Below are 270,813 nucleotides of genomic sequence, written 5' to 3'. Positions count from 1 at the left end.
TCTCATCTTTTAAATTCTGGGTTTCTGGAAAAAAAAACTTTAAAAAATCATCTTGGTTTTCAAGCTATCCTCCAACTTTTCTCCTAATCTTGGCTTCATTTTGTTTGTCCATGTCTCTCTCCCTTAGACCCACTTCTTCCCTGCATTTGTCCCCAGCATTCCTTCTGCCTTCATCCCTTCTCCATAGGCCCTGCCCGTGCATACTGACTTCCCCTTCTCTGCCCTTGGCTTATTACCTTCAACTTGGAATGAGAGCACTAAAAGTGGCAGAGAAATCTTGGGGGTTCATTTCCTAGAGTGGCACCGACTTCATCAATTGGGACCAGACCTGGGTCTAGCTGGGCTACTTCCAGAAAACCTTCAGATGTCTCTTGGTGATAAGCATTATCACCCTTGATTTCCAGATAAGGACATACAGGCTCTAAGAGGTATAGGGACTTGCCCAAGGTAGGTAGCAGAGCCAGGATTCCAACCTTGTGTTCCTTCCACTACAACATAATTCAGTGCAAATATTGGAGCTGCCATTTTTGTTACTTCTCTGTACCTTCTCTCAAAATCCCAATGATTTATGGTGAATATGAGATGATCTGCTTAGTTCATTAGGAGTTATCCTAAGAGCTCTTTAGAAGGATGTCCCAGTGCTGACAGCATCTTCTTTCATTTCCTAACTGCAGAATTTATTGCTTGTCTCACCAGTTTCCTTTTGGATATGAATGTACTTATCATGGGAGCTGTTTAATAAAGTGACAGTAATCAACTTAAGGAATTTATTTATTGCTTAAAGAATACAGACTAGAAACTCTTAACATAGCTGAAAATCACCAAACTGGCCCAGGGTTTTTAAGGAAGTTTTCATAGGCAATACAAGTATCTGTTTTTTTGTTCGTTATTTTTTTTTTTTTTGCCACGAGGCTTATGGGAGTTCCCAGACGAGGGGTTGAACCCAGGCCATGGCAGTGAAAGCCTGGAATCCTAAACACTAGGCAACCAGGGAGCTCCCACAGGTATCTTTTTTCTAACCTTTTCCGATGGGGGTTAGGAAGAAGAGGCTCAGAAGAAAGATAACAGCTCAGAATTACATCTCTGCTCTAACTAGTCCCATAGCTGCCAAATAACCACCAGACACAATCCTAAAATCATTAACAACAGAACAAAGATAGCAGCAGCAAGAAATCATCCCTGAGCCGGAAAGCAGCCTTTAATGCCTGAACAGAGACAGGATACAATCTAGTATCAACTGCTGCCAGATAGGCACTTAAATCACTGTGGCAGGTCCTAGCCCTTGGTAGAAATGGTTTGACTCTATGTTTTAGGAAATATTTGAAACAAACATAAGAAGAAAAAGCTAAAAATCTATGCAAACCAGATGGATAGCCTTCAGGTTAGACTGTCCGCCTTTGGCAAGCACGGGTGAATCATCTGAGACACCATAAAAGAGAAACAATTTAAGTTAATTCTCAAACTGTTAAAGAGAAGCAAAGTCCCATAGTTGATTTGGGTCTTCAGGTCTACTACTTTTTAATACTTTGTCCCTTTCTACGTGGCTACAAACTTTGAATATAACTAGCAAAAAAAAAAAAAAAAAAGAAACGTTCAGAGAAACAAATACAAATGATGCAACATAAGGCAATGAAAGGAGAAGAAACAGGTACAATATCATCTAGGTCTTCAGTCTGGGTGGTGAAGCCAAGGTTTGTGTGCCAGGCTGAAGGCTCTCCTCACTTCCTCAGAAAATCATTCAGGCTTTCCCGTAGAGAAATGATCTGTAGGGAGAGGCAGAAAAACACGAAAAATTCATCTGAAATCTTAAGTTCCATGACTCGATCTAGAATTTACTTATATAAACCAAAAAGACAGACTGTAATTTGGCATTTACAAGGTTATCTTAGTCTTACAATGTTCCAAAGAACAGTGCCACAGTCAAAAACGCAAACACAATGATGCTGTCCTTTATCATGCCAAACTTATAAAAGGAAGCTTCAAATTGAATATACTAAAGAAATTAAATATGCTTGCTGTTAAGAATTTGTACTTCTGGGAAGAGTGTACAGAGGTCACAGCTCACTGTAGGGGCAAAGGAGATGGGATCACTGTAGCCATAGTCTAAGACTCAGTAGATAAGGCAGTTGTGATAGCCTCTTGCCCCACTGAACACACCGTGTCTTAAACCGAGTCTCAGCTGCTGCTTCCTGCCATGTTATGAGACCCTTGAAAACTGGCTCAGAGTCCTAACCAATAACGAGTCTGATGACATTCTACTTGCTCTGATGCTTTCTAAGTCAGAAGCCCTGAACATTTTGTGATGTAAGATTTAATTGTTTTATTTACTTGAAATGGCAAAGTGACCAATAACACTCAGGTATACCGTCTTTGAGACAAAGATTGTTTTTGAGTATTATTCAGTTTAGCTCGCCCCATATCAGTGTGGATTTTCATTTTGTGGAATGACAGGAATGGAGTATTACAAAATGATCCTGTGCTGGACATGAGCTACCAAACTGCTATAATTGCTAGCTGTAGTAATTGAGAGCATCTTTTCACTCAGATGCTGACCATGATTACAATCACTGACTTCTCCAGTTCTTTATCCTTTACAGGCGCTTTCTCCTCCCACCACCTCCTAAAGGGAGGTTTTTCCTTAGGTTCAGACTTCTTGCTGAACAGTCAACCTGGCTAACTCATCTATCCCCACAGCTTCAATGATCATTTCTATGCATGAGGCACTCTCCGATCTCCCATTTTAAAAAGTGTTTCCAACTCAACCGACCATCTTCTCCATCCCCCACCCCCCAAGAATCCTCTTCAAGTTGTCTTCATTCCTGTTAGTGGCTCACCATTTTCCAGTCACCCAGGCTCTGCACTACTCTTTGTTCCCTTTTTGTCCTGGAAATCCAATCAGTTTTTAAGTTCTGATTCCTTCTGTCACTTGCATCTTCCTCTAGTCTTTCCCCCCTCCAATTTCTCCTATATACTGCTGGCAGAGAACATTTCATGAGTTACTCCCCAGGTGAAAAAGCTTTCAAGGCTTATTACGACCTACACCAAAAACCTAAACTCTTAAGCCTGGCATCACCACCTCTGAGCCATTGTGAATGCTACTTTCTATACAGAATGCCTTCATTTCTCTCTTTATTAGAACCTTACCCACCTCTTAAGGCCCCAAACACTATCTCTCTATGAAGCTTCCCCTAATCTCCATGGACAAAAGTGATCTCTCATTCCTTTAAATTCCTATCCCTCTCATGTACTTCTCCCCAACTGGAGGCAGAGACTGTGTCATAAGCATTTTGTACTTCCCTGTGGAACCTAGCTTTAAGTAGGTGCCCAATAAATCTATGTTGAATAAATGAGCTAACATAAAGGGTTCTGAGTGAATAAAGCTTACAGCTGTAGTTCTATGTTGAAAATAGCACTCCCCCAATACTAACTACTTACATGGAGGAAAACAAAGATGTTTAGTGGGTGCTAAAGCAATCCTGGCATTAACTGTGCACATGGCTGTTTATAAGCAGTACTTGGATGAGTGATGTGCTGAGGGGAAGGGAATATACAGAACATAAGAATTCTCCTGGCCTTGTTTGTATGGGGATGAGCATGGGGGATGGCATCACTACCTTAAGAGCTCTATGCTCAGGAATTCCCTGGCGGTCCAGTGGTTAGGACTCCGCACTTTCACTGCTGAAGGTGCGGGTTCCCACAAGATGTGCGGCGTGGCCCCCCCCAAAAAAGCCCCATGCTAAGTCCATCCTCATAATATGACCTCCAGTCTCTTTAAAACTGTTACCCTACCCTCAACAGTATAGGGCTGGAACCAGCATACATTTCTATACAGCTACTTGACCCTCACTTATCCCACACTGCCCTCTTTTCTTTTCACTCTGCTCACTCTCTTGTGGCTTTAAATAATAGTCTTTCAAGTTAGAAATCTGGTATACATCCTTAACGCTCTTTTCTCCTTCGACACCCAGTAATTGGCCCAATTCCCATCAATTCTACCTTTAAAATACATTCTCTCATATATAAATGTTCACAACAGCATTATTCATGGTAACCAAAAAGTGGAAACAACCCAAATGTCGACTGATGGAAGAATGGATAAACAAAATGTTGTGTATCTGTACAGTGGAATATTATTCAGCCATAAAGTGGAATGAAGTACTGATACATTCCACAACATGGGTTAACCTTGAAAACACTATGCCAAGTGAAAGAAGCCAGACACAACAGACCTTGTAGTATATGTTTCCTTTTTATATGAAATAACCAGAATAGGCAAAGTAGGCTAGTAGAAAGTAGATCAGTGGTTGCCTAGAACTGGGTGGGGGGGTGGTGAGTGGGAGGGTCAGAAGAAACGGGAAATGACTGCTAATGGGTACAGGTTTCTTTTTTGGGTGATAAAAATGTAAAATTGATTGTGGTGATGGTTGCACACTTCTGTGAATATACTAAAAGTCATTGAATTGTACAATTTAAATGGGTGAATTGTATGGTATATGAATTATATCCCAATAAAGCTGTTATAAAACATTTTTATTGCAGTTAAATATATATATATATATATATATTCTTTCCAAATGAAATAATGTCATTTGAGGCAACATGGATGGACCTAGAGATTATCATATTAAGTGCAGTAAGTCAGAGAAAAAAAAATATCATGATATCACTTGCATATGGAATCTAAAAAAAATGATACAAATGAACTTATTTACAAAACAGAAATAGACTCACAGACATAGAAAACAAACTTATGATTACCAAAGGGGATAGCAGGAGGGGGGAGGGGAGATAAATTAGGAGTTTGGGATTAACATATACACACTACTATATATAAAATAGATAAAAAATAAACAACATGGACCAACTGTATAGCACAGGGAAGTATACTCAATATCTTGTAGTAACCTATTATGGAAAAGAATCTGAAAAAGAATACACACACACACACACTCACACACATACATATATATATATAACTGAACCACTTTGCTGTACACTTGAAACACAACATTGTAAATTAACGATATTTCAAGAAAAAAATATTTATTCTTTCCATCTCCATTGCCACCTCCTTATTTCAAGTTACCATCACCTTTTATTAGATGACCCCACAGCCTCCTAACTGGCCTCCCTGCTTCTAGTCCTGCCCTCCCACAATCCATTCTCCAGATAATAATCAAAGTGATCTTTAAAACTTCTAAATTAAATGTGACTCTCCTGCTTAAAGCTCTCCAGGGGCTCCCCATTGCACTTAAGACTAAAACCCATCCTCCTTATCATGGACTGCAAGGGACCATACAATATGGCCTCTGCCTACTTCTCCAACCTTACGTTAAGTCACTCTCTTCCTCACTTTAAATACTGCAGAGGTCCTCAAAGAAGCCAAGCTCTTTTCCAATGTGGGACCTGGCATACGCTCCACCCAAGAAGCTCTTCATACACTTTTTGCCTGGACTTTTCCTTCAGGTCTCTTAAGTATCACTTCCTCAGAAAGGCTGATTATGATCTCCCCAATTTAATTCAGGACTCTATTCAGATAGCACCACTGACTCTCTCTCCTTCACAGCCCTTCTTTATGATTTGCACCTTTATATTTGTATGATAATTTGTTTGCTGATGATCTTCCCTTCTAGACTGTTAGCTCCATGAGGACAAGTATTGTATGTGTCTTATTCAACACTGTGTGTACATCCAGTGCTTTCCACTTAATAGACATTCAATATCTGCTGAATGAACGAATTTTCACAAAGACTTTGTTCCAACCTGCTACCCTCATTTAGAAGATTTGGCCACTACTGTTCCTGTGAAAAGAACAGCCAGAAATGAGATTGGGGTGGGGTGGGGTTCTCTGCATCAAATGGTTTCTGGTTGATGTGAAAACACACTTCTCACCTCCTCATTTATTTGTTTTTCCTGTAGCTTAAGCTGCTCCAGCACAGACTGTAAATGACCCTGGAAAACGAATTATATAAAAGATGAATGCTGAGTCTCAGAGGAAAAGAGAACCAAGAGAGACAAAGAGTTTGGCAAATAATTTGATAAGTAAGAACACTGTCAGTCGTAACAAAAGAGTACTTAAAAAAAAGGATTTAGAAAAAGAATGTCTCTATGTGTATAACTGAGTCACTTTGTACAGCAGATTGGCCCAACATTGTATATCAACTCTACTTCAATAACAACACATTTTAAAAAGGATTTAGAGTATAAGAACTATACTCTCCAACTGCAGGGCCATTCGATTTGATTTTATACACCCTACGTGGCATTTTTTTTCTTGCCCTAAAACAAAGAGTTAGAATGCCTTCATGTTACCTTTTTCTAGTTTAGCACAAATCCTTTGACTGTGGTGACCTACTTAAAGAGCTGGCTTGGAATCTGGTGCTGACTCCTTCATTCCCCTGCACTAGGGCAGAATATTACCATTCTTAACTAGTACTGCACACGACAACAACCATAATACCATATATCTGTATCTTTCAAAGTATGTCCACATCTATTATCTAACTTGGTTATTCTGAAGGACAACACTCTATATAAGTATAGTTCTGTGTCAAGTTGCTCCCCTTCGATGACAACAGCTCTACAGAAAAAGAAATCTGGCAAGGAATTCTCCAGATGCTTCAGAATTTCCCTCACTGTAAAAAGGGAAGCAAACATGGCCTAAACATACATTTTCCTTTTGCTGATATGTGTATTAATAAAATATGTATTAATGTGTATTAATAAAAGTAAAGCATGATATTAATTTTTGTTCAAGCAGGCATCATAAAAATTTTAAATTAATTTAGTTTCTCTTTCATTGTAATGAATATATTTTGGTACAGAGCAACAGGGTTCAATCTATGCCCTACCACTTACTGTGGTCCTTGGCAAGTTACTTCATCTCTTTGAATTTCAATTTCTTATCTATAAAATGGGAATAGTGCCAGCACCTATATTTCAGGGATGTCAGGATGAAATGAGATAATACACATAAAATGCTTAGATCTGTATATGCCTTTCACATAGTTAAATGTTCAATATTGGCAATTATTATCTCAAGTCTCCTGGTCCCCTCCCAAAAATGCTTATATAAGATGATCAAAATTACTCAGGTAAAAGGAAATAGGGCTATCTTTTATTAGGGGTATCTAAGAGGTTGTTCAGGTTCATGAATGAACCAGAATGCTGCACAGAGATGACATGAGTGGAAACACAAAGACGGGATTTTGAAAGTAAGATATCAGGATATATTTATACCAGCCAACAAGAATTTACCTTGAGCATTAGGTTTTCCACTTTCATAATGACCTTCTTCTGTCTTTGTGCGTTGCGCTCAATCTTTCGGAGCTTTTTCTGCATGTAACGAGTCTGCTTCTGAATTTCCGTGACTAACAGAGATAGACAAAAACTTCATGTATCTAAACATAGCCTAAACTAGTGGACCAAGATCCAAATCCACTAAAACTCCACTACACATCTGAGCAATAATTTCTCAAACTTAACTTTGCAACTAACACGTGTTTAGAGTCAGTCTTTAGTACTGCCACCCACTCTGTCCCACCCCTTTGTTTTTCCCTAACTTACCTGTTGAGCTGGCTCCCTCCTTTGCCTCATACTGGCCAGATTCAATGAACTTGTCCTGAGGCTCCCTTTCCATATGCACATCATAATCTTCCTCCTCTTCCTTGTCTTTATCCGCATCATCCTCTCCCTCTTCATCTTCCTCCTTATCATGCTCAACTTCAACACTGTTACTGCTAGAGTCATTGTCCATCTCCCGAAACACACCATATTCTATGGGTTTTAAGCACAAGGAAGGTGAAACCATCTGAAGCTTTTCAAATGACTCCCACTCCAGCGGCAATTATACTCCCCCTCAAGTTTACTGGGCAACCAATGAATTTTAAAAATAATTTTTTCTCACAGGAAGATTATTCCTTTTATAAAACAAGGACAGGAAAGGCAAAACACTGTAACATTCATTCACGTATTCAATGATCAAAATATTCAGAGAATCCAAGGGCCCACAGGAATTTAGAATAGCAGGGATGGATGGGATATTAGAACCCCAATCTAAAACCCCTAAACTTGTGGGACCAATACGAGGGGAGAAGGGCAAAGGCACCCTTTTTCTGTGATTGGCCTGTGAGTTTATGGAGAATGGTCCTACACACAGTCAACACCTGCCCTCTTGAAGCGCCTGCTTTGCCTTTATTAATGCACCTGTTGAAGTATGACGCTGCTTACAGCCACTCATTTCTGAGACTATCTCAAAGCCTGGAATGAAGCCTTCACTTTCTATTTCCTTGGTTTCACCTTCGGCCAAGACCACCCATCCTGAAAGGAGAGGCAGTCAAGGAAAAAGCAGAAAGAAAGCAGAAGGCAAACTTGAAAGGGAAGAGGCTCTCTGGCTGAAAGTGCTATTTAATTTAGTCCAACTTCAGGCCATTTGTATGTGGATTCCTAGTATAGAAAAGTGCCTTATACTGAATTACGCAAGTAAATAATTTCTACTACATGAATGTACTGTTCCTAGCTAGAAAGTAACATTTCCAAAAATCATAAGTTCTGTACATTAACATCAGCACACAATATCAGAAATGAGAGCTTGTCACCAAGTGCATTTGGGGTGGAACAGACTACACAGAAAATATTTAGTGTAAAAGGATACGGACACTGATAGCTTCAGCATCTGAGCGCAGCAGTCTTTTCACTTCCTCTTCCACATCAGGAGGTACAACGTGCTGAACCAAAGTTGGAGAAGAAGGAATACCAGTAGCCTTACTTAACACCTTGGGTCTTGCAGAAATGTCCTCTTCCTACATACAAATGAATTCAAATAATTAGGCCTCTTTAAGATACATCCAATCAAATTTCTACTTTAAACAATGCTATTTATGAAGGAAACTTTGTTCAGGGTCTATATTTTTGTACAGTAAGCTTACTTTTTCCCCAATCGAATTACTTGAGACATTTAATCTTTTGAATCTGCAACTCTATATTAAAGACCTCCTCAGAGGCATGACCCTTAAGCCTCAGTTGTTAATTATTTGCGCTGACCCATACTGGCAAAGAACTATAATTTTTTTTGTTACTTGGAAATAATTTGGTTTAAAGATCCAAAATCCCAGATTCCACTTCTCCACATCTTTATTATTAGAGAGTTTCCTATAAAAACTGGGTCTTAGCCACATATTCTCCCTTAAATCCAGTTTTAGACAATTATCTCCACAGCAACCAATTCATCATGCCACAAATAGAGATTAGAACTTTGAGGGGGAATAAGTAATTGCAAACAACTGCTGGTAAGAGTGAACACTGGCTTCCAAGAAATGGTTTTTAAAAATAAATATCACAGAAAAGAAGCAGATTAAAATACACAGGGCCACTGATCAAATTGTATCTTTTGCTCTCGGAGTTGTCAGACATTAAACAATGAATTTATTTTTCAGTGAATCAAATTCAGTGTATGTGTATGGGAGTGGGGGTTACAGGTGAGAAGGAAGGCTTGAAAGTAATCTTTGTGATTTTTTTGATTTGTTTGAAATTAAAGAGCTGTGAAATAAAACACAGCATAGGTTAACAATAAAGTTATATTATGATTTGTCTACCTCAGGAGAGCGGACTTCTTCAATTTGTTTGATATCAGTGACCTATGAAATAAAACACAATGAACAATGAAGTTATATTATAATTGTTCTACTTTACTAAAGCTTGAAGAGTTCTAGAACCATTCTTAATGTAGTTTTATATTTAGTAAGCACTCAATGAATGCTGTTGACTGACAGTATAAAGCCAAAGCAACCATGTTCATAGATTAAACATAATAAAGCTACTGATCTATAGGTTTAATGCAATTCTTATCAAAATTCCAACAAAGTTTTCTATAGACATAGACAAACTTACTCTAAAATGTATATGGAAAGTTACAGACTCTAGAATGGCTACAACAATCTTGAATAAAAAATAAAGTGAGATCAGTCTTCCTGATTTCAAGGCTTATTACAAAGCTACACTGTGGAATCAGTGATCAACACAGATTAATGGAACCCAGAAAAAGAAACTCACACAAATATGCCCAACTTATTTTTTACAAAGGTGCAGAAGCAATACAATGGACAAAGGGTAGCCTTTTTAACAAATGGCGCTGGAACAATTGGACATGCAAAGGGGAAAAAAAAGAACAACCTTGAACTAACTCTCAAACCTTTTACAAAAATTAACTCAAAAATGGATTGCAGACTTAAATGTAAAACTTTAAAAAGATAGTTAGGAGAAATCTTCAGAATCTGGGCTAGGCAAACAGTTCTTATACTTGACATGAAAAACAAGATCCTTAAAATGAGAAATCAATAAATCAGACTTCACCAAACAAAAAAACTTCTGCTCTTTGAAAGACCCCATGAAGAACATAAAAAGACAAGTTACAGACTGGGAGAAAATATTTGCAAACCACATATCTGAAAACTAGTATTTGGAATATAAAAAAGAACTCTCAAAACTCAACAATAAAAGCAATCCATTTAGAAAATGGGCAAAAGGCATGAACAGACACTTCACTGAACTGGACATATAGAGGGCAAACAAGCACATGAGAAGATGCTCAACATCTTTAGCCATCAGGAAAATGCAAATTAATACCACAATGAGATCACTACACATCTATCAGAATGGCTAAAATAAAAAATAGTGACAACACCTAATGCTGGTGAAAATGTAGAGAAATTGGATCACACGTACATTTCTGGGGCAAATGTAAAATGGTGCAGCCACCTGGAAAACACTATGGGTAGTTTCTTATAAAACTAAACATGCAACATACCCAGTAGTAATTGCACTCCTGGGCATTTATGTCAAATAGATGAATACTTATGTTCATACAAAAACCTGCTGGCAGCTTTATTTATAACATTCAAAAAATGGAAACAGCCAAGATGTCCTTCTACGAGTGAACAATTAAGCAAACTGTGGTACATTCATAACATGGCATACCACTCAGCAATAAAAAGGAACTATTGATACATGCAACAATCCACATGGACCTTAAGGGAATTAATCTGAGTGAAAAAAACAAAGCCAGTCTCAACTGTTATACTTTGTATGATTCCATTTATACAACATTCTCAAAATGACAAAATTATAGAGATGGAGAACATACTAGTGATTAGCAGGGGTTAGAGCCTGGTGGTTTGGGGTGAGGAGGATATGGGTGTGGCTTTAAAAGGGCAAGATGAGGGATCCTGGTGGTGACAATACTGTTCAGTATCTTGACTGCGTGGGTGGATACACCAACATACACATGGGATAAAATTGCATAGAACTAAACACATGCACACACATACACAGGAGAAAGTAAAACTGGAACAATTTGAATAAGATTAGTGAAGAGTAATAATGTCAGTTTCCTATTTGTGATATTGTACTATAGTTTTGCAAATGTTACAATGGGAAGAACTGGGTAAAGGGTACACAGTACCTCTTTTCTATTGCTAATAGCTGCATGCGAATCTACAATTATTTCAAAATAAAAAAATTAATTAAAAAAGAAGCCAAGGCATAGTACTCCTGTAGTTTGCCCAGGGTTCTACAAGTCTGAGGTAAGGTTAGAAATACAACCACAATTCCCAATTCTCAGGTTCTGGATGGGTTCACTTTAAAACAAGATTTTGCAGTTGGAAACTTTTAAAAGCATTAGCAGAAGTTTCAAGTTCATGACACATCTAGATCCCTAAGTGACTACCCTATAACTTCAAGGGTCAAGTCTGTTTTTGTTCGTTACATATTTCCAATTGTTAGCACACAGTGCCTGGCATGTTGCTCATACTCAGCAAATGTTTATTGGACATATAAATGACTGAACAAATGAATACCCAACTGACTGTCTCCCTTCCCCTCCATTCATAATCCTCTTCCAATCCAACCAGTAGACACAGAAATAGCATGCCACTAACCTTTTCTGTTGTTTTGCAGACGCTTCTCTTTCTGACATTCCTAAGTGGTGGAGTCACTAAAATAAATTCAACATGGTGAAATGTATATATGACTGATAGTAGTCACATATCTATCTGAATTTGATAAGGTCATGCTCTAAGCCACTGGCTCATGACACGACTCGTTCCTTTAAGAGCATCTGGATGTCTACTGAACCAAACACCTAAGTGTGGTAACAGATCCCTGGCTCACAAGTAATTAGGATCCAGCAGATAAATGTAGTTAGCCAGAATGAGCAAGGGACTGATGACTTACTGCCACGCTTCCAGATATGTTTTTTCTGTCTCTCCTTTTCACTTTTCTTGCTTGCTTTAAGATCAGTAGAAGTAACCGGTTCTTCAGGATCAGAGTGGACACCACCATCAGCAGTGCACACAAGCATCTGGATTTAACAAAGACAAAGAAGTTGACGGTGGCCACAAATCTTGGGTTAGTAATGGATGATGATCATTCTTACCACCAGAAATCCTGGAGCACAAAAGTAAGGAGAATGCTACCTGGCATTTCCAGAAAACCAAGTATTACATACACTCATATGCATTCTCTCTCTATCTCGGCAGCACAGCATATGGACTCTGAGGTTATTGTTGTTGTTTTTAACTCCAGTGCTTACCACTGTGGAAGGAATGTGTTGAAAACAAGATATATCTTAGCATTTTGATTTATAAAGGAAACAAAATATCAACAGTAGAGATGATGAATAAGAACCAATGTAAACCTCCAGAGTTAACAGCACACTGCTTTAACAGGAATTTCAGACGAAGATCCCAGATGCTCATATTTTTCAAAGAATGAAAGGCACTATAAATGGCAAACAGGAGGCTCTAAAAGCTATTTGGATAAAATATAGTAGTGAAAAGTGATGGATCAAACACCAAACCAGAACATGACATTGTATTCCCTGTGCAATTGAGCTGGAAATTAGAAATGACAAGCAGGTGAAAAAAGAATTGAAAGAAAGAAAAGGAGGGGGAAAGGAAATCCTTGAAGGATGTGCGGGCGAGTAGATTAAGAAAACTTGTCCATACCTGGGAAATATCTGCCGTTTTATAAAAAGTTCTTTTATCCAGAGTTTTCAGGCTTTCAATAGCATGAGGCAAATCAACCAGCTTAGCAGATAGTGAGACACCTTCAACCCCAACAACTGCATGACATCCATCAGCTGAACAGAAGTAGAAAAGATTAAATCTGACATCTTCCCAATGTACTCTCAAGACTCCTGGGGTTTGAATAATGAAGACTTATGGGGGACAGACGAGTCTTTCATTGAAACTTACTGTTTCTCACAATGTCATAATTGTGTACGCAATTAGTAACTTCCCACAGCAAAGAAGGCAGGGTATATGGAGCTCTTTTTTTCTAGTTTATGTCATTCCATCAAAAGTAGCTAAGTTTCTTGGTCATGGTTGTGAACTAAAGTGAATGAAGTGGTAATTGTTTCATTCTCATCTTGAAAGGCCAACTCCATTCATTTAAACCCATTCGTTTGGACACCATTAGGAGCATTCGATCATGTCACTGTACATGGGTGTTTTCAAAGGGTTGGGTAAGGGGAGGGTTGATTCTAGAATAGTACTAATAAGTCTCAAGTTATAATCTCTAGTTAGTTTCACAAAGATAAAATTCTACACAATAGCCAGAGAGAGAGAGAGAGAGAGAGAGAGAGAGAGAGAGAGAGAGAAAGAGAGAGTCAGCCATATACTGACAACTCTGAATCCTGCCCAGATGTCTCAAACATGAATGTCTCTTGATACAAAAGGATTCAAGTGTAATCTTCTAATATTAAGTGAAAAAGGAAAGATGCAGAACTATGTTTGACATGATCCTTTTTGTGTAAATTATCTTTAAAAATATAGAGAGATTATTTATACATTGGTATTATGCATAAAAGTTTTGTCTATAAGGAAACACAAGGAGAAAAGGCCAATATTACTTATCCTTGGCATTGGGGTTGAGGCACTGTGAAGGAGAGTTTCACTTCTCCTTTTCAACCTTTCTGTTTTATTTGAGTTTTCTAGCCATGCATTTGTATTCCTTTTTTAAAAAGTGTCAGTAAGGGCTACCAGAGTGCTGGGATTATGGGCCATTTAAAATTTTATTCTTCATATACTTCTCTGTATTTAAAAATCTAATAAATATTATTTAAAAGAGATAAAGGTATGTCACTTTTGTAAACAAAGAACAGTACATCCACCTGTCATTCCCCCGGACAGTCAGAAATCACAAAAGTTGCATATAGGAGACAATCAGCAGTATGCAAATCCCACAGTTGACCTCCAAGTTCTTCCTTATACACACCATGATAATTACCTCAAGTTGTATAAGTTCTACTTCCTTTCCTCTAAAAGGAAGAGATGGAAGTGACTGAAGCCTCTCTTTGAGTCCATCAAGACAGAGACCACATTCTATTCTTTGTCACATCCTTGGTATCTAGTATTGTGCCTGACACACAGCAATCCCTTAATAAACTACTGTTCAGTGTACGGTGAATGGATATTAACTACTTACACGAAAAGTCAATGTTCAGTTTATCCTTCATGGCAGCACTTCCAGAACGTATTATCTTCCTGACAGTAGAAGCATGTTCCTAAAAAGGAGTTAGATTGAAAAATCAGAAGGATGAATTGTCTACTTAGCAGGTAATAGAACAGGTATGTCAGAGACTGTCCTCCCTTAAATAGAACCTTAAACTTCCCAAACGTTAGGAACAATGCCATGTACCATGAGATACTGTGCACTGGGTAAGTCAAGTTAGGATGAGGTTGACTCTAATGTTATTGTTGTCTTTTAGCAGCTATAGATAATGCCTTCTCCTAGCTGTACATTCCTGTTTCTCACTGTTACCCTTCAAGTTGTAGTTGCTAAGGGAAGGCTTAGCTGCAGTTTACTGGCTATATTAATTAACCCTAATTGGGGAAATACCTTTCTGAAGCCCATCCTTAATATACCTTTCTTAGACTAAATAATACTTAAATACAGGTATCAATAGGGGAAGAGTCCCTAACACAATGCTGAAATGAGCTTCAACAGCCTTGCATGATGATGAATTTGAGGAGACAGTGCTAACCCCTCCATTGCCCCTTTTGAGGTGACAGAAAGGAACTCTCTTTTAGAAGAGTCTTATCTTGGCTGTCCAGTGAGCAAGGCTGTTGGCATCTGTGATAAGTGACTGAATCCATCATTGTCCCACCTGTTTGCCAGGAAATCAACCCACACAGTAGGTGGCATGTGCAGGACAAAAGAAATGCTGCTTAAAAGAGTACACACTAGGATAGGACTGCTAAATAGAACACAACTCCTGGGAAACAAATGTTCTTGGTTTTTATAGCCTACCTTAAATAAACAGAAATGCTACAGAATCCAAGCAGGGCTGATACTTATGCACTGAAGATATTTGGCCTGAGATACAAGGGTTTCTTACCGGAGGCAGACGCAATATAAACTGGTCCTCAAGTTCGTAAGGAGGTTCATCCTGGCTTCTACTCATCTCTTGTTTTGAGTGCATGAAAACAAAAACAAAACCAACAGAAAGTTACCAAAAACTCCTCTTGCCCCCTCTAGTGACCACTTCTGGTAGTACTGGTTACATTACACAGTATCTTGCTGATAACCCTCACTGGAATGATGTGTGTACAGCTTCAAAACACTTTATTTGACATAACTTGATTATTTATAAAGTCACCTTATGTCCCCTCCCATATGTGCAGATTTTCCAATGTTAATACTAATTACATGATAACAAATGAAGTAAGAGCTGTTACACATGATTTAGTCTTCTTGATATTCTTAGACTCTCCGGTAAAGGATTAACTCATCAATACAGTGGTGACTACCAAAGCAAGTAAGCTACATACCTCTGCAGAGAAGACTGCCAACCAAAGGCCAAAATCAACCCAAAAAACCACTGGCCGAAATGCTCTATGATGATTTGAATGAAACACAGCTTAATTTTCAGTATTTCACCTTAATGATCAATAAAATGGTAGGAATTAAACAGTCCGTGTGAGAGCAGGCAGCTTTTTAAGACTCTAAAGCCAACATCAACAGCTCCGAGCTACCTCGGGGAAAAGTTAGGAGTCCCAGTCTTACGGCTGGGCTATCTATATAAGTACATCTAACTTCATGGAATAGACTCATTTCTGAAGGGATGATAATGGAAAAATGTAAAATCTAATTTGATTTATTCATCACTAACATTTACTCCATGTGCCAGGCTCTACATTGAGTGCATAAGGTCTATTATTTCATTTAATCCTCACAACCACCACTTATTTGAAATACCCCTAAAAGCCATTTGAAGGAATCCTAAGATGAATCCATATATATACATATATATATATATATATATTTATATATATATATATATATATATACACACACACATATACACACACACATATATATAATGCACATTCTGTAAAGTGAATAATCTCCAAGTTGATCTTCATTTTTTCACCTTATTTTCCATCTATTAGGGATATATCTGTAGTGGCTTGCATTTTGAGTTTTAGGGCCCACACTACTTCTGAGGAAATTTTTTCTCAAAAATGGAAAAAAGCGGGCTTCCCTGGTGGTGCAGTGGTTAAGAATCCGCCTGCCAATGCAGAGGATGCGGGTTCGAGCCCTGGTCCAGGAAGATCCCACATGCCGTGGAGCAACTAGGCCCACGTGCCACAACAAGTGAGCCTGCGCTCTAGAGCCCATGAGCCACAACTACTGAGGCCCTCACACCTGGAACCTGTGCTCCTCAACAGGAGAGGCCACCGTAATGAGAGGACTTCGTGCCGCAGCGAGGAGTGGTCCCCGCTCGCCGTAACTAAAATGAAGGTCCTTGCGCAGCAGCAAAGACCCAGCGCAGCCATACATAAATAAATAAATAAATGGAAACAAGCAGTGTACATATATGAAAAACTGACAAAGTTTTCTTACGTTCTAAGGACACTATGTTATACACCAAGTTATAAAATCTTATAATTTAAGTTAGATGAAAAGCTCCAGATAATGTATAGCTCCTAATACTCTGTAAACCATTCATTGAGTTCCGAGTTTTGAATTCGAATCTCACTTAAAAGCACTGGAACCTTTTTTTAAAAACACATACAAGTGAATATAACAAAAAAGAAGCAGACTCACAGGTATACAGAACAAACTAGTGGTTACCAGTGGAGAGAGGGAAGGGGGAGCGGAAGTGTAGGGGTAGAGGATTAAGAGGTACAAACCATTAGGTATAAAATAAGCTACAAGGATATATTGTACAACACGAGGAATATAGCCAATATTTTATATTAACAATAAACAGAGCATAACCTTTAAAATTGTGAATCACTATATTGTACACCTGTAACTTATATAACATTGTACCTCAACTATACTTCAATATAAAAAACTGTAAAAAGTGGGGGGAGGACAAAGAATATTTAGCACTACCAGTTAAAATAGAGAAAAGGAAAGACAAACAAACAAAACCTCATACAAGTGAGTCTGAGACCCCTTTACAGGTAAATCATTCACCAGTTATGATTTCAGTCCTTTAGGCTGACTTCAGAAACTACCAGAAAGGCATAGAAAGCACAAGAGAGATCAGGAGTGAAAAATCAGACACCCAGGATGAGAGGGTGGGGCGAGGGTGGGGGAGGAGAGAGAGAGAGAAAAAGAGAAAAAGAGATTGATTATTTGTGATAGCCATCTCTCTCCTTTTCCTGCTTCATACAGTTATACACACATACACACACACACACACACAAATACAAAAACTAAATGTAAAGGTAAGGGGTAAAGTTAATTAAAATAAAATAAATTGAATAAAAAATCTTGGGACTGGGTACACTGCCTAACATAAGAGTAACAAACATTTAAGTTTGGGAGCAGAAATACAGATTTGAAGAACTAGCTGCTAAGCAAGATTTAATCAGATCAGTAGTAACTTTTAGATTCCTCAGCAGAATTAAGACTAAGGCATTTTGTTCATTTCAGTGCCTTTCTGGCAACTCCTCTCTTATGAAAGAAAGAATGTAAGAACTGGAACCATTTCAGAGAAGGTAGACACCCCTGGTAGAAATGAGTTTTAATGATTTTTTAGATTTGCTATCTGCATTTATACAATGAACTGGTTGCATCATATTTCTTTTAAGAAAAGCCATCCACATTTTTCCAGCAAGCACTCTTTGATACCGAATTAAATTAACAGGACTGCTCTCCACCACTCACCGCCCCCACCCAGCCAGCTCCATCTCACTTCATCAGAATTAGAATTGGAATCAGAATTATAACTAAATGGAGGGCGCCTGACCGCAAGCTCCCAGCACCAGAAGTCACCACAAAACTAAATGGGTAGTTTCTCAAGTTCATAGCCGCTAGATGCAGTTTGGAGTCAATGACCACTCCATCCTTATCCCAGGGGCACTAAGCTCCCAAGGGAAGACCGCAGCCCTAGGATTTGATTGCATTTCCCTAGAAAACCTCCCACCAGGCCGAGGGGCCCTAAAGCCTTCGCACCACCCCAGGTGGGCTGGGAAGGGAAGAGCAGCGCGCAGCCCTCGGCGCCAACGAGGCGCCAAGAGCCCTCCGACCGCCGGACTCACACGCTCCTCAGCCGACTGGCGCCGGGACGGCCTCTCTGCACAGGGTGGTTCCAGAGAGAGCGAGTGGGCTCCGGGCGGCCGGCGGACTGTGTGGCGACGGGTAGGAGCCTCGCGCGCCACCCCTCCCCACACTTCCGCCACCGCGGACAGGCGGATGGCCTCAAGGCGGCGGCCAGCTCGCCGCGTGCCCGGGCGGTAGACTCGAAGGGTGCTGATTGCGGCCGCTCAAGTACCTCATGGAGCAACGCTTCAGAACAAATACCCTTTACACAGGCACGACCCTTGGGTCGGCCACGGGAGTTTTACCAGCACACAGTGATAACTGTCAAAGGGGTGGCAGAATCGGTTGCTCTGCAAATCCGTTAGGTTGGACCGATTTGTTCCTTGGTGACGAGACCTCGCCTGGTGACAACTACACCACCCACGCAAACCCATTAAATAACTAGAATCCGCACCCAAACTACTCTAATTAGCTGATCTCTTACGGGAAAATATCTTAAAAACCACTTACCTGTCCCTTCTCGTAAGTTTTCCACAGGGGTTCTGGCAGCAGCCTGGTTGCCGATGGCGGCATCAGTTTGGGCGCCAAGATGGCCGGCAGTTTGCGCGCCCCGACCGCCGGCAGTTTCAGCTCCATGGTCACCGGCAGTTTGGGAATATCGGACGCTCGTTACTTCTGATGTTGAATCTGGTGTTAAAACATTTTTTGAGGAACGGCGGCGCCGTCCCTCAGGGTACTCCATGGTGTCTCTCGTTGAGATCACAAAATGGCCGCCTATTGAATCATGTGACGTAAACGTTTCCAGAACTTTCCTAAAATGAAACCGTTTAGAAAATGGCGTCCTTAAAGACACAGGGGTAATATTAGCGACATTAAGAGGTGCCTCTTAGAGATTATAGACGTGAAGTCTCTGTTGCCTTCGCTTATCTAAATTTCATGGTAAGGAATAAATATTTTTAGAAGACTAATTGTTGTACAGTCTTTTCTTCTGGATACGTGATATTTTTTTTTTCCCTTCAGTGAAGCTAAATTGCCAGAGCTTCAGACCGAGGCAAAACCGTTTTTTGTCCCTTTGAGAATTCATCCACTGATCTTTACTTTAGCATAATGTGGTGAGGTACATTGAAGATTATAATACAAAATGGACCAATGAAACTCGTTTTTCATGTACTGTAGAAAATTCTTGATGGCATTTATATCAAAAATAATTCTTTAATAATAACTCAAAGGAAAATTTCTATTCTCAGTAACTGAAATACCCGAGTAATTGTGTCTTTTGAATCATTGGACAATGTGAATTATGTAATTAATTTTCCTTTTGATGGCTGCTGGGAAGCTCAGAATCAGTTTGGCAACCCACCTCTAACAACTGTGAACCTCACTGGCATATGTTGATCTCTTGTTTTGAATCATCACATTGTCTCCCAATCCCTAATTATTTTTATCTGGTGTGGTAAATAACACTGAAAACTGCTTCAAAACTTTTTGTGAAGAGAATCAGATATAAATATTAGATAAATAAAAATAGTGCTCTGACAGAAGTGTCACAAGGAGTATGCCTATGGGTGAAGGAGGGGAGCACAGTAAGTAACTGCTCACTTATAAACTCAATCATCCAACAAATGTTAATTGATAATCTAATATGCCAGACTTGATTTGAAATATTTATTAAATGCTTAAAATATGGTAAGACTTTCATGAAAGGAGGCAAAAATTAAGGCACAAACATACACATATGTAATTTTTTCCTTTACTGCCAGATTTCCAGCCCCTTCTTGAGGAAGAATGGAATGAAAAGTGAAAACAAGAGAAAGGCACGAATTATGGTTTCTCTTGGTAGGGGAGAGCAGAACCAAGAAGTAGCTCTGATGTACAGGTAAAAACCTGTCATATACATACTGTCATATTGTCAGAATATTTTTCTGGGTTTTGTCCTGTCATGTTGCTGTCTTTCTGATATCTTCTTCTGAAACCCCATCCCCTGCAAAGCCTTCCTCTCTCTCCCTTGACTATGGCTTCAGTCAATTTCATCATTATAGGAAATATGCAGTTGCATATATTCCTTCAACAGAAGTATGAGTTATGGGCCAGGAACTGTTCTAAGGTTAATAATCATTAAGCACTTATTAGGTGCTAAGCTTTATTTTTTTTAACATCTTTATTGGAGTATAATTGCTTTACAGTGGTATGTTAGTTTCTGCTTTATAACAAAGTGAATCAGTTATACACATACATATGTTCCCATATCTCTTCCCGCTTGCACCTCCCTCCCTCCCACCCTCCCTATCCCACCCTTCTAGGTGGTCACAAAGCACCGAGCTGATCTCCCTGTGCCATGTGACTGCTTCCCACTAGCTATCTATTTTACATTTGGTAGTGTATATATGTCCATGCCATGCTCTCACTTTCTCACAGCTTAACCTTGTCCCTTCCCATATCCGCAAGTCCATTCTCTACTAGGTCTGTGTCTTTATTCCTTTCTTACCCTAGGTTCTTCATGACATTTTTTTCCCTAAATTCCATATATATGTGTTAGCATATGGTATTTGTCTTTCTCTTTCTGACTTACTTCACTCTGTATGACAGACTCTAGGTCCATCCACCTCATTACAAATAGCTCAATTTCGTTTCTTTTTATGGCTGAGTAATATTCCATTGTATATATGTGCCACATCTTCTTTATCCATTCATCCAATGATGGACACTTAGATTGCTTCCATCTCCTGGATATTGTAAATAGAGCTGCAATGAACATTTTGGTACATGACTCTTTTTGAATTATGGTTTTTCTCAGGGTATATGCCCAGTAGTGGGATTGCTGGGTCATATGGTAGTTCTATTTGTAGATTTTTAAGGAACCTCCATACTGTTCTCCATAGTGGCTGTACCAATTCACATTCCCACCAGCAGTGCAAGAGTGTTCCCTTTTCTCCACACCCTCTCCAGCATTTATTGTTTCTAGATTTCTTGATGATGGCCATTCTGACTGGTGTGAGATGATATCTCATTGTAGTTTTGATTTGCATTTCTCTAATGATTAATGATGTTGAGCATCCTTTCATGTGTTTGTTGGCAGTCTGTATATATTCTCTGGAGAAATGTCTATTTAGGTCTTCTGCCCATTTTTGGATTGGGTTGTTTGTTTTTTTGTTATTGAGCTGCATGAGGTGCTTATAAATTTTGGAGATTAATCCTTTGTCAGTTGCTTCATTTGCAAATATTTTCTCCCATTCTGAGGGTTGTCTTTTGGTCTTGTTTATGGTTTCCTTTGCTGTGCAAAAGCTTTTAAGTATCATTAGGTCCTATTTGTTTACTTTTGTTTTTATTTCCATTTCTCTAGGAGGTGGGTCAAAAAGGATCTTGTTGTGGTTTATGTCATAGAGTGTTCTGCCTATGTTTTCCTCTAAGAGTTTGATAGTTTCTGGCCTTACATTTATATTGTTAATCCATTTTGAGCTTATTTTTGTGTATGGTGTTAGAGAGTGTTCTAATCTCATGCTTTTACATGTAGCTGTCCAGTTTTCCCAGCACCACTTATTGAAGAGGCTGTCTTCTCTCCACTGTATATTCTTGCCTCCTTTATCAAAGATAAGGTGACCATATGTACATGGGTTTATCTCTGGGCTTTCTATCGTGTTCCATTGATCTATATTTCTGTTTTGGTGCTAGTACCATATTGTCTTGATTGCTGTAGATTTGTAGTATAGTCTGAAGTCAGGGAGCCTGATTCCTCCAGCTCCATTTTTCATTCTCAAGATTGCTTTGGCAATTCGGGGTCTTTTGTGTTTACATACAAATTGTGAAATTTTTTGTTCTAGTTCTGTGAAAAATGCCAGTTGTAGTTTGATAGGGATTGCATTGAATCTGTAGATTGCTTTGGGTAGAAGAGTCATTTTTACAAGGTTGATTCTTCCAATCCAAAAACATGGTATATCTCTCCATCTATTTGTATCATCTTTAATTTCTTTCATCAGTGTCTTATAGTTTTCTGCATACAGGTCTTTTGTCTCCTTAGGTAGGTTTATTCTTAGGTATTTTATTCTTTTTGTTGCAGTGGTAAATGGGAGTGTTTACTTAATTTCTCTTTCAGATTTTTCATCATTAGTGTATAGGAATGCAAGAGATTTCTGTGCATTAATTTTGTATCCTGCAATTTTACCAAATTCATTGATTAGCTCTAGTAGTTTTCTGGTAGCATCTTTAGGATTCTCTGTGTAGAGTATCATGTCATCAGCAAACTGTGACAGCTTTACTTCTTCTTTTCCAAATTGGATTCCTTTTATTTCTTTCTCTTCTCTGATTGCTGTGGCCAAAACTTCCAAAACTATGTTGAATAATAGTGGTGAGAGTGGGCAACATTGTCTTGATCCTGATCTTAGAGGAAATGCTTTCAGTTTTTCACCATTAAGAATGATGTTAGCTGTGGGTTTGTCATATATGGCCTTTATTATGTTGAGGTAGTTTCCCTCTATGCCCACTTTCGGGAGAGTTTTTATCATAAATGGGTGTTGAATTTTGTCAAAAGCTTTTTCTGCATCTATTGAGATGATCATATGGTTTTTCTTCTTCAATTTGTTAATATGGTGTATCACATTGATTGATTTGTGTATATTGAAGAATCCTTGCATCCCTGGAATAAATCCCACTTGATCATGGTGTATGTTCCTTTTAATGTGTTGTTGGATTCAGTTTGCTAGTACTTTGTTGAGGATTTTTGCACCTATATTCATCAGTGATATTGGTCTGTAATTTTCTACTTTTGTGGTATATTTGTTGGGTTTTGGTATCATGGTGATGGTGGCCTCATAGAATGAGATTGGCAGTGTTCCTTCCTCTGCAATTTTCTGGAAGAGTTTGAGAAGGATGGGTATTAGCTCTTCTCTAAATGTTTGATAGAATTCACCTGTGAAGCCATCTGGTCCTGGACTTTTGTTTGTGGGAAGATTTTAATCACAGTTTCAATTTCATTACTTGTGATTGGGTCTGTTCCTATTTCCTGTTTCTTCCTGGTTCAGTCTTGGAAGATTATACCTTTCTAAGAATTTGTCCATTTCTTCCAGGTTGTCCATTTTATTGGCATAGAGTTGCTTGTAGTAGTCTGTTCGGAAGCTTTGTATTTTTGCAGTGTCTGTTGTAACTTCTGCTTTTTCATTTCTAGTTTCATTGATTTGAGTCCTCTCCCTCTTTTTCTTGATGAGTCTGGCTAATGGTTTATCAATTTTGTTTATCTTCTCAAAGAACCAACTTTTAGTTTTACTGATCTTTGCTATTGTTTTCTTTGTTTCTATTTCATGTATTTCTGCTCTGATTGTTATGATTTCTTTCTTTCTGCTAACTTTGAGTTTTGTTTGTTCTTCTTTCTCTAGTTCCTTTAGGTGTAAGGTTAGATTGTTTATTTGAGATTTTTCTTGTTTCTTGAGGTAGGCTTGTATAGCTCTAAACTTCCCTCTTAGAACTGCTTTTGCTGCATCCCATAGGTTTTGGATCATCGTGTTTTCATTGTCATTTGTCTCTAGGTATTTTTTGATTTCCTCTTTGATTTCTTCAGTGCTCTCTTGGTTATTTAGTAACATATTGTTTTTTACGTTTTTTTCCCTGTAATTCATTTCTTATCTCATAGCATTGTGGTCAGAAAGATGATTGATATGATTTCAATTTTCTTAAATTTACTGAGGCTTGGTTTGTGGCCCAAGATGTGACCTATCCTGGAGAATGTTCTGTGCGCACTTGAGAGGAAAGTGTAATCTGCTGGTTTTGGATGTAATGTCCTATAAATATCAATTAAATCTATCTGGTCTATTGTGTCATTTAAAGCTTCTGTTTCCTTATTTATTTTCATTTTGGATGATCTGTCCATTGGTGTAAGTGAGGTGTTAAAGTCCCCCACTATTATTGTGTTACTGTTGATTTCCTCTTTTATAGCTGTTAGCAGTTGGCTTATGTATTGAGGTGCTCCTATGTTGGGTGCATATATATTTATAGGTTTTATATCTTCTTCTTGGATTGATCCCTTCAGCATTATGTAGCGTCCTTCCTTGTCTCTTGTAACATTCTTTATTTTAAAGTCTATTTTATCTGATATGAGTATTGCTACTCCAGCTTTCTTTTGATTTCCATTTGCATGGAATATCTTTTTCCATCCCCTCACTTTCAGTCTGTATGTGTCCCTAGGTCTGAAGTGGGTTTCTTGTAGACAGCATATATATGGGTCTTGTTTTTGTATACATTCAGTGAGCCTGTGTCTTTTGGCTGGAGCATTTAACCCATTCACGTTTAAGGTAATTATCGATATGTATGTTCCTATGACCATTTTCTTAATTGTTTTGGGTTTGTTTTTGTAGGTCCCTTTCTTCTCTTATGTTTCCTGCCTAGAGAAGTTCCTTTAGCATTTGTTGTACAGCTGGTTTGGTGGTGCTGAATTCTCTTAGTTTTTGCTTGTCTGTAAAGCTTTTGATTTCTCCATCAAGTCTGAATGAGATCCTTGCCATGTAGAGTAATCTTGGTTGTAGTTTCTTCCCTTTCATCACTTTAAGTATATCATGCCACTCCCTTCTGGCTTATAGAGCTTCTGCTGAGAAATTAGCTCTTAACCTTATGGGAGTTCTCTTGTATGTTATTTTTCATTTTTCCCTTGCTGCTTTCAATAATTTTTTGTCTTAATTTTTGCCAGTTTGATTACTATGTGTCTCTGCATGTTTTTCCTTGGGTTTATCCTGTATGGGACTTGCTGCGCTTCCTGGACTGGGTGGCTATTTCCTTTCCCATGTTAGGGAAGTTTTTTGACTATAATCTCTTCAAATATTTTCTCTGGACCTTTCTCTCTCTCTTCTCCTTCTGGGACCCATATAATGCGAACGTTGCTGCATTTAATGCTGTCCCAGAGGTCTCTTAGGCTGTCTTCATTTCTTTTCATTCTTTTTTCTTTATTCTGTTCTGCAGCATTGAATTCCACCATTCTGTCTTCCAGGTCACTTATCTGTTCTTCTGCCTCTGTTATTCTGCTGTTGATTCCTTCTAGTGTAGTTTTCATTTCAATTATCGTATTGTTCATCTCTGTTTTTTTGTTCTTTAATTCTTCTAGGTCTTTGTTTAATATTTCTTGCATCTTCTCGATCTTTGCCTCCATTCTTTTTCTGAGGTCCTGGATCATCTTCACTATCATTATTCTGAATTCTTTTTCTGGAAGGTTACCTATCTCCACTTCATTTAGTTGTTTTTCTGGGGTTTTATCTTGTTCATTCATCTGGTACATATCCCTGTGCCTTTTCATATTGTCTATCTTTCTGTGAATGTGGATTTTGTTCCACAGGCTGCAGGATTATAGTTCTTGCTTCTGTTGTCTGCCCTCTGGTGGATGAGGCTATCTAAGAGGCTTGTGCAAGTTTCCTGATGGGAGGGACTGGCGGTGGGTGGAGCTGACTGTTGCTCTGGTGGGCAGAGCTCAGTAAAACTTTAATTCCCTTGACTGCTGATGGGTGGGGCTGGGTTCCGTACCTCTTGGTTGTTTGGCCTGAGGCAACCCAACACTGGAGCCTACCTGGGCTCTTTGGTGGGGCTAATGTCAGACTCTGGGAGGGCTCACGCCAAGGAGTACTTCCCAGAACTTCTGCTGCCAGTGTCCTTGTCCCCATGGTGAGCCACAGCCACCCCCTGCCTCTGCGGGACACCCTCCAACACCAGCAGGTAGGTCTGGTTCAGTTTCCCCTGTGGTCACTGCTCCTTCCCCTGGGTCCTGATGCGCACACTACTTTGTGTGTGCCCTGCAAGAGTTGAGTCTCTGTTTCCCCCAGTCCTGTCAACGTCCTGCAATCAAATCCCACTAGCCTTCAAAGTCTTATTCTCTAGGAATTCCTCCTCTCGTTGCCAGACCCCCAGGTTGGGAAACCTGATGTGGGGCTCAGAACCTTCACTCCAGTGGGTGGACTTCTGTGGCATAAGTGTTCTCCAGTCTGTGAATTGCCCACCCAGCAGTTATGGGATTTGATTTTACCGTGATTGCACCCCTCCTACTGTCTCATTGTGGCTTCTCCTTTGTCTCTGGATGTGGGATATCTTTTTTGGTGAGTTCCACTGTCTTCCTGTCGATGATTGTCCAACAGTTAGTTATGATTTTGGCGTTCTCACAAGAGGGAGTGAGAGCACGTCCTTCTACTCCGCCATCTTGGTTCAGGGCTGATATCACCTTCATTGTGGTTTTGATTTGCATTTCGCTAGTGATGTTTGATTTCCCTAGTAATGTTGAGCATTTTTGCATGTGATAATTGGTCATTTGTATGTCTTCTTTGGAGAAATGTCCATTCAAGTCCTTTGCCCATTTTTAAAATTGAGTTGGTTGGTTTTTATCTTTTGCTGTTGTTTAGTTGTAGGCATTCTTTATATATTCTAGAAACTAACAAATTATCAAATATATGCTTTGAAAATATTTTCTCCTATTCTGTGGATTACTAATTCATAATCATGATAGTATCCTTTGATGCACAAAATTTTTGATTTTTATGGCATCTAATGTATTTTTTCTTTTTTTCCCTGTACCTTTGCTGTTATATCCAAGGAATTGTTGCCTAAACCGCTATCATGAAGATTTCCCCTATGTTTTTTTCTAAGAGTTTTATAGTTTGGGGTCTTATATTTATGTCTTTGATCCATTTTGAGCTAGTTTTTGTATATGGTGTAAAGTAAGGGTCCAACTTTATTCTTTTGTATGTGGACATCTTATCCAGTTTTCCCAAAACCATTTGTTGAAGAGATTATCCTTTCCCCTATTGAATGGTCTTGGCACCCACATGGAAAATCAACTGACCATATCAATTAATCTATGACAAAGGAGGCAAGAAAGTACAATGGAGAAAAGATAGTCTTTTCAATAAGTGGTGCTGGGAAAAGTGGACAGCTGCATGTAAAAAAATGAAATTAGAACATTCTCTAACACCATATACAAAAATAAACTCAAAATGGATTAAAACTTAAATGTAACACTGGATACTATAAAACTCCTAGAGGAAGAGATAGGCAGAACACCCTTTGACATAAATCATAGCAATATTTTTTTGGATCGTCTCCTAAAGTAATGGAAACAAAAATAAACAAATGGGACCTAATTTAAACTTATAAGCTTTTGCACAGCAAAGGAAATCATAAACAAAAAGAAAAGACAACCTATGGAATGGAGAAAATATTCGCAAATGATGCGACTGACAAGGGATTAATTTCCAAAATATACAAGTAGCTTATATAGCTCAATATCAAAAAAACAAACAACCCAATCAAAAAATGAGAAGACTTAAATAGACATTTCTCCAAAGAAGACATCCAGATGGCCAAGAAGCAGATGAATATATGCTCAACATCGCTAATTATAAGGGAAATGCAAATCAAAACTACAATGAGGTACTACCTCATGCTGGCCAGAATGGCCATCATCAAAAAGTACAAATAGTAAATGCTGGAGAGGGTGTGGAGAAATGGGAACCCTCCTGTACTGTTGGTGGGAATGTAAGTTGGTGCAGTCACTATGGAGAACAGTATGGAGGTTCCTTTAAAAACTAAAAGTAGAGTTACCATATGATCCAGCAATCCCATTCCTGGATTTATATCTGGAAAAGATGAAAACTCTAATTTGAAAAGATACATGCACCCCAATGTCCATAGCAGCACTATTATAATAGCCAAGACATGGAAGCAACCTAAATGTCCATTGACAGATGTATAGATAAAAAAGATGTGAGAATATATATATATATATATATATATATATATATGTATAAAATGGAGTATTATATATATATAATGGAATGTTACTCAGCCATAAAAAAAGAATGAAATAGTGTCATTTGCAGAAACAAGGTTGGACCTAGAGATTATCATACTAAGTGAAGTCAGAGAAAGATAAATATCATGATATCACTTATATGTGGACTCTAAAAAAAATACAAAGGAATATATTTACAAAACAGAAATAGACTCACACACATAAAAAGCAAATTTATAGTTACCAAAGGGCAAAGGGAGGGGGACCCATAAATTAGGAATCTGGGATTAACAGATACACCCTACTGTATGGAAAATAAATAAACAACAAGAACCTACTGTATAGCACAGGGAACTATATTCAATATCTTGTAATAACCTATAATGGAAAAGAATCTGAAAATGAATATATATATATATATATATATATATATATATATATATATATATATATATATATATATAGCATAATACCCTCAAGGTCCATCCATGTTGTCACAAATGGCAGGATTTCAATTTTTTACATATATATAAATAACATCTTCCTTATCCATTCATACATTGATGGACACTTAGGTTGTTTCCATATCTTGGCTATTGTAAATAATGCTGCAATGAACATGAGGGTGCATATATCCTTTTGAATTAGTGTTTTTGTCCTATTTAGAAAATACCCAGAAGTGGAATAGACAGGTCATATGGTAGTTGTGTTGGTATTTTCTTATATTTTCTATTTCTTTGTTGAGGGTCTTACTGTGTTTCTCCATTCTTTTCACAAATTTGGTGAGCATCTTTATGTCCATTACTTTGAACTCTTTATCAGGTATATTGCTTACCTCCATTTTGTTTAGTGCTTTTTCTGAGGTTTTGTCATGTTCTTTTGATTGGAACAATCTGTTTCCTCTTTTGCCTAACTCTCTGCACTTGTTTCTATGTATTAGGTAAATCAGTTACCTCTCCCAGTCTTGAAGGAATGGCCTTATGTAGGAGATGTCTGTGGGGTTTGGAAGTGCAATCCCACCTAGCCACCAGAGCCAGGCACTCAAGGAATGTCCCATGTGTGGGTTGCTTGCGCCCTCCTGTTGTGCCAGGGCTATGGCTGCACATGACCCCTTCAAGAGTGGGTTTTTCTGTTCCCTGTAGTTCTACAGTTTTCCTGGACTATTACTCATTGGTTTTCAAAGCCAGGTGTTTGAGGGTCTTTTCTTTTCTGTGCAGGATCTAAGAATTGGTGTGCCTGATGTGGAGCTTAAATCCCTTACTCCTCAGGAAAAATAAAGTGTTTCTGCCATTTTGATATTTGTTTTCTATTTGTCTTATAGTTTTTTCATCCCTCATTTCCCTTTGTGTTTAGTTGATTTTATGTAGTGACACATTTAGGTTCCCTTCTCATTTCCTTTTGTGGACATTCTATAGATATTTTCTTAGTGGTTACCATGGGGAAGACATTTAATATCCTAAAGTGATAACAGTCTATTGGGTTGGCCAAAAAGTGCCTTCAGTTTTTAAGTAAAACTAAAAGACACATTTTTCATTTTCCCCAAGAACTTTATTGAACAATGTGTTCACCCTTTTGTTCCACTACATTCTGCCATTTTTCAGGCAACTTCATAATTCCATCTTCCCAAAACTTTTAATTTTTTTTTAACAAAGAACTCTTCCAGGTGCCTTTTACAGTCTTCCAGGGAATTGAAATCTTTTCCATTAAGAGAATTTTGTAAAGACTTAAATAAATGGAAATCTGAAGGTGCAATGTCTGGTGAATATGGCAGATGGATCAGAACTTCCCAGCCAGGCTGTAACAGTTTTTGCCTGGTCATCAAAGAAACAAGTGGTCTTGCGTTATCCTGATGGACACTTATGCGTTTTCTGTTGACTAATTCTGGACGCCTTTTGTCGAGTGATGCTTTCAGTTGGTCTAATTGGGAGCCGTACTTGTTGGAATTAATTGTTTGGTTTTCTGGAAGGAGCTCATAATAGAGGACTCCCTTCCAATCCGCCATATACACAACATCACCTTCTTTGGATGAAGACTGGCCTTTGGTGTGGTTGGTGGTGGTTCATTTCGCTTGCCCCACGATCTCTTCTGTTTCACGTTATTGTACATTATCCACTTTTCATTGCCCATCACAATTTGTTTTAAAAACGGAACTTTTCATTATGTTTCAGTAGAGAATCGCATGTGGAAATATAGTCAAGATTTTTTTCACTTAACTTATGTGGAACCCAAACATCAAAGCTATTGACAAAACCAAGTTGGTGCAAATGATTTTCAGTGCTTGATTTGGATATTTTGAGTATGTTGGCTATCTCCCACGTGGTATAACATTGATTGTTCTCAATTAATATCTCAATTTGATCGCTATCCACTTCAGCTGGTCTACCCGACCATGGAGCATCGTCCAGCGAGAAATCTCCAGCACAAAACTTCGCAAACCACTCTTGACACATTCGATCAGTCACGGCACCTTCTCCATATACTGCACAAATCGTTTTTTTGCGTTTCAATTGCATTTTTACCTTTCTTGAAATAATAAAGCATAACATGCTGAAAATGTTGCTTTTTTCCTTCCATCTTCAATATTAAAATGACTACACAAAAATTCACCAATTTTGATGTCTTTTTTCAAATGCACGCTGATATGACAGCTGTCACAACAATCTAGCAAAATTGTTTCTAACGAAGTTAAAGACAACGATGTGCTACTAGAGTCATCTAACAGAAAAAAAAAACAAATGAAAATTTTGGCCAACCCAATAATTTGAATTGATATCAATAATTTAAATGGCATCCAATAACCCTATGCCTGTGTAGCCCTGTCCCCCACTCTTTATGTTATTAATGTCACAAATTACACTTTTATATATTGTGTGTCCAATAACATAGATTTATAATTATTTTTAGGTATTTGTCTTTTAAATACTATAGAAAAAAAGGAGTTAAAAACAAAAAATGCAATAATACTGGCCTATACATTTACCTCTGTAGCTATCTTTGTGTTGTTCATTATTTCTTCATATGGCTTTGAGTTATTGTCTAGTGTCATTTCAGCCTGAAGAACCCCCTTTAGCATTTTCTTGCAGGGCAAGTCTACTAGTAACAAACTACCTCAGTTTTTGCTTACCTGGGAATATCTTAATTTCTACTTTGTTTTTGAAGCATAGTTTTACCACATATAGGATTCTTGCTTGACAGTTTTTTTCTTTCAGCACTTTGAATATGTGACCCCATTGCCTTGTGGCCTCCATGGCTTCCGAAGAGAAATAGGCTGTTAATTTATCGAGGCTCTAATGTACATGATGAGTCACTTCTTCATTATTTCAAAATTCTCTCTTTGGCTTTGTATTTTGACCATTTGACTATAATGTGTCTCGGTGTGGATGACTTGAATTTACCCTACTTGGAGGTTGTTAGCTTCTTTGTGTATATATAGGTTCATGTCTTTCATCAAATTTGGGAAGTTATCAGTTATTATTTCTTTAAATATTTTTATTCCCTTTTCTCTCTCTTCCCTCCCTCCAGGAATCCCATTTGCATATGTTAGTGTGATTGATAGTGTCTTATCAGTCTCTTAGGCTCTGTTAATTTTTCTTTATTCCTTTTTCTTCCTGCTCCTCAGACCAGGTAATATGGATTAATCTATCTTCAAGTTCATTGATTCTTTCTTCTCCTTGCTCAAATCTTGCTCAAAACTCTCTCCTCTAGTGAATTTTTTATTTCAGTTATTATACTTTTCAGCTCCAGAATTTCTTTTTGGTTCCTTTTTATAATTTATATCTCTTTATTGATATTCTCTGCTTGGTGTGACATTGTTCCACTCTTTCATTTAGTTCTTTGTTTTTGGTTTCCTTTAGCTCTTTGGGCATATTTAAGACAGTTGATTTAAACTCTTTGTCTAGTAAATCCAATGTCTCAGCTTCTTTAGGGACAGTTTCTATTAATTTATATTTTTCCTGTGAATGTGCCATTCCTTCTTCTTTCTTTGGCTGCCTTTAATTTTTGTTGAAAACTGGATATTTTGAATGTTATAATATGGCAACTTTTGAAATACGATCGTTCCTCTTCCTCAGGGTGTGTATCGCTTCTTATTGTGGCCTGTGTTTGTTTAATAACTTTTCTTAATTATTTTTATAAAATCTCTACAGTAGTACCCCCTTATTCTGTTTCACTTTCCATGGTTTCAGTTACCCACAATCAACTATGGTCTGAAAATATTAAATGGAAAATTCCAGAAATAAACAATTCATAGGTTTTAAATTGTGTACTGTTCTGAGTAGCATGATGAAATCTCATTGTCCCACTCTGTCCCACTTGAGACATGAATCATCCCTTTGTCCAGCATATCCTGCCTGTTAGTCACTTAGTAGCCATCTTGGTTATTAGATCAACTGTCACAGTATTGCAGTGCTTGTGTTCAAATAAGCCTTATTTTACTTAATAATGGCCCTAAGGTATAAGAGTAGTGATGCTAGCAATTCACATATGCCAAAGAGAAGCTTTAAAGCACTTCCTTTAAATGAAAAGGTGAAAGTTCTTGACTCAATAAGGAAAGAAAAAAATTGTTTGCTGAGGTTGCTAAGATCTACAGTAAGAAAGAATCTTCTATCTGTGAAATCAGGAAGAAGGAAAAAGAAATTCATGATATTTTCCTGTTGCACCTCAAACTACAAGAGCTATGGCCACAGTGCATGATTAGTGTTTGGTTAAGATGGAAAATGCATTAAGTTTGTACAATATGATATTTTGAGAGAGAGAGTGAAAGAGAGAGACCACATTAACATTACTTTTATTACAGTATACTGTTATAATTGTTCAGTGTTATTATTATTACTATTGTTAGTCTCTCACTGTGCCTAATTTATAAATTAAACTTTATCATAAGTATGTATGTATAGGAAAAAACACAGTATTCATACGTATAGAATTTGGTACTATCTTCAGTTTCAGGTATCCACTGGAGGTCTTGGAACGTATCCTTCATAGGTAAGGGGAGACTACTGTATTGTGTAATGTGGCCAGTTAGGTTTGTATTCCATTAGATTAGTGGTCAACTAGTATTTTGATGGAATTTTATTAAATGCTTAGAGCCAAGAAAAGAAATACAGAAAGGAAAAAGAAAGAGAAAAGTACTCTCCCAATGTTTGTAGATTGCCTCTGCATTGGAGGACTCTGTAAATGCTTAGCCAGTTCCTTTACAACTCTGCCTTAACCTTCAGTTCCTGCTTGGACAAATCCTGAAGATCAGGCAGAGGTGAAAGCTTAGATCTTCTCAGGCCTTTTCTGAACATGTGTCAAACTCTTGGCATGCATGAAGCTTTCTCAATTCCCTGGTATACATGAGAGCTATTGGAAGGCTTCCTTTCCCAACTCCCTTTTTCCAGGGATTTTCAGGCTGTATATTTCTTGTCTCTACTGTTATCCCTTTCCCCAGGCTGCTCCAGACAATACTTTTGCTTTTAAATGCTTTTTGCAAAAGCCACTGAGGAAGCCCTGAGGATGCTCTAATTCAGGTGAAATAAAGGCAGGCCATTATACCAGTCCTTGAGGGAGCCACTAGTCAGGTTGAAAGAAACAATCACAATCCTTGGGAACAAGGTCTGTATTGCTCACTCTGGCTATATCAACCTGTGCCAAGAGTGCAGGATGTCATCTTCATGGCTGCCACTGACCTGGGGAGTGAGGAATTGGTAGGTAGGTGATTAAAAACACCACAGCACTCTTTTTTTTTTTTAATTTTCTTTATTTTTTATTTATTTTTTTGCTTTATAACAAATTTAATCAGTTATACATATACATATGTTCCAATATCCCCTCCCTTTTGCATCTCCCTCCCACCCTCCCTATCCCACCCCTCCAGGTGGTCACAAAGCACCGAGCTGATCTCCCTGTGCTATGCGGCTGATTCCCACTATCTATCTACCTTACATTTGGTACTGTATATATGTCCATGCCTCTCTTACGCTTTGTCGCAGCTTACCCTTCCCCCTCCCCATATCCTCAAGTCCATTCTCTAGTAGGTCTGTGTCTTTATTCCTGTCTTACCCCTATGTTCTTCATGACATTTTTTCCTTAAATTCCATATATATGTGTCAGCATACAGTATTTGTCTTTCTCTTTCTGACTTACTTCACTCTGTATGACAGACTCTAGGTCCATCCACCTCATTACAAATAGCTCAATTTCATTTCTTTTTATGGCTGAGTAATATTCCATTGTATATATGTGCCACATCTTCTTTATCCATTCATCCGATGATGGACACTTAGGTTGTTTCCATCTCCGAGCTATTGTAAATAGGGCTGCTATGAACATTTTGGTACATGACACTTTTTGAATTATGGTTTTCTCAGGTTATATGCCCAGTAGTGGGATTGCTGGGTCATATGGTAGTTCTATTTGTAGTTTTTTAAGGAACCTCCATACCATTCTCCATAGTGGCTGTACTAATTCACATTCCCACCAGCGGTGCAAGAGTGTTCCCTTTTCTCCACACCCTCTCCAGCATTTACTGTTTCTAGATTTTTTGATGATGGCCATTCTGACTGGTGTGAGATGATATCTCATTGTAGTTTTGATTTGCATTTCTCTAATGAGTAAAGATGTTGAGCATCCTTTCATGTGTTTGTTGGCAGTCTGTATATCTTCTCTGGAGAAATGTCTATTTAGGTCTTCTGCCCATTTTTGGATTGGGTTGTTTGTTTTTTTGTTATTGAGCTGCATGAGCTGCTTATAAATTTTGGAGATTAATCCTTTGTCAGTTGCTTCATTTGCAAATATTTTCTCCCATTCCGAGGGTTGTCTTTTGGTCTTGTTTATGGTTTCCTTTGCTGTGCAAAAGCTTTTAAGTTTCATTAGGTCCCATATGTTTATTTTTGTCTTTATTTCCATTTGTCTAGGAGGTGGGTCAAAAAGGATCTTGCTGTGATTTATGTCATAGAGTGTTCTGCCTGTTTTCCTCTAAGAGTTTGATAGTGTCTGGCCTTACATTTAGGTCTTTAATCCATTTTGAGCTTATTTTTGTGTATGGTGTTAGGGAATGATCTAATCTCATACTTTTATATGTCCCTGTCCAGTTTTCCCAGCACCACTTATTGAAGAGACTGTCCTTTCTCCACTGTACATTCCTGCCTCCTTTATCAAAGATAAGGTGACCATATGTCTGTAGGTTTATCTCTGGGCTTTCTATCGTGTTCCATTGATCTATCTTTCTGTTTTTGTGCCAGTACCATACTCTCTTGATTACTGTAGCCTTGTAGTATAGTCCAAAGTCAGGGAGCCTGATTCCTCCAGCTCCATTTTTCGTTCTCAAGATTGCTTTGGCTATTCGGGGTCTTTTGTGTTTCCATACAAATTGTGAAATTTTTTGTTCTAGTTCTGTGAAAAATGCCAGTGGTAGTTTGATAGGGATTGCATTGAATCTGTAGATTGCTTTGGGTAGTAGATTCATTTTCACAATGTTGATTCTTCCAATCCAAGAACATGGTACATCTCTCCATCTATTTGTATCATCTTTAATTTCTTTCATCAGTGTCTTATAATTTTCTGCATACAGGTCTTTTGTCTCCTTAGGTAGGTTTATTCCTAGATATTTTATTCTTTTTGTTGCAATGGTAAATGGGAGTGTTTCCTTGATTTCACTTTCAGATTTTTCATCATTAGTATATAGGAATGCCAGAGATTTCTGTGCATTAATTTTGTATCCTGCTACTTTACCAAATTCATCGATTAGCTCTAGTAGTTTTCTGGTAGCATCTTTAGGATTCTCTATGTATGGTATCATGTCATCTGCAAACAGTGACAGCTTTACTTCTTCTTTTCCAATTTGGATTCCTTTTATTTCCTTTTCTTCTCTGATTGCTGTGACTAAAACTTCCAAAACTATGTTGAATAAGAGTGGTGAGAGTGGGCAACATTGTCTTGTTCCTGATCTTAGTGGAAATGGTTTCAGTTTTTCACCATTGAGGACAATGTTGGCTGTGGGTTTGTCATATATGGCCTTTATTATGTTGAGGAAATTTCCCTCTATGCCTACTTTCTGCAGGGTTTTTATCATAAATGGGTGTTGAATTTTGTCGAAAGCTTTCTCTGCATCTATTGAGATGATCATATGGTTTTTCTCCTTCAATTTGTTAATATGGTGTATCACGTTGATTGATTTGCATACACTGAAGAATCCTTGCATTCCTGGAATAAACCCCACTTGATCATGGTGTATGATTCTTTTAATGTGCTGTTGGATTCTGTTTGCTAGTATTTTGTTGAGGATTTTTGCATCTATGTTCATCAGTGATATTGGCTTGTAGTTTTCTTTCTTTGTGACAACCTTGTCTGGTTTTGGTATCAAGGTGATGGTGGCCTCGTAGAATGAGTTTGGGAGTGTTCCTCCCTCTGCTATATTTTGGAAGAGTTTGAGAAGGATAGGTGTTAGCTCTTCTCTAAATGCTTGATAGAATTCACCTGTGAAGCCATCTGGTCCTGGGCTTTTGTTTGTTGGAAGATTTTTTTATCACAGTTTCAATTTCAGTGCTTGTGATTGGTCTGTTCATATTTTCTATTTCTTCCTGATTCAGTCTTGGCAGGTTGTGCATTTCTAAGAATTTGTCCATTTCTTCCAGGTTGTCCATTTTATTGGCATAGAGTTGCTTGTAGTAATCTCTCATGATCTTTTGTATTTCTGCAGTGTCAGTTGTTACTTCTCCTTTTTCATTTCTAATTCTATTGATTTGAGTCTTCTCCCTTTTTTTCTTGATGAGTCTGGCTAATGGTTTATCAAATTTGTATATCTTCCCAAAGAACCAGCTTTTAGTTTTATTGATTTTTGCTATCGTTTCCTTCATTTCTTTTTCATTTATTTCTGATCTGATTTTTATGATTTCTTTCCTTCTGCTAACTTTGGGAAGTTTTTGTTCTTCTTTCTCTAATTGCTTTAGGTGCAAGGTTAGGTTGTTTATTCGAGATGTTTCCTGTTTCTTAAGGTAGGATTGTATTGCTATAAAGTTCCCTCTTAGAACTGCTTTTGCTGCATCCCATAGGTTTTGGGTTGTCGTGTCTCCATTGTCATTTGTTTCTAGGTATTTTTAAATGTCCTCTTTGATTTCTTCAGTGATCACTTCGTTATTAAGTCGTGTATTGTTTAGCCTCCATGTGTTTGTATTTTTTACAGCTCTTTTCCTGTAATTGATATCTAGTCTCATAGCATTGTTGTCGGAAAAGATACTTGATGCAATTTCAATTTTCTTAAATTTACCAAGGCCTGATTTTTAACCCAAGATATGATCTATCCTGGAGAATGTTCCATGAGCACTTGAGAAAAATGTGTATTCTGTTGTTTTTGGATGGAATGTCCTATAAATATCAATTAAGTCCATCTTGTTTAATGTATCATTTACAGCTTGTGTTTCCTTATTTATTTTCATTTTGGATGATCTGTCCATTGGTGAAAGTGGGGTGTTAAAGTCCCCTACTATGATTGTGTTGCTGTCGATTTCTCCTTTTATGGCTGTTAGTATTTGCCTTACATATTGAGGTGCTCCTATGTTGGCTGCATAAATATTTACAATTGTTATATCTTCTTCTTGGATCGATCCCTTGATCATTATGTAGTGTCCTTCTTTGTCTCTTCTAGTAGTCTTTATTTTAAAGTCTATTTTGCCTGATATGAGAATTGCTACTCCAGCTTTCTTTTGGTTTCCATTTGCATGGAATATCTTTTTCCATCCCCTTACTTTCAGTCTGTATGTGTCTCTAGGTCTGAAGTGGGTCTCTTGTAGACAGCATATCTATGGGTCTTGTTTTTGTATCCATTCAGCTAATCTGTGTCTTTTGGTGGGAGCATTTAGTCCATTTACATTTAAGGTAATTATTGATATGTATGTTCCTATTCCCATTTTCTTAATTGTTTTGGGTTTGTTATTGTAGGTCTTTTCCTTCTGTTGTGTTTCTTGCCTAGAGAAGTTCCTTTAGCATTTGTTGTAAAGCTGGTTTGGTGGTGCTGAACTCTCTCAGCTTTTGCTTGTCTGTAAAGGTTTAATTTCTCCATCAAATCTGAATGAGGTCCTTGCTGGGTAGAGTAATCTTGGTTGCAGGTTTTTCTCCTTCATCACTTTAATTATGTCCTGCCACTCCCTTCTGGCTTGTAGAGTTTCTGCTGAGAGTTCAGCTGTTATCCTGATGGGGATTCCCTTGTGTGTTATTTGTTGTTTTTGCCTTGCTGCTTTTAATATGATTTCTTTGTGTTTAATTTTTGACAGTTTGATTAATATGTGTCTTGGCGTATTTCTCCTTGGATTTATTCTGTATGGGACTCTCTGTGCCTCCTGGACTTGATTAACTATTTCCTTTCCCATATTAGGGAAGTTTTCAACTATAATCTCTTCAAATATTTTCTCAGTCCCTTTCTTTTTCTCTTCTTCTTCTGGAACCCCTATAATTCGAATGTTGGTGCATTTAATGTTGTCCCAGAGGTCTCTGAGACTGTCCTCTGTTCTTTTCATTCTTTTTTCTTTGTTTTTCTCTGCAGGAGTTATTTCCACTATTTTATCTTCCACCTCACTTATCTGTTCTTCTGCCTCAGTTATTCTGCTATGGATCCCATCTAGAGTATTTTTCATTTCATTTATTGTGTTTTTAATTGATGCTTGATTCATCTTTAGTTCTTCTAGGTCCTTGTTAACTGTTTCTTGCATTTTGTCTATTCTATTTCCAAGATTTTGGATCTTGGAAATAGAATCTTGGATCATCTTTACCATCATTATTCTGAATTCTTTTTCAGGTAGACTGCCTATTACCTTTTCATTTGTTAGGTCTGGTGGGTTTTTATCTTGCTCCTTCTCCTGCTGTGTGTTTTTCTGTCTTCTCATTTTGCTTATGTTACTGTGTTTGGAGTCTCCTTTTTGCAGGCTGCAGGTTCGTAGTTCCCGTTGTTTTTGGTGTCTGTCCCCTGTGGCTAAGGTTGTTTCAGTAGGTTGTGTAGGCTTCCTGGTGGAGGGGACTAGTGCCTGTGTTCTGGTGGATGAGGCTGAATCTTGTCTTTCTGGTGGGCAGGTCCACGTCTGGTGGTGTGTTTTGGGGTGTCTGCGGACTTTTTATGATTTTAGGCAGCCTCTCTACTAATGGGTGGCATTGTGTACCTGTCTTGCTAGTTGTTTGGCATAGGGTGTCCAGCACTGCAGCTTGCTGGTTGTTGAGTGAAGCTGGGTGCTGGTGTTGAGATGGAGATCTGTGGAAGATTTTTGCCATTTGATATTATGTGGAGCTGGGAGGTCTCGTGTGGACCCGTGTCCTGAAGTTGGCTCTCCCACCTCAGAGGCACAGCACTGACTCCTGGCTCCTCAATTTGGGATGATTTGTTGTCTATTCATGTATTCCACAGATGCAGGGTACATCAAGTTGATTGTGGAGCTTTAATCCGCTGCTTCTGAGGCTGCTGGGAGAGATTTCCCTTTCTCTTCTTTTTTCTCACAGCTCCCGGGTCTCAGCTTTGGATTTGGCCCCGCCTCTGCATGTAGGTCGCAGGAGGGCATCTGTTCTTCGCTCAGACAGGACAGGGTTAAAGGAGCAGCCACTTTGGGGACTCTGGCTCACTCAGGCTGTGGGGGAGGGAGGGGCACAGAGTGCGGGGCGAGCCTGCAGCGGCAGAGGCCGGCGTGACATTGCACCAGCCCGAGGCACGCCGTGCGTTCTCTCAGGGAAGCCGCCCCTGGATCCCGGGACCCCGGCAGTGGCGGGCTGCACAGGCTCCCGGAAGGGCGGCGTGGACAGTGACCTGCGCTCACACACAGGCTTCTTGGCGGCGGCAGCAGCAGCCCCAGCGTCCCACGCCCGTCTCTGGGCTCCGCGCTTTCAGCCACGACTTGCACCCGTCTGTGGAGCTCCTTTAAGCAGCGCTCTTAATCCCCTCTCCTCACGCATCAGGAAACCAAGAGGGAAGAAAAAGTCTCTTGCCTCTTCGGCAGCTCCAGAGTTTTCCCAGACTCCTTCCCGGCTAGCTGTGGCACATTAGCCCCCTTCAGGCTGAGTTCTTGCCGCCAGCCCCATTCCTCTCCCTGCTCTCTGACCAAAGCCCGAGGCTCAGCTTTCAGCGCTGCCCGCCCCGGCGGGCGAGCAGACAAGCCTCTCGGGCTGGTGAGTGCCGCTCGGCACCAGTCCTCTGTGCGAGAATCTCTCCGCTTTGCCCTACCCAGGTACGTGGGGAGTTTCTTGCCTTTTGGGAGGTCTGGGGTCTTCTTCCAGCGTTCAGTAGGTGTTCTGTAGGAGTTGTTCCACGTGTAGCTGTATTTCTGGTGTATCTGTGGGGAGGAAGGTGATCTCCGCATCTTACTCTTCCGCCATCTTCAACTGGTCTCCACAGCACTCTTTTACTGCAGTGTAGCCAATTTTTTCCTCATTAAACTTTCCACTGCTTGTATTTTTAAAATTAGATTCCAGAATTCTGAAAAAATTGACAGTTTTTGACCACTTATTAGTTGTTTTCATGGAGATGGAACCCTGGAGTTCCCTGCTTTGCCATTTTTGGTGATGTCACTCAACAAGTATAGTTGCTATAAACTTTTGATTTGTTTCCAGAGTTCTTATAAAGTTGATTTTTTTTTTTTTTTTTTGGTGGTACGCGTGCCTCTCACTGTTGTGGCCTCTCCCGTTGTGGAGCACAGACTCCGGATGCGCAGGCTCAGTGGCCATGGCTCATGGGCCCAGCTGCTCCGCGGCAAGTGGGATCTTCCCGTACTGGGGCACGAACCCATGTCCCCTGCATCGGCAGGCGGACTCTCAACCACTGCGCCACCAGGGAAGCCCCATAAAGTTGATTTTGACAGTGTTTTTTTCATGGATCACAGCCAGGTTTAGAATAAGCCAACAAGCATTCAGGGTTTCTCTTTTTCCCAGATATTTTCAGTAAAACCTCATTTCCGCCCATAATTACATGCACACTCACATACACAGTTACATAAGCATAGATACATATTTACTTTTATATAATAAAAAATTATCTCAAGAGTATATTTCTGTCTCTGCCCTACATTCAGATCCATTTCTGTGTGGTTAAGCAGAAGCAAATTTAACTTCAGCTCCTGTTGCCTTGGCCTAGAGTTACAGTTGAGTCTCACTTCTCAAGGCCTAATTATAAGGAAGCAACTTCTTTTAAGGAAGGGAGGGAGGAAGTAAAAGAGAGATCTGTCCCAGTCTTTGCAGATGGGCTCTATGTTGGGGATGAAGCAACTTCTCTAGGAAAATTATCTAAATTATGGAGGCATCCTGGGAACAAATAACGTAAGGAGATGAGGATAAAGTTGATGTCAGATTCTAGAAATTGAGGCTGTCTGTGAGCTTTTCAATAAAATCCTGCCTTCTCAGTCTTCCATTCTGGCAGAAGCACAGTTTTCTTAATCACAGTAAAATACAAATCAAATGCTTATCGGCTGCTCATTTCTCTGGAAATATGATGCATTTGCTCCTTATTTACCAGTCATTTGTGCACATTTACTGATACTTTGATTAGTGGGTCATAACGTATTAGAAGCTATCAACTTAAAAAAAACTATCAACCTTGGCTCACTGGAATAATGATAAAAATTACTAGGGCATCAGTAAGAACTGTCTTATTTTATAGCTGCTTAGTCATATTTTTTAGTCACGAGAAAAGGTAGTGCTGAACTGGAATTTGGTAGAAGTTCAGAGTTTATACAGCACAAGTGGATGTATAAGAGCTTTTGATTCTTTACGTGGGCTGGACTTAACTTTAAGAAGTGTAGTATATGTAAAAAATAGTACAGATATGCCAAGTTTGGTTTATACATAGCCATGTTCCCTCATGTAACCACGAACTTTGTGTCTCCTTTGAAGTGGGAATCAGAGAAGCTTCCAATTCTGTAGCCTGTGTCTTTGCCCTAGCAACCCTTGGGTGCATTGAGGGTATTAGGTAGGCAGAATGAAGGTGCTTTATCTGGGATGTCCATTAGTAGCATCATAATTTTTACTCTATCATCTTTCTCATTTTTAATTGTTATACTCCCAAATTAGTTCTAACTGATAGTATTTTACTTCTGCCAAAGATGGTCTTTTATTTCACTTGTCCCTTTATTTGGTAGAAGTTTTAATTTTTAGAGTATTTAGAAGATACTATATATTTCAGTGAATATTTGCCTGTATATAAAGCTCACCAACTGTAACTTTGCTTAAATTGTTACTTCTGCAATCATTTTCTTTAGTTTAATTTATCTGTCTTACATGCCCCTTGCTGCCTTTTTACTTTGTTCCTGGGAACTGCCCACTAGATTTAAATTAATCAGCCAGTTTTTATTCCTATTGATACACTAGAAAAAAAACCTATGTGGTAAAAGGAATAGTAATCAACTTGGTCATTTTTACCATTTTTTCCAAGAACTGCCTAGTCTAAGTCTAGAGAAGGAATTTTAGGTTTATTTACCTTTTATCTGTTTTCCCCTAGTACAATTCTATTTTCTTACCTTTCGAATAAGTAATTGAATATGCATATGAAGATGAGCTGCATCCTAAGTGATCTGAGCTCTACAGAAATGGTGATCTATACTCAACAGGGGGAGCAGAGTCCTACCTTGTCACAGCAGAGAAATAGAAAGATCTAGGTACTCTTGAAGAAAATAGAGCTACTATAGAGCACAGGGAACTCTGCTCAATATTCTGTAATAACCTAAATGGGAAAAGAATCTGAAAAATAATGGATATATGTACATGTATAACTGAATCACTTTGCTGTACACCTGAAACAAACACAACATTGTTAATCAACTATACTCCAATATAAAATAAAAATTACAAAAAGAAATAACATAATTTCTAGTTAAAATCACGTTAAATTTTTATTTTAAAATCATTTAATAACAAGTTAGACTATGACTAAATATGGGTTATTCCAGGAATGAGAGTGGTTAGACATAAGAAAATCTATCATCATAATCCATTATACCACCAAGTTAAAGGAAAAAGCCCTATGATCACATAAATAAACAGTAAAAGTAATTTGATAAAATTCAGCAGGAATTCCTAATAAAAACTCTAAGTAAAATAAGAATAGAAAAAGTCCCTAAATATAACAGCCTGTTTACCAAAAACCAAGACAAAGAGTATCCTAAGTAGCAAAAGTTAAAACCATTTTGATTAAAAGCAGGGACTATAAAGACATACCTACTATTGTTATTATTTAACATTATTTTAGATAATATAGACCTGTGCTGTTTGATATGGTAGCTACTAGTCACATGTAGCTATTTACATTTAAGTTAATTTGTAGCTATTTACATTTAAGTTAATTAAAATTAAATACAAACTTAAATGTAGTTAATCTTAAGTGTTCTCACACACACACAAAAATAATAACTATGTGAAGTGAGGGATATGTTAATTCGTTTAATTGTGGTAATAATTTAACAACATATAGGTATATCAAAACATCACATTGTACACCTTAAATATATACAATTTTTATTTGTCAAGTATATATACCTCAATAAAGCTGGAAAAAAAAACTTTTTCAAGAACCTATAAAATACTTTGGAATATATTTAGCCAGAAAGTCACAGGACCTATATGAAGAAACCTATAAAATTTCATTATAAATATTTTATAAATATAAGACAATCTTGTGAGCTAATGAAAAGGCACATGCAGTGTTCTTCAATGGGGAAACCTAATGGAAAAATGTCAGTTATCCCAGAATTAATATATAAATGTAATGCAATTCCAAATAAAATCCCAACAAGACTTTTTACGGAGAATTGGATAAAATGAGTAGTCAAGAAAAGTCTGAAAAATAAGAACACTGAAGGAGGATTTGTCTTGCTAGGTATTAGGAAATGCTATTAAGCCATTGTGATCAAATCAACATAATATTAATATAAGATTAGACAAAAAGATCAGTGTAACAGAATAATAAAACCAAAATGAGACACCAGGATATGTGAAAAGTTAATGTATGACCAAGATAATAGTTCAGTTCAGTGGGAAAAGTATAGATTATTTGATAATTGATACTGGCACAATTGGCTATCCATTTGGAAGAAAATAAAAATGTATTCTTATCTTATACATTTTTGTAAAATAAATTCCAGATAGTTTAATACTTAATATAAAAGTAAAATGGTAAACATGGAAAGTCTGGTAGACTGTGAGTACAGTGCAGGGGTAGAAGAAATCTTGCTAATAAAGGCTGTATATCTGGAAGTTATATAAAAGAAGAGATAAATGTATTCAACTATAAAACATTAAAAGTATATTTTTAGAAAGAGAAAAATAAATCAGTTCATTCTGATATTTTCAGCTCAAAATTGAAATTACAGAATTTGTTCTCAACTGCTTTGATTTTATATTTGTGTCCCTTTTCTCATGGTGAAATCTCAGTTGCTAATGACATTAACATAATTATTTATTTACTCTACTCTACAATACATACCTTATAGTTTTAAAATAACAATTCCAGTACTATTGCTAACAAATATGGTTATTGAAAGTAATTTGATTTTTTTGTGATTTTTTTTCTCTTTGGGGTCTATCCCACCAGTTGAGTCAAATTACTGTGCCTTAAAGAAACGTGGAATAATTCTGTGTTGCTCTGCCAACAACTGATATATATGTAATTTGTTGTATTTATTTTGTTTTCAAATTTTAGGGAGCTTTTTTTTTTTTTTCCGGTACGTGGGCCTCTCACTGTTGTGGCCTCTCCCACTGCGGAGCACAGGCTCCGGACGCGCAGGCTCAGCGGCCATGGCTCACGGCCCCAACCGCTCCACGGCATGTGGGATTTTCCCAGACCGGGGCACGAACCCGTGTCTCCTGCATCGGCAGGCGGACTCTCAACCACTGCGCCACCAGGGAAGCCCCTTTAGGGAGTTTTTTGTTTAATTTTTGTTATAATTGTGAAAAACATTTACATGATTCCAAAGTCAAAACTAGAGACACATTCAGAGAAGTTTAGCTTTCATTCCTGACCCCCAATAGACTGTTCCTTCATCTTCTTAGAGGTAACAATCTTTATTAGCTCTTAGTTTATACTTCCATTATTTATTTTTTAAAACATAAACAAACTTGTATATGTTCTTATTTTCCCACTTTCTTTCATAATACTGTTGTATGCCTTGCTTTTTCACTTAACGGAGATCACTCCATAGCAGTATATAGAAACTTCCTAATTTCTTTTTACAGCTGCATGGTATTCCATTGTTCCAGTGTGCCATATTTTACCCAGCAAATCTCCTATGATGGACATTTGGGTGGTTTAGGAGCGGCAAAAATATATTGCTGGTGGATATGTGGGGAAAGGAATATTGTGAAGTAATAGAAAAAAATATATATTGGTCTCTGCCCCCAGTTCCTGGCACAGAGTTCCTGAAACCCTTGTAACTTTCCTAAGTGATAAGAGCACCAGTAGCATCTTTTGTTCTAATAGTTGGTCTTTGCCCCTGGTTCCTGACACAGAGTTCCTAAATCCCCTGTAATTTCCTGGGCAATAGGAATGTCTTTTGTTCTAATGAGGCAACTCTTAGTGGGCTCCTGAATAACTTCAGGATGGGAAGTCGTCAACAGAAAGACCAAACCATGATTAGAAGTTTGGGAGGGTGCCGCATCCCAAATCCAAGAGGACAGAAGCCCCTGTGTTCACTGCCCTTCTGGACCTTGCCCTATGTATCTCTTCATCTGGCTGTACATTCATATCCTTTATTATATCCTTTATCATAAACTGGTAAACATAAAATTATCGATATTAAACCTAAGGAGGGGTCATCAGAACCCCGATTTTTAGCTGGTCAGTGAGAAGTACAGGTGACAAGCTGGGACTTTCAACTGGTGTCTGAAGTAGGGGTAGTCTTGTGGGACTGAACCCTTAATTTGTGAGATCTGACGCTAAGTAGATAGCGTTAGGACTGAATTGAATTGTAGGACACCCATCTGGTGTCAGAGAATTGCTTGATGTGTGGAAAAACCACACATCTGGTGTCAGAGATATTGTGTGGTAGTAGTGTGAGAGTAAAGGAGAAACACAGGAGAAGGAGTGCTTTTTCCCATACAGGTGTTCTTACACATTGATGATAGAAATATTTAGTATTATAGCCGTGGTAAAAAAATCTGTAAATATCTACTGATGTATATAATATGATTCCATTTTTAAAAATCAATGACTGCTGCATAGCACAGGGAGATCAGCTCGATGCCTTGTGACCACCTAGAGGGGTAGGATAGGGAGGGTGGGAGAGAGGCCCAAGAGGAAGGGGATATGGGGATATATGTATACATATAGCTGATTCACTTTGTTATACAGCAACAACTAACACAACATTGTAAAGCAATTATACTCCAATAGAGATGTTAAAAATAAATAAAAGTACACAAAAAAATCAATGACCAAAAAACATATTTACCTATCTATCGTCTGTCATCTATCTACCTACCTATCTATCTATCTATCTATCTATCATCTATCATCTATCTATATCTATCTGTATAGATTTCTCTAAGTATGGGGAAAACGGAAAGATACATATTAGGTTATTAACGTGTGTGGCAGGGGTAGAAGTGGAGAAGAGTTGGGGTAGCCAAGCAAAAAACAAAAGAAAAAAAAGGCTGTGGTTAATAAATAAAGCATGTGTATAATTCACATTTATGCATTGAAGTAAAATTGTGTAGATATACATAAAAATATTTTTTAAATTATTTAGAAAATATAATGGAGGAAAAAAGATCCCATTTAATATAGCAGTGCAAAATTTTAGATTGCCTAGGAATTAAATGTATGTAAGGGCCTATATGAAAGAACTTCGAATCTTTGATAAGAAACATGCAAGAAGACTTGAAAGAGGTGTTCCATATTGCATGAGAAGACTCAATATTGCAAAAATGTCTGTCCTCAAATTATTTGTAACTGTAATGCAGTCCCACTAGAATTTTTATTTTGGGATTTGGTAAAATATTCTGAATTTCATCTAGAAGGAGAAACAATCAATTTTTGGAGAGAACAGTGAGGGGTATTTGCTCTATTAGATATTAAGATGTATTATAAAGCAACAGTAAATAAGACAGCATAGCAATGGCACAAGAAAAGACAGTGGATACGTTGACCAACCACTCTATCCAATTGGGGGTTTGCCCAGGACTGAGGGGTAGCCCAGGACATGGGACTTTTGGTGCTAAAACTGAGACGGGGGCTTCCCTGGTGGTGCAGTGGTTGAGAGTCCGCCTGCCGATGCAGGGGACACGGGTTCGTGCCCCGGTCTGGGAAGATCCCACATGCTGTGGAGCGGCTGGGCCCAGGAGCCATGGCCGCTGAGCCTGCACGTCCGGAGCCTGTGCTCCGCAGTGGGAGAGACCACAACAATGAGAGGCCCGTGTACCGCAAAAAAAAAAAAAAAAAAAAAAAAAAAAAAAAAAAAAAATGGGGGTATTGGTGTAAAAATAATACTAATAAAAGCTTAAAAAAAGAACTGAGATGGTCCTGAGCAAACTGGGATGATTGGTCATCCTAACAGTGGAAAAGAATAGACAGCCCAGAAACAAACCTTAATAGGTAATAGAGAATCACAAATCAGTGGGAAAAGGAAGGAATTTATAAGAGATGGTGCTCAGAGAAATGGTAATTATTTGGGAAAAAGTAAATTAGACTGCCTCCTTCATACCATATACCAAGATAAATTCCATGTGGACTAGTAAGTTAGATATAAATATAAAAGTGTAAGTATGAAACAGTAAGAAATTATATAGGTAAACACTTTCCTCAATCTGATATGGGGAAGAACTTCCTAAGTATAAATACAGGAGAAGATATCACAGAAGAAAATACTGATATATTTGAATATACAATTTATTTTTTATATGCATCAGAAAAAAACACATACATGAGAAAGGCAAATTATAAATTGGAAGTAAAACATTTTCAAAAAAAAGTTAACAGGCAAAAACAGCCACAGCAAAAGGAGCCTAAGAAGACATGATGACTAAATGTACTGTGGTATCCTGGATGATAAAGGACATTAGGTTAAAAAAAATAAGGAAACCTGAATAAAGTATGAACTTTAGTTAATAATGTATTGGTTCATTAGTTGTGACAACTGTACCATACTAATGTAAGGTGAAAGGTGTAAGGTGTAACAACAGGGGAAACAGGGTGTGGAGTATATTAAAACTCTGTACTGTCTTCACAACTTTTCTGAACGTCTAAAGCTATTCTAAAATAAAAAGTTTATTAAAAATTTTTATGATAAAACTGGCTTGGGGGCCTCCCTGGTGGCGCAAGTGGTTAAGAGTCCGCCTGCCGATGCAGGGGATACGGGTTCGTGCCCCGGTCTGGGAGGATCCCATATGCCGCGGAGCGGCTGGGCCCGTGAGCCATGGCCGCTGGGCCTGCGCGTCCGGAGCCTGTGCTCCGCAACGGGAGAGGCCACAACAGTGAGAGGCCCACATACCGCAAAAAGAAAAAAAAAAAAAAAAAAATGGCTAATATCCATACTATATAACTATAAAACATATAACAATATATATTATATATAACATGTAAATATATACATATAACATATAATGTATATACCATAATATATAACTATTTAGCATACAAACAAATTAGAAAAATGAACGTCTTTGAAGAAACATGGTCCAAGCATATAAACAGGTGGTCAATATATGAAAAAATATTTAACCTTATTCTCATAAACTACCAAAGTTCTGGAAAGCAGTTCGCCAGCTTATATTAAGAGCCTTAAAATGTTCATACTTAGTCTAAGTCCACTTCAGAATAACTACCCTAAGGGGTTTATCTGAAGTTCACACAATATTTTATGGGCAAAGATGTTCTTCATTGGGTTATTTGTAATAGGAAATGAATGGAAAAGATCTAAATGTGCAACATTTGGGGAATATTATGATGAGCTTTATGATCTCTACATACCATGAAGCCATTCAAACATATTGAAGAAGAAAGTGTGTAGCATGACAATCAAGAGTATAGGTTTTGGAGACATCTGAATTCAAGTTGAAGCACCATCACTGGCTATGTGATTTTGGGCAAATCACTTAGTCTTTCTAAGCCCCACTTTTCTCATCTGTAAAATAGGGGCAATAACAGTTTTAACCCACAGGGATTTTGTGAAGATTAAATGAGATTATTCATGCGTCTAGCACAGTGCCTGGCAGATAGCTTAGTTAATAGTAACTCGCAATAACTCTAGGATGTAGGTTCTTACAGATGAGAAAATGGGACCAGAGAGAGGATGAGTCACTTACCCAAGGTCACACAGCTAGTAAGTGGTGAGCTGGGATTCAAACACAGAAAGTTTGACTTCAAAACCCATGTTCATAGCCACGACACTAAAATGTTAGCTGTTATTTGTGCCTTTGTTGTTGCTGCTGCTGCTTAATGACATAAGAAAATGCTTATGGAAATATGTTGAGTAAAAAAATAGAAATTTTTGTATATGTACATAAACATGTATGGATAAAAGACTGGAAGAAAAATATGCCAATATATTAAAATGATTGTCTTTTGAATAAAGTGTTGAGAACAATCCTGGCACACAGGAAATGTTAAGTATTATCATTATGATGATTTGTTTTGATGTTCTGAAGATACACCAAAATGGTCTAAATGTGAATTTAGTTTGTATTTTTCCTGCTCAGAACTCATACTTCCTGAATCTGAGAATTCACATCTTTAATTCTTCAGTTCTGGAACACTCTCAGCCATTACTTCTTTGAATATTACTTTTTTTTTCCATTTGTCCTCTATGTCTCTTTCATATTTTTAATTCTTTATCTATCTCTCTGTGTTATATTTTGTATATGTTTTCCAGTTTACCACTTTTTAGCTGTGCCCAATCTATGGTTTAATCCATCCATTGAGTTTTTAATATTAAAACTTTGTTTTTTAATTTCTAGAATTCTCTTTCAAAACTACTTGGTCTTTTTAAAAAAAAATAGCGTCTTGTTTTTTCTCATGTTTCACTTATGTCTTTAATCTTAAGCATAGTTATTTTACAGTGTGCATTAGATGATTCTATTATCTGAAGATTTGGGGTCTAATCCTGCTGTTGTATCTTGAGACATTGGCTTATGGCGGGGTGTTTCTTCATGTGTTTTATAATTTTTTATTCTAAGTCATGTTCAGTGTAGGTTTACCTGTGGGGATCTTGTGGAGGATATGTCCCTTAGAGCTGTTTTATGTTGCTTCTGCCAAGTAGTTTGAGGGATATCAACAGCTACGACCCACTTTGTGCTAATTTTTGGATTTTGACTTCTTGGACTTTGTAAGAAGTATACTTTTGGAATCTCAAACCCACGTGAAAGAAGGCTTGAGGATACAAATCCTCGTGGGAAGAAGTTTTTTCCACCTTTCCAGATCCCAGGTTGTTTCTCGATACTAGTGAATGGATTTTTTTGTCTAGTTCACCCTTACTGAGGATGTAGTCCTTTGAAAGTTCCAACTTTCTACAGGTGTCCCAGATCCAATTCTCTGCCTTACTTAAGCCCAAGGCTCTGTCTCCTGCCTCTACATGGGCATCAGAATCTAAGCACCCTACTTTGTGAGATAACCAAGCCACTTGCACCACACCATCAGAGCGGCTAAAACTTCAACATTCACTAAATGTCCTTGTGTTCGGTTTTCCATTTTGTGTTTCGACCCCTAGTGATTTCCTTTACTTACCTGTAAACTCAGCTATACATTTAAGAGGATGTTATATTTTATTCTGTATTTCTAAGTGTTTTGTAATGTGGTTGGACTTTCAGGTTATTTTGGCCACCACATTACTGAAAATGGATATCAAAGATTATTTTTAAAGGTAAGTAATCCTAGAATGGCAGGCAGCATTGTCTTAGATGTTAGATACAAACTACTATGCATAAAATAAATAAGCAACAAGGATATATTGTACCACACAGGGAATTACAGCCATTATCTTGTACTAACTTTTAATGGAGTATAATCTGTAAAAATACTGAATCACTGTGCTGTACACCTGAAACTAGTATAATATTGTAAATCAACTATACTTCAATTTTAAAAATTCTTATTTGGAAGGTCATCCTCCTTTCTTTCATGGAAGAATGTAAATGGATTTTTCTGCCCTATTTCATCATCTTTAAATACTTCTGCTTGCCTAAAAAAGAAAACAAAACTGTCAACCTACCAGTTATCTGAGGCCTGCTGCCTTTTTTCTTTTATCCTAATCTTGGCATATTTGGTAGAATACCAGACTTTGTGCCAGTTTCTTGAAAAGAACTTTGTTGAAAAGGACTATAGTGAGGGTGAGAAGGATACATTTCACATATGTCGTGTATATATATATATATATATATATATATATATATATATATATATATATATATAATGGATGGGTCATTTTTAATATGAGAAAATTGACCAGATTAATGATCCTGAACTTTTTTGGTGAGTTTAGCTACAAAAATAAAAGGCGCTTGGCATGCTTCTTAGAAAGCAGAGAGTAATATATTCCCTTTCACACATTTCAAGAACAAATGTGTAATACGGATACACAACAGGTGGTAAATGGGCGAATCTTGAATGGTGGATCATCCTAATTTTTTCCCTTTTGCTCCATTTTTTTTTTTTTTTTGGCCACACCGCGCAGCATGCGGGATCTTAGTTCCCCGACCAGGGATCAAACCCGCACCCCCTGCAGTGGAAGCGTGGTGTCTTAACCACTGGACCACCAGGGAAGTCCCTTGCTCCTCTTATTTAGTCATCAAAACTTACCCTATCTACCTTGGAATTACATTTCTGACTTAAAAATCTATCAGGTCCCTACTTCCAGTCTTGTCCTTTTTCAGTCCTTGGCACTGGTGTGATTGTAATCTTCCTAAAACATGTGCTTGAAATACTTTAGAGGTTCACCATCACCTTCAAAATAAAATCTAAACTCCTTAACATGGCATAACTAAATAGTACATATCTACCTTGTGATCCTTATTTCCAGAGATTCTCCAATATCCACCATGCATTATTTATTTAGTTAGTTTTATAAATTTATTTTATTTATTTTTTAAAAATTTTTGGCTGCATTGGGTCTTCGGTGCTGCACGCGGGTTTCCTCTAGTTGCGGCAAGCGGGGGCTACTCTTCATTGCTATGCACGGGCTTGCGATGGCTTCTCTTGTTGCAGAGCATGGGCTCTAGGCATGCGGGCTTCAGTAGCTGTGGCACACGGGCTCAGCAGTTGTGGCTCGCGGGCTCCAGAGTGCAGGCTCAGCAGCTGTGGCGCACGGGCCCAGTTGCTCCATGGCATGTGGGATCTTCCCCGACCAGGGCTCGAACCCGTGTCCCCTGAACTGGCAGGCAGATTCCCAACCACTGCGCCAGGGAAGCCCCTACATTGCATATAAATCCCACTAGATTACTAGCACTTCCCCCAAATTCTATATATTCTTCTTAGGCCTAAGAAAATATTTAATGAGACTATTATTGGTTTTAATGAAAATATTATTGATGAATTTGCTTCCATTAAAGGCAGGAAAGTAAAATTTAATTCTGCTTTTAGTGTTGATAAAATATTTAAACTTAATGCTGTGAGTTGTAATGAATCTACTTTTCAATTTTCCCAACATTTTTTCAACTGCTTTAATGTTCTGGAAAAAATTAACCATTCAAGAATACACAAAAACACGTATATGGGGCCCACATTTTTCCTTTTTCCTCACACTCCAGTATGGCTCAGTATGGCATTGTCTTTATTTAAAATTTTGACGTTTTGTACATCATGAATTTTTGCACTAATTTTGATTTTTAAAACATTGCATTAAAGTATTTATCTTGATCACTGAGTTTTTTGGCATCCCCTTAAATTTTGCACACAAGGTGAATCCCTTACTCACTACCCCCCACTTATCCCATCCCTACTTGAGGTCCTTAGATATATAAATAATCTATTTGCAACTAGTGGGCATCTGAAATTACTGTAGCTGAGATATAGGATTTTTATTCCTGGAAGTGGTTTCCATCACCTCTCCGCTTCTTAGTACAGAGCTCAGAGTTCTGAAGTGGGGAGAAATTTTATTTTTAACATAATATTAATTTTTTAGAAGAGTGAATAGAAGAGTCAGGAAGATGACAAGGATGCTGACCAGCACTGCTTTTACTCACTACTGTACTGGAAGCCCGTGAATAAAGCAAAACAAACCGAAAAGTGTAAGGCTTAGAAAGAAACAAAAGCAATGTTGTTACAGATGATATGTTTTTTTAATTTTCTACTAGAAAAATCCAAGAGGATCTACAAACTACTGGGTACAAGAATATATAAAAATGAGAGTTTGATTTTTCTTCCAAAAATAATATTAATTTTCGAATAAGTAATATAGTCACATGATTCAAAATTCAAAAGGCATAGAGAAAAGATATATAGTAAAAAGTCTCCCTCTCACTCCTACTCTCTAACCACCCAGTTCCTCTCCCTGCAAGCAATCAATGTTAACTATATCCTTCAAGAGATAATTTATGCTTATTCAAGCAAATGCGTACATGTATTTTAATCCCCTTTTGCACAAATGGTAGCAAATTATGTCTTAAATACTGCTGTTTTAATTTAACAATATGTATTGGAGCTCATTCCATATCAGTATATAAAGAGGTTCCTCATTTTGTACATGTGAGTATATCTGCAGGATGAGTTTCTAGAAGTCAGATTTCTGGAATAGGTTTATACATCTATCAATTTGGTAGATATTGCTAAACTGCTGTCCATGGAGGTGGTACCAGTTTACATTCTGACCAGTAAAGAGTACCTGCTTCCTTGCACCCACAAAGATGATATCTCAGGGCAGGTTTTTAAAATTTCTCTTAAATATAAACATCTTTTCACATGTTCAAGAGCCATTTGCATTTCTATTTCTTTGTGCTGTCTCTTTATATCCTTTGCCCATCTACTGAGTGACTGTTCTTTTATTATTGACTTGTAGGAGCCCTTTATATAAGAAGTAAATTAGGTCCTTTGTAGAAAAGTTTCAAATATTTGTTTCCCATTTGTTTTTCTTTTAACTTTTCTTATGGAAGAAGAAAAGTTAATCTTGCTGTTCATAATTTTTTATGTAGACCAAATTAATAACCCTTTCTTTTTTCGCTTCCGAGTTTTGTGTGAAGTGGGGAAGCTGAAAGCCCACTAAAGAATAAAGACCGAAGGAGATCTTGGTAATCACTGTATCAGTAAGGAAGGGAATATGAATCAGAGTTGATTGCTAGAAATTTGTAAAATTCTGTAACCTCTGTAACTTCCCTGTATTTATTCTGCATGTTGTCCCATGTCTATTCTCCCATGGTGATTCAAAGCAAAACCCTTACTATGCTAAGAGCCTATATGCTTGTCTTGTGGAGAATGGAGTGATTAGGAATTATAGTTAATCTGATGGGAAGAACCTCAAAGTGTTGGCAGCTTCAAGAAAAAAAGAAGAAAATAAAGCATCCCTGGGACCTGCCTAAGGGAAAGAAAAATAAAGAAAGTGCTTGAAAAATGGGGATCAGCTCTTTCAACCTGGTGGTGTATGCTGCCACATAATGATGGATAGCTGTTGAGAAAAACAACTAAGCCATGTTGATAATGTTTCCTTTGTAGTGACAAGGTACATCTAGCAATATCATGACCACCTGAGATTTTTAATTTGAACAATACTGGTTTAGTACACAGGTCAGTCATGTTATGTAGCAAATGGTTTAAGCTTTAAGGAAATAACTATAGGTCTGAAGGACAGCTTAACAAATACAGTAGGCCCTCTGTATCCACAGGTTCCACATCTGTGGATTTAACCAACCACAGATTGAAAATATTTGGAGAAAAATCCAGAAAGTTCCAATTAATTTTCTGAACTCTGGCAACTATTTACATGGCACTTACATTGTATTGTATTGGGCATTACACGTAATCTAGAGGTGATTTAAAATATACATACAGTAGGATGTGTAAGTTATATGCAAATACTACATTTTATATAAGGGACTCGAGCACCTGCATATTTTGGTATCTGCAGGGGTGGGGGTGTCCTGGAACCAGTCCCCCTGTAGGGATGACTGTACTGCTGACTCCCTGCCTCCCCACTTTTTTTCCTTTTTGTCTTTCTACTCATTCCTCCTTACCTCATCAGAATACAGTGTTAAAACTCAAATGATATTTTATTGTTTTTTCCCTCTTGGCTTGTTTCTAACTTTTCCCGTGATAAGTTTATAGAACATTGTGAGTAATCTTGTGACTTTGGCGATATGCTTATGTTCCTCAAATTGGAGGGCAGCAATAAATTCCAGGGGTTACCCATGGGGATGGCCATTTGTGTAACTTCCTCTCTGAAGCCTGTTCAACGTTATCAGTTGTGTTATCTCCCTCTATTCCCAGTCACTTTTGCTGCCCTTTGAGTCCCAAGGCATGGTCTCACTGGCACATTATTCTATCCCCTACCTCTTTCCCTATAATATGTTTTACTCCCTCTCCACTTTACTCCAGATTTCTCTCACAGCTCCCTCATATTCCTAACATGTCCCCTCCTGCCCATCCCCACTTCCACTATCTGAATTCAATCCTCCACAGTCTCTTGCCTGAACTAACGAAATACCCTTACTATTCTCCTAGTCTTAATCCAACTACCATATAGCTGTGAAAATGATCTTTCTAAATGCATATATGAGGGTAAGGGGAGGACTTTCATTTATCGTAAGCAATTCTATATTGTTTGAAAGTTTTAAAACATGCAGGTAGTACTTTTGTCATGAAACAAGTACAAATATTATATTATTCCACTTTAAAATTCTCCAACAGCTATCCATTGATTGCAACATAAAACTCAAAACTTCTTAACATTACATGCTCCTTTAGCTCTGCCACTTTATCAACTAGTTAGCTTCATGAAGTGACTTCTTACTTTTTTCTTGTTCTCCCAGAAAACAACTCTGCCAGGATGATCAAAGATGCTCAGTTCTGAATAATAATAATAAATAATAGCTACATTAAAGTACCTACAGTGTGCCAAGCACTTCACACGCACTCTCATTTTTCAACCCTGTGAGGTAGGCATTACCATCTAACTTTTTTATAAAGAAACTGAGGATCAGAGGTTAAGTGACTTCCCTAATGTCACGCAGGTACTGGCCGAGTCAAGATTTGAACCCAGTTCTGCCTAACTCTAAAACTCCGGCTCTTTCCACTCTACGATGGCATCTCTAGAATGAAATGTTCCCGTCATTCTGGCCCCACCTTCTAGAGAAACATTACTTCCTACCTTTAAACACTTTAGGAGGCAGTTTAGTATAGTATTTCAGTCCGTGAGCTCTGGAGTCAAACTGCCTGGGCTCAAATCCCATTCCTATAACTTATTAGCTGTGTAACCTTGAATAATTTCTCCGAGCTTCAGCTTCTCCATCTGTAAAATGAATATAATAGCTCCTCTCACACAGAATTGTTAACTTTTTAAAAAGATACAATGTAAAATACTTAGTACATTGTGTGGCAAGCAGTATGCATACCCTCAATAAAGCATAGCTATTATTATTATATTGCAGCTACATCTCAAAATTCTGTTGGCCCATTTGCTCATCTGGAGTTCCTGGTCAGTACCTCTGAATCCTGGTTTGCCATATCCTAATTATCCCTTCTATGTATTTCTGTGTAGCACAGTTATATTGTATAGGCTTTGCCTTTTTGAGGGATTTTCCAAGACTTAGCTTTAGATACACAACTTTTAATTCATAGATTAAACAGCTAATTGCTCAAATGTTGCTCACTTGTTAAGGTGTTAAGAATGTAATGATTTGTCAAATAGCTTTAGCATTTCTTATATAAGTGCTAAAATAGTAATTCAATTCTTTTATTGCAGGATTCATCTTTTTTGCCCTGTATATTGTGATCAGTTCCACTTACTTGTCTTCATACTGGGACCTCGGGATGACCAGAGTAACCTCGGGTGTATATTCTTATCTGCTCTTCTGTTGGCTCACGTTCTGTCAGGTATCAAGTTTGGATACTGCCTTGAGCAGCTGTTTTAGGGAAGCCAATCACAAAACCAGCCCTGGGCTGGATACTCTTGATTTGCCTTGTGATTTGTGTAAGCATTCAGATAAACTATCTGAACAGGGCCTTGGATATTTTCAGTACTTATGCAGTCATTCCCTCGTAGTATTTCCTTTTCCCTACTGCTGTTATGACATGCCCTGCCATTCTTTTCAAGAAATGGCAGCATATGGCCCTCAACAATTTTAGTGGTACCTCCTGTGGTTTCCTTTCCATAGCTCTTGGCCATTTTTCCTCTATAGCTTTTGAGATATCCCTTTTGGTCCATACCTACTGTCATTTAACTTAAGATCAATAAATGTAAACAATACCCTTACTCCTCCATGGAATGAAAATGAAGGTTACCAGACTTTTCTCTATCAACCTCTTTTGAGTCCAGAAGATGCCAACAACAAAAAAAATGAGGCTGAGAGGGAGCATGAGGACTCTGGGCTAAAATCTCCCTAGGCCAAAATTTTGTACTAAGGTATTGATATAAGGAAAAATTGGTTTAAAAAGGGCCATCAGTTGTTTTCCATGTAAAGGCTATTTTACATGGGGTTTATTGACTTTTTAATTCACACTCCTCTTGGAGATTTGTTAGCATAAATAAATATCAAGTTCTTGCTTGATTTCCTTGTATCCATTACCCCTAATGTTCATTCATGGGCAGGGGCCTTAGGGATAGTCTGGTTCCAGTTTTCACAGTATGCTTGCATAAACCCTAGAGGTCCTGAGACAGTGCCTTAGGAACCAGGGGGAGGTGGTGTATAGGGATGGGCAGGAGACAATAGCAAGCAGGCCTCCAGACACCTCCACCACCAGAGCAGCTTTGTATTTGTATTTTATATCTTAGGCTTCTTTTCATTTCAGGAAGAGTCTGCTAATCCAATCCTTTCATTTTATGAGTCTTGAATTTTCTACCCTGAATATTTGAAATGAGGACTTTGAATGTCATTAGGGCTGACAGTACCCTATCAAGGTTCTGAAAATAAATTTCTTAGGCTGACAAAACAAACAAGAGCTCAAATTGTTGCTCTGGTATGTAACCTCCAAGAGGATGCAGGCAAATGGTCTACCTTTTCGTTCCCTTTGTCCTGTGTCTAGTAGAGTCAAAAATATACTTGGTGCTCAAGCGTATTGCATGAATCTGACAGATCCTCTTTCTCATTATGTATGTTAGCTAAGCAAGCAATAATACTTGGTAAAACAGACATATCAGTTTGTGTCTAAAGGTAATGAGAATACTTTAACAGGTAATGAAGAATAAGAAATAATGATACAGTAAAAAAATATAATAAGTAATATATAATAAAAAGGAAGAAGACTATGGAAAAGACTAAAGGATCCTTCCTTTATGACTTGAGGTGTTACATGAACACTTAAATTTTATAGGGGGGGAAAATCAACACAGGCATATAGACACAAGGTATACACCAGATACCCATCCTAAAAGCCTGATTTCTCCTGGACTTCGAATGCCATTATTCCTACTACTCTGCTGCTGCTACTACTACTTCTTTACCATGTACATGTCATCCAAACAGCAGCCAGGCACTGCTAAAACTTAAGTTATATCACGTCACTGTCTGCTAAAAACCCTCAAATGGCTCCCCATCTTGCTTGGTAAAAGCCAAGTCCTCACAATGGCCTATAACACACTACATGATCAGCATATCCCCACCCGCCATCCCCCCATCTGTCTCTGACCATATTTCTTACTATTCTCCTACTCATTTTACTCCAGCCATACTGACCTTCGACTTTTCTTCTACACTGGTGTCACAGCATGCAGTTCCACCTTAGGGCCTTTGGACTTGGCGTCACCCCTACCTGAAACATTCTTCTTTCAGATACCTACATGGCTTGGTCACTTAGTTCTTTCAGGTCCCTGCTGAAATGCCACCTCCCCAAAGAGACCTTCTCCAATCGTCTTTAGCTAAAATAACAATGCCCCACAAACATTCCCTGACACCCTTACTCTGCTTCTTCTCCTTGGCACTCATTATATTGACATATGGATGTGTTTGTTGCCTGTCTCCCCATACTAAAACAGAAGCTCCACACAGGCAGGGACTGTTTCTGTGCACTGCTGAAATCCTGGCACCAAAAACAGTGTCCGACAGAGTAGGTACTTAAATGTTTGGTGAATTGTGTTTTCATCAGGAGTTTAAAAAATTTCCTTGTAGTGCCTATATGGTGGGAAGTTAAACAGGGACTTGAGGCTTCTAGAAATGTGTATTTCTCAACTTTCATGGGTTTGCACTAGAGGCTCCCAACAAGTAGTTCCACTTTAGGTCTATACTCCAGTCCACGAGGACCTGAAGTAAGAGGAGGGGAATCCAGTCACTATAATCTCTTCTACTACACTCAGGGAACTAACCATCAGCACTGAATTCCTTCCCTCTCCATCTCATCTCTAGGTTCTCTTTTCTAACAAAAAGGTCAGCAATCCCTGGAATACTGTGCCATAATTTTCACGGAACAGGTACCCAGGCTGACTACATTTCAGCCTTGGAACCAGCCCACACCAAATCTCTCCTAGGTGTAGGTGATAACCAGAATAGAAAGCCTTCTCAATCAGACTTGAATCTTGTAGAAGCTTTTATTTCAGTGATTAAAAGAATGCAATAAATGGAAACTATGCTGATTTACATTAGGCATGCACCTCTACCTGAAACTGCTGTTAGTTTTTGACTGGCCTAAATCTTTATAACTTATTTTTTCATTTAGGCACACCTTTAAATTTTTTTGGACCCTGACATACAGGGTAAGTTAACTTCTTCCTTGTGGCAGTTTAGTACGAGAATTATGTTCACTGGCTAGATTCCTTTAACTATAGGCCTCTAGACTCTCAGGCTACCTGTACTAGCTCAAGACTGTACTTTACGTATAGATATTTAAGTGAATCACAGTATAAGGGAGGGAGATAACCTAGAAAGGTGAAATGTACTGTATGAATACTCCATACATTTTTTTCCCAGCACTGATAATCAAACACTAGATAAGGAGGCCTACAGTCAAGTACCAAATTACTCTTTCCCCCACTGCTGCCCTTTCTGAGAGACACAAAGATGTATATCGATCTCTCCAGAAATCTGAAAGGAATCCACACAAATAACAGATTATTACCTATGTGGCCCCACTATCAAATTATAGAGCAGTTCCACTATTAAAATTATAGGAAGCAGTTAATGGGACTATGAGGAAAGCATCGTCCCACATACATTAATATACATCTAGTAGAGTTTTCCATTCATCTGTCAATTGTTCTCCCAAGATTAGCATTAAAAAACACAACCCCAAACACATTTGACCCTCAAACCACCCCCACACACAAAAATTGGTCTTTGTTCATTCTCAGTTGACAGGATGTCCCAAGAGTGACAAAGGTGGGAGCCAATCTCCCCACAGCCTTTTCTTCAACCATCCCATCAACTGCTCTTCACTTCTTGAACTACCTTCCTTTTCCAAAGAGGTAATACTCAGGTCAGTCAGAAAGGCTTTCTGAGAAGACTGGCTTGGATTTCTGGGTCTGTTCCAGTCGATTCAAGATGAATTGGCTTGTATCAATGAAGCGCTCAACGCAGTTCACAAAACAGGCCTCAGCCCGACTGTCCAACTTTGGCCCAGGCTTGTCCATGCACTTTTCCTGCTCAGGACAAGATACAGAATCACAAAGGGAACTTGGTAAAAAAAAAAGGAAGGGGAGCTTCTTGTTGCTTAGAGGAAAAACTTCACCTAAAAACAGTATCTGATATGTTAATAATAGTTCACATTTGGCAGCTTACTTTGTGGCAATTTTCTACAGCCTTACATTAAATTCTCACAACAACCCTATGGAATAGATACTATTATTAATCTTCATTTTACAAAGACGGAAGTTGTGGCACAGAGATACTTTGTCCTAAGTCATGGGGCCAGAAAATGGTGGAGCTGAGATATTACAAAGCAAGATAGGTAGCAAAATACAAGGGAAGTTAACCCTTCACTGAATTTGCTTAGAACTCTACAATGCTGCTTGCATTAAATGCCTTTAAGACACACTAAAACCTACAAAAGGAAAAAAGAATATCTATGACTGGAGATTCTATAACGTCTACGTAAGCCAGAGGCTCTTGAATCCTCCCTCAAGACGAATGGAAAATTGTATGAATTTTCCTAAAGGGCCCACAGCTTTCAGATTCCTAAAGGAGTCCTTAACCACACCACCTGCTGGTCCAAATGTAATGAATCAGATTTTTTAAAAGAATTAAAGCACTCTGGTTCAAGGCAGACAGGAGTTGAGTAAGCATTTTTTAAGGGTCAGAGTCCAGCAATACCATAAGTTTATGGTTCAAATGAATTTTGTTCATTATTCTCTGTGGTGTACTCAAGCCTCAGACTCTCCACTTCCAAGGAAAATTATCCTTGGCCTCTGAATTCTGTGAACTTTGTATGTCAAGGCAGGGCAGTTATGCTGTCTTTGGCTGCCAGAGAACACTTTGATCCCAAGCTGCAAATAAATGCCTTCTACCCTTTTGCCAAAGTCCCCTCACAGGGCATACTCAATTCCTCAACCTTCAGACCCGAAACGGCTTGGTATTACACAACAATCCAACAAGAAGGCAAAAAAGTGTGTATGTTGATAGAGATTACCCCACTTTTATAGTTAGAGGGCTAGAGCCACTCACTTCTCACGAGGGACGCTTAGAGCAACTGAGTAATCAAGGCAATCTCTGAAGAGTGCAGGGACAGGAGATTCACTGATTTTCTGGGACTCAGGGTGCCAAAAATGAAATCCCAGTACTTGGGGCTCTCATCAGTCTTGGTGACCAGCACTGGCAGCTTCAACCTTAGGTGCCTAAAGTGCTGGTTGGGACAACGGCATAAGTCTTCTATGATCTCCAATCCTCTGCACTAACAAAGCCGAGGTCCGGCGTGACAGCCCTCTGAGAAGCGGAGTCACTCTTTTTCCCTTCCGGCTCGACCTGAGGAACCTAAGGAAACCAAGGGGGTGCTGCTGGGTCCTCTCCCTTCCCCGAATCCCAAGCGTCGTGGCGAGTTGCGCGAGGCAAGGGCAGGAAAGTAGGTACAGTGGCCAGGTCCCAGCCCCAGGCTCCTCACCCAACAAAGTTCCGTCATCTGGTGCACCAGCTGCTGGAAGCGCTGCTTCTGAGTCTCTACCTCGATGAAATGCTGCAGCTGCGGGTCGACCGAGCCCAAACCCGCTGTGGAGGAAGACGAGGAGGACTCCATCCCAGCGCGGCCACGCGTGCAGAGACAAACTCTGCACCAACTCACCGACCTTCACGTGTCTCCGCGGCGGAACCGGAACCACAATCCACTGCCTCCGGGACTGCCTGGGGAGCGCACTGCGCCGGCGCGCGGCCCTACGCGCGTGCCCGCCCCCCGCTCTGTGCGCTCCTCCCAGCCGCCCGCGCGACTCGCACCTGCCCGCGCGCGGCCCCGCGGTGGCGCCACACCTGCCCCCTGAGGTCTCAGGACTCGTCGCCCAGCGCTGTGGCGCTGTTGAGACCTTATTTCAAAAAGACAAGAAAGAAAGAAGGTAAAAAAAGGAAGTTACTTCAGACCATGTGGCCCGTTCCTGGGCGGCCCAATAGCCCCGCCCCTGCCGGCTTCCAAATTGACCCGCGCTTTCCCCACTGCCAAGCTAGTGCTCGGCCCGGACTGCTGGGCCCGTCACTTAGCTGTCCTGGGCCCCTGGCTCTAGTTCTTTAATGGAGTTTACCCCGCCTGAGGTGGGGACAAGAGGATCTGGCAGAATTTGTCTCCTACTGTCAGATTCATTCCAATAGTATCTAATGCCTACTGCGTGTCAGGCAGTGTGCTTTGGTTTGTGATCACTGTCTCTGATTCAGAAGCAGAATTTTACAAGAGCCATACGGGTTAAATGCGGAGAATCCTGTGGAGTTCTCCAAGTAGGAATATGACAAACGAGTGCCATACAGCAGTTTTATAGGGCGCTTCAGAGAGGCTGCGTGATTAATCGAAATAGCAAGAAACTTCCATGCTTTCCAGTGATTTTATTTTATCAAAACACCCTCCCCTCCCATTTTTATTTTTATACACCATTTTATTCCTGCCAAATTCTACCTCCCTCCCTGCAAGCTCTATTGCCTACCCAAAGAGCAGTTGGACCCATTGTGAGGCTATTTACATTCCCTCCCTCCCCAAAAATGTTTCCATCCCAAATTCAGTCTGTTTTCATACTCTTGGGAAATTTCCTCTCTGGGGGAAAATACCAGGCACAATAATTCCTTGGCCTTTGCTCAGAAGGTACTATCCAAGGAAAGAGATAGAAAGGCATTCCTAGATGTGGAGAGGGGCCTTTGTGTATTCAGCAAGAGCACAAAGGCTCCAGGGCCTGTAAGCCTGGGATTTCCTTAAAGAAAGTGAAGTTGGGGCTTGTGGAGTAGAGAAGTAGAACCAAGAAGCTTATTGGTGAGCTCAGGATTCTTCATCCATGACATCTAGAATGTTGCTCAGAAGAATTTTGAAGGTGGGACGTTCATCTGCTTTCTAAAACCAAAGAGAAAATAAAGTGTTATCGTGGACTAGAGTCCAAAGTTCAAGGGAAGCACAGTGAGTAAACAGCAAATATTTATGAAGCTTATGCTATATGCCCAGTAGCGTACCCTATGGATTACCAAAAGAAAAAAGGGGTGGGGGGAGAAATAGAAGTGCTGCATAAAATCCTTGTGCGCTTTAAATCTTTAGTAACTCGGGTTATTAATGTGGTGTGGACAATGTGAAAATTCCACTGACAAACACTGATTAAAACTAAGGGCAAAATTCATTACATAACTGTGCACCAATGCATTCTTATTTTGGAACCTCAAGTGGCTACCAAAGAAGTTTAAGTGGTTGACAGAGCTGAAATTCTATAAGCTGTGGTAATTTTTAGTTTGGTTTCAAACACTTGTTTCTACCATCCTGTAGCCAAAGTTAACAAAGGAATGAACATTTCAAGACCATGGGCTGCATCACTGGGTAGGGATCCTAAGCACCTGGGACCTCTTATTACCACCGTCTGGCCTCCAGACTAAGGCCTTCTGTGATAGCCATTGGTCCATAAGCCCCTGAGGTATTTAGTGACTCAGGGCATATTCATGCAAGAAGGGTCTCAATCCATCAAAACCAAAAAGTCATCAATTTCTTGTTCCTTTGAATCAGTGATTCTCAAACCTAGCTGAGTATCAGAATTTCCTGGGCAGTTTAAAAAGACATACCCAAGTCCCACTCTAGACATACCTAATCAGAATCTCTGGAGATAAGGCCCAGTTTTAAGAGTTTCCCAGGGATTCTGATGTGAATCCAGTTTCATGACTACTACTTTAAACAAGCTGTGGAGAAAGTGCCTGTCTGAAATACTTAACTAGCAGAGTGAGGATGTCCTAGTTGGGAGGGAGCAGTCAATCACCCTTAATCCTGCTTGGCACGGGAGAGAGAAGGGAAATGGCTCCTAGGGGTTTTCCCTTTCTCCAAACTTTCTTTGTGACCTCAGTGATTTGTTGAAGGGAAAGGAGCCATGTTCTGATCCAAATGCCCACTTTTCACCCCACAGAGATGGCTCCAGGTTCACATATATGCTTGTTGGACACTGTCTGTCTTTCCCTGTTTCTAGTGGGGCAGAACTAAGAGCTGAGCACTCATTTCCTACTAGACATTTAGGTTGCCAAATTAAGGTTGCCAAGGATCTACTGAAAGTGGAGAAGGCACCCCTGGAAGAACCCAAGGTGAGAGCAGCAAAGCATTTTAATAGTGGGACAGGCTCTTTATTTTCAAAATACCACATCTACCCACATATCCCGTAATGCACTGTATTAAAAAAAAAACATGGACACTACCTATTTTAGTTTCCTTTCAGGCCTTAGGGTTTTAAAAAAAATCTCATTTAGGACCACAGCCAGAAAAGGTGTGCAGTTAGTAAAGTAGAAGAAAGGGCCAATGACTCCCAAAGGAATGAACACAGATTTTAATGACTTTTCTTTTTTTAATGTCCGTACACTTGTCTGAGTGCCTTTGGCTGCCTGCTTATGCTAGGTGACATGGCCCCACAACACCCCTCTCCCTAAAGCCGAGTTGGTATTGGGGTCTGCTAATGATACTCTAGTGATAATTGGAATGGGCCTGGAAAAACTTCTGGCCATGAAAGGATTGGGGTGTAGGCCAGGATCCAAGAATGTGCACAGCTATCTGTCTGTGCCCAGCTGCTATGTGGCCCGGGAGAGTGGGGCCAGGGTGCTTGGCCAGCTAAATGTGAAAGTAGGTTCAAGGAAATAATTTGAGGTCCCAGTAAAACACTTACCTCATGCCAGCAGCTATACATGATGGTATATACCCTCTCTGAAGCGAGATGAGGCCGGTAGAGACGTAGGCCTTGGGCAATGTGTTCAGCTGTTTCACTGTTAGTAAATCTTTCATATGGCATCTTCCCCAGAGAGTAAATTTCCCACATCAGCACCCCTAGAAAATGAAAAAAAAATGTGTTGTTTCTGGGTAGTAGGGATCCTAGTCTTCCTAAATCAACCTCAAACATTACATTCATCTGGTTCCCCCCTCTGTGCTTTTTTTCGTTTTGTTCAAACTTCTGCTATAATACTGAGTACACTGGAGGGTTATCAGGGTTGCCCTTGACTATTAGTCCTTTAGGAGAGAGACATCATCTTATCTGTCTTTACAGTTATAGGGTCTGGCAGAGTCAGAGTCCGTGGTACATAATCAGTATTCAGAAGCTGTGGCATACTGAATGAATTGTTTGTTTCCCTCAATATATTCTAAGTTCTAAGAAGGCAGGGATCATGTCTAGTTTACTGTTTTTAATCCCCAGAAACCTCTGTGGTGCCTGACTCCCTAAGAATTAGATGAATGAAAGCAAGAACAAATAACAGTCTCTCTGTGCAGGTTGCAGAATGTGAATTTCCCCCACTGCGTTCCTTTTCCTTTGAGCTGTATAATCCATGTAATCTTATCCACTCACCAAAAGCCCAAATGTCAGATTTGCTGCTGAACTTGCTGTACATAAGAACTTCTGGTGGAGACCACCGGACTGGAAATTTGGAGCCTACTGAGCTTGTGTATTCATCATCCAGAACATACCTGCAAAGGATTCAGGACTTGTTACTGTTAGAATTTGGAGAGCTTGATATTTGCTTAAATTTTCTTGGCACAGCCACAAGAGTTGCACAAATATACGCCTACAGGCCAACCAGTGTCTTTTACAAATGTTATTTCTAACAGATTCCTGTTTTCATATCCGATTTAGCTTTCCTGGTTGACAATATGGTTACAGCAAGGATGAAGTGAAATAAGATCTAATAGGTACTCCCTTCCTCTTCTCTAGCCTTCTTTCCTTTCTCTTTTCTCGTCCTTCCCTTCCTTCTATTCTGCAGTTGTCAGTGGAAATTAGACTGGTTAGGAAAGAATGAGACATGGAGTAAAGTCAACAGGATTAACAGATCAACATAAATTATTGGAGAAATTAGCTTTTAAAAAAAGAGCAAACGGGCTTCCCTGGTGGTGCAGTGGTGGAGAGTCCGCCTGCCGATGCAGGTGGACGTGGGTTCGTGCCCCGGTCTGGGAGGATCCCACGTGCTACGGAGCGGCTGGGCCCGTGAGCCATGGCCGGTGGGCCTGCGCGTCCAGAGCCTGTGCTCCGCAGCGGGAGAGGCCACAACAGTGAGAGGCCTGCGTACCGCAAAAAAAAAAAAAAAAAAAAAAAAGAGCAAAGGAGAAAGGAGAAGAGAGGGATATAACAATAAAACAAGAGGTGGAAAGTGACTTAAACCATTCAGTAAAAGAAAAGGTATAGAAAGATGGTGGGAAAGACCAGAATTAGGGGGAAAAGGGAGAGGATTAAAAATTACAGTGTCACCTCATGTTTGTACCGTGCCATTTTTACTTTTAGAGGGAAAGATGAAAAAGGCACACTCACCTGGACAGGCCGAAGTCAGATACTTTAACAACTCCTTGATCGTTTACCAAACAGTTTCGGGCCGCCTGTAGTGCAACACATACCAGTGAGACTCTGTCCCTGGCACACAGGTTAAAGGCACAAAACTTCTGCCAACCAGGGGAGTGAAGCCAGGGAAGCCTCATCTTCACATAGAGACACCTTCCCATCTAACAGGAGTCAGTTGATGCCCCTGAGAAATTTTGATGCACTTCCACCACATATAGAGCAACCCCCCTAGTCATAAGTAAAGCACTGAGGACTTGTAGAATGATTTCACTCACATTGGCAATTCCACAACAACCCTTCCTGCATTGAAATGCCGAGAGAGTTAAGGGAGAACAGAAGGCAAGTGTGTTTTGTTTTCTGCTTTTCTACCAGTGGGACTAGGGCGATTTGAGCCTTGGCCTGGCTGAAATAAGCAGGGCCCCAAACTCGGATGCCTCCAGAGGCCAGGCAGGTGAAGTGACAGAGTGAAGTGGGTGGGTGGAGGTGTCAGGAAAGTGTCTGGTCTAAAGGAGGCCAGCCACTTTCCTGTAATCAGCTAGACCATATTGTAACAGGCCCACATTTTCATAGGTGTCAGCTCCAGCCAACTGTTAGCATGACCTATGGGAATGTGGGCCTGGTGTTACAAGACGGTCTAGATTTTCAAGAGAAGCTGGAAATTCAGTTCTTTAATGTGAAATGTTTTTAAGTGTTTGCTAACTAATATATAACATTAAAAAAAAACCAAATGCACCAACAGACCCCCAGTTTGTGACTCTGATATAACCAAAATGATGGTTCTGTGCTAAGAGCAGTCCCATCAGGAAGCAGGGCTACCCTTCTGTCCCTGAAGGACCCCACCATTTCCTTGTCATGGTAGGGGGTTGGGAGTGAGTGCTCTAGCTCCCACTATGGCAGAACTTGTGGTGTTGAGGCCGGAGATCTTTGACTGGCTGACCACTGGGGCAGAGGCTCACCAAACTTACAGTGTTTTCTAGATAAAACTAAAATGATGGCTTCAGCCACCCTCCTCAGCCATGTGTGATAGGTCTTCCTTTGCTACTTCCACCCCCTCAGCCCTCGGACCCAGGCCAATCCTTCTGAGGTCCTACCAGGTCTCGGTGGAGGAACTGCTTTGACTCCAGGTATTCCATGGCTTCACAGACATCCTTGCACATCTCCAGCAGCTGCTGAGTCTGGAAGCGGTGGCGCATCTCCCTCAGGTAGTTCAGGAGGCAGCCATTGGCCATGTACTCAGTGATGATGAAGATGGGGCGCTGTTTAGTGCAGACGCCGTACAACTGCACCAGTTTCTCATGGGACAGATTCCTACAGGAAAGGCAGTGAACTAGTCCTCCCTTTCTGGCTCTGAATACTATTCAGAAAGGAGCTGAGGAGGAAAGGAGTTGACCTGGGAGTAGAGTGTCAGATGAGGGACCAAAATAACAAGATGATGCTCCTCCCTACCCTAAACTCCAGAAGTGCCTAATATATGAGGGTGAGCCAGGATTTGGAGTCCATCAATAGAACAGGAAGCAAGCCCAGGGCTGAATGAACACTAAGGCTACATCAGAATGTCTTCCTTTTGAAAGTCTCATTTTCTACATTTACCCCCAAATGCTACTGAGATGGTACATGCCTATGATCAATACTACTCTCCACCAATATCTAAGAGAAATGACTACCTTAGCAGTTACTCCCACCAATCAAAGTTTGACCTCAGGCCGTAGTCCCAAATCTCTCTTACTATAAATCACCTTAAACCCCAGTGGGAACCATCCTGGTAATTCCTAGACTGGATGGAGAGTTGAGTTTGGACTGTAACTCACATCATGACTTTGGCTTCTTCAATGAACTCATCCTCAGACATGGAGCCTTCTTTGATCATTTTGACGGCCACGTCATACCGGCCCCTCCATTTCCCATACTTCACTACTCCAAATTGTCCAGTCCCCAGCTCCTTCAAGAAGGTCAGGTCCTTTGGATCGATTTCCCACGATCCTATAACAACCAAGCCTTGATGTGATTATTTGGGAGTCATGTATGTATAATTTCTACAATAGATAAGAATCCCTACTGGGGGTAGAAATAGACAAGCAGTAAAAGGGAAATTCTCAGGGGTACTAATCCATCTTTGCTCAGGTAAATCTCAGGGACAGGGGATTACTGATTGGAGGAGTCTGGGAATTTAGGTACAAGTCAGGCCATAAAGCAAGAAGATAAACCAGACATCCTCTTAAAATCCCTTTATGATTTTTTCCCCACAATTAAAAAATAAATCCCTTTATGAATCTATGTTTTTGCAGTCCCAGTAGGAGCCACCAGAGGGAGGAAAATCATTAGATAACTTTGGTCTGGCTCTGTCTTAACCTTCCTTGCAGCAGCTGGGATAGAACAGTGTGCTGCAAGGATGATTGAGAGGCAAGGTCTGGTTGGGTCTGCCAGACGTAGTCCTTCCAACTGGCCGGTCCACCCTACCCTAGAGAAATAATCAGTTACCATAGCCCAGGCCTGCAGTGGAAGGCGCATTCTTGTTTTGTTGAGACACTGGATATTTGAGCCTAGATATGAGTCCTGAAACATACAAAGAGAGTCATGCTGCTGGTGCGGAGCAGGGGGTGAGATGCCTCACACACCCTCACTTAAAGCCTCACGCTTCCAGTGTTCATCTTTCTAGTACATTTTGAATCCCAGAAGATCTCCATGAACCCGAATTTTTCTGGAAGTTTCTCCTCTTACAGATGTTCTTCAGGGACAAGAAAGAGAGAATGCTAACTGAAATATACACCCCAGCTAAATATATCCCCACCTCCCAGCCTAGCCTTAGCTCACATGATACTTCTGCTTTTGATACTGAAGAGTGTAATTGGGACTACATAAAATGACAGCCTTGATACTGCCTTGCCTGGACATGGTGGACAGCAGCAAGCCTTCTTGATGAAGTTTTTCCCATGTATTCGTGCTCTCACCAATCTCCCAGTTTTTAGAATGACTACCCTGCTTAGAAACTCTCTTCTGATGTTTTTGAGCCTGTATGTCCTTTGAGGGCAAGGACTTCAACTAATAGTTTTCGTGTGTTCTCTAGTAACAAGAAAATTGCTGAGTACACACCAGGAACACAATGAATATTGCTGATTGATTAATTACCAGTCTCCTTTATGTCTTTCCTTAGTACTGAGCATCAATCACCAAATAAGAAGTCAGTCCCTACAGGGCATAAGGTCTGCCTTTGACCACCTCTTCACTTGACCTCGACCCAGCATCACAGGGGTTTATTTTCACAGCTAATTCCCATTACCCTGTGAGGCTTATTCTTCCCCTAACCACCTTGTCCTAAATTGCTTCTTCTGGTATTTGTCACACCCTTCTTCCCTGGTTCCCCTGGTACTTACCTGCCGAGTTATGCTGATGGTAGTTAATAAGCTCAGGGATGGTGCTGAAAAGGTGCTTCTCAGCCAGGTAATACTGGCTCTGAGGTGTGGAACACACAACATAATGGCGTATCACCCCTTGAGGTTCCCTGAAGAAGTGGACGCTGAGTCAGCAACTTGGGAACAAGGGTCCAAAGGACCCAAGAAGTGAAGTGAGATGAGTTTTGAGTTTAAGTGACAGAGGATGTGAGAGGAGCACTTCATTAAGGAACTGCTGGTTGGGCACCCCTGTCCTTTGTCCCCAGGGCCTTGAAACAGTAACACTTACCCTGTAGATTTGGCAAACACAGACACAGTATATTTTCCAGCTTTGCTGGAGTCTCTAACAATGAAGCCTCCTTCTTTCCCCTGAAACGATGAAAAAGAAGCTGACCATCAGGAGGAAGTGGTGCTCACACCTGCATCCCACCTGCCCAAACCCGAGAGAAAATATTATAGAAGGCTTGGTTTCACTGCCAAGTTCCATGTTTGAGCTGCAGCCTCATTGCTTTTGACAGTGAAAAGTATAATTGGGACCCCATAAAATGCCAGCGTTGACCCTGCTTTGCCTGGAGATGGCAGACAGCAGCAAGCCCGCAACTCAGGATCCTTGCTTGCTGTGCAAGGAGAATGCCATTTGCTTGTGGTCACATACTTACCTCTTGCTTTAGCAGTTGCTCAGCTTGACTCCGAGTCATGTGTTTGGAATACCACCTGTAAAGAGAGAGTGCTTGTGTGGCTCCTAGGCCGTGGTGTAAGTGGCTCAGAGATTAGAGTGCTGTCTGAGGCTCATCCATGCCAGTGAGTCAGTCAATTCACTCAACCTCTATTTACCGAGTGTCTTATCATGTGCGTAGCATACTACATCCCTTTCCCAAAGCATGCTTGGCACTGCAGAATCATGGAAATGGAGAGTAGAGGGCAAAGGCAGGTGGCAGAAGGTTGCAGGGAAGGGATCAGGGACAGGGCCTTCAAGGACAACCCACTTCCATGATTAGGGAGGAAGCACATCCACAGAAGTTTGCCATTTTCACCTTTTCAAATGTTTCCTATCAGATTGTCTTGGTGTGGTTCTTCCGGATTTGGGGGGAGGAGGGGGTGTGGTGACCTCTCCAGCTTTCATCAACAGGGTGTTTGGGATGAGGGTAAGACAGAGGCACTAACTTGAGTGGCATCATTTGACCCAGTTGACACTGATTTTAATAGTTATCTTGAAATCAAAATTTTGTTGAAAGTATAAAAAGAAGTTTATACTATATTTAGTTCCTCTGGGAAGATTGTGTGCTACGAACATAAGCATACTCACTCATACATTTCTATGGAGTCCTCTGCCCCGGTTACATAGTTACTAGGGATGTAGCCTTCCTGCCTGTAGAGGAGACAACGTGATAGATCATCCAGCACTTCCCATCCTGGGTGAGAGACAGATCTGGACGCCCTGTATCCTTCGGCTCAGAACCAGTCTCGAATGGAGGTATATAAAATGCCCCTCCCTCCAAGAGAATCATGTTGCCAATGCATGGCTAGGCCAGTGAAGTGTGTAGCTTCTGCACATGCGGCATTGATTACATGTGCTCGACAACATGTGGACCATACTCTACAGGCTCAGAGAGGTGGCCACGTGTAGAGCTGCCCTCTGAGAAGTACTTGGAGGGAGAGCATATTCCTTTTGGTGTGGGAAGAACAATTTCTGATCAGGATACTGAGTAGCGGAATTATGCTGCAGGATTTTGCGTGTGTATAGAGTAGGTGGGCACAAGGCTCAGGAAGGGCAGGCGTGAACTCACCCATTTTTATCCTGGGCTCGCCACCAGGGTAAGTTGCTCTCCTCCAGGATAAAATATTCGTTGCCCTTCCGCAGCTGTAGATCATTTGCATTCATTGGCATGTAGTCATAAAGGGCTACAACTTTTTTCAGCTCACTTGTCGAGACAGGTGCTGCTGTTGGCTCAGGGGGCAGTGGCTTTTTTAAGATCTGTGTTGTTAAGAGGAAAAAGTAGGGGTGGAGTTGGCTAGATATGAAGCACTCTCCTGTTCTTCCCCAACTCTCTGGCTTACTGGAGACACTGTTCTAACCCAAATCAGGCAAAATAAAAGGTTTATTCAGCATTCATTCAACAACCAGTTTTAAGCACCCATGCAGGGGCTCTCAGCCTGGAATGCACATCAGAACCATCCAGCAGGCGGCTAACAATCCTGACACCTAAGCAGTTTCAAAGACCAATTATGTCAAAATCTCTGAGGGCTGGACCCAGGCATCAGTATTTTTAAACTTTCTGGACAAAAACCATGTACAGCCATAATCGGGAAAGCTTCTTGGCACTAAACTAGTACATGGACCTACTAAGTGGCTCTGAATCTTCTTTTCTTAGTTTGTAAAATGAGTATAATAATTCCTGCCTTGCTTACTTACAATATATGAGAAAGAACTTTCTAGACCTCAAAAAGTAACCCCCAAAATCAAGTTTTAAAGTAATATAATAGTGATAAAATCAAGATGTTGGGTATATGGATACTCACTGTTAAAATTTTTCAACTTTATGGTTGAAAATATTTTTCATTAAAAAAAAATCAGGCTTTGTTTTGTTTTAAACAGGTGATTGGATTAAATGGTTGCCAAGAGCTTCCTACTAGCCCTCCATCTCTCCACTAAAGAGGAAGTCCTAATTAGAAGGACAAAGCCCCTGTCTCAGCAAGAATACCAATTTACACTGCCAAATCCCAGGGAGAATTCTAAGACTTTGGTCTGTTTTCAGGGTGTGATTGTAAGTTTCAATTTAAACAGTAGCAGCACCCAATTTCCCTGTATACCTGGTCCTCCTCAGGCGTGGGAGGAAGAGGCTTTTTTGTCTTTCTGTGCGAACTCCCAGGTTTTAAGCCTGCAAAGTGAGAAACCAGTGACGATAGATACAGAGTGCATCTTCAGAAAGGGCCCAGGGACAGGTTTGGTCAGGAAATTTACTCTTGTACTCATTGACGTTACGTAAGTTAGGAAAAGTCCGGAATGATACAGCCCAATGCTACGTCACCCAGCTGGAAGAGCACCAGCTGAAGTTTGGCCCCCACTAATCTCGTCTCCCACCCTCCTTTGTGCACTGGCCCAAATGTACAAACCTGGGTTTGATAGAGCCCTGAGAAAGTGATGGATAGTCAAAGGAGGGAGAAATTATATTGATCAGATCTCTTACTTCCATTCCTGTTCTCCAAAATTTGGCAGCCCATAGCATTTTTGGCTGTCTGAGAGCAGCAGAGATACTGCCCATCGATCCAGAAGCAAGGGTGGTATTTCTGTACCAGATCACTGTTGTACCGGATTACTGTAACAGGAGAGAAGAGAGAGAGAGAGAGAGAGAGAGAAAGAGGTCACATCTGACACGTGGGAGAAGCCACCATAGGCATGTTTTCCTCCTTGAGTTTAGTAGTGAGCTTCAAACAACTGCCCCTTCCTCAGCCACCCTGAAGGGAAGCAGACAGAGGACCAGTTGGCTCACATGCTTGGCCCCAGAGAGTTCCTGTGCAGTTCTCTTCAGTGGTCTGTTATGATGACTATCTCCCAACTGGTGACCAAAGTGATAAGAATATCTGATTCTCCAGAGCCCCAGAACAAAAATATTTTATCTTTGTTTTTCCGGTAGCCATTACAGTCTTCCTGTAAGGCAGGTGTTGACTATGGTGGTCTTTTCCAGATAAGGGAAACAACGTGACAAGCCAGACTCTCACTCCGGCTCTCAATATACCAATGTCCCAGCTCCTGGGGTGATCTTTTAGAGATATTTGTCTTTGTGAGAACTTCTGCCTCACACTTTCTGTGTTCATAGAACAGTCAACAGAGCAGAGCTCAGGATCAAATGAAGGTGATTCTGCCTCGAGAATAAACATAGTTTAGTCTTCCTAGGGCCACTGAGGTAGGTTGAGCTCAATGTGGGAGACAAACACAGCAGTTCCATTTCCCTCACAGGGTTGTGAGGCCCAAAAGATCTCTCAGGATGAGAGATTTGCAGATAAGAGGAATTAGTTTTACAGTTTTTAATCTGTGGCATTGCAAGAATCTTAACTGGAAGTCAGTTAGACAAGTCATCTTGGGATCATGTTGCCAGTTAACAGAAAAGCAAAGACAAATGAAATAATTGACAATAGCTAGCACTGGGGCAAAGACCTAGGCTGGTCTAAGAATATGCATATTTGAGGACATACACATTTCAGCATTTGATGCTAAAAAGAAGCTCTGTGTAACTTTTTTTAAAAGATAAAAACAAAAAACAAAATAAAACCTTCCTCTGTAGAGACCAACTTAAGTCCTTAAGAGCTTGCTAGTCACACTCCACTCACTTAAGACCTTGGGGGAGGCCTATAAGCTACTGGTGGCCAGATGCATTTTATAGGCAAATGAACAAAAAGTGCCATCTTTTTTTAAAGTGCTATCTTGATGCTTTTCTAAACATGGATTTGAAGGCTTCTAACCAGTCTATCCTGCCCACCCTCACCCCTCACTTTTTCAGCATACCCCTTCACCATTGCACCAAATGCATGGTGGTGGGAGCTCTTCAGATGGGGTGCAGGCTACAGGGGCTACATCGTCTGTAGAGAACTTTAAAATAATAAAACCAAGCAAAAGCCTGTCTGACTTTCATTATTACCAGGCACTGGCAATTCTGAACAATGTTCCAGGTACTCCTCCCAGCCAGAACTGATTGCTCCCACCCTCTGCCGCCCACCCCCCATGCCACTACCATCACCCAGGGATTTGAAGAGTCTTGGGTGCAGGCTTGGGCACCAGTAGACATTTCAGAAATTCTTAATCAGCAACTAGCTGCTCTGATAAATTAAGCTATGCTAATATGCTAATGAGAGGCTATAGGGCTTCCTGCCCCCCTACCTCCAGCACACTCGTTATGAACCCACCCTACATTCCCAAATAATTAAGAGGTCCCTCGAAGATGGCACCCCTTCTTTTGTTGGTTAACGCAGCGCTGGTATTTCTAGCTACTTAGGAGAGAATTGCAAAAGCAGAGTGTCTGTTACAAACTGAATGTGTCCCCCAAAATTCATATAATGAAGCCCCCCCAGTGCGATGATATTAGGAGATGGGGCCTTAGGGAGGTAATTAGGTCATGAGAGTGGAGCCCTCATGATGGGATTAGTGCCCTTAGAAGAAGAGACTGGAGAGAAATTCTTTCTCTCTGCCATGTGAGAACACAGTGAGAAAGTGACCGGTCTGCAAGCCAGGTAGAGAGTTCTCACCAGGAACTAAATTGGCCAACACCTTGATCTTGGACTCCCCAGCTTCCAGAACTGTGAGAAGTAAATGTTTGTTGTTTAAGTCACCTGGTCTATGATGTTCTGTTATGGTAGCCCAAGCTGATTATGACAGTGTCCTAGTGGGAGGACTAGGAGAAAACTGCTTACTTCACCAATGCATGGGGCCAGCCCCATCTGGGAAGCACTAATGGTTGATGCACATTCCAAGTACTTGATGGGTTGATCTCTCATATTCATTTTTTTCAGGATAATGGCTAAAATTCTGTTTGGGGAATGAATGAATGATTACTCCCCATATATGTCATTAGAGTTTCACCAATGCCACTCTTTCATTCATTTTGGTGAGGTCAGGTCATTTGCTTATTTTTGAAGCTGCAGTTAGGATAGCCTCTATTGAGCTGGACCAAATGAAGAGTCTAGAGTGAATGTAGACAAATATCTGTGGTGCTGTAACATTAAAGTGCCCACTGCCATGTTCAAGGAAGTGGAAGGAGAGAGCCCAGGGCTAAGTCCTCAGGAATATAAACTTTGCATAGAAAGTACCACTGAAAAAAGATGGCAGCTCAATATGAGGTACCTGAGGCCCTACTTTTTAAGTTGAAATATAACTTACATATAATAAAATGTACAATCTAAGATATCCAGCTAACCATATTTGTGTACAACCATTTAACCACCACTCAGATCCAGCACCTCAGAAGGCTCCCTCATGCCTCTTCACAGCCAATACCACTACAGAGGTAGCCAGTATACCATGAGGTCCCCTTTTCATGTTAGTGATTTCCAATTGGTGCATTTTACCTCAGAGTGGGATAACTTATCACTAGAGTGGGCACTCAATAAATATTTGTTGGGCTAACCTACAACTGGTTTCTCCCTCAGCTAGTATGTCCCACCTTCCCCTATTTCCAAACTAAATCCTAGCTGTCCATCAATGTGGATCCCAAGTTGGTGGTAGTTGTTTACTCTTGCAGAAAAATCAATTAACACACCTATTTGTTGGTCCCTTTCTGTGTGCAGGGCAATTTATGAGGCACTGTGGAGACAACCAAAGAAGTACAAATATATATGCCCTCTGGAGCTCTGTGTGTATTTCTCTGCCTTGGAGGTAGCATCTTGATTTAGAGCGCAGACTCTAGAGCCTGAGTTCAAAGCCTGACCCTGCCACTTACTAACTGAGTGCCTTTGGGCCAGTTATTTAACCTCTCTGTACCTCTGTTTTCTCATCTCTAAAATGGGGATGGTGAAAATAACTGCCTCATATGGTTGATATGAAGAAGAAATGAGTTAATATATGTAAAGAATATAGAGAAGATCCTGGATCATAATAAGCATTACTGAAGTGTTTGCTCATTTTGTACCCCCAGGGCTAAATCCGACCACTTACTTCAAAACATGTCAAGAACTGAACTGTGTGGTGCAAGACATCACCTATTTGTAATCTTCACGTGGCCTTACTCTAAAATATCTTGCAGCCAACTACAGGTGCAGTTTCTGGGCTTGAGAACCAAGCAGCACAAAAATATGCAATGAGCTTAGGCTTTGGAGTCAAACAGACCTAGGGGTGTAGTAAGAACCCAGGCTCCACCACTCACTAGCTATTTGCTCTTGAGCAACTTACTTAACCCCTTTGAGCTTCAGTTCCCTCATCTGTAAATAGGGGAATAATACATACTTAATAAGCTTATTGTGAGGATTAAATGTGCTAGTCTGTTTGAAGCACTTGGCACAGAGCCAGGTACAGAGTTAGTGCTCATTAAGTGTTAGTTGCTGTTTTTAGCCCAAGGTTGCTGTGAGAATTAAATGAGATAATAAATACAAGGTGTCTAGCTTGGTGTCTGGCACATAGAAAGAACTAAGTAAATGACACTTCTCTTTCTTTCTCCTCTCCTCTTTCAGCTTGAAAGATTTGATGATTTTTATGTTAGCCAGACTTACATTCAAGGGAGTGAACAAAGCTGGTGTAGCCAGCCACTGCATATCAGAGTCTAAATGTTTATTAAGACAAAGGGCTGTCACGCAATAACCCAACCATGCCATTATCAGTCTGCCATCCTTCCTGTTTCTCTAGGCAGCCTTTCCTGATGTCAACTCAACCAGTTAATCTCTCAGTCACTTGACATGTGGCTATATATACACACAAATATGTGTGCATGCATCCTGTGCTGTAAGCATTTACAGTCAAGTTTATCTGAGCACACTGTATGGTCTGTGTGAAATACTGAACTATATTCAAGTTGAGGTCCTCACAAAGCAAGGAACATGAAATAGTTCCTTGGAAAATATTTATCCACAATGAAAAGATGTACAGTGCTTTCTTGTACAGTGCTTTACAGTTTTCCATGTGCTTTCACATACCTTACCTCATTTGATCCTTAGGACAACCCTGGAGGTAGGTACTGTAGGCATCATTATTATTCCTCTTTCAGAAGAAAAACCTGAGCCTCAAAGAAGCTTGTTAGCCTACTTGCCAGAGGTCACCCAGCTTATTAGTGGTAGAAGAGGACTTGGAACCAGATTCTTTACTCTGACTCCAAGCACTCTCATAATCATGTATTTAATTTTTTTGGAACTAGATATTTCATACCTAGGATTCAAAATATTGAAATAACCATTGAATGCCACACCATACCACCCTTGTAATTGGTGTAAAGAATGGGACCTCTTTTATAAATAGGGAAATGGAAGGGCCTACAATTACAAAATTGCATTAGAGAGACAGTGGTAGAACTGAGTTGAAACTCTTAGTCTAGCATGTGATCTTTTGTTCATATGATGGAATATTGAACTCAATTGTATCATTAATATTGAAGAAAATGCAATATTTCTCCCACCATTCTCTCTCTCCTCCCTTCTCTCTCTCCCTCCTTCCCTTCTCCCTCTGTTTCTTCTTTCTTTCACCTCCCTTCTTCCATCCTTTCTTTTTTCCTCTCTCCCTTTCTTCTTCTCTCCTTCCCTCCCTGTTCTCTTTTTCTTTCCTTCTTTCTTTCCTTTTTCTTTCTTTCTCTTTCTTTCTTTCTTTCTCTTTTCTTTCTCTCTCCTTTCTCTTTTTCTCCCTCTCTCCCAACTTTTCTCTTTCCTTCCTCCCTTCCTTCCTTTCCTTCTTTCTTTGGAAACTAGTTTATTTTCCAAATAATTCTCACCATTTTTGAGCTGGTGAATCCAACGCTTCCTCAGTTCTTCAGTTGGGGAGAAGACATAGAGAGGCCCTTCATCATATACAACCTGGGGCAATGGACACACAGACTTCAGCAGTTAGGAGTCAGAAAATAAAAAGACCTTGAAGGAACTAATCTTAAGCTACAACTTTGTATAATGATACTGGAAAACCAAAAAAAGGCAGGGTCTTCAGTGAGTAGTGGAGCTGGGGTCATGTGAACCATCTGAAGAATTCCTGAACAATTCATATCCAGGGATGTAGGACTTAGAAACTCTTTGCTTTGTGAATACTCCTGGGTCCTCTTGACTTGTATTTCAATTTGTGTGTAAACTTAGTTCATAATCTTCAGCCCTTGGTGGAGTCAAGATTTTTGTTTATCCAATGAAGGATATTTTATGATCTTATTAAACCTTGAGTTTGTATAGAAGATAATTGAAGTAATGATTTATGTAACAAATCTTGATTAGTACATGTGGATTATACATTTCGTCAATATGGAGCACATTTTAAACTCTTGGCTGATTTTCCCCCCACTGCCTAGTGGCCTCCCCTTGCCAATATTAGCCCAAATAAACCAAGTTTGGAACTACATACCTACTTCAAAAAGAGTGAAGTATATATTAAGCATTGTCATCAAATCAGTCAGTATTTTTTGAACACCACACATGTACAAGGCATTGTGTTAGGTGTTATGGAGATGTACAAAACATATAAGATGTGGTTCCAACCCTCACAGACTTGACAGACATCACAGTGGATTCTAAAGTCAAATGTAAATTAATTTTGAATTATCTGCTATTTACCAGTATCCACTAGCCCAGTCAAACATCAACTTATTGAAAGACAATGGTAGTAAAAACTGTGTCTAAAACACCCCTCCTTCACAGGTTTTGTAAACTTTGTTACCGTCAGGGACATGAACAAGATCCTTTTACATTTTTCTTTTTGCTTGTTAGTCTTGCTGTGCTCATAAATCCATGACAGAAAGCCCCCTCCCCTGAGACTTTCCACTTCCTTTTCTGGCTTTCACTGTTGCAGAGGCTGCTATATTCATGACATGTGGCCTCAGAGTTCTCAGGACATAAGCAAACCAAATCGGAGATTGAATCTGAAGCTCTTGCTCTCTTTTATGGCTTACATTGTATCTACCAAACAGATGTCTATGTGGCTCTTCAGTTATTCCAGACTAGAATAGAATTTAAGTTTATATGTAAGTCTAATAAGCCTTCCCTACACCGAACTTCCTAATACTACTCCTTCCCTCCCCTCTTCTGTCTTTTCAACCCACATGACCACCATTAGACAGATAGGCAGAACTAGAAGGAAGTGAAATGCTCACTTAACAAACAGAGCATCTTTCTCAATGCCATTACCATAGACAAGATACACCATAATAGAATTAGTGCCATTATGGATTCTCTTTGAGGTGTAGAGACTAAAAGAAACTATGTTTGATTGGAAAAATAGAAAAGCAAACACTAACAGCCCATGCCATCCCTAACGATTATATTACAGGTCCCTTTGTGAGCTAGTGAGAGAAAATACCTTACCTGGAAGGGGTAAGGGAACCTTTCAATAATTGAAATCTGCTCCATTTCACTGCACTCTTCTCCCCTTCTCTGCAGTGACAGAAGAAATCATAGTTATTGGTTGATGCATTGCTCTTTTCTGGATTTCCCTAGGTACTGGGAGTCTTTTGCAGTGGTTCCAGAGGGCTCTCCTGCATGGACAATGCTAATCCTTAGTGATTGCTTCCTATATCCCAGTAGGGAAACATATCCCTAGGATCCAGCACATACTCATTCAAAAAAAGAAATCTCAGGTATCTCAAACTATTGAGGAAAGGGAGGTTAATTAATAAATGATGCTGGGACAAACATTTAACCACTAATATTGTCAGAGGTGGGGGGCAGGTAGTTAAGGTAGCTATTTCACACCATACACCAACGTAAATTCTGGATGGATTCAAGAGCTTTATATAAAAAATGAAACTATGACTAACAGAAAAAAAACATAACTATTTACATAATTTTGTGAGAGGCAAGGCCTTTCTAATATAATGCTAAAAGTTAGAACCATTAAGAGAAAGATGAGCTAATTTGATGACATAGACTTTAAAACCCACTATGGTTAAAAAAAAAAGTATAAACAAAATACAAAGATAAATGAAAAACTGGAAAAGTATTTTCAACATATATTATAGTTAAAGTTAACATAGCTAGATCTCTTAAAAAGTACTAGGAGTAAGGTAAACATTTCAATAGAAAAACTGGCCAAAAATTTAACAGGAATTCACAAATGGAAAAATATAAATGAGCTGTAGCCGTATAATTGTCCAACCTTATGAGTAACAAAAAAATTGCAAAATAAGTCAGCAATGAAGTATCATTTTTCTTGGCTTTCAAATTAACAAATATTTAAAATATCTGGCGTTGGAAAGAATGTAGAGGAATAGAAACTGTCATACAGAGCTTGTAGGTGTATATGATATTCAAATTCTACTTCTACAAAATTAAATAGAATAAAACTATAAAAATAATCAAAGCATACAGGTTTCATAAAGAAAAGAACAAAATATTACTCCTAGGAAGTTATTATAAAGAAAAGAATAACAAAAGTACATAAAGATGTATGCAAGAATGTTCCTTTCAACATGATTTATGATATCAAATAAATTGGAAACGAATATCTAGTAATAGGAGATTGGTTAAACAAATTACAATATATCCATGATAGGGTATACTATACAGTCATTAAAATCATTTTATTAAAGAGTATCTATTGTTATGGGGAAAAGTTTATATGGTTAAATTGAAAATGTAGGTGGCAAAGTAAGATGTGTAGTATAATATGATTCTATGTTTAAAATATATAACATATATATTAGTGTGAGTGTATGTGTTGTTAATGGAGAAAAACATGTTAAGTCCATACAGGAAGATGTTAATAGTTGTTTTAGCTGAATAATGAGATTATGCATGATTTTATCTTCTTTTTGTGCTTTTTAAAAATATTTTGCAAAGTTTCTATAATAAATACGCATTAATCTTGACATCAGGAAAAAAATGATTTTAAAAAAAGTCAACTAGGAAATCAGTAGACGTTAGGTCCTCAGGAGGCTCTGGGAAATGAGAGAAGAAACAGTGAGCTACTAAAGAATCTCATGACTCAGAGCCCTAGAGTTCTGGCTTTCAGACTAACTCAAGCTTGTAAATCTGATCCTGGTGACTGAGGGAGTAAAACCAATCATCTCTGATCAGTTTGAAAACTTGATGTGATATCATCTTAAGATTGGTGTTACAAGTTTTCCAGATTAAGTGAGTTGTTCTGCATCTGGGGAAAAGACGCTGAGACTCAGCATAACCAATATGTGAAGAACATATATGGGAGCGTTACGTGTCCCACACTGCACAGCATCACAGGTATATTTACGGAGAATTGAAGTGTTCCAAATTTCTTAACTGCAACCCTCCTGCCCCCCGCCCCCATGCCCAGTTCTAACAATAGCCTCTTCTCACCGGAATCTGTCTTTCGGGGGGAGGATTTTTCTCAGGAACCACTGTTTCAACACAGGTGATCTTCTCAACATCTATTGAACCCTTCTTACTGCCTCTTCTCTGAGAAAGAGAATGAGGAAGAAAATGAGAAAGATTAAGAGCAATTAAGCAACCAGATGATTAGATTTCGCTATCTCATCATTCAACACAGTGAAGTGACACCCACACTCTATATCAGGACCTGTCATTTTGAAAAAACGAACAAACAAACCCCAAACAACTTCCAGATCTATTAACCTAACCTTTTTTGACTACCAAATGGAGGGCAAACACTATAGAAGAGTGGATGACTTTGTGTGCCTTTAACATAAAAAATAAGGAAGCAATTTCCAAGTCTTTGATTTCATTCTCAACAATCATTTAATGAGTGCTCACCAACTGCAAGAATCCATGGTGAGATTTTCCCCATAGCTTCTTAGCACCTTTGAATTTTTGCTCCAGTATGTCTGTAGCTAGTTCTGGGCTAGGAAACATTTTTCTGAGTTTGAAGTGTACTTGGGTCCCTTCCACCTACCCCCTCCAACCAAAAAGGATCTACCTCCCCCCAAGGCAGATCTAAGGCCAAGTCCTTAAAACTCAGGCTTCACAGCAGAGAAACTCACCCCACGTTCAAAGTCATACTCATAGTAGGAAAGTTTTTGCACGGTCAAGAGAAAGAGGCGCTTCTTGAAGTTTAAAGGTGATGTTTTCTTTTTCTGCTGGGATCGCTTCAGAAAGATGCTCTCCAATATCACTGCAGCCATGGCTTCTTCTTTCTGGAGCTCACTGGGTGCTGTTGATAATGAAAGTTCTTGAGGACCCAGCACATTGAACCTCATCCCTCCTGGTTCCCCCTCAGCCTAGCCACCTAGTTTCAAATGGAACAGAAACGTTCAAAGCTAACAAAGAGCCTTCTTACTTTGACGTCCTCCTTCCATAGCCCCCATTTCTGCCAGTTTTCAGGTATAATGGATGCACATCGAAGTGGGGTGATTGATTCTACATCACGAGTTCATATAAACTGGGTTCTTGTATAAAGCAATGGAATGCTCTGGATATCAAGTGACATGTACCCATGTGCTTGGTAATGTCTAGAGGCAGCTCTACACTAACCACCCTTTTATGATACGTGCAGAATCTGTGAACGGTAAAAGTCTCTGTGCAGCTGTTGACCCTTATATCCCCAGAAGGGATAATGCAGGTGCCAGAACTCCACTGAGGCAGATATCGGACTTTCAGTTCCCAGTTTCCTAGACAGTGAGTGTAATTTTTCATACATTGTCCCACTGGGGTCTGTAACCAAGGGGTCTAATAAGGATACGGAGGCTGCACCTGCAGTTATAGACATGTACTAACTGCCACCCAACTGATTTTTCCCATCACCCTCTGGCTGAGATACAAAGGATAGAAGCTTTGTTCTAAAATTGAAAAACAATTTTTGAGAGGTAGTTGTTTTGTTTTGTTTTTGGTTTTCCTTTCCTTTATGCTTAGATTAGTTCTTTCAGACAGCATCATGCAAAAGTGATGCAACTGTCTTAATCTTATAGGTGGTCTCTCTGATCATTTATGAAAAGTAACTTGTTTAGCCTCTCCAAAATTACAGTACTTCAGAAAGATTCAGTTTAGGTAACTGAAATACAGAAAGGCAAAGAAAGTTACAAAAATCACCATTGGTTTTTTTATTCACACAAAACACACAGTTATTCACTTAAATGCACTATCTTTTATTACCAACCCAAACCTTCGTTAGAAAGATAAAGTGAAAATATAAATACTGCCACAAAAATAGAGCACTAAAAAAAATACTGAAAAAAAATCACCAAATCACCAGCCCCTTCTCCCTCAAGTTTTGTTGGAGGTAAGTTTTTTCCTGAAGGGTGTAGGTTATTTTTTTTTTAAACTAAACTCCTTATGGTTTTGGTGGCACCATGGAAGCAGAATAAAGTCAGTAGTTTTTTGTAGTTGTCAAGCATAGGTTACTTCTCACACCAGGAAAGCAAGGGAATGGTTTCTTATCGAAGCCTGAGGCTATCCACACCATTATTTTGCTCTTTCCTGTGGTGTAAAATGTTCTATTATTGTACTGAGGAGACAAAAATAGGTTACAGGAACACCAGGGATGTTCAGAATGATCACTTTGTTATTTATTCATCATGTGGATGCCACTGTTTTCTGGTGGTAGACTTGTTCAACTTTTTATAAATGATCTTTTGAGAAAACTGGGCAAAGGAGCAAAACTTTCCCTACACCCTCCACACAGCTCTCTTCCCTGACTCCCTGGTTTAAATCGTCTCTCACAGGAGTGACAAACTGATAAGAGTTTGCAACCAACTAGAGTTCTATCTAGCATTCAGATTCAGCTCAAATGCCAAAAAAGATTTCTTTTAACATTAAGGTTTTTCATTTACTCAGAAGTAGTGGTAACCAAGTAATAATAGTCTATTCTCAGGAACTGCCAACTCATCGAGATCCCTGTACTAATGTCACATTTGTTCCCATGGTGAATTCCAATTAAGTACCTATTCACAACCAAAGACTCAACTTAGAGAAGACAAAATAATACCCTAAAGAAACTGAGTAGCATGACCAGTAAATTGGATCAGAAGCATCCGAACAAACCACGTCCATTTGTTCCTCTTTTAGCTGAGTGAAGCACACCCATCATTTTACCTTTAGTTTTGTTGCAAGCTCTTGGTGCATACACTCCCTGTTCAGACCCAGCATCTGCTTCAGTCTTGGCCTCTGCTCTTATTTCCTATAAGACAGGTCCTTCTGGAAGCTGCCTCTGTTCTTTTTCTTTTTTAGAAAAAATCCAGTTTGTACAGGAGGAAGCCTTCCTCTAAGTGTCTGTGTTGGGGTAGGGTTTAGTGCTGGTCTAAGTATGAGGAAGTAAGTAAGCCTCTCACTAGCCATCGCCCCTCTGAGCATGGGGTGAAATGGCCTCTACTTCTAGAACTTTGAGCTGGAGGACTGCTGGGATTTCTATGGCCTGGTTGCTCCCTCTTTGATTGCTTTTCCCCATTCCTTGTGATCCACTCCAGGCACACACAGCCTGAAAATGTGGTAGTTCTTCCTTAGTCACCATTAGTCCATCCACCACTAATGTGAAAGGAGAGGCATCTGCTTTATGTCTTCCTGAAGGTTGGTGTGTAATGGACACTCTGCTTTAGAGGATAGTTGCAGCTTCTTTGGGTACTTATTGTGAAAGGTCCTAATTTTTTTCTAACAATTTCAGCAGCCCACAGAGTCAATTTGACCACAAAAGATGCACAGTGAGGGCTGACCCTGCACCTCACTCAAGTGGTGGGGTTGGGGGTGGAAACGGAAGTGACATGAATATTACACACACACACACTTCACACAGAGAAAAAAAGAGGAGGAGAAAAAAGAATAGAAAGACACACACAGAGCTCTTCATTTAAAATATAAAGTTCCAGTGTTATAATGTTCTCTTTATTAAACTACAAATGCAAAGATTTTCACACGGCCACCTTTTGCAGCCTCGCAGCTCTTTATGGAGCAGTAGAATTCCAAAAGAGAATGCTTAGTAGTAAGAGTTCAGCCACTTTACAAACTGCACTATGCCAAAGAATTAATGTAAATAGCACTTGCAGAATCGGTAAACTAAACCACCTTTGGCTCCTATCTTTGCTCATGCTAAGATAAAACACTATTAGGGGGACTTCCCTGGTGGTGCAGTGGTTAAGAATCTGCCTGCCAATGCAGGGGACACAGATTCGAGCCCTGGTGCGGGAAGATCCCACATGCCGTGGAGCAACTAAACCCGTGCGCCACAACTACAGAGCCTGCGAGCCCCAGTTACAGAGCCCGTGTGCCACAACTACTGAAGCCCGTGCACCTAGAGCCCATGCTCCACAACAAGGGAAGCCACCACAATGAGAAGCCCACGCACCGCAACAAAGAGTAGCCCCCGCTCGCCGCAACTAAAGAAAGCCCGCGTGCAGCAGCGAAGACCCAATGCAGCCATAAATAAATAAATAAATAAATTTATTATTTTTTAAAATTGGCTATTATTAAAAAAAACAAAACAAAACACTATTAGGGACAACACCAGAGAAAAATCAGAAAATGACACAGCCTGTCTATGACTGGGAAGGGTCCAGGAGAAGCTAGTTAGAAATAGTCATTCATGGTTCAAATAACTATTAAGCCAAAATATCCAATAAGCTGCATTTTGTGTTTATTTCTCCTTTAAAGCATTACATAATTGTCCAGCAAGATTCTAGCCATTCCCTTTTCTCCCCAGGGGAATGGAAGGGAACTCATGCTTCTCCCAGTGCAGTCCATCCATCAGACATTTTACACACATTCTTTCATTTATTCCTCACGATAAACAGATGAGGAAAATGAGACTCATGGAGGTTATGTGACTGGCCCAACCTTATCCATTTGTGACACCACACCCTTGTTTCTGTTGTACCTCATTGCTTCCCAGAGGGATTTTTTTTTTTTTTGCCTTCAACGAAGTGTGATGCCATCCACCTCAGCACCCTGTTATTCCCCATGGCTAACAGCAAAGAGCACTGGGGACAGACCCCTCACCATCTTCTAAGAACATTTGGCAAAGGAGGAAATGGTGGTTAAGTACAGGGGTAAGTAAGAGAGAATTCAGGATCTGGGGCACTTTCCTCTGCAGTATTCCTCTAGGCTAGAAAGGATATGTCCCTCTTAACTGACAACAGTACTTTTTCCCACATGAGGATTTTTCTCAGTTCTGCCAAGGTTTTCTTACATTTTCCTTTAAATCCTCTACAAGGAGACCTTATTTAACTGGTCGATTTCTAGAGTTGCCAGCTGTTTTTTTCCTTCAGGATTTTTCATTGTTAATGGGATGAAAGCAAAGGGTTTAGGCGGAACACCAACTCTTTATTCTAGGGTTGTTATTGCTTACTGTGAATATAAAAGTTTGCTTGAATGTACTGTCTTTTATATTGTGAAATATTGCAGATAGGCAGAAAGTAAAGAGAATAACATTACACTCATGTGCTCACTACTTAGCTCTGTAGAATCCTAACATTGTGCCATTTTGTTTCTGGTGTTTTGTTAGAAATGAAATACTATCCATACAGTCAAAACACCCTTGTGTACTCTTCCACAATCTTAGTTCCCTCCCTCCATAGAGGTTACCAATATCTGGAATTTGGCATTTATCATTCCTAGGCATGTTTTTATATAATTACTACATATGTAAGTATCCAAAAAAGACATTTAGTATTGGTTTACACGTTTCACATTTTAATATAAGTGTTACATACTCTTCAGCAGTTTACTTTTTTTCTCAATGTAATGTTTTATGATTTAATTATCTTGGCAGCTCTAGTTCATACATTTTAATTCATTTTGATATGTATCAGTATTCTATATGATGAATACATCACAATTTATTTATCCATTCACCTACTGATGGATATTTAGGTTGTTTGTTTTCGATTATAAATAATACTACCATGAACAATCTTGTACATGTGGTCATAGTTTTCCACTCTCAGAATGAATTCTCAGTTACTTAGACAATGTGGCAAACCCAGGTCTGGCTTATGTGTTGGACTATGCACTTCGTGTAATCCCTTGTTCCTTTTTTAGCCCCATCTTCCTGAGGCTTTACTATGAAATCTGGTAGACTTATCAATGGTCTCTCATTAGAGTAGAGTAGAGCTGATAGGCCTACTAAAAATCTCTTCTCAAGCCCAAGAAGCATCTCTCAGGTTTTGATTGAGATTTTGATTGAGAATTACCCAGTCTTGGAACCAGAAGAGAAGTCGTCATTAAAATATCGTACCCATAGCAACAAAGAGCCATAATTACTCTTGTTAAGTAAGTTCCCAAGAAGCTCTGTTCAGGCCCTAATGAAAGCTAATTATTTCATGATAAGTTTCAGGGTCAGTGCTACAGGTGACCAAATTTGTGGTGAAGACTTCCAGAAAAATCAGTTTTCTGGCTGCTGGCTAACCAGGGAAATTCTCATCTACTGTAATCATTTCTAAGAGGTCTCGGTGCTCTGGTCTTCTTCAGCATTTCATGTTAACATTTTACAATTTTCTTCTGTGGTTTTGGAAACTTCTGGGTCTGTCATCTCTTCTGCCCTGCACTAGAGACAATAGATTCTGGCCAAGTAATGATGAAAGGAGAGCCAGATAACGAATCTGCAAGTTTACACTGAGCATCAGTTTGGTGGTAATACTTTCAGCATTGTTCCTCTGCTCTGAGGGTGACTGCTGGGTTGTCCGTCTTTCACTCTGGACCCTTTGGCCTTCTTTTTCAATTTAGTTTTTATTTTCCCTGGTTTAAACATTTTATTTTTTCCGTCAATATCACAATAACACATGTTCATTATAGAAAATGTTTTAAGTACAGGGATATTAAAAAGAAAACATCAATTATAAGCTCATTATCCAGAGACATTAATATTTAGTCATATTTCCTTCCATTCTTTTTCTCTGCATTTTTCTGACTATATTTGAGATCATATTGCACATACTATTTGTAGTTTGCTTATTTTTCTTAACATTATCTAAGTATCCATCTATCTATCCATCCATCCATCCACCCAACACATATTGTCCTCAAAATATCTAAAGTTCTTGTTTAACGTTACTCCTGATTATTTCCCATGATATTAGGATCTCTATATAAGCATCATTTACCAAGTCAAAAAGTTTGTACATTTTGCATTTTGAAATATATTGACAAAATAGTTTCCAGAAACACTGTAACCAATTTCCACTCCAAATAGCAGTTTTGGAGAGCCTGCTTTTCCCACACTTTTGTCTCTTTTCTGCTCCATTTCTAATCAGTTTTTTTTTTTTTTTTACTGTTTCTATTGCAGACAGATATGTAAGGATGAGTTAATAGACTATAGTTCATTTTCATTTCTGGGAGTCAAGGCAGTGAGTAGAGCTTCTCCTTGAAGTTCAGCTAACTGATGCTAACCCTAAGGCATGTGGTGATGGCTCTCCAAGAGGGAGGTGGAAAGCCTGGGATCAAGGCTTTTGTGTTTCGAATGCTCTCCCAACACCATTAGTCAGTGCACAGGAACCTCCAGAGAAACTGAAAGTCACACGTGGCCCATTTGTTTCAGGGTCCTCAGAGGAGCTCTCTCTCCCCCTCCCCTGATGGCTTCATTTGCATAACCCAGCAGCTTTGGAGTGAATTAGGTCAAGGTCTGTCTCTAGCTTCTTACTGAGCACTACCTCACTGAAAATTCTAGCTCTCCCTTATTCCCAGGAGCTAGAAATCAGATATCGGCATGGCATCCATGGGCAAAATGCAGCAGGCATCTGATGACTCTTTGGAGAACACCCAAACTGGTTTTCAAAAGCCATATCTTCCCCTTATACCTAAGTCACTTCCTGGTATGGGTCTAGTCCACTGAAAGGAAACTCTCTATAGGAAATTTGCTCGAATGGAAATAGTAAATCATACTGATGATAATTTTAAATTGCACCAAGACCCTAGAAGTGGATGGAAAGTTGCACTATTTCTCAACTTGAGGCGTTTACAAAAGATTCTAAACAAATACATCACTAGCCATAAGCCACAGGAATTTGGACTTTAATGCAAGCAGATAGTTTAAATATTCTGAATATAAAAGGGGTCAGAATAGACCAGATAGGGCTAACACTAAGGGATCCTGTTTCAGTAGAATGCATTAGATTATTTAGGGTATTTGCATTTTGTGGCTTATTTGGTAGGTGACATTGTTTTATCAAATAACTGAAGCTCCAAGCGGCTGGAGCACCCTTGGTCAGGGGCTTGGCATGCAAAATGAGGGAAGGAGCAGAACCAGCACACAACTAACAGCACAGAAGATAACCCCTGAGCTGTATAGACCCCTGCCTCTGGGCTTTGCTGCTGCCCTGCCTCTGGAAACAAACAGCATGAGATAGAGACTTTGAGCTTGGAGAGCTGGGTAGCCAGGAAACTGGACAAGGATTCCATTTGGAGGTCCAGAAGCTCACCCAAGGATGTCTTGGTCAGGCCCAGCAATCCCTTTTATTTTAAATGCCACACTATTTGTTCTAGGCAGGTCCTCTGGGGACCTTTGCAGGTCTCAGGCAGAATAAAAATAATAGCAAACAGTGAGATAGGAGCACTGACTATTGCTGGGCCCTATTTTAACTACTTTACATAGATTAACACACTTACTGCTCACAACAATACTATGAGGAAGGCACTAGTCAAGTAGGGGGAAAGGGAAAAGGGAAAACAGGAGGGGAAGAAAGGGGCAAGAATAATTCAATGCAATTCCACAATTATTTATTAAGCACTGACTCTGTTTCAGGGATGGTAATGAACAAAATACAGGAGGGGATAAAGAAGAGGGGATACAGGTAGAGGAAGGAGGAGGATGGAGAGGAGGAGAGGAGAGCAAAGGAGAGAAGAAAATGATGAAGCCTAGAGAAAAGAGAGCCATGCACATGGCAGGCAGTGGTAATAGGAAAAAGCTTCCCCGCGACCTCAGGGGTTGGCCACACTGTCTGGGCTGAGGCTGAGGCTGCTTTTTTTTGGCCTAGCCTCTTACCCACTGTTACCACGAGGTTGGCGTACACAGTCCTTCCAAAAAGCCAGCTCTGATCCCAGCAATGTTGGCTCGATGCAGCCTGAGGCTTTACACCCTGGTTTTGCCTTTCCTTAGCTTACAGAGCTCAAAAGCCTATTGTGGCATGTGAATTTTGACCATTTTCTCAGACAATCTGCCTCTTAAAAATTCCTTCTTCTAAGGGTCTCATTGACACACGTATCCATTTCGGGTCTTCCGGCAATATTTGACCAAAGGGCTTATTTCTATCCTGGCTTATTTTGCCACCGGCAATAAATCTTATTTTTCTGCCAAATTGTGCAGAGGTGCCTCTTTCCAACATCTGCTACCTGTTCAGATGGTCACCTCATAGCTCTTTTTTCTCTTCTTGTTCCCCCCACAACCTCCTCAGAAAGGACCCTTCCAGCCCCTTCTGATCATCTGAAGAGACTGTCAGGACCTTGTGCTGATGACACTCCCACCCTCTGTCAGCCTCCTCCGCCAGCGGACTACATGGCACCAGCCACGCTTTCTATCTGGCCTTCAAGGGTCCCAAGGTCCCACGAAAGGTACTTGCTGCTGCTGCCCAGCCCTTGCCATGCCCCAGACCCACCTCAGTCCTGACTTTAATGCAGGTAGCTTCCCGGATGCATTGAGATGCCAGGACTTTGAAGGTGGGACTCGATCTCAGAAGACACTGGCCCTGGAGACATATTCTTACAGTCCAGAGAGGAAGGACAGTCTGAGCAAACCCCACCCTTTCACAGCCACTCAGTTCCCTTTTTTTGTTTCCTGACTTAAACCAATGTCTTTTTTTTTCTTCTTCTCAGCAGCATGGTATCTGGTTCCCTGCTGCTGTCCCTATTCCACTCCCCGCCCCAGCTGTCCCCGCCCTTCATTTGCTTGGGACCTCTTCAGTCTGCTCTGAAAGAACCCTTCTCAACATTACTGGGGCCACTGAGACTCTAGACTGGGCTGGGTTGAGCAGACACGTCCTCAGGCCGACCTCCCCGACGTAAAGGGCCGACATCGCTAAAGGACCGTGGAGACTTACAGAAAAGAGGAGAAATGCAGACATGTGGAGACAAAACAAAGGGACTGGCGAGGAAGGCCGTCTTTAGCTTCTCATATCCTCTAAGGCAGAGACTCAAGGCCACACGGTTAAACTTGCTAGTGAAGGATGGAGAGTGTTCACGAAGGGACCCCAAAGTACAGATCCTGACAGAGGTAGAGACAAGACTTCCCCCTGCTGAGTCATTTTCTAAGAAAGCATTTTTTTTTTCTACAGATAAAAATGTCCGAGTGTAAGCCCACATACTGACTTGTGTCCTTCCCGTTTTCTGTGGATGTTGATTTTCTCCATTTTAGATTCGGCCTCAAGGATTAACTCTTAATTTACAGCTTTCTCTTTAATCTTGTAAAACAATAAACCAGACTAGATGTGTTACTTGAAACCTGAATGTTTCATCAGCCACCTCCTAGCCTATGCTCTAGCAGCGATTTTCTCCCAGAGGACTCTCCTAGGAAATGCAGGCAGTACTGGCTGTAGACCAGGACGGCCACAGAGCCACTGGTGACTGATCTGCTTGCCCATCTTGACACATCAGCCACTGCCATATTTACTTGCCCCAGGTGCTGTATGTAGGAACAGATCATAAATCCCACTAGAAGAAGTCCATCAGACTTTTTAAGGGAACAGGATATATTTTTTAAAGTATTTTGTAGGATAGTAGACTAGTTAATCCTCACATTCACACAAGATAAAGGGGCAGCAAGTGTTGTATGATCTCTCTATTTTATTGACAATTTATATCCTTTCACTAGTCACCTCTGTTTGTTTGTTTGTTTGTTTTGCGGTATGCGGGCCTCTCACTGTTGTGGCCTCTCCCGTTGCGGAGCACAGGCTCTGGACCCAGCTGCTCCATGGCATGTGGGATCCTCCCAGACCAGGGCACAAACCCGCGTCCCCTGCATCGGCAGGCGGACTCTCAACCACTGCGCCACCAGGAAAGCCCCACTAGTCACCTCTGAATAGCTGCTCCAGTGGCCTGCCTGAGAGTTGGTCCCAGACATTCGCCTTCCCTCCCCTTTTCATCAGTCAGATGCTACTTGTTGTCACATGACCTGTCCTTTCTCAAGGTCCTTCTGGGGATGGAGACTGGGCATTGATGGGGGATCTAGACAAGGGAGAGCAGGACAAGGGAGAGGGGAAAGTAAAACTAGGCGAGTCTTCACCCTCTGCCCATGTGCACTCTCCTCACAGACTTGTCCAGGTGATGGAAGGACTGCACCCAAATAGTGCCAATATCTAGACATAGGAAAGTGAACAACCACTTACTCTGCGAGGCCAGGCCACATGTAGAGTCCTGTGTTCAATTCTGAGTTCCTCATCTTAGGGGAAATCAATAAGCAGGACCATGTCCAAACCAGAGACCAGGATTGGTGAAGGAATCTAAACCAAAGCCATGCCACATAAAGGTGTGATAGAAACAACTAAGGTTGATTAGACTAAGAGGGGCCATGTTCTCTGTCTTCATATTTCCATGTTACTAACATCAAAAACCTCTAGAAACTCCTCAAAGCCCAGTAAGACGGCATAACAGCCTGGCGAGAAGAAGGAAATGCTCTGAGCCTACAGGCTGGCTGTTTGGCAAAGAAACTTTTAGGAAATGTAGCAGGCAGTGGTAATGTTTTTATTAGCTCATTCCCAGAGACCGTCCAACAAAATAGAGCTGCTCAGAGAGTCAGTTCTGAACCTATGGGTGTTTCTGGAGGGTTATGCAAGCAGGAGACCCCAAGCTCTCATGGTTCCTTAGCCCTAATCCACTGAAACCTCCTCCTGCGTCCCTGCCCAATTCTGACTCATTATCATCCTCTACCCTGCAGATGCTCCTGCTTCCCCTGTGTGATTTGTGGTTAAGTGCAAGGCTGTGGTGTTAAACCACCTGGGATCAAATTCCAGCTCCATAAGATAACCACTGGTGTGACTTTGGGTAAGCGAATTTAAGGCCTCTCGTGCCTCAGTTTTCTCACCTGTTAAACACTAATAAATGTACATACCACCTGGGTTGTTAGGATTTGAAGAGGTAGTATGTAAGGTAGTTAGGAAAATGCATGGCATATAATAAGTGTTTGATAATTGTTAGCTATTATAATTACCAGGCCACACAATCATACCATATAATGGTAAAGGAACCCAAGCTCTGGAGTCAGATCACCCATGTTTGTATCCTGACTCCACTAAATACTAGCAGCATTGGACAAATCGTTTAACACCCTATGGCCTCAATTTCCTCATCTGTAAAATGGGAATAATAGTATCACCTACCTCTTAGAATTGCTGTGAGAATTTTTTTTTTTTTTTTTTGCGGTACGCGGGCCTCTCACTGCCGTGGCCTCTTCCCGCTGCGGAGCGCAGGCTCTGGACGCGCAGGCTCAGCGGCCATGGCCCACGGGCCCAGCCACTCTGCGGCATGTGGGATCCTCCCGGACCGGGGCACAAACCCGCGTCCCCTGCATCGGCAGGCGGACTCTCAACCACTGCGCCACCTGGGAAGCCCCTACTGTGAGAATTTTATGGGACAATTAATTTAAAATGCTCAGTACCCTGCAGTCTTTCTCTGCTGGACTCTCTTGAAACCTAGCACATGCCTTCTGCCAGGTATGCAGGGAAGTGAAGAAATGCTGGATACTTTCTATCTTTTGGCCTGGTTATTGCTATTGTTGGAGCTGAACAATTTCATCCTCACTTTTCAGAACCTAGGTCAGTCAACTTGCCTCCCTCAACAAAAGGGGGCTGTTTAATGCCGAGCATTGTTCCTTTCTTACAAAGTATTTAGTCTGTAATTATACATTTATGACATTGATTATTTGATTACTGTGTCCCTCCCCTAGAACAGTGGCCAACACAGAATAGGCATTCAATAAACACCTGTTGAATGCAACAACTAGCCATGTGATAGATGAACTAGAGCACTGGCTCCCTCCAAGCCTTCAGTGAACCAGCAGTTCACTGTGAAAGATGTTGTTCCCAGTGTCCTTGAAGGGGAACGGGAATGGGACATGGAGGTGGAGGGCTCCTCCACTTGACCGACCCTAGTCCTGGCTTCCCTCGGGTATAGGCACACGGAGGCCAGATGGTCTGGGAAGAGCACTGCTTCCTTCACTTAACGGCGCTACGCAGCAGTATCCACCAAAAGTGATGAAGTGAGGAAAAGTTGCAAAGCTGGAGGGAGGCGGGTGGAAGTTGAAGAGAGTGGATCAGCCTCAGCCGGAGCCCTTCCTTAAGCTTGCGCCCGCGACTCTGAATCGAGTCCTCTCAGCCGCCAGAGGGCGCGGCGCACAGAGCCTTAAACTCTATGGTCGTTCCCACCGACTCCCATGAGGAAGCGCGACCAGAAACCTCCTATATACTTCCGTTTACGGCCAGGCTTCTCTCTTTCTGTGCCGATAGCGCTCTCGCAAACATGGTAGGACCTTGGGGTGGGGCTCAGGCAACATCCAGTTTAATCTTTCTTTCCCGGTTGATGGTGCCTTCCCGGGATGCGTCCAGGCTCCTACGTGGACTCGTTGTACCAAAGAAACCCAATGTTGCCGCGATCGAGCCCAAAGGGACCGGGCTTCAGGGCCAGGAACTGAAGTGATGGGGTCAAAGAGGTAGACTTAGACAGCGGTAGAGTGAATATGTTCTCGTTTTAGTTTGGGCGCGGCGGAGGCCGCTGTATTTGAAGCACATGGGGCCGGACCACCTTCAAGTTGTGTGTTAGCGAGTTTGAGAGTTTAGTCCTCGTGGGATGCCTTAGCTTTAGCTGGGTCGGGTCGGGCGTTTTGTGCGGCTGGTCTGATAACACTGCACGTTCTGAACGGTTTATTTACTAGGTGAACGTTCCTAAAACCCGCCGGACTTTCTGTAAGAAGTGTGGCAAGCACCAACCCCACAAAGTGACACAGTACAAGAAGGGCAAGGATTCTCTCTATGCCCAGGGTAAGACGGGCATACGTGATTTGGTTTTAATGCGGCATTTGTGTTGTAGAATACACGAGCCCAGTCCTCCTTCCCTTCCCCACTTGGACATTGATATTTCTGCTGAAAAGCCCAAGATAAAACCGCCGAGAAGACTTTTCCACTTGTCTGTTGTGATTGGTTATGTTTGATAAACCCTGACAAATAACTTTCATTCTCCCAGGAAAGCGGCGGTATGACAGGAAGCAGAGTGGCTATGGTGGGCAGACTAAGCCGATTTTCCGGAAAAAGGTTTGTAGTGGTCACTGTTTGATACGCTTCCCACTTACTGTGGCAGAGACTTTCCATTTGTTTTTAGCCCACACATCTCTACAATATAGGTATGTGTTTTCATAGTTTCAGTGAAATTATCTCAATTACCTGCAGAGACATAACATCTAGTAGGCAGTGGAGCTGGAAGTTCAATCCAGGTCTCACTCCAGTCTACAATACTGCACTGCCTCATTGTTTTATGTTTTTTGTCCTCTTTTTGAAGAGGCAAACATCAAGGAATGTGCCCTGCCTTCCTCAGGACTGAAGTTTGAGGACACCCGTAAATCCTTTTCTTCGCCCTCTTCCTTATCCGTTGCCATGTCCTAACGAATCCTTAGCTCATGCTTGCAGTAAGAATTGTTCTCTTATTTTGCTTCTCAGTTCAGAAGTCTGCAGTCAGTCTGCTGCCTAACTCATGAAGTCTTAAAGCTCTTTAAAATAGCTATTTAGGTCTTCCACTGGCTTCCTGAATTCCCTGTTGGTCTCAGGCTGAATTTCTGAGTTTCTGTTCTACCTCAGGTGATTTGTCTACCCCCTAAAGTATACAGTGCTTGGAGCATAGCCTTCCCACGAACATAGCATTTCTTTTGGCACTTAGGTCCTCATTCAGCCTGGTTCCAGAAAGTATTCCAGAATGATTTTAGTGTTCATTTAGGTGCAATAAATGGTTTGATCTCTAGGTGGTGAAATGCCTTTTCACATTTGGGTAACTTGTTTAGGAGATAGGGACATTGTACTTAGGTTTCTGCTCTTTTGAGAACTTTCAAGAATAGAATTCTAACTATAGGAGCAGGCTTTAGAAGTTGAGTATTTGTGGGGAGTTAAATAATACAGTTGAATGCACATAAAACCTAGATGTAATTGTGGGTAGTCTCCAGAGAATAGATATTAAGTAGTACTTATTAAGTCTTATTTAAATGGGTTGTGAAAGTTGTGTTTATTTCATAGTTGCATGGACTCAGTTGACCCATTTTTGGGTGTGTGGAATACTTAACCACCTAGAGCTGAAAGGCCAGGGTGGTGTGATGAATGCCTATTTGATAAGAAGCCCTCTAGGATGTTTGATATGAGTGAAGAACTTGATGTCAGTTAGATAATCTGCCACCATTTTCTCTTAAATACACTGATTTTCACATTTCTGTTTTCTCCCTATAGCTGAAAACAGATTGTCACAACTCTTAAACTTTGCAGAGCTTTGCCTTAAGTAGTACTTGACCCAACAGAGTCATATTTTTGAAGAAGGATTTTCTGTAGTGATTTATGAAGGCTTTGACTTAATTTTATTTTCCAGGCTAAAACTACAAAGAAGATTGTGCTGAGGCTTGAATGTGTTGAGCCAAACTGCAGATCGAAGAGAATGCTGGCTATTAAGAGATGCAAGCATTTTGAGCTGGGAGGAGATAAGAAGAGAAAGGTAGATAATTATGGGGTGGAAGGTGCAATATTTTCTCTATGGCTTTATTATGTTGAGAGAGGTGAACATTTCTGCCTACTCATTTTTGTGGCATCAAGATCAGGGGAAATCCTCTCAAAATAACTAAACTAGATCCATAGCCCGAAGTATTTTGGTGTTGGTTTTGACATGAGTAGGAAGGGGAGAATGAGAAGACTGGCCTTAATAAAGGATGGTGATCCCTTTAGGAATAGACGCTGTTCTTGATGGAGCAAAGGTTCTTTGCAAAATACAAAAACTCACCTTTTTTCTTCCTGTTCTATTACAGGGCCAAGTGATCCAGTTCTGAGCTTCATATTTTGTTTTGTTATGAAGACAATAAACATTTGAGATTGTTGACTTCGTTTAGTTTCAATTGTTTATTTTTTTGGAAGGGAAATTAACTAGTGCCATGAATAAAATTCTCCTTGGGAAATTTATGCTTGATGGTTCTGGATACTTATTAGGAGTTGAATCTGACTGGTTGAATTCACATCAGATGCTATGATGGTCTAATTTGCACTTTAATCACTTGGGACTTAATGGGATTCCTTTTGTTAAAAAGCAAAGGCTGTTATTGGTTATCATGGGACATAAGTAGAGACCTGAACTCAGGGCAAATAGAATGAGATCAGTAACAATTACATCCATAGTGAATATGAGGTTCACCAGGAGTGAAATAATTTGTCTCAAATAATGTCTTCTACTAAAGTCACTGAATGAGGAATTTCAACCCGGTTCTCTAGGCACAGCATACTATATTATATATGTCATTAGACTTATTTTCATGCCCCCTAAACATTTTTATATACTTCCTCACATTTTAAAGTAGATATAAATTATTTTCATCATGTTGAAATAATTGCAAAGGATAGAATTTCTAGTGAAACTCCCCAATGGAACCTGTGGGGGATAACTGTCCATTTGGTAAAATGCCTAGTAGTTGGAATCCTCTTTGTATACTATTGTATGCTTCATTCTTGTGCTGAAAAACTCTGGATGTGAAGCAAATAAGCTACACATTTTGGTGACTGGAAGCACATCTCAATGAGAGCAGTTTTCTTCCAAGTTAGTTTCTGTGGTTGAATTGTCTGGATTTACCAATTCTATTCCAATTTTTATTAACTGACAATGCTTTAGCCCTCCAATTTTATTGAAAATAATTGGTAATCACCTGACAGGCAAAGGGATTGTTACAACATGCACTTTGTATTTTGAGTGGGCCTTTTGTGCCCTGTTCGCTTTTATACTGTCCCGCATTGTGGATGGGTGAGATGAATACACCCTTTTTTGCTTATGTGGGAGAAGGGTGATAGTAAAAGGGGAGGTGGGGAAGGAGCAGGCCTGAAGCACTGACTGCAGCTTGGTCCTCAGGTAAACCAATTGGAGGAAAAGCAAGGAATTAGAGTATCTGGAAATTGCCTCAGTAACTCATTCCTCCATATGCCAGTTTGAAGTTCATTGCCTCATCATGGAACCTCAAGAGATACGGCAGTTCATCTTAAAGTGGAGGGGGCCTTCTGGCCAGAGGTTCAGTATTTTAGGTCATAATGTATCAACTGTTGGTGAAAGTAAGCCAATTGCATTCGTTGGATCTAGACTGCAAACAACTTGGATTTGCAAATCTAGGTGGTATGTTTCTTGGCAAGATTCTTCCATAAAAATTCAGTAATGTTGTCTGTTGGGTTGCCTCTAAATTGGCCATTTATGAAGGTTATTCCTGTTGGGGTATTCTTTTGCCCTTCAACTGGGGAAGTAGTTTTTATCTTTAGGCCAAGATAATTAGTGCCATCCAAGAATTAATACCTCAGTAGGTGGCAGTGTAAGGGTTAAGAGCCTGGGTTTAAATCCTGGCTGTAATTTACAGTGAATAAGTACCTACATCAGGGTTGTTGGGAGGATAAAAATGAGTCACTACACCTTATGCGTCTAGAATAGCGCCTGGCACATAGTTCCAATACAAGCAACAGATATTGCGGGTTTGGTTCCAGTAAAGGTGGCAGTCACCAATTTTTTGGTTTTCCAGTGCATATAAAACTTATGTTCAAACTATATTGTAATCTATTAAAGTTTGCAATAGCATTATGTCTAAAAAAACAATGTATACACCTTAATTTAAAAATACTTTATTGCTAGCCATCATCTAAGCCTTCAGAGAAACAATATTTTTGCAGTAATAACATTGCAATCACCATGATAAATATAATAATAATGAAAAAATTTGAAATATTGCAGGAATTACCAAAATGTGACACAGATGAAATGAACAAATGCTGTTGGAAAAATAGGGTCAAATAGACTTCTCATACATGCAGGGTTGCCACAAACCTTCAATTTGTTAAAAAACCCCAAAACCAAAGAAAACCCCACAGTATTTGTGAAGTGGAATGACATGAGGTATGTCCGTAAATTATTATTTTACTTATATTATTAAGCTATTATTTCTCAGCAGTTTACATTAGGTTCAAAGGCTTTTCCCCAAAAATGTTCTCCAGATAGCTTTAGAAGTAGTAATCACCACAAAGCTCAAGTGTAGGGTGTTTCCTTGGTGGCGCAGTGGTTGAGAGTCCGCCTGCCCATGCAGGGGACACGGGTTCGTGCCCCGGTCCAGGAAGATCCCACATGCTGCGGAGCGGCTGGGCCCATGAGTCATGGCCGCTGAGCCTGCGCGTCTGGAGCCTTTGCTCCGCAACGGGAGAGGCCACAACAGTGAGAGGCCCGCGTACAGCAAAACAAACAAAAAAAACCCTCAAGTGTAGAAACTTTTACTCAAGGAAATAAGAACAGCTGAAGGTGGACAAAAGTGGGGTAGTCACTTTGGCAACAAAATAATACATTTTAAAGGAAGCTTTTTAATGCAGTCTAGCTTGCTCTTTCTAGCCTAAGCAAAACAGTACCTGTGGGATTTACTTGAGTTTTTAAACTTGAAGTCCATTCATAAAACCCAAGCTTCCTCTTCACAGGGAGGAGCTGTGTGATCAGGCAGTCAGGATTACAGGCCAGTCCTTGACCCAGGGAAGTAACAGAGATGGTGTAAGAACGAGGTCCACCAATCTCCTGCAGGTTTACCATAGCCACAGCCCAGGCTAAGTTAGAGAGAGGGCGTTCCCACACCTCAAAGTTGTCCTCCTGAAAAGTAAGCCAAGAAAATAGGTGTGATAGCTTGGTAACTAGCAATAAGCTGCCTTGTTAGTTGTGGCATTAAGTCTTATAATCAGAACTATCAAGCACTTCTAGGAAAAATTAGCACAAGGGAGCCTCATTAGTGATTATTATATCAAGATTAAAAAATACATTCTCAAAAGATCAGTGCAGATCCTCCAATGTAACAGATTTAGGTGCAAGACAAACTTGGTACTTGGATATTAAACCATCTTAAAATACACACCCTGGGCTTCCCTGGTGGCACAGTGGTTAAGAATCCGCCTGCCAATGTAGGGGACACGGGTTTGAGCCCTGGCCCGGGAAAATCCCACATGCCATGGAGCAACTAAGCCCATGCGCCACAACTACTGAGCCTGAGCTCTAGAGCCCTCGAGCCACAACTACTGAGCCCGCGTGCCACAACTACTGAAGCCCACGTGCCTAGAGCCCATGCTCCACAACAAGAGAAGCCATTGCAATGAGAAGCCCACACACTGCACTGAAGAGTAACCTCTGCTCGCCGCAAATAGAGAAAGCCACGCACAGCAACAAAGAACCAAAGCAGCCAAAAATAAATAAATAAATTTATAAAAAAAAATAAAATACACACCCCAAATAAACATTTGGATGAATTGTAAACTAGAAGGCAGGAGACGATGTTCCTGGCCAATTCCTAGTTTGTCCCACAGAACGTTATTTACTGTACCTTTCTAAGCCGGTACCCCTGCTTGCCCAAGGGGTCCTGGTTGATGGCAATTACATCCTTATCCTGAAGAAGGGCTTTGGCTTCAAGGCTGATGTGTCGGAGGTCATTGGACATGAGTAATGGAGCTGCCATGATAGCCCAGAGGGCCATCTGAGTTATTTGCTGATCCCGGCTGAGGCCAAAGTTGCCAATCACCAACTGGGACAAAGAATGAAGAATTCAAGGGAGGGGCTTCCCTGGTGGCGCAGTGGTTAAGACTCTACACTCCCAACGCAGGGGGCCTGGGTTCGATCCCTGGTCAGGGAACTAGATCCCACATGCATGCCACAACTAAGAGTTTGCATGCCACAACTAAGGAGCCAGCCTGCCACAACTAAGGAGACTGCAAGCTGCAACTAAGGAGCCCACCTGCTGCAACTAAGACCTGGCTCAACCAAATAAATAATAAATAAATAAATAGATTAAAAAAAAAGAATTCAAGTGAGGTAAGACAAAACATTCTTAAAGTTGCCTAGACATACAGACAAGTCACCTTCCAGGGCACCCTGCTCTGAGTACTCTCACATAAAGCCTGCTCCCAGGAACTTCTCCCTTCTGATTTATCTTGAGTGTCAAGTAGGGAACAGGTCCACTGTAGGGGCTTGAACAGGAGGGCTCAGGTTCTTACCATATCTGGATCATTCCAACCTCCTGGTCCTGCGACAGGAACAATCCTCTCCTGGTTAGAAGTTGTCCAGTCCAAGATACTCCTTATACTTTGCCAAGAATCATAAACATCAGCAAAATTTCTCCAGTGATTGCAGTACTCTCGGATTTCTGTGTAATTGGGCTGTGAAAACAGAGATAACTCCTCTGTTTACTTTCTACTAATATTCTTGTGATATGAAAACAATCATGTTTAAAAAAGGCTCTCGTAGCCTCTTTAGTTTACAGATTAAAGGTCTCCATGAGGAGAGCTAAACCCTTATTATAATGGAATTTCGTTGTAAGAAGTTTGCTTCAGAAGTAGGCTATGTAACTTAAAATCTTACTTAAAATGGCTTTAACACTGTTCTTGCTGGAAATTTACCAAACGGTAACTAGGTACAGTAGTCCCCCCTTATCTGTGGGAGATAGATTCCAAGACTCCCAGTGGTTGCCTGAAACCGCAGATAGTACCAAACTATATATATACTACATTTTTTCCTATACAGGTACCAACGGGTGGGTAGCGTACACAGCATGCATACGCTGGACAAAAGGATGATTCATGTCCCAGGTGGGATGGAGTGGGATGGTGCGAGATTTTATCATGCTACTCAGAATGGTGTGCAATTTAAAACTCATGAATTGTTTATTTGTGGAATTTTCCATTTAATATTTTCAGATTGCAGTTGACTGTGGGTAACTGAAACTGCGGAAAGCAAAACCATGGATGGGAGGACTACTGTACTGGGATTATGGAAGATTAATTTAATTTTTTTCACACTTCACTGTATTTTCAAACTTTTCCAAAATGAACATGTATTACTTTTATAATCAGAAATAAATACAACGACCTCCTAATATAATATTGTAAATCAACTATACGTCAATAAAAAATAACTAAAATGATTTTAATAAGTAAAACCTGCAAATTACACAGGACTTGGCAAGCATATGATAAGGCAATTTGAATCTTAGGCATATAATTTGTTGAAGGAATGAATAAAAGTTTGTAGATAGGCAGGTGGGATATCTGAGGTTTAAGATGTTGAGAAAGAGGTGAGAGAATTTTGCAGAGATTAGAAGGAGACAACAGGGATTCATTCCATAAATAATTATTCAACACTTACCATATGGTAGGGATACAGTGATAAAGTCAGACAAGGTCCCTGCCCTCCTGGAGCTTACATTCTAATGGAGGAGACAGACAATAGGCAAATCAACAAATAATTCCATATAGTACTAAGCCCTTAGAAGGAAACTGAATAGGTTAACATGATAATGAAGTGGGCTGATTCAGGATATAGTTTGTAGAAAGTACTAAGAGGATTGCTGGTGGATTGGTTAGGAACCGTGAGACAAAAGGAAGAATCAAAGATGACTGGCTTCCCAATTGATGGTAGCTTAGTCTCCAATTATAGCAGTGGGGATGGTGAGAAGTGGGTGGATCCTGGGAGAGATGGTAGGATGAGAGTGTTAAGTAAGGTTGGACTTTGACAGGGACCTTCGTCTCCTTTGTTCTTGAGTTCTGAAAATCTATCAGCAAGGCTCTATTGGATTCTGTGCTCACTAGCTCACCTTAAAAACGGGCCACATATAAAGGGGCCACTCACAGGAGTACACAATGCTTCTGCCAGTCCTGTTCAGGGCCAAGGACATGTGCTTATAACCTGTATGAGAAAACAATGTGTAAAATAAGGGAAAGAAGGGAATTTCCAGCTGGGGCTGTATATTTTTTAAAAGAGGCTGCCTGGAAGGGCCATGTTTATATTTTAAACCAGCAGCAGAGACAGGTGACTGCTCTGTGCTTACACTGTGTGTAGTACTGCACAGACTGCTGGGATTATTCCAAGGAGACAGTGTGGGATGGTGCATATATTGAGGAGAGGCAGGAATGAAGATGCTCCTCTCTCTGTGACTGTTTGACATTCTGGATGCTTTTCCAAGTGATGGATGGAGAGTTACAATTACTATTTGTAATTAACTCAGAGCCCTCTTGAATTAAAAGTGCACGGTGTTAGCTGTGGTTAGGCACACGTGGATTTTACATGCATGAATGAACAAATGCATGGACAAACTGCAAGAAGATAAGAGGCAGGAGCTCTGGCACATTGAGAATAATTATTTCCAGTATTGTGACTGGGTATTTCCAACGTGAGGATTAGTTCTTTGGATGCTCGGCTACCTTGGCCTCAAAGTTCTGCCCTTTGCTCATGGCTAAGTCTTTTGAATGAAACATACCATCTGCCAAATGTTTTATACTGTCACAGTAACAACCGTCAAATTTTAGCAGATCTACTCCCCAGTCAGCAAAGGTCTTGGCATCAATGTCATAGTATCCAAAACTCCCAGGGAAGCCAGCGCAGGTTTTATTTCCAACATCTGCATAAATCCCTAGCTTCAGTCCTTTGCTATGGACCTGAAATGAGAGAAAAGAGTCACCTCAGTAGAAGGGCAATCATGAAGTAGAGAGAACCACTCCAGGCTGGAGGCAGAGACCAGTACACTTCACCAGGTACTGGGGGGCTTTGCCCCCATCCCAAACCCCCCAAAATTATCCAGATGAGTTTGCTGGAAGATAAAGAGCAAAGTCTCCAATTCTGCTGAGTTCAAACTATACATGTAACTATAGCATAGAACTGAAGGGAAAGTTGTCAGCTGCTCTAATCTTCCACTGATGGGATCTTTTTTTTAATAAATTTATTTATTTTTGGCTGTGTTGGGTCTTTGTTGCTGGGTGTAGGCTTTCTCTAGCTGTGGCGAGCAGGGGCTACTCTTTGTTGCGGTGTGCGGGCTCTGATGGGATCTTAAAAGTTACCTTTTCAGGTCAGTGATAGATTTATCTGGACAAAGACTCTCTCCTTGACCAAACCTTAGGCCCCTCTGAAACCTCTTCTCACATAGGCCTCTATCTTGGTCTTCCGTGTCCAGTTTTAGCAAGAATCCTGCGAAGTCATCTCCCCACCTTTTGATATCTGATCAAACTCCTTATGCCCCACCCTTGATGTCCAAGTCCTCAGCCTGCCTTTAGCAAGAATTCCCCTCCTCCTGATGTCTCGTCTTAGTAATTCTCCATCCACTGACCCCCACAATCTGCTCGTTGGCTATAAAACCCCACTCCTCTTTGGTGTATTTGGGACTGAGCTTGGCTCTTCCCCCCATTGCAGTAGTACTGAATTGTACTCAGTATCTCTCTTCACTGCCTTTAACTAGTGTCCAGCTCTATTACTCTTTAACAATCTCCAGAATATATCCCTTCTATCTTCTAAAACTCTAGTTTATAGTACAACTGTGATAGCTGCTCAAAGCTTATATGGAAATACATGCACACATGTCAAGAACCAAGTTCCTTTTTCCTCCTAGAGAATTCAACAGTTTCCGCAAAAGGAGAACTCCTTCAAGATGGGCCTCAAGAACTATTGCAAAACATAGATCTGCTGATGGGATGAAAATTCCACCTGATAAGCCTTAGAATTCATTGTTTGGATAACAGCAGCTATTTTACTTTCTAAGTGTTTCTGAGCAAGCTTAGGTACAGAAGTGCTTATAGTCTCCTGAATGAAAAAGAGAATTATCTATAAACTCACATAATTAGCGAGGCGGCGGATCCCACCAGGAAAGCGTTTAGGGTCTGCCTGAAGTCTGCCTTCTGAATCTCTTTCGGGAGCCATCCAACAGTCATCAATGCAGAGGTACTCATAGCCTACATCCTTCCAGCCATCTGAGGCCATGATCTCAGCTATCTGCAGAAAGAGCTTCTCACTGAAAGAGAAATTCCAAGAATCATTACAATTCATCAAACAAATGCTTGGGTACGCCTATTTGTTAAGCATCTTGGGGTTTTGCAATTTATTTTTCAACCCAGTAATAATTTGGTAGTAATCACAACCAATGCAAGGTAAATTGGACTAGGCCCTTCTTCTTCTCACTCCTTTCCCCTCTACCCTAAGAACGCCAAACAATTAAAAGAGGAATTAGAAATACATGAGGTTGAAAAGGCTATTAGAATTAAGAAGACAGTTCACTAAAGTAAAACTACAAAGTTAACATAATCAACAACTTCTTTAGATATCAGCAATGACCTATTTGGAGAAAAAGACACCATTCACAAGAGAAAAAAAAAAGCAACAGATAAAACCTAAAATACCTAGAGGTAATTTTAAAATTATGAGCAGGGCTCAATCTGAATAAAACTATGATGTTCCCAAATTATTTGAATAAATGGAGAGATTCTTTTGCTCTTAAATAGGAAAACTCAATACTAAAAAAAAGGTAATTCTCCCTATACACTTCTAGACATTTAATAAAACCCTGGACAAATCCCCAAAGGACTTTTTAAGGAACTTCACAACATGATTCAAAAAGTTCACCTCAAAGATTAAACAGGTGAAGAGTCTACAAAAGATAAATGAAGCTAGTGTAGTACCATTAGCATTAGAATACACAGATCAATGGAATCAAAGAGAAAGTTCAGAAAGAGATCCTTCCAGCCATTTGATACCATGAAATTTAGTATATATTAAATGTAGTATTGCTTACAGGAGAGTAAAGTCCAGATGGAGTAAAGATTTTAAAAACACATAAAAATACTAGTACAAAATATACATGACTATGTTATCTTCAGGTAGGAAAGAACTTTCTCTGCATGATGCCGGAGCCAGAAATAATAAAGGAAAATCCTGATGTTTGATACATAAATATCAAAACCAAAATACAGCAAGCACCACTGTATTGGGAATTCCCTGGTGGTCCAGTGGTTAGGACTCTGTGTTTTCACTGCTGAGGGCCCAGGTTCGATCCCTGGTCAGGGAACTAAGATCCCACAAGCCATGCAGCGTGGCTTTAAAAAAAAAAAAAAAAAAGAACCACTGTATTCACAACATATGATAGACCAAAAACAAAGAAAAACCAAAACGTAAACAAACAAAAAGAACCCCAAACATACCAGATGGAAAATAGGGAACTAACAAAGTGCAGAAAAGAAACCATGCAAAGAGCCAATTTAACTTTTAAAGCTCTTATTCTGTGCCAGGCACTCACTCTTTAATTTAGAAAGGGTAATTAGTTTGCCCAAGTTTACTCACCTGGCTAAGTAATAATAAGCTAGAATTTGAACCCAGGCAGGTAGACTTCAGAGTCTTGTGGTTAACTGCTCACAACATAAACGTGATCTCATTTTTATTGAAAATCACTTTAAAAGAAATCTGGTTTTATTTACATAGAAAAAATTAAAAGGTCGTATATTAACATTTTAACCATGATTATTTCTGGGTGGTGGAATGAGGGGAATCTTTATTTTTATTATAGTCTTCTTTACCATCTACAATTTTTGCCATGATCATGCATTAATTTTACAATCAGATACAAAAATAAGACAACCACCACTTAAGAAAAAAGGAAGAGACAAAAAAAGAAATATGTGATGGCCATAATTTACCCCAGGGTCACGATGGATGGATTTAGTCTGAAATTTAGCAAGCCAATTAATTCTGTCATGTTTGACCAACATCCTGACTTCATCTGTAAAGACATTCATAGGAATAACTTATGGCCACTGGGATGTTACCATGACCGCTGCTTACAGAGGGGCCTTTGCACCAAGGGTGTCTTTATTATGTTTTAAACAATATCTATCAGTGATTCTTAACTGTTTCTAGGTCACGGATCCCTTTGAGAATGTGAACAAAACTCAAGATCCTCTTTTCAGAAAAAACATACATACTCATATTTTCAGATTTGCATTAATTTTCCCATGGATTCCAGGTTAAGAACATTTCTTCTATATGCCTAATTGAGGAGTCTGGTACTGCATTGTACTTTGTCCTTTAAATGGGTTATCTAATTGAAAGCCAACCTGTGTGAGATAAGAACTATTTTACCTATCCTCAGAGTCGTTCCCTGAGATGAGTTGTTTTCCCAATTTACAGACGAGGGATGTGTGGGTCAGAATGGATCAATACCTGTCTTATCTACCTTCCACAGATAAAGATCCTCCACTTCAACCTTCCAAGCACATGCCATACCCAAGGGCTACAGGGTGGGGAGATCTCAGAGACACCGTGGTCACTCTAAGTTCCCTCCAGTTAGTCAAGGAACCCGTGACCCCAAAAGGAGAAGAAACGGCACGCGTCTTAGTTCTCTGTCTCTCCTACTCACCACAGCTGTCCTCACTGCTAGTACCCGGCAGAGACAGAGCAGCACCTCTCAATAAGGGTCTGAACGGAACTGGATGGTAAATGGAGAAAGTCCTTAGTTGGATGATGAAGCAGAGAGAGGTGGAGAAGCAGAGGTCGCTGGCCGGACTCCCACGCCAAGAGGGGTCACATGGAGAGAATTTAGGACTAGTCCCCATCCAGGGCAGTCTGCTGGGGATAGAAAAGCAGCAGCAACAGGGGAGCTCTCCCTCGGGCTCAAATTTTCTCGCTGAGACCCTCCACCCCTCCAAACACAGCCAGACAAATACACGGAAAGGCGAAGGGAAGCGGGTACCCAATATCGCTGATACCTGACACAGGAATCCGGCTCTTCTTGGCAGTTCACGTTGCACATGAAGCGCTCCCAGTGCAGCCAGCCCATGGTAGGGGTCATCGCCAAGCCATTGTCGAGGGCCCGGGCCCCAGGGAGCTCCCAGAGAAACAGGGCCAGGAAGCAAAAGGCCAGCACACAGCCCAGCCGCCGGACTCTGCTCACCAGCTTCATCGTCGCTGTCATCATGCAGCACAGATTTCCACGAGTCACCTGGGCTTTTAAATTTAACCTTAAGAGCTAAAAAGGCAGAGGCGGCCCGGGGAACCCGCTTTCGTCCTCATCACCAATCACCGGTGAGTTATTAAGCCCTGACCCGATTGTTTCTCCGGCAACTGGGACGGTTATCCCCAGAGGCGGACCAATGACCAGTCACAGAAGACGCGCCGCCACCAACCACTCTCTCTCTTTCTGAATATCGACCCGCCCTATTTTCGTACCAAAAGGAAGTGCGGCACTTTAATAATCTCGAGTTAGAGCTGAGCGGTGCTCACGTGACCCAGATCTCACATGACGTAGATCCTCACGTGACCAAACGCTTACGTGAGCAGAAGTAGTTCTGGTCGTCGTCTACCGTCTCGCTATAAGCCGTTTGAGGGAAGAAAGAGGAAAATTATCCGGTATCGTTAGAGGTTGGTGTGTGGGTGGGAAACGGGGACCCGGGGGTGGTGATGATGCAGACCAAAGCGGGGTCCGCGGGCCGCCTCCGCCTTTTTCGTTCCCTGCTTTCCCCTCCCCCGCACCCCCCTCCCCCCATCTCAGTGCCGGGAAGCCGCCTTTGCTGCGCCTGGTGGGGAAATGGTGGACGCTCGTGACTGTGTCTGTGTTTTTTGTATATCTATCTGTCTGGGCGGGTCTCAAAGGACCCTTAAGAGAAACCGTAAGCTGGAAAGCATTTGAAAACCACGTCCCTGGATTAGGAAAAACAGATATTGAGTCCAGTGGCCTGAATGCTGGTCCGTCCATTCAGGCACCCTGTCTCCAGTGCCTGATTGTCTGTCTGTCTGTCTGTCTGTAGGGGGAGGCACATCTAGGCAAATGCTGCGTGCCTGACCGAGGCGCCCAATGAATTTTTTTACTGAATTAAATATTTAAATAACGTTTATTTTTCGGCTTATAACAATCTACGTGTTCAATTTTGGACTTTGGAAAAATAATAGTATGCTATAATTTTTTTAAAATACATGTAATTCATCACTCGGAGATAACTACTCAGCGTTTTGGTCTGTAAAACGTCTGTATATAACACACACATAAATGCACAAATTCTTAACTCACAAATGGAATCCTAGTTCCTACTTCAGGCAACAGAGTCCTCGTGGCCTTCCCAGGAGACACAGTGATGAAGCAGAACCTCCCTGCCACCACAGAGGGGATGTTAAGGCCTAGAGGGCTGCAGGGACATTAAATGGGATGGGTCGTACAAGAGATAAGGCAAGCAAAAACCAGGGCGTTAATCTGTCACTCAGACCTAAAAATGGTCTATAGGAAGACTGTTATCACTGCACGTGCAGTGTTCCAGGCACATAATAGGCAATTAGTGAATGTTGACTTGAATCCTCAGTGTAGTTTTAGGGCAGTTAGTATACTTTGTACTTTCTTTCCAAGAGGCCCAGTGTTCACAGACCATGTCAGATAAGCCATGCACATACAAAATTAGAAAATTTTATCAAATTTGCTATACTAAATCCCAGAAGAGTAAGCATTTACATTTGTTTCCTGTTAATTTTTTTGCTGAAATAAAAGTGATTACTCTCTATAGAAAATTAAGAATGCACAAAAAATTGAAAAAGAAATTTGAGAAAGCTATAAACCTACCACCTAGAGTAGCCACTATTAACATGTGACATATTCCCCATGCATGTACTTTTGTAACATTGTTTTTTTTAATTCCAATTACAGTGACTTTTAAAAATTAAAACTATTTAGAAGTATATAGGGTAAAAAGTGAAATTCCACTACACTCTTCCTACCCGCCAGTGCTCATTTTCTCAGAAAACAACTTAAATGCTTCCAGAACTTCTGTGAATTTGCATACATATATATATGCCAGCTTATATTTTAAAATAAGCAGGATCATATTCTACATGTTCCTTCATTTAATATATTTTGGAAATCTTCCTAAGTCAGGGCAGATTTTTTTTAACAGCTGCACAGCATTCTGTTTTAAGGATAAAATATAATTCACTCAGCCATCCCCCTATTGATGGATAATTAGGTTTCTAATTTTCTGCCATTACTAACAGTGTGGCAGTGAACATTTGTGAGTATTTCTGTTGACCAGGTTCATGGAAGGAATTCTAACATGATCGAAGGATATGTGAACATATGTCTTTTTCATAGTTGAGATTATAAAACAGTTATGATCTTGGGTCACTTAAGATTATAGCATAAGTAATTTCTCATGTTATTATTTTTATAATTTTTAAAGTGTGTAATATTTTATCTTTCTTACTAAAATACCTTTCAAAGAATATATAGCTCCGTAAATCTTTGTCTGAATTTCAGATCCTCTCCTTAGGGCACATAACTGGAAGTGAGTTTACTGTATCAAAAGGCGTGATACATATTTCCAAATTGCTTTCCAGAGATACTGTATGAACTTTCACTCCTCTGGGAGTATATTAGTTTGTGAACCCTGAATATCAGTATTGACTTATCCTCCCTGCTTAACTTCACTATGTTGATGGGTGAAAAATGGCAGTTAATTCTGGTTTTAACTTGTATTTCTGATGATTGATGAGGTTTGAACATTTCCCAGACTCTTCTCCTGTATCTTCACACCTGTATTGGCAGTATATTTACTCTGTTACCAAGTCCCACAGAGTCCACTGCTTTGAATGTGTAGATCATATCTTTCCTCCCCCCCTTTTTTAAACTGCTGTTGCCTTAGGTGAATCCCTTAACATATCTCTAAGAGACAGAGTTCTAACTGCTCTTGCTAGTGTCACCCCAGTCCCCTCTGTGACTGCTACACTGTTACCATGGTGATCTTTCTGAAAGGTTCTGATTACTTCACTCTCCTGCCCTCACTTTCCTTCTTCTCTTTCCTCCCTTCACTTCCCTCTCCTCACTTTTCTCCCCTCAGTCCCCTGTTTAAAACCCTTAAAATGTCCTTAGCCTTTGTCTCAAAAGAACTCCTGGATCGATATCTACCTAGCCAGCCTTATCTCTTGCCTTGCCTCCTTCTATTTTATGCTCCATCATAATTTTAAGAATTTGTGGATCCCTGAGCCAGTTAGTCCTTTCATTTAGCCATTCTACACTGATAGAATTGACCAACCAGTCCCTGCTTTATAACACCCTTTCACCCTGCACAGAATTATGTCATAGCAGGGATAATGTTTATTTGCCCTTTTTGTCTTTAGTAAAGATGTACAGTGCCTCTGTAGGACCATAAGCCCTTTCTGGGCTTATTGAGCCTTGTATGCCAGAGCCAAGTACTGGACCTGGCAACTGAAAAATGTAAAATGAAGGTGTGAATGCTCTATAATGTCTTTTTTCCACTTACCTCTTTGGCCTTAATATTTCGATGATTTTATTAATTTGTATGAGTTTTTTTTATATAATAAGGATAGTATTTGTTGTAGGTGTCTTCTGAAGTGTATTGTTTGTCTTTTATGTTTAATCTTTTGATGTAACAAAGTTTTTCATTTTTATGTAATCAGATACAACCATCTTTGTTGACGTCTTCCACTGATTTTGTTGCCATTCACTTTGTGTATCTTTTCATCTTTTGTATATGTTTTCTGACTATGTGTTTATATATGATCAATGTGGAAAACTTAGAACATACAGAAATGGCCAAACAAAACATTCTCTGAAACAGAAAGCTCCCATAATCTTACTACCCAGAAATAGCCACCATTAATGGTATCCAGCACATGATAGGTATCAAATAAATAGTTGTTGAATGAATGACTTAGAAATTTGGTGAAGTCTTTTTGTTTATACAAATGCCTTACAAAAAAGCTATCAGCGTAATTGAGTTTTCTATCAATAGTTTGGTTTTTTTCTCTTACCGTATTGTGAACATTTTTCCATGACAATTAGTCTTAATTTTTTTCAGCTACACCGAAATTACACTGAACTGAGCCTGCCAGCAAGAGCCCAACAGTCACCATGATGCTGAGCACAGAAGGCAGGGAGGGGTTCGTGGTGAAGGTCAGGGGCCTGCCCTGGTCCTGCTCAGCTGATGAAGTGATGCGCTTCTTCTCCGATTGCAAAATCCAAAATGGCACATCAGGTATTCGTTTCATCTACACCAGAGAAGGCAGACCAAGTGGTGAAGCGTTTGTCGAACTTGAGTCCGAAGATGAAGTGAAATTGGCTCTGAAGAAGGACAGAGAAACCATGGGACACAGATACGTTGAAGTGTTCAAGTCCAACAGTGTTGAAATGGATTGGGTGTTGAAGCATACAGGTCCAAATAGTCCTGATACTGCCAATGATGGCTTCGTCCGGCTTAGAGGACTCCCATTTGGCTGTAGCAAGGAAGAGATTGTTCAGTTCTTTTCTGGGTTGGAAATTGTGCCAAATGGGATGACACTGCCGGTGGACTTTCAGGGGCGGAGCACAGGGGAGGCCTTTGTGCAATTTGCTTCACAGGAGATAGCTGAAAAGGCCTTAAAGAAACACAAGGAGAGAATAGGGCACAGGTACATTGAAATCTTCAAGAGTAGCCGAGCTGAAGTGCGAACCCACTACGATCCCCCTCGAAAGCTCATGGCTATGCAGCGACCGGGTCCCTATGATAGGCCAGGGGCTGGCAGGGGGTATAATAGCATTGGCAGAGGGGCTGGGTTTGAAAGGATGAGGCGGGGTGCCTATGGTGGAGGGTATGGAGGCTATGATGACTATGGTGGCTATAATGATGGGTATGGCTTTGGGTCTGATAGATTTGGAAGAGACCTCAATTACTGTTTTTCAGGAATGTCTGATCATAGATATGGAGATGGTGGGTCCAGTTTTCAGAGCACCACAGGGCACTGTGTACACATGAGGGGATTACCTTACAGAGCCACTGAGAATGATATTTACAATTTTTTCTCACCTCTTAACCCCATGAGAGTACACATTGAAATTGGACCCGATGGCAGAGTTACTGGTGAGGCAGATGTTGAATTTGCTACTCATGAAGATGCTGTGGCAGCTATGGCAAAAGACAAAGCTAACATGCAACACAGATATGTGGAGCTCTTCTTGAATTCTACCGCAGGCACAAGTGGGGGTGCTTATGATCACAGCTACGTAGAGCTCTTTTTGAATTCTACAGCAGGGGCAAGTGGTGGTGCTTATGGTAGCCAAATGATGGGAGGGATGGGCATATCCAACCAGTCTAGTTACGGAGGCCCTGCTAGCCAGCAGCTGAGTGGTGGTTACGGAGGTGGTTATGGTGGTCAGAGCAGTATGAGTGGATATGACCAAGTTCTGCAGGAAAACTCCAGTGACTATCAATCAAACCTCGCTTAGAGAAGGAGTACTAAACAACAGCAACAAATAACAGCTGTGCATTTATGGGAGTTGACTAGAATGGGAATGATGTCAGGCATATCCAGTATGATTGGTAGATGGGAAATATCATTGCTTCTGATCACTCTTGGTCAGCTAGCTTCCTTTTCTTTTTCCTCCCTCCCTTCCTCCCTCCCTCCCCCTTTCTTTCTTTCTTTCTTCCTTTCTTCCTTTTGCTTTCTCCTTTTTTTTAAGAAAACAAACAAAAATTAAGTTCAACGGTTTCGCATTACAGGCTTGTGATTCATGCTTACTGTAAAGTGGAAGTCAAGATTGTTTTAAAACTTCAAGCTCAGTAATTTTGAACACTGAAACATTCACCTAGGATGTAATAACAAAGTTCAGTATTGACCATAACTGTTAAAACAACTTTCAGCTTTCCTCAAGTTAGTTATGTTGTAGGAGTGTACCTAAGCAGTAAGCGTATTTAGGTTAAAGCAATTTCACTTATGTTAAATGTTGCTCTTATACCACAATACATTGAAAACTTTGGATGCATGTTGAGAAACATGCTTTTCTGTAACACTCAAATATAGGAGCTGTGTCTACGATTTAAAGTGAAAACATTTGGCATGTTTGTTAATTCTAGCTTTTTGGTTTAATATCCTATAAGGCACGTGAGTGTACACTTTTACTTTTTTTTAAAAAAAACGCTCTGGGACAATTTTGAGATGTAATACCAATACTTTAGGAGTTTGGTCATGTCGTTTGTACGAAATTCTGAGGCTTTGGTTTAAATCTTTCCTTGTATTGTGATTTCCATTAGATGTATTGTACTAAGTGAAACTTGTTAAATAAATCTTCCTTTTGAAAACTGGAAAAATCTTGTATAGCTTGATTTTTATTATGTTCTATCATATGAGCCATTTCTTATACACAGTCCTGTGCTGATGAAATTTAAATTGTTTTAAATTTTTTAATTATTATAAATATACCTTCGCATCTTTATAATACATTATTGCACATATCATTAATTATTTCTAAGATATATTCCTAGAAGTGGAATTGCTTAGTTAGTCAAAGGTCCGCACATTTTTAAGCCTTCTGATTTGTATTGCCAGAAAGATTATGGTACTTTGTGTTTCCACTAGGAGTGTATTTTTTAAAAACATTTTCCCCCATAGCCTGCTCAATGAAACACATTATTCTGCTTGATCTTGGCCAGTTTGTTAGTTGAAAAGTGGTATCCCGGTATTATTTTAATTTGTGTTCCTTAGATTAACATTAAGATGGAGCATTTTTCTGTTTTTTTTCTACATTTATCCTCACCACATCCACAGGAGTATTGAGCTACTCTGGAGACATTGTACTTTATCAAGACAGCACACTCCAAAATCCAAAGAAGTAAAGGCAAATAAATAATCTTGTTCCTTTCATTTAACCATAAATTAGAAGATCTAAGACACCTTTATATGTTTAAAAGAAGAAGTAGGCCTGTGTTACCATGGAAATAATTCAGTTTCCTCCATGAATTCATTAATAGTCTCTAAACACTATTCAAGGTTTTTCAGGGGGCATTTAACGCTTGTTTTAAACCAATGGTTCTCAGACTTTAGTGTGCACCGGAATCATCTATGGGGCTTGTTAAAACATTGATTACTGGGGCCCACTCCTAGAGTTTCTGAAATTCAGTAGTTCGGGGGTGGTGCTTGAGAATCTGCTGATCCTGCAGGTCTCAAGACCATGTTTTGTGATCCATCATAGTTCTCTAATGGCTACAGGCCTATAAACCCTGAAATGGCAACTCTAAGAAGCTGCTTCCTTCATGATCCCCGATTGCCCCTTACTTTCCTGTAACAAGTAGTTTAAGCTTTCTATGAAAGTATAAATTGCATTTGACTATTTATAATATCTTGCACCTCCCATGAGAACTTTGAAAACGTGGCATCTGGGATTATCTTACACTTCCGCCCATATCATAGTGGCCATTAACACCTCTCAATGACCTTCAGGTCTGGACGCCCTCAGGTCAGTACCAGATGCACCTGAACTTCAATAGATCTTTTTGTAGATCTCGTGACTAGCCTGGAAATCCTTGGTCTGTTCAGAGCTTGAGGCCCAGAGAAACGCTCTGAGAAGGGAAGCAAGTACCAAATTGGTAGTACCTGACTCCATTTTATTCAAGGACACTTTTTATTGAAAACCATTCATGCTGAGGATACAGTGGGTGGTGATTTGAGATTCTTTGATGACTTCTAATTTCTGTCACAGCTGCCAAGAGAGCAAGATATCCATTTCAACTCATGTCATACTGAGCCAGTCATTTACCTTGCCCTCCTAAGGCCTTCAGGAGGGCTTTTGCAGAGGGTTCACAAGTAGGTGTTTTTGCCTTCCAGGCTGCTCAGTTAATTTTCCAGAACATTCTCTTAGTGTAAGCAAAGATTCTCCAGTTAGCCACTAGATGTCACCAAACCCTGGGAAAGGATTGGCTGAGCCTGGCCATCAATGGTGTTTGCTTCCTCTGTGCTGGAGAAGAAAACTCAGAGGGGCTCAGGGAAGCAGTTACAAGAGAGAGACCCTGGAGAAGGCCAGCGGTCAGCACTAGAGGTGTGAAAAGGGATAGCAGTACCTGTGGGGACAGCAGCACAGATGCTCGTGTACACACACACACACAAACACCTCTAACTCTCTTAAATCTAACACTAACACTACCTGGGAGAGTTTGCTGGGAGGTAAAGTGGGCAACCCACCCATACCCTGCAACCAAGTCAGGATTCATTTTAGACTGCCCCTTGGGCTACTTGGCAGAATCAGGCCGAAAGTTTGCAGTGACAACAATCATGGCCTAAGGGAGTCTCCACTGATAGCTTATGCCAGTGGGAACCGCTCCTGGACCAGCAATCAGCAGGGAACTTGTTAGAAATGCGAGTTCTCTGGCCCCATCCCAGACTGACTGAATCGGAAACTCTGGGGGTGGGTCCCAAAATCTGTGTTTTAACAAGCCCTACAGGTGATTCTGATGCTCAGAACCACTGGTTTATGTATGGATTTCCTTATTCACCCATTCATTTATTTCTACATTTATTCATCCAACCATAAAGGAGGTCAGTAAGCCAGAGACAATCCTATCTGTAAACACGGCACATCTTTTTTTTTTTTTTTTTTTTTGCGGTACGCGGGCCTCTCACTGCTGTGGCCTCTCCCGTTGCGGAGCACAGGCTCCGGACGCGCAGGCTCAGCGGCCATGGCTCACGCGCCCAGCCGCTCCGCGGCATGTGGGATCTTCCCGGACCGGGGCACGAACCCTCATCCCCTGCATCGGCAGGCGGACTCTCAACCACTACGCCACCAGGGAAGCCCACAGCACATCTTTTGTACCTTGACAGCCCGTACCCCCCACCCCGCGAATTGATATGAAAATGCACTGCAAGTTCCTTTACAAATCAAGGTCATTTTCCTTCAGTGAAAAAGCCTAATCTGTCAGCAGAAATGAAGATTTCTCCAAGCTGGGCCTTGAGCACTGTTGCAAAACAGCGGCTGATGGAATGAAATTCCACTTGCTGTGCCTGATACAGGCTGGGACTGTCACAAGGGCCATTTCACAACCTGCTCCCACACTGACCAAAATTCAGTCTTGTGAATACAAAACACGCACGTCTATGGGGTCACCAGTTTAGCGTGGTGCAAGACCCCACTTGGGAGGTGAGGGGGTTAGGTTGTGCCTGGAGCCTGGTGGAAGGACTTTTTCCAAAAGTCCTTTTTCTCCCTCCCTCTCTGCCTCCCTCCCTCCTTCACACAGGGCTCGTTTCTCATGCACGCATGTCATTACTTCAGAGAGGAGGAAACTGAGTCTCAGGGAGGGTAGGAATCAACCCTGCCTTTGGGAAAGAAGCAGGATGCTGGAGAGTGGAGGAAATGACGTCTGGCCAGGGAAAGAGAAGGAAATGTCTCAGATCCTCAGGGGATGGTGGAAGGGTACCCGTGCCCTGATACATGAGGGAGGAGGATGGCGCTGACCAGCGCTGGGTCGAGCTCTTCTATCGCTCCCCCGACCGAAGTTCCCTTTCCCCACTGCTAGCCTGCGAGTGTCGGGGAGAGGGTCAGGTAGGGGCGCCTCAGGAGGACGGAGAAAGAATTTGATAAGAATTCATTATTTCCTCTCCCCTTCCGCTTTCCAGAGACCCTCGATCCTCCCACTCTCCGCCCCCAGTATATTTCCTTTCCCAAGCAGGATGGGGAAGAAGCCTGGCAATGGCCACCCTGGGACAGGCCGTGGCTGAGGGGGCGTGGTTAGCGTGGTGACTGATGCCCGTGGCTTCCGGGAGGAAGGGGTTTCTGGAGTCCCTTCCCAGCTCGGAGAGGGGAGACACCTACTTTGGTAAACACCCAGGGCGTGCTAAGTCTGGCCCCTGTAGGTGAAAAAAATTAATCAATAGTCAATTTAAGAAAGAAATGGAAATTTTTTTTTTTTTTTTTTTTTTTTGCGGTACGCGGGCTTCTCACTGTTGTGGCCTCTCCCGTTGCGGAGCACAGGCTCCGGACGCGCAGGCTCAGCGGCCATGGCTCACACGCCCAGCCGCTCCGCGGCATGTGGGATCTTCCCAGACCGGGGCATGAACCCGCGTCCCCTGCATCGGCAGGCGGACTCTCAACCACTGCGCCACCAGGGAAGCCCAGAAATGGAAATTTTTATTCAAGCCAACCTGAGGTTTATAACTTGGGCGACCCGTCTCTCAGAGTTTTGAGCACTGTTCCAAAGAGGTGAAGGGGGAGATTTTAGAGAAACGAAAAGTGAGAGCTGTGAGTTTCAGGTTTACTTGGGGACTAACTGAGGACTATAGCTCTGGAAACAGCTTCTCAGAGAGCTCTGAAGAACTGCTCCCAAGAGGTAAGGGGAGAGGTCAGCACGTACGATTTTGGCAGAGGGGCTGCCTGCAACCAAGCACACATCTTGATAGAAGGTTGCAGCTAGCCCCAAGGAATGGATATCTTGGTTAATGGTTACAGTGCGTTTCTAAGTAGCGCAAGATGAAAGAATTCAGGTTCATAAAACATTTCTCCTGAAAATATCTAACTATATGAAGCTCTGTTCTGCTAGTTTTCCCAGAGCACAGAGTTCCTCATTCCTGATCTCTACCCTGACCTCCTTTTAGAGTGTGTTAAAGGTCGGTGACTTCCGTGGCTAATGACTCAATCCTTGTAGAAGTGGATGGTGAGTGACCTTCTTCAGTTGGCAGTGCCCCCTTTTTGTCATAAATGTGACCAAAGTTTGGGAGGCGTTTTATGACCATTTTGTCCCACAGTGTTAGGAATGCTAATTCCCAGGTCAGGCCAGGATTTCATTGATAGGCCATTCAATGTGCTATTACTAGACTAGGCCCTTTTTTTTTTTTTTTTTTGCGGTATGCGGGCCTCTCACTGTTGTGGCCTCTCCCATTGCAGAGCACAGGCTCCGGACGCACAGGCTCAGCGGCCATGGCTCACAGGCCCAGCCGCTCCGCGGCATGTGGGATCTTCCCGGACCGGGGCACGAACCTGTGTCCCCTGCATCGGCAGGCGGACTCTCAACCGCTGCGCCACCAGGGAAGCCCCTAGGCCCTTTTAACAGTAGCCAAAAGTCTCTGGACGACCTGTATTACTAGTCTGTTATGTTCCAGGAAATGATTCCCTCTTGTTGCTTCTTCCCATATCTAGAGTTACACTATTATAATCATTGATTTTATAGAACTATATTTGGTCAGATGTTTCAAGTCGCCTAGTCATCATTTTATCAGAGGCTCAGTCATACTTTGGTAATGCAAAAAACAATAATCTTGTAAAATAGGCAGAATACAAGTAATATTGCTAGTAACTTTTTTTCTTTTTGCCACGCCGTGCAGCTTGTGGAATTTTAGTTCCCTGACTAGGGATTGAACCTGCAACCTCAGCAGTGAAAGCATGGAGTCCTAACCACTGGACCACCAGGGAATTCCCAGCTAGTAACATTAATAGGGTTATAAATAAATACTTATGCTAAGAACTTCCATTAGGTGTGGCCCAGTATATCCCCAGGTCATCTGACCTGTTCTGTTCCATACCAATCTCTATCTTTAAGGTAATGATATATTGTCATTATTCATAAGGCACCCAGCTCAATTACCTACTGTTATTAGGCTGATTATCCTTAGTATGTTATTAGGCTGATTATCCTTAGTATGATTCAATTGTTCCCAACATTAGGGGGCTTTAAACTTAGATGACTGTAGCCTGATGTTAGTCATATTAATCCATCCCATAACTGAGGAAGGTTATATTCTTTGACTGAAATTCAGCTCATTGCTCTGACTGAGCTTGAGTAACTTTAAAAGAAAAGTCATATTTATGGTCATGGTCAGAGCAAGTATGACAGATTGGCCAAGTGAGGGGGTCCCAGCTAGTAATATCAATAGTGGCCCAAACAGAGCTATAACTTCTTTCTTGTAGAATAAATATCCTAAGGGCCATCCAATTAGAGCCTTAGGGAGGAGAAATCCACCAAGGTAACCCAGAAGTACTGGATGTAGGTAATTGACCATAAACCCAAAAACTGGATTAATTTTTAAACTCTGCATAGGATTTGTGCCCATGACAGGAAAACATTGATTTACGCAAAAATCCAAGAAATTAAGAAAGTACTGTAAATAATCATTCGGCTCAGGTCCAGTACCTTGGGATAGCTTTCTGCTTCTGATGTCATCTTCTTCTCATCCTGGTATGGGTGTAGTTTCTCCTCGGTTTGAGCATTGTTTTAAGGTGATTTTGAAGTCAGCAGTCCTCTCTATAGACCAGTCCAATGCAGGAGCACTTTCTAAGTGAGAAATATGAATCCAAGAGTCAATTCCCTTCAGTTTTTCTGTGTATGAGCTAGTTAAGAGAACCTGATAAGTGTTCTTCCATCTAGGTTGGAGATAGCCCTTTAAATGATGTCTTTTCCAGTATGCATAATCTCCTAGTTGCAGGTCATGGGACATCTGATCTTCATCCAAAGATAGATTACTGTGATAAGCTTCAGAAACAAACTTAGAATGTCCTTTTAATAATTTGTCATGAGGTGGATGGACCTAGAGACTGTCATACAGAGTGAAGTAAGTCAGAAAGAGAAACACAAATACTGTATGTTAACACATATATATGGAATCTAAAAAAAAATAAAAGAAAAAGAAAAAAATGGTCAGAAGAACCTAGGGGCAAGACGGGAATTAAGATGCAGACCTACTAGAGAATGGACTTGAGGATACAGGTAAGGGTAAGGGTAAGCTGGGACAAAGTGAGAGAGTGGCATGGACATATATACACTACCAAACATAAAACAGATAGCTAGTGGGAAGCAGCCGCATAGCACAGGGAGATCAGCTCGGTGCTTTGTGACCACCTAGAGGGGTGGGATAGGGAGGGTGGGAGGGAGGGAGATGCAAGAGGGAAGAGATATGGGGACATATGTATATGTATAACTGATTCACTTTGTTATAAAGCAGAAACTAACACACCATTGTAAAGCAATTATACTCCAATAAAGATGTTTAAAAAACTAAAAAAAATAATTCAATTAAGCTTTATAATAGTGTAACATTGCAACAAGGAGCCATCTAGGAAGTGAGTCTTAGGCAGTGAATACCAAACCTCAGTGCTAGAACTTAATATCCACAAAAGTATATATATTTTTTTAAGTTTTAAAAAAATTTTCAAAATTGAAGTATAATTGATTTACAATGTTGTACCAATCTCTGCTGTACAGCAAAGTGACTCAGTTATACACATATATACATTCTTTTTTTATATTCTTTTCCATTATGGTTTATCACAGGATGTTCAATATAGTTCCCTGTGCTATACATTAGGACCTGGTTGTTTATCCATTCTAAATGTAATGGTTTTCATCTACCAACCACAAACTCCCAGTCTACCTCTCTCCCTCCCCACCCCGCTTTGGCAACCACAAGTCTGTTCTCTATGTCTATGAGTCTGTTTCTGTTTTGTAGATAGGTTCATTTGTGCCATATTTTAGATTTCACATATAAGTGATATCATATGATATTTGTCTTTCTCTTTCTGACTTACTTCACTTAGTATGATAATCTCTAGTTGCATGCATGTTGCTGCAAATGGCATTATTTCATTCCTTTTTATGGCTGAGTAGTATTCCATTGTAAATATCACATCTTCTTTATCCATTCATCTGTAGATGGACATTTAGGTTTTTTCCATGTTTTGGCTATTGTGAACAGTGCTGCTATGAACATAGGGGTGCATGTATCTTTCTGAGTTATAGTTTTGCCTGGGTATATTCCCAGTAATGGGATTGCTGGATCATATGGTAATTCTATTTTTAGTTTTCTGAGGAACTGCCATACTGTTTTCCATAGTGGCTGTACCAACTTACATTCCCACCAACAGTGTAGGAGGGTTCCCTTTTCTTCACATCCTCTCCAGCATTTGTTATCTATAGACTTTTAAATGATGGCCATTCTGACCAGTGTGAGGTGGTACCTTATTATAGTTTTGATTTGCATTTCTCTGATAATTAATTAGCGATGTTGAGCATCTTTTCATGTGCCTACTGGCCATCTGTATGTCTTCTTTGGAGAAATGTCTGTTAAGGTCTTCCACCCATTTTTCAATTGGGTTGTTTGTTTTCTTGTTGTTGAGCTGTATGAGTTGTTTGTGTATTTTGGAGATTAAGATCTTGTCTGTCGCATCATCTGAAAGTATATTCTCCCATTCTGTAGGCTGTCTTTTCGTTTGTTTTTTTTTTTTAATGGTTTCCTTTGCTGTGCAAAAGCTTACAAGTTTGATTAGGTCCCATTTGTTTATTTTTATTTTTATTTCTATTGCCTCAGGAGACTGACCTAAGAAACCATTGGTATGATTTATGTCAGAGAATGTTCACAAAGGTTTACTATTGAAACATAATTTTTTCCCTCTAAAATTACCCTTATTTCTACCAAATATAGCCAAATTAAGGCTAATTTGTTTGCAAAATAAGTCTGGTTTCAATAAACTTGGCCTGATTATTTACATATGTGTAATTGGTCATACAGGCTTTTAAAAAAATTGGCTTTGCTGGAACTTTTCATAACGAATCTCAGATTCAAGTGTCAAAAGGCCTCTCAAGGCCAGGAAAGCCATGGCAAGGGCTTGCCATCAGATTCTACCTGCAGTATCTATAGATTTGGATAAATTCCTCTCTTCTTGAGGTCCCCAAGATATCTTGAGATTCCTCACCTGTCAGGAGGTGGCCTTTCTTATTCACCTGGTAAGACTGTTGGGAACCTAAGAATTTCCAGTTTCTGGAGGGATCATGTAGAGAGAAAAGATAAATGTTTCAGTTCTGCTTACAAAGGTATAATTTACCAAATTGCTGTAAGTCATAATTAGCTTAAGGAGAAAGGTTTCCTCATATCTGGAAAACACAGATTAAAACCCAGTAATATTTCAGACAAAAAAACCCATAAAGTTATAAGCATATTCATCAGTTCATTCAGTCTTATGTAGCTAATTCTTAATCTCTTGTTAACAGTTTTATGAAGCCATCAGGGTTTCCAGTAGAATTATTTAATTTCGTATCCAATTCAGTGGTATGATCTGAAATTTGTCAGAAACGTATACTTGTCAAAAAGTCCTTTCTATGAATCTTTTTGCAGATGAAGCATTTTTGCAAAGGTATCAGAGTAAAACAGTAACTGTCTATGAATGACAAAAGGCACAAAGACCTGATTACCTTCAACAAAGGAGGTAAGAATATGCAATGGAGAAAAGACAGTCTCTTCAGCAAGTGATGTTGGGAAACCTGGGCAGCCGCATGTAAATCAATGAAGTTAGAACACTCCCTCACACCATACACAAAAATAAACTCAAAATGGCTTAAACACTTAAGTATAAGACATGACACCATAAAACTCCTAGAAGAGAACATAGGCAAAACATTCTCTGACGTAAATGGTAGCAGTGTTTTCTGAGGTCAGTACCCCAAGCAAAAGAAATAAAAGCAAAAATAAACAAATGGGACCTAATCAAACTTATAAGATTTTGCACAGCAAAGGAAACCATAAACAAAATGAAAAGGCAACCTACAGATTGGGAGAAAATATTTGCAAAAAATGTGACTGTCAAGGGATTAATTTCCAAAATATACAACAGTTCATACAGCTCAATATCAAAAAACCAGACAACCTAACCAAAAAATGGGCAAAAGACTTAAGTAGACATTTCTCCAAAGAAGACATCCAGATGGCCAACAAGCCCATGAAAAGATGCTCAAAAGCACTAATTATTAGATAAATGCAAATCACAACTACAATGAAGTATCACCTCACACCAGTTAGAATAGCCATCATCAAAAATCTACAAATAATAAATAAATGCTAGAGAAGGTGTGGAGAAAATGGAACCCTCTTACACTGTTAGTGGGAATGTAAATTGGTACAGCTACTATGGAGAACAGTATGGCAGTTCCTTAAAAAACTAAAAATAGAGTTACCATATGATCCAGCAATCCCACTCCTGGCCAAAAACGACAAAAACTCTAATTTGAAAAGATACATGCACCCCAAGGTTCATAGCAGCACTATTTACAATAGCCAAGACATGGAAGTACCATAAATGTCCATCAACAGTGAACGGATAAAGAAGATGTGGAATATATACACAGTGGAATACTACTCAGTCAAAAAAAGGAATGAAATAATGCCACTTGCAGCAACATGGATGGACCTAGATATTATCATACTAAGTGAAGTAAGACAGAGAAAGACAAATATCATATGATATCACTTATATGTGGACTCTAAAAAAAAAACGATACAAATGAACTCATTTACAAAACAGAAACAGACTCACAGACATAGAAAACAAACTTATGGCTACCAAAGGGGAAAGGAGAGGGGAGGGATAAATTAGGAGTTTGGGGTTAACAGATACACACTACTATATATAAAATAGGTAAGCAATAAGATCCTACTTTATAGCACAGGGAACTACTGATATATTCAATACCTTGTAATAACCTATAATGGCAAAGAATCTGAAAAAGAATATATATATATATATTATATAAATAATATATGTAACTGAATCACTTTGCTGTACACCAGAAACTAACACAACATTGTAAAACAACTATACTTCAGTAAAAAAAAAAAAGACCTCATTACAATGCAATTGACAAAGAAACTTGGTTACTGCTGTGACATACAATATTTTAAGATAATAACTAGAGTTATGAATGATAATATTTTACCAGGACATACCAGATTTTTAGGAATTCCATGTAATTTCTAGAATATCTATATCAATAACATTTACCCGTACGGTATAACTTAGGAGGCTTATCACTCATTTGACAATGCTTCTTATGTAATTTAACATGCCAAATAAGCCTAATTATTTTAATATCTCTTTCTGAGATGTCTCAGGGGACCTCTGAAATATCCCAAACCTGGCTAGAGGTCAAAAGAACTTCAATTAGAATATGATCTTTGGGAATCTCAAAAAGTTATTTATTTATTTATTTAATTTATTTTATTTTTGGCTTCGTTGGGTCTTCATTGTTGCACGCGGGCTTTCTCTAGTTTCGGCAAGCAGGGGCTACTCTTTGTTGCACTGCACGGGCTTCTCATTACGGTGGCTTCTCTTGTTGCAGAGCACGGGCTCTAGGCACGTTGTCTCAGTAGTTGTGGCTCGCAGGCTCTAGAGCACAGGCTCAGTAGTTTTGGCGCACAGGCTTATTTGCTCTGCGACACATGGGATCTTCCTGGTCTAGGGCTTGAACCCATGTCCCCTGCATTGGCAGGCGGATCCTTAACCACTGTGACACCAAGGAAGTCCCTCAAAAAGGTTTTAAAACATTTGGACAAATAGGATCATCGGGCACTGTGAAATAATACTTATTCACCTAACCAAGTGACAATAAAAGATTTCAAAGGTAAATACAGAAAGTACAAGAGATTATTTAAAAGGTAAAGTAACTTACAATCTGTTGTCAAAAGCAGCTCAATATTTCAAGAAAATTTTGTTCTCTTAACAGAGAGAAAAACCAAATTTGGATTTTGCACTACCTTACTTTTAATATTAAAATTCACTTACTCAGTTAAATTTATTCTAATCCTAGTCAGTCCTGAACATAGAGACTTCCTTTCTAAAGGTTCTTTTTCCTCTTTTTTACAAACATCTTACAACTTTCTATTTCCATATTAATTTCTCCCTTATTTTCTTTCCCATTTAGGAATAACCAGCTTTAGGATAAAACTACTTCCTTTTATCTTAACAGAATGCATTTCTATTTCTTATCCTTTCTTTTTTCTTGCATATGAAAATGTTTTCGTTATTAATTTTTAGTAGTTTTAGTTACATATATTAATTAGAATGTTCAATCCTTAAAAATCTTAATTTCTATGAAAACTAAGAAGTAAGCAATTATGAACTGTCTTTTACATTAGCAATCTGTAGATTGGCAAACTTATAATCACTATTTATAATTTCTAAAAGACATGTGTTTTCTTATAGAAAATGTCTCAGTGGGGCACCAAACATATTTATTAATAGTCCTAAATATCTTTATTTTCTTTGTAAAAGGAAGCTTATGTTCAGTAATTAATGTTCCAATGTCGTATTTTATTTGGAAATGAACTCTACAGTTAATAAACTTCCATCATTTACCTTAATTTAGCAAAACTCAAGTTTCAAGTTACCAAAATCTAGAGAGACTATTTTTAACTAGATATTCCTAAAACATAATTATTCCTAAAGAGTTTACCTAAAAGCTCTTATCTCATTTACATTTAATTTACTTATAAAAATTTTCATCATACCAAGTTATTCTTCTTGCTGACAAATTTTGCAACAGATATATTATTTGACTTCCAGTAAACTAGGTACAATAAAAGTATTATACTTAATGTCAATGAATCTAAAGAAATGTCTATATTAATGAAACCAACAAGCTTAAACTAATTTTAATATCAGATATTAATTTAATACTGAATACTTTCCAGATCACATGAACCTTAAATTCATTTAGGTTAATTTCTTTTATATTTCTGATAATTTATATAAGTTCTTAATTTCTATCAAGTCAATTAAATAGAACTCATTTACAAATTAACTTTGGTAATATCATCCACAGGTAGAGACATATCATATTTATAATATACACACATAGACATACATACAGCCAGAGATCTTACAGTTTTATTTTTAAAACTTAGTCATGAATCGAGTATTCCAATATAAACTCACTAGTTTATAAATAACAGTTATAGTAAGTTAAGTTTACTCACTTGAGTTTTTCTCCTTTTGTTTCTCAGTCTCAGGAATTAGAGGTGGTCTTGATAAGGTAAGTGTTCCTGAGAGCCCTGCTATAACATTTATATCTCAAGGCACAGGGAGAGAAAAACAAGTTCTTCTAGGAGGACTTGTTCCCTCAGGGTCAAAATGCTGAAAAGATATTTTACCAAGTCAGCTTTCTGTAACTTAACTGCATACGCAATAAAAGAGCCTCATTTCGGCCATTTTCAGGGTGAGATTTCCATTAATTTCCAATTAAGTAAGTACTTGTAAATATAAGTTTTGTATGTATATTAGCCTGGATGGGGGGTTAGTTGGAAGCTGGCTTTTTGACACACCTTGTTTAGGAAAGACATTAGGCCAACTTCCCACCTAATCACCCAGTCCAGACAACTCAGTGTCTTTCAACTGAGTAAATCCTAACGTCTTTCAACCAGGGTCCCCAGTATCTTTTAACTGGGGGACATCGTTTTTCCCAGTGTCTTTCAACAGGACTCCCACAGTGTCTTTCAACTGGGGGGGGCAGGTACCTGTTATACACTGCCAAATAAAACTCAATTTGGATCATGAACCAATAATCAGGAGATCCAAGAACCAGGAGAGGCTTACTCAAATTTGTCTGAACTCACTGAAAAGGTGGATGGGCACAAGGGGTCCTGCTGGTACCAAGGTTCCAGATCCTTGTAGAGTTCAAGCTAAGGAGAGAAGTCTGCTCTGGGTCTCTTCATGGTTGCCAAAACTGTCAACTGAACTAAAAACACACTATGTGAAAGCTGTGAGTTTCAATTTTATTTGGGTACTTACTGAGGACTATAGCCTGGAAGACAGCCTTTCAGATAGCTCTGAGGAACTGCTCTGAAGAGATAAGAGAGGAAGTCAGCATATACGTGATTTTGGCAAAGAGGTTATGTGCAGCCAAGCACACTCTCGGTAGAAGGTTGCTACTAGTCATGAGGAACAGCTATCTTAGTTAATGGTTATCATGCTTTTCTAAGTAGGGGAAGATGAAAGAATCCAGGTTCATAAAAAAATTCTCCTGAAAATATCTAGCTATGTGAAGACCTGTTCTGCAAGTTTTCCCACAGTACAGAGTGCCTCATTCCTGATCTCTATCCTGAACTCCTTTTAAGGTATGTGGCTAATGACTGCAGTGGCTAATGACTCAATCCTTGTACAGCCAGATGGCCATTGACATTTTTTATTTGACAAAGTGTATTTGAAATCAAGCACACATCTCGGTAGAAGGTTACTGCTATTTGAGAGGAAAAGATATCTTAGTTAATGGTTTTTGTGTTTTTCTAAGTATGGGAAGATGCAAGAAACTGGGTTCATAAAATTTTCTCCTGGAAGTATCAAACTATCTGAGGGCCAGTTTTGCCAGTTTTCCCGGGGCACAAAGTGTCTCATCTTGATCTTTGTCCTGAATTCATTTCAGGGTGTACTGTAGGTCAGCAACTGCAGTGGCTAATAACTTGATTCTTGTAGAACTGGATAGTGGGCAACATTCTTTATTTTATGATGCCCTCCCTTTTGGTCTTAATTTTGACAAAGGTTTGGGAAGCATTTCATGACCATTTTGTCCAACGGTGCTAGGAATGCTCATTCCTAGGTCATCAAGATTTCATTGATAGGCCACTCAATGTGCTACTGTTGAACTAGGCCCTATTAACAGTAGCCAAAAGTCTCTGGACCACCTGTCTTACTAGACAGCTATGGTCCAAGAAAAGGTTCCTTCTTGTTGCTTCTTCACATATCTAGAGTTACACATTAAAATCATTGATCTTACAGAACTATATTTGGTCAATTGTTTCAAGTAGCCTAGTCATCATTATTATTTTTTTAACATCTTTATTGGAGTATAATTGCTTTACAGTGGTGTGTTAGTTTCTGCTTTATAACAAAGTGAATCAGTTATACATATACATATGTTCCCATATCTCTTCCCTCTTGCATCTCCCTCCCTCCCACCCTCCCTATCCCACCCCTTTAGGTGGTCACAAAGCACCGAGCTGATCTCCCTGTGCTATGCGGCTGCTTCCCACTAGCTATCTATTTTACACTTTTCATACATTTGGTAACGCTAGAAACATTAGTCTTGTAAAATAGGCAGAATACAAGTAATAGAGCTAGTAACATTAATAAGGTAATAAGTAAGTATTTAAGTTAAATTCCATTGGGTGTGGCCCAGTAGCTCTCTAGCTCATATGACCAGTCTGTTCTGTACTATCTTTAAGAGAAATGATATATTGGCATATATGTTGTACATAAAGTGCAGCAAAAATGTCTACACATACAAGGTGAGTGGTGGATCATCGTGACCCCTTACAGGATTGATAAAGGAATGTGACATTCTAAGGAGCTACATGGCTGGCGCCAGAAGTAGAAAAATTGATCTTTATGATTGAGCAGGTATTTCTGCCACTGGGGAGGTCTGGTTAATGCATAAAGCAGATACACACTAGAGGGGAGGAAGGAGGCCAAAGGGCAGAGAAAAGATTTTATGTGTAAATTTTTCTTGTCTTAATTTAAAATGTGAATTTTTATTTCATCACCTGGGAACCTCGCTTGCCCTCCCAAGCCCCTCTGGCTCCCTTCAGTCCAGCTGGGCACTAGGAGTAAGAGGCCCAAGGCCAAACCAGGCTACAGGCCAGGGAAGGAATGGCCCTATAACCTCCCTGGGTGTCCCCTCTGTGGGTCTTCTTGGGCTGGCCCCACAGGGAATTGTGCTTCTCATGCCCAGTGCTCCCCCACCCCAGGGAAGCCCAGAGATCAAGTGGGAGGGGGCCTCTTGTGAGCTGTGGTGATCGGTTTTTCTCTATGCAGAGCCCCTTGCCTGGGACAGAGTGAGTGCTCAATATATGTTTATTTTCAGTTGAGTGTTGATTCAACTTTTATGGCTTGTGATTAATCCTTTTTCTTCTGTTATAGAAGCTCCCATTGTTGAGTAGCCAACTGTCACAACACCATATTGGAACTTTAAAAGTTCTGAAAACATCTTGGATCTTTTGTTTGCTTGAGTATTTATAAACTCATATTATTATCCTTTTATTTTTGCATATTTTTCCTTGTAGCAAAGCTTTACAATATTCTACATCTTCCTTGAAACTTTCTCTCATTCCTCAGTTCACACTGATTTGTCCTGTCCTAAATCTTTTTAAGCAAATAATCAGACTGTACAGTTCTTACTTGGTGGTTCTCAAATTATTCACATGTGGTAGTTTTGATTTTTGTTTGATGGTTAGGCTGTATCTTTTATCCTTAAGCAAATATGAGGGTCTTCAAAAATGCCTATGGGGTGAGGATGGGCGAGTGACTGCAAATGGGCATGGAAGATCTTTTAGAGATAAATGTCCTAAACTTAGATTATGGTGATGGTTTGTACAACTCTGTAAATTTACTAAAATCCATTGAATTGTAGACTTAAAATGGGTGAACTTTATGAATATAAGTTATACCTCAAAGAAATACTTTAAATGCCTATGGAGTAATAAGTAAAGAATAGTGGAGATATGATATATTTTGTGGGAAGACTAAAAGGAAAGATAGGTCATAATGATAAAAATACAACAGCCTGAGGAATTGACAAAGACTCTGTCCTTGACCAAACTTTAGACAGGCTCTTCTAAGCCCCCTTTATAATTAGGCCTTGTTCTGGGACCCTGACCTGTGATCGTGTCCTTGGCATGCCTATCCCAGTTTTAGCAAGACTCCTGTGAAGTCATCCCCCACCCTTGATATCTTATCACCTTGGCCTGCCTCTAGCAAAAATTCTGTTGTCAATTTAGAAAGAATCTCCCTCCCCTTGATGTCTCCTCTTAGTAATTTTTCCATCTGCTGACTCTCTCACTCTGTTCTTTGGCTATAAATCCCCACTTGTCCTTGTTGTATTCATAATTGAGCCCAGTTCTGTACTGAAGTTTCTTTTCCCCTATTGCAAAAAATCTGTCTTTACTGCTTTTGTCTGGTGTCTGGCTCTGTTTCTCTTTGACAGAAGGCATTCTCAGACAGTGCTTCTAGTAGTATATATCAGCCTGGCCTGCTGGGGGGAGGGCAATATTTTTAAAGACCACCTAAAAATGCCTACTCATTCATTCACGAAATACATATTGAGGGCCTACTTGTTGCCAGGCACTGTGCTAGATGCTGAGGAAACAGATGCGAGCAAAAATCATATACAAGGTCTCTGTCTTCATGGAGCTCATAATCTAGTAGGGGAGCCAAATAGCATGCAGATATCTATACAGCAGTGCACTTGCCAGTGAGGACAAGTACGAGGAAGAAGGGGTCCATGATGCTATGAGGGCCCATAAAATAGGGAGATTTGACTAGTCAAGGTGGTCAGGAATGTTGCTCTGAGAACGGATTATTGAGCTAAGAGGTAACAGAAGAATAGAGACTAATTAGGTTGGAGCTGGGGGTTGGGGAGAAGGCTTAAGGCTATGTGTTCAGAGAGAGCATGGTGAGTAGAAGAGACTGAAAGAATGCCAGTATGGCTGGAGGTAAGAGGCAGCGGGAGAGCAGTGTGGCCAAATTTCCATTTACCTATCCATCCATTGTTCATTCATTCAAAAAATATCTATTGAGCACTGATCATGTGCTAAGTCTCATGTGAGGTGTGACTGTTAACCCCAAAATGGAACCATTTATTTTCCACAAATAAATCATGACCCCCATAGGGGCCTGTGTCAGGAGTGAACACCTTTGGGGTTAGGGTAACGAGTGGGGATAGAGTCTCAGAAGGAAAGAAAGTCATATTTACTGAGCACAGATTGTGTCAGTTCCGTGGGATCCTGGGAAGCTCATTAACCCCAAGAGGATTCCTGAAGCTGGTTGTGACCTCATTACCCAGACACTCTCAGAGGCATCCCACTGCCTATCAATAGAAAGACATACTGCTTACCCTGGCTGTCACTTCCCTCCATCTCCCAAGGTCTTGGAATAACATTGTTGTCAGAAAGTTGTGAGTAAAATACAAATGTTATATATGTATACAGCTTCATTTGAGATGAAATTTAGGAGTTAAAATTCTAGAAAATAAGACATGTTGCATATTAACCACAATAAATAAGATCTTGAAATAAGTGGAAAGAGATAAAAGATAACATTTATATGCCATTATCACTTGAAATAATATTATTATTATTATGCCAAAGTATTCTCACCTCTGCCCCAACCAACACATTATCCAGGCTGGAGTTTCTGACATTATTTGTAGAGTCCTGAGCTGGCATTCAATGCTCCCCACTCCATGGATCCAAGCTACATTTCTAGTCCTCTCTTCCAAGCCATCTGTGCTCTTGGCAAACTACACCATTGTCTGTTCCCTCAAGAGACTCCTGCATTCTCCACACCCCTTTAACATGCTAGAGTTCAATTTTCACAGGGTTTGGCTCTCACACACACATGATGTCATTACATCCTCAGATCAACCCCACGAGGGAGCATAGTTACTCTCATTTCAGAGAAGAATAAACCAAGTCTCAAGGAAGGGGGAGGACCAGCCTTATTTTGGTAAAAAAGCAGATTGCTGGAAATTAGAGAGGAGTGGAGAAAATGCAGTTGTTTTTAGATTAAATGGCAAAATGAATATAATCGTTAGTTTATACTCATGTTACATGTTTATTATGAAGTCTCATTAGTGGTAGTGACAGGAATTTGCCCCTCTCCTTCTAGCTCTATGTCTAGATTCCTTGCCCCTACTCATCTACTTTGTGGAGGAAGAGTATCAAGCAGGGCAAAAAGGAGGGGTGCCAACCCTGGGGAGAGGAGTCTGGTTAAGGCAAGCCACCTTTCCCCATGCAGAGTCCCTTGCCTGGCACACAGTAGGTGCTCAATATATGTTTATTTCCAGTTGACAGTTGGCTTTATTGTTTATGGGCTGTGATGACGCACTTTCCTTCTGTTCCAGAAGGTCTCACTGCTCACTAGATCAAGGACAAATAGTTCCCAAACTGTTACAGCATTATCTTCAAATTTACAGAAGTGTATGTGAGCTGGATAGGAAAATTTGCTACATATAAGGTTAGTTCTTCCACTTGTTCCCAATTCAGTATTTCTCAGTTGATATTAGTTTACTTTTTTTGGTTAGAAAAACAATTTTATTCTCTGAAGAATATACTGAAAATGTTTTACCTCTTCTTTGAAACCACTTTTTACTTCTCCAGCCACCTTGATTTCTTATCTCTTGGTTCTTTTTGAGCAGATTTTAAATCCCCCTTGGTTGGTCTCTTATAGTTTCAGGTGTACTCAACTTGTTCATTCAGTGTTACCCCTAAACAAATACTATGGCTTCCACAAAAGCTGATTGAGTAATACAAGAAGAAGAGCAGACATGTGATGTCTCCTATGGGGAGAATTGTTAAACAAAACCAGGGGACAGAGAATGGCAACTTTATACATTGTTTCCAGTAGTATATATACGTCTGCCTTTTGAGGGGAGCAAATTATTTGAAGTCTCTTATTAGTTATCTATGGCTGCATAACTACTTACCCCCAAATGTAGCAGCTTAAAACAACAAACATTTATTATCTCACATATTTCTGAGGGTCAGGAATCTGGGAGTGGCTAAGTTGGCTCCAGGTCTCTGATGAGGTTGCAATCAAGATGTCAGCCGGGGGGGCTTCCCTGGTGGTGCAGTGGTTAAGAATTCGCCTGCCAATGAAGGGGACACGGGTTCGAGCCCTGGTCTGGGAAGATCCCACATGCCATGGAGCAACTGAGCCCGTATTCCACAACTACTGAGCCTGTGCTCTAGAGCCCACGAGCCACAACTACTGAGCACGCGTGCCACAACTGCTGAAGCCTGCGCACCTAGAGCCCATGAGAAACCACTGTAATGAGAAGCCCATGCACCACAAGGAATAGTAGCCCCTACTCGCTGCAACTAGAGAAAGCCCACACGCAGCAATGAAGACCCAACGCAGCCATAAATAAATAGATTTATATTAAAAAAGAATATACCTATAAAAAAAGATGTCAGCCAGGACTGCAGCCATTTGAAGGTTTGACTGGAGTTGAAGTAGCCACTTCCAAGATGGGCTCATGGGGCTTGCAAGATGTCTCAGTTCCTCACCATGTAGATCTCTTCATAGGGTTGGTTGAGAGTCCTTATGACACAATTACTGACCTCCTCCAGAATGAATGACCTGAGAGAGATCAAACAGAAAGCTGTGAGACCTGTGACCTAGACACACACCCTCGCTTATGTCATATTATTTCAGTTGGAAGTGAGTCCAGCCCACACTTAAGGGGAGGGGAAGCTGCTGCTGTCACCATCGTGTTGTTTCCTTACAGCAGAAGCAACAACAAAACCCTGAAAAACTTGCTTCTGGTATTCATAGAGCATGGTGGGAGGTGGGAACAGGGATATCAGAGAACAATCAGATGACAAAACAGATGTAAAGAGAAGAAGCTTTAATGGTGGTGGCCCTGGATTGGGAAAGACTGTGTGGGACCTGGGCTGCCCACCCAGTACTCCTCAGTATTTACTCTCTCCTGTCTGTCTAGGCTTGTGTCTCTGTTTTGATAGGTAAAGACACCAGGCCAAAATATGCTTCCCAGAGAGCATGGAAGAATACAACATGCATCTCTGATAGTAACCTAGGAAATCCAAAAACTGAAAGGAAATCCCACCAATTGATTTGAAAAGAATGTAACGGTCTTTCTTTCAACCCAGGTTCTATCAAACCAATTCATTGCACCACACAGAAATGGTATTGAATTTACCACATCATGTACAAAATAGAACTTATTTTCCTTTTGGCTGTTAAATTTCCAAAGACTCTCCGTGGCATGATTGAGCTGTTTGTTTTATTCTAAATTTAATTTCTTTTCAGAAAGGAGGTTGCAGGGAGAGAGAGAACTTACATTTAATGAGTAACTACCATATGCCAGACATTTTATATATATTTTTGCATTTAATTCTCACCACCACTCTGAAAATAAAATACTATTACTATCGCCATTTTACAGATGAAGAAATGGTTATTTAGAAAAGTTAAGTAGTTCTTTCAAGATCATTCTACAAGTGAATGAAATAAGCAGGACTCAAATCCAGGCTTTGTTTCACTCCCAAGCCTGTGGTGTTTATTAGGGTGCTTCTTTTTCAGATGGTGAGCTTTCAAGCTTCAGCGTCATGTTGATTTTAATTGACTAAGTAGTAGAGTTATTTTTTCATTCAATGACAGAATGAATGTAAATACCTTCATGGTACATAAATAGTATTTATTATTATGAAGTGTCATTAGCATTAACACCCTAAACTCCATGGCTCTAAATGCTTGGTTACAGAAAATTCGATGTTCTATAGATCAGTGCCTTTCAAACTTAAATATGCTTTCAGATCACCTGGAGGAATATGCTGAAAATGCACACTCTAATCCAATAGGTCCAGAGTGGAGCCTAAGATTCTACTTTTCTTTCTTTTATAAATTTATTTATTTATTTAATTTATTGGCTGTGTTGGGTCTGTTGCTGCACATGGGCTTTCTCTAGTTGCGGTGAGCGGGAGCTACTCCTCCTTGCAGTGCATGGGCTTCTCATTGCAGTGGCTTCTCTTGCTGCAGAGCACAGGCTCTAGGCACGCGGGCTTCAGTAGTTGTGGCGCACGGGCTTAGCGGCATGTGATATCTTCCCAGACCAGGGATCGAACCTGTGTGCCCTGCATTGGCAGGTGGATTCTTAACCACTGCACCACCAAGGAAGTCCCAGACTCTGCTTTTCTAACAGTCTCTCAGGTGGTGCTGATGCTGTTTGATCTCAGATCATACTTTGAGTAGCAGGACCATGGAGTATTCCGCCATAACTATTTTTGGAATCCCCAGGGGTGCTTCTAGCTATCCAGGGATTTGTAGTCACAGATCAAGGATGTCTAGCTGAGTTACAACTCTCAAGCTTCTGGCTGTAGCTATTTTAGAGAGGTTCTCCTCTACACCAGAACTCTGCTTATAGTACCATTTCTATCTCCTTATATGAGTGGATTTGGAAATCTGCTATGCCAGATATTACTGGATCTGCATGCTATTGTAGTCCCTTGATGTTAACCGAAAATGCTGGCTGATGAACAATAGCAGCCAAGAAGAGGGTGAATCAGACAGGCAAACACTACAGTCTTTTCTGCTGCTTGAGAGGGAAGAGAGAGAGGGATCCCTGGACCATGGTTAGCATGGTTCATTCTGTAGGACAAACATATACCTATGGTGTAGATGAAATATCTGCATCAAATCACAGCTTGATGGCACAGGTCATGGAAAGTATCCAGCTCAGTCCCTTTGCTCTGATTCCATGCTTTTCAGGCAAATAAGTGATCACTGAAGATGGTAGTCAAGAACCATCATATCTGCTAATGGTTCTCCCACGGTTGGCAAGTGTTTAACAAGCATGCATTCTAGTCATTCATTCAGATAAACAATCTGTCAAAGACTACTAACACTAGGTAGTAACTTACATGAACCAAATACTGGCTAAGAATCTAGAGATATAATATCTCTACTCTCAAGAAAATTTCAGTATGGAGGGAGACACAGACAAGTAACCTACAGTACATAGTGATGGGGGTTAGGGTTATTATCAGAGCCCATAGCAGAGCCATCTAACCCAAATTTGGGATGGGTGGGGAGGAGGCAGCGCAGTGGTGTGCTGGTTAATGTTTAACAATCAGTTCTCTGAAAAAAATAAAAGCCCTGATTTCTTAGTGTTTGCTGATTTTCATGGTGGAAATGCTCCCATCATGGCCAGTTTCAAGCTACCAAATTGATATCACTGAACATAGAGTTGTGCATAATGGGCTCTTGAAAGTCAGGATAAGTTAATTCTAGCACACTGTTGGGGTAGAGAAGGCTTCCCAAAGTGAATTATGTCTAAGAAGAGATTTGAAGGAAAGCTAAAGTTAGTCCATCAAATGTGGAGGACAGACAAAGGGATTCCAGTTAGAAGAAACAGCAATACAAATAACTCAGCATGGTCACAGGAAACAGGTTGATTTGGCAGTAAGTGTCGATAGTCTGAATTAAAGTGTAGGAGGGAATAGTGTTAAATTTCCCAGTAGGCAGACTAAGCATATATTGATATTTAGGGCACCAGAAGGGTGGAGGAACCAAGGAAAAGAAAAAATTAGTTCTGATGAAATTATTAAGTGTATAATCAATAAATTAGGAAGAAATGTCAAAGAAAAATTATTATAACACTTGTTAAAATGGTAAGGAAGACTTCATTCAAGATTATTGCGACAGGGTAGAGACTATTGCAGCAAGAGAGAGAGACTGAACTCAACTCCAAATACCACAGTGACAGCTGGGGATTTATAGTCTATGAGAAGAGTGAGGGGGTCAGTGTATAGAAAATTACTAAGAGGAAATATCAAGCATAGGGATATTCTTGCCAAACTGTCTTAACAGGATTCTTTGCTAAAGGTAGGCCAAGATTGAGTCTTAGTCAAGAAGAGGGCTCAGCGAAGCCTAATTAAAGTTTGGTCAAGGAAGAAGTCTTTGTCAGAAGCTATTTTAATTTTAACATACATGTGAGTTTAGTACTATTGAATTAGAGCAGAAACGAGAGTACTACAATATTTTTAATTCATAGGGCTTCTGGTTCTGGGGATGGGGAAAAGATACTTGGAAAGAGTCAAAAGATATTAATGCTGTAGAAATAGTAGAATTTCATGGCTGATTAGAGATAGAGGGGAAGAATAAATCAAGAATTACTCTGGTTTTCTAGCTTCTGCAAGTGATTGGATGGTAGTGCCCATGAGATAGGTAACATTGGAAGAGGAGCACATTTAAAATGAAGATGATGACTCTGCTATCAGACATGTTCGAATTTGAAGTACTCGAAAAATATCAAGTGGAGATGTCCAGCAGGCAGTCAGGTATATGAATCTGAAGCTCAGCAGAGAGGATTGGGCTGGAGTTATAGTCTTGGGAGTCACCAGTACATAGGCTGTAATTGTAATCATGAGAATGCCTCTTAAGGAAAGGGTATAGAGTGGGAAATGAGAAGAGGGTCAAGAAAAGATCCCTGAGGAACCCCAGCATATGGAAGAATCCAGCAAAAGAGACTGAGAAGGAGTGATTAGTGGAGTAAGAAGAAAATTAGTAGACAGTGGTACCCCAGGATTCAAGAGAGGAAACTATTTCAAAAACGGAATTCAACTGTTAAGGAATCAAGCAAGAAGACAACAGAGATGTGTCCACTGGATTTGGCACATGGAGGTCTTCAGTGCCCTTGACAAGAGTAGTTTCAGTGGTGTGATAGAGATTCCATTTCAGATAGAGAAGCCATTTCAGAGTACACTGAAGAGTGAATGGGAGATTAAGAAGAGGAGTCAATGAGAATAGATAATTCTTTAGAAAAATTTTACTCTCAAGAGCCGTTGAGAAATTGAGTGGTAGGTGGAGAGGAATATGGATCAAGTGAGGGCTTTTCAAAGATGAGTGATACTAGAGCAGGCTTAGATGCTACTATGATCTATTAGAATGATCTATAAAGAGAGATAAGGATGTAGGCAAAGTATCTGAAGATACTGGACAGGAATGGATGCAGAGTACAGGTGGAGAATTGACCTTAAACAGCAGGCACTCATAATGTATAAACTCATTCTTAGGCACAGGCCTTATTGATAGAATATCTCACCGTCTGTGGATAGGCAGAACATCAGGACATGAAAATATTGTAACATTTAGATTCTTCTGAGGTTTTTTAAACCAGTATTCATTAATAAGCATTAATAAAACAGTTGTGTCACCTTCAGAACAGGGAAATCCTCAAAACAACAAGGGACTTATTTTCCTTTCATTTAACAACTATTTTTTGAGTAAACTGTGCCATGCAATGATCTAAATGCTGGAAATAAAATAGTGAACAAGTCATACCTGATTATTTCTCTTATAGAGCTTAGAGTCTACTGGGAGAGAAGTATATTAAAGAAATAATTGTAATATGGTGTGATAAGGGCTATGATGGGAGAAGTACTCTGTCAACACTTTACCTTATGTGGGAGTGGAGGAGTTAGGGTCAGAGGACTTCTAGAAACAGATATTAAGTTGGTATCTGAAAGATAAATAGGAGTTATCCAGAAGAATGGGTTCAAGAAGTAGGGTGTGAGGAAGAGTTCCAGGCAGAGGTAACTGTATACATGAAGACCTTGACACCGAGAGAGTGTGATGCAGTTGAAGAACATAAGGTCAGTGTGACTGGACTGCAGAAAGTGGGAGGCAAAATGGTGGAAAATGAAGCTGGAGAGGTAGCAGGGACCAGATTACGCAGGGCCTTATATACTATGTTTAGGATCCTGGTATTTATCTCAAGACCCAGGGGAAGACATATCAGGGATTTAGGCAGGGAAATGAGCCTGACAGGATTTACATTTTGAAAACATTCTAGCTGCACTTCTGAGAATTGATTGGAGGGGGCAAGAGTGGAGGGATAACTAAAAGAGTTGAGAGGCTAATGCAGTTGTTTGGATGAGAATTATGGTGACATTTGCTAGGATGTTAGGGGTAGAGATGGAGAGAAGGAGAAGTATTTTAGAAGTATTTGCAAATTAACAGCTCTTGGTAAAGAATTGGATGTGGAGAATGAGGGAGAAGAAGGTGTCAGTGATTCCTAGGTTTTTGGCTTGAACAACTGGTTGGATGAGGCGATGGCAGCTTTTACTGAGACAGAGAAGTAAGGCAGAAGAGGAGGCTGCAGATGATCAAAGATTGGTTTTTTAGAAGAACTAACTCACTAGCATCATTCTCTTACCAGATGCATCTGGTAAGACTCCAATCAAATAAAATTCCAAGAATATCTGAAAAGTTCTAGTATTACTTTTATCTTCTTAATATCTTGAGTGCCTATGGATGGCTGAAGGGTTTAGCTTATGTTTTTTTGACTTACTGTGTTTGACCTTCATAATTCATTTAATTATACTTCTTTTTCTGACCTCATTATTGCTTTTTCTGAACCACTTCTACCAAACTAGACCAATGGTGCATTTACGTTCATGCTGAGTTCAACTCTTAGTAGGGACATGAGTTTATAGTAGGGACGCTGTAAATGTATGCTTCTTATATTTTTAATATGGATTTTTTCAAACATATATACCTAAGTAGATAGTAATAGATTAACATATTCTCACCAACTAACTTCAATAATTATCAATTTATAGTCAATTGTATTTAATCCATCCAAGCAGGATGGACTTTAAAGAAATCACTATTATTCATAAAACAAGTAACAATATTTCTTAACATTATATTTCCATTTAGTGTTCTAATTTTCCTGAATACCTAAATTTCCTTTTACAGTTTCTTTGAAACGGGATTCAAATACATCCATACATTGTATTTTGTGGATGTCTCTTAAGTCTCTCAATTCATTGGTTCCCTGTCTCTGTTTTTATTTTTAAATTATTATTTCAATTTATTTGTTGAAGAAAACAGGTTGTTTATCCTGTAAAGTTTATCACATTTTGGATTTTGCTGATCACATCTCTGAAGTGTTGGTTAACATATTCTTTTGTTCCTTATACTTCCTGTAAACTGGTAGATCTAATGCCTTGATCTGATTCAAGATTGATTTTTTGGGGCAGGAATATTTCATAAATGTTGTGTCTATTTCTATCAAGAGGTACAGAATATCTGGCTGAATCTCTCCTTTGTGATATTAGTGGTCACTGACAGTCATTACCTAGATTCATTATTTCATTAGGGGTTTATAAGATGGTGATATTCCAATTCTATAATTCTTCCTTCATTTACTAGTTGCAATATGTCTATAAAGGAAAAATTCCTCTCGAAAGCTATTTCATCACTCTGAGGGGCAGCTTGGATTCCCTTAGCACCATCCTCCAAAGGTGACCAATGAATATATTTTTCAGTGTCATTATTACTCATGGGTTTTTAACATTTTTGATGTGTTTCAATTCAAAAGTTCATTGCAGTTATTATTCTTAATGATATTCAAATTGGCATTGTAGCCCTTTTCAAGTTGGTTCCTGAGTGCTTTTGACACTACCCCAATCGTCTTTGATAGCTTTCTTGCTTTCTGATATGATAATTAATAAAACAATATGAATAAATAATTTTAAATATTTATGACATGTTAAGTGCATGATTGTGGCTCTAAATTACCATTTAGTTATGCTTTGTATAACAGGATATAAACACCACCCTCGTCTGCAGTCTATGGAATGCTAAGTTGACACACAAGGCAGTCAAAGCTTCCTTTCATTCAATATCTGACTAATCTATGGCTTTACAGAAAAATAAACAGCCAGCACATGATTTCATCTCCTAAACAAAGCATTTACACTTATCTAAATATATTTTTTAAATGAGGTGGAATTTCTTCCTTCTTAAAAATATGTTTCTGGAACTACTTAAAAATTTGCATTTTCTAAATAGCTGATAAAAAACATTCCTCCATATTGTTGAAGAAGGGAGGCACTGGGACCACCAGTAAGACTTGGTTTAAGTATACCAGTCAGACTTGACTTCTTTCCGTCCTGCTGCATCAGAGGCCATGCTCTCCTTTTTTGTTTCTTCTTTTTTTTTTTTTTACAAATTTAATCAGTTATACATATACATACGTTCCCATATCCCCTCCCTTTTGCGTCTCCCTCCCACCCTCCCTATCCCACCCCTCCAGGCGGTCACAAAGAACCGAGCTGATCTCCCTGTGCTATGCGGCTGCTTCCCACTAGCTATCTACCTTACATTTGGTAGTGTATATATGTCCATGCCGCTCTTTCACTTTGTCACAGCTTACCCTTCTCCCTCCCCATATCCTCAAGTCCATGCTCTAGTAGGTCTGTGTCTTTATTCCTGTCTTACCCCTATGTTCTTGATGACATTTTTTTCTTAAATTCCATATATATGTGTCAGCATACAGTATTTGTCTTTCTCTTTCTGACTTACTTCACTCTGTATGACAGACTCTAGGTCCATCCACCTCATTACAAATAGCTCAATTTCATTTCTTTTTATGGCTGAGTAATATTCCATTGTATATATGTGCCACATCTTCTTTACCCATTCATCCGATGATGGACACTTAGGTTGTTTCCATCTCCGGGCTATTGTAAATAGGGCTGCTATGAACATTTTGGTACATGTCTCTTTTTGAATTATGGTTTTCTCAGGGTATATGCCCAGTAGTGGGATTGCTGGGTCATATGGTAGTTCTATTTGTAGTTTTTTAAGGAACCTCCATACCGTTCTCCATAGTGGCTGTACCAATTCACATTCCCACCAGCAGTGCAAGAGTGTTCTCTTTTTTCCACACCCTCTCCAGCATTTATTGTGTCTAGATTTTTTGATGATGGCCATTCTGACTGGTGTGAAATGATATCTCATTGTAGTTTTGATTTGCATTTCTCTAATGAGTAAAGATGTTGAGCATCCTTTCATGTGTTTGTTGGCTGTCTGTATATCTTCTGTGGAGAAATGTCTATTTCGGTCTTCTGCCCATTTTTGGATTGGGTTGTTTGTTTTTTTGCTATTGAGCTGCATGAGCTGCTTATAAATTTTGGAGATTAATCCTTTGTCAGTTGCTTCATTTGCAAATATTTTCTCCCATTCTGAGGGTTGTCTTTTGGTCTTGTTTATGGTTTCCTTTGCTGTGCAAAAGCTTTGAAGTTTCATTAGGTCCCATGTGTTTATTTTTGTCTTTATTTCCATTTGTCTAGGAGGTGGGTCAAAAAGGATCTTGCTGTGATTTATGTCATAGAGTGTTCTGCCTATGTTTTCCTCTAGGAGTTTGATAGTGTCTGTCCTTACATTTAGGTCTTTAATCCATTTTGAGCTAATTTTTGTGTATGGTGTTAGGGAGTGATCTAATCTCATACTTTTACATGTCCCTGTCCAGTTTTCCCAGCACCACTTATTGAAGAGACTGTCCTTTCTCCACTGTACATTCCTACCTCCTTTATCAAAGATAAGGTGACCATATGTGCGTGGGTTTATCTCTGGGCTTTCTATCCTGTTCCATTGATCTATCTTTCTGTTTTTGTGCCAGTAACATACTGTCTTGATTACTGTAGCTTTGTAGTATAGTCTGAAGTCAGGGAGCCTGATTCCTCCAGCTCCATTTTTCGTTCTCAAGATTGCTTTGGCTATTCGGGGTCTTTTGTGTTTCCATACAAATTGTGAAATTTTTTGTTCTAGTTCTGTGAAAAATGCCACTGGTAGTTTGATAGGGATTGCATTGAATCTGTAGATTGCTTTGGGTAGTAGAGTCATTTTCACAATGTTGATTCTTCCAATCCAAGAACATGGTACATCTCTCCATCTATTTGTATCATCTTTAATTTCTTTCATCAGTGTCTTATAATTTTCTGCATACAGGTCTTTTGTCTCCTTAGGTAGGTTTATTCCTAGATATTTTATTCTTTTTGTTGCAATGGTAAATGGGAGTGTTTCCTTGATTTCACTTTCAGATTTTTCATCATTAGTATATAGGAATGCCAGAGATTTCTGTGCATTAATTTTGTATCCTGCTACTTTACCAAATTCATCGATTAGCTCTAGTAGTTTTCTGGTAGCATCTTTAGGATTCTCTATGTATGGTATCATGTCATCTGCAAACAGTGACAGCTTTACTTCTTCTTTTCCAATTTGGATTCCTTTTATTTCCTTTTCTTCTCTGATTGCTGTGACTAAAACTTCCAAAACTATGTTGAATAAGAGTGGTGAGAGTGGGCAACATTGTCTTGTTCCTGATCTTAGTGGAAATGGTTTCAGTTTTTCACCATTGAGGACGATGTTGGCTGTGGGTTTGTCATATATGGCCTTTATTATGTTGAGGAAATTTCCCTCTATGCCTACTTTCTGCAGGGTTTTTATCATAAATGGGTGTTGAATTTTGTTGAAAGCTTTCTCTGCATCTATTGAGATTATCATATGGTTTTTCTCCTTCAATTTGTTAATATGGTGTATCACGTTGATTGATTTGCGTACACTGAAGAATCCTTGCATTCCTGGAATAAACCCCACTTGATCATGGTGTATGATTCTTTTAATGTGCTGTTGGATTCTGTTTGCTAGTATTTTGTTGAGGATTTTTGCATCTATGTTCATCAGTGATATTGGCTTGTAGTTTTCTTTCTTTGTGACAACCTTGTCTGGTTTTGGTATCAAGGTGATGGTGGCCTCGTAGAATGAGTTTGGGAGTGTTCCTCCCTCTGCTATATTTTGGAAGATTTTGAGAAGGATAGGTGTTAGCTCTTCCCTAAATGCTTGATAGAATTCACCTGTGAAGCCATCTGGTCCTGGGCTTTTGTTTGTTGGAAGATTTTTTTATCACAGTTTCAATTTCAGTGCTTGTGATTGGTCTGTTCATATTTTCTATTTCTTCCTGATTCAGTCTTGGCAGGTTGTGCATTTCTAAGAATTTGTCCATTTCTTCCAGGTTGTCCATTTTATTGGCATAGAGTTGCTTGTAGTAATCTCTCATGATCTTTTGTATTTCTGCAGTGTCAGTTGTTACTTCTCCTTTTTCATTTCTAATTCTATTGATTTGAGTCTTCTCCCTTTTTTTCTTGATGAGTCTGGCTAATGGTTTATCAAATTTGTATATCTTCCCAAAGAACCAGCTTTTAGTTTTATTGATTTTTGCTATCGTTTCCTTCATTTCTTTTTCATTTATTTCTGATCTGATTTTTATGATTTCTTTCCTTCTGCTAACTTTGGGAAGTTTTTGTTCTTCTTTCTCTAATTGCTTTAGGTGCAAGGTTAGGTTGTTTATTCGAGATGTTTCCTGTTTCTTAAGGTAGGATTGTATTGCTATAAAGTTCCCTCTTAGAACTGCTTTTGCTGCATCCCATAGGTTTTGGGTTGTCGTGTCTCCATTGTCATTTGTTTCTAGGTATTTTTAAATGTCCTCTTTGATTTCTTCAGTGATCACTTCGTTATTAAGTCGTGTATTGTTTAGCCTCCATGTGTTTGTATTTTTTACAGCTCTTTTCCTGTAATTGATATCTAGTCTCATAGCATTGTTGTCGGAAAAGATACTTGATGCAATTTCAATTTTCTTAAATTTACCAAGGCCTGATTTTTAACCCAAGATATGATCTATCCTGGAGAATGTTCCATGAGCACTTGAGAAAAATGTGTATTCTGTTGTTTTTGGATGGAATGTCCTATAAATATCAATTAAGTCCATCTTGTTTAATGTATCATTTAAAGCTTGTGTTTCCTTATTTATTTTCATTTTGGATGATCTGTCCATTGGTGAAAGTGGGGTGTTAAAGTCCCCTACTATGATTGTGTTACTGTCGATTTCTCCTTTTATGGCTGTTAATATTTCCCTTATGTATTGAGGTGCTCCTATGTTTGGTGCATAAATATTTACAATTGTTATATCTTCTTCTTGGATTGATCCCTTGATCATTATGTAGTGTCCTTCTTTGTCTCTTCTAGTAGTCTTTATTTTAAAGTCTATTTTGTCTGATATGAGAATTGCTACTCCAGCTTTCTTTTGGTTTCCATTTGCATGGAATATCTTTTTCCATCCCCTTACTTTCAGTCTGTATGTGTCTCTAGGTCTGAAGTGGGTCTCTTGTAGACAGCATATATATGGGTCTTGTTTTTGTATCCATTCAGCCAGTCTGTGTCTTTTGGTGGGAGCATTTAGTCCATTTACATTTAAGGTAATTATTGATATGTATGTTCCTATTCCCATTTTCTTAATTGTTTTGGGTTCGTTATTGTAGTTTTTTTCCTTCTGTTGTGTTTCTTGCCTAGAGAAGTTCCTTTAGCATTTGTTGTAAAGCTGGTTTGGTGGTGCTGAACTCTCTCAGCTTTTAATTGTCTGTAAAGGTTTTAATTTTTCCATCAAATCTGAATGAGATCCTTGCTGGGTAGAGTAATCTTGGTTGCAGGTTTTTCTCCTTCATCACTTTAAGTATGTCCTGCCATTCCCTTCTGGCTTGTAGAGTTTCTGCTGAGAGATCAGCTGTTATCCTGATGGGGATTCCCTTGTGTGTTATTTGTTGTTTTTGCCTTGCTGCTTTTAATATGATTTCTTTGTGTTTAATTTTTGACAGTTTGATTAATATGTGTCTTGGTGTATTTCTCCTTGGATTTATTCTGTATGGGACTCTCTGTGCCTCCTGGACTTGATTAACTATTTCCTTTCCCATATTAGGGAAGTTTTCAACTATAATCTCTTCAAACATTTTCTCAGTCCCTTTCTTTTTCTCTTCTTCTTCTGGAACCCCTATAATTCGAATGTTGGTGCGTTTAATGTTGTCCCAGAGGTCTCTGAGACTGTCCTCTGTTCTTTTCATTCTTTTTTCTTTATTTTGCTGTGCAGCAGTTATTTCCACTATTTTATCTTCCACCTCACTTATCCGTTCTTCTGCCTCAGTTATTCTGCTATTGATCCCATCTAGAGTATTTTTTATTTCATTTATTGTGTTTTTAATCAATGCTTGATTCGTCTTTAGTTCTTCTAGGTCCTTGTTAACTGTTTCTTGCATTTTGTCTATTCTATTTCCAAGATTTTGGATCATCTTTACCATCATTATTCTGAATTCTTTTTCAGATAGACTGCCTATTACCTCTTCATTTGTTAGGTCTGGTGGGTTTTTATCTTGCTCCTTCTCCTGCTGTGTGTTTTTCTGTCTTCTCATTTTGCTTATGTTACTGTGTTTGGGGTCTCCTTTTTGCAGGCTGCAGGTTCGTAGTTCCCGTCGTTTTTGGTGTCTGTCCCCAGTGGCTAAGGTTGGTTTAGTGGGTTGTGTAGGCTTCTTGGTGGAGGGGACTACTGCCTGTGTTCTGGTGGATGAGGCTGGATCTTGTCTTTCTGGTGGGCAGGTCCACGTCTGGTGGTGTGTTTTGGGGTGTTTGCGGACTTTTTATGATTTGAGGCAGCCTCTCTGCTAATGGGTGGCGTTGTGTTCCTGTCTTGCTAGTTGTTTGGCATAGGGTGTCCAGCACTGTAGCTTGCTGGTCGTTGAGTGAAGCTGGGTGCTGGTGTTGAGATGGAGATCTCTGGAAGATTTTCGCCGTTTGATATTATGTGGAGCTGGGAGGTCTCTTGTGGACCAGTGTCCTGAAGTTCGCTCTCCCACCTCAGAGGCACAGCACTGACTCCTGGCTCCTCAATTTGGGATGATTTGTTGTCTATTCATGTATTCCACAGATGCAGGGTACATGAAGTTGATTGTGGAGCTTTAATCCGCTGCTTCTGAGGCTGCTGGGAGAGGTTTCCCTTTCTCTTCTTTGTTCTCACAGCTCCTGGGTCTCAGCTTTGGATTTGGCCCCGCCTCTGCGTGTAGGTCGCCGGAGGGCGTCTGTTCTTCGCTCAGACAGGACAGGGTTAAAGGAGCAGCCTCTTCGGGGACTCTGGCTCACTCAGGTCGGGCGGGAGGGAGGGGCACGGAGTGCGGGGCGAGCCTGCAGCGGCAGAGGTCGGCGTGACGTTGCACCAGCCCGAGGCGCGCCGTGCGTTCTCCCAGGGAAGCCGCCCCTGGATCCCGGGACCCCGGCAGTGGCAGGCTGCACAGGCTCCCGGAAGGGCGGCGTGGACAGTGACCTGCGCTCGCACACAGGCTTCTTGGCGGCGGCAGCAGCAGCCCCAGCGTCCCACGCCCGTCCCTGGGCTCCGCGCTTTCAGCCGCGACTCACGCCCGTCTCTGGAGCTCCTTTACGCGGCGCTCTTAATCCCCTCTCCTCGCGCACCAGGAAACCAAGAGGGAAGAAAAAGTCTCCTGCCTCTTCGGCAGCTCCAGAGTTTTCCCGGACTCCCTCCCGGCCAGCCGCGGCACACCAGCCCCCTTCAGGCTGAGTTCTCGCCGCCAGTCCAAGTCCTCTCCCTGCGCTCTGACCGAAGCCCGAGCCTCAGCTCCAGCGCCGCCCGCCCCGGCGGGGGAGCAGACAAGCCTCTCGGGCTGGTGAGTGCCGCTCGGCACCGCTCCTCTGTGCGGGAATTTCTCTGCTTTGCCCTACCCAGGTATGTGGGGAGTTTCTTGCCTTTTGGGAGGTCTGGGGTCTTCTGCCAGCGTTCAGTAGGTGTTCTCTGTTTCTTCTTTTTTGCAGCCTTTAGTGTCTTGGTTAGCCACCCCAGTCCCAGTGGATTTCTCTTTTGCTCCTCCTTTCCCTCTTGTTTGCACATTTTTCCTGAAGGTTTATTCTTTCTTGTTGCCTTTTGTTTTTTGCTTAGTCTCAACTTTGGAAGGAACAGGTTTGGCTACAACCTGTGAATCTCCTCTTGGGCTCTTTCTTTACTGCCTCTTTAGCTGAATTGACCTTCTTCTTAGAAATCTTGGTGGTGGCTTCAGTGAGGAAGATGAGTGCCTGGGTGCCTAGGAGTCTTCACAAAGCTGGGCTACTTTGCTGCTGCCAATCCCATAGCCTGAACTCCTGGGGCCCAAGATGGGAGTGGATCAGATGTCTGCCCATTATTTTGATCTAATATCAGGAATCTCTCTCTCTCTCTCTATCTATCATCATCCTCTATCACTATCATCTGTGTACTCATCCCTCTCTCTCCCTTTTTAGGTAAATGGTAGCATACTATACATGCTTTTCTCCACCTTGTCTTTTTCACCTTAACAATATACCAGGAGATCATTCCAAAGTAGTATATAGAGTACATATTCCTCATTCTTTTTACAGCTACATAATACTCCTTAATGTGGATGTATTGCAATTGATTCAAACAGTCTTTTATTGATGGACATTTGTTTTTTTTTTAACCTTCTGCTATTACATATAGAACTGCAGTGAATAATCTACTGCATATGCTTTACTGTATTTTTGCCAGTGAATCCTTGGGATACATTCCTAGAAGTGGGATTACAGGGTCAAAGGGAAAAAGCTTTATGTAATTTTGCAAGATTCAACAACTTCCCCTCCATTGGGGTGGTACTATTTTACATTCCCACCATCAAAGCATGAGAATGTCTGTTCACAGCCTCACCAAAGACTATGTGGTCAAACCTTTGACTTTTTGCCAATCTGATAAGTGAGAAATTATCTTACCTTAGTTTTAATTTATACTTCTCTTATGAGTAAAGTTGAGTATTATTTCATATATTTAAGTGTCACTTATATATCTTTTTCTGAGAACTGTCTTGACAGTTTAAAAAACATGTTCAGGGCTTCCCTGGTGGTGCAGTGGCTGAGGGTCCGCCTGCCAATGCAGGGGACATGGGTTCGTGCCCCGGTCTGGGAAGATCCCACATGCCGCAGGGCGGCTGGGCCCGTGAGCCATGGCTGCTGAGCCTGTGCGTCTGGAGCCTGTGCTCTGCAACGGGAGAGGCCACAACAGTGAGAGGCCCGTGTACCACAAAAAAACAAAACAGCAACAACAAAAAAAAACATGTTCAATGTGTTTCAATCTGTTATAGTCTTTTTTATTTTTGGTATAGTCTTTTTTATGCTCAAGTTCTATCTTAGGCCAGTGGAAGACTCTTCAGGCTATCTCCTGTGTCCTTTTGACATGACCTCAGCATTCCTTAATTTTTTTACTCTAGTAATCTTTGACCACTTCTTTGCTAAATGATATAACAAGATATTCTAGACTTATCTTGTACATTAAATGCCTCAGAATTGGCATCAGCCATTTCTCTAAGCTGCTGGGGGAATAATAATTCTATTTGCTAAGCCTCATATCCACATGCACATTCATAGCACTTATCATTACCTGACATTACAGTGTATATTGTCTGATTCTTCCTCTATATTCTAAGAATTTAGAATGTAAGCTACATGGAGGGTGAGCACTTTGTTTTGTTCACTAATGTATCTCGAACACCTAGAACAAAACCTGATACACAGAGGTTCTCAAAACCTGCTTCTTTCCATTTATCAGAGGTCATGATTGCAGCCCTCTACATGAGGAGATGGGTGATCATCCGGAGACTGAGCCCAGGAGTCACTATCATTCATTCATTCATTCCTGTGTACTGAGTGGCTGGTATGTTACAGACAGTGTTCTAGGCAAGTTGGTAATGTTTGCATTAGGCCTGAGGCTCAGGCAAAACCTCTAGCCACACTGATCAGGCAGAAATGATTCCTCTTCAATGTCAAACTTGAGCTAAACTAATAGGGTCAAGTAACCACCTGGAATAAAAGGAAATGGTGGATGGGACTTCCCTGATGGTGCAGTGGTTAAGAATCCACCTGCCAATGCAGGGGACATGGGTTCAATCCCTGGTCCGGGAAGATCCCACATGCCGCGGAGCAACTAAGCCCATGTGCCACAACTACAGAAGCCAGCAACAAGAGAAGCCACCACAATGAGAAGCCCATGCACCGCAATGAAGAGTAGCCCCTGCTCACCGCTACTAAAGAAAGCCCACGTACAGCAATGGAGACCCAACACAGCCAAAAATTAAATAAATAAATCTTAAAAAAAGGACATGGTGGGAGTATTTTCTTCCCTCAGGACTCCTCCTTCATGCAATGAAGACATGGCACCAAAGCTTCATACATTATGCAAATATATGTATATTTTACTTATTGTTTACATTTCCAGATGCTGCCTGTGATAGCTGTATTCTATGTAGTTTATGTGAGAGGGAAATCAGAGTAGGCCAGGACTAACATTTGTTGAAGTCTTATTGTGTGCCAGACATTTAAAAATAGATTTTCTCACTATATTTTGTATTATAGTCTCCTGGAAGATAAAGTAAGGAGGGAAAGAAAGCACATTTTTAAAAGACTTTAGTTTTTTTAGATCAGTTCTAGCACTTTCTTTTAAAAAAAGGAAATAGTATAAGGATTTTCTATTCTTTTCCTAGCTCCAGGAGGTAATTCATCTTACAACACAGAAGAGTCAACAGATACCATTTGCAAAGGATTTCCCATTTATTCCTCACACCACTGTGGTAAAGTGAGGGATTTTGTCACATCCACTGAGAAGACTGAGGCTCAGAGAGGTGATAACATATAAAACTCTATCAGTCATTTCTAGATTAGAGCAATGGTTCTCAAACTGCCTTGTGTCATCTGTATGACGTGTAAACACTAATTACTGGGCCCCATCTGGGTGAGGCCCAAGAATATGCACTTCTAACAAGTTCCCAGGTGATGCTGATGCTGCTGGTCCAGGGACCACAGTTGGAGAACTACTGATGTGAATAACAAACAAAAATGACATTTACCTTTTACGAGGACCTAGAGAATCACTGTGAGCTGAGAGGGCTGGTGGAGGTACATGGCCTGGGGTCAAAGCAAAGGGGATACAGAGTGTAGTGTGCCCAGGCCCATGCTTTGTGCCATTGACTCAGACAGTGGCTGACACTACGTCACTCTCCTTAAGTGTGAGGGGACCAGTCACTGGTCCACAGAACTGTTCATGTGGCATTGTGATTTCATCATGTCTCCCGCCCTGGGGAGCCCTGTGGGTGAGGGATTAAGCACCAGGCTCCCAAAATCTCCCTTGATCTTAAGAGCTATTCAGGTTACTTCTTATTAAATCCCTAATTCAGACCAGGCTATGGGAAGTTAGGAGAGGTGAAGTAAATCAGGGACACTGTCTTGTAAATGCCTGCTCAGCAGTGAAACCTGGAACTACAATAAAGCTTTCTCACTGTGTCCCGAAACTACCAGAGCTCTGAATGCTTTAATTTCCCTGTGCAGTCGATGGTGGCCAGGATATTATTTTTTGATCATTTTATATAGTGAGCTGTATTACTTGTAAATGATTCTATTACTGAAAAATTTTAAATGCCCTATGGCAAATAACAAAAACAATAACATCCCAGCAAAGCTTGTCTGGAATGGTTAGAGTAAATATTTGCAAATTAGGGCTAATTCTCATGATATATGAAAGCATTCTCAGCAACCAGTATAGAGAGATGGACAAATGATGCTGTGGCAAGCAACCTCTAAGACGGCTCCAATGAGCCGGAGCCTCCCTTCCTGAGCGGCGCCGGCCAGCCGGGGACCCCTTCCTGGAGCCCGAGCCTGGAGCCTGCGGCCCGAGCGCCCCCAGGGCCTTATTTGTACGTAGCGCGCCTTTGTACGGAGAGACTCTGGCGGAGGTGCCAAGCGGTTCAGCGAAGCCAGACCCTGCTCCACTCCCAGGAAGAGGAAATTTCCACCCCTGAAGCTGTCTTGTGACTAACGCTGCCACCCCAACCAGTCGGAAAGAGTGGGAGTATTGAGTGTGTACTGTACACTGAATGTACAGCTGTGGGTTAATCACACAAGCGCATCATACACGAAAACGCACTTGTATTTGAACAGTGAAAAGGCCCTTAAACAAAGGTTTGGTCTTGCCCTTTTACCCAGGCTTTTATGGGTTCCTGGCTGCGCTCTTCTCATTCACAATGTGGGCTATGTTTCAGAATCTGAACCATGAGGTTCCAAAATATTGTGACCAGATAGTCCAGGACTTACGGTTTTTCCAAAATCAGTGACTGCGTTGGACTATTCATTCAATCTGTCTGATCCAGATTCCTATAAAAGGTACATTGGAGACCTAAAGCCATATGACTTAGAAGAACAGAAGAACCTCACAGTCTGTCCTGATGAAGTGCCTTTTGAACAGAGAAGTCCAGTTTATGTTGCATGTCAGTTTTTTTACTGTCTTACTTCAAGCATGTGGTGGTGTGGATGATCCTAAGTTTGGTTATACCAGAGGAAAGCCTTGTATTCATGTGAAAACAAACAGAGTAATTGAATTAAAGCCTTAAGGAGAACCAACTATAGAATGTATTTCGAAGGATGAAAACACAGCTACTCTATCAACTTATCCTCCCAATGGAATCATAGGAATAAAATATTTTCCATATTATGAGAAAAAACTGCATGTGAGGTATCTATAGCCATTAGTTGCCATCTAGGTCACCTTTGACCCTGCAGTACTGTAAAAGAAGTAACAGTCAAGTGAAAGGTAGATGGATTACCCAACCGAAAACACCAGGATGTTCTTGACAAGTTTTTAGGACGAGTTGTGTTCAAAATCACAGTGTGTGCATAGTAATGAGTTAGGATATCTCCACAGACTAAATATTATGTTGTCTGTCTTTATTTTGTATCAGCTGGACCTGCCATTCTAGAATTATGAGACCACCCTGGACAAAGGTAGGGTGGTACATGACACTGGGGTAACATCATAATGTGCTTCTAGATCATAGTGTTCAATGTCCTTTGAAGTAACTGCCTGTTGCCTCTGCTGCCTTTTGAATCAGTGGACAGTCACCAGATAGGGACTGTGAACACTTGATTCGAAACATGTAGGATGGGGGTCTTGTCCTATTTTTATGTGGTTTAATTGCCAAGTGTATAAACCTTGGTGTGCTGCCCTATATAAATATTTTATACATTTAACACTGGTTAAGTGTCATATTTTCTTTTTTTTTTTTTTTCTTTTTTTGCGGTATGCGGGCCTCTCACTGTTGTGGCCTCTCCCGTTGCGGAGCACAGGCTCCGGACGCGCAGGCCCAGCGGCCATGGCTCACGGGCCCAGCCGCTCCGCGGCATATGGGATCCTCCCAGACCGGGGCACAAACCCATATCCCCTGCATCGGCAGGCGGACTCTCAACCACTGCGCCACCAGGGAGGCCCATGTGTCATATTTTCATGCCAGCAAAGTTTAGGCATAAAATGGTACCTGACCAACATCAAGTGACTTTATAGCTGCAAGAAATGTGATGTATGGAGAAGTTCTGTGAGGAAGAAAAAGGAAAATAAAAGTGAGTTTGAAAGGTTTTCTTGGTGTTTTTGTAAAATTATTTTTTACGTGCTGAATTAGTCTGTGGATCTTTTTGATTAAGAGCACAAACTTTTTGTTGTAAAACATGTAAAAAATGTAGTGACAGGATTGTTTTTAGTGGTGGAACTAAATCTCTTATACACTATTTTAGACCATAGATGAAACACAACATTTTTAGGGTAGCCAGTATGAATATGCACCTAATTTTTTATGAAATTAAGTTCATAAGATTTAAGTTGTATGATACTTTATGAAATATCTTATTACTGCTTTTATTTAGCAGACTGTGGACCCTAATAAAAAAACATAAATTGTTAAGAACCTATTTACAAATGAGCCCTGAGATGAGAGCAACTATAAAAAGATCATTATTTTGATTTTGTGTTTCATCTCTTTCTACGGACTTGATATGATTGTTTCTTTCAGTCTAAGTTATTTTTCAAAAAGCAAACCTGTTTTTTTAAATTGAGCTATAATTAGCATATAATGTTATATTAGTTTCAGATGTACAACATAGTGATTCAATAGTTTATACATTATGAAGTGATCACCATAAGTCCAGTTACCATCAGTCACCATACAAACTTATAACAATATTATTGACTATATTCCCTATGTGTACATTACATCCAGGTGGCTTATTTATTTTATAGCTACAAGTTTGTACCTGTTAATCTCCTTCACCTATTTCGTCCAGTCCCCCACCCTCTTCCCCTCTGGCTTATGATGTCTGTAGAGGTGAAGCAATATATATCCACTAGTCCAGCACACAGAACCTAGGAAGAAGACATATTAAAGGGCCATGAATGTGAGAAAGAACCACTTACCTAGGTCATCCATTTTCAAAATAAAGCGAGATTTGACAGTGACTCTTGATAGAGACCCATTCCTTAAGTCTGTAATTGAGATAACTAAGTTAGAACATATGGGTAGATTAAGTATCCAAGTGAATGGAAAGAAGTAAAGGGAAAATATGTATATAAATTGTGAAAAAAAAGATGGCTCCAATGAGCCACGCTTCCTAGTATTCATGCACGTGCATGTGTAATCCTTGTACTTAAGTGTGGGCTGGGTTAAGAGAGATAAATAGTGAAGCCTTGAATTACTCGAAAGCTTTGTCCTTTGTGTCCTGAAGCTGCCTGGGCTCTGAGTGCTCTAATCTCTCTAGGGGCTGGCACTTGATGCTCCCCAGGGTATTGCTCAATTTCTATTACAATGGACTGTATTATTTATTTATTTATAAAATATACATAATATTTACCATTATAATCTTTTTAAAGTGCACAGTTCAGTGGTATCCACTGCATTCAAATTGTTGTACAACCATCACCACTGTCCATCTCCAGAACTCTTTTCATCTTGTTCCATGCTCATTAAACATTAATTTCCTGTTCCATCAGCCCCTGGTAACCACTATTCTACTTTCTGCCTCTATGAATATGACTACTCCAGGTGCCTCATGTAAGTGTAATCATACAGTATTTGGGGTGTGTGTGTGTGTGTGTGTGTGTGTGTGTGTGTGTGTGTGTGTGTCTTCTTTCATTTGGCATGTATCAGAATTTCAGTTCTTTTTAAGGCTGAATAATATTCCACTGTATGATAGTCATCCATTGGTGGACATTTGGGTTGTTTCCATCTTTTGGCTTCTGCTGTTAAAGAAAACCAGAGCTGTATAGTAGTTAAAGTATTAAGAACAGATTTTATTCAGGAACTATTGTAATAAGAGTAAAGAAACCTCAGGTTATAACTGAGGTCAGTTCTGTGTACATCATGGGCAAATACAGGTTCATAGCCTAGGAGCAGAGTGGGGAGTCAGTGGATGGAAAATTGAAGCGGGGGGGGAATTCTGGTTAAACCAATCTGACTAGGGTTCTTGCTGAAGGCAAACCATGGTGATCAGATATTGGGAGTGGAGATTCTTGCTAAGTTGACTTAGCAGGATTTTTGTTAAAATTGGGCTATGCAAGGATGAACACAAGAGTCCAAAGGTTGAGACCTAGTTGAGAAAAAGGTTCAGAGGAACCTGGCTAAAATTTGGTGAAGGAGAAAGTCTTATCAGTGTGAATAATACTGCTATGAATATTGGTGCACAAATATTTGTTCGAATCCCTGCTTTCACTAATTTTGGGTATATACCTATAAGTGGGATTGCTAGATCATATTGTAATTCTATTTTTAATTTTTTGAGGAACGTCCATACTGTTTGTCACAGCAGCTGTACCATTTTACACTCCCACCAGCAATGCACAAAATTCTAATTTCTCCACATTCTCACCAACACTTGTTATTTTCCGCTTTAAAAAATATAATAGCCATCCTAATGGGTGTGACTTCTATTTATTTTAAAAATAAACTTTATTTTGAATAATTTTATATATAACCGTATAATTTTAGTCAATAATATTGAAAAATGTAAAACACTTTGTATGGCAGGAAAAAAGAAAAGTTATGTAAAAAGTAGAGAGAAAATATTGCAAACTCCATGGGGTTTATATTTCTGCTCTGTTTGGCAGATTTACTAACCAACAGGTCAATGATGTCAACAGAAAATTCACTAGAGGACCAATATTTGTGGCTAATAAACATTAGCAAATAATAGAAATCATATTAGTGAAATAAGCAAGTTGCAGAATAATATGTATAACATGATTATAATTTTGAAGAATATGTGCATTTTAGTATATTTATGTAAATATCTGATTATATGTAATTATACATTAATAAATTACATACAGAGAAACACACCTGAAGAATAGACATCTGTCTATTTTCAGTGAATATCTTTGGGTCAAGGACTGAGGGTCAGGACTTCCCTGGTGGTCCAGTGGCTAAGAATCCGTGCTCCCAATGCAGGGGGGCTGGGTCCGATCTCTGGTCAGGGAACTAGATCCCACATGCCACCGCAACTAAGACCCAACACAGCCAAATAAATAAATAAATATTAAAAAAAAGGACTGAGGGTCAGGCAGATGGCATTATAGGATAATTTCAATTTACACACATACATATTTGCCTTGTTTGAAATTTATACTCAGGAAAATTTATTAAGATAAAAATTACTAAAGAGCAAAAATATGTGACCCAACTGACGAAAATTACGTACTCATATGTTATGGTTTGGAAATGTGTTCACAATATACTTGCTTGTTGAGAAAAGAGTAGGTTAAAGCAACTGATTTGACAGTATATCTGTGTATGTGTTTGTTTTTATGTCTCAAACGTCTTCACACATGCAGCTTTCTCTTCAACTCAGGCAGGAGGTTGATGTCTAGTTTTAGGGCTTAGAGACCGCTGAATGTCTTATATTCAGAGAGATTGCTGCCAGCGGGTGGTAAATTCTGCAAAGACCTGGCTGTGAAGCCAAGGCCAAGTCCCTTCTCCATTTTCTCCTCCACTTGCAAAGCCTCTGGTACCGAGACCTTCAGAATTGCAACTCTGATTCTGATCCCTAGGCAGCATCTGTCTTCATATTTTTCTCTTTTCTAATGAAAAGCCTTTTTTTTAGAGTAAACAAAATGTTATTTTTAAAGTTGCTTGTTAAGCAGTACATATACTTATTGTATATGTGCTTGAAAGATTTTTTTTTATGTAAAAAGACTAAAAGGATATCTATTTAGTTTCATATATGCATTATTCATAGATCTATCAACCTCTCTCTTGCCCCGCCCCTCCCCCCACGCCCAGTTTTCATCAAGGTCTGCTGACCTGTCCACACTGTAGAGAAGGCCCCCTGGAGAAAGCAGGTGGTTTAAGCCCCCAAGTATCATACCACTGTAATGGCTTCCCAAACCTTCCACCTGCCTCTCTCCAGGCCACTTTACACACAGCTGCCCATAGTAGTTTCCCTAAAGTGGACCCTGATGTAATTACACAAACACTCTCAGAAGCAATCCACTACCTACCAAGAGGACTTCAAACTCCTTTCCCCAGCTTGCATTCTCTACCCCATGGATCCAGACTACGTTTCCAGTTTTGTCTCCCAAGTGCTCTGTGTTCTGGGCAACCTGCACTGTGGGCTACTCCCTACACTAATTTTGTGTTTGCTGTGTATCTGTTGAACTGGGTGGGGATCGATTTGCACAGACCTTGGCTCTCGCACCTACATGGTGGCATTACATACTTTGATCAACACTTTAGGGGAGAATTGTTATCCTCATTTTAAAGTTGTGGAAGCTAAGTCTTGGGGAGAGTGAGAACCAGCCTTGTCTTTGGGAAAGATACTGGATTTACAGAAGTAAGATACCCACTGATAGCTTGGTAGTGATAATGAACTGTATTATTTTGCTCTATAACAAAGAGGAATGGATATGGTGCTAGTAAGTGCCTGATATGGGTAATATTAATTATATTTTTTCCTAGAAAAAGTGATACCTTTTTTTTGTAGAACATTTGGAAAATACATTAAAACAGAAAGAGAATGGGAATAAACACCCCGAATCCTACACCCTGAACAACCCATCCCTTTCTAGGATTTGCTGACATCTAGTGGTAGAGCCAAGAATATCAAGTGACCTATAAATGAATATAGGTCGAGATGGGGTAAAAACATTTCCAGGTTTCCTGAATCCAGTCTGTGTTCTTACCTTGACTTGACATGCACAACTTCCAATTTTACCACATTTACCCTTTTAGATGATGGAATTCCAGGGATCAATATATGACTATTTTATAGTTGCTTGGAAGTGACACATGCATATGGGTGCCAGTTCAACTTCTTTTGATGAGATGAGGAAAGGGAGATAAAAACCTCTACCTTGTGTTAAAGGGCTGAAGCGTAGGACTGACATCATTAGGTTTCCAACTCAGTGATATATAGACAGAAAAGCACAGGCTTCGAAATCACAGATGGAAGTGGGGAATGCAGGTAAGGGATCAAATATTTTAGGAGCACTTTATATCAGACAGTGTGGTAAAATTATTTGTATTAGATTTTAATAATGTCTAGGACACATTTCATAATCTCTAGGGTGACCACTGCAATAATAGTAAAAATTGTATAATTAACAAGGTAATAGAGAGGGAAAATAGAACTTAAAAATATTAAGCAATCCCAAAAAGGGCAAGAGAAAAGAGAAAGAACAATGTAGAACAGGCAGAACAAATACGGTAGAAATCAAATAGTAAGATGGTAGATTTAAGCCCAAATATACCACAAATTTACAGGTAAACAGCCTAAACATTCCAATCAAAAGACAAAACTTGTCAGACTGGATTAAAAAAATAACTATTTGCTGCTTAGAAAAGATTCACCTTCAATACGAAGCCACAGAAGGTTGAAAGTAAAAGGATGGAAAAAGATATACCATGCTAATATTAACAAAAGAAATCTGATGTAGCCATGGCAACATCAGATAAAGTAGATTTTAAAGCAAGGAGTATCAGTAAAGACAAAAAAGGACATTTCACAGTTGTTAACACTTTATTTTATATGTATATATATCCATCTAGAGTTTTCCCTGTATATTTGTAAATATGTGTATATACATAGGTATTTGAATAAAAAACCCATAAGATACATATCATCTTGTTACCTATTTTTACTTAAAAATAATGTATATCATAAATATATTTCCATTGAAAAATTTTAGTTCTGTTATAGTTTTTAAAGACTACACTGTACTCTATTATATGAAAGTATCATGATTTCTTTAACCTATCCCCTACTGGATATTCAAGTTGTTTAGCATTATAGAATTATAAATAACACTGCAATGAGCACCTTTATGAATACATGTTTGTGCATTTGTTTTCTCATTTCTTTGGGATGCTTTTCCAGAAATTAAATTCTTGGGTTCGAAGGTATACACATTTTAAGAACTTTCTAATACACATATCCATTCAAAAAATTGTACTAGTTTATACTCCAGACAATTATGCAAAGGAGTATTCATTTGGCTACCTGTATACAAATACAGAGAATTATAATTCTGGTGAGAAAACATAATATTTCACTGTTGTTTGAGCACTGGTGAGGTTGACTATTTTTTTTTAAGTAAGCTTTAGGAGATATAACAGACAGAAAAGTGCACAAACCATAAATGTACACCTTGATAAATTTTCACAAAATCAACATATTTGTGTGGCCAGAACCCAGATCAGGAAAGAGAACATTACCAGCACCCCCAGAAACCCCAATGTTATCCCCCTCTAGTCACTAAACCCTCTCTCCCTACCAAGAGTAACCATTATTCAGACTTCTAAAAACATAGATTAGTTTTGCCTGTTTTTGAATTTTATCTAAATAGAATCATCCACTCCATGCTATGTTGTGTCTGCCTTCTTTCACTCAACTTTATATTTGTGAGATTCATCCATGTGGTTGCATACAGTTTCAATTTGTTCATTATCATTATTTTATAGTTCCATGGAAGAAATGTCATGGGAGATTTTGAACAGACCTCTCTCAGTATAAAATCAGACAAAAATCAATAAGAATACAAAATATTTGAATAGCACAATTAATAATCTTAACATAATCAATAAATATAGAACCCCATACTCTAATACAGCAGAATACAGTTTCTTTCTAGGTACAGATGGAACATCTACAAAATTTGACTATGTGAAGGACATAAAAAAAGTCCTGACAAACTCTAAAGATTGAAATAACACAAAGTATGTTCTCTGACCATTGTGAAATTAAGATAGAAATTAATTAAAAATAAATTGGGAATTGTTACGTGTTTTGAAATTAAGTAATACATTTCTAAATAACCTATGTGTGTGTCAAAGAAGAAATAAAAATGGAAACTAGAAAGTATTTTGAGCTGAGCATTAATGAAATTGTGACATATTAGAATTTGTGGGGTACAAAATCTCAGGAGGCCTTTTCTTGGATTACAAACTGACAAATTGATTTAAAAATTTATACAGAAAAAACAAAGGACCTAGGATAGCCAAAACAACTTAGAAAAAGAACAAAATTGGAGGTCTCACACTACTTGATTTTGAGACTTAAGTATAGTCATCAAAAGAATGTGGTTTTGGTGAAAGGATAGGTTTATAGATCAAAAAAACTGAATAAAGAGTCCAGAAACAAACCCACACATGTGGTCAGTTGATTTTTAGCAAAGGTGCCAAGGTAATTTAGTGGAAAAAGAGTAGGCTTTTTAACAAATGATGCTGGAACAATTGGCCACCCATACGGAAAAAAAAATAAACCTCACACTTTACACAAAAATTAACTCAAAATGTATCATCTACCTAAATGTAAGGGCTAAAACTATAAAATGTCTAGAAGAAAACACAATAGAAAACCTTTGTAATCTTGGGTCAGGTAAAAAATTTTCTCTAGGACAAAGAGTACAAACCATAATGAAAAAATAAATTGGATTTATCAAAATTAAAAACTACTGCAGTTTGTAAGATGCTGTTAAGAAAATGAAAAGCCAAATCATAGACCGGGATAAAATATTTGCAAGTCAGCATAGCTAATATAATTCTGGCTTGTATCCAGAATATATAAAGAACTCTTGCATGTCAATAATAAGAAAAAAAACAACCCAATTTAAAATTATGGGCAAAAGATTAGAATAGCCATACCTATTACAATGACCTTAAAAATTTGTAATGGAGCAGGACCCTATGGGACCTCCCCAGGACAGGCCCCACACCTCCATATCTTGTTTGTAGAAAAACTTTAGCCTCCTAGGCCTTCCCCAAGTTCCAAAGAATAAGTGTAATCAGAAAAGTGAGAAAATTCAGAAACAAAGGTAAACAGTCAAACAAGACAAAATAATAATAGTTTAGCCATTACACAAAGTCAAGGACCTTTAGTTCCTCCTCAAGGAATGTAGATAATATTCTGAGCCACATCCTTTGAGCTGTTTTGCAGATATTGAAACCCCTACCAGGTGGAAGAAAACTGCATGCTTCCCGCAAGCACGTAGACCCCAGACTGGTGGGAACCAGAAGGCTGATGATGTTGACTCCTGATTACCTCACCACCAACCAATAAGAAGAATGTCCACGAGCTGATCATGCATCCTGCAACCTTCTTCCTCTCCCTGTCTTTAAAAATCTTTCCCTGAAATACATCGGGGAGTTCAGGTCTTTTGAGCATTAGCTACCTGGATTCCTTGCTTGGCATCTTGCAATAAACGCTGCACTTTCCTTCACCACAATTGGGAGTGAGTAGATTGACTTTACTGCATGCAGATGAGCAGACACAAATTTTGTTCAGTTACAAAATGACAAAACCAAGTACAGGTGAGGATTTGAGCAACTGGAACTGTCACATAATTCTGGTGGGAATGTAAAATAGCACAGCCACTTTGGTAAAACAGTTTTTTAATAGAAAATCAACAATCCCACTCCTAAGTGTATACCCAGGGAGGAGTAAACAAAGATTTGTATGAAAACATTTATAGCAGCTCCATTGGTAATGGGCTCAACTTGGAAGCAACTCAAATGTTCATCAACTGGTGAATGGAAAACAGATTGTGCTACATATATACAGTGCAACGTTAAGCCATAGAAAAGACTGAACTATTAATACAAGTAACAACATATATAAAGCTCAAAAGCACTATCTTAGAAACTCAGACACAAAAGGCTTATTTCATTTATATGGCTTTCTGAAGAAAGCAAAACTGCAAGAACAGAAATCAGATCAGTGGTTTCCAGAGGCTGAGGTTGGGGAGAGAGGATTGGCTATAAAGGGCACAAAGGAACTTTTTAAGGTGATGAAAATATTCTATATCTTGATTGTGATGGTAGTTACATGACTGCATACATTTGTCAAAACTCATAAAACTTTACATCTAAAAAAACTGAATTTTACTGTGTGTAAATTTTACTTTGCTAAACCTGAGCAAACAAACCTGTGAAATTAATAAAGGCTGGAAATAAACCATCAAAACATCTATCTCAAGCAGCTAGGGGAAAAAGCTCAATTAAATTAAACTGGGTTAAGCTGGTGATGATATAATTCCTCTTTTCTAAAGTTATGTTTTTCCCCTTATGAATGACATCTGATGATTTAGGCATGTATTGATAATATTTGCCTAAATCAATTATTTCATTGGGGATCACAAAATGATAATTTTTGAATCCTATCATTCTTATATGCTTATTAGTTAATTAATGTTCTTCTAATCTGAAAGAAAGTGTTTTTCCTTCATTAACAAGGCTATTTGATTACTTGAAATATAGATCTTACTGGAAAGGTAGGAAAATGTTTAATTCCCTTCCTCTAGTGCAACTGATTTCTCCCAAGAATGCTCTGCCTTGGTTTTGCTCAGTCTTAGCTTTGCTCAGCCCAGCAGTTTTAGAAAATTTAAGAAATTCTGTTTCAGTTCAAACTGTTACTTCAGGTGTTATTTTAAAAAGAACTGGTTTGACTGGATAGTGCTAAATTTATAAATTAATTTGAGGAAAAACATAGTACAGAATAGTATGTACAATAAGATTCTTGTCTTTAACCAATATATCCTCTTATAGATCCAAGTACATACGGGCATTAAATATATGGTAAAAGTTCTACTTCAAAACAGTGGGAGGAAGGATAGATTCTTCAATAGATGCTTTTGGGAAGTTGGATATCCATTTGGAAAAAAATAATATCAGAGAATTATCTCATGCCAATTATTAAGTTCCATATGGATTTTTAAAACTTATAATAGCATTATACTATTTTTCATAAACTTTAGTTGGGGAGGAAAAAATCCATAAATGACTCTCACACCACACACAAAAATAAATTCAAAATGGATTAAAAGACTTAAATATAAGATCTGAAACCATAAAAGTTCTAGAAGAAAACAAAGGCAGTAAGCTCTTTGACATCCATATTAGTAATATTTTTATGGATATGTCTCCTCAGGCAAGGGAAAGAAAAGCAAAAATAAACAAATGGGACCAAATCAAATGAAAAAGCTTTTGCAGAGCAAAGGAAACAATCAACAATACAAAAAGGCCACCTACTGAATGGGAGAAGATATTTACAAATGGTATGTATGACAAGGTGTTCATATCCAAAATATACAAAGAACTCCTACAACTCAACATCAAACATACAACCCAATTAAAAAATGGGCAGAGGATCTGAATATGCATTTTTTTTCCCAAAGAAGACATACAGATGACCAACGGGCACATTAAATGATGCTCACCATCACTAATCATCAGGGAAATGCATTCAAAACCACAATGAGATATCACCTTACACCCATTAGGATGGTTATTATCAAAAAGACAGGAAATAACAAGTGTTGAGGAGGATGTGGAGAAAAGGTAACCCTCATGCACTGTTGGTGGGATTGTAAATTGGTAGAGCCACTATGGAAAATATTATGGAGGTTCCTCAAAAAATTAAAAGTAGGGCTTCCCTGGTGGCGCAGTGGTTGAGAGTCCACCTGCCGATGCAGGGGATACGGGTTCGTGCCCCAGTCCAGGAAGATCCCACATGCAGCGGAGCTGCTAGGCCCGTGAGCCATGGCCAATGGGCCTGCGCGTCCGGAACCTGTGCTCCGCAACGGGAGAGCCCACAACAGTGAGAGGCCTGCATAATGCCAAAAAAAAAAAAATTAAAAGTAGAACTATCATATGATCCAGCAATTCCACTCCTGGGTATTTATCCAAAGAAAACAAAAACAGTAATTCGAAAAAGATATATGCACCCCTATGTTCATTGCAGCATTATTTATAGTAGCCAAGATATGGAAGCAACCTAAGTGCCCATCAATAGATGAATGGAAAAAAAGAAAATGTGGCATACATACATACATATACATACATACATACATATATATATATAATGGAATATTACTCAGTCATTAAAAAGAATGAAATCTTGCCATTTGTGACAACATGGATGGACCTAGAGAGTATTATGCTAAGTGAAATAAGTCAGAGAAAAACAATTACGGTATGATTTCATTTACATGTAGAATCTGAAAAACTAAACAAATGAACAAACATAACAAAACAGAAACAAAGTTATAGATACAGAGGTTGTTGTCAGAAGAAAGGAGGGTGGGCGGAGGTAAGTAAGTCAGGGAGATTAAGAGGTAAAAACTTCCAGTTGCAAAATAAATGAGTCACAGTTATGAAATGTACAGTGTGGGGAATATAGTCAATAACTGTAATTTTTCATTTTTAAAATTAAAAATTCGATAAATGAAAAAAACAATTCATTTGATCACATCAAAATTGAAAAACTTCAGTACGTGGAAAGACAACATAAACAATATCGAAACAAGCTACAAAGTGGGAGAAAATATTTGTAACATAATAAAGAGAGAAACAAGTTCTATCCACACTAAATACAGCTCTTCTGCAAAGACAATAAGATAAAGATAATACAACAGAAAAATAGAAAAAGGATGTGAGTAGGCAATTCATAGAGCTACATATGTCCAACACACATGTGAACAAATGCAAAACCTCACTACTTAAAAGCAAAATGTAATCTACAACATTGCTATACCACTTCTCAGTTTTCCAATTGGCAAAATTTTCAAAGATAATTTTTGTAGCATTGTTTGATATTATTCAAAATTAAAGAAAACATAAATGTCCATCAGTAGAGGAATAGGTAAATAAACCATGCTATAACCACACTAAGGAAAACAATACAACAGTTAAAAAGATCCACATTTACTGACATGAAAAGAGCTCCAAGATACGTTGATGAGTAAAAACCATCAAGTTGTGAAACGTATGTACAATATGATGCCCCCCAACAGTATTTCTGTAGGTACACATATGTGTACTTAATTCATAGAAAAAGGTCTGTTGTGCTATACCCAAACTAATAAGGTAACTCTCTCTGGAGAAGAAATTGGTGTGTACTGAGGTATAATTTATATGCAATATATCACACGTATCTTAAATGTTCAGTTTTTAGAGTTTTAACAATTGTGTATAACCATGTAACTACCACACAAACCAAGATACAGAATATTTCCATCACGCCAGAAAGATCCCTTGTTCCTCTTTCCAGTTAATTCCCCTCTATCTCCCAGACAACCACTTTCTCATTTTTATCATCACAGATTAGTTTTATTTGTTCTCTGTTTCATATAAATGGAATCCTACAGTACTCCTTTGTGTCTGGCTTCTTTCATTCAGCATACTGCTTTTCAGATTTATCCATCTTGTTGCATGTATCGGTATTTCATTACTTTATATTACTGAGTGGTATTCTATTGTATATACATACAACAATTTGTTTATCCTTTCTCCTGTCGTTTTCTGTTTTAGCCTATTATGAATTAAGCTGATATAAACATTCATGTGCAAGTCTTTGCGTGGACATATGTTTTCATTTTTCTTGACTAAATACTCAGAAGTGAAACTGCTGGTTTGTAGGGTAAGTGAACATTAAACTTTGTAAGAAACTGCAGAAAAGTTCTCCAAAGTGCTTGTACCAGTTTACACCCCTAATGGCAATATATTAGAGTTCTGGTTTCTCCATTCTCACCAACATTTGGTGTTGTTAGTCTTTGGCTTTAGCCGTTCTAGTGGGTGTGTGGTGATATCTCATTGTGCTTTCAATTTGCATTTCCCTGATTACTAAAGATGTTGAAGATTGGGTATCTTCTTTTGTGAAGTGTCCATTTAAGTTCGTGCCCAATTTTACATTGGGTTCTTCTTTTGATTGTTCATTTGTATGTCTTTACATATGCTGGATAAAAGTCCTTTGTCAGATATCTGAACTGCATATATAATTTTTTCCAAGTCTGTGGCTTGCCTATTCATTTTGTTAATAATGTGTACAGATGAACAGAAAGTTTATATTTTGATAAAGTCTACCTTTCTCTTTTATTATTAATGCTTCCTGTATCCTGTCCAAGACATTTTTGCCTACTCCAAGGTAATGAATATGTTCCTCTATGTTTCCTGCTAGAAATCTTACAACTTTGGCTTTTATTTTTAGTGGAAAAGTTTAAAAAGTAAAGCTTTTACTTTTAGCTAGGAACGTGGAAAGAGGCAGTGGTCCCTCTGAAGGAGGTGATGTGGAACAGGCTATCACCTTCATTGGTTATTGGTCTATTCAGGTTTTCTACTTCTTCTTGAGCCAATTTTGATAACATATGTGATCCATTTTGTCTGAAATTCAAATTTATTGGTAAAAAATTATGATTTACATTTTAGAGGGAATGAATAGTGGAAATCAAGACTTACTTTAGGAGACGGATCCAAAAAAATATTGCTGTGATTTATGTCAAAGAGTGTTCTGCTTATGTTTTCCTCTAGGAGTTTTATAGTATCCAGTCTTACATTTAGGTCTTTAGTCCATTTTGAGTTTATTTTTGTATATGGTGTTAGAGAATGTTCTAATTTCATTCTTTTACATGTAGCTGTCCAGTTTTTCCAGCACCACTTTTTAAAAAAGTTAGTTAGCTAATTAATTAATTTATTTTTGGTTGCGTTGGGTCTGTGTTCCTGTGTGTGGGCTTTCTCTAATTGTGGCGAGCGGGGGCTACTCTTCGTTGTGGTGTGAGGGCTTCTCATTGCAGTGGCTTCTCTTGTTGAGGAGCACGGGCTCTATGCACGCGGGCTTCAGTAGTTGTGGCTTGAGGGCTCTAGAGCGCAGGCTCAGTAGTTGTGGCACACGGGCTTAGTTGCTCCACGGCATGTGGGATCTTCCTGGACCAGGGCTCGAACCCGTGTCCCCTGCATTAGCAGGCGGATTCTTAACCACTGTGCCACCAGGCAAGCTCCAGCACCATTTATTGAAGAGACCCATTTATATATTTTAATAAGACATGTATGTGTAATGTATAGAAAAGCATTTAACACAGAAAATTTATAAAAAGGGAGGTAACTGTGCTTTGATGAGGACAGTGGTGTTAAAGCTGTACTAGTGCTTTTTCTGGGTTTGAATCTTATACTAGAATGTATTCTTGAGGAATTTGCGTGCAATTACAAATAAACAAATAGTTTAATAGAAAATAAGCAAACAGTAAAATAGCTTAAGTATCTTTCCATCAGGATACGTAGATCTAAATCTTTTTATCAGCCATATTGCATAAATTTAACCTAATTTATTTAATGTTTTCCCTATTGATGGACTTTTTATGTTGCTTCGTTGTTTTAAACTTTGCAAGCACTGCAATACATATCCTAATATATGAATCTTTGTGAAACTGTGTAAGTATCAGGCTGGCTAAACTCCTAGGAATAGAATTGCTCAGTCAAAGAATTTGTGGGATATTATATTTATCATATAATAGATTTTGCCAAATAGCTCTCTGTAAAACTGTTGCATCACAGTATCTGCCTCCAACAGAGTGTGAGAGTGCCCATTTCCCCATAAACCAGTCAACAACATTATCAAATTTCTAAATTTTGGCACTCCTAGATGAAACATGGCAACACATAGTTGTTTTGATCTGCATTTCTTTGAAGTTGAGCTTTTCTTCATATGCTTATCCATCATTGGTATTTCTTTTCTGCAAACAAATCCATTTGCATATTTGGCATGCTTTCTATTGGCTTACCATTTTATTAATGATTTGTAAGAGTTTTTAGATTATTACAAATAAGCTGTTTGACATCCTATGCTCATGAGTTTGTGCTTTTAAGTTTACTAAAATTTTAAATGTCTTCATAATCAATTTCTAAATGTTTCCCTCTGATGGGGAACATAAATTGGTCACAGTCCATTGAGTTCTGAAAAGCCATTAGTAAGGGTCTAAGGCACTCTGGGCTTCCTGTTTCACCTCCTGGAGGGGCCTCCCACACACAGGGGCCCCTCAGGCAGGGAGCTTCCTGCTGGGGTGTCAGATTTCAACCTAAGAAAGAGGCTGCCTGAAGGGTCTATATTTAGAGTATGACTCCCCAGCAGGGGCAGCTGGATGTCTGGGGACTAAATTCTGCATACTTTGTCCCTGAGTTCTGGGATTATTCTGAGGGGCGTGTATGGGTGGTGCAGTGAAACTGTAACAGAAGGCAGGGACTTCCCCCTGGCGACTGCTTGGAATCCTGTAAACTGCTTTTTGTGAGAGAAAAATGACACGGATTTCAGGAGTATTGCCCACAGATCCATAGTCAGCCACAGACCTTACCCCCATCATCTCTACTGAAAGATGCTGAACACTGTATGCCCCCGCTGCTAGGGTTAGGGTTAGGGTTAGGTCCCAGCTGCTATGGGGACATACAGTGCATGAATGGCAGATAGTGGAGATATCTCACCAGTGTCATGATCTAATGAAAATCCACCTGTTAAGCTTCATTTCCATTAGTGGGATAGCATAGTTGGTCCTTTCCTGGGTGTGATGAGACTGATTTGATCACCCGCTTATGTAAAATCCCAATAAAACTCCTTGAGTGGAAAACAGGTTAATCTGGGAAGTCACTAGTTTTCAGGCGCTGGGTTCATCAGGAGTGGGGTCTCCATTCCATCACCCAGGAGTCATCTATGAAGAAGTTCTCAGACACCTGACACAAGATCATCAATAAATTCAGCCACAACTTTGAAAGGTTGTAAATCGCTTGTTTAAAATTGCCAAGATTGGTCTTTCCAAAGATGAATTTATAGGTCACATTGAAAACCTATTGGTTTTGTTCAGGAAAATTTTATATTTAAAATGTTAATGATTACCAGTCTGTTTTGAAAGCTGTGAAATAATTTATAGCAATTCGAAAACATTCTTAATGTGGCACAAAACAACGTCAACAAATGGATGAGTCTTTTGTTATTTTTACAACCTAATTTGTAAATGTCAAACGAAAATGGCTTGACGCCATTTCCCCATTACAAAAACAATGAATGTGACGTTAAAAGGGAAAAAAAAGGAACATAAAAAAGAAAGTTAAACCTCTCCTTGCACTCTCTGCTCCCTTCCTGACACTTCTTCCCTAGCCCATTTTGGTGCAGCAACGTATCCAATGGGGACGCTAGTCTTATAGTGTAAGAGAGAAAGAGAGAGTCCTCAAAGAAGCAGCTGAAAAGGCCAGAGCCAAGGCCTGAGGGTGGATGGGGGACGCAGACCCTCCCTGGTAACAAGAGAAGGGCAAACTCCAACCGCAGGGAGGTGATGCCACTTGTGGGCTCTCAGATTGGAGGGAAAGGAGCTGAGTGACCGGGCCTCGCGCACAGCTGGGTGGAGGGGGAGATCTTGCGCGCGGAGGTGGAGGGGAGGGTCCTGTTGAACTCCCCGCCGGCCCTGGTGGGGAGGGGGGATCGGAGGGCGAGCTAGACGGTGACGCGGGGCCCTCACGTGACCGGGAGCTGCAGAGCGACGCAGCCTTCGGTGCAGTCGTCACTCGTGTCTGGGTACCAGCTCCCCGCTGCCCTGCGAACGGCGGGCTGGCATCGGGCCCTGGGGAAGCGGAGCAGGTAAGGGCCCCGTGCGCCGAAGCCAGGGCGGCAGCGGACTGCGGATCCCCGGAGCTGGTCCGGGGGTGGCGGACAAAGCGGGCTCAAGTTCCCAGAGCCTTCGCTCAGATTCTCCCGAGCCCTCCTCCTCCTCCCTACGTCTGTGCTGGGGAACCGTGAGCTTTGACAGGGCGAATGGTAGGGGGAGTGTCTCAAGAGGGAAATGCAGAGACTGAGATGCCCCATAATCTCTGAATCTAATCACAGACCACACATGCCTGCTCCGCTTCCTGCTCATTTCAGTGGAAGGGACACGCCACGGTGGCGTTTGCAGAGAAAATGGTGGGCCTTAGTGACTGGACGGCAGGGTTGGTGAGGGTGGCGTCTTGCAATGTGGGGAGGGACGTTTGATAACTGGGTTCCTGAATCCAGCGTTGGGATCTGTGTCCTGGGTACTGGTCCAAGCACTCAGTGCCTTTACTATCTCCTATCTGAAGACAGTAATTCGGGGTGGCACTGTTCGCGGCAAGGCGAGGGAAGAAGGAGAGGAGACAACTGCACAGGATCTGCGGAGGTTAGTGTGGGCACGGGCACCCGCTGTGAACAGTTGAAGCTCTCTATGAATATTCTCTGTGACAGGAACTTAGGCGCCGCTATTTGGTTGGGATATAGGGTGGGGCTATACTGGACTTTACTAAACTGCGTTTACTTACCAAGCTTGGGCTTTTTAACGTAAAGTGTATGTTGAAGACCAATAAAGACAACAACTTTTCTAAGGATGCTTTTATTTGTGCCTCAGAAAATCCAAATTGTTGTCTCAAAGAATTACTTTTTTTTTTTTTTTTGGAAATAGCCTTTGCGGGGCAGGGATGGTGATTTTGCAGAAGCAAAAGCCTCCCTCCGCCACACACACACACCTTGTCTCATATGCTGGAGATTCCTAGAGATGGGTTTAAAGAGAAGTAGATGGTAGTAGGCTGTGATTCTAGAATATGGGATATGGGGGCCTCTATGTGTCTCCTGGTTTTCCAGTTTTTCAGATTTTCCCACCTGTCTGCACAGGTGAAGGAAAAGATGGACTTTTGGCAGAAGCCCTAGAATCCTACAGATGGTTTTAGAGTAATTCACCTCTGTCTCTCCCCTTTTTCCTGCCTCCCCTCTCCACCCTGCCCATTTCAGTGCTGGAGAAGCCCTAGGTTTTGCTTGCCAGAGAACAGATCTCTAAATCCAGTAAGGCAGGTACTGGGACCCATGTTTCAGATGCTGGGATGTCACAAGCACTCAACTTTCACCTTCCCTTTTTTCTCTGTTTTTTCCTAGGTCTTCCCGTAGGGCGACAGTAGGGCTGTTTACCACTGAAAGCAAGGGAAATTGGGAGACTGGCCTGGGACAATGGAGGTTGGTGTGAAGATGGGCAGTGCCTGGGGGTAATAAGAGAGGGTGGGCGTATGAGGTGGCTGAGACTTGAGACGGTCTCAGTGGAGGGTTCTTCTGCCTCTCCTACACTCTGCCAGATTTCCACAGTGTTGCTACCCCCCTACTGATTTCAGTGCAGGAAATAGTAGAAATATTGGGGTAAGTGTGGGCTGGAGTGTGACGGAGAGAAGACTTGAAAGGATGGATCATATTAGCAAACTGGACATGGGCTCTCACAAGGCAGGGACTGGAGTCAGGGATCAAGGTGCTTGTTTGTTCTGTGAAGGAGCCAGTCTCTACTATCTGTTTGTTTACTTGTCCACAGGTTGGTCTACAGGTCTGAAAAGCTTGAGATCACTGGAAGCAAAGAAACAAGAAGGAAATTATCCCTGATCAGTATAGACTGGTAAGAGGATGGGGACTGGCTGGGTAGACATCTAAGATGGGTTGCTGGAGACCAGTGTCCATCCAGTAGGGCCAGTGTCCAGTCTGGAGGATCCTCAGTCTCTCCTTTTTCCAGTCACTTTTCCCACCATCTCTTCACTTACCCCACACCTTCACCTTTATTTGGGCACAAGGAGTGGGGCTAATTGAAGGGGATAGAGAGGTAGTTTGCTAATAATATATCTGTCACAACAAGAGCAAAATCATCACTTCCGCCTGTCCATCTGTCTGTCTCTAGGTCCACAGATCTCATGAGTTCATAGATCTACTTTTGGGTATATCTCCAATCAAGAGAAGGAAAGAGGAGGGAACTTCCTTGATCATTACAGGTTGGTATGAGGGTGGGGACCTGTGGGAGTGGTGACCAGAGTAGGTCCAGTAAAAATCGAAGTCTGGGGGCTTCCCCGTCTTTACCATTCATAGTCAGCCTTACCACTATCCTTTCCACTGTTCATTTGGTATAAGGAAATGTGTACGGAAGTACCTTGGGGGAAATTGCTGGGCACTGGGGAAGATGGAGAGGAGATAAAAATAAAAGGGATGGAGAGAGAATTTGCTAATCATCCTCTTCTTCCACCAAGCACATCTTTTTTACACTTTCCTGTCCTTCTGTATCTATCTGTGTGATGCACAGAATTAGAAGAGAAATTTTAGTGCATTTCCTTCCTCCACTTCTAGGTCCACCTCCAGTGGCAACTGTAGTGGCCTTTGAGTGGCTGAAGACCAACACCCTCACAGGCCTATGTGCAGACCTACTACCCACTTTTTGCAGCCTGATTGAGCCCCTCTGTACCTTGTTCGTGTCTTCAGCAAGGGTGATTACATGGGTCGTGTTCAGGAAGTGGGCTGGGTGACTGCAGGACTGATGATCTGGGCTGGTGCTTGCTACTGCATTTACAAATTAACCAAGGGAAGAGCCCAGAGTGTGAGGAGACTTGCCAGAAATGGGTCCAGAGTCAAGATGGAGACTGTGGTTGGGATACAGAACCAGACCTTGGCGATGTGTGAAGCCATGGTTGGGACAGAGATTGAGACTAGACCCAAGTCCAAGACTGGAGCAGAAACTGGAGCAGGAGGTGGGGCTGGGGCTGAAGTAGAGGCTAAGACCACTGCTACAGCCAGAATCAAAGCCAACTCTCAAGCCAAGGCAATGGCTGAGGCAGAGACAGAGACCCAATCTGAGGCCAAAACAGTGGCTGGAACAGTGGTCATAACAGAGGCAGTGATTCTGACTGAAGCCAAAGCCAGTGAAGTGGCCATGAAAGAAGCAGTGACCCAAACTGACTCTGAGTCTGGGAGACTAGTCAAGAAAGAGGCAGTGACCCAGACCAAGGCTAAAGCTTGGGCACTTGGTGCTAGGGCAGAGACCAAGAAAGAAGCAATGACCCAGACCAAAGCAGAAACTCGTATATTGGCTGAAAAAGAGGCAGAAATGAACAGAGTGATGGTGACACAGAATGAGGCCTTGGCAGTAATCAGGGAAGAGGCCAAGATGGGTACCATAAACAAGATTGGAAGTGTGGCTGAGACCAAGTTAAGAGCCCTGGAAGAGACTGTGAGTGTGGCCAAGACTCAGTCTGAGTCCAGGTCTGGTACCTCAGTTGATGCTAAGGGAAATCATAACACCAAGTCCAAGGCAGAAGCTGGAGCAGACATGAAGTCCTGTGCACTGTCTCAGGCTGTGGCCAAGATCCAGGTTGACGACATGCTTGGTACTGGGGTTGAGGCGAAGGGGAAGTGCAAATCCGCGTCTCAGGCAGGGTCTGTGGCAGATATGAGGGCTTCTGCTCAGCCTCAGATTGTAGCCAAGACTGAGGCCGTGCCTGGGGCAATGGTTGATGCTGGGGTTAATACCAATGCCATGTGTGAGGCAGGGGTGGGGGCAGGTACAAGTGCTTCTACACAATCTCAGACTGTGACCAAGAAACAGACTGAGACAATGTCTGGTGCCAGGGTTGATGATAGGGGAAATAACAATGTCACATCTAGGGCAATGACTGGAGCTGACACGAGGGCTGCCACTCAGCCTCAAGCTGTAGCCAGTGCTCAGGCTGAGGCTAGGCCTGATGCCACGCCTGATGCCAGGGGTAAGGGTAGAGGCAATTCCAATGCCGTATCTAAGGTGGGGGTTGGGACAGACACTGAGTCCTATACACAGCCTCAGCCTAAGGCCAATGTCCAGGCTGATGCCTTGCCTGATGGCAGGATTAAGGCTCAGGGCAATGCCAACACCAAGTCTAAAGAAGAGGCTGGGACAGACACAAAGGCACAGTCTCAGACTTCCACTAAGAGCCAGGCTGAGGCTCTACCTAGTACCAGAGGAAAAGCTAGGGGCAAAGCCAAAGGCAAGTGTAAGGCAGGGGTCGGAGCAGACATGAAAACCTGTGCACAGCCTCAAGCTGGGGTCAAGGCCCAAGCTGATGTTTTCCCTGATTCCAGGATTGATGGCAGGGGTGATCCTGATACCATTTCTGGGGCAGGGGCTAAGGCAGAACTGAGGGCCTGTGGTCAGCCTCAGGAAATGGCCAGTTCCCAGGGCGAGGCCTTGCCTGGTGCCAAGAAGAAGGTCCAGGACAATCCCAATGCTGTGTCTAAGTCAGGGGCTGGGCCACATGCAAAGAGCTCTGCACAGCCCCAGGCTATGGCCAATACCCAGGGGGAAGCCTTGCCTGGTGTCAAGAATAAAGTCCGGGGCAATCCCAATGCTTTGTCTAAGGCAGGTACTGGGCCAGATACAAAGGGCTCTGCCCAGCCTGAAACAGATACAACAAGCTCTGCTCAGCCCCAGGCTGTGGCCAATTCTCAGGGTGAGGCCTTGTGTGGTACTAAGAATAAGGTCCGGGGCAATCCCAATGCTGTGTCTAAAGCAGGGACTGGACCAGATACAAAGAATTCTGCCCAGCCCCAAGCTGTGGCCAATTCCCAAGGTGAGACTTTGCCTGGTGTCAAGATTAAAGTCAGGGGCATTCCCAATGCTGTGTCTAAGGTGGGGGCTGGACCAGATACAAAGGACTCTGCCCAGGCTCAAACAGATACAACAGGCTCTGCTCAGCCCCAGGCTGTGGCCAATTCCTGGGGTGAAGCCTTGCCTGCTACTAAGAATAAGGTCCGGGGCAATCCCAATGCTGTGTCTAAAGCAGGGGCTGGGCCAGATACAATGTGTTCTGCCCAGCTTCAAACAGATAGAGCAAACACTGTCCAGCCCCAAGCAGTGGCCAATTCTCAGGGTGAGGTCTTGCCTGGTGCCAAGAATAAGGTCAGGGGTAATCCCAGTGATGTGTCTAAGGTAGGGTCTGGGCCAGATACAGTGGGCTCTGTTCAGCCCCAAGCTGAGTCTAATTCCCAAGGTGAAGCCTTACCCGGTGCCAGAAATAAGGTCCAGGGCAATCCCAAAGCTGTGTCTAAGGTAGGGTCTGGGCCAGATACAAAGGGCTCTGCCCAGCCCCAGGCTGCAGCCAATTCCCAGGTTGAGACCTTATATGGTACTAAGAATAAGGTCCGGGGCAATCCCAATGCTGTGTCTAAGGTAGGGTCTAAGACAGATACGAAGGGCTCTGCTCAGCCCCAGGCTGCAGCCAGTTCCCTGGGTGAGGCCTTGTGTGGTACTAAGAATAAGGTCCGGGGCAATCCCAGTGCTGTGCCTAAGGCAGGGGCTGGGCCAGATACAGCAGACTCTGCCCAGCCTCAGACAGATACAACAGGCTCTACTCAGCCCCAGGCTCTGACCAGTTCCCAGGGCGACACCTTGCTTGGTGCCAGGAGTAAGGTCAAGGGCAATCCCAATGCTGTGTCTAAAGCACGGACTGGACCAGGTACAACAGGCTCTGCCCCACCCCAGGCTGTGGCCAATTCCCAGTGTGAGGCCTTGCTTGGTGCCAGGAGTAAGGTTAGGGGCCATCATGTTGCTGAGTCTAAGGTAGAGGCTGGAGCATGTACGATGGGCTCTGGCCAGCGTCAGTCTGTAGCCCATTCCCAGAGTAAGACCTCGTCTGGGGCAAAGGACAAGGCTGTGCGTAAGTCTGAGGCAGAAGCCACAGGAGATGCCTCTGTAAAGCCAAAGGCTAAGGCCACGCCCACTTCTGAGAGTGAGGGTGCAGTAGGCACTCAGGCCTGCAAAAAGTCTCAGCCTAAGGTCCATGACTACTACTGGAATGGGATTGGTGTTGAGGACTGGATTGCTTCTGAGCGATGGATCAAATTTAGGTTTCAGGCTAGGGATGGATACTGGGAGAATAGCATGTCCTGGGCTGATGAGGAGAATGAAGCCAATGTTGAATCCTGGAGTGCGGCTAGGGGTGAGAATGAAGTTGGTGTTCAATCCTGGGCTGGAGCTAGGGACCAGGCCAGTGGAGGGCTCTGGGCTGGGAGTCATGCCAGTGAACAGTCCTGGGCTGCAGGCCAGGCCAGTGGGGGTTACTGGGTAGAGGCTGGGGACAAGGCTGTTGGAGGATCCTGGACTGTGGCTGAGAACCAGGCCAGTGGGGCTTCTTGGGCTGGCACTGGGAACCAGGCTGTTGTGGTGCCCTGGACTGGGGCTCAGGCCAGTGAGAGTTCCTGGGCTGGGGGCCAAGCCAGTGGAGTATCCTGGACTGGGGGAGAGGCCATTGGAGTGTCCTGGACTGTGGTTGAGAACCAGGCCAATGGAGCATCCTGGGCTGGGGCTGAGGCACAGGCCAGTGGAAGGTCCCAGGATGGGGCTGGGATTCAGGCTAATGGAGGGTCCTGGGCTCAGGCTACAGCTGGGAATGTGGTTAACATTGGGTACTGGGCTGTGGCTGTGGACCAGGCTACTGGAGGGTCCTGGATTCTGACTAGTGATCTGTCTGGCGGTGCATCCTGGGTTGGGACTAGTGATTTGTCTGGTGGTGGATCCAAGCCTAGACTTGAGGATCAGACCAATGAAAATGTGTCCTGGGCTGGAGCTTGTCTGGGGCCTGAAAACCAGTCCAGTGGAAGGGCCTGGGCTGACACTGCGGACCAAGCCAGTGGAGGGTCTGGGCTAGGGCTTGTGGATCAGTCCAGTGGTGGGTCCTGGGTTATGGCTGGAGAGCAGCCCAATAGAGGGTCTAGGCCAGGGCTTACAGACCAGTCCAGTGTTGGGTCCTGGGCTGGCACTGGGAACCAGGCCAGTGAAGGATTCTTGGTGGGGGCTGTGGATCAGGCCAGTGGGGGTTCTTGGACTGGGACTGGTGATCAGCCTGGTGGTGGGTCCAAGCCTGGATTTAAGGATCAGGTCAGTGAAGAAGGGTCTTTGGCTGGGGCTGGTAGCCAGGCTGGTGGAGGGACTAGGTCGGGGCCTGAGGACCAGTCCAGTGGAGGGTCTTGGGCTGACTCTGGGGACCAAGCCAGTGGAGGTTTCTTGGTTGGGGCTGTGGACCAGGCCAATGAAGGGTCCTGGGTTGGACCTGGGCATCAGGCTGGTGGTGAGACAAAGCCTAGATATGAGGATCAGGCCAAATCTGGAAGAGTGTCTTGGGCTGACAGTGGGGGCCAGGCTAGTGGAGGGTCTACACTGGGGCCCAGGGACCAGTCCGTTGGAGATTCCTGGGCTGGCATTGGGGACCAGGCCAGTGGAGGAACCAGGCCAGTGCTCAAGGATCAGTCCACTGGATGGTTCTATGCTTGCAGTGGGAGTCAGGCCAATACAGGAGGGTCCTGGGGTGGGGCTAGTGGCCAGGCCATTGGAGGGCCTGGGCTCGGGCCCATGAACCAGTCCAGTGGTGGGTCCTGGGCTGATACTGGGAGTCAGGTCAGTGGAGGTTCTTGGGCTGGGGCTGGGGCTGGGGATCAGGCTGGTAGCTGTTCCAAACCTGGATTTGAGGATCAGGCCAGTGGAGGAGCGTTCTGGTCTGGTGCTCAGGACCAGGCCATTGGAGGGTCTAGTCCAGGGCTTGCAGACCAGCCCAGTGGTGGGTCCTGGGTTGGTACTGGGAGTCAGGCCAGTGGAAGGTCCTGGATTGTGGCTGGGGATCAAGCTGGTAGCTGTTCCAAACCTGGGTTTGAGGATCAGACCAGTGGAGGAGGCTCCTGGGCTGGCACTGGGGATCAGCCTTGTGGAAAATCCTGGGCTGGGTCTAAGCCTGGGAATGAGGCCAGTAGAGGATCTAGCCTGGGACCTGAAGAGCAGGCAAGTGGAGGGTCCTGGGCTAGGCCTGGAGACCAGACCAGTAGAAGGTCTCAGGTGAGTGCTGGGACAGAGGCCAATGAAGGATCCTGGTTTGGGGCTGGGAGTGAGGCTAGTACAGGGTCTTGGTTCTGGAGAGGGGAAGAAGCTGGTATTGTGTCTAGTCCTGGAGATAAAAATGAGGCCAATATTGAATCCAGCTCATTGGTTAGGGAAGAGGCTATCATTAGTTCTAGATTTGGGGCTGAGAACAAAAACAGTATTGGGTCCTGGATCAGATCTGATGAGGCTGCCTGTATGGATTCCTGTGTGGGGGCTGAGGCTGGGGCTGGGGTTGGGGCTGAGGTCAGGCAGGAGTCTTGGCTCTGGGATGGAGATGCAGCCACTACAGGGTCTAGGCTTGGGGTTGGCGAAGAGGCTGGCATGGGGTCCTGGTCTTTGGCTGGGGATGTAGATGAGGATGAGCTAAGTAGAGCATCCAGCCCTGATATTGAGGAGATAAGTTTAAGGTCCTTGTTTTGGGCTGAGAGTGAGAACAGTAATGCATTCAGATCTAAGCGTGAGAAAGATGTCAATTTTGAGCGTAGGGCTGGAGATAAGGCCAGCACCAAGGATAAGCTTGAAGCTGCTGGTGGAGTCGATGTAAAGTCTTGCTTCTGGGATGGTAATGAAAACAGAAGTGAGGAAAAATCTGCACCTAAGACTAAAGCCAAAAAGTCAGCTGAGTCAAGAGTCACACATCCATCTATGGTCCCTGGGGCAGGAATGGGGTCATGGGCGGGAACCATGATCTGGACAGAAATGAAATTTCCGTACCAAAATGAATCCTGCTTCCCACCTGAAGATGAGCTCAGAAAGCAGATCAGGTCTGGGGAGAAAACTCAGCCTTGGGCCTGCCGCTGTAGACGTGAAACTAATATGGATCCACAAGAGCTTGAAAAACTCATTTGCATGATTGAGATGACTGAAGATCCTTCTATTCATGAAATAGCCAATAATGCTCTGTATAACAGCCGTGATTACCCATTCTCCCATGAAGTCATTCGTAATGCAGGTAGAATCTCAATTATTGAAGGCTTGCTCAATAATCCCTACCCCAGTGTTAGGCAGAAGGCTTTAAATGCACTGAATAACATCTCAGTGGCTGCTGAAAATCACAGGAAGGTTAAAACATACTTAAACCAAGTATGTGAAGACACCATCACCTATCCCTTGAATTCAAATGTGCAGCTGGCTGGATTGAGATTGATAAAGCACCTGACTATTATTAGTGAATATCAGCATATGGTTACAAATTACATTTCAGAATTTCTTCGTTTGTTAACTGTGGGAAGTGGAGAAACTAAAGACCATATTTTGGGAATGCTTTTAAATTTCTCTAAAAATCCATCTATGACAAAAGACTTGCTCATTGCCAATGCACCAGCATCACTGATTAATATCTTTAGCAAGAAAGAGACAAAGGAAAATATTCTTAATGCTCTTTCACTATTTGAAAATATAAATTACCATTTTAAAAGAAGAGCAAAAGTATTTACCCAGGACAAGTTCAGTAAAAATTCCCTTTATTTCATATTCCAACGACCTAAAGCATGTGCCAAGAAACTTCGAGTCTTAGCAGCAGAATACAATGACCCTGAGGTGAAAGAAAGAGTTGAGCTATTATTAAGTAAACTCTGATTAGTTGTAATTTTCCAAACAAATTTGAGTAATATTTTGGTTTTGCAGCCTGGAAGTAATGCACATTGTAAATTGCATTATAATTTCTAAAGTGATGTTGCTTATGATGGTCATTAGCTGGACCATTTTATGAACACCAAATGAATTCAATCTTGTACTGAAAATACATGTGTTGATTTTTACCTTGTCTGGATTGAGATATTTTTGGTATGCTTCATGAGCAGAAACTGAACTGATTCTTCATAAGTAAGGTAATCTTTGGTCCTTTGTGTGGACTTATGTTTATACATTTGAGACTTTATTTTTATGTCATCAATAAAGTTGTGTGTTTTAAGCAGAAAAAACAGACACGTCTTTGTCCTTGAATCTGTGATCTATTTGGAAAGTCAAGATGTATGGAAACAAAAAGATACTAACAAAACCCAAGAGCCTCTGATCATAGCCAGCTGTTTCCTATTAGTGCTTAAAGGCAGAAGAAACTTCTGCATGCAACAGTGTTCAGGGAAAGTTTTGCAGAGGATGGGGCACTTAAGTAAGCTGGGCATGAAAGACAGGATAAAAACAGGGCAGAAGGGCATTGGAGGAGGGAAGAGTGACGGGAAGAAAGGCATGGAGGTGGGAATTTTGCTCCACAGAGGAGACTGGCCTGCCTGGAGTACAAAGTGTGGGGAGGGGAGTGATGGAAAATACAGTCCAGCAGTTGGGTGAGTCCCATTCATGGAGGATCCCAGATTTCTAAATTGAGGGGTCTGTATATTCTACCCACCTCTGGGAGACACGAAAGCCTTTTGTGACCAGAGGAGTGACAAGATGAAAGGAACATTATGAGACTGACTTGTGTGCAGAATGGGTCAGAGTTGGGGTGGGGACAGGAGTGGCCACTGGAGATTGGAACACCACTTAGGAAGTTACCACCATAGTTCAGGCATAGTTGCCAAAGGCGTGAAATTTCACTGGTGGCAATGGGAGTGGCAAGGGGAGGAAGGAAGTGAGAGATGCTTTGAATGAAGAAAGAAGTGCTGGAACCTATCCTGGGGACATACAGAGAGGGACAATTTTATTGTAGGGTCCTGAGGGCATTTGATAGGAAAACATCCTTTTTCTTGTCCAACTCTTGTCTCTATGGGAGTGAATATGTTAGTGATTATTTTGGAATGATGAAAAAATATAATAGAAGAAAGAGTAATTTTTAGAGCTTCTATCAGATTTCTTTTACAAGATTGGTTGGGGCAGGGTCTTTATGGAACCATTGAGAGGACTGTTGGCATCCATATTGGAGAAGATCCACCTCTCTTCCAACCTAGAGTATGGTGAGGGTGTGGGTGGAGGGACACCTTCAAACTGTACTGGTGGGAGCATACTTGGTACAAGATCCATTTGGATACATGTTTTAGAAGCTTTCAAGATGTGCACGCTCTTTGACCCAGAAATTCCTCTTGTAGAAATTTATCATTAGGAGATAATCAAATAATCAGCTTGTACAAGGCTGTGCATCTGCACCTTTTTGAAGAGTGAAAAATTGTGAATGACCCAAGTGTCTTGAAATAGGCACTTGGCTAAGAAATTAAGGTATGTCTACACATTGAGACATTATACAGCTCTTGAAAATGTTGATGGGCAACTACACTTATTTACATGGGAAAAATTCAGCATATAATCTTAAATGGGGAAAATAAGCTGCAAAAGCACATGCTATACTTTTTATGAAGAAAGAACACATATTTAAATTATCTCTATGTATAAACTTTGGTGTGTATACTCTTGAGAATGTGGATAGTTCCCTGATAGTGTAAGATTAATGGGTAATTTTACCTGTTTTTTACTCATCTGTATTTTCTGATATTTATATAATAAACCAGGACTTTTTGCATAATTTACTAAAAGGAAACAGATGAATTCAGGCTAACCAGGCCTGTTAATAGCATTTCAGGGCACTAGAGCAAAAGTATAAATGGAGGTTCACATATTTATGTCTGAATATTTGGAAGGTATAAATAAAATTTTAAAATAAATATTACTTAAATAAAGCCATAAATATAAGTATAAATGTTTGAAATTTTAAATTTCATTAATCGTTTTGAAAGTAAAGCTGTTCTCAATTCTAGCATTTGATGGTCACCAACTTTCTAGTGGAAAAAATGATGTCATACTTGTGGTGAATTCTGCAATCTGCTGCCCTAATCCTCCTTCAGGAATAAAGAGTTTATTATTTCAGTTGCTAGGAGTGCTGCCAGCAGACAGCCCTCAGCTGTCACCCCTCTCCGGGTATTGCCTCAGCTAGAAAGCCACCTCCCCCAAGGTCATACCTCCTTTCTGGGGTACTTCACATTCAATGACTGACCTACATGGCCTTCTTGCCCCAAATGGGACAGTTTAACTTCTCCCTCTGTCCAATCCTGCTTCCTTCTTTTCCTTTCCACAGGTTTTAATCCTAAGAGCATTCCCTAATAAAAGCCCTTCATGCTGAACCCTGTTTCGGAGTCTGCCCTCCAGGAAGCCAACCTACAACAGTTGGTACAAGAAGAGGTTCATAAAAGCATACACTGTGATGAAATTTAGGAGATGGATCATCTGCTGCCCAGCTGGCAATTAGGACCCCATCATTTGTGGTAGGTGGAGTAGATAGACACGTGGAACAGGTAGCAGAGGAGTTAGAGCTTTCACTGGAGGTGAACTAGAATGGCATTCATGGAAGGGAATACATTAACTGGTGCCATGTGGTAGACATTTGAGAAATATGTGAGGTAATTTAAATATAAGGAAGTCCAGAAAATCGGGTGGCTATTGCTCAGCTTGATGGACCTCTAGGAAAAGATAATGAAAAGCTGAATTAGATTAGTCAACAATTTAAGCTATGTGTGAAAGCCAGAGGGTTTCATTCACAGCATATAAAGAGGCCCTCATCTTTTTCAGGTAGAGAGTAGAGAAATCTGAGGACCAAGCCCAGGACTTATTGAAACAAGCTTCAAATAAAGTTAAAATCTAAACCAAGACAAGTCTGCTATGCCAAGACCAGGGCCCTGGTTAGGAAGGAACGTGACCCTGACACATGGAATAGGTACATCTGGATTGAGGTCCCTAAAAGTCTTATATCCTCAGATTTCCCTGAGCTCCTTAAGCGTTCAGAAGTGTCCCACTCCTTCCTATTAAGGGTTAGTGCTTCACCTTGCTTGAACATGCAGAGCCCTTTCCCTTGTAAGATAATATGTGTTTCCCACAGAATCTGCCCCCACCTCCCATCCTGGCCACTGGGCCTATGTCTAGGGTTAAGTTACATAACTTCATTGGTGTTGTGCTGGGCCTAATAAGGAAGGAAAGGGAATATCTCAAGAAGGAGCTGCAGGACCTAGCCAGCACGTTCTAGCAGGTGCTGAGGGAGTAAGCATGGGACTGAATTCTGAGGGCCTTGATCAGGGGAGCTAGAATATAAAATTGAATAAGGGAGAATTAATTGATTAGAAAGTCCTCTACCAAGGTACAGGATTTAACATCCTGGAAAAGATCCCAGGAGCTCAATGTGAACTCACTATTAGAATGGCTCCTCAAAGAATGGAAAAAAAAAAACAATGGCCCACATTGAGGTATAAAGGCCAGAGTTGCCATTGCAGACGATGTGAGAAGGGGTTAAAGGCTCAGGGAAGTGGGAATAGAATAAATATATTATAAAGCCAGAAAGCCCTCCAGAGGACTATGTTCTGTAGGAGGACCCAAAGGGCACACCATTTACTAAAGCTGTAAGGAATGCACTGGTTAAAGGGTTACCAGCATCACTGAGAAGTTCAGTGGTGGCTTGCCTCTGCAGACCAGGGCTCAGAGTAGGGGAGGGCATTATAGGATGAAGACCACTGATAGAAATGGTGATGCCACTGAAACAATAGAGACAGGATAACTGTACTCAAATGTCAGAAGTCAGGTAGATGCAAATATCATAATGCACCACAGGGTCAGAGTAATAGGCCGGGAGGCCTGATCTGCAGAGAGCTTTGGAGAGGGTTAATAGAACACAGTGCTCCTCCTGGTAGATAGATGGTTAAGAGGTAGTTAATAGAATGTGGGTGGTCAATATAACACATTGCCCTAGGGAAAATAGGCGTCCAACAATTTGTATTCAATCTGTACAATCAAAAAAAGAATCAAAGATACTCAGAAGTCTGAGGGAAGGTGCCTCAATAAGAAGTCACACTCTCCTGCTCAGCTTTGGCCTTAGGTCAGTTTTTGATCCAGAGAGCACTGTTTGAAGGAGTGGGGTACCCAGGACTGATTCCTCCAGTCCTTCCATTTACGAAGGTAACTGTGTGCTGGGGAAAGAGGAATACCCAAACATTATGAGGGCTGATGGACCCTGGTTGTGGGTTGCTATTGATACCCAGAGACCTAACGTATCATCTTGCCTCACCCCTGTTAGAATAGGGGCAGATGGAAGCCAGAAATTTTATAGGCTCCTAGTCTATGTTGGGTTTATAGTGGCTCCACTGGGTCCACAGACTCACTCAATGGTTATTTTTCTGGTTTTTGAATATATAATTGGAATAGACATTATGATAGTTGGTACAAGCCCCATATTGGTTCCTTGGCATGTGGAGTCAGAGCTATTTGTAGATGAGGCCAAGTGGAAGCTTTGAAATTGCTGTCCTCTTCCTTGCCAAAGATAGTAAATGAAAACATATAGATAGCATCTTGGAGAGGATGGCTGAAGTTAGTGCCACCTAAAGACCTAAAGAATGCTGGGATGTGGTCCCCATCATATCTCCATTTAATGCATCAGTTTGGAGCCCTGAAAAAGGTGGACAGAGCCAGGTAGATGACAGTAGACTACTGTAAACTCAACCAAGTAGTGGCACAGAGCAGTTGCCATGTCAGATACGATATCTTTGCTAGAACAGGATGACATGGCCTTAGGTACCTAGTACAGTAACCAGCTACTGATTTGGAAAATATTTTTTTCCTATCCCTATCAGAATGGAACATCATAAAAGTTCACATTCACATAGAATGACAACAGTATACATTTATAGTTTTTCCTCAAGACTCTAATAACTCTCCTGTCCTCTGTCATCGTATAGTCTGAAGAGATCTGGACCATCTGAATATGACACTAGTCCACTGTGTTGATGGCATCATGCTAGTTGGACCAAATGGCTAAGAAGTGGGTAGCACGTTGGAGGCCTTGGTAAGACATGTGTACTCCTGAGGATGGGAGGTAAACCCTACAAAGATCCAGGGGCTGGCTACATTAAGTACAGTTTTTAGGGGTTGAATGGTCTGGGGCATGCCAGGAGATTCCCTCTAAAAGTACAGTACAAATTATTGCATTTTCCACCTTCCTCATGAAGAAGGAAGCTCAATGTCTTGTAGGCTTTATTGGGTTCTGGAAGCAGCACATTTCACATCTGGAATTACTGTTTTGACCCACATATTGGGTAACATGAAAAGCTGCCAACTTTGAATGGGGCCTAGAACAAAAGAAGGCCTTATAGCAGGTCCAGGCCGTGGTTTCAAGCAGTCCTGCCACTTGGACCATGATATCAATAGACTCTAAGGTATTAGAGATGTCTGTGTTGGTGGAAGATGCCATGTGGAGTTATTGGTAAGCCCCAATGGGAAGGTCACAACTTAGACCAGAACTCAGATTCTGGAACAAAGTCATGCCACATGCAGTGGAGAATTATATATCTTTTAAAAACAGCTCCTGATATGCTACTGTGTCCTGGTAGAGATGGAATACAAGGTCATAGGACATCAAATGACCATGCAACTGACCATACAACCAGAACTGCCCATTATGAACTGAGCTCTGTCAGATCCTCCAAGATATAGGGGTGGGCAGGCCCAGCAACAAGATGGAAGTTTTACACATAGGATCAAGCACAAGCAGGACTGGAGGGTATAAGCACCTGCACAATCAGCTAGAGCAGATCCTCCATGATATCCACCACTGTTGCGCTAGCACCTTTCACACTCCTTACACCTGTGGCCTCATGGGGGATCTTTTTTGACAAGCTGACTGAGAAGGAAAAACCCCAGCCTTATTTATAGATTGGTGGGCTTGGTATGTGGGTATCATCAAGGACAGCAACTCCAGCCTGAGAAACCCATAATGATCAGGAATGAGGGCCTGGATCATACCACCAGGCAAACTACCGAGACCCTAAGAGTGATTGGGATCTGTAATTGATAGTGGAAGAGAGGGATGGTCATTTTCATCTTTGAGACCAGCTGCAGTGTTGGGGGCTATAGTTTAAAGTTCTCCTAGGAAGAGAGGCCTACCAGACCCCTGGAAGAGCTGATCCTGGAACTTATATAAAGCGGATCTGAGAGGCACAAGGGGTGGACTGTGGTGGATACTGCAATGCCCTGCCCAGAGTTCCCTTTAGCAATAAAGGCCTTATTACTTCAGTTGTTAAGAATGTTGCCATCAGAGAGCCCTTGGCTGCCAGCCCCATTCAGGCATCTCATCAGCTGAGAACTGTCTTGTTCAAGATCACACCCTATTCTCAGAGTGTCCCACATCCATTGGCTCACTGATGCTGTGTATAAAGGCCTGGTCCTCTTTCCCCTACTTGAGACAACTTTGACGTTTCATCCTAACTTCAGAATTCCCTACAGTGTATGTTGAGGCATTCTACTGATAGTGCACTGACATTTGATTTTTTTCCTCTTTTCCTTCCTGTTTATTTTATCCCCTTTCTTCCATAAATGTTTATCGCAGGAGCTCTCCCCAATAAACCTCCTATACTAATCTTTGTCTCATAATCTGTTTCCTGGGGATCCAATCTGTGACAATGATTCATGCGTGTTTCTCTCTCTCCATACATCCCCAAATCAAGAGTCATATCTGTTGTTTAATATTGTGAAATATTCTTTAGCCTCTATATGCAACTTTTGCAAATATTGCATTAATTTTTATTACTTTGGAACCACAAACCAGAAAATAAATACAAACAAGAAAATGGACACTACTGGGAAATTAAAGTTTGTTAAGCAAAAATCTATGGCATTCATGTATCTGAGAATAAGGCTCTGACGAGGTAGCTTGTTTTTTTCTCTTCCCTAAGTGGTTCACTGCTAGAATCTTCCCTGTAGCCTGAAATACTGTCTATTTCTTATGTCAGCAGTGTCACAATCCACAAATCTACATGGCATTTGGACACAGTTGCCTTTTGTTTAAAGGAGACAGGGAAACAGATGTGGAGAAGCATTTTCCTGGAGCCCGAAAAGTGTTAGTCAAAGTACAGATGTTTAGGCCTATAAGTTGCACTGTACCAACAATGAGCACCAGATCCCATGTAACACAGGCACCCACGTGTTCTTTAAGAAGTGTGTGTGTGTGTGTGTGTGTGTGTGTGTGTGTGATATGCAGGACCCTTCAAAGAATGGGGTTTAGTGTGGCCCTCGTCCCCAGTTCTAGGGCCAGCAATGAGGCTAAGCTAGCAGTGGATAACATTCCTAGATGTTTTGGAAAGTTAAGTGGTCTTATAGCCAGTTCTGGGTCTGACTGTGGCCCCGGGTCCCCAGATTCTTACTCTAGTGTTGTTGTTATAGCATACTCAGGGATCAGGGGTTGGTTTAAGGTTTTGGGTAGAGTGGACTTGCTGGGTCATGCACATATGAAGTATAATTTAATATCACTTTTTGAAGATGAAAATTCAGTCCTTCTTCTAGGGGAAAAAGGCCTATTTCTGGGAAACACATGAACTAATTGGCCCTGAAGGCAGTGTGGTGCAGGAGAAAGAGTACAGTCTGGAGTACGGAATGAAGGAGGAAGGGTATTAACATTTCTTTTCTCTTTCTATTTTTCAAACATGAAGGAGTAGAATTGGGAGAGGAAGGGAATGAATCTGGTTTGAATTCTTTGAATTTGAGGTCCTTTTGGGACTTTCAAGTGGAGATGCTCAGTGTTCATTTGAAAGGTATGGATATAGAGCACAGAAGAAAGGTCTGACTAAAGATATGTTTTGTAGTTGATAACTGAAGCCAAGGAGTGAGTCAGGTAGCCCCAGCAAGGGGCACAGACTGAAAAACTGAGAGCAGAATGCTCAGGAAGCTCTATATGTGTGAGACTTTGGCAAGCAGGAATGCAGAACTGAAACCAAGCGTACAGCCTCCCATCTATATTACAATGCATACCTCTATACATTCTTTTTTTTCCGTTTTAAGAAAATTGTGGTAAAATACAGAAAACCTTTACCATCTTCACCATTTTTAAGTGTACCGTTCATTGACATTTAGTACATTCACATTGTTGCATAACCATCACCACCATCCATCTCTAAAACTCTTTCCATCTTCCCAAACTGAAATTCTATACCCGTTAAACAATAACTCCCCATTAAGGTGGATGGACCTAGAGTCTGTCATACGGAATGAAGTTAAGTCAGAAAGAGAAGAACAAATACTGTATGCTAACACATATATATGGAATCTAAAAAACAAAAAACAAAAAACAAATGGTTCTGAAGAACGTAGGGGCAGGACAGGAATAAAGACGCAGACGTAGAGAATGGGCTTGAGGACACGGGCAGGGGGAAGGGTAAGGTGGGACGGAGTGAGAGAGTAGCACTGACATATATACACTACTAAATGTAAAATAGATAGCTAGTGGGAAGTGGCTGCATTGCAAGGGGAGATCAGCTGGGTGCTTTGTGACCACATAGAGGGGTGGGATGGGGGGGTGGGAGGGAGACGCAAGAGGGAGGGGATATGGGGATATATGTATACATATAGCTGATTCACTTTGTTATACAGCAGAAACTAACACAACATTGTAAAGCGATTATACTCCAATAAAGATGTTAAAAAAATAACTCCCCATTATCCCATCCCCCTGGCAACCACCATTCTACTGTCTGTCTATGAATTTGATTACTTGAGGTACCTCATTTAAGTGGAGTCATTCAGTATTTGTCCTTTTATGACTGGCTTCTTTCTTTCTTTCTTCTTCTTTTTTTTTTTTTTTTTGGCCGCGCCACGCAGCATGTGGGATCTTAGTTCCCTAACCAGAGATCAAACCCATGCTCCTTGCAGTGGAAGTGCAGTCTTAACCACTGGCCTGCCAGGAATGTCCCTATGACTGGCTTATTTCATTGAGGATAATGTCCCTGTATTAGTCGGCTTGGGCTGCTGAAACAAAATACCACAGACTGGGTGGCTTGAAAATCATAAATTTATCTTCTCACAGTTCTGGAGCCTGGGAAGTCCAAGATTAGGTGCTGGTAAACTTAGTTTCCGTGAGAGCTTTCCTCTTGGCTTGTAGACAGCTGCCTTCTCACTATGACCTCACATGGCCTTTTCTTGGTGCATGTGTGTGGAGAGCGAGCGAGTGAGCTTTCTGATATCTCTTCTTATAAGGACACTAATCCTATAGGATCAGGGATCCACCCTTATGGACTCATTTAACCTTAATTACTTCCTTAGAGGACCTATCTCCAAATACAGCCATACTGGGGGTAAGGCTTTCAACATATGAATTTGGGGGGGACACACATTCAGCCCATCACAGTCCTTAAGTTTCTGTACACGTTTGGAGTCCTGGTTTTTTTAAATGTAATTTTTATAGTTATAGAGTACCATAAGGCTTATAACAGCAACAATAAAAATCTACCAGAACTTTGCTTCATCCTTCCCCATCCCACATTTCTCCTCCTCAGAGAGAATCACTTTCAAATCTTTTAACTATTTCTTCTGGTATCACTCCATATTTCTAAATAATCTGTTTATACTTTTATTTCTTGACTTTTAATTTTTACACATCAGCTATGATTTTCTTCAATGAAAAGATTCAGTTATCTTTTTTTAAAATCCCTTGCAGCTCTGACAATCTTATTCCTTTTTTAAAAATTAATTAATCAATTAATTTATGTCTGAGTTGGGTCTTCGTTACTGCACGCGGGCTTTCTCTAGTTGCGGCGCTCGGGCTCTAGGTACACGGGTTTCAGTAGTTGCAGCATGCAGGTTCAATAGTTGTGGCACACAGGCTTAGCTGCTCCGCAGCACGTGGGATCTTCCCAGACCAGGGCTTGAACCTGTGTCCCCTGCATTGGCAGGTGGATTCTTAACCACTGCACCACCAGGGAAGCCCAAGATTCAGTTATCTTAAACCTCCCATCCCATATACACACGTCTCCCACAGTTTCCCAATATATTGTTGTTACATCACTATATATATATATATATATATATACATATATATATATATATATATATATATATATTTTTTTTTTTTTTTGCGGTACGCAGGCTTCTCACTGGTGTGGCCTCTCCCTCTGCGGAGCACAGGCTCCAGATGTGCAGGCCCAGTGGCCACGGCCCACGGGCCCAGCCGCTCCGTGGCACGTGGGATCCTCCCAGACCAGGGCACAAACCCGTGTCCCCTGCATCGGCAGGCGGACTCTCAACCACTGCGCCACCAGGGAAGCCCTACATCACTATATTTCACTAAATCAATATTCTATGTTTATTTTATGGCTACATAAATATTATTCACAGCTGAGCCATGAGAAAGAGTAGTTAAGAACATAAACTCTGCCAGTGGATAGCTTGGCTTCAAATCTTGGTTTTGTCACTTAATAGCTATGTGATCTTGGGCAATTCTCTTCTTTCTACCTCACTTTCCCCATATTTAGAATGGGAATAAAAATACTTATTTTATTGAATTGCTGTGATGATTAAAAGATTAACAGTCAGAGTAGTACTTGGCACATAGTAATTGGCATATATCATATATTATTGTTATGACTTGTATAAATTTTTATTTTCCCTTCAATTATATCTGGTTTTGCTTCGTGTAGTTTGGAGTTTTATCATTAGGTGCATGTATGTTTACAATTGTTAAATCTTCTTGATGGATTAACCCTCTCATCAATATAAATGGCCCTTCTTTTTTTCTAATAACAATGCTTGTCTTGAGGCCTAATTTTTCTGATATTAGTGTAACAATTCCAGGTCCCTTTTGTTTACTGTTTGCATGGTACATCTTTTCTAACTTTTTATTTACAACCTATTTGTATCTGTGATTCTGAATATCTTTTGTAGACAGTATATTTTTATGGATCATATTTTTTAAATTGATTCTGCCAATCTCTGCCTTTAAATTGTTTTATCTATTTATATTTAATGCAATCACTGATGAAGTAGAATTATTATCTGCCATTTTGCTATTTGTTTTCTATATGTCTTATGTCTTTTTTGTTCCTCTCTCCCTCCACTGTTACCTTCTTTTATGTTAAATAGTTATTTACTAGTGTACCATTTTCATTCCCTTGTCATTTCTTTTTTTTTTTGGAGTACGTGGGCCTCTCACTGTTGTGGCCTCTCCCGTTGTGGGGCACAGGCTCCGGACGCGCAGGTTCAGCGGCCATGGCTCACGGGCCCAGCTGCTCCACGGCATGTGGGGTCTTCCTGGACCGGGGCATGAACCCGCGTCCCCTGCATCGGCAGGCGGACTCTCAACCACTGCACCACCAGGGAAGCCCCCTTGTCATTTCTTTTACTGTATTTTAAAATGTATTTTCTTAGTGGTTACTCTGGGGATTACAGTTAATAGCTTGACTTATAAAAATCAAGTTCAGGTCAATACCAACTTAATTTCAAATCTTTGCTCCTAATATCTCCATTCCCTCCCCACTCCTTTGCATTGTTATTATACAACTCACATATTTATACATTATATGTATATCAACATAGATTTATTCATATTGCTTTATGAAGTAGTCTTTTAAATCAGAAGAAAAAATAGTTACAACAAAATACATTTATACTGTCTTTCATGTTTACCTGTGTAGCTGTTGTATGTATTTTAATTTTTTGTTGAGAACTGGACATTTTAGGTAACATATTATTAGCAACTCTGGATACTGATCCTCCTCCCAATGGTTGTTGTTTGCTGTCATTTGTTTATTGTTTGTTGAGTTGGTGGGACTAATTATGTGGAGTTTATTTCCTCCCATAGTGTACACCTCTGTTTTCCCAGCTCAGATCTTTCCTCCTTATTTTTATCTTTTAGCTTGTCTACCTAGGTTTTGCCCCTGGGTTAGCATAAGTCACTTATTGGTCAAAGGTTGTGCTTAAGCCCAATTAGATATTTACCCTTTGCCATTGGATACATGTATAGCTTGGAGGCTGCTCTCACATTTCAGTGAGTTTACATATTTTTCCCCTAGCTCATTCAACCTGGGACTACTAGCTCGGAGGTTCCTTCTCTGATTGCTCCTGAAAAGGCATAGCCTTGGGCATTTCACACATTGTTCCAGACTGCCAAAGATGACTGTGATTTTATTTTATTTTTTTGTGATTTTATTTTTAATCTTGGCTTTTTAGGATTCGTCCCTGGGTCAGAGTAACTTATGGTTCAGTCAGTGCTTGGTCAGAGGTTGTGTTTAAGCTCCTTGTGCCAGTAAGGCTTTTGCCTGGTGTTCATGGGTCTGTGTGTGGCTTGGGGAATCCCTTTTCAATGGAAAGAAAAAACACACAATGTAAGAGCTGTGAGTTAAGTTTTATTCAGGGTTTTACTGAGGACTGATCCCAGGAAACAGCTTCTCAGTAGCTCTGAGAGGACAGCTCTGAAGAGGTAGGGGGAGAAGTCAGTATATATATGATTTTGACTAGGGAATACATGCAGTCAAACATTCATCTCAGTAAAATGTTACTGCTTGTCATGAGGAACAGGTATCTCAGTTAATGATTTTAGTGCTTTTTTATGTATGGGAAGATGTAAGAATCTGGGTTAATTGAACATTTTCCTGAGATATATCTATCTAAGGTGCTATCTAAGGGCCCTGTTTTTCCAAAGTACAGAGTACTTCATCTTGTTTTTCATCCTGAATTCTTTTTAGGCTGTACTGTTGGTCAGCAACTGCAGTGGCTTATGACTTAATCCTTGTAGAAACAAGTAATGAGCAACATTCTTTGTTTTACATCCTTCAAGCCTGTTCCATGCCTTTCCATGCAGCCTAGCATATGCACACAGTCTTCCTGACCCTTACAATTGTGTATGATCCCAGGAGGGCTCTGATTGGCTGTCTCTTTCCCTGGTTTTCATCAGTAAACTTGTGACTGTTCTGACATTTTTCTTGTGTTAGTGCTACCAGCCTCTTCTTAATTATCTTCCACCATGATCTCCATTGTTTTTGAAAATGCCTATAGGCATGGAATTTTCTACTACCTTTTCAAAATTAAGTCAGTTCCCTCAGGCAGAGCTGCAGAGTTCTTCATCCTTATATCCCCCCTTTTCTCCTGGGAAGAGCCTCAATCACTGCACCAGAGCTGAAGTCAGGGACCTCATTTTACCTGAGTGACACTCCTGGTCTGTGAGATGGTGCTGGGAAGGGGTGACAGCTCCTGATCTTGGCTTTCCCCTCCTGGGATAGAAAAAATATTTGAGAAAATGATTCTTTAAAATTTTCCAGATTTGTTGAAAGTCGTAAATGTACAGATTCAAGAGACTTAATGAATCCCAAACAGGATAAATTCAAAGAAAACCATGCCTAGACACATCCTACCAAACTGCTGAAGACCAAAAGTGAAGAAAAATACCTTGAAAGTAGCTAGAGAAAAATAACACATTATCTGTAAGGGAACAATTTGAAAGATTGTGGTTTTCTTACCATGAACAATGAAGGCTAAAAGACATTGGAACAATATCTTTAGAGTGTTGAAAGAAAAGAATTGCCAACACACAATTCCATATTCAGCAAAAATATCCTTCAGGAATGGAGATGAAATAAAGATGTTATCAGATGAAGGAAAACCACGAGAATTTTCTGCCAGCAGACATGCTTTACAAGAAATGTTAAAGGATGCTCTTCAGGCTAATGGGAAATGATACCAGAGGGAAATCTAGAATTCAGGAATGAAGGAGAAGCAATAGAAATGGTAAATATCTGGGTAAATATAGAAGACTTTCTCTTCTGTTCTTTAAAACAACAACAACAGCAACAACATTGTATCAGTTTCCTATTGATGCTGTAACAAATTACCACAAACTCAATGGCATAAAACAAGGCAAAATTATTATCTTCCAGTTCTGGAGGTCAGAAGTCAAAAATGCGTTGACAGAGCTGTGTTCCCCCTGGATGCTGTACTGGAGAATCTGTTTCCTTGTCTTTTCCAGCCATTAGAGGCTGCCTGCATTCGTTGGCCCATCACCCCACATCACTTTGACCTCTGATTCTATCACCACATCTTCTTTGACTCTTCTGCCTCTCTTTCCCTTTGTTGGATTAGCATCAATGTTATGGAGGTTATGCATGGGCTCAACAATATGGACTTCCACTCATCAAGGCTGATCTTCTACTAACACTGCTGAATACCCAACCTGACAACAAAATAAGATGAGGGTGAATCATTCAATACAATAAGGCATTATTTCCTGGGGTACTAGTCAGCCCCGTGGTGGTAAGATTATTATATAGGACACCTTTTATCACAGTGAGAACAGAAATTTTTCTTCATGGAAATAACTACATATTCCAGACACACATTTGCTTTCTTTGCTCACAATGATTCTGTCAGTGCCACGGTCTGTGGACTTCCAGAATGTCTTAATTATCATCAGGGTATCCCATACAACATTGTCTCTGACCAGGGAACTCATTTAATGATAAATGAAGTACAATAATGGAGTCATATCCAAATATTCACTAGTCTTTATCACTTACTCCATCATGCAGAAGCAGCTTGCCTGATAGGAAAGTAAATGACTTACTGAAGGCTTAGTTATGAGATCACCTGTTCCGGGTGGACGGTGCTGTGCTACAAGACTACAATAGTTGCTTCAAAAACAGCGACCAATATATAGTGCTATTTCCCTCATAGTAAGAATACACAGGTGTGGGAATGAAGGTGGAGGAGGGATTGGTCCCTCTCACTATTATACCAATTAACCCAATAAAGACTTATTTTGTTTTTTCTCCACAACCTTGGGCTCAGCAGGTTTGGAGGTTCTATTTTTCCAAGGAATGAATGCTGCTACCAAGGAATAAAGCCATGGTTCCATTAAACTGAAAGCTGAAACTGCACCCTGGCCATTTTGGTCTCCTCATGCTATTGAATTGATAAGCAGAGACAGGGACTGTTGTACTGGCTGGAGTAATTAAATCCTATCACCAAGGGGAAACAGGGTTGCTGCTATACAATGAGAACAAGGAGAAGTATGCTTGGAGCCCAGGGATTGTCACTGGGACACCACTTAATACTCATTTGCCCAATAGTCCTGTTCAATGGGAAAGTGCAGAAATCCCATAAAGACAGGACTGAAGGTTAGGATCACTACATCAGGGAAAGAACTTTGACCACCTAAAGGGAGTATGAAGTGAACAGTGGAAGAATGAAGTTATGATTATTGATTTTGGCCTCATGAACAGCTACAGAGGGGAAAGGTAGCAGCTAGATGTATCTTTGTAATTTACTATTTCCCCTTCTTTTCTCTAATACATGAAAAATACTGGAGATGGTTGTAATAAATTAGGTTTCAGGTGGAGAGTATGAATTAGCATTACTCCATGACAGTACATTGGCTGATGGGATTTTTGTCCCTGCCTCCCTGTTGGAGATGAGAGTTTCTTCATTGGAATAAAGCACAAGAATGGATGCTGAGTGGTAAGAGTATAACCAAGTAGGACCCTATGGGGTCTTCCCAGGGCAGATATCCCCCATGTCCTCTGCCTGCCTCTTGTTTGTAGAAAACCTTTAGCCTCCTAGGCCTTCCCCAAGTTCCAAAGAATAAATTTAATCAGAAAAGTGAGAAAATACAGAAACAAAGGAAAACGGTCAAGCAAGACAAAATAATAGTAGTTTAGCCATTAAACAAAGTCAAGGACCTTTAGTTCTTTCCCAAGGGCTGTAGATAATATTCTGAGCCATATTCTTTGAGCTGTTTTGCAGATACTGAACCCCCACCCCCAGGTGGAAGAAGTTAATTTTGACCACAAGTACATAGATCCCAGACCAGTTGATGATGCTGACTTCTGATTACCTCACCACCAACAAATCAGAAGAATGTCCGTGAGCTGATCACACACCCCACAACCATCTCCCTTACCCTGTCTTAAAAAACCTTTCCCTAAGGAAAGGTTTGGGGTTTGGGGAGTTTGGGGTCTTTTGAGCTTTAGCTGCCTGTACTCTTTGCTTTGTGCCCTGCAGTAATAAATGCTGCACTTTCCTTCACTTTCCTTCACCACAACCCAGTGTCAGTAGATTGGCTTTACAGCATGAGGGCAAGCTGACCCAAGTTTGATTTGGTAAAAATTTTGGAGACTCAGATGGGATGGCAGTCCCAAGTGGGCATCTCGCCCAGGGCATATTGGCCTCTGGCTGGTGGTGGTTCTTGGATTGGTGGTGGTTATTGGTAGTGATGGGCCAAGACTCCATCTCCTGCCATAAGGTACCTTCTTTATAGCTATAGCTCTCACTAAGCTCCATTTTTTAAAAAAAGGCTCTTGCCTTTTTAGGCCTAAGGTAACAGCTTCCTGCTATTGCTAGTCTCTGGGTACCTCAAAATCCCTAATTTGGTCTCTTAACCTTGCATATATCTCTTTGAGTAGTCCCTACATTCGAGTTTCTTGAACCAGCTCAGTTGGATTCTTTTTCCTGTTGGGAATCTGTGTGATAAAATGTGCTGATGTAAGGCCTAGATCTATTGCAGCTATTTTGGTTCCATCAGAGTGACCAGCTCAAGAATGAAGCTTATATGTAAGGAAGGACATAGCAGAGAGACTATTAATCAAATTGTACTTGAGGGACTTCCTTGGTGGCACAGTGGTTAAGAATCCACCTGCCAATGCGGGGGACATGGGTTCGATCCCTGGTCTGGGAAGATCCCACATGCTGCAGAGCAACTAAACCTGTGTGCCACAACTACTGAAGCCTGTGCCCCTAGAGCCCATGCTCCACAACAAGAGAAGCCACTGCAATGAGAAGCCTGCACACCACTATGAAGAGTATCCCATGCTCGCCGCAACTAGAGAAAGCCCGTGTGCAGCAACGAAGACCCAACGCAGCCATAAATAAATAAATAAAAATTTTAAAAAAATTGTACTTGAAGCCATATATCTTCTGAATACAATTTATTGGAGTAGGAACAGGTAGATACTTCTTTAATATGATAAAAAATATACATAAGTTTCTAAAAAGAAGTCTTTCATGCTTGAGGAATAAACACTAGAAGCATTCCCATAAAAATCAAGAAGAAGACAAGGATGTTAGCTTTCACACCATTATTTAACATTGTTCTGGAAATACTAGTTAATACAATCATCCAAAAGAAAGAAATGTGATATTAATATTAGAAAGGAGGTGAGATTATCATTACTGAAAATGAAACAAATCTGAGAAAATCAACCACTTGAAACTTTAGGAACTCCATAAAGAGGCTGGTTATAAAATCAATATGAAAAAACAATCACTTTCATATATAAAAATAATAAAAAATATAAGATGATTCCATTTCTAATAATCATGAGAAAAGGTAAGCTACTTAAGAAGAAACTTTAAAAATACGCAGGATATATTCATTCATTCAACAAGTATTTATTGATAACCTACAGTGTGCCAAGCAATGTTCTAGGAGTTATATGTATATTTATAAATTTATTTATTTATTTATGGCTACGTTGGGTCTTCATTGCTGCACGCAGGCTTTTTCTAGTCGTGGCAAGCAGGGGCTACTCTTCGTTGCAGTGTGTGAGCTTCTCATTGCGGTGGCTTCTCTCATTGTGGAGCATGGGCTCTAGGCATGTGGGCTTCAGTAGTTGTGGCATGTGGGCCCAGTAGTTGTGGCTCATGGGTTCTAGAGCTCAGGCTCAGTAGTTGTGGCGCACAGGCTTAGTTGCTCTGCGGCATGTGGGATCTTCCCAGATCAGGGCTCGAACCTGTCTCCCCTGCATTGGCAGGCAGATTCTTAACCACTGCGCCACCAGGGAAGCCCAGTTATATATATATATATATATATATATATATATATATATATATATATATATATATTTTTTTTTTTTCCATACGCGGGCCTCTCACTGTTGTGGCCTCTCCCATTGCGGAGCACAGGCTCTGGATGCGCAGGCCCAGCGGCCATGCCTCACGGGTCCAGCCGCTCCGCGGCATGTGGGATCTTCCCGGACCGGGGCACGAACCCATGTCCCCTGCATTGGCAGGCGGACTCTCAACCACTGCACCACCAGGGAAGCCCCCCAGTTATATTTTTTAACGTATAAATTCTGCTGGAAAAATAAATGAAGACAAATAACTAGAGAAACTGGGTTCTTGGGTAGAAAAATATTCTTTTTTCCCCACCTTTACTGAGATATAATTGACATATAATATTGCATAAGTTTAAGGTGTACCATGTGCTGATTTGATACATGTATATATAGCAAAATGATTATCACAATAAGGTTAGTTAACACATCTACCATAATTACCATTTTTTATAATTGTTATGGTGAGAACATTTAAGATCTACTCTCTTAGCAACTTTCAAGTATACATTTCAGTACTGTTAACTATAGTCACCATGCTCTTCATTAGATCCCCAGAACTTATTCATCTTATAACTGGAAGTTTGTACCCTTTGACCAACAGTTTCCCATTTCCCCTTCCCTGCAGCCCTTGGCAACCACCATTCTACTCTATGTTTTCATGGCATTTTTAGATTCCACATATAGTTCCATCCATGTTGTCACAAATGGCAGAATTCCATTATTTTCTATGGCTGAATAATATTCCACTATACACATAAAAAGTAAGCTTAAGAATTAACAAAAAATTTGCAAGATATACTCATTCATTCAACAACTATTTATTGATAACCTACAGGGTACCATATGTACATGATGCTTGTTTTTAATCCATTCATTCATTGATGGACACATTGGTTGTTTCCATGTCTTGGCTATTGTGATCAATGCTGCAATGAACATGGGGGTGCAGATATCTCTTCGAGAGTGATTTCATTTTCTTTGGATATGTACACAGAGTGAGATTTTTGGATCATACAGTAGTTCTATTTTTATTTTTTTGTGGAAACTCCATACAGTTTTCTGTAGTGGCTGCGCCAATTTACATTCCCACCAACAGGGTTTCCTTTTCTCCACATCTGCACCAGCACTTGTTATCTCTTATCTTTTTGATAATAACCATTCTAACTGGTGTGAAGTGGTAACATATTCTTATAAAAATGCCAATTATCCCTCAGTTAACCTTAGAACTAACTTCATCCAAATTGAAATAAAAACAGGATTTTAAAGGGAATTTAACAAAACAATTCATTTTATCTGTAAATAAACAAATGTGAGTGGACAGGCAAATTATGAAAAAGAAGAATAATTAGAGAGGCCTTACTCTTCCAGATGTTAAAACATATTATAAAGATACTGTAATTAAAACAGTTAGGAACATAAAAAGAAAAAAATAACAGATTAAAGGAAGATAGAGAATAAAAAAAATAGATCCAAATATATGTGGATATTTAACTCATGATAAAGGTGGCATTTAAAATCAGGAGCTAGAGAGGTATTATTTGATAATGGGTATTAGGAAAATTTGCTAACTATTTGGAAAATATTAATTCCATATGCTTAATAAAGCTGGAAAAAATATATTCATAATAACACAGATGTCATTTACTTTTTTCACTGTGTTGACATTTATACAAATGGTGCAAAAGCAAGGGTGGATAAAATTTCTGACTTACTGATAATAGAAGCAACGCAACAAAAAAATTCTATATGGATCAAAATTTAAATATTAAAAAACACACATAAATTTAGAAAAACATACAGGCCATCCTAAGCAGGACACAAACCCCAAAAAATGTAACGAAAGAATTGATACAGTTTGTATCATAAAGATTTTTAAAATTCTACATAGCTGAAGTCCAAAGAAAATTATAAACTGGGAAAATATTTATAATACTTATGACAATCTAAGAGCTCATTTCCTTAATTTACAGAAAGTTCTCATATATTAATAAGAAAAAGATGAAAAACCTAGTGGAAAAACTGGGAAAGGCAGTTCATAGAAACAGGAATACAAATGGTTAAACCTATGGAAAAATGCTTAATCTCACTTATAATTTAAAAAATCAAAAAATTTTGGAGCACAACATGGAAAATATATATCAAAATTTAAGAGGTGAGAGTTGGCAGCATGGATAAAATTTAAAATGAACTTCCACTTTGACCCAGTGATTTCACTTCTAGGAATTTATCCTAAGGAAATAATGCCACAATTGTCAAATATATATATAAACAAAGGTCTCCACTGTAACATTTTGGTAATAGACAAATTTTGGGAAGTTTGGGAAGAGGCTAAATATCAACCAGTAATAGATTGGTTGAATTTTGATAAATCCACACTAGAGAATATTATTGTAGCTGATAAAATGATGTACATATTATATTAGGTGAAAAAGTAGTTTGCAGAATAGTTTGCATAGTATGATCCCAAGTTATTTTTAAAAGACATGCATATACACACATTCACATATATCTACATAATTTTTTTGTTGATATATAGGAAACAACAAAAAAACCTGAAAGAGTCAATTGAAAAGTTAGCAGCGGTTTTCACAGGATTTATCCTAGGATTGAGGTAGATGGTTTATCATGGTGACTATAAGAAAGGTGGAGAATTTGAGACATTTTTATTTTCTTCTTCTCTTTTCCTAGTTAACACCTGCTTCCCTTAATCTCAGTTCAAAGTTTCACTCCTCTCTCCATCAAGGAAGCCTTCCCTGATCCCCAGACTCTGCCACTTCTTTTACTATATTAACAGTGTTCCTTTCCTTCAAAGTATTTTTCTCACTTTGTATGTATATGTGATTATTTCATTAAGGACTTGTTTTCACTATGAGAGCAGAATTAGTGTCTGTTTTTGCTCATCAACATATTCACAATAAGCACAGCACTTGTGGCAATGCTCCCTCTTTCTCTCCCCCTCCCAATATTTTGATGTAGACAGTTACATTTTCTCAGTCTTACATAAAGGGTTATGAGAGTGCAGGTTTTAAACATCTCCCCCATCACAAAAACACAGATGAAGAAAAGCACAGCAGAAACAAATAGCTAACATTACACCAAATGGTGAAATATTAGCACCATTCTCATTTACTTCGAGAACAAGATAAGGAGACTCTCAGATCACCATTATTATTCAACATAGTTCTGGAGGTTCTGGTTGATGTAGTACATCCAGAAAATCAAAGAATAAGAGATAATAATGATTGGAAAAGACAAAATTAAAAAAATCATCATTTTCAAATGATTATGTATGCATACCTAGAAAAACCAGTTATCAACTGAAAAACTACAGACATACCTCAGAGATATTGCGGGTTCAATTCCAGACTACCACAATAAAGCCAGTATCGCAATAAAGTGAGTCACACATGTTTTTGTTTCCCAGTGCATATGAAAGTTTTGTTTACACTATACAGTGGTCTATTAAGTGTGCAAAACATTATGTCTTTAAAAATGTATATACGTTAATTTAAAAATATGTTACTGCTAAAAAATGCTAACCATCATTTGAGCTTTCAACGAGTTGTAATGTTTTTGCAATAGTAACATCAAAGATCACTGATCACAGATCACCATAACAAATATAATAATAATGAAAAGGTTTGAAATATTGTGAGAATTACCAAACTGTGACATAGAGACGTGAAGTGAGCACATGCTGTTGGAAAAATGGCACTGATAGACTTGTTTGACACAGGGTTGCCACAAACCTTCAATTAGTAAAAAAATCAATGTCTGTGAATCACAATAAAGCAAAGCGCAATAAAATGAGTTATGCCTCTATTAGAAATATTAAGAAAGGTCACTGAAAGTAAATATATCAGAATTATTTCCTTCGGCAATAACCTGGTAGAAAATATAATCATAAAAGGAATGTCATCCCCCAAAGCAACAAAACCATAAAACACCTAGGAATAAACTTAACAAATAATGAGTATGACCTATCTGAAGAAACATAAAATTTATTGAAGATCATAAAAGTTGACATGGATAGAAAGAAACAATTTTTAAAGATACCAGTTCTCAAATTAAAGTGCAGATTCTTTGCACTTTATGTCACTCAGTGTGAGCCTTCTTGCCCTGTATATAGTTGTTCTGTATATTGTTGTTCAACACATATGCATTCATAGACTCTGTATTTGCATGAAGAAAGGTGGAAATTGTTATAAGTGGTTGTGGTGGAACAGGCATTGCAGGGAACTTTCACGTTCTACTTTATACATTTCTGCGTTATTTGCACATTTTTTAAAAAAATAAAGAGTGTGTATAATGTGTGTGAGAGAGATACAGAGATTGATTTCTACTAAGGGGATGTATCTTTTTTTTCAAAGGGAGTTATTTTTAGGTTTTTTTTAAGTCTTAGTTGCCTGTGAGAATGTGATGAGAGCTATGAGCCCTCTTCCCACTCTGATGGACATATGCGTGCACATGACTTTGATACAATTTTAGGTAGAACACAGAGGTGGCCAGTTGAGAATACCTACTCTAGGTTAATCAGTATGGTTAGTGGGGAGAGTCCTTCAGGCCCAGGCATACATTTGGCTGAGGGAGCACCAAGGTGGGTGTGGGCTGAGGGCAGTGACCCTGCAGCAAGGCTGGGTTCTCCCTGGGTGCCCTGAGGTAAGGAGGCCAGGGGTGGGAGGCCAGTAGGCTGCCCCTCTGAGGCCAGGTGGTAGCAGCAGATGGCACCAGGAACAAGGTTAACTGGGCCACCATTAATCAGGGCAGAGCAGGACAGGCAGGCCTGGGTGCTTCCCCCAGCAATTGCTTCTCTAGGCTTCATGGAAACCTGCAGCTGCAGGAGTAGGTGGGAACAGCAGTCCCTTCTCTGCATCCCTGAGTTACCTCTGTGGGAATTTGAGGGAGGGAGGGAGGAAAGAAGTCAAAGGTGTTTACTCAGTTTTGTCACCTGAGTAAAGGTGGCATTTACCACTTTGGTCACCTGTCCATGTATATTTTTAGAGTGTGCAAAAAGTCAGGTTCTATAATGCAGGGGATGAGAAGCTCTGGAATATAGGAGAGGTGGGAGGGCATCACCTTCCACCCTTCCTTCTTGACAAGGCCGGGAAGATCGGATGATTTCTGCGTCCCTCACACCCTCAGCTTCCTCAGCTTTAGTAGACTAAAAGCTAATCTGGGGCAGGTGTTCAGAACAGCCATCAAATCACAAGAGGTTCACACAGCAGTCAGCCAAGACTTTGGGACATTGAATGCATGTCTTTCTTTAATCAAACAATACAAGATTTTATTGTTTTTGTTTTATCAAATTGTAAGCTGATCCAAAATTAGAAAAAGTAATAGATCATTTATGTAAAATGGCAAAGATTAGACAACTAGTCATCTTTGTGGACTAATTCATAGACCATGTGAAAAATAACAGTTTTCCATTTTAAAACAGGTTACTACGTTTTGAAAGCTTCTTTTTGACTGTAACTAGTGGAAACATTTTCCTTGTGTTATAAATAAATATAGTAAAATTAGTGAGGCCTTTTGGGTTTTCCCCTCCGACTTAAATTCTTCTCCAATCAAGCGAAGATAGCATCATTTTATTTTCTCAATATAAGAGTAATGCATTACTGATTTTTAAAAAATGAACAGAAAAGTTTAAGAAAGTAAGACATTCCCACTACCCATATCCTTTTCTGAGATCTTGAATCCCATTTCGTATAGCGGTGCAGGGGAAACGCTGAGCATTGAGGCTGCGTTGTGGGGGGGGGGAGTGAAGGGAGAGGTGGGTGGACAGGGAGTAAAAGAGAGAAAAATTATTCCTCAAAGAGGAAGAAAAGACCAATGGACATGGGAGCAGATGTAGTTTCTCTCTGCTAACCAAAGAAAGGCAAATGCCAACCGCAAGATAAGCTACTTCTGGTTTCTGGGATTGGCAGAGGAAAATGAGTGGCAGGACCTGCTGTGAAGGGAAAGGAAAGGGGTGGGCCGGCTCCTGCCGCACTGCTGGTGGGAGTGGTAATTGGGGTTCTGAGCTCACGAGTGACGTGGCTCTCACGTGAGCAGGAGCCGACGTGTGCAGACGTCCTTCTAATCCCGGTCTTTCGTTTGGTCCGGTTGCCATCTCCCTATTACCTCGAGGGCTGGCGGGCCTGTGGCCAGGAGAGGAGGAGGAGGAGGTAACTTTCCTGATCCCAGCCAGTCTATGTGTGGATGGGTGCTTGCCCAGGGGATTCCCGCGGTGCGGGTAGCGGAGGGTGGAGACTAAAGAAGGACGAGGCTCGCTTTCTCCACACCCTTGCACTATCCCCGGCCCTTTCAAGAACAAGAATGGTGGACCTTGGGGGCCAGATTCCAGGGGAGACCCCAGACCAGGAGGGGGGAAACCTGAAACCTTTGGCATCCAGGTCCTTGAATCGGGAAGGGCCGATGTTAAGATTCTTGTCCTGTGTGCTGGTCCATCTAGCAAGCCAGTATCTTGGGGCTGGGCGTCTGTCTTGTCATTCCCCGTGTCTTTCAGTAGGGCGCTGTACCACTCGGAGCAAAGGAATAAAGAATCTTCCCCGAACCCCTGCAAGTCAGTGTAAAGGTGGGATTGCCCCGCGGCCCCCAGAAGGGCGGGGATGGATGACTGGGGTCCTCCTCCTAACTCGGGCGCATTACTGACTCCCCAGTTACCTCCCTGATCTTTTATATAGGAAATAGGAGAAGACAGCGCGTACAGGAAACATAGTTGTCATTGGCGCTATGACTGCGTCGTGCAGGGGAATCAAAGAGATTTTTGGGTTTTCTTTTGCTCCTCCGGTTTTTCTCACTCCCTCGCCCCGCCTCCCCTCTTTCCAGTTGTTCGAAAGGGGTGTGGTTTTTCCTGGGAAAATGGCCGATCGCTGGGGCTGGGCCTGGGGCTGGGGCTGGGGGAGGGGGTGGATGGACGCCCTTGCTGGAAGAGGGCTGCTGTTAGCGGAGTCCTGAGAAGTGGGGGTAGGGTGAGAGACCAAAAGGTGAAATCCGTTTGACAACCAGGACCTTGGATTCGGAAAGGCTGGAATTGAGACTGTCTGAAGTGCTGTTCTGTCTGCCTAGCAATCTGTCTCTGCCCTGTCGCCTGTCTGTGTCTTTGGATCTTGCGGCTGAAGGCAAATCCAACTCTAGGAGCAGGAAGAAGAGGAAAATTGTCCAGAAACAAGTATGTCAGAGTGAGAGTGGTGGCACTATTTAGGGATCCCTGGGCTGGAGAATGGTGAAGACTGCAAACTCCAGTGGGCCCGTGGACCTCCCCCACACACCCCTCCTCCTCTCCTCTCTGGACCATTGCGGAGCTTGCAAAAGAAAGTGCTCTGGACGGAAAGAAGTGGCTGGGAGGACGAGGGTGTCACGAGAGTCCTGGGGTGGGGGTGGGGAGGACCTGTCTCCAAATTACTCTTTGGTCCCAGAGTTGTCAGTCCTTAGGTTAGGTGGAGGCGGAAACCGAGATGAGGGAGGAAGGAAATTGCTCCCGAGCAGTGGATATAATAGGTGGGGGTAGGAGTATCCTGGTACCTCTGAGTTGGTGGGGGTGGCGGAGGCAAGGGCGGAGTTCGAGACTTTTGTGCATTTTACGCCTGTCTGGCTTCTAGACAGTCTCCCTCCACCACCATCCATTTTGTTACAGGGAAGGAGTTGTGGCAGTCACCTTTGAAGGCAGTGACTTTCGGGGGTGGGGGCTGGGTGGAGGATTGGAGGAGATCGAAGGAACGGGGTGGGGCGCGGGTCATAATGAACTTCAAAGCCGCAGCTCAGTGAGGAGAGAAGGGGAACCGAACGTGGGAAATATTGGGCTCCGCGGGACTAGGGCCAGTGATACCGCAGAGGAACGTGGGGCCTGTCCCGGGTGAGGTTCATCTGTCTGTCCCAGGAGCTCTCAGCACCACTCCCCCCACCGCTTTGTATGCAGGTTTGCAGGACTCAGTGTACTTCCAGGCAAGAAATAGAAGGAAGAAACTGCCTGGACCCCTGCGGGTGTATGTGGGGCTGCCACTGCCCCCAGGACATCTGGAGGGGCAGGGGAGGTAGGGAACTGATAAGCTATCTTAAATTTAACATACTGGGGTGGGGTGGTTGAACATGAGGTTGGAGAATCTGGAGGTGGGGAAAATTTTCAAAATTACCTTCCTGATTAAAAAAAGGAATCAGTGATCAACCCTTGAGTCCCTGCCATGTCCCCATTTGTTTTGTCTGTTTGTAGGTCTGTAGTTCAGTCTGTCTGCATGCAAAGGCACAGGAGGAGGAGACTGAAGCCTCAAATCTCTCTTTCATTCTTAGGTCCCCCAGTATCTGTAGCTGCAGCAGAGCCTGCTGGCTGTAGCTGAAGACTCCACAGCCCCCTCCCCCTGCCCCCTGACTTGGGAGCACTCTTCTGGCCAGAGCAAACCCTCCAGACACTCGTGGCAGCATGGGCCGAACTCGGGAAGCTGGCTGCTTGGCCGCTGGTGTAGTGATCGGCGCTGGCGCCTGCTACTGCGTATACAGACTGACCTGGGGAAGAGATGAGAGTGAGAAAATCTGGGACGACCACGATGACGATGAGGAGGAGGAATCTAGTGATATTGCAGAGACTGGGAAAGGAGCTAAGGCTAATGCTGGGGCAGGGGCTGGAGCCAGACTTCAGGGTGACTCAAAGGCCAAGGCTGAGGTGTCCGTGGAACTCAAGAGTGGACCTGATGTAAAGGCAGAGGCCCACTTGAAGGCCCAGAGTGGAGGTGGCCTAGAGGCCAAGGCCAAGGCCCTTTTCAGCACCCTGAAGGAACAGGCAAGTGCAAAGGTGGGCAAAGGGGCCAGGTTGGGTACCATCTCTGGGACCAGGACCCTTACACCTGGTTTACCCTGCCCAGGAGTCAGGGGTGGAGGCTGCCACCCTGTGAGGAATGGAGCTAGGGCTGGGAGCAAGACTAGTGGCAAGTCCAAGGGAAGGACCAGAGGTAAGAGCACCAGGACTCCAGCTACATCATGGCCTGTTCGAAGGGGCAAGTTCAACTTTCCCTATAAAATTGATGATATTCTGGGTGCTACTGACCTTCAAAAGGTCCTTAACATCCTAGAAAGAACTAACGATCCTTTTATTCAGGAAGTAGCCTTGGTCACTCTGGGTAACAATGCAGCATATTCATTTAACCAAAATGCCATTCGTGAATTGGGTGGTCTCCCAATTATTGCAAAACTGATAAAAACGAAAGATCCCATTATTAGGGAAAAGGCGTACAATGCCCTTAATAACTTGAGTGTGAATGCGGAAAATCAGGGCAAGATTAAGACATATATCAGTCAAGTGTGTGATGACACCATGATCTGTCGTTTGGACTCAGCTGTGCAGATGGCTGGTCTAAGACTGTTAACCAACATGACTGTGACAAATCACTACCAACATTTGCTTTCCTATTCTTTTCCAGACTTTTTTGCTTTGTTATTCCTGGGAAATTACTTCACCAAGATTCAGATTATGAAACTAATCATAAACTTTACTGAAAATCCAGCCATGACAAGAGAGCTGGTCAGTTGTAAAGTACCATCAGAATTGATTTCCCTCTTTAATAAAGAATGGGACAGAGAGATTCTTCTTAATATACTTACCCTATTTGAGAATATAAATGACAACATAAAAAATGAAGGGCTTGCCTCATCCAGGAAAGAATTCAGCAGAAGTTCACTTTTTTTCTTATTCAAAGAATCTGGAGTGTGTGTTAAGAAAATCAAAGCATTAGCAAATCACAGTGATCTGGTCGTGAAAGTAAAAGTCCTAAAAGTATTGACCAAACTTTAACTGGGGTCTGTCCCAAACAATACTGAGGTAATTTTTTTAGTTTGCACTTGGGAACAATGCATTTTGTAAATTCTTTGCTTTTCACTGTGCTTATATGGCAAAGAGATCCTTTCAGCTGCTATTTTGGAATAATGAATATCACATATCAACAGTGATGCTGGTTTTGATGGTTGATTTTAGGCTAGACCATTTTAAGGATGTCAGATGAATACTAGAGCTTGTACAAAGAAAGCATTTATTGATTCCATCTTGCTACCTAGATTGAGATATTTTTACTCTTCCCTCTACTTAAACTGACAGCGAACTAATCACGAATAAGCTATACTTTTGTATTGGTTTACATTTGTTAATCTTGTGTTTCATCAATAAAGTTGTGTGTTTTAACCAGCAAAAAAAATTATCATGTTCTTGAGTTTATGATATATTTGGAGAGGCAAGATGTATGCAAACAAAAAGATATTAACAAAACTGATAACCTCTAATCATGGCCATCTGCTTCCTATTTCTGCAGGCAACAGTGCTCTCCTCCGGATGCTTAAGTAGAACTGGGCATGAAGGATGGGATAAAAACAGGGCGGAAGGCATTGGAGGAAGGAGGAGTGATGGGAAGAAAGGCATGGAGGTGGGAATTTTTCTCCACAGAAGAAGGAGGCTGTGCCTCCTCTGTGGAACAAAGTGTGGGGAGGGGAGTGATGGAAAATACAGTCTAGCAGTTGGGTGAGTTCCATTCATGGAGGATCCCTGATTTCTAAACTTGAGGTGTCTGTATATTATTCCACCAACCCCTGGGAGACACCAAACTCTTTTGTGACCAGAGGAGCGACAGGATGAAAGGAACATTATGTGGCTGACTTGTGTGCAAAATGGGTCAGAGTTGGGGTGGGGAAAGGAGTGGCCACTGGAGATTGGAACACCACTTAGGAAGTTACCACCATAGTTCAGGCATAGATGCTAAAGGCGTGAAATTTCACTGGTGGCAATGGGAGTGGCAAGGGGAGGAAGGAAGTGAGAGATGCTTTGAATGAAGAAGTGCTGGAACCTATCCTGGGGACATACAGAGAGGGACAATTTTATTGTAGAGTCCTGAGGGAATTTGATAAGAAAACATCTTTCTTATCCAACTCTTGTGTCTATGGGAGTGAATATGTTAGTGATTATTTTGAAATTATGAGAAAATATAAAATAATAATTTTTAGTGCTTCTATCAGATTTCTTTTACAAGATTGGTTGAGGCAGGGTCTTTATGGAACCATAGAGAGGGCTGTTGGCATCCATACTGGAGAAAATCCACCTCTCTTCCAACCCAGAGTATGGTGAAGGTGTGGGTGGAGGGACACTTTCAAACTGTGCTGGTGGGAGCATACTTGGTACAAGATCCGTTTGGATACATGTTTCAGAAGCTTTCAAGATGTGCATGTTCTTTGACCCAGTGATTCCACTTATACAAAATTTGTCCTTAGGAGATATAATTGGCTTAGGAGAAATAACTGGCTTGTACAAGCTTGTGCATCTTTGCACTGTTTTGAAGAGTGAAAAACTGTGAATGACCCAAGTGTCTTAAAATAGGCACTTAGCTAAGAAATTAAGGTATTGAAATATTATTCAGCTCTTGAAAATGTTGATGGGCAACTATACTTATTTACATGGAAAAAATTCAGCATATATTTTAAGTGGAAAAGCCAGTTACATGACCATATACATACTGTATTCCATTTTTGAGAAATATAAAATATTTACATGCATTAAAACTTCTGAAAGGCTATATACCAAAATAAGAAAAATGGCTATGAGTAATAGGACAGTGCATGAATTTAATATTTGAATCTTTTCCCTCATGTGTATTTTCTTATCTGTAATGTATATTGATTTTCTGTGTAATCGTTGGAAAATAAAAATGTTGGATACAGGCTAGGTTGGAAGTGAAGGAGATGATAGAATGGGAGAATGGGTGGGGTTTATATGGATATGTTTCCCACATACTGAGTGGGAAAATATTTAGACCAAAAAGGAAGGTGTGTTGAAATGATAGATGAGCTGTCAAGATGTGGATAATAAGAGTCCTTATATCATATGATTAAATGAGGTAATGTGGGTAAACTGCTAAAGTAGTGCTGGAACATAGGAGTTAATTGATAAAAGTGAACACCCTTAATTAGCTAAAAGACAGGGTGGATGATTTTTAATTTACCTTTTTTCTAAGGTGTCCTTCTGCCATACACTAGTGTTATTTTTCCCCAGCTTTATTGAGATATAATTGACATAACATTGTGTAAGTTTAAGGTGTATGACCTGTTGATTGATACATATATATATGTATATATATTGCAAAATGACTACTATGATAGCATTAGCTACCACCTCCATCCTGTCACATAATCACTATTTCTTTTTTGGGGTGAGAATATTTAAAATCTACTCTCTTAGCAACATTCAAATACATAATACAGTATTACTAGCTATAATCACCATGTTGTACATTAGGTCCTCAGAACTTGTTAATCTTATAACTGGAAATTTGTACCATTTGACCAATATCCCCCCATTTCCTCCACCCCTAGTCCCCAGTAACTACCACTCTACTCTCTGAGTTCGTCTTTTTTAGATTCCACATATAAGTGATATCATACAGTATTTATCATTCTCTGTCTGACTTATTTCACTTAGCATAATTGCCTACAAGTTTTCCCAAAGTTATTGAAAACCGCAAGATTTCCTTCTTTCTCATGGCTGTGGTATATATACTACATCTTCTTTAACCATGCATCTGTTGATAGACACTTAGATTGTTTCCATATCTTAGCCATTGTGAAGAATGTTGCAATGCTTATGGGTGTGCAGATATCTTTTTGAGATCTTGTTTTTATTTCCTTTGGACATATATCCAGAAGTGGGATTGCTAGATCATATGATAGTTCTATTTTTCATTTTTTTAAGGAACCTCCATACTGTTTTCCATAGTGGCTGTACCAATTTGCATTTCCACCAACAGTGCACAAGGGTTCCCTTTCTCCATGCCCTCGCCAACACTTGTTATCTCTTGTCATTTTGATGATACCCATTATAACAGGTGTGAAGTGATATTTCATTGTGGTTTTGATTTCTATTTCCCTGATGGTTAGTGGATTTTGAGCACCTTTTCGTGTACCTGTTGGCCCAGTGGATTTTAATAAATAAACTGATAAAATAATTCCTCTGAGGAATAGGGTCTTTGTTCCCTTCTAAGAACTGAATATGTTTCCTCAATTCCATCTCATCAATTTTTACAACATTCCTAATGCCTGGGTTTAGACATGAAGACATGAAGCCTAAGTATTTCTCAAAGTAGGGTTGGTGGAATTCTGGGAGTACACTTACATGTTTCTGGGTTTAAGGCATTTCCTATAAATGTTTTTTAAGCGTTCTCTTTTCATTAAAGAAATTCATTATAAGTATATTCTGTATTTTCAACTGTCACCTGGTGACTTGGGAGCCAAATTTTGTGTTTATGTTAAATACTGTCATGGCACTAAATGTGAGCACCACTGTATTCATTGGTCATAAGATAGATGTTTCCCTGCCACCCCCTGCCCCCCAGTTTTAGTATTTCTGAAGTTATGATAGATCTTATAGTTGGTGGCACCTTAGCATTGTGTCATAGTTTAAATAGAAGTATATATTTTTCATTCTTAGTGGTATATAAAATACTGATGTATCTAAAAATCAAAGGCATCTTAGATCAATGAAATTGTTTCTCATCAATGAGACTACATAAAGACATAATACATAGAAGATGCATTTGCTCCATAGTAAGCTAAGTATCACTTTGTACTGATAGAGGTTTTGCAGTAGTTTGAGTTACGAAACTGGCAGAGAGTTGAGGGGGAGTCATTAGACTCACCCTACTGAAGGAATGTTTAAATCAAGAGAATCTGTGTTCTTGCCATTGGTATCGTATTTATGTTGCAGACTGATTTAGAGCCACCAAAGCAACATTATCAATCTCATGGAATTAATGTTAATTTAAATTTGTTTAGTTATGTAGCTTGATTTATTTTTAATTTGTGAGTTTTTTGCTTTGTACTTTGTATGAGAGTGAAGAGTGGCAGAATATGCTACCCCAAAATATGCCACTTTGGCATAAGGATTATTTTGAGCTAAAAGCACTTGAAAAATAGCAGGTACAAGAAATGTGCTCTGAACTTCCCTTTTCTTCCTGAAGACAAGAGATAAAAATCCAATGTGAACAATGCCCTTCCTGTACTAGGAGGAAAGACATATTATTGTCACCAGAGATGGGGAGTTGAGGCTGAGAGAATTCTGTAAAACAGTTCTTGTCAAAATAACTTTTATCTTCCTTTAGTCTCCACATATATATATATATATATATATATATTTTTTTTTTTTTGAGGTATGCGGGGCTCTCACTGTTGTGGCCTCTCCCGTTGCGGAGCACAGGCTCTGGACGCGCAGGCTCAGCGGCCATGGCTCACAGGCCCAGCCGCTCCACGGCATGTGGGATCTTCCCAGACAGGGGCACGAACCCGTGTCCCCTGCATCGGCAGGCGGACTCACAACCACTGCACCACCAGGGAAGCCCTAGTCTCCACATATTTTAGTTTCTTTTGCACAATTGCTTTTCTTCCTTCAATCCAATATATAAGCATTTAGGTTTTGCCACTTCTTTGGATCTCATTTCCTTATGAAGCCTCCTATATCACATAAACCTTGTGTTAAATAAATGTGTATGCTTTTCTCTTGTTAATCTGTCTTTTGTCACAGAGTCCCAGCCCAGAAGCCAAGATGGCTAGAGGAAAGATGTTTTTCTCTCCAAGAGCTGTAAGTAAAGGCATTGATGCCTAATTTTAGGTTGTAAATAATTAAATAAGATTATAATAATAATTATTTCAGACAATATTAGAAGCCTTTGAGTTTTCTCCTTCTTAAAATAATATTACTCAAATTTGGTAAGCAAGATATGTATGTCAAAGACATGTATATTATAGAAGAAAAGAGGTGGGCGGTACCTAGCATTTGTCAGACATTGGCATTTTATATATTTCCCTCCCATCCCCACCTTAGTCTCAATAATCATGTCAAGTGAATATTATTATATTTTTGCTGAAGAAGAAATGGGATTTGGATAAGTTGGGTAAGATTCCCAAGATCACTCCATTAGTAAGAGGCTGAGCCAGTGGCCTTCCAAACCTGAGCAACTGGTTGCTTTAAAGTTGCTTAGTATGGAGCCAAACATCTGTATAATGCCTCCATAGATACCCAACACAAAACTCCCCTTGATGAAGACAGAGACGGAGATGAGATTCCGGACGTTGACCACGTAACTTTGTAGATACCCACACAGAAAGGTGTAGAAGAAAGAGTAAAGTCTTAGGGGTTGCCTATAGGCAAGGCTCGGGTGAGAAACAGAGATACTCATATTTATCTTGCTGCTCGTATGTGTCAGGTAGGGTGAGCAGTTGGAGAATGGAGCAAATAATAAAAACTTCTGTATTGATATCTTGAACTTGGGGTGCTGAGTGACTTTTCTACATGGGGTGAAAAATGAGGTCAATTTGCATAATAAAAAGCCACCGTGCAGCAGGGGCACAGGTCTGACCAGTGTCCATCTGCTCCTGCAGGTCTCTTTTCTCATCCCTTCCCATTCTTCTTCCCTATCCCTCCCTCACACTTGTCTTTTCCTTTCCTCCTTCTGAGAGACCATTGGCAGTAGCCTCTTTGTACTTCTGTGTCTTTTGTGGGTGACCACTTAATTCCCATGACACCAGGTCATGCAGCGGTGGGCATTTGATACAGAATAATATTTGTCATTGCTGTGGTAATACGGTGACCTGGGTGTGGCTGGATGCCAAGATTTTTTGGACCTTTGTTGAACAGAGACTGAGAAGGCACCAGTCTTAACGTGGCACAGCCCTATGTGCACTGATGTAATTTTGATGTCCCATACCTGGTATTGTTTGGCACGGAATCACCCAGACTTTGGTAAGTGCTGTGTGAGACAGATATGTGACTGCCTGGTCCGGGGAGGCCACAGGGCCGGCCCAGCCACACGCAGATGTCCTCATGCTTTCACATCAGAGGCTGCCACTCTCAAACATTTTGGGAAGGGCACAGTTCTGTGATTGTGGCAGCTCATCGGGGCAGGGAGGAGCCAGGGTCCTCTCTTTAGAGAGCTTGGCAACTTCTGGGTAACTGAGGAAATTAGAAACTCAGAGGATATTCTGCTATTTTGGGTTTTCTCTCATCTAATGGTTTAGGAATTTAAGTGGGTCTATCCCAGTCAAATGTGTTCAAAGGGAATTTTACAAAGATGGAGTATAGTTCTCTTATAAATTGTCACCCAAAGCATAATATTTCAAGGCTCAGGAAACTGGTTTTCTATTTTTAAATTCATATTTTACTTGCCTTGTTTCAAAAGAGGTTCTAAGTGTAGGTTTAGCAAATTGATGTGGTTTGGGCAAATTTTGTGCTTATGCCTCTGTTTGGTTAATTTCTCTGCTAAATTCCCTTGAGAATGGTTATTTTGAAGAGTGATTATGACTACTTTCAATGCTATCTTTTTACATTAATTTTACATCACATCCCAGGTTGAACTTTTTTTCTGATTTCTCTGTTTAAACTGTGGCTCTTCCTTGCCTTTAAACCAGAACTATCGTGCTGCCATCTCGGGGTGCAGAAGACTAGGGTAATGACCCCTGGTTTGCTCTGCCCTGAGGCGTGGTGTCAAGCAGGATAACACATATTTACTTTCAGAGATGTGTATCTCCATACTTTCCCCTCTCCATTGGGTCCCTCTCAGGCCTTGTGTTAAGGGCTTGGGCAATGTTGGGTCTGGGGGTAAGCCTGAGTGGAGGGAGAAGGTAAGGGGTGGGAAAGAAGCCTTATTGGATGGGTAACTTTATCCTAACAGGTTCATGCCAATGGAATTCAATCCAGCACTGGCAGTGGGCTAAGTGTAACTTTTTGGCCCTGTTGACCATTTACGTTTTAAAAAATGAAAGAGTAAGTGTAGTACAAGCATGTTTGTTTGGGCATTAGAGCCTTCTGTTTATTGAGCATTTTTCTAAGTTTGCACATGGACATAACATGTTATTAAATGAGGTGGAATTTCTTTTTGAAAATAAAATAACAGAATGACAGTCTATGTTACTATAAGAAATGTAATTACCAAATAGATCAGATTCTTAGTGTTGGCTGCTCAGAACATTCTGTCCCTAAGGTCAATGTGCATCAGAAACCAAATTATCATCAGAAGGTTGTTTATTTAGTGCTCAGGGAATCAGGGCAAGCTGACTTAGGTAGAAATTAATGCTCTCAAAGTAGATGGATATCTAATTCATTTAGCGTCATTCATGATTTTTTTCCCTTTATAGGTGATCACCTATAGGTGATTAAATTTTTCATATTTTCCCTTTATGGCTTCTGGGCCTTTGTTCATCCTGAGGAAAGTTTTTTTTTTACCTCTAAGTTATAAAAATAAACTCTATGATACATCTTAATACTTGGTAGTATAAATCGTCTTTATTGTTTTTTTTGGAATTGTCTGATATTCTTGGCACTTTGTGTTTCCATATAGATTTAAAAAATAAGCTTGCCAATTTATGCACACACAGACACAGACACAGACAGACACATCACCTGTTTGGATTTTAATTGTGACTGCAGTGAATCTATACATCAATTTGGAAGGAATTAACATATTTACAATATTGGGTTCTCCAATACATTAGCATGGTGTATTTCGTCCTTTAATTACGTCTTCTTCAATTTCTTTCAATAATATCTGAATTTTCATCTTCAGACTTGCACATATTTTGTTAGAATTATTTCTAGGACTTGGGGGTTTTTGTGACTTTGTTCTTAAAATTTCATTTTCTAATTTCTTGCTGCTGTTATAGGAATTGAGCTGATTTTAATAATATATTGACCTTGTATTGTGTGATCTTGTTAAATCATTTATTAATTTTAATAGTTTATTTATAGATTCTTTTGGATTTTCTACATATGCAATAATTTTGTATGCAAATTGTCTTTCTTCCTTTTCAATTCTTGTACTTTTTCTTTTTCTTCCCTTTTTGCACAGTCTATCATCCCCATCATGGTGATGAATAAAAGTGGTGACAGTGGCCATCCTTTTCTTATTACATATCTCAGGTGGAATCTCCTGATATTTCAACATTAACTGTGATGTTTGTTCCTTTGTTTTTGTAGATAGTTTTTAATCAAATTATGGAGTTTCTTTTTATTTCTGGATGGATAAAAGTTTTTAAAAAAATTGTTATTGGGGACTGGCACAGTGGATATGACTCTGTGCTCCCAATGCAGGGGACCCAGATTTGATCCCTGGCCAGGGAACTAGATCCCACATGCATGCCACAACTAAGAGTTCGTGTGCCACAACTAAGGAGTCCTCCTGCCACAACTAAGGAGCCAACCTACCATAACTAAGGAGCCCGCCTGCCACAACTAAGGAGCCCACCTTCTGCAACTAAGACCAGGTTCAACCAAATAAATAAATAAATACACATTTTTAAAAATAAAATAAATTTTTTTATTGAAGTACAGTTAATTTATAATACTGTGTTAGCTTCAGGTGTACAGCAAAGTGATTTGGATATTATTTTTTTTTTCGAGTCTTTTCCATTATAGGTTATTACAAGATATTGAATATTGTTCCCTGTGCAACAGTAAATCCTTGTTGTTTACCTATTTTTTATATGGTAGTGTATATCTGTTAATCCTATATTCCTAATTTATTCCTCCACCCTTCAACTTTGGTAACCATAAGCTTGTTTTCTATATCTGTGAGTCTGTTTCTGTTTTGTAAATAAGTTCATTTGTACTTTTTTAAGATTCCACATATAAGTGATGTCATATAATATTTGTCTTTCTCTGTCTGACTTACTTCACTTAGCATAAAACCCTCAAGGTCCATCCATGCGGTCACAATGGCAAGATTTTATTCTTTCTTATGGCTGAGTAGTATTTCATTGTGTGTATCCGAATCACTTTGCTGTATTCCTGAAACTAACACAATGGTATATATGTATACCCCAATTTCTTTATCCAGTCACCCATCAATGGACACTTAGGTTGCTTCCATATCTTGGCATATTATCCATATTATCTTGTAAATAATACCTGCAGTGAACATAAGGGTGCATATATCTTTTTGAATTAGTGTTTTTGTTTTCTTTGGAAAAATATCCTAAAGTGGAATTGCTGGATCATGGTAGTCCTACTTTTAACTTTGTGTGGAGTCTCCATACTGTTTTCCACAGTAGCTACACCAACCTACATTCCCACCAACAGTAAATGAAGGTTCCCTTTTCTCTACATCCTTACCAACACTTGTTATTTTTTTTTCTTTTTTTGGTTTGTTTTGGTGTTTTTTGATAATGGCTATTCTAACAGGTGTAAGGTGGTATCTCAATGTGATTTTAATTTGCATTTCCCTGATGATTAGTGATGTTGAGCATCACTTCATGTGTCTGTCGGCTGTCTGTATGTCTTCTTTGGAAAAATGTCTTTTCAGCTTCTCTGCCCATCTTTTAATTGAGTTGTTTGTTTTATTGTTATTGATTTGTATGAATTATCTGCATATTTGGGTATTAACCCCTTATAGAATATATCATTTGCAAATATCTTCTCCCATTCAGTAGGCTGCCTTTTTCTTTTGTTGATATTTTCCTTCACTGTGCAAAGCTTTTTACTTTGATGTAGTCCTGTTTGTCTATTTTTGGTTTTATCGCCTTTGCCTGAGGAGACATATCAAAAAAAAAATATTGCTAAGACTGATTCAAAGAGCATACTGCCTATGTTTTCTTCTAGGAATTTTATGGTTTCAGGTCTTATATTTAAATCTTTAATCCATTTTGAGTTTACTTTTGTATATGGTATGAGAAAGTAGTACAGTTTGATTCTTTTGCATGTAGTTGTCCAGTTTTCCCAACACAATTTATTGAAGAGACTGTCTTTTCCCCATTATATATTTTACCCCTTTTGTCATAGATTAATTGACCTTGTAAGTGTAGATTTATTTCTGTGCTCTCTATTCTGTTCCATTGATCTATGTTTCTGTTTTTGTGCCAGTACTATACTGTTTTGAGTATTGTAGCTTTGTAGTATAATTTGAAATGAGGGAGTGTGATATGTCCAGCTTTGTTCTTTTTTTCTCAAAGTTGTTTTGGCTATTTCAGGTCTTTTGTATTTCCATATAAATTTTAGAATTATTTGTTCTAGTTTTTTTGAAAAATGCCATTGGTGTTTTGATAGGATTCCATTTGAATTTGTAGATTGGCCATTTTAACAATATTAATTCTTCCAATCCATGAGCATGATATATCTTTCCCTTTGTTTGTGTTGTCTTCAATTTCTTTTATCAATGTTTTATAGTTTTCTTAGTACCAGTCTTTTGCTTCCTTGCTTAGGTTTATTCCTAGGTTTTTTATTCTTGTCTTATGCAGTTGTAAATGTTTTCATAATTTTTATTTCTGATAGTTTGTTGATAGTGTATAGAAATGCTACAGATTTCTGTATATTAATTTTGTATCCTGAAACCTTACTGAATTTATTAGTTCTAATAGTTGTTTGGTGGCATCTTTAAGATTTTCTATAAATAGTATCATGTCATCTGCAAACAGTGACAATTTTACTTCTTCTTTTCCAATTTGGATGCCTTTTATTTCTTTTTGTTGTCTGACTGCTGTGGCTAGGACTTCCAATAGTATGTTGAATAAAAGTGGTGGGAGCGAGCATCCTTGTCTTGCTCCTGATATTAGAGGAAATGTCTGTGTCCTTCCCTGGGTTAGAGAAGTTTCCAGCTATTATTTCTTCAAATAAGTTTGCTGCCCCTTTCTCTCTCTCTTCTCCTGGGATCTCTATAATGCAAATGTTAGCTTAATGACATTCCAGAGGTCTCCTAAACTATCCTCATTTTTTTAAAATTATTTTTTGTTTTTTCTGTTCAGCTTGTGTGATTTCCACTACACTGTCTTCCAGTTCACTGATCCATTCCTCTGTATCATCTAATCTACAGTTGATTCCTTCTAGTGTACTTTTAAAAAATTTTGGCCATGTTGGGTCTTCGTTGCTATGCACAGGCTTTCTCTAGTTGCAGTGAGCAGGGGCTACTCTTTGTTGCAGTGTGTGGGCTTCCCATTTGTGGTGGCTTCTCTTGTTGTGGAGCATAGGCTCTAGGGTGTGAAGGCTTCAGTAGTTGTGGTGCATGGGCTCAGTAGTTGTGGCTTGTGGGCTCTAGAGCACAGGTTCAAATAGTTGTGGCGCACAGGCTTAGCTGCTCCATGGCATGTGGGAGTTCTTTCTACTACAAGGACACTGATGCTAACGAGGAAACTCCCCAAACAGCTGCCCGAGCTTTAAGAGCAGAATCTTTGTTTCCTATACCCCTCAGGCTCTTCTGTTTGCAAGCTCCACTGGCCTTCAAAGTCAGACATTCTGGAGGTTTGTCTCCCTGGTGCAGGACCCCCAGGCTGGGGAGCCCAATATGGGGCTCAGATCCTTTGCTCTTTGGGGAGAACCTCTGTGATTGTGTTTATCCTCCCACTTGTGGGTCACCTACCCAAGGATGTGAGTCTTGGATATATTGTGTGTCTGCCCCTCCTACCCATCTCATTGTGGTTCCTTCTTTATATCTTCAGTTGTGGAAGATGTTTTCTGCTAGTCTTCAGGTCATTCCCATAGATAGTTGCTCTGTAAATATTTGTAATTTTGATGTTCCCATGAAAGGAGGTGAGTTCAGGGGCTTACTCCTCCCCTCTCTTGGCCACACCTCCCCTCTTTCTTATTTTCTAATACAGGTTTCCACTGCTGTCCAAAAGTAGAGTGTTCACAAGCCAAAATGGCTTAAAGTGAAGAAGCAATTACCTTAGGACAAATATTGTTAATGGATGCACAAAATAAACTGAGGTAAAGCACAAATGCTCACAGACACAGTTCAAAGCTATGGTACCTTGATGCTGAGATGATGAGTGTAGTTCACAGGGAAGGAGCTTGGCAGTGAATGCTACTCTCACTCCTTGGGGTGCATGCTGCTTCCATAATAGCTTGGGTTGCTGCAAAACAAATGCTGAATGCTATTTTCTCTTTTCATCTGTTTCCATAAAAGCAAAAATTGCCTTTGGATTTCTTTCAGTTTGTGAAAACTGGTACTAATGTAGGTCTTTTGTAAAAAAACAAGTAGCATGAAGCAAACTTTCAAAAAGCAGGGGAAATTTGTGTATGCATTAAATTCCATAAATTTAGCACTGTTTTCACTGGATACCATAATTTTTGATAAGTTGTATCAATATTTTTATTTTCATTTATTTCAAAATATTTAAAAATTTCTTTTGTGACTTCTTCTTTGACCCATGTTTTAGGAGTGTGTTGTTTAATCTTCAAATATTTAGAGATTTTTGCAGCTATCTTTCTGTTATTGATTTCTAGTTTAATTTCATGTGGTCTGAGAGAATACTTTGTATGCTTTCTACCCTTTTAAACTTGTTAAGTGTGTTTTATGGCCTAAAATGTGGTCTGTCTTGGTTAATATTTTATGTGAGCCTAAGAAGTATGTGTATTTTTTGCTGTTGTTGGATTAAATATTCTACCAATGTTAATTAGATCCAGTTAATTAATGGTGTTTTTTTTTCTCCCTTTACATGAGACAGGAAGTCTAGATGGAGCTGGAGCCAGCCAGTTGTCCTTCCCCCAGGTCAGATAAGGCCCTGGTAAAGTAGTTTCCCTTTCAGGATAGCCTTTGTTATGGAGAACATTTTGGATGTATTTCAAAATGGTTATTTTTCCCCTGGGCATAATTCAAAATGGTTATTTTCCCCTCCCCCTGACAGAAACATGAGGGAAATTTTCTCTGATCTTCATTGTGAGAATCTGTTGGGTTCCATCAGGGAAGAAAATAGTGAAAATGTGACGATCCCCCCAAAAGTGCCCCTGCGCATAGATTTTTAACTCTTAAGCTAATCCACATGCAGCCTCTAGCAATTCAAAATGACCATTGAAGGTATTCTGACCAGTTACTGCTTCAAGTAGTCTAATCTTAGCAGTGATTCTTCCTATATCTCCAGACTTTGGGGGTGTTGTTTTGCCCTGTGACCTCAATTCTCTGATCAATCTTAGAGAAGTTGTTGATTTTCTATTTGTTCAACATTTTTCTTATTGTAAGGAGGGCAATGAGGACTTTCAACTCTTCATATGTTGGAGCTGAAGCTGAAGGTCTCTATTACATTTTTACTTTGAGAATTTCCATATGATTCTTTTCCTCCCACATTTCAGTTATTGGGTGAAAACATCTATCTTGTTTTCTGTTTTCTTGTATATATTAATCACAATTCTTTTAAAGTCTATGTCTGATACCTCTAATAGCTTAATCTTCTATAGGTCCATTTCTATTGTTTATTTCTTTTTCTCCTTTAAAAAAATTCTGTTTGTCATATCTCTTGGTATGCTTTTGTTTGAGTGCTAAATATTATGAATGAAAAATTCTAGAAAATGTAGATGACTTTGTCTTGATTTGTAGAAGATTTGCTTTGGCTTTGGCAAGGCGGTATAAGAGTAAATTACCTTAAGCTAATCAAGAATTGAACTAAGTTGAGGTTGGATTTCAATCTTTGTCAGACCTATTCTATTTCTAGTTCACCCTTATTCCTAGGGTGTAATCCTTCAGGGGTTCTAACTGACAGCCTAGGGAATTTATTAGGTCCCCCACCCTTGGAAAACTACAAACTCCAGTTTTTATCTTCCCTGTACTATGAAGCTGCCAAAAGCTCAGTTTATCTTCCTAGCCTCTTAATTGCCTTTTTCTACTTCGTTTCTTTGCTTCTAGCTCTACACCCATTAAGAATTGGTGAATGCCTCAAAGAGAAAATCAGTTTCATTTCTTTGTAATCTCCTTTCTCCAGGATCTTAGCCCATCAAATCCTGGATGTGTAGGTAGCCCTAAGTTCTAGATTTTGAATCCTTAACTCTGTGTAACTGCTGAAAGTTCTACTAAGGTTTTTTGACTCTTAGCAGCTTATTTTTCAGTCTTTCCACCCATGTTGATAATGAATTGACAAATGCTTCAAGAGGAAAATTGGTGTCAAATGTGTTTCACCTCTTTAAGTTTCCCTTCTCTCCACGATTTTGGTACTTCAAATCCTGGCTGCTTTCACAGCTCTCCAATGTCTTTTTATTTTGGTTGCGTTAGGTCTTCATTGCTGTGCACAGGCTTTCTCTAGTTGTGGTGAGCAGGGGCTATTCTTCGTTGCGATGTGTGGGCTCTAGGCACGTGGGCTTCAGTACTTCCAACACGTTGTCTCAGTAGTCGTGGCACGCGGGCCCTGGAGCGGGTGGGCTTCAGTAGTTGTGGCTCACAGGCTCTAGAGTGCGGTCTCAGTAGTTGAGGTGCACAGGCTTAGTTGCCCCGCGGCATGTGGGATCTTCCCGGACCAGGGATCAAACCCATGTCCCCTGCATTTGCAGGCAGATTCTTAACCAATGCACCACCAGGGAAGTCCCTCTCCAATGTCTTTAAACAATTTAACTTGTTTAAATGTAATAACAATTTATTTTTCAGCTTTTCTTGTCCTTCTAAGTGAGAGGATTGGTCTTCTATTAGTAGGCTGTCATAGCCAGAAGCAAACTATCCTCTATAACTTTGAATGTAATATTTTTATTACCATCCCATGCAAAATATTTTCAAATTTTAATTATGATTTCTTCTTTGACCCATGGGTTATTTAAAATGTATTTCCTAATTCCAAAAAATATGCAGATTATTGGTTATATTTTTATGACTGATTTTTAGTTTATTGCACCATGGTTAGGGAACACACACTGTATGAGTTTAATCTTTTGAAATTTGTTAAAACTTGCTTTATGTAGCAGTATATGATCAATTTTGATACAGACATACCTCAGATATATTGTGGGTTCACTTCCAGATCACCACAACAAAGTGAATATCACAATAAAGTGAATCACATGAATATTTTAGTTTCCCAGTACCTAGAAAAGTTATGCTTACAGTATACTGTAGTCTATTAAGTGTGCAATAGAATTATGTCTAAAACATAATGTGCATACCTTAATTTAAAGTACTTTATTGCTAAAAAATGCTAACCGTCATCTGAGCTTTCAGCGAGTTGTACTCTTTTTGCAATAATAACATCAAAGATCACTGATCACAGATCACCATAACAAATATAATGATAATGAAAAACTTTGAAATATTGTGAGAATTACCAAAATGTGACACAGAGACATGTAGTGAGCAAATGCTGTTGGAAAAATTGTACCGATAGACTTGATGCAGGGTTGCTACAAACCTTTAATTTGTAAAATATGTAGTATCTGTGAAGTGCAATAAACAGAAGTACAATAAAATGAGGTATGCCTTGTATATGTTTCATACGTTTTTTGGAATGAAACTTTTGTGATTGTTGAGTGTAGTTTTATACCAATTAGGGATTGAACTAATTGAGTCATATTTGCTAATCATGTTCAAATCTTCTATATTCCTGCTATTTTTATCTGCTTATTCTGTCAGCTACAAAAAAAGCTATTTTAAAATCTCTCACTATGATTGGGCACCTCTATTATTTCTTATAGTTCTGTCCATTTTTTGCTTTATATACCACATCTTCTTTTTTTTTTTCAGAGATGAAAGACAATTTATTACTCACATCAATAGCAGTAGCCAGAGTATCAGCATTTTTACACCAGTTCCTGGATCCCAATTCCCAGCTGGTGATATGAAGAGAGCCAGATGACACCAACACACACAATGAGATGTGTCACAGAAGAACTCTGAGCTTAAAGAATCTGAGTCTTTTATCCTTACTAGCAAATCTTACCTTTGCTCATGAGGGAGACACTATCTCTATCTTCCAAGGCTGTTTGCTATGCAACCTTGAAAAGATAGTTCAGAACAATGGGCAGTGAGTGCCTTACTCAGAATATGTGCAGGCACATGACCAAGCCATAGAGAATTGTCTCCCCACAGAGTGCAGCTTAAGAAGGATTTATTGCATCTAGCCTCGATCAGATGACCAATTAATGATTTCTGACACTGACCCTGGAGAAAGTACTTGCAACATTTATGCCACATATTGCATATTACATAATTAGTTACCGAAAAAGATATAAAACTATAAGAACTATAAGAGAGTTCAGTGGTAATATACAAAATAAGTATATATGAAATCATGATATATATCACATCTTCTAATCCTAAATTTTATCCTACTTGAGATTTGAATGGCTTCTTGAATATGTAGCTTGACATTTTGGAAAGTTTCAGAAAATTGTCAACCATTATTTCCTCAGATATTACTTCTGCCTCATTCATTCTCTCCTCTCTTCATTCTCTCCTCTTCCTGGATTTCAAGTATACATATGTTACTTGAAATCTTTCTGTATTCTCTGTCTCTTAGCCACTCAATTTTTTCATCCTTTTGTGACTCTGGCATTTTTTCTGGATAGTTTCTTCCAACCTACCTTCCTGTTCAATAATTTTCTCTTCATCTGTATGTACTCTTCTGTTAAATCCTTCCATTCAGTTCTTAATTGAGATTATTCTATTTTTCAGGTCTAGAATTTCTGTTTTATACATTTTAATAGTTTCCATTTCTCTGCAGAAATTCTCTATATTGTCCTTTATCTCCTTAAGCATAGTAAGCATATTTATTTTATTTTTTTTTAATTTTTATTTTTTTTATTATTATTATTTTTTTACGGTACGCGGGCCTCTCACTGTTGTGGCCTCTCCCGCTGCGGAGCACAGGCTCCGGACACGCAGGCTCAGCGGCCATGGCTCATGGGCCCAGCCGCTCCGTGGCATGTGGGATCTTCCCGAACCAGGGCACGAACCCGTGTCCCCTGCACCGGCAGGCGGACTCTCAACCACTGCGCCACCAGGGAAGCCCAGCATATTTATTTTAAATCTATGACTGATAACTCTAATATCTGAAGCCCTGATGTGTCTTTTTCTATTGTGTGTCATTTCCAATGACTTTTGTTAATTTTGTCTTGTCTTCTTGTGTACTTAGTTGTTTTCAATTGTGTGCTAGATATAGCATTTTACAAAACTTCAGAAATAATTTGAGACTGATATTGTTTCTCTCTGAAGAGAATTTGTATTTGTCTCTGCAGGGCACCTAGAGGCATTAGCAGTCTGGAATTACCTTAATCCAATTTCCAATGGTTGGGATTACTTAAAGTTAAACTGAAGTCCTTGTAAAAGCCTGTCTATGTGACCCCCCTTTTTTTTTTTTTTTCTTTTTGCGGTATGCGGGACTCTCACTGCTGTGGCCTCTCCCGTTGCGGAGCACAGGCTCCGGATGCGCAGGCCCAGAGGCCATGGCTCACGGGCCCAGCCGCTCCGCGGCACATGGGATCTTCCCAGATCGGGGCACGAACCCGTATCCCCTGCATCGGCAGGCGGACTCTCAACCACTGCGCCACCAGGGAGGCCCCCCTTATTTTTTTTAGATTCCATATATATGTGTTAGCTTACGGTATTTGTTTTTGTCTTTCTGACTTTGTATGACAGACCCTATGGTCATGAAGAACCTAGGGGCAAGATGGGAATAAGGACACAGACCTACTAGAGCATGGACTTGAGGACACGGGAAGGGGGAAGGGTAAGCTGGGACAAAGTGAGAGAGAGGCATGGACATATATACACTACCAAACGTAAAATAGATAGCTAGTGGGAAGCAGCCGCATAGCACAGGGAGATCAGCTCGGTGCTTTGTGACCACTTAGAGGGGTGGGAAAGGGAGAGTGGGAGGGAGGGAGATGCAGGAGGGAAGAGATATGGGGACATATGTATATGTATATGTATAACTGATTCACTTTGTTATAAAGCAGAAACTGACACACCACTATACATCAATTATACTCCAATAAAGATGTTAAAAAAAAAAGCCTGTCTACGTCTCCTTCACTCTGACTCTGAGGTGCAGCTCTTTCAGCATCACAATCCAAAGATTTTAGGGTTTGCCAGGTATACCTCTTGGCAAGATTTGGATTCCAGTATCTGTCTCCCTAGTCCCCCAAGGCTACCCAAAATTCTACATAGCCCCTCAGTAGTTCCCTCAATAACTGCATATGTGCCATTGGGAAAAGTGGCCGTAACATTAAGCTCAACTTTTCCCACTCCTCTTCTGAACCAGGTATTCTTCACCATCTTGTTAGACCTCTAGTGCCTTCAGGGAAATGAAAATCTATGTTTTGTCCAGCTTCTCCAGATCAGAAGGAGGATTGGTTTCATTTACTCATCTCCCATTTCCCTAACTCGTTATTGAGGACTTCTGGTAAATTTTTGTAGAAGTATACCATATACACAGAATAGTGAACAAATCCTAAGTGTTCAGCTCAATAACTTTTCACAAAGTGAGTAAGGAACAAAACATGAACAGCACATTGGAAGCTTCCCCCATGTGCCCATCTAGTCAATAGTGCATCCCAAGGGTAACCCCTATTCTGACTTCTAAAGCCATGGATTAGGTTTATGTGTTTCTTTTAACTTTCTGTAAAGGAAGTCACACAGTATGTATTCTTTTGTATCTTTTTTTAATTTTAGCTAACATTGTGAGATTAATCCATACTGTTGCATATATAGTATTCATTGCCATTTATGAATATACACCACATTTATGAATATACTGTATTTTATTTATCCATTCTACTGTTAATGGATATTTGAGTTGTTTTTGGTTGGGGATAAAATGAACAGTGCTACTATGCATATTGTTATTCTTGTCTTTTGGTGAACATATGTATGCATTTGTGTTGTGCATAAGGTCATCAGTTGTGCATATTTCTAGTCTGAACAAAAAATTAAGATCTAGGTCCTGGAGTGCGTGAACTCAGCAAGGTAAATGCTGCCTTGTGGGGGCCTGTCTGAGAAACCAGGTGGTCTTTACCAAGAGACAAATCTGTTCATCTCCATGTCCCATTGACCTTAGCAGTTGGCACTATACCTAGAATGTATTATGCCTTAAATATATGTCTCAGAAATAACCAGTGGTGACATTTTGGCAAACATCACTCCAGAAAACTCCTTATGCATATAAAAGCATGTACAAATCTTTATAAAAAGCCAGTATTTCCAAGAAAATGAGCAGAGGCAATAAATATCTAAATTATCTCTTGCTTTATGTCTTATTTCATGCAATGTGCTTTCTCATGGGTCCAAGAAAGATAATGGATATTAGCAGCTGAGTGGAGGGGAAGTGAAGAGATGGGCTGTTGCCCTATGTTCTAAGAGAAGATAAAGAAGTATAAACTGAAATAGTTGCTCCAGGAGAAGATAGGTTCCTTCCTTGGAAATTAGAGAAAGGCAAATTTCAACAAAATGGAAATGCCTTATCTTTTGGTCTCTAGGATTGGCAAAGACGAAATGAGTGACAGGTCTGGTGTGCTTGGGGGGAAAGGAGAGGGGCGGGCATACTCTTGCATCACTACTGGTAGGAGAGAAACTTGGGGACCATGGCTCATCGGTGACGTATCTCAGGTGACCAAGAATTGTGGAGAGGTGGTCTTTTTGGTCCGGCCATCAGCTTCCTGTTGATATTAGGGAGATGTGTTTGTAGCCAAGTGAAGAAGGAAGAAACTGCTCTGATTGTGTTCAGGTTGGTGTGAGAGTGAGCATTGCCTGAGGAGTCTTGGGGTCGCGGTGGAGTTAGGTAGCAGAGACCGGAAGGGGCAGAGTCAGCTTTCCCCACACCCTCAGGCTATCCACCAGCTCATTTTAGTTCTCTAAATGGTGCATGAGGTCGGGGGGAGAGCTGATGCTGGGATCTGGGAGTGAGAGGTGGGGACCGTTTGACAGTCTTGAATCAGTAAAAGGTAGGAACTGTGGCCTAACACACTGCACTAAATGTTCACAGACCTTTATCTGTTGGTTAGCTTGACTGTCTGTAGGGGGCAGCACTACCCAAAGGAAAGGAAGAGGAAACCCATTACATACAGGATATTTAGTAGAAACTGAAGTGAGCAGTTCTTTCAAGGAAACGTGGGGCCTGGACCGGTCACAAGGTGGCGGTAGAGGCAAGCCCAAAACCAGAACCTGTTCTTTCACTATCCTGTCTTCAGAAAAGCATTACTTAACCCCAATCCTTTTTGGATCTGGGGAAGCAGTGTTTGTAGAGCAGAAATGACGGGTAGAACAGAAAAGTGGCCATTTGATGGGAGAAAGCGAGGTCAAGAGAGTGACTGGGGCACAGAGGAATGGAAAAGGTGGGCATTTGTGGGGGAAGGATGGGGTGATGAAAGGGTCTGGAGGGCAGGGTAGGGGCTGTGCCTAAGAACTAAATGGGAGACATTTGAAAGCCAGATTTCTCACTCTGGAGAGAGGACACTTATGTGCCTGTACATCTACCAGTCTCCATTCTTTCTTCTGTGTCTACAAGTAGACATAAATCTAGGCAAAGGAAGAAGGAAATTGCTCCACACATGGTTATCTCTTGGAGATAGGGATGGGGAGGGAGGTTGGAGTCAGAAGGCAGGGTCTAGAGGCAACTCAGATACCTCTCCTAGCCTTTGTTCTCCTCTCCTCTTACTTGGGTGCTAGAAAAGTTAAATGCTGTACCTCTGAGGAAACAGTGGGAATGAGCTTAAGGGAGATAAACACCAGAGGAGAAACATTTGAAAGTTAAGACCCTAACTCAGGAAAGAGAGATACTGATACCCTTGTATCCTGAGTATTGACATGTATATCTATGGAAACTCATATGAAAGCTCTATGTATTTGCATTCCCACTAGTTTCTTGTCAGATGGCAGTTAGTGCAATTTGTGTCCAGGAAAAGAACGTTCAACAGTCTCCTACCTAGAACACTACAATTAGATGGCTTTTAAAAGAGTGAGAACCTCCTGTGGCTTGCCATAGATATAGAGTGTGCTCAAAATGCAGATTTAGTGAAAGCAGTTCTGGAGGTCAGGGCTAGAAGTTGCTACAGTGTTCATCCACTAATCAGAAGAGGATATAACCACAGTGAGAAACAACCAGAATTGTAGGGAACTTCATATGGATAAGGATGGGTAAGGGGTATGGTGTTTACTCGAAGATGCAGGAAAAGCCAAGTCCTGGGGATGAGGTTGACATGAGACATGGGCAGTAAGAACCTAGGGCCTCTCAAAGAGGAAATACTCTGAATGAACAAAAATCACTCTTTCACTAATGAAAATGAGGACCTTTTTTAGTGATGCTTTAAGATACTGAAAATTTCAGTTGTGTTCTTGGCCTCTCCAAGTGCCCTTTCATTCAGGGAAAAGTGTTGTTAGCTCAGCCCCGGGACACTGGTTTTTCATTTAGCCACGATGTCAATAGTCATTTGGCCAGCCTCTCCATTGCTGGAAACACGATCCGTATGCCCGACCCTGCTGTTGAGGCTTTCTGTGCCCCGGATAACTTGAAAGCCAGTGTTGAAAATCAGCGCCAGATTAAGATGTACATCAACGAAGTGTGTCGGGAGACTGTGTCACTTTGCTGCAACTCATTTCTGCAGCAGGCCGGATTAAATTTGTTAATAATCATGACAGTTATTAATAACATGCTTGCCAAGTCCGTTTCAGACTTGAAGTTTCCTTTGATACCAGAGGGAAGTGAATGTGCTGAGGGGCACGTTCTGAAACCCTTGATGGGTTTGTCTGAAAAGCCAGTCGTGGCGGGTGAGTTGCTGGGAGCCCAAATGTTGCTCTCCTCCCTGTCCCTCTCTATCAGGAACGCAAACAGACAGTTTCTCCCAGAAATCCCGGCCTCTTAAGTGGCCCCCTCCAACAGGATGGGACTGATCCACCCCAAACCAAAACCCGATCAGTGAACACACACTTGTGTTCTCAATCAAAGACTCTGCAGTGGGTGCTATTGAAGATCCAGCCTTAGCCAATAGCCATATCTCTGGGTGAAAGTTACACTTGCTAAATCCAGGACCACTCTCTGGTTGGCCAGGCAGGGGTTCCCACAGAGCTTTAAGTAAATTCTTGGTTTTGCAGTCTGCAGGCAGTGCGCATTGTAAATTGCTCCCTTGCAGCCTTCCTCCTGTGGTAAAGGGATCATTTCAACTGTGTAGTGAAAGAACAACATTTTCTAGCCCGACAAGGGATGCCTTGCCTGTGGTGGTCTCCCTGTCTAAGCTGGACCGTCTTGTGGCGACCAGACCCATATGGGAGCTTGTGCCGAAAATGCATTGTTTGCTGCGTAGGCTGCATTCTTTTTCATTTACTCTCTTTTCTTCACGAGCCTATGGATGGTAAACCTATTCAGCAAAAAATGTACACTCCCCTTATATGAGCTGTACTGACTCAGCCTCGTCCACCAAGTCTGCATTTTTATGTATCACCAATAAAGCTGTGTGCTTTAACTGGCAAAAACGAGAACATGGTACTTGTCTTTGAGTTTATAGCCTGCGTGAAGAGGAAGCCCAAAATACACGATCAGTGCTAACTAACTGGGGCATTTGCTCCTGACAAATGTCCGCCTAGCAGTGCCCACAGGAGGCAGGGGAAGAGTTGGGCTGCAGGGTTCAGGATAAGCTTCCAGCAGGGGCTGGGGGCGGGGCTGGGGCAGGGGAATGGGGTGGAGGGTGGAATTAAGAAGGACTGTTGGGAGGACTAAAGGAGACAACACCTGTGAAGCAGGCAGCACAGTGCCTGATGCAGAGGAATCCTTCCCTCGATGAAGGTGTCTTTCCTCGCCTGCTGGCCTAGAGAGGAAGGTCAGTATCCTTGAGGTTTTGTCTACACATCTTTGGGGGCCACAGGGCAACCCATCCCTGCACAATTTAGTGCACAGTTATAGCAGTAAGAGTTGCTACTTGCTGAGTGCCTGCTTTGTGTTGTTCTCCCTCCTGAGAAGCAGCTGTGAAACCTACTTCCAGGCCCCCTCCCTTCCTTGGGATGCCAAGCTCAAATTCCTGGCTGAGTGAAAAGGCTTGGCTGCTGCTTCCTCTGGGGAACCTCCTTTCTGCCCTATCCCTGGTACTTCTGTGGGATCCAGGAAGGGGACAGTGGAGGCCTCCGTGAATCCCCAAAGGGATGGGAGGGCAGATGCTGAGGGGCGTGGCCTGGCCATGGCTGGTCCATCCATCAGGAGACATATTCATGCCCTCCATCCAAGCCCCTGGCACCCCTTGGAGGAAAGGAAGAACGCAGCCCTGCACACTGAACCACTCCATGAATCTGGGCAACTCATTCCACGACCCCCTCCCAACATTTCCAGACCCCTCCCAGCAAGCCTCAGCCCCTGCGTCACCAAAGCCAGGTTCCCTGCGTGTTTTTTTTTTTTTTTTTTTTTTTTTTTTGCGGTACGTGGGCCTCCCACCGCTGCGGCCTCTCCCGCCGCGGAGCACAGGCTCTGGACGCGCAGGCCTAGCAGCCATGGCGCACGGGCCCAGCCACTCCGCGGCATGCAGGATCCTCCCGGACCGGGGCACGAACCCGCGTCCCCTGCATCGGCAGGCGGACTCTCAACCACCGCGCCACCAGGGAAGCCCCCCCTGCGTGTTTTTGATGTGTCGTGAAATGGTTCTCTTCCTCAAAGCCCTGGCTAACAGAGGGGACAAGAAGCTTCCTTTGGGCGGTGCTGCTTCTGAGCCCGGTGCCCTGTCCTGGTCTCCCTGGGATGTGACTGGGCCGCTGCTCCCTGGGCATCAGCTGTGTACAAGGGCTCTGCCTTCGGACTGCCCTCCTCCATATAGAGCATAGTTTTATTTCACATTTTTAGTTTTTTTCAATGTTTTCCTCCCTTCTCCTGGAGTTTCGGGGGCAGGTGGGTTGCCACTGTCCTGCTTGTACTCAGCCACCCACAGTTCGGGCTGACTCGTAGTCATGGGTGCCTGCCAGGGACTCTGCCGCTTCCCAGGCCCTGGTGCCTTGATTGGCCGGCACGTGACTGTGGTTGCTGCGACATCACACCCGCAGCAATGTTCACCCCGCTGGGGCTTTGTTTGCTGGCTCTGGGGCCCTGTCTTGCTTTCAAAGAGCCGCTAACGTGGTCCCCCCTTTCTCCCAAGCCAGCCTCAGGTGAGCTGGGCAGTCTGTTTCCCACGCAGGCTTGCCCTGCGGGCATCCCCGCATCCACTTGTCCCAGTGGAGCCTGCTGGCCGATGGTGTCCTCAGCGACACCTTACTGCTCAGCCTCTGTAATCTCAGCCCAAAGGCAGAACATTTCTCCTTCCTCCTGGCTCGGGGTCCCACATTAACACGTGCTTCCCTCCTGCCCTGCACTCTGCCGAGTCCCCCGTTTTGAGTCCTGCCACAGGTAGTAGGCCCACCATCTCCGAGGCAGGCATTGGGCGCTTTCAGGCCACAGCTGACTCCTATGGCAGGGAGGGCCTCGGAGACCTTCTGCCCATCTCCTGAGCAGTTCTGTCACAGGGCAGCCTGCCAGCATTGATGTGTCTCCACGGTGTGGTCTTGGCCCAAGTCAAGAGCCCCTTCTCCATTTGCTGGCACTGCCCTCCTGAAAACACTCCCTGCATGTGGAAGCACAGGGCTCTGGTCTGCCCTTCATCCCTTTGTTGGTTGCTGTGCCAGGGCAGGAGCCCAGTTCCCAGTTCTGCCTACTACAGGGGTGCGGAGGGGGACTTCAGAGGGGGGCGTGGAGGGGGGCTGCGGGGGACGGGGCGCATACCTGCCAGTCAGGGCCTGATTAAGACATTCAGAGGCTTTCAGCACTGGAAAGACTAAGGTGCCTCCTCCCATGCTTAATTCCAAAATGAAACAGCAGGGGACCACCAAGCACAAACTAACCCACCTCTCTTCTGCAACCAAATGAGTTTCTTGCCAGGTTTCCCTATGGCAAACATCAGACAAGTTCATCAAAGCTTGAGCTTGTCACACTCTGTGGGGAGGTGCCTGCCTTGATGGGGCCGCCCTAGCCGAAGCTGTCTCTTCGGTAAATCTGGAACTGCCTCCACAGACTGCCCTCCAGCTCCAGAAAGGGCCCTGGATTCCCTTCTTCTTCATCTCATTATCTTGTCTACACTTTGTGCCTGTAGGTACTGATTTCTGCACTAACTCCCAGGGCCCTCCCAGCCTGCTACCTCTCCTGGGAATTTTGTTATTTGACCCCCCACTGCACCCCTCCCTGCCATAAGTGCAGGCAAGGCTGCAGACATCCAGCTTCCCAGCTGGGACACCCAGTCTCACACGCTGCATCCCCACGGGGGCCCTCAGTGCCACTCTCAGAGCAGTTTCAACCACAGTCCCCTCACTTTGAAATGTCACCAGGGACAGGCACAGCCCTCACCAGGTCAGTCTCTTCGCTGGGCCACCACAGCACCTTTTCGCTAAGAGTGTGACAGCTGTGTGGAGCACTGGCCCCCACCTTCTCCTAGAGGCCACCGGTTGGTTTGAGATGCGATGGGCACTGCAGCACAGTCCTGTGGGGCATCAGTCAGTCCCTTGTCTGCTCCTCATGCTGCATGGATCACCTTACACTCTGTCACTTCCCCCTTCACTTTACTCATGATCTCCTCTTCCCCTGAAGGCTCATTTTCCCTTATTGCCTCTTGCTTTTGCGTGTGGCTCAGGATGGCCTTCCCCACTTCCCAATTACAAAAGGAGTCTCCTATATGGTTTCCTAGTTCTTTCATACCTTTCCACTTAAAGGGTTGTCTCAGGGATATACTTGGAATTTCCTGACTCCTTTTCCAAATGGATAACCTGTTAACCCAGCACCACTTATCACTCCATTCTCACGGTATAATTGGTGCATTCTGGGACCTTCATGCACCCAGCTGAGCATCCCCCCTGTGGCTTCCTGCTGTGGAATACCTCTTGGGGCACACCCCTTTCTCCCAGGAACCCCTCACTGACTCGGGGACCCTCTGCTCACTGGTGGGTGGCCTGTGGCAGGTGGGGTGCATGTGTTGGCAGGGAGGGTGTGTTGGTGCCTGTGAGCAGGCGTCTGCCCCAGGTACCTTCTCAGGACGTGCTCTGGCCCACAGGAAACTTAGGAACCCCCCGCCCTGCCTGCTTTAGCACCAAGGGAAATGGGACTGTTTTCTTCCCTCACCAAAATTGCCTCATTTTTGTGAGACAAAGCAACTTGGAGCACACTGTGTTGTGCATATTATTATAAACATTTTATATAATATATTCTGTCATGTATGCTTTTAAATTTTCTATTTTAGTAAAAATTTTCTTTTTTAAATCATCATATAAAATTGTGTACTGATACACAATTAAAGGCATAACACTTTTTGTCTCCTTGTGGATATATTGGGTTTGTATGGGAAAAGGTCAGTAAAAGACTCATTTTTATTTTTCGGTCTTTTTTGCCTTTTGAATTTTGTACTTATATATATATATTTTTCCATCAAAAGTAAGTATTATGGGAAATGATTTTTGCCTGTTTGTATAAAAGCTCTTGCTATAACATTGTTTCTACAGTCAGGCTCCTATGGTGAACTATCTTATTATATTTATTATTTTGCCTCTTTTTTCTTCTGACTTTTTTTTTTTTTTTTTTTTTTTTGCGGTACGCGGGCCTCTCACTGTTGTGGCCTCTCCCGTTGTGGAGCACAGGCTCTGGACGTGCAGGCTCAGCGGCCATGGCTCATGGGCCCAGCTGCTCCATGGCATGTGGGATCTTCCCAGACCGGGGCACGAACCCGTGTCCCCTGCATCGGCAGGCGGACTCTCAACCACTGCACCACCAGGGAAGCCCTCTTTCTGACTTTTTAACTAGACAAACATAGTTTACAAATTATGACAGTTTTATCTCTTCTTATTCAATATTTTATAGCTCGTTTCTTTTTCTTATCTCATTGCACTGTCAAGGACCTCCAGAGCAACAGTATTGATGATACAGTGCATACTTGTCATGTTTCTGATTTTAATGGCTGATGTTTCAGCAGTAAGGTTGATATTTGCTGTAGGTTTTTGAATAATATAATATGTCATCTATCTATATAATAGAATTTATAAAGCAGTAAAAATAGGTGAACTAGATCTCTACAGATCAGTCTAGACAATTCTCAGAAACCTAATGTTGAGTGAAATAAGCAATTTGTAGAAAGATACAATATAATGTCATTTATATAATTTTAAGATTATAAAACAATACTATATATTGTTTTGGATACAAAATTAAAAATGGGTACTGAAAGATGCACATCAATTTTACAATATCACTTGCTTCTGGGAAGAGATTGAGGAAAATGTGACCCTAACAGTTTTGTAGTTTAATTTTGTCTATTAATAAAGAAATTATAAACAAATACAAAAAAGTGTTAATGTTTGTTGTTAATTATGAATGATTTATATGTAGATCCTCATTATTTTTCTCTGTATTTTTCTTATTTTTTAATTAAAAAGAAACCTGCATTTTGTGTCCAATACAATGAATTAAAAAACCCTCATCTAGACATATCACCAAGAAATTTTAGAATAATAAGGATTAAAAGGAGACCCTAAAATTTCTCGATGGTAAGAATAAAGCCATCTACAAAGCAGACTGGCATCAGACATGTTATTCATAATACTGGATATGATATGACAATGTATAAATGCCTTCAGATTCTTAGAAAATATGTTTTTCTCTAGTATTCTACTTCTAAACAGACATACCCACATATCAAATAGGTATGTGATGACCATACAGATGTTTTCAGGACTGAAAGTATGCAAATTTTGCCTCTTGTGGACCTTCTCTTAGGAAATTATTTGAACATGGACTCCAAGAAAAGAAGGTAGTAATCAAGTCAAAGGTAAATATGGAATCAAGGAAATGGTGATCACAACTTGGGAAAGCAATAAAGGTTAGTTTTAAGATGACAGCTAAACAGCAGGCCCTGGTTTATCAGACCAAAGTGGAGCAAGAAGACAAAAGATTTGGGGTAGTAGGTGAACAAAAGGGGACTTGTTAAAATCAATTGAGAGGTTAGAAGAACTAGAGGGTATGATACAGGCAAATAAGGGAAGAAAAACAATTAGAAAGACCTCTAAGAAAATATTACAGTAATAGCCCCCAATGGACCATGCCTACTTGTTACCATACCAGTGTATAATCCCCTCCCACACTGAATCTGGACCTGGCATGTGATTTGCTTTGGCCAGTTTGAACATTAGAAAACATGACCCATGAAGAGGCTTGAACAGTGCATTTTCAGTGGGCATTACACTCTTCCTGCTCTGAAACCACCATGTGCCAAGCAGACTAGCTTGCTAGAGGATGAGACCATGTAGAACAGCCATGAACTGTTCTGAGGACCCCTAGGAAGAGCTGCCAGATAAAATACAGGACTCCCAGTTAAATTTGAATTTCAGATGAACATAAAACATTTTTCAGTATAAGTATGTCCCAAATATTGCATGGGGCATACTTATACTAAAACAATTATTAATTATTTAACTGGAATTCAAATTTAACTGGGCATCCTGTATTTTTATTTGCTACATCTGCCAACCTTAGTCAGAGGAAAATCAGCCCCCATCTGATTTGCCGGCTGAGTCCAGTCACATAAATGACCTCAGGCAAGACTAGCAGAAGAACCAACCAGTGTAAATTCCTGATACACAAAATAATGAGCAAATAAAATGGCTGTTTTAAGCTACTGAGTTTTGGAGTGCTTTGTTAGGCAGCAATCAACAACAGACTTAAAAAAAAACAAAGTGTAAAGTGTGTACTTGCTTCAAATATGTAGTAAATTAAGATAAAGAGTGAGTTCAACATTTGAAGGAGTATAAGGAAAAAGAATCAATTTAGTCTTGAATATAACAACAGTATCCTTTAAATGACTCAAGTCAAGAGCCTTGACCTCGGATTCCAGAACATTTCTAAGTGACTATAGTGGACCAGATTGAAGCAAAAGCTAATCTTAGGTGTCTGTGGGATCTGGCCATGTCACCTAGGATGGTGCAGGCTTGAATGAGCTCCTAAGTTACTAAGCAAATATTCTCAGGATAAGTTGCATCCATACCCTGATAAAATTGATTTATAACTTACACCTAGTTCTACCATACCAGACGACAGTGCATGAGTGGACCATGGCTACATGGCTCCCAGAACAGTCTGAAGTGACCAAATAGATATAAAGCCAACCCTTCTGCATCCCAAGAAACAACTACGTTGAACATGTGAAGGCACCTGAGGGAGTCAGGTGGTATCATCATCAAAAGGGTGTCTTCATGGGGTTTTGAAAGCAAGGGGAACTTGCCCTTCTAATGGAGAAAATGTTCCTAGTTTTTTTGCTTTACATAGCCATATGTCTATTTCTCTATATCTATCTATCTATCTATCTTTCTATCTCTATCATGAGTTCTAGTTAACTTTTACATTATGTTCTATAACAACCAAGTCTTCCATTAAAGCTTTCTGCCTTCAACTCTATGCATTTAAAATCAATAAACAGTATATACTTTTTATTGAAGTATAGTTGATTAACAATATTGTATTAGTTTCAGGTGTACAGCGTACTGATTCAGTACTTTTACAGATGAAAAGTTATTACAAGATAATGGCTATAATTCCCTGTGCTATACAATATATCCTTTTTGCTTATCTATTTTATACATAGTAGTTTGTATCTCTTAATCCCATACCCCTAACTTGCCCCTCCCCCCTTCTCTCTCTCCTCTGGTAACCACTAGTTTGTTTTCTATATCTGTGAGTCTGTTTCTGTTTTGCTATATTGGATTATTTTTTAGATTCCACATATAAGTGATATCATACAGTATTTGTCTTTCTCTGTCTGACATTTCACTGAGCATAATATTCTCTAAGTCTATCCACATTGCTGCAAATGGCAGAATTTCATTCTTTTTTAATGAGTAATATTCATATATATATCTCACATCTTCTTTATCCATTTGTCTGTTGAAGAACACTTGGGTTGCTTCTTTGTCTTGGCTATTGTAAATAGTGCTGCTATGAACATTGGGGTGCATGTATCTTTTCGAATTAGTTTTTTCATTTTTCCCAGTTATATACCTAGGAGTGGAATTGCTGGATCATATGGTAGTTCTATTTTTAATTTCTTTAGGAGCCTCCATACTATTTCCCATAGTGGCTGTACCAATTTACATTCCTACCAACAGTGTACAAGGGTTTCCTTTTCTTCACATCCTCTCCAACATCTGTTATTTGTAGACTTTTTGACGATAGCCATTCTGACAGGTGTGAGGTGATAACTCGTTTTGATTTGCATTCCTCTGATAACTAGCCATGTTGAGCATCTTTTTATGTGCCTGTTAGCCATCTGTATGTCTTCTTTGGAAAAATGTCTATTCAGGTCTTCTGCCCATTTTTTGATTGCATTGTTTGGTTTTTTGATATTGAGTTGTATAAGCTGTTTATATACTTTGGATTTTAACACCTTGTCTGTTATTCTTTGCAAATATTTTCTCCCATTCCGTAACTGTCTTTTCATTTTGTCAATGGTTTCCTTTGCTGTGCAAAAACTTTTAAGTTTAGTGAGGTCCCATTTGTTTATTTTTGTTTTATTTCTTTTGCCTTAAAAAAACAGATCCAAAAATATGTTGCTGTGATTTATGTCAAAGAATGTTCCGCCTATGTTTTCTTCTAGGAGTTTTAAGGTTTCAGGTCTTACATTTAGGTTTTTAATCCATTTTGAATTTGTTTTTGTATGTGGTATGAGGGAATGTTCTAATCTCATTGTTTTACATGTTGCTGTCAAATATTCCCAGCACCACTTATTGAAGAGGTTGTCTTTTCTCCATTGTATATTCTTGCCTCCTTTGTCATAGATTAATTGACCATAGGTGTGTAGGTTTACTTCTGGGCTCTTTATTCTCTTCCATTACTCTATGTGTCTGTTTTGTGCCAGTATCATTCTGTTTTGATACTGTGGCTTTGTTGAATAGTCTGAAGTCTGGAAGGGTGCTACCTCCAGTTTTGTTCTTTTTCTCTCAAGCTTGCTTTGGCAATTCAGGGTCTTTTGTGGCTCCATATGAATTTTAGGGTTATTTGTTCTAGTTCTGTGAAAAAATGTCCTAGGTATTTTGATAGGGATTGCATTAAATCTGTAGATTGCTTTAGGTAGTATGGCCATTTTAACAATATTAATTCTTCCAATCTAAGAACACAGAATATTTTTTCCATTTCTTTGTATCAACTTCAATTTCTTTCCTTAATGTTTCGTGAACAGTATTTAGATGATTATGACTATATAAATGCTGTTCATTGCTGAGCTGAAGTAGTCTCCTAACATGTGAACCTATTTTGTATAGTTTTAGAAAATGATTCACATATCACCTGTGGGGAGGAAATTTTAAGTAGGCATGAGACAATAAAATATAGCTGACAGAATGTGGGATGTAGAAGAAGATGATAAAAGACAGAAGAAAAGACAGCAGAGCTGATATCCTCATTTTATAAAGTGAGAAGTGAACAAGTCCTGCTGGAAGTTTATGAAACAAAATAAAGGTTTATGTATATAATTTAAAGTTAAATTTAGCTACTTTATTTAGTTTAATTGATTTTATGGCCTACTTCCTCCATAAGAAAGCAAGCTTAATAAAGGCTATGTCTGTCTTGCTCACTACCGAATTCTAAATGCTTTGAATAGTGCTTGGCACACAGTGGTGTTCAATAAATAATTGTTGACTGTATGATTAAACTAAAATAATAATAACATTACAAACATCAGGAATAAGAGAAAGGAAGGAAGGGCTGTAAGATTAATGAGCTAAGTGTCCTATTTACATATCAGAAGTTCATTAGGGTACAAGTATATTTTTGGCATTTTGAAGATGACCACAAGAACAGTTCTCAGTCTTGCCACTATCAACGGTTTGGGCTGGGGGCTGCCTTGTGCACTGGAGGATCCCTGGCATCTACCCACAAGATGCCAGTAGCACACCTGTCCTCTGTTGTGACAACCAAAAATGTCTCCAGACACTGACAAATGTACCCTGGAAGCAAAATCACCCCTGGTTGAGAAACACTGCATCAGAAGAAGCTAACATCAGATAAGTGAAGAAAAGTTGCCTCTGGACTCTAGAGAATGGTCCTGAGTCTAGGGAAGAGCACAAGGGGAAATGACTCATTTTCATCATAAACTCTATACTAATTGCTTTGCTATTATGTATGTATTGTTCTGATAATATTAACATGTGTAAAAAATATTAAATAAGTGGAATAAAAGGGATTTTGAGATAGGCTAGCAACATGGGATGAGAGAGGAGGAAGGAGTCAGTAATGACTAGGTTTCTGGCAGGTGCAACTGGGTGGATGGTGATTGCGCTCACCAAGACAGGGAAGACAGGAAGGGAAACAGTTTTGGTGTGGGACTGGGGAATGATGACTCCAATTTCAAATTTGTTGAAGTTGAAATATCTGTGGGATATGAAATCTGTAGGCATCAAATAAATTAATCTTGGACTCTGGATATATAGACTTGTGAGTCATTAACATACAGGTGATAACTGAAGCCATGGCAATGGATGAGATTCCTGGAAAGAGAAGAGACTTGAGAACAGGACCTCAAGATACAGAGCATGTAATGTTCTTGTCTTTTTCAAGTACCTGAATTTTTAAAATTAATTAGGGCCATATTGTAAATATTGTTTAACATACTTTTAAAACAAATTTCTCTTTGCAAACATAATGCACATTTATTGAAGATATTTCTCAAAAATATCTACATAAGCACAAATTCCTGTCCAGAGCCAAAATTGCAGCTTGAATGCTAGACAATCAAATTGAGTAGACACTGAGCACTAATTATGTGCAGGGAAGATGGAGATTCAATAGTAAACAAAACAGGTACCATTCTTGTGTTCATAGAACTTATCATCTAGTGGGGAATACAGGCAAAGAAAATGGAAAAGACAGTGGAGTGTGATGAATGCTAAGAAAATTAATCATGAAAAGCCACTTCAACTAAAGACGCAATGAGATGTGATTTAAGCATCTTTTGTGTCACCCAATTTTCTCTTAATTGGCACAAGCTCAGTTACCGGGACAAGAAGAAACTTTGTTGCGTGTTACTTTTCCCCCTGTGTCATGTAGTAAGAACACTCAGGAAGGCTGGCAGAGAGCATAGAGTTATTTGTCTCTCTGAGCCTGACTAGAGGCTCTGTCCAAACTAAGTCTTGCAGTATGCTGGGCTCTAACTCCTTCACAGAGAACATCTCCATGAATTGTAAATTAGTTTTATGCTTTACAGTCTGTTCAGTTAATTTTCCAGAAACTCTCTAGCTGTGATTCTACTTTCTCAAGTAAGCCACAAGACAACAATGAATTCCAGAAAAGAAGAAGACTGTTTCTTTCTCCCTTCTTTCCTTCCTTCCTTCCTTTTTTCTTTATTCCTTTCTTTCTTTCTTTCTTATTATGGTAAGAACACTTAACATGAGATCTACCCTCTTAACAAATTTGTGTATTTCTTAAAGATAAGAAGCATGCACAACTTGACAGCTGGAGCCACCATGGAGCAGAAGATCCATAATAAGAAGGAAAGAGAGACTGGGCCAAATAAGGAGTCACAAAGGTCATATTTGCAGGAAATAATCTGTCCCCAACAAGCATGAGAGATGAGTCTGGCCTCGAGTAGCAGGAGAGAAGAGAGACTGCACTTTTAGCAGCCCCACAGCTACCTCTCTCTAATGACTTGAGCCATAAAAAAATTCTTGGTATCAGACAATCCTGGCCCTTATCCTAGATGGACATTCCGTAAAAAACTGGTTCAATAAAACTTGATATCCCTCAAAGATGGGGAATCAAAACGGAACTGACACAAGAGGTAAACAGAGGTAATGCAGGGGAAAAAAGAAGAAAAGGGACCTGAAAAATGCATGGCAGAAAAAGAAAACTCATCTGAAAAATAGTAGGTGAAAATTGTCACCAGATATTTCACCATGAATTAGAAAGTTTTCATGAAGAAATTAAGCAAGAGCTCAAGAAAAGGATGGTAGGACAAGAATGAGCTGAAATGTGAGCTGTCAGGCCTCAGGGAAAATGTAGAAGAAATTTAACAATCACAGAGATGAAGGCAAAAGTGACAGGAAAGGAAGAAACCTTAGCAAAAGTCTAGCAATTAGGGCCTCCCTGGTGGCGCAAGTGGTTGAGAGTCCGCCTGCCGATGCAGGGGATACGGGTTCGTGCCCCGGTCTGGGAGGATCCCATATGCCGCGGGGCGGCTGGGCCCGTGAGCCATGGCCGCTGGGCCTGCGCGTCCGGAGCCTGCGCGTCCGGAGCCTGTGCTCCGCAACGGGGGAGGCCACAACAGTGAGAGGCCCGCATACCGCAAAAAAAAAAAAAAAAAAAAAAAAAAAAAAGTCTAGCAATTAGTGTCAAATCTCTGCAAATTTAAGACAAAGACCAAAACAAACGTGGTGATTATGGTTACAGAACAAATGTAATGGTGATAAACCAAGATGGAGTAGAAATTATATAATTAGCAACAGTTGGGAGAGAAAGAAAGAAAAAGAAAGTGAGAGGTAATGTAAATATTTTGGTTTTCTTATCCTTAGTACCTGGGGGTCAAAAGATGACATCTAAAGCAGACAAATCTGGCAATAGGGGTCCAAGTATATTGAGCAGTAAAAAGACAAACACTAAGAAATATAATTAATCAACTAAAATTGGGTAGATGAAACAAGGAAATAGAAGGGAAGAAAAAGAAATATATATAATATGTAAATATGTATAACCATTGAATCATTATTTCTAATATCAAGAAAAATGGTGAAAAACCCTAAATATTCACACATAAGGGACTGACTAAATAACTATGGCATATTTATACAATAAAATACTATTAAACTAAAAAGAAAATTTTTATGTAGTGATATCAAAGGATTGACAAGATTATTATATGTCTGTGAATATATATATACAAACATATATTACATATTTTGCCATATAGTCCCCCCTCTCTATATATATAGATGCACAAGAAATTGATAATATTGCCTCTGGTGGGGGAAAACTGGGTAGTGGTGACACAGAGGTGAGAGAAAGATTTACAATGTATACCCTTTGGTATCTTTTGAATTTTGAACCATTAGGCTCCTACTTATTTTTTTTTAATAAATTAAATTTAAATTTAAGATGAAATATAAAGAATTGGTTGACCTGTCTTTGCCCAGCCTTGTGGATATCATGTTATGTGAGATGCCTGATATATACTTTGTAGAGCTTCCTGACTCCACATACATCTCTCTCTGTTCTAGCCCCCTGAGGAGTGAGGCAAACATACAGGGCAGTGCCCTGGTTGCCCACCTGCCCAACTGTGTCCCTGCCCATTCTTAATCCTGATCTGGCACTGTCTCATTAGCATGTAACAGGAATGATATTATAAAAAAATATTTAACCAAACTATATCTAACTCCCCCTGTAAATAATGTTGTTGTATAGCCCATTCATCATTAAGATTAAATAATTAGGATTATAACCTCACACAAAGAGAAACAAACTACTGCTTATACCTGGATCAAGAAACTTAGGGTTGGGTTTCCCTGGTGGTGTGGTTGAGAGTCCGCCTGCCGATTCAGGGGACACGGGTTCGTGCCCCAGTCCGGGAAGATCCCACATGCCGTGGAGCAGCTAGGCCCGTGAGCCATGGCTGCTGAACCTGCGTGTCCGGAGCCTGTGCTCTGCAACAGGAGAGGCCACAACAGTGAGAGGCCCGTGTACCGCAAAAAAAAAAAAGAAAAAAAAAAAAGAAAAAAATAGAAACTTAGGGTTCTCAAAGCTAATTTTTAAAACTCATAACCATCGATTTAGAGTTTTCCTAAATCCCCAAAACTCTCATTACATATAAAACTCAGGCTTGGAAGACTCTGACCATAGATCTCTACCACAAGCTATAGGTAGTGAGAACTTGGAACCTAAAGAAGTGTCCATCAGAGAGGAACTTTGTGGAGTGAGAGAGGGGAGAAGAAGGGAAAACAGCCAACCACATGTCTCCTGGCTCAAATCAATTCCTAGATTGAAACCCTACAGGGGGGTGGGTGTTGGTAATGACCAGATGAGTTATTGGAAAATCTCAGAGCACTGGGATTAGTTTCTCATTTCCCCAGGTACAAGCTTGGAAAAGTGCGGGGTCTGACATGGGGCAGCACAAGTGACAGAGTAGAAAAGGCTGAGAGAGACAGGTGGTGGGAACATCCTCCATCACTCCCCTTACCTCCACAGGCCCTCCCTAGTTGAGAAAGTCACCAAATCCACCTACTACTTAATTTAAAGGCCTGGGTAAAGAAAAATACAGAATTCTGGATATATAGTTATGCATTGACAATTGCTGTTTGTGAGATGCAAATATTTATTCTGAGGGGGGTTGTGTGACATGGTTATTTGGAGTGCTTATCTGTGGAAATAACTTGAGCCATCAAACTACCTTTCCTTCCTTCAAAATCATCCCATATCCAGATATCGAAGAACAAAGAACAATAGAATACTGATGGCTAGACTTAATGGAGACCTTGCCAGGGTTAAAGAAACATGATTGGATAAACTAGAAGAACCTGTCTGAACTACTCCTCCACTGCCAGGGGAGAGGGAGGAAGAAAATATAAAAGTAAAATGAAAGAAATGAAAGGTATGCAGGGAGAGTTCTAAGAAAAGAGCATTTGTGGAACAATAGGGCTTAATGCCTTGTCTTTTCCCCTTCCCTCCTCTTTATGAGTAATGATGCTGAGGGACTTGACCATCCCCCCCCCCTTTCACTGTTGTTCCAAAGCAGCAGAAAACACAGATATGTCCAGTGTGCTGGCAGATGGGATAAAGACAGCAGAGTTGAAGTAGCATAGCATTGTAGGAGAGGTAAAGACCATGACCCTTCACAAAGCAACAAAAATAGACCCCAAAACAAATGTGGAAGCTCATTACGAAGAAAACTTCACTAAGTGACAAAAAGGATCAAAATAAATGTGCCTAGGTGGGAAAATTGTAAAGTTGCCAATTAATCCATCAACTTAGCACATTTCAATCAAAACATTAAAAGCAGATTCTGCAAAAAATGACATTAGTGTAATTAATTACACATTCAGAGAAAATTAAGGTACGAGGTCTACCTCAAACCAAATGTACACAAACACACACCACTAACAGGTTAACAAAGGAACTTACTTTGAAAAGGAAACAATTTGTATTAGAAGGAAATATAGCCAAATGTTTTCTAATAACCTTGGGCTGTCCAAGACTATGCAAAGTAAAATAGAAATATAGAAGTTTAACAGGAAAATATTGAAAGACAGAGAAAATGTAAATTCCTGATTGACCAAATATATCACACAAAAGAAAAATAAAGGAAAGGGTTGAGAGAAACCATGGTGAGTTCAACATGTAACAATAGCCATATTTCCAGTGTGGGTAATGACTACCATGTAAATTGTTGAGCAAGTCTATATATAGAAAAAAATCTTGCTTTGTCTCACAAAAATGAGGCAATTTTGGTGGCAACCCACCTGCCCCCCAAACTCCAGGAGAAGGGAGGAAAACATTGAAAAAAACTAAAAATGTGAAATAAAACTATGCTCTATATGGAGGAGGGCAGTCCGAAGGCAGAGCCCTTGTACACAGCTGATGCCCAGGGAGCAGTGGCCCAGAGTCACATCCCAGGGAGACCAGGAGAGGGCACCGGGCTCAGAAGCAGCACCGCCCAAAGGAAGCTTCTTGTCCCCTCTGTTAGCCAGGGCTTTGAGGAAGAGAACCATTTCACGACACATCAGAAACACGCAGGAAACCTGGCTTTGGTGACGCAGGGGCTGAGGCTTGCTGGGAGGGGTCTGGAAATGTTGGGAGGGGGTGGTGGAATGAGTTGCCCAGATTCATGGAGTGGTTCAGTGTGCAGGGCTGTGTTCTTCCTTTCCTCCAAGGGGTGCCAGGGGCTTGGATGGAGGGCATGAATATGTCTCCTGATGGATGGACCAGCCATGGCCAGGCCACGCCCCTCAGCATCTGCCCTCCCATCCCTTTGGGGATTCACGGAGGCCTCCACTGTCCCCTTCCTGGATCCCACAGAAGTACCAGGGATAGGGCAGAAAGGAGGTTCCCCAGAGGAAGCAGCAGCCAAGCCTTTTCACTCAGCCAGGAATTTGAGCTTGGCATCCCAAGGAAGGGAGGGGGCCTGGAAGTAGGTTTCACAGCTGCTTCTCAGGAGGGAGAACAACACAAAGCAGGCACTCAGCAAGTAGCAACTCTTACTGCTATAACTGTGCACTAAATTGTGCAGGGATGGGTTGCCCTGTGGCCCCCAAAGATGTGTAGACAAAACCTCAAGGATACTGACCTTCCTCTCTAGGCCAGCAGGCGAGGAAAGACACCTTCATCGAGGGAAGGATTCCTCTGCATCAGGCACTGTGCTGCCTGCTTCACAGGTGTTGTCTCCTTTAGTCCTCCCAACAGTCCTTCTTAATTCCACCCTCCACCCCATTCCCCTGCCCCAGCCCCGCCCCCAGCCCCTGCTGGAAGCTTATCCTGAACCCTGCAGCCCATCTCTTCCCCTGCCTCCTGTGGGCACTGCTAGGCGGACATTTGTCAGGAGCAAATGCCCCAGTTAGTTAGCACTGATCGTGTATTTTGGGCTTCCTCTTCACGCAGGCTATAAACTCAAAGACAAGTACCATGTTCTCGTTTTTGCCAGTTAAAGCACACAGCTTTATTGGTGATACATAAAAATGCAGACTTGGTGGACGAGGCTGAGTCAGTACAGCTCATAGAAGGGGAGTGTACATTTTTTGCTGAATAGGTTTACCATCCATAGGCTCGTGAAGAAAAGAGAGTAAATGAAAAAGAATGCAGCCTACGCAGCAAACAATGCATTTTCGGCACAAGCTCCCATATGGGTCTGGTCTCCACAAGACGGTCCAGCTTAGACAGGGAGACCACCACAGGCAAGGCATCCCTTGTCGGGCTAGAAAATGTTGTTCTTTCACTACACAGTTGAAATGATCCCTTTACCACAGGAGGAAGGCTGCAAGGGAGCAATTTACAATGCGCACTGCCTGCAGACTGCAAAACCAAGAATTTACTTAAAGCTCTGTGGGAACCCCTGCCTGGCCAACCAGAGAGTGGTCCTGGATTTAGCAAGTGTAACTTTCACCCAGAGATATGGCTATTGGCTAAGGCTGGATCTTCAATAGCACCCACTGCAGAGTCTTTGATTGAGAACACAAGTGTGTGTTCACTGATCGGGTTTTGGTTTGGGGTGGATCAGTCCCATCCTGTTGGAGGGGGCCACTTAAGAGGCCGGGATTTCTGGGAGAAACTGTCTGTTTGCGTTCCTGATAGAGAGGGACAGGGAGGAGAGCAACATTTGGGCTCCCAGCAACTCACCCGCCACGACTGGCTTTTCAGACAAACCCATCAAGGGTTTCAGAACGTGCCCCTCAGCACATTCACTTCCCTCTGGTATCAAAGGAAACTTCAAGTCTGAAACGGACTTGGCAAGCATGTTATTAATAACTGTCATGATTATTAACAAATTTAATCCGGCCTGCTGCAGAAATGAGTTGCAGCAAAGTGACACAGTCTCCCGACACACTTCGTTGATGTACATCTTAATCTGGCGCTGATTTTCAACACTGGCTTTCAAGTTATCCGGGGCACAGAAAGCCTCAACAGCAGGGTCGGGCATACGGATCGTGTTTCCAGCAATGGAGAGGCTGGCCAAATGACTATTGACATCGTGGCTAAATGAAAAACCAGTGTCCTGGGGCTGAGCTAACAACACTTTTCCCTGAACGAAAGGGCACTTGGAGAGGCCAAGAACACAACTGAAATTTTTAAAGCTTTGAGCACTCCAAGTATTTTTACGTTCATAAGGGAATGGGCGCTGTTTTGCTGGATGTGTTCGGTTGGCCTTGCCCCCACCTGAAGGCCTGTCCTCGGTCCCACCAGGGGCCCCAGGTTCAGTCCAATCCCCATCCTCACTCCAGGGCCGAGCCATAGTTGTGAAATCAAACCAAATCTCAGGCTCCTCCTCATCAAGCTCCTGTTCATCATCCCATTCCTCTTCCTCCTCCTCCAACTTCTCACTGTCATCTCTTCCTATGGTTAGTTTGTAAACGCAGTAGCAGGCACCTGCCCCAATCATCAGTCCTGCTGCCATCCAACCCACTTCCCGAGCCCGGCCCATGCTCAGGTCCGTGCCAGCCCGGGGGCAGGACAGGAGAGGGCCTTGCTCCACCTGAATGAAGAGTGTTCTTAAGGCTCCACCTGAATGATGGTGGAGGGGAGACGTCTTCAGCCTATATCCCAGGCTCCTGAGGCTCTCTTTTGATGAATCTATGGGTGAAAAATAATATTAGGACTTTGGGCTGTGCCTGGATTTGTGCCTCACCAGGCAGACAGAGTGGAGTTTGAGTTCTGGTTGAGAGAGGTGGATTATTTGGCAACTATTTCTTTGTTCTTTTCTGTCATCCTCTGTCTACCCTCAGGACTGACCATTTCTCTTCCAGGGCCTACAGAGAAGGGCAGGAGGTGGGGCTGGGCTGTGACAGCCAGGAGGGTGACAGGAGAGTCTAACCCTCAGGTAGTCTCCTCCACCACCCCCCCACCCCCAAAGACTCAGAGGCAGTCTCTCCCACCAACCTCTACCAAAGTCAGGTAAATTCCTTCTCCTTCTCTTGTCTTCTGTGGTCGGTTCTCCTTCCACAGTGATTGACGGACAGACAGTCTGGCAGAAGGACAGATGGAAAGACAGCCGCCTTTGGGGAACTGAAAGTGTAGTGGATGGATCAGCACTGAGAACACAGGTCCCAGTACCCGCTTTTCTGAATTTCCAGCCTTTGAGTTTAAAATATTTCTCACACCCTCCTGACTTTCCTAACGCGGGCTTCCCCGCCCCACCCCCCTTGGCGTCCGCCATTTCCCCAGCAAAGGCCGCCACACCCCTTTCCCTGCACTGAAATGGGAGGGGGTGTGGAAAAAGAAGGGGCCGGGAGGGGGCGACTCGGACCCGGCCCGCACCGATCCCAGCACCCCCTCTGCGCCATCCCCACCGCCACCCCCACCCAGGGGCCAGGGCTCATCCCACCTTCACACCGACCTGCACGGTCCCAAGGCACTTTGGTCCTTCGCTCGCCGCGACTTTTCCCAGCGACCTACTGGCCAACAGATCTAAAAAACCTGCAGACAGACGGGGGACCGAGGGGACGGAGTGCTTGGTGGACGGAGCAGCACTCGGGACACGAGTGCCCTGATTGTGGAACCTTTCTTTCCTCGGAGTCTCTGTACCAGCCATTCACTCCCCTCACCCGCCGCCCGAAGTCCGCCAGTTCTCTCTACTAAAATGGGCATGGGGGGGGGGCGGCGGTATTTAGAAAGTAGGCGAGAAAGGGACACAGCCCCATCGGCCCGAACTTGGATCCGTGGCGCTCTTGGCCTTTTCCCATCCCATCTCCCTCCAAGCAGAGCCCACGCTCATACCGATCTGCACGGTCCGGGGCTACTTTCCTTCTTCTCTCACACGCCTGCAGTGTGATAGGGGGCTGGTACCCAGACGGAGGCGACTAGCAGTACTTCTGCTCTAGGCAGCTCTTGGTCACGTGACGACCACGTCACCAGTGAGCTCTGGCCCCCAATTTCCACTCCCACAAGCAGTGCGGCAGGCGCCAGCCTGCCCCGTACCTCCCCCCCATCACACTGGGCCCTGTCACTCTTTTCCTCTGTAACAATACCAGAAACCAGAAGTGACCATGGCTCTCTGGTGTTTGCATTTGCCTTTCTCTAATTACAGGAAGGGGCAGCATCTTTTCCTGGGTCTATCATTACTTATACTTCTTTTGGGGGAAATGGCTTATCCTTTCCTTGGCTCTGAAGCTCCTGTCCTCTCTTTCTTAATTTCTACCCTTTCCCACAACCAGTCTCTGCACCAAAATTAAGCGGAGGGGCAGGGAAGAAAAGCCCAAGTAGCAGTGAGATTTTTGTTAGTATTTTTAATATATTTATGTTCGCTTTCGTCAGTCCTTCCTTTTTTATTGATTCAAGCTACACTATTTTGTAATCAGAAAATATAAATATATATATGTGTATATATATAACAAGATTTCCTAGTTAATAAGGAGGCTCATCGATTTAAGCTAATTTATACCACACTGAAAATATTTTCTTCTGACTTCACAGGAAATAGCAGCTTTCAAGCAGCATATTAAAATTTAAAAACATATCCTTACAAATAAAGCCAGTGTGTTTTCAATATGATTTATAAATTGACGGATAAAATGAATCTATAGTGAAGTGGTCAGTGCTTTAACTGTGACCAGTTTAGTTAAGTGAACCACTATCCCTTCTTCCTGGCTGAACTCCTGGTGTTAGGTGTCACAGGATTGAGATCGTCAGAGGGGACTGCTGGATGGCTTTCATTCTGGCTTCAAAGGACAGACTTTCTGCAGACCCCAAATTCAGGTGAATCTTACAAATCAGTAACTTCACAGATGAGCTTGCTTTTCAGTCAAAGGTCTTTATTTAAATCTATTCTGAAGTTTCACGGTGTAACCCATAAATCATCCAGAAATTAGAGGATTCCCTGCTATCCCACTGATGAAAATGAGACTTGGTAGATGGAATTTTCATTTCATCATTACACTGGTGAAATATATCTGGTATCTGTCATTCGTGCACTGTATGTCCCCCTAGCAGCAGCTAGTGTCCAGCATTTTCCAGTGGAAATAGTAGTTAGAGTCTGTGGGTGAAGGTAAATCACTGCGACAACCCTTGAGATCCGTCATTTTTCTCTTACAAAAGGCACAGTTTACAGGATCCCAAGCAGTCGCCAGGGGAAAGAGTCCTTTTCATTCCCTGCCTTCTGTTACAATTTCACTGCACCACCCATACAAGCCCCTCAGAATAATCCCAGAACTCAGGGACAAAGTATGCAGAACTTAGTCCCCAGACATTCAGCTGTCCCCGGTGGGGAGTCATACTCTAAATATAGTCCCTTCAGGCAGCCTCTTTCTTAGAACGCTGAAATCTGACACCCCAGCAGGAAGCTCCCTGTGTGAGGGGCCCCAGTGTGGGGGAGGCCCTTTCAGGAGGTGAGCCAGGAAGCCCAGAGTGCCTTGCTGGTGAAAATTCAGAAGTCAAGAACATGTCACAGCTTTCTGGTCTTCCTCAAACTTTTATAGACCAAACAAACCAGTATTACAGCTCGTGTCTCTAAACCCCTACCTCATTTATTTTGCCATCATCTCCTTATACCGTTCTTTTCATTGCCCTTTATTTGCTTCTCTGAGGCAAGTGAATTCTATTTATGAAACCTTACTAACAGAACTCGCAGATTCAACTGTTACCATTCAATCTTTGGCTGCTAAGAACTTATATAAGTGGCTTTTATTTATTTTGAATATATACATTAGAAAGAACTAAGGAGTATGTAAAGCTTAAAAGAGGCGGGTGCTTCAGTGTCACTGACGTGGCTTTCCAGTAAGAACTCATTCTCACAACTCAGCCAGCCTTCAAGGACAAAAGCTCCACTCTTACCGCTCCTCATTAGTAAAAAATATCTCTCCCCTTTGGTATATTTTTCAATTATTCCAATGTATAACCCCTGACCACCATTCTCCCAGGCTGTCAGACCTTGTCTGTTTGGATCCACTCCCTCTCTTAAACTTCCTAAACCCCATGAGAAGGATAACACTTTCAGTCCTCTTACTTTGTAATTTTGATCCACAATTCCTACCAAGGAACCTGGAGACTAGCATTTTTTAAAAATTTATTTTATTTATTTATTTTTGGCTGGTTGGGTCTTCATTGCTGCACGCAGGCTTTCTCCAGTTGCAGCGAGTGGGGGCCACTCTTCCTTGCGGTGCGCAGGCTTCTCACTGCGGTGGCTTCTCTTATTGTAGAACACGGGCTCTAGGCGCGGGGGCTTCCGTAGTTGTGGCTCGTGGGCTCTAGAGCGCAGGCTCAGTAGTTGTGATGCCCAGACGTAGTTGCTCCATGGCATGTGGGATCTTCCCAGACCAGGGCTCGAACCCTTATCCCTTCCCCTGGCAGGCGGATTCTTAACCACTGCGCCACCAGGGAAGCCCGAGACTAGCATTTAAAATCTACTTTTCTCTCCGTTATAAATCCACCAACAAATATTTATTTAAGGGCATGTTATTTGCCTAACATACCATTTCAACAGCAAAAATGGAAAATCCTTAAGCAATTCTTCAGACAAGCCTTCAAAAGGCTATGTGAAGCCACTGCCAAAAAGAACCTTTTGGCTTAAATCAGTATATGGTCACATGTGATGTGTGATTTATAAAGTATCCAAAAACAGAAAGGGATCAGCAGATGGTAACACTAATGGAACTTTGGAGGGTGAGAAAAATAAATTATAGAAGATTGTTATCTTAAAAAGCTATATTACTTTTTGTATTGTGTTATTGGTTTTTGTGTTGTGTATTAGTTAATTTTGTTTAATTGCAAGCAACAGAAAGCAAATCTGTTTAACTTAAACGAATGTTGAAGACCAGCATCAGCTCTGAGGCGTCTAGGTAGAAGGAATTGATATATGGTCTTTTCAGGATGCCATACTTCTGCTGATTTTTGGTTTTCTATCTCTGCTCAAGGTTTAAATTTCAGTAAGAGAGTATTGAGTTGGTCTGTTTTGGGCACAATGCCCACCCTTTTGCTGGGGAAAATGACAGGGCATGTAAAATGTAAAATGCACTTCCTTTCTTTTCCCAGAGAGAAATGTAAACTGTTTCAGATGTTATTGTTGATTTGCAGGAGCCCTTTAACTACTTTGGATATGAATCCTTTGTTCAGCTGTGACTGAGGTGCTGGGGGCCTATTTGCCACAGCATACTTTAGTTTTCACTTTCACATTAAGTGAACGTTATAGAGGTACAAGTCTGAAATGGTGATGCACACGGCTGTCTTCTAAGCTAAAGCTACCTGGCTTCCCTGACAAGATTGTAGACAAGGTTGCATCTACAGTTCAGTCTTGTCCTCATCCCTTCATGATCAATACCTGATTTTGTCTGTACGATGAGAGCAGATGCCTCTGTCAAGGAAAGACTCCCATTCATAGAGACATATATAAATCTATATCTGAATGCCCAAACCCATGGATCTTTGCATTCTCTCCCTGTAAGAAGGCCACAAGGGAAGCTAAGTCTCACAAAGGAATGACAACTGAAAAATTTATCCTGAGAAATACAACCTTCAGGGGTACTAGAGGTTTCTGTCAGTTTTACCAGCCCATTCTCGCCCTGTTGGCAAGCTACTCCTTGGGAAGCCACAACCTCAGAAGGTTGTGTGGTGAGCCTGAAGTCAGAGCAAGGGCATTGGTGCATGTTAAGAAGTGTCTCTCAGCTAAGAAACTTGAAGTACACTTACGCATCACAGGGATGGCTCTGCCAAAGAAAGCTATTTTTTCCATTCATCTTCGCCAAGACTCCCTCTCCTCCAGACAGTGCTTGGGTGGGAACTATCAACACTTTCCTCTGACTCTCCTTTTCATATATTCCTGTGCTTAAATAAGCCCCCTCGCTGCACATGATCTTTCTCCAAACACAGAATCATATAGTTGATTTGGTTTCTGCTTACTAAATTTCAGTCATATCCTGTTCACCTTAAACATACACAGTGTTGTATATCAATTATATCTCATAAAACTGGAAGAAAAAAAAATTTAGTCATATCCTAGTACTGTCTTCCAGAAGTTACATCGATATGAATTTCCCTGGAGTTTTGCCTGTTCCCAAACTTCCCAGACTCTTGATTTACTCCCATATGGTCTGTGGATCTTAAAATTTATACTCAGATAATAAACTTATATCTTAAATATTAGGGCACATCTCACCGTAGACCCCGTGTTCCGACATTATTTTATTATTTTTCCCACTCTTATATAGTTTGTTCATTGCTGACAGGTGAATCATTGAGTTCATCAAAGCAGTCAGTGAAAAGGTTTCACACTAATTGCTAGATTCCGAGTTCAGCAAATTTTGTCTTGGTCTCAGTGTTCCTCTAACACCTATTTCATTTAAAGATGATACTATCTGTATATTTTGTAATGTTCTTTGTCTGCCACTCACTTTGTCAGTGTGTGTGCCTCTCTATGTGAGAGACATCCACGACGTAGTTGTGATTTCTACTCAACCTTTTCTGTGTCACTGGCTTCTGAGGTCTCCATGCCTCTTCCTTGCTAACTGATAGGAGTGAAAGTCTCCTGTTTAGAAGACTGGCCTAGTCAGAAGATTTATGTATCCTCAGACACACTGATGAGCTCATTCAGGATTGTGTTATATGCTAGGCCCCAGAAGACATTAAGATTGCTTTGAGTGAAGTGTGTAACACTCCCTGCAAGTGAGAAAATATGGGACTTTTGGAGGCCATCACCCAACATCACTCTCCAACTCCCACTCTTTCTTTTTTTTTCTCAAATGAAAATAGCTTTACAGAAATTCTTGTCTCATAAAAAGAATGTAGGCTGGGGGTGGGAGAGGGCAGAACTGAACGAACAAAAAAGCATTAAGAAAGAAAAAAACCACACTCACTCCAGGTCTCCTTTTCTGATGGCTTTTTCTTTTCAGATCTGGGACTAGATTTCAGAGGAAACGGTAGACATTTGTAGCTGGAAGGTGGGGAGGTGGAAGGAGAGGTTGCTGCCCCAGGAGCCTAGGGAAGGAAGAGGCAATTTTTCAAAAAGTACAAGTGGCCAGTAACCCCAGGGGAAGATGCTGTCCCTTTCTGGTAATCAGAGGAAGGCAAACACAACTACAGGGAGATGGGATTAGCAAAGAAGAAAGAGTAACAAGGCCTGATATGGGGGAGGGAATGGAGGGGGGCGGGCCCTCTTCTGCCGCACTGCTGGTGGGAGGGGAAATTGGGGACCCGAGTTGGTGGATGACGTAGCTCTCACGTGACCAAGAGCTGACGTGTGCAGAAGTCCTTCTTGTTCTGGCCGTTGTTCCCGTCTGAGTACCAGCTCCCCATTGCCCTGAGGGCGAGCGGGCCTGCAGCAGAGGCCAGAAGGAGGAGGAGAAGGAAATTGTCCCGGATCCCTGCAGGTCAGTGCCTGGGAGATTCCAGAAGGTGGGGGTGGCCGAGGGCGCAGGGCGGAGACCGTCGCGGGTCCTGGGGCGCCTCCATCGTCTCTCCCACTCGCCGCCGGCTTTCCAAGACATCTGTCCCGCCCGCAGCCCATTTCGTTGCTGCGAAATGGTGAGCAGCGTGGTGTTTGGGGAGGGGCTCAGAGATTGGGAGGTGGGAATCTGGTGGAACCGAGGCCATAATCTGGAAAGGGAGCTGCGGCCTGGGTGTTTGCCCCCAGTACTCCAGGACAGTGCCGGCGGGGAAAGGCTGGACATGGGGAGGGGGGAGTGCAACGTGATGTGTCAGCAGAACCCCGAGAGGGGTCATAGGAGTGGGAAACCTTTGACAACCAGGCATCCGAATTAGGAAAGAGTTTTCTGTTCTGGGGACCGGTCCGTCCACCAAGCACTCGGTAGCGGCTGTTTCCCGTCTTTCTGACTGTGACTGTGTCTTCCTGACTATGGCTCTGTGTTTTGTGGGTCCGAGCCTCTCCCGGGTTGCCAGTCTTTCCGTAGGTTGCGGCACTACGCCGGGCTAGAGAAGAGGAAGGAAATTAACCCCGATCGGTGAAGGTCGATTTGAGGGTAAGACCAAATGGGGACCCTAACAGGGGCGGTGGTGGGGGTGGGGAGAAACCAGAGATGGCAATAATCTAGGTTGGGTCTGAGTCTGAGTGTGTTTCTTGCACTCCCGGGACTGTGGCGAAATGGCGTGCATTGTGTGTGTGTGTGTGTGTGTGTGTGTGTGTGCGTGTGTGTGCGAGCGTGCGCGCGTGTGTCGCGGGGGGTGGGGTGGGGGAGAATGACAGAAGGGAAACCTATCAGATAGTTTGTTCATAATCCTCTTCTCTCAGCAGTATTTAGTCCCCATGTTTTCGATCTGTCATCCTGCAGGTCTGCTGTAGCAGGTGGCACCACTTGAAGCGAGGGAGGAAGTTTCCTCAGATCAGTAGAGGTCGGTGTGGGCGTGGGGGCTGCTTGGAATGGGGGAGGGGTTGGAAATCGCCCGCGGTTGGACAGGCTCACCCAATCCTACCTTATTTCCCTAACATCCCTCCCATTTCAGGCTAGGGAAGGGGCAGGCACATGCATGTTTTGGATGGCATAGAGAGGTTTTTTTTTTTTTTTTTTTAAATCTGACAACCTAGATAGGTGAATCAGGAAAGCAAGGAATGAACAGTCAATCCATCAAGGCTTCAGTTTTCACTGGCTCTGGTCTCTCTGCAGATTGCAAGGGTTGTTGGGCGTGGCACACCTCCAGGGGAGGGAAGAAGGGGCAAACTGCCTGTCTGAAGGAGGTTAGTGCAAGGTGCCACTCCCTGGGAACACCCGAGGTTGGGGTGGCTGAGGGCCCAGCAGAGACTGTGGGCTCCGTTGCCTTTATCTAGGCTTGGGGAGGGGGTGGACTGTGGAGGGTAGGGGGAGAGTGAAATGAGGAAAGAGCTTGTTAACAATCTACATTTTCTGCCAAGAACTCATTTACTTATTCCTCTGTGCAACTCTCTGCATGGGACAACACAAGGAGAAGAGAAACTCAAACCCCTTTTCCTTCCTCCACCCCCTAAGGTCCACCTCCAGAATCAGCTGTTGTGGCCTTGAAGTGGCTGAAGACAATCATCCTCCGAAGGCCTGCACCTAGGCCAGGCGTATAGCCCTCCTCCCCCAGCCTGTGACTACTCTGTTCCTCGGTCCCTGATATCGTCAGGGACGATTGCATGGGCTACGCCAGGAAAGTAGGCTGGGTGACCGCAGGACTGGTGATTGGGGCTGGCGCCTGTTATTGCATTTATAGACTGACCAGGGGAAGAAAACAGAACAAGGAGAAAATGGCTGAGGGCGGGTCTGGCGACGTGGATGATGGGGACTGTCCTGGGGCCAGGTACAATGACTGGTCTGATGATGATGATGACAACAGTGAGAACAAAGGTATAGTATGGTACCCACCTTGGGCCCGGATTGGGACTGAGGCTGGGACCAGAGCTAGGGCCAGGGCAAGGGCCAGGGCTACCCGGGCTCGTCGGGCCGTTCAGAAAAGGGCTTCCCCCAATTCAGATGATACTATTTTGTCCCCTCAAGAGTTGCAAAAAGTTCTTTGCTTGGTTGAGATGTCTGAAAAGCCTTATATTCTCGAAGCAGCTTTAATTGCCCTGGGTAACAATGCTGCTTACGCATTTAACAGAGATATTATTCGTGATCTGGGTGGTCTCCCAATTGTTGCAAAGATTCTCAATACTCGGGATCCCATAGTTAAGGAAAAGGCTTTAATTGTCCTAAATAACTTGAGTGTGAATGCTGAAAATCAGCGCAGGCTTAAGATATACATGAATCAAGTGTGTGATGACACAATCACTTCTCGCTTGAACTCATCTGTGCAGCTGGCGGGACTAAGATTGCTTACGAACATGACTGTTACTAATGAGTATCAGCACATGCTTGCTAATTCCATTTCAGACTTTTTTCGTTTATTTTCAGCAGGAAATGAAGAAACCAAATTTCAGGTTTTGAAGCTCCTTTTGAATCTGGCTGAAAATCCAGCCATGACTAGAGAACTGCTCAGGGCCCAAGTACCATCTTCACTGGGTTCCCTCTTTAATAAGAAGGAGAACAAAGAGGTGATTCTTAAACTTCTGGTCATATTTGAGAACATAAATGACAATTTTAAATGGGAGGAAAATGAACCTACTCAGAATCAATTCAGCGAAGGTTCACTTTTTTTCTTTTTAAAAGAATTTCAAGTGTGTGCTGATAAGATTCTGGGGATAGAAAGCCATCATGATTTTTTGGTGAAAGTAAAAGTTGGAAAATTCATGGCCAAACTGGCTGAGCATATGTTTCCAAAGAGCCAGGAATAACTTCTTGATTTTGTAGTTTAGAAGCAACACACATTGTAAACTATTCCTTTTCTCCACCTTGTTTATATGGTAAAGGAATCCTTTCAGCTGCCAATTTTGAGTAATGAATATCATATTGTATCATCAACGCTGATATTTATCTGAGTTGGTCTTCAGGTCTAAGCTGGATGAATGAATATCACTACCTGTTCTGAAAACAAGTTTGTTGCTTTTTATCTCACTGCCTAGATTGAAATATTTTTACTATTTCTTCTGCATAAGTGACAGTGAACCTATTCATCATAAATAAGCTCCCTCCTGTCATGGGCATTGACTTAATTTGTGTATCATCAATAAAGTTGTGTGTTAATGCTGGAAAAAATAAGAAAGAAGGAAAAGAAACCATCCTTGTCTTTTGGTTTATAATCTAGTTGGAGAGATAAGAAACATACAAACAAAAAGATAACAGAATATCTCAAGCATATATTCATCGTCAAATATGTGCGTTCAGAGCACAGAGGAAGCAAAGGTTTCTGTGGGATACAATAGTCGGCTACAGATTGATGGAGGAAGTGGCCATTTAAAATGAGTCCTCTATGGGATAGGTAGTTAAGGCATACCCTATGATGGGAGTGATGGGGGACTGGTGTGAGAAAGGCATGGAGGTAGGAACTCTTCCTATGACAGTAAGGGGGAAACTAGTCTGCTTAGAGTGGAGAGTGTAAGGGTGGGAAGTAAATAAATTTGGAAAGCTGGCTGAAGCCAGTTTGTGGAGAACTGTTTGAATATTATCCCACTGAACGCTGAGAGCCAGTAAATAATTTTGACTAGAAAGAATAATTGGAATTCATATAAAAGTTCCTCTCTCACCCACTGTGCAGTGTGCTTGAGGGTGTGGCAAAATGGATCCTTTCAAACCCTGGTGGTAGGAATGAGCTTACACTGGCACAAGGTTTGTGGAGGGCCATTTTGTAATACATATCATAAGCCTTAAAATATGTAAACCCTTTGTCCTAAGGAAATAATTGATTCATTGGCCAAAAACTGTATGTACAAGGCTGTTCATCCCAGCAATGTGTGAAATAGTAAAAACTGGAAACAACTTAAACAATTTAGCACACTGGATTGGTTAAATAAATTAAAGAATATTCACACGGTATAAGATAATTATATCACTTGCAATCCATATTGCCAGGGAACGATATTCATCATGCATTGTTAAGTGAGAAAGGTAGGTTAGATAGCAGTATTCATAGTATGATTCCATTTTTTTGAGAATATAAGATGTTTAAGTAGACACTAAAAACTCTGGAATTACAGACACCCAAATAGTAACAGTGGTTATCTTTGGGTGGAAGGATAGAGTAATCTTTACCTTTTTACTTTTTATTCATCTATGTGTTCTTATTTATCTAAAACAAATACTGATTTTTTCAAAAATTTTTGGAAAAGAAAAATGTTGGGAATGGAGCAGGTGATTGATTGGAGCATGTACTGAGTGGAAAAAATATTTAGATTAAACATGAGATGGGTTGAAGTTTTCTCTCTGAAATAATAGATGAGTGCTGAAGATGGGGCTCGTTGTGAGGATTAAATGAAGTAATACATGGGAAATACTTAGAATGTTCTGGCACATAGCAGTTAATTAAGAAAAGTGAGCACGCTTAATTCCCTGGAATTCAAGGTTGATAGCTGTTTTGGTTGACCTTTGTTTCACTGGGGGCATTCTGCCACATGTCAGCATCATTTAATAAATAATAACAACAATAAAGTTTAGCACTTATTAAGTGACCACTGTGTAGAGTGATGTCATTCCTGCAAGGCAACTGTTACAATAATTTCTCAAAGAAATAGGGTTTTCTTATTTCTAAGGACACAAAGTATTTCATCAGACATGATCTCACCCGCCCTCATAACATATTCCTAGTCAGTTTGGAGATGTTATCCTGCTTTATACATGAGGCCAGGAAAGGGTAAAATCTCTGTTCAGTTATGATCTCATTTTAGCCTCAGGCTTCCATATACTTACTCTAATGTTGCCTATAGTAGACAAAAGGACCAAGGACTGGTTAGCTTAAAGTTGCTGGGTATGGTGACCCTATTGAGTCATGAACACGTGGGGGCTAATTTGACATTAGTTTTAAGGATGGGATGAAGGTAAAGGGAACTAACATTTTTCTTGCTCTATTATTAGGCAGGAGAAAAAGATTTGGGAGGGGAAGCCTAATCCATTTAAAATAAATTGAGTTTGAGGTAAATGTGTGACATCCAGATGGATATACCCTATTGTCACTTGAATGTATTGACCTGGCGCTCAGAGAAGACTAGGCTATAGATACAGATTTGGGGGCCACCAGAGGATGAATGATAATTGAGGACATTGGAGTGGATGTGATCCCCAGAGAGAAGGTGCAGAGAGTAAGAGTGGAGGGCTGCAGAAAGAACTGGGTAAGGGACTGTGGCAGCTGGGGAGAGAAGCATAGAATTGCAACTGTGGATACCCTTCCAGACACTTGTACTATCCATATACCTATATATTCTATACATCAAATTGGATGATACTGTAGATGAATTTTCAGAGCCTGATTTAAAATTTTTCTATTTTTCTACTAAAAATCATTCATTGGAGATACTTAAGAAAATAGACAGCAAGAACAAACTTGACCCCTGACCCGGATCTGTATCTTGAACATCTAAAAAATATTCAGATCAAGCCATGTTGAACTTGGGGTGCTGAGTGACTTTTCTAAATGGGGTGAAAAATGAGGTCAATTTGTATAATAAAAAGCCACCGTGCAGCAGGGGCACAGGTCTGACCAGTGTCCATCTGCTCCTGCAGGTCTCTTTTCTCATCCCTTCCCATTCTTCTTCCCTATCCCTTCCTCACACTTGTCTTTTCCTTTCCTCCTTCTGAGAGACCATTGGCAGTAGCCTCTTTGTGCTTCTGTGTCTTTTGTGGGTGACCGCTTAATTCCCATGACACCAGGTCATGCAGCAGTGGGCATTTGATACAGAATAATATTTGTCATTGCTGTGGTAATACGGTGACCTGGGTGTGGCTGGATGCCAAGATTTTTTGGACCTTTGTTGAACAGAGACTGAGAAGGCACCAGTCTTAACGTGGCACAGCCCTATGTGCACTGATGTAATTTTGATGTCCCACACCTGGTATTGTTTGGCACGGAATCACCCAGACTTTGGTAAGTGCTGTGTGAGACAGATATGTGACTGCCTGGTCCGGGGAGGCCACAGGGCCGGCCCAGCCACACGCAGATATCCTCATGCTTTCACATCGGAGGCTGCCACTCTCAAACATTTTGGGAAGGGCACAGTTCTGTGATTGTGGCAGCTCATCGGGGCAGGGAGGAGCCAGGGTCCTCTCTTTAGAGAGCTTGGCAACTTCTAGGTAACTGAGGAAATTAGAAGCTCAGAGGATATTCTGCTATTTTGGGGTTTTCTCTCATCTAATGGCTTTAGGAATTTAAGTGGGTCTATCCCAGTCAAGTGTGTTCAGAGGGAATTTTACAAAGATGGAGTATAGTTCTCTTATAAATTGTCACCCAAAGCATAATATTTCAAGGCTCAGGAAACTGGTTTTCTATTTTTAAATTCATATTTTACTTGCCTTGTTTCAAAAGAGGTTCTAAGTGTAGGTTTAGCAAATTGATGTGGTTTGGGCAAATTTTGTGCTTATGCCTCTGTTTGGTTAATTTCTCTGCTAAATTCCCTTGAGAATGGTTATTTTGAAGAGTGATTATGACTACTTTCAATGCTATCTTTTTACATTAATTTTACATCACATCCCAGGTTGAACTTTTTTTCTGATTTCTCTGTTTAAACTGTGGCTCTTCCTTGCCTTTAAACCAGAACTATCGTGCTGCCATCTCGGGGTGCAGAAGACTAGGGTAATGACCCCTGGTTTGCTCTGCCCTGAGGCGTGGTGTCAAGCAGGATAACACATATTTACTTTCAGAGATGTGTATCTCCATACTTTCCCCTCTCCATTGGGTCCCTCTCAGGCCTTGTGTTAAGGGCTTGGGCAATGTTGGGTCTGGGGGTAAGCCTGAGTGGAGGGAGAAGGTAAGGGGTGGGAAAGAAGCCTTATTGGATGGGTAACTTTATCCTAACAGGTTCATGCCAATGGAATTCAATCCAGCACTGGCAGTGGGCTAAGTGTAACTTTTTGGCCCTGTTGACCATTTACATTTTAAAAAGTGAAAGAGTAAGTGTAATACAAGCATGATTGTTTGGGCATTAGAGCCTTCTGTTTATTGAGCATTTTTCTAAGTTTGCACATGGACATAACATGTTATTAAATGGGGTGGAATTTCTTTCTGAAAATAAAATAACAGAATGACAGTCTATGTTACTATAAGAAATGTAATTACCAAATAGATCAGATTCTTAGTGTTGGCTGCTCAGAACATTCTGTCCCTAAGGTCAATGTGCATCAGAAACCAAATTATCATCAGAAGGTTTTTTATTTAGTGCTCAAGGAATCAGGGTAAGCTCACTCAGCTAGATGTTAGTGTTGTCAAAGTAGAAGAAGTTGGTGCATCCACATCTGCTATGGAGATTGACTTGTGGCTGAAATCAAATACTTGTATTCAAGAGCTAGAGCATCTTTCTCCCTGGACACAATTAAAAATTTTGTCTGCCTAGATACCCCTTTGCCAGAGGTGGATCATCAGTTGATGGTAGTTTTATGACTGTTAAGATATATTATCAATTAGCTTTCACACAGAGTTTGAGAGATGTATACTTTTACAACAGGAGAGAACTGTAGTATTTGCAATGCATCCTCTCCTACATGTTGATTAGTATCTTTCTTTTCTGGATATTTTTTGATGAGTAATGATAACTTGTAATGATAATTTTTTTTGAAACTCAAGCAAAATGAATTGTCACCTCTTTAATTATTTTTCCATTTCTATTTCAGTGTTTGCTAAAATGTGGTTTAACTATAATCTTGCTAATTTTTGTGGCTTTCTTTCAATAAGCTGTAATGAAAACCCTGACATAATGAAATGGATCAATAAAAGAAAACGTTTAATTTTTATCTTCTTCCATCATTTAAAATGAATTAAATTGGATTCTCTTTTTGATATTAGAAAGGATGGAATCTAGGCAAGACCAGATAAAACAAACAATATTTAAAATATTTTCTGAATCTTAAATCCATTTAAGCTGACTTGGGGAATGATTCTTTGTAATCACTTATTATTTAACATCATCAATCATCAGCTCTTGTTATGCTGGTCTGTGTAATCTATAGCCAAAATTGGAATTATTAAATTGCACCATGTCGTTTATAATTCCATTAAATTCTGGTTGATTTTCTTCTGACATAAAAGTTAAATCTTTATTTATGAATGTCATAACTTGTGAATGTCTATAAATGTCATACGTATATCATCACATGTGTTTAGGTGGAAATGACTATAATTGGGGAAATATTAACATATTAGTAACACTCTGGAATTGTTTTTCAGCTATTTTAAAACTATCAATAGAAGTCCCAGACATATTTGTTTTAACTTAGAAAGGGGAAAAATTAGTATCTGGGGAAGAAGGCCATATTATAGCTTCTGCATTGGTGGACAGGATTATGCATCCACCTGGGCATTTGACTACCACTCTGAGACAGATTTGGGAATTAACACCACTCTGAGAGATTATTTTTCATAATGAACTCTATTTTAATCTTCTTTATTGTATTTTCTTAAACCATAGCAGTTCTATTAAAAGCTAAAACAGATAAAATATAAATTAAAATGTAAAACTACCCTTATCTTGCCCATTTTTAGTTACCTACTATGAATGTGTTTTATATGTATTTAAACATAAGTGATACACATATTCATATTTTTATCAGAAAATGAAATCACAGTCCATATATTGTTCTGTTCTGCAACTTTTATTTCACTTAAAATACATCATGTGTTTATTTCCTTGCATATCCTACCTCATTTAACTTTGTTCATGGTGTCTTTTTCTGTAGAAGAGCTGCATATTTAGGTAGTCATATAATTCAGCCTTTCCCTTTATGGCTTCTAGGATTCTGGACATGCTGAGGCAAGCTTTTCCTACCCCAAGAGTTTACAATAATTTTTAATATTTTCTTCAAGCTTTTAAAAATAGCTATTTGCATGTGTGTGTGTTTAATCCTTCTGGTATATAATTTTGTATGTGGTATGAAGTAGAGATGTAATTTTATTTCTTTTTCCCATCCCCAGACATTGAATATGCCATCCTTTTCTCCACTTTTTGACAGAACTTTTTAGAGATTATTAGTTATAGGTTATTTACCACATGTTATTCTTCTCTATAAATGGAAACATTATTGCTCTTTTTGCTACCTTTGAGGCATGATGCACTGAAGACTGTTGGTGAAGTCCTATATCACAGAACCTGTTTTATTAAAGTTGGAATGAATAGTATTGGGTTGTGATACTAGTAATTAATTGTTTATGGGTCTATTATGAAGAAATTTGAAACACCAAAGGGTAAATATAGTGCACTATGGGCTATGAAAATGCCACAATTTGTAAAAAGTAGTCTAGCAAGTGACTTACACGAGTGTGACAACACTTCACTCAAAGCATTGACAATGAACAAGCTAATTGGTGTATTTGAGAGTTTGAAAATCCGCTAGCTAACTCAGTCTTCCAAGCAGGGGAGTTATTACATATTGTCACATGTGCCTTGGAACCGAAGGTAAGAAACCGATCTTTTTGAAACATGGAATGAACTGTCAGATCTAGAAAGCTTGAGCACTATGAATTAAGACATTTTGGTGGACAGTTACAAGATAAAGTAATATTCTTATCAAAAAACTGGTAGTGATACAGATCTAAATTTATAAAAGACACTTGTGTACAAATAGAGAAAATAATATAATGAAAAATCTGAAATAAACATCAGTGACACATTGACACTGAAACAACTGTTTGAAGTAACAATTGATTAAAACATTCTATGGATGAGTTTGATAGAGGATACTCCTTTCATTAGTAATATATATCCTTTTAAGCAAAAGAAATAAGAAAATAATGTTAGCACATGGTCTCTAGAGTGCAATACTTCCTAAAAACTTGCTAGAATAGAGGAAAGCTATTGATTTTTTTGTGTTTATCTTTGCCTCACCACCTCTTCTATTTTGCTTATTGACTTTGTGATTTTTAAATAGTCCTCTGTGTTTTAGACAAATACAGTCATATCAGTTGTAAATAGAAATTGCTTTTAACTTTTCCCAGTTTTACACTAATTATTTATTTTATCTTATTGCAATAACTAGAATCACCCAAAATACTACTGAATAAAAATGGAGATTGTGGATGACCTTGACTTGTTCCTGGTTTTAGTGGAAATGACTTTGGCATTTCATGGTTAGAATGAGGATTGCTGTTGACTGTTGGTAAAAAGCACTTTCAATATTTAAGTTATTCTCTTCTATACTTGTTGGTACCCATTAGAAGTAGCTGCTGAATTTTTTTCTAATCCTACTAGGTCATAATAGAGCTTCTTATTGCCAGACTTCTGAGTTCTGTTTGTTTATAAGTTTTATAGTTTGTTAATGTTTTATTTTGATTTTTATATTTATTATTAATATTTGTTTATAGTTACCTTTTATGTACTACCTTTAGCAGGTTTTGGTCTTAGGTTTGCTAGCTTTATAAAATTCATTAGTGAACTTCAATTTTTTTCCTCTTTTCTGGTAGAGTGTAAATAATATTGGTATTATCTCCTTTTTAAATGTTAGATAGAACTGAACTGCAAAACCATTTGATCCTGATTCCTTTTTTAGTGGTAGGTCTACAATCACATTTCCAATCTTATCTCTCATAATTTGTCTACTCAAATTTTCTATTTCTTGGGTTAATGTTGGTAACTTCTACTCTACCGGGAAATCATCCATTACCTTTAGATTTTTAAATTTCATGTCAAAGATGTATATGTAAAATTATAACTCTTTTAATCACATCTATTTTTGTAGTGAAATCCTTTATTATTCATAATTTGTATACTTTTGCTTTTCTTCCATTATTACTTAGTTTTGCTTATGAAGAGTGTGTTTATTTTATTGGTCTTTTCAAAGAACCAGGCTTTTATTTATCATTTCTACAATGTTTTTTCTGGTCATTATTTTTAACTTTAACTTTACTAATTTCTTCTATCTTTGGATTTGTTCTATTGTGCTTTTCTAATGCTTCAAGAATAGGGCTTATTTCTTTTATTTATGGTCTTCTTGAATAATAATAGTAATTAAGATTATTTATTTTTCTCTGAATACAGCTTTAGCCATGCCCCATAAGCTTTGATATGATGTATTCTCTTTTTCTTTGCTTTCCTTATAGCTTGCAATTTTACTTTTAATTTCCTCTTTGACCCGGGGGTTATTATGGAGAACAGTGCTATATTGTCAGGCAGTTATGTTTAATGGTGATCTTTTATTATTTATTTCTAATTTTATTTTGTTAAGGTAAGAGGATGTGCCTATAAATTCTCTCCTTTCTAGAATGTATTTTCTCTTATATTTATTCTGAGTTTTTAAATTTGAAAATCATGTTTTTCAATCCCAGAAATTATTTTTTTCTGCTTTAGTTGTACTCCTTTCAGTGCTCTTATTACTTATTTTGCTAAAGATTATATCTGACTCCTTAAGTAGTTCTATTTCAGTGGGAGATAATATAAGTTTTGAAGTGCACAGACATGAATATGAATAGTCATCTGTGGAAGTAATACAAGGGACTGGAGAAATTTGGAGAATAGAAACCCCAAGGAAGGTCTTCTGGGAGATATCCCTTGAAGGCAGGACTGGGATTTGATTGAAATAATTTTATTATTCTGCATTTATTCTTCACTATATGTGCATTTTCTTCAAACATTGTTTCTTAGACATACCTAGTGATGCCTACCTAAGTGGTAGATTAAAGAATTTTTAGAAAGTATCTTTAGACTCTTACCCATAAGTCATTTGTTTTCTCACTCTGTCTCTCTTACCTCTTCCAGATTTGCAGTGTATCTCATTAACACAGTGCTCCAGCTATCATTATTGTATTGTATTGTACGCTGATTACCTTAGTTGTAGCTTTAAAAAGCTATGCTCAGAATTTAGAGTCCAAGAGAAAACATGGTGCAGTCAAATAAGCTGTGTAGAGACTGTGGCTTGACCAACAGCTGATATCATTTCCCAATGGGCTCATCCTACTTATGTCTCTGAGGGAAACCTCTGAATAGTCAGAAAGAAAAAAATATACAGTAATTTACTAAGGGATGGGGTGGCAGACATCAAAAACTACATGAACATTTCCATGTACTCTCTCACATATTTATGTGTATGCATATATGATATAATATTATGTTTTAAATATAAACTTATATTCTTGTTTTTCTCTCCCACAATATTTCTTACTTTTCCATTTTCCCCATTCCTTTCTTCAGGAAAGGTTTATGGAAGGGCTTTGTCATTTCCCAAAGCCCAAACACATGAAAGTATCATGCTAGGTATAGTTGATGCTCTACACTAAGATGTGTCTAGTTATGGTTTTATTTGTATTCAAACTGCTCAAGAGTCAGTGTGTTCCACATAAGGATTCATGTCTTGCTTCAGTTGTTGAAAATTCTGTGCCACAATCTCTTCAAATATTACCTTTTGCTTATTCTTTCTAGTCTTTTTGTATGGAGCTTCTTCCAAGCGTATTTTGATATTTTTAATTCTTTCTGCCATGTCTTCTAGGTTCTCATGCATATTTTGCACCACTTTATCTTTTTATGCTGCATTCTGGGTGATTATTTTTTGAAATATATCTTTGAATGTCTTAATTATCTCCTTGGGTTTGAGTTTACCTCTGCTAGAGTCACACAACTTTAACCAGTTCCAGATTAATTTTTATGTTAGTTTGTGTCCTTTGGGTTCACTAACATGTAGGAACTGTGAATTCAACCCTACACCTATGGGTGGAGCTGACCTGGATTCTGATTGCTCTCAGGGATCTCTTTATCCACCCATAACCTCACATAAAAGACAAGCTTTCTTGTTATATATCTTTGCTGTGAGAAAAGGTTTTCTAGTCATCATTTTAGATACTGGTTGTGCTTCTGTGGGATCTGGATTTAGACAGGAGCTCAGTACCAGCCTCCCATCTTCCATTGCCTAGAGGCATTGCCTCCTGTTGCCATGTGGGATTAAAACCCTGTTCCCCAGCCCTTAAAGCCAATATCCATCTGTTCATCTTTATCTCTTGCTCACTGCTGTTAGTTCCTTCTTTGTTCCTTGGGGATTTGCATTTCATGATTATGAGCTTGACTATATTATTACTTTTAGAGGGGGGTTCATATTCTATAATTTCTGTGAGTTTTAAGTGGAAGGGGTCAGTTCAGTATGCTATTGACTGGAAATTCCTCATATAGGTTTGTTGGATTGGATTGTGTAGGTGACTTATGTGATGCCTCTTAAGAGATATCTTGGGGGAATGCTGTTTTATATTTCTTCCAGCCAAATAGTATAGGGTCTTACCAAGCTTTCTGTATCCCAGAATGGCAATGGCAGGGAAGCAGCAGAGAAAGTCTTGATCATTCAAGGAAGACACAGAAGCAAATAGAGAGCCATCTTGTCTGAAGGGGCCACAAGGAGGGAATGGAAGTGGTGAATTATGTAGAATAATACTAGAACCACATGGACTCCTTCCTTCTAAGAACTCTAAGGCACTCCATAAGCATCCTTGAACTTAGACACACCATGGAGAAAACAGTAGATCTTGAACTGATACTGTTTCAGTCACCCCCATGGAATGAGAAGACCAGATGAAAATTGTGAGTATTGCTATGGAAAATAAAAGTTGGATGTCTTACACACTTGAATATGTGGACTGAGATTTATTCCAGTTACATATAAATACATACATATATACACACATGCATATTTGTATATGGATAGTAAACAAGCTGGAAGGATATACCACAGTGTATTAGAATGGCATTCTGTAGCAGTAAGGTTACAAGACATTTACATTGTCTTCTTTGCCTAGTTAACTACACTTTTCCTTATTTTAGCTCAAATTTTACTCCTTGGGGAATTTTTTCTGACCCCTTTCTAACCCCTTCAGAGAGCTTTGATCTTCTGCTGTATATTCTTATATACCGGTGTCCCATTCTTTCTTTGTACTTATATGGAATTATAATTATACATGCACTTGTGTGATTATTTGATTAATGTATATCCCCCACTATTCTGTGAGCTTCATGAATGCAAAGACTTAGTTTGTTTTTCTCACCATTGTATTCTCAGTGCCTTGCATAGGCACTCAATAAAGACTTACTAAATGGATAAATGAATACATTTCTACATTGTTTGAATATTTTACAATGATTGTATTAATTTCATTATTAAAAGAAAATAAAGATTATCCTATTTAGAACAAATATAAACATAGATCTTCTGGGCCAGTGATTATTTGAGGGTCACACTTCCTAATAAGAATGTGTTAGTAATTATAGCTTCTCTCTCCTGAAAAATCCACATACACCCTCCTTTCATTCCTAACACACAACTTTACATATACTTTAGGTATTTCTAGACTTGGTCAGAGAACACCCGGTCTAGGTTTATCAGTATGGTCAGTGGGTGAGAGTTCCTTGGACACTGGCCTAAGCCTGGCTGAGGGGCCACCAGGGAGGATGTGGAATGGCAGGCAGCAACCCTGCTGCAAGGCTAGGCTCCTCCTGGGTTCCCTGGAGTTTGGGAATGAGAGGCCTACCAGACTGCACTCCTCAGGCTAGGTGGGAGGTAGTAGACACGGTCCAGGGAAGCTTCTACTCAGGGAGAGAACAAGTGGGTCTCGGGGGCTCTCCCCACAACAATCACTTCTCTAGGCTACATGGAAACCCTCAGGTGCAGGGGTCTAGGAGAGAGCGATCCCATTCTGTTTTCCATTGGTGGGAACAATGCTCCCATCTATGTTGAGGCTGAGTTATCTTTATGGGAATTTGAGAGAGGGATGGAAGGGGCCAAAGGCATTTACCCAGGTTACCACCTTTGTCACTTGTTCGTGTATATTTTTGAAGTGAGCAACAGAGTCAGGTGCAAAGAATGAGAGGCTGTGGAATATGGGAAGGGGTTGGGAGACAGCACCTTATGCCCATCTTGACAGGACAGGGAGAATCAGACCATCTTTTCAGCCCTTACACTCTCAGCTGCCTCGGCCTCACAGCTCTTCCCTTTGCTCAGAGTTGAATCTCACTGTTCAGAAGGATTCAGTCTAAAAACTTATCAAATACTTTAAGCATGTGGGGGACTTCCCTGGTGGTCCAGTGGTTAAAGACTTCGCCTTCCAATGCAGGGGGTGTGGGTTCAATCCCTGGTTGGGGAGCTAAGATCCCATATGCCTTGTGGCCAAAAAACCAAAAGGTAGAATGAAAGCAATATTGTAACAAATTCAATAAAGACCTTAAAAATGGTCCACATTAAAAAAAATCTTAAAAAAAACATACTTTAAGCATGTTTATAACACTTCTTATGTAGAAAAACAGTACAATTGTAAAACTTAATTGGACTAAGGCACTTGCATGAAGCAAAGCCTCCTTCTTAAGTTGGAAATATTTTTTTATGATATATTTTTCCTCGAATTGATTCCTTGTTACTTTTTCAGTGAAAATAATTTCATTGCCTTCTTTTCTGATGGTAAAAAAATGATTGCATGCTGATGCTTAGTTTTAAGGGCTGCAATAGTACTAGAAAATATGAGGAAGTAAGTACAAATCTCATGTTTACTCTCTGCCTCTACTACTGACTTCCTGCCCACTCTCTAACCCCAATCCCCTGCTCCATTTTGGTATATGGATATGGTTGCAGGGGAGATGGAAGATGTTACTGCCCCAGGGGATTGAAGGTGGAGGGAGGGGGCCTGAGGATCAGGCTAGTCTTGTGAAAGATATTGATGGGGCTGAAAACATTTGAAAACTGTTACCCAGAGTCAGAAAAAGCAGCCACTGAGACCAGCATCCTGGATGATTAATGTCTTTTAATAGCATTTTATAATCCTTCCACAAAGCTCTTG

General features: G+C 40.8%; 11 protein-coding genes and 1 pseudogene across 23 annotated transcripts; 7 read left to right on the top strand and 5 right to left on the bottom strand.

Moving 5' to 3' along the window:
- Positions 1-1,718: 1,718 nt before the first annotated feature.
- TAF7L (TATA-box binding protein associated factor 7 like) lies at positions 1,719-19,297 on the bottom strand. The gene is made up of 13 exons (XM_060087739.1): positions 19,066-19,297; positions 15,395-15,462; positions 14,482-14,560; positions 13,002-13,135; positions 12,229-12,355; positions 11,934-11,989; positions 9,594-9,635; positions 8,654-8,801; positions 8,206-8,319; positions 7,567-7,776; positions 7,258-7,370; positions 5,893-5,952; positions 1,719-1,763 (listed from the first exon to the last, which is right to left on the bottom strand). The coding sequence occupies exons 1-13, from the start codon at positions 19,295-19,297 to the stop codon at positions 1,719-1,721; spliced, it is 1,428 nt and encodes a 475-aa protein (XP_059943722.1).
- Positions 19,298-59,881: 40,584 nt separating this feature from the next.
- TIMM8A (translocase of inner mitochondrial membrane 8A) lies at positions 59,882-62,596 on the bottom strand. Its single transcript, XM_060087218.1, has 2 exons — positions 62,397-62,596; positions 59,882-60,942 (listed from the first exon to the last, which is right to left on the bottom strand). Exons 1-2 carry the CDS (start codon positions 62,526-62,528, stop codon positions 60,781-60,783), a joined length of 294 nt encoding a protein of 97 aa, XP_059943201.1. The 5' UTR covers positions 62,529-62,596; the 3' UTR covers positions 59,882-60,780.
- Positions 62,597-63,740: 1,144 nt separating this feature from the next.
- On the bottom strand, positions 63,741-85,302 carry BTK (Bruton tyrosine kinase). Of its 2 annotated transcripts, XM_060086625.1 has the most exons (19): positions 85,269-85,302; positions 83,222-83,391; positions 82,581-82,679; positions 80,613-80,681; positions 79,046-79,127; positions 73,832-73,960; positions 73,455-73,522; positions 72,431-72,618; positions 71,950-72,012; positions 71,303-71,357; positions 70,933-71,012; positions 70,626-70,753; positions 69,733-69,807; positions 69,063-69,234; positions 68,346-68,562; positions 67,228-67,292; positions 66,274-66,392; positions 65,602-65,759; positions 63,741-63,812 (listed from the first exon to the last, which is right to left on the bottom strand). In XM_060086625.1, exons 2-19 carry the CDS (start codon positions 83,360-83,362, stop codon positions 63,741-63,743), a joined length of 1,980 nt encoding a protein of 659 aa, XP_059942608.1. In that variant the 5' UTR covers positions 83,363-83,391; positions 85,269-85,302. The 2 variants fall into 2 exon arrangements, with proteins under 2 accessions (XP_059942608.1, XP_059942607.1); XM_060086624.1 differs by lacking the exons at positions 68,346-68,562; positions 69,063-69,234; positions 69,733-69,807; positions 85,269-85,302 and having other exon boundaries at positions 70,690-70,753; positions 83,222-83,362.
- A 10,193-nt stretch (positions 85,303-95,495) lies between these two features.
- On the top strand, positions 95,496-98,204 carry RPL36A (ribosomal protein L36a). Its single transcript, XM_060086844.1, has 5 exons — positions 95,496-95,606; positions 96,016-96,121; positions 96,324-96,391; positions 97,704-97,826; positions 98,134-98,204. Exons 1-5 carry the CDS (start codon positions 95,496-95,498, stop codon positions 98,152-98,154), a joined length of 429 nt encoding a protein of 142 aa, XP_059942827.1. The 3' UTR covers positions 98,155-98,204.
- Positions 98,205-99,954: 1,750 nt separating this feature from the next.
- On the bottom strand, positions 99,955-109,265 carry GLA (galactosidase alpha). The gene is made up of 7 exons (XM_060086871.1): positions 108,884-109,265; positions 105,966-106,140; positions 104,620-104,797; positions 103,957-104,048; positions 102,362-102,523; positions 101,695-101,892; positions 99,955-100,973 (listed from the first exon to the last, which is right to left on the bottom strand). Exons 1-7 carry the CDS (start codon positions 109,090-109,092, stop codon positions 100,707-100,709), a joined length of 1,281 nt encoding a protein of 426 aa, XP_059942854.1. The 5' UTR covers positions 109,093-109,265; the 3' UTR covers positions 99,955-100,706.
- A 148-nt stretch (positions 109,266-109,413) lies between these two features.
- Positions 109,414-115,237, top strand: HNRNPH2 (heterogeneous nuclear ribonucleoprotein H2). Of its 2 annotated transcripts, none has more exons than XM_060087605.1 (2): positions 109,414-109,535; positions 112,973-115,237. In XM_060087605.1, exon 2 carries the CDS (start codon positions 113,026-113,028, stop codon positions 114,373-114,375), a length of 1,350 nt encoding a protein of 449 aa, XP_059943588.1. In that variant the 5' UTR covers positions 109,414-109,535; positions 112,973-113,025; the 3' UTR covers positions 114,376-115,237. The 2 variants fall into 2 exon arrangements, with proteins under 2 accessions (XP_059943588.1, XP_059943589.1); XM_060087606.1 differs by having other exon boundaries at positions 109,415-109,523.
- A 3,110-nt stretch (positions 115,238-118,347) lies between these two features.
- LOC132481587 (sodium/potassium-transporting ATPase subunit beta-3-like) lies at positions 118,348-153,568 on the top strand (annotated as a pseudogene).
- Positions 153,569-173,254: 19,686 nt separating this feature from the next.
- Positions 173,255-180,235, top strand: ARMCX4 (armadillo repeat containing X-linked 4). 2 transcript variants are annotated; one of them, XM_060087997.1, is made up of 4 exons: positions 173,255-176,821; positions 176,858-177,091; positions 177,164-177,466; positions 177,593-180,235. In XM_060087997.1, the coding sequence occupies exons 1-4, from the start codon at positions 173,255-173,257 to the stop codon at positions 180,233-180,235; spliced, it is 6,747 nt and encodes a 2,248-aa protein (XP_059943980.1). The 2 variants fall into 2 exon arrangements, with proteins under 2 accessions (XP_059943980.1, XP_059943979.1); XM_060087996.1 differs by having other exon boundaries at positions 173,255-180,235.
- A 24,025-nt stretch (positions 180,236-204,260) lies between these two features.
- Positions 204,261-208,369, top strand: ARMCX1 (armadillo repeat containing X-linked 1). 7 transcript variants are annotated; one of them, XM_060086829.1, is made up of 5 exons: positions 204,261-204,368; positions 204,713-204,778; positions 205,273-205,375; positions 206,123-206,237; positions 206,491-208,369. In XM_060086829.1, the coding sequence occupies exon 5, from the start codon at positions 206,621-206,623 to the stop codon at positions 207,983-207,985; it is 1,365 nt and encodes a 454-aa protein (XP_059942812.1). In that variant the 5' UTR covers positions 204,261-204,368; positions 204,713-204,778; positions 205,273-205,375; positions 206,123-206,237; positions 206,491-206,620; the 3' UTR covers positions 207,986-208,369. The 7 variants fall into 7 exon arrangements, with proteins under 7 accessions (XP_059942812.1, XP_059942809.1, XP_059942810.1 ...); XM_060086826.1 differs by having other exon boundaries at positions 205,213-205,375; XM_060086827.1 differs by having other exon boundaries at positions 204,710-204,778.
- Positions 208,370-229,091: 20,722 nt separating this feature from the next.
- Positions 229,092-230,360, top strand: LOC132481585 (protein ARMCX6-like). The gene is made up of 2 exons (XM_060086453.1): positions 229,092-229,098; positions 229,197-230,360. Exons 1-2 carry the CDS (start codon positions 229,092-229,094, stop codon positions 229,745-229,747), a joined length of 558 nt encoding a protein of 185 aa, XP_059942436.1. The 3' UTR covers positions 229,748-230,360.
- A 16,159-nt stretch (positions 230,361-246,519) lies between these two features.
- On the bottom strand, positions 246,520-249,430 carry ARMCX6 (armadillo repeat containing X-linked 6). Of its 3 annotated transcripts, none has more exons than XM_060087060.1 (4): positions 249,322-249,430; positions 248,930-249,021; positions 248,485-248,610; positions 246,520-248,178 (listed from the first exon to the last, which is right to left on the bottom strand). In XM_060087060.1, exon 4 carries the CDS (start codon positions 248,027-248,029, stop codon positions 247,133-247,135), a length of 897 nt encoding a protein of 298 aa, XP_059943043.1. In that variant the 5' UTR covers positions 248,030-248,178; positions 248,485-248,610; positions 248,930-249,021; positions 249,322-249,430; the 3' UTR covers positions 246,520-247,132. The 3 variants fall into 3 exon arrangements, with proteins under 3 accessions (XP_059943043.1, XP_059943042.1, XP_059943044.1); XM_060087059.1 differs by having other exon boundaries at positions 248,942-249,021; XM_060087061.1 differs by having other exon boundaries at positions 248,491-248,610; positions 248,942-249,021.
- Positions 249,431-254,763: 5,333 nt separating this feature from the next.
- ARMCX3 (armadillo repeat containing X-linked 3) lies at positions 254,764-259,542 on the top strand. 2 transcript variants are annotated; one of them, XM_060087204.1, is made up of 5 exons: positions 254,764-254,900; positions 255,430-255,509; positions 255,819-255,879; positions 256,152-256,222; positions 256,491-259,542. In XM_060087204.1, the coding sequence occupies exon 5, from the start codon at positions 256,640-256,642 to the stop codon at positions 257,774-257,776; it is 1,137 nt and encodes a 378-aa protein (XP_059943187.1). In that variant the 5' UTR covers positions 254,764-254,900; positions 255,430-255,509; positions 255,819-255,879; positions 256,152-256,222; positions 256,491-256,639; the 3' UTR covers positions 257,777-259,542. The 2 variants fall into 2 exon arrangements, with proteins under 2 accessions (XP_059943187.1, XP_059943188.1); XM_060087205.1 differs by lacking the exon at positions 256,152-256,222.
- Positions 259,543-270,813: the final 11,271 nt, after the last annotated feature.

This window comes from Mesoplodon densirostris, chromosome X (assembly GCF_025265405.1).
Source record: "Mesoplodon densirostris isolate mMesDen1 chromosome X, mMesDen1 primary haplotype, whole genome shotgun sequence".
Taxonomy (NCBI): Eukaryota; Metazoa; Chordata; class Mammalia; order Artiodactyla; family Ziphiidae; genus Mesoplodon; species Mesoplodon densirostris.
Note: the sequence above shows the minus strand (reverse complement) of the source record. Positions and strands in the feature narration are given on the sequence as shown.

Bases quoted from the DNA above. Each gene is read 5' to 3' on its own strand.
- TAF7L (XM_060087739.1), bottom strand. From the start codon at position 19,297: ATGGAGTACCCTGAGGGACGGCGCCGCCGTTCCTCAAAAAATGTTTTA. The intron at 15,463-19,065 runs GTAAGTGGTTTT...ACTCAAAACAAG, and splicing joins AAACTTACGAGAAGGGACAG to AGATGAGTAGAAGCCAGGAT. The intron at 1,764-5,892 runs GTGAGAAGTGTG...CTCTCCCTACAG, and splicing joins AAAAACAAATAAATGAGGAG to ATCATTTCTCTACGGGAAAG.
- TIMM8A (XM_060087218.1), bottom strand. From the start codon at position 62,528: ATGGAGTCCTCCTCGTCTTCCTCCACAGCGGGTTTGGGCTCGGTCGAC. The intron at 60,943-62,396 runs GTGAGGAGCCTG...TGTCCTGAGCAG, and splicing joins AGATGACGGAACTTTGTTGG to GAAAAGTGCATGGACAAGCC.
- BTK (XM_060086625.1), bottom strand. From the start codon at position 83,362: ATGGCTGCAGTGATATTGGAGAGCATCTTTCTGAAGCGATCCCAGCAG. The intron at 71,358-71,949 runs GTGAGTATGCTT...CTCTCTTTACAG, and splicing joins GACTCCATAGAAATGTATGA to GTGGTATTCCAAACACATGA. The intron at 69,235-69,732 runs GTAACTGATTAT...TGGTTGTTATAG, and splicing joins CACTGCAGGCCTGGGCTATG to GATCGTGGGAAATCGATCCA.
- RPL36A (XM_060086844.1), top strand. From the start codon at position 95,496: ATGGTCGTTCCCACCGACTCCCATGAGGAAGCGCGACCAGAAACCTCC. The intron at 96,122-96,323 runs GTAAGACGGGCA...TCATTCTCCCAG, and splicing joins GGATTCTCTCTATGCCCAGG to GAAAGCGGCGGTATGACAGG. The intron at 96,392-97,703 runs GTTTGTAGTGGT...TTTATTTTCCAG, and splicing joins AGCCGATTTTCCGGAAAAAG to GCTAAAACTACAAAGAAGAT.
- GLA (XM_060086871.1), bottom strand. From the start codon at position 109,092: ATGATGACAGCGACGATGAAGCTGGTGAGCAGAGTCCGGCGGCTGGGC. The intron at 106,141-108,883 runs GTATCAGCGATA...TTTCTCTTTCAG, and splicing joins GAGCCGGATTCCTGTGTCAG to TGAGAAGCTCTTTCTGCAGA. The intron at 100,974-101,694 runs GTACAGTAAATA...CTTACTTTTCAG, and splicing joins AGGGGTACCGGCTTAGAAAG to GAGGACAACTTTGAGGTGTG.
- HNRNPH2 (XM_060087605.1), top strand. From the start codon at position 113,026: ATGATGCTGAGCACAGAAGGCAGGGAGGGGTTCGTGGTGAAGGTCAGG.
- ARMCX4 (XM_060087996.1), top strand. From the start codon at position 173,255: ATGGGTCGTGTTCAGGAAGTGGGCTGGGTGACTGCAGGACTGATGATC.
- ARMCX1 (XM_060086828.1), top strand. From the start codon at position 206,621: ATGGGCCGAACTCGGGAAGCTGGCTGCTTGGCCGCTGGTGTAGTGATC.
- ARMCX6 (XM_060087060.1), bottom strand. From the start codon at position 248,029: ATGGGCCGGGCTCGGGAAGTGGGTTGGATGGCAGCAGGACTGATGATT.
- ARMCX3 (XM_060087205.1), top strand. From the start codon at position 256,640: ATGGGCTACGCCAGGAAAGTAGGCTGGGTGACCGCAGGACTGGTGATT.